This window comes from Anser anser (genome assembly GCF_964211835.1).
Source record: "Anser anser genome assembly, chromosome: 1".
Classification (NCBI taxonomy): domain Eukaryota; kingdom Metazoa; phylum Chordata; class Aves; order Anseriformes; family Anatidae; genus Anser; species Anser anser.
In genome coordinates, this window is record NC_139720.1 from 213,696,549 (window position 1) to 213,974,007 (window position 277,459).

General features: G+C 50.4%; 5 protein-coding genes and 4 long non-coding RNA genes across 22 annotated transcripts; 6 read left to right on the top strand and 3 right to left on the bottom strand.

Moving 5' to 3' along the window:
- Positions 1-567: 567 nt before the first annotated feature.
- On the bottom strand, positions 568-5,953 carry RPS3 (ribosomal protein S3). Its single transcript, XM_083834265.1, has 7 exons — positions 5,816-5,953; positions 5,290-5,420; positions 4,854-4,947; positions 3,555-3,649; positions 2,651-2,838; positions 1,277-1,473; positions 568-636 (listed from the first exon to the last, which is right to left on the bottom strand). The coding sequence occupies exons 1-6, from the start codon at positions 5,843-5,845 to the stop codon at positions 1,280-1,282; spliced, it is 732 nt and encodes a 243-aa protein (XP_083690391.1). The 5' UTR covers positions 5,846-5,953; the 3' UTR covers positions 568-636; positions 1,277-1,279.
- Positions 5,954-7,935: 1,982 nt separating this feature from the next.
- LOC310898805 lies at positions 7,936-22,401 on the top strand. Its single transcript, XR_014583726.1, has 2 exons — positions 7,936-13,018; positions 13,746-22,401. It is a non-coding gene; the product is annotated as an uncharacterized lncRNA (long non-coding RNA).
- On the bottom strand, positions 20,982-170,069 carry FCHSD2 (FCH and double SH3 domains 2). 5 transcript variants are annotated; one of them, XM_083834288.1, is made up of 22 exons: positions 169,983-170,069; positions 169,845-169,934; positions 166,309-166,406; positions 138,379-138,424; positions 94,007-94,083; positions 92,719-92,863; positions 88,655-88,788; positions 87,911-87,965; positions 87,347-87,475; positions 63,785-63,907; positions 59,916-60,011; positions 58,820-58,891; positions 49,204-49,320; positions 47,640-47,744; positions 33,997-34,158; positions 28,764-28,898; positions 27,919-28,002; positions 27,609-27,786; positions 27,015-27,235; positions 25,520-25,649; positions 25,262-25,344; positions 20,982-23,244 (listed from the first exon to the last, which is right to left on the bottom strand). In XM_083834288.1, exons 2-22 carry the CDS (start codon positions 169,863-169,865, stop codon positions 23,161-23,163), a joined length of 2,295 nt encoding a protein of 764 aa, XP_083690414.1. In that variant the 5' UTR covers positions 169,866-169,934; positions 169,983-170,069; the 3' UTR covers positions 20,982-23,160. The 5 variants fall into 5 exon arrangements, with proteins under 5 accessions (XP_083690414.1, XP_083690413.1, XP_083690415.1 ...); XM_083834287.1 differs by lacking the exon at positions 169,983-170,069 and having other exon boundaries at positions 169,845-169,976; XM_083834289.1 differs by lacking the exons at positions 58,820-58,891; positions 169,983-170,069 and having other exon boundaries at positions 169,845-169,976.
- Positions 70,830-87,339, bottom strand: LOC310898810. The gene is made up of 2 exons (XR_014583729.1): positions 82,759-87,339; positions 70,830-82,394 (listed from the first exon to the last, which is right to left on the bottom strand). It is a non-coding gene; the product is annotated as an uncharacterized lncRNA (long non-coding RNA).
- Positions 109,267-114,620, top strand: LOC310898819. Its single transcript, XR_014583737.1, has 2 exons — positions 109,267-111,336; positions 111,571-114,620. It is a non-coding gene; the product is annotated as an uncharacterized lncRNA (long non-coding RNA).
- On the top strand, positions 151,676-162,556 carry LOC310898823. The gene is made up of 2 exons (XR_014583738.1): positions 151,676-161,751; positions 161,854-162,556. It is a non-coding gene; the product is annotated as an uncharacterized lncRNA (long non-coding RNA).
- A 28,291-nt stretch (positions 170,070-198,360) lies between the features above and the next one.
- On the top strand, positions 198,361-206,666 carry P2RY2 (purinergic receptor P2Y2). 2 transcript variants are annotated; one of them, XM_083823314.1, is made up of 3 exons: positions 198,410-198,443; positions 200,428-200,502; positions 203,398-206,666. In XM_083823314.1, the coding sequence occupies exon 3, from the start codon at positions 203,402-203,404 to the stop codon at positions 204,473-204,475; it is 1,074 nt and encodes a 357-aa protein (XP_083679440.1). In that variant the 5' UTR covers positions 198,410-198,443; positions 200,428-200,502; positions 203,398-203,401; the 3' UTR covers positions 204,476-206,666. The 2 variants fall into 2 exon arrangements, with proteins under 2 accessions (XP_083679439.1, XP_083679440.1); XM_083823313.1 differs by lacking the exon at positions 200,428-200,502 and having other exon boundaries at positions 198,361-198,443.
- Positions 206,667-229,976: 23,310 nt separating this feature from the next.
- Positions 229,977-238,011, top strand: P2RY6 (pyrimidinergic receptor P2Y6). Of its 9 annotated transcripts, none has more exons than XM_083816643.1 (4): positions 229,982-230,062; positions 233,337-233,441; positions 234,498-234,612; positions 235,933-238,011. In XM_083816643.1, exon 4 carries the CDS (start codon positions 235,969-235,971, stop codon positions 236,953-236,955), a length of 987 nt encoding a protein of 328 aa, XP_083672769.1. In that variant the 5' UTR covers positions 229,982-230,062; positions 233,337-233,441; positions 234,498-234,612; positions 235,933-235,968; the 3' UTR covers positions 236,956-238,011. The 9 variants fall into 9 exon arrangements, with proteins under 9 accessions (XP_083672773.1, XP_083672769.1, XP_083672774.1 ...); XM_083816645.1 differs by lacking the exon at positions 229,982-230,062 and adding an exon at positions 230,090-230,219; XM_083816648.1 differs by lacking the exon at positions 234,498-234,612.
- Positions 238,012-239,975: 1,964 nt separating this feature from the next.
- Positions 239,976-277,094, top strand: ARHGEF17 (Rho guanine nucleotide exchange factor 17). The gene is made up of 21 exons (XM_083819516.1): positions 239,976-243,040; positions 263,658-263,735; positions 265,765-265,947; positions 266,341-266,457; positions 266,708-266,800; positions 267,038-267,214; positions 267,592-267,642; positions 268,313-268,422; positions 268,614-268,699; positions 268,889-269,007; positions 269,475-269,688; positions 269,781-269,854; positions 269,990-270,183; positions 270,261-270,511; positions 270,895-271,141; positions 271,231-271,317; positions 271,404-271,471; positions 271,789-271,937; positions 272,027-272,201; positions 274,350-274,592; positions 276,363-277,094. Exons 1-21 carry the CDS (start codon positions 240,182-240,184, stop codon positions 276,551-276,553), a joined length of 5,766 nt encoding a protein of 1,921 aa, XP_083675642.1. The 5' UTR covers positions 239,976-240,181; the 3' UTR covers positions 276,554-277,094.
- The last annotated feature ends 365 nt before the right edge of the window (positions 277,095-277,459 follow it).

Genomic DNA, 277,459 nt, shown 5'->3' on the forward strand with positions numbered 1-277,459 from the left:
TGAGATCTACATACACACATACGTGTACTTTTTTTCTCCAAGTAATGTGTGAATGTCTGCCCAGGAGGTCCTCTCACCCCGTATCGCCACCAAGTGACGTTACCTCTCCCTAACAGGAGCTGTAACAGTCTTCTCTGTAGTCCTGAAAGCCCCACAGTGAAGGAAGGTCTTACAGAGACAAGAAAAATGGAAGTACAGAGGTGAAAAAAGCATTTAGTAAAAAATACAGAAATACTTCAGCTGAAGCCTGAAAGATCACAACGGCTCTGGACGTCACTAAAAAAGCTCCCCCTTCTGGAAACCTCGGAGAAAGACTGGTATGTAATTAAAGATTTGCCACGACTCCAGGTTTTGGAGATATTCATGACGCCCTAAATACCAGACTGCTGCTCCGTCTCTATCTAGAAATCAGCATTTTGTCCCCTCTCCGTTTAGATCGGGTTAAGTAAGTTCACTCCAAAAGGCAACACAGGCTAGAAGAAACGCGAAGGAATTCCTTCCACACCAGGGATGGGAGCGAGGCTTTCTCTGAATACACCTTGCAAAAAAAAGCACCTCCACAAACACTGTCTTTTGTGATTTTATTAAGAGATGTTTTCAGGACAGTCAAGCTTCTGGTTGCAGATGCTGCAAACCCTGTAAGGGAAAAAAAAAAAAGATACTGAGTGAGATGATAGCAGACCATTTTCCATTGCCATTCTCCTACCCAAAAATACTCATTTAGAGACAGGAGTTCAAACCTGGATCTTTTACTCGTGAAACCAGCCTACAAATCACGTTCAACATACTGGCTTTTAAGAGCCAGACTTCAAATGGGTACTGCTAGAGGAACAGATACCCTGTGGGGTCGGCTGCGTGCTGGCAGATGGGCTAAGTGGTGTGGAAAAAAGCTCAGGCACGGAGCCCTTCTCAGACAAATGCCTCTAGGTCACTCAAATCCCAGCCCAAGGTCCCAGATCTCGTGCTGCAGAACACAGCACGAAGCAGGGCACTCGGACGTTCCCTTTCAGACTCGTCATCACATCCTCACCGAAGGGCAAGCTCAGGTGCTGCGCAGCACGCCACTAACCCACCGCAGCCAGGACAGCGGTCCCCAAAACACCCACCGCAGCTGACGGCTGCCCCCGGAACAGCGCGAAGCCGTCTGAAGGAGGAGAACAGCTCGCTCCCGCTTTTCTTCTCCGCACCCCAGGCACCTGACAGCCTTCCTGGTGTCACGACACCTCTCCCACGGGTACCCTCACCCAGCCGGGTCCCGCTGCTCGCAGGCTCTTACCTCTCAGGCAGTGGGAACCGGCTGAGGCATGGCTGGCTGTTCCGGTTTGCCACCTTTCTGCTCTGAAATGGGAGTGGTGGGCAAGATCTCTTCTTTGGGTTCCACGATGCTGACATGATCCGGCAGAGGCTTTTTGGGGCCAATCTTTCCACTTGGGTCCCAAGGCAACATAATCTTTACTTTGATTCCCAACACACCTGCAAAAGAAGGATAGAGACGCGCTCATCCAACGCGAGATGCCAAGTGCACCGTCAGCAGTGACAAGCCCCAAGGCTACAAAATAAAATTCTCCCTGAAGAATTAATAAATGCTCCCTGCATCAAAACCGTCTCCTGACGACACCGAATAGGTGGCAACTAATTAAGACAAAAGGGATAGAGCTTAAAAATCTAGTTACTGTAGATCTAAATCAGTCTATTTGTTCATGCACTTCGCAGCTCAGGATGACTACAACGGAACCTCTACCCTTACGTCACGCTCACCCTGATGCGAAACCATTTTTCCTGGGATAACTCAGCTCGGTTCCCTAGCCAGCTGCCTTGTTTTTCTTCTATCCCTTCTCAGACAAATGCCTCTAAATCATCCAGAGCGCAGGACGTCCTGCCCAAGGCGGCCTCGGCACAGCACCACAGAACGTGGCACTGAGCAGGCCACGCTGATGCGAGGACACCACCGTCTGACTCGTCATCGTATCGTCACCGAAGGGAAGACCGAGTGACTTTGTGCTGGCATTCCTACAGCGGATGCTCTGCAATTAAGTAACCCGAAGCCGATTAAGATGCAGAAGTCACTTTTACCAAGGGGAAGGAGCAGGGTGAGCAAGCTTGGCTGGTTTAGCTGGGAAGACCTGAAACAGCACAGCTACAGGGGAAAACTGTCAGCAATGTTTGCTTTTCTGTGGGCCTTGTAAGCACCCAAATTTTGCCTGACTTCTCCCAGGAGCCAGGAGAGCCAGAATCCAACTGTGAACAGCTTTTGAACACAGTCAGGAAGCGCTTCTCCATTTGTAAGGTGTTTTGCTACCAGCCTCAGAAGCCTTAAGACACAAATCAGTGTCTGGAAAATCACACTATCAACTGGCAACATTCAATCCCCACTACTACCAAAGGCAGAAGACTAAAAACGACCACAGGAAGTCCCGTTGTCTGCTAAAGGACGCTTCTCCATCTCCCTTGAGTTACAATTCCCAGGGGCAGCACAACAGAAACACTCTGCAAGGTCAGCGGCGCATCAAAACCGTGCAGCCACCTCACAGCTGAGGAAAACCTCCGACCTGCAGGCACGGAATTACCTGCAGCTGAGATCTTCTGGCTCCAAAGCACTTGGAACAGAAACCACCGGAGCCGAAAAGGGATCCGCACCCCGGCCACTCACCCTGCCGGAGAAGGACGTGACGCACGGCTGTGTCGACGTAGTAATTGACGGGGTCCCCGCTGTGGATCATCAAGCCGTCCACGAACTTCATGGACTTGGCGCGCTGACCTCTGAGCTTGCCCGACACGACCACCTCGCAGCCCTTGGCGCCGCTCTCCATGATGAAGCGGAGGACACCGTAGCAGGCTCTGCAGGCAGAGAGCAGAACGAGCTCTGGGTTAGTCCCGCTGACTGAGGGCATCTCAGCCAAATCCGCGCGGCCCCCCGGCGCCATTTGACACCAGCTTCAGTTACGGGCCTTGGGAAGTTGTGGGCACAGCGACGAGCGCACGTTCTGAGAGCCGAAAGCAGCTCCGTAGCTGAAGGTGGACAATGGATTACGTCAGGGGCCAGCCCCCGTCCCTTCTCAGACAAATGCCTCAAAATCGTTCAATGAGGACAGGATGCTCCTGCTGAAGAGCCACCCGCAGCACCACAGAACGTGACGCCGCAGGGGCACCACTCAGCAGGAGCCACCCGCTTCTGACTCGTCATCTTATCATCACCGAAGGGATCTGAGAAGCAGGGCCACCGTCACCTCGTCACCTCAGCCAGAAGGCTTCAAATTGTGTTTTCAACCATTTAATCGCAAAGAAAGAAATGCAAGCTTTATGCACACCAGTCACCCGACTCTTAATCTCATCTGCTGTGGACTTCAGCATTTACTTTTGAAATCCAGTATGTAGCAATTACTACAAAAAGTAACCGTGCACTACACAAAAAGCTGTACACAGCAGAAATCAGAACTCCAAACTGCCCTCTCCGCGTACAGCATGACCAGGTTGAATTTTCAAACTAGAGGTGATGAGGGGTTCTTTTGAAATGGTGCTTGAAGCCTGCACTGCCTTCGATTTGCTCTACTCACCGACGCACCGCTAAGCCTCCCAGAAGCTTGTACCGCAGGGACTCTGCCTGAGCGATCGCACACAGACCTCTCGTGGCCACCTTCTCGGCATAGAGCTACAAAAAAAAAATAAATGTGATTAGTAAACTCAGCAATGGCTTTATTTCCAGATGCTTTTCATTTAACAGAAGGCAGGAGCTTCATACTGCTCCATGTCCCATCCCTTACACCCCGTTCAGTTAACCCTCCCTTAGCACCCGGCTCCTGGCGGAGCTGAGGACCCCATTAACACTCCACTATTAAAACACGTCTGCTGCAGTTTTCAAGAGCTGCTGCTTCCAAAGAGCCCCAAAACACTCAGTACCAACAGAGAGAGGTATCCAGACAGCCTCAGAAACTAGGCCTGCAGTTTTTACAACGCACAAGGTAAGTCTGCTGAAGCCGCCAGCTCAAACACAGCATCCCAAGGATAAAACAGAGGACTTTAACCAAAACAGAAAAAAAAACCAAACCTAACTAGCGAGCTAGGAGAGCAAGGTGCGTTTACTCTGACATCTCCAAGAGCCAACATCAGGAGACATTCAAAAATCACGTACACAATATTCATAGAGCCAACAACTCATGATGTACTCTGAGGATTGGTGTCATTAAGTTCATACATTTACTGGAGATAATCAGCAACCTTCACCGTATAATGTGATGCAGCAGCACTGGCTGAGCAGGCATAAATGTGAGCAGCACCCCAGACCACAACTTTCCACCCCCCAGCCTCCCCCACAATTTTTTAGAGGAAAGTACTAGTGAGGACACCAGATTTCAACCATTAAAAAGACACCAAGAGATTACTGCCGTGTCACTTTACTATCTAATTCATTACAGTTACCACACACTATCTCAGAGCTCATTCTGTAACAAAGCACTTTTTAAGGGTAACGGTAACGTACAAATAAAAATTACGCTGCTAGACTCGTTGCTCACCTCAGTATTGGTACAGCAACATCCTCTACAAAACAGAATCATTGAATAGTTTGGGTTGGAAGGGACCTTAAAGACCATCTAGTTCCAACCCCCTGCCATGGACATTTATAGCAATCTGCTTCTCAGATATTGGGAAAGCAGCGAAAACCAGCCAAACTGACAGCACTCAAAATACCACCAAGAGCCAACCATCTTCTCCTTTCAGGGCAACAGCATTTTGTGAGAACAGGTAAAACGCGCCCCACGATATCTCCAAACAAACTTTCAGCTGAAACCACACAGAAAGTGCACACAGCTAAGTGAACAGCCCACTTACTACTGGTTTAACTGAGGCAGTTTTACCTCAACGCTTCCCTCAGGAAAGCCAAACCTCTTCTGCACGACAGCTGTCAACTCCCGGATGCGGCGCCCCTTCTCACCCAGGACATTCTGGGTCCTGTAATGGATAAAAAACAAACACACAAAACAGTGAGGTATAGCCGAGAAAGCAAACACACAAAACAGCAAAGTATAACTGAGAAAGTGTCCCCATGTGAGAGCCCGCAACCGTCCCAGAGAGCTTCCAGAGAGCATCTAACCTCATCCAACCTCGACTAGTAGGGGTTGTAATGTCCTCATCCTTGACTAGCAGGGGTTGTAATGGTGCTGTACCACTGAGTGTCATTTCAGAATTTCTTTCCCGAATGTCTTTCCCGAATAACGTTATCGTTTGAAGTTTCAGCAGCACCACTTACAGCCTGGCACAGCCTCCACGACCCAAGAGCAGCGTGTCAGTTACCTGGTGGCAAGTATGATAATCTCAGTCCTGGTTGGAGTGACCCGGACTTCTACTCCAGAGTAGCCATCTTCAGCCAGTTCGCGAGTCAGAAACTCGTTCAGCTCAGCTTTGAAGATGCCATCAGCGACAAACTACAAAACAAAGGGGCCAAGTCAACCTCTGGTCAAGCACTCAACTTAAAAATCAGGGTTTTCCCAGTTTAAGCCTGGGCCAAATTCATGCCTGAACCGGCCTGCAGCCCAGCAGCTCCTCTCCTCACACAGAAATAAGAAGGAATAAAACCCTCTGCCCTGAGGTTCCCAGGCACAGCTCCCCTCCCTCCGCTCAGCACCCCGCCAGCCTCCCGCCGCCATCTTCCCCACCGGGCCTCCGCGCCGCATCCGCCGCCATCCGCCCCCATCCGCCGCCATCCCCCCCTATCCGCCGCCATCCCCCGCCGACGACGAAGCCCGAGACCTCCCTCAGCGCGGCCCCGCCGATATGGAAGCGCCCTGAGGCCGCGGCGACGCGAGAAGCCCCCCCTCACCTTGCGCTTCTTGGAGATCTGCACCGCCATCTTGAGCCGCGCCGCCCGGCGGAAAAGAGGGAGCGGCCCCTCCTGGGAGGGCTATATCTGCCTTCCGCCGCTCCCCATTGGCCTGCCGCGGTCACGTGGGGCTGACGGCGGGGGACGATGGGAAATGTAGTTTTTCCCGGCGCCGCCATGTTGGCGAGGTTTAACCCTCCCTCTGTCAGAGCGTTTTTCCGCCTTCCCAAGCGGCTGCGAGCGCCCTCAGTCGGCGTTAAAATGGCTGGAAACCCGATGTGAAAGGGCCCAGGCGCTGACAGAAGGATAATTCACCCCGAACTGCGGCCTGGGGGCGGTTACAGAGGCCGTCCCCTCATGGATGCCATCCCTGTCGCCATGAGGGGAGCGGCGCTGACGGGAGGGCGCCAGCCCCGCTCTCACCGCGTTTTGTTTCGTTTTTTACCTTTCTTCCTATTTTTAGTCAGTCACAAATGAAGGAAACGCCCCTCAGGAAAAACGTGTGAAAAGCACAGGCGAGCTTTTCTACTATTTGCAGGGAAACCTCAGGAGTCTTGGCAGCTCGAGAGTGCCAAACTGTTATCCCTTACTTTAAGTAAAATTTAACAATAGCTATTAACTATTTACAGTTACCTATAAACAGAGATTATGGTTAACTGTAAATTTTGAGCTATGGTAGGTCTTTTCTGCTGTGTTTGTGCAGCATCTCGAGGGAGGGCTGTGATCCCTCCGCCTCGCTCAAGCCAAATGACAATAAACATGACAAATGTAGTTGCAGGACAGGTCTTCTGAGGTGTTTTTTTTTACCTTTTTTGACATCATCACCTCTTTTTTCCTCTTTTGACATGTCATCACCCCTGCAGTCTGGGCACTGTGTTACGTGAATAACAACAGGACGGGATTTCTTGCATAAAACTTCCATGGTGGCCAAAGATGGGGAAATTGGACATTTTGTTAACATTTTAGGGGATCACAGGCTTTTGGATGTGCTGTGTAAATTAGAAAATAATAATGGGGAGAACTAATAAATGAAAATATCCACAAACTTGTGGGTAAATACGGACTGTTTGGGAAGAGTCAGAAAATGGAAGTCCTGCCTTGCAAACCTCACAGAATGGAACCAGAAGATTTGGGGATAATAGTGAAAAAGGTTGAAAAAAGCTGCTTGGCTTTCCGTAAGGCTTCTTTTGGAAAGCCTCACTAGAGATTTTACAAAAACTGAGCAGCCACGGGTGAGGGCAGGGGCACTGCGCAGCTCTGGTTGTACAGAGAGGGCCTTGTGTGGCTGCTGCAGGGCCTCTGTGCCAAAAAAAAAAAAATACATATATATATATCAAGAAAGGAAGAAGAAATGGGATAGCATCATTTCGTGGTTCTGTAAATAAGTCTGTGGTCCACCTGCATTGTGCCATCTGGATCTCCATCTCAGAGGGGTAGAGGAGAGGGGTGTTGACAGGTCTGGGACCACCTCTGTCTGCAGTAACCTGTGCAGGCTGGAAAGATAAAAATGTGTTCGAGATCCACCAACCCACACAGACGTCAAGATCACGGTCCTCCCACAAAGAACAGATGAAGGCAGTGGGAGGTGGGTGCTTGCTGCAAGCAGATTTGTTGTATTTTCAGGTTTCCCTGGGCTTTTGGCTGCAGACGGAAACGCTGAACTAGGTTTCGTCTGAGCCAGCATGGCTTCTCTCATGGGGAGAGACTCTTTGTGAGGGAGAATAGTGACAGGAAAAGGGGTAGTGGTTTTAAATTTTAAAAAAAAAAAAGGTCTGTCCTGCAGCCACCTCCTGCACTGCCCCTGTTTTCAGCCTGCTCGGAACCACCCAGAACCACCAGTGGGGACCAGAGGGTTGGCAGCAGTGCCCGGAGGAGCCAGCTCTCCTCTGTGCCAGGGAAAAAAAAGGACTGGTTTGCCACTAGATGTCAGTGGAGACGGTTTCCAGGGTGGGAAAAGCTTCGTGTGTGCCTCCTCACCTCCCTCCTCTCTTCTTCCCAAGGGATTCATTTGTCCAGGATCTGAGGGATGGCGGAGACAGCGGCGAGATGGAGCCTGTCCAGAGAAGCCGGGTGATGCCAGGACCCACCGCCCTCTTCGCCAGGACAGATGCTGGTGAGAGACTTGTGTCTGCTGGTGCCAAACGTGTTTTCCTCTCACTCCCTGTGTGCCCGGCCGTCACGTCCTGCTCTCAGCCAGCCCCTGCACCTCTCTCTGGGCTCGTCCAAGCTTGGCTTTCACAGACCCTCCACCCTTTGGCCTCTCCCCAGTCTCTGCATAGGGCTACGACCCCTCTGAATTGAAAGGAAAAACAGCAGGACACGATATCCCTCCCCACCATTCCTCCTTTCCTGCTCCAGCAGTGCCCATTTCCCTCTGCTCCCACTCTTCATCCTCACTCTCAGGCTCCAAAAACACCACGCCGACCCCAGTGCTGCCCCATCCTCCTCTCTCCCTTCGTCTCCATGCTCCTCAAGTGCCAGTTACACTCTCCATGGGTTCCAGCAGCGTTGTTCTCAACAGGGAGTTCCTCTTGCCCAAAATTCAGAGTCAAACTCCGTCCATCTCCTCCTGATCTCCCCACTAGGGACTGAGGCTGGAGCCAGGTCAAACAGGGATAGAACTGGGAGCACTGGGGGCCCGGGGCTTGGACTGGGCCGATGTAAAATGGACAGAAATACCTGCTTAGGCATGGTGTCAGCTCCTGGTGCTGCTTTCCGTCTGCATCCCTGAACGCAGTGAGACAAAGCCAGCTCGTGATTTAGAGGAGGTAAGAAAAGAAGAGAAATTTAGAGGAGGTAAGAGTCACCTTAGGAGACACTTAAGACACGAGGTTGGGACGTGCCTCCAACATCCCTTATCCAGCTGGATGGATCACGGGGCTGACCAACAAGAGTGAGTGAGTGCTCGAGCTTTCCCTAGCCTATTGCTGAGACATGAGTGGGAGAAGTCCCCGCTCTCAGGAAGGCATTCCTTTTTCTCTTCCAGTGCAGAGGCAGTACTGCATTTTCCCTGGCAGCAAAGAGTTTTATATGACCTCTTCTCTTGCCCCCCTCACCCTGCCTTGCCCCTTCCTCCCTCCTCCCAGGCTTGTCCCACTGTTTCTGTAGGCCGGGCTGCGAACAGCTTGCAGAAACGATCCAACACAAACACACACATCTTCTGGGGGGAGGTTATTTAAAGCCCTGCTCGTTTCCCTCCTCCAGCCTTGCTCCATGCGCGGCGTGTGAGCGTGGAGGAGAGGGCAGCAAATTGCGGCAGGGTGCTGGGACCAGGCAGCCCTGCTCCAAAGAACACAAAGGGTTTGGGTCAGGGTTGGAGCAGCATTTGGGGAACCCATGCTCCCAGCACTGGCCATGATAACGCCATGCCAAACTGGGAGGACATCTGTGCTTGAGGTCCTCGCCCCAAGGTAACACCAGACCACCCAGCGCTGGCTTTGTAGGGCGGCCAGGAGCTGAGGACATCCCTGTGCAGGGATCTGAGCCTAAATCCCTAATAACCAGGCTCTCGAATCAGTTTTTAGGACTCTCCTAACCTAAACAAAACCCACTGCTTGCTGCTTTCCACCACCTGACTTCAGAACAGGAAATATCTGTCCGAGATCTTTCTTTTAGGCCGAGTTCACCCAGGAGGAGCCGAGCCAATGTATTTCTGGATCCTACAAAGCGAAGGGGAAGGCACGGCGTTCGCAAAAAAGCCTGGCCCTGACGTGCGTCGCCTTTTCCATGCCCTATTAAGGAGAAACTATGTGTCGTGTCAGCATTTCGGGGTCAGCATCGCCAAGCGGAGCTCGGGGGGTGTCAGGCAGCGAGGGAATGTCCCCTCTCCCCCAGACGTGGCCTCGCTAAGCCAGCGGGGCTCCGAGCCTCGGCCTTCGCAGCCGGGAAGGTTTCAGTCCCTTCCACAAATAGCAGCATGGGATTCCTCCCTCGGCTCCGTCCTGCCCCAGCCACGGCCCGAGCCGGGGAACGCGGCTCCCAGGCGAGCCCCGTAGGTTGCTTTGCTCTGCTGAGGAGCCAGGACTGACCCTAAAACCTGGCCGATGCTTAGGTTTTTGGGGTACAGAGGGAGAGCAGGGAAAGGGATGGCCGCCCTTGAGGGCATTTCCCTGCTGCTGCTGCTGCTCAGAGCCAGCCACGAGAGGGCAGGGGCTGCCTCGCCGCAGGGAAAGGAGCTGAGCTCCCTTTGTCCCCGAGGTCCATCCGGATGGGGAAAGCCACGGGGCTGAGGCAGCCAGAGGGCAAGATCCCCGGAGCGTCCATCGGGGCTCCCCTGACTTAAAGAGGAGGTCGGGAGGGCTCGGGAGATGCCAGCTCTGCGACAAGCACAGCCTGGCCTCGCTCGGCTGCCCGGGATTAGCCCCGTGGGTTGCCCCCAGCGACGCTCAGGACCCTCTGCCTGGCCTCCAGGCACAGGATGGGTGCAGAAGGGGCATCCTCAGCCTCCCCCTGCCCCAGTGACAACCCCTGTGCAGCCCCTCAGCGCCTCCGGCTCCTCGTGTGCTTTGCAAAACGCATCCCCTGCCCCAGCCGGGGGCAGAAACGAACGCAGGGGGATTCACGGGAGGGATATTAAACCCCCCTGGATGTCACGTTGGTGGCACCAGCGTCCCCGACGGGGGCCCCTTACGGGAGCTGGGGGTGAGCAGCAGGTCTCCTCGCCGCGGGGAAGCCATCCCGGAGCAGGTTCGGGACTCGGGAGCTGTCCTGCCTCCCCCCTGCTCCTTTCATCGCCCAGACAGCGACATGGTTTATGGCAGCCCCGGGCCATTGAGGGGGCTCAATTAAACCGCTTGTCCCTTCGTTTTCTCCCCAGGAACCTGGCTCCCGTTCAGAGCATCCACGAGGGGCTGGCAGCGGCGTCGCAGCGAAGGGGCCGGGGCAGACGGCGACTTTCCCAGCTCGCGGGCACGTGGGATTTTGGGAGCCCCCGTGCTTTCCCTGGGCGTCGGCAAAAGGCAGCATTGGGAGCGAACGTCCTGCTTGGAAAAGGCCACGATTCCTGCTGCTGCTGCTTTCCCGTGGCAAAATAATGCCCCCATCACGGGGAGATGATGCAGGACCCCCAGCATGAGCAGGTTTCACCAGCCAGGATGGTGCGGACCCCGTCCCCTCTCTTGGAAATGCCCGAGGGGCTCAGAAACCTCCCCCCACAGGAGTTTGTTCCTTCTGGTTTCTCTCCCTGCAAAAACAAACCCTGACCTAGTCCTTGGGGCCACGCTACGGGGGGGGGCGGGATTTCAACACTCTCAGCCAAAACTTTGACCCCATCCCTGGCAGATCCCCAAAGCACCCCCTCAAGAGCAGGTCCTCAGTAGGGATTCTTCCGAGCTCTGGCCCTGAGGACGCACCTCCTTCCCCCTAAAGCTTTTTGGGGTGATGGAGCGATGGCAATCCTGCCCCTAAAAATCCCCCCTTCCACAGCAGGTGAGTGTTTCTTCTTGCAGGCAGGGGCTGGAGCTGCTGCTGTGGGAAAGGGTGGCTGCTCGGGGGGGGTCTGTCTGGGCATAAATCCGGAGCAAGGTGATGGACGGGCTGGCTGCCCCCGCTTGGGCTGGGTGCTACAACCCCTTGCAGGATAAAAACCCCTGGACCCGTGACGTGGGACCAGAGCCCAGCCACCTACGTGCCCGCAGGAATGGCAAAGAGGAGCTGCGGAGGACCAGGACAGCCTCTGCACGGCCCGAGCTGCCCTCAGCGGAAGGAAATCGGATTGCTGCTGTTGCTGCTGGAACAAGCCATCACCTTCGCGAGAGGAGGAGGAGCAAGCCCAAGGTCAGCGCTCCGCGTTAAACCTACGTCCCACCGCCTTTTTGCGCGGGAACCTGGAGGTCCGGAAGAGAAAACCGCCCAACTGAGCGGCCCCACGGCCAGCAATTTCATCAGGCACACCTGCAGGGTTAATGAATTTTCCCAACAAGCGGCCGTGGAAAATGAAACCCGGGCCGGAGATGGGCAAGACGAGATAGTTCACGTTAAGTGAGTGGAGAGCGGGCCTGGAAAGTAATTCAAGTCGAGATATGACGGATTGCAAGCAGCGGTTGTAAAGCATTTGTAAAGCCCGGCTCAGATGGGAGTTTCACTGCAAGAGCCAGAGTATTATGGTTTATTGCTGCAGCCGGAGCAGCTGCTACCGTTCGAGCTGAATTGCCGTGTCTGGTATAAATCCCCTCGCCGAGGACTCCCGACAGCCCTGGAGAAGTTCCCGAGGAACGTGTCCTGCCCCGGGGAGCTGGCCGGGCTCCGGGGAGCAATGAGCTCAGCTCCAGCAAACCCCTTCCCGCACCGAGCGGCCCGAGGACGGCGTCGGAGCAGGGCGAGATGGAGCAGGACCGCGAGGACCGGGAGGAGAAGGAGCCGGGGACACGTTTAGGAGAGGTTTGTAAACATTTCACACGCGGGAGGATTTGCTTTTTCTTCGCTTGGCGAGAGCACGGGGGACGGAGTCCAGCAAACCTCCTGGCAGCAGCGGCTCGGGGGACAGGGCGCTGAGTTTCCAGGCAGGAAACGCGCGTGTCATCTCCAGGAGGAGACCTCACGCTCGTGAGGCCAGAGCTTTCAAGGCTTGAAGATCGACGCCCCCTAAATTACTGATTTGCAAACTGCAGAAGCTCTGCGCCAGAACTTCTCAGGGGCTTGATCTGGGAAGCCGTCACCGAAGCGCAGAAGTCGGAGCCACCAGCCCGGCCGCTCAGCATCCTGCTCCCCTTAAAATGACTCCATTAACTCCGAGAAATTGTCCACGAGCAGGCCCATCGTTCGGACACTTCCCTGTGGGCATCTGCCCTGGTAAACAAGATTTTGCTTCACGTAAAGGGCTTCAAGCACCGTAGTAAATAATTTATCCTTCCTTTAAAAACAGGAAATGAACGAAGGACACTCGGCGCGCTGTTTAGCGGGGAATCGGTCAGCTCTTTACTATTTAATGAACTGACTGGCTGCTAACAGAGGTCAGTCCAGCAGCTCACACCCCAGCCCTACGGCTTCACCCGTCCCTGTGCGAGGCAGGTAAATTGAAACTTTAACGGGCGGCTGGAGGAGAGCAGCTTGCCCTGGCAGCATCATTTGAAACCCATCCGCTTAAGTAAGTGGTTCTTAATCAGCTTTCAAGCTCCGGAAAATAAGCGGCGGGTAGGAGGAGGCTGCTTTCCCCTGCCTGTTGTGCTCTGCAAAGATTTGTGGCTGCGGGTGTCATCATGTAAGGTAAGGCCGGTCCCAAATTCTGTTCCATGTTTCTCGTGAGCTCGTCGGGACGAAGCCTCTGAACCACGACCTCTGCTTCTCTGCCACCTCACCGCGTGGCTTTTGGCTTTCTTCATGGAGAGGCCGCACTGCATCGGAGGCTGGCTGCAGGGTGACGTCTCCTCCTGCCACCCAGCGTCTCCTGGACAAGCGCAGACGTCGCGGTGGGATCGCTGGGTGCTGCACAAAGCCACCACAGCTCAGTGGGGAGGACACGGGCGCCTCACCCAGTGCTCTGGTGTTTTTCGAGCTGATTTTGTTCCCCACGCCTCCCCGCGTGCCCCCCACCACTGGTTGCTGTCGGCTCAGCCCCTGTTACTCACCTTTTCCTCCCAACCAGGAGCCCTGCTCCTCTTCCTAACCAGCCTAACCCCCATCTCCTCATCGCTTGGTCTTCACCCAAAGTTTGGGAAACGCTGCAGAAGAGCACGGGGGTCTATAAATACCCTTGAAAAACACCTCCCTCCACCCTCGCTTCTGGTCATGGAAAATTTCTCCGGCTCCAGTGGGAGAATCGCTGGCATCCCACGCTGCTGCTGCATCATTTGGGGTATCACGAGCTCGCCCCTACGCTGGGCTCAGCGTGCGGCACCGGCGCGTCCGTGCCGACGTGCACACCGAGCCCTATGTCCCACTGCTCAAACCAGGTGCTGAGTGCTTTAACTGGCTCTTTTTTCCTCATTTTTAGTGCAAAGCAAAGCAGCTGGCACGGCTCTGCAGAGCTGCTTGTGCGAGGAGCACGGGATCTGTAGGATTTCTCCACCGGGCTTCACACAACCTGTCTGCAGCCACGATCGGACAAACGCTGCGGACTCAGCGGTGCTGCTTCGGGGCTCGGACACCGGTTCGGGATCATCTTTTGGACTCTGTGAGCTTTGCTGGATCGTGCCCTCCTGTACCCACAGCCCTCCGCAGGCACCCAAAGGCAGCCAGCATCTTCCCCAGCAGCCACCTGGCCGGGGCTGCGGATTAGCACCACGCTGCACTCGTGTCCGTGAGGTCCTCGCTGGCCACGTTCCTTATTTCCACGCTCTCACAGCTGAGTGACAAAGCCCCGGACAAAACCCCAGCGGAACCAACGGCCTGTGCACAATGAGGCCATCAAACCCCAGACACTGAGGCCGGGTGACGTTTAGTTGGCCGCACGCAAGCGATTTAACTCTAGAAACACGCAGCACCTCCAGTCACTGCTGCCCTCGGCTCTGCACCAGGCGCGCAGATGGGAATCTGAAACCCGTTCTGCTGCGGAACGATAAAGATTTAGGGTTATTTCTGCGAGGCTGGGGGTTTGGAGGCTGTAGGATTCGCCTTGCTTGGGGAATGAGAGAGGAGCGGTGTGCATCCCAGCCCGGCTGCGGTACAGGGTGCCTCCCTGGCTTGGCTACGGGAAGCAAAGCTACTTTGACAGTGAAGAAAGATGAGGAAAGTATCAAAGAAGCAGCATCACTGCTGGGAAAGCAGCGCCGGAGCTCCTCAGGGGACACTTTCTGACCCAGCACCAGCCGGCCTCCATCCCGCGGTTCCTCCTAATGGCCTCTCCGAGAGGACAACCCGTGCGTTAATGGGGCAAAACGCTCCCCGAGGCCCCACCGCCAGCTGAGTCTCGGGGCCCGAGCCTGTCCTTCAGAGCAAATTCATCTGGTTTTCATAGCTCGTGGTCTGCCAGGCTGCCGGCTCGGTGAGAACCCCCTCCGCCCGCAAGAACCAGCGCTAAAACGGCAGTGAGTCTACGCACAAGGTTATTTTCTAGGACATTAACCGGAGCCCTCGGAAGCCAGCTTGCAAGGGACCCATGAAGAGCAAGAAGACACCTGACCGGAATGCAAAAGCGGAGCCAAAGACGTAACACCTTTTTTTTTTTTTTCTCCTGATCTTTCAAAAATAGCTCTCAATAGTGAGCTCAAACCAGCGGCAGCAGTTGCGAGGGGCTATTTGCTTTAGAAAATGAGCAGTTTCAGCAAAAATATCAGATGCCTGCCATCCGGAAAGGTCTCATTTTCGGTATCGCAGCTACTCGCATCGCTAAATAAACCATTCAGGCTGCGATGCAGCACGACTGTTTCGCAGGGTCTAATAAATAAATGAAATGCGTTTACCAAGCCTGCCTTTCTGTAGGAATAATACCCCCTAACATCCTAGAATTATCTCCAGCTACGTCTGGCCAGGACTTCAAATCAATAAATCGTCTCCTCGTCCTCGGATTAGCCCGGCCGGGTAATTTCAGAAGCAGCGGCCGCAGTGCTCCGCTATTACCCGTAACAGCTCTGCCAGCTGAATTACCAGGAGACCCCCCCCCCCCCCCCTTGTTATCCGAGCACAATCACGCTCTGCCGGCGTCCTTGGGTAGCAATTTGCTCTGACCCCAGCAATGATTTGTGGCCGGGAAGCGGTGGCGACGCTTCTTTCCCTTCCTGCAGCGTTAGAGCTGCCTGGCGCCCGGCCTTTGCGCCGCCCGATGGCTCTGCGCTGCGCGGGCCCTGGGTACGGTCGCGTCAGCCAAGGGGAGCAGCTCTGATTTACGATTCGGGGAGACCAGGACCTGCAAAGCCGACAGCAATCCAAACCCGACCAGCACGAGCCATTCCTGAAGCAAGGGCTGGGTTAAAGGAGATCACAGCGGTGGATTTATCGATGCACCTGCAGCCGCCTCTCTCCCCTGCTGCAATCCCTAACGTCACGCAGACGTCTTCAGCTCTCCCTCCTTTCACCTTTCAGCCTTGCAGCTCCCGGGGCTGTGCCCTGTGGAGCTGAGGGCTTCTGCTTCGGGTCTGCACGGGCTCTAAACCAGGGCTCTAAATCACGGGCTCTAAACCAGGGGGATGCTCAAAGCGGGGAACTTCTGCTCAGGAGCCTGACACAGCAAAACCAAACGTTTACAGTTTCATGTTTGGAATGAAATGAGAACATTTGCAGTGGAAGTTATGGGAGAAAATACAAGTTTTGGAAAAACTGGTGGCAGATGCAGTGACTCCCGGATGCCACGGGCGAAAGAGGAGGCAGGGAGGGAGGCAGGGAGGGCGGAGGCCCCGCTGCTGGCGGGGGAACCCAAGTGGGCACTGAGGGCTTCCTGGCTCTGCGTGCAGCCTGTCCCTGGTGACGTCCACGGCTTCCAGCTGGAAGGGGACGGACGGACAGTAGCGGGGCTGCTCCTTGCCCTTGACCTGCCTTTGGCTGAAACCCAGGAGCCCGCAAGGCTCCACAGCGTGCTCAGCTCAGGGCTTCGACAGCCTCAGGTCGGGAGGGGGATGAAACCTCGCAGCGACAACTGCCAGGTGAGCGGGGCACAAAACCCAGCGGGGTTTGGTCCTCGCCAAAGCTTCCACGCAGCTCACCGCTTCCCTCTGTTCTCCTTCCGGAGCTTTCCTCTGCAGAGCCCGTCTCTTCTGGCACCCAAACGCGCCGGCTGGTCGAGCACTGCCCAGTTTGCCGTGTCCCGTGGGCACTAACGCACGCAGCAACCGCGTGTTCTTTGGCCGCAGTCCCCTCCTCGTCACTCCTCTGCCCTTGCTGCTCCTTTTCGAGGACCTGCACTAATTCCCGTCACCTCCTTTCGGAGGAAAATGCCGGTTCTCTGCTCACTCCACAGCAATGGAAGCGAACCAAGGGTGCACAAACGGGAAAACGCACGCCGCGACCGATCGCGCCTCGCTTCTCCGAAATCAGGATATTCTTATTCACACGACATTAATATTTAAAAAAAACCCTCGTAACCATACTTTTAAATTATCAGCCTCTCAGATCTCCTCATGCAAGCGTATTCCGTGCATTAATCCGAGGTTGTTGCTGGTTTCTATCCCCGCCTGACACCCTCGCACCCGAGCGTGGTGGTGCCTGCAGTGCCCTCCCGCTGCCGTTCCCCGATGTCCGGCAGGAAGGAAGCCCCACTCCTGGAGAAATTAATTAGTGCAGTAATTTGCCCGTGACACGGAGGTGAAGCTGGATTTGGCCCACTCTGCAGGATTCAGCCAAGCAAAAGAGCTGTGCTACGGGGTTTGAAAAAGCTGCCGTCAGCACTGCCAGTGCAACTGAACCTGGAAATTCATTTGTCTTTTAACAAACAATGGAAAAAAAGGAGAAGCAATTACAGCAGACAAAAGTAAGAGCAGAAGCACACCTCACAGCAATTGTTCTTGAATTTGCATTAAAAAAGAAATATCTAAACCAAACCCACTCCATAAAAAAAAGGTAAAAAAAATTCAGGACTGGAAGAAAAATGGCTTCCAAACTGAAGGGTACTTCGTGCAGCGCGATAGCGCAGGGCTTTACCTTTGTGAAAGACAAATCTCGTCTGCAAATGGTGCAGAGGCCCAGAGAAAGCTTGGGTTTGTCCGGGTGGCACCGGAGGCACAGATGAGGGCAGGGAGAGGGATCACCGCATCGCGCCAGGCTCCCTGCTCCCCTCAGCACGTCTCACTGGTGCCACGGCCACGACCCCCTCTGTGCTGCTAACGGCGCTCCACCCAACCTCTGTTGGGTATCTGGTTAATTTTGTTTCCACCTCATCATAAACTCGGAAGCGGTGTAAAATCCTAAACCCTCCCGCGGAGAAATCCCGCAGGTCCAGACGTAGCCACGCGTTGTGTGAGCGTTTTCCAGCGCCGTAAGGATGCCCTGGCTCTCCACGTGCCAAATCTGAGCCCCGAGCTCAGCAGCACGCTCTGCTGGGCGACCCAAAAGCCTTCTGTGAAGCTCAGTGAACCCCCGGCCCTCGCTGAGGCTGCCAAGTGGCGGGGGCAGGCGCAGGGCGGTTGTCACGAGAGGGGGACGGGGGCTCCTGGGCCCCTTTCCTTCCCCGTGCGCGCTGCTCTGACAGCACCACACCTGAAAAGCCATTTCCAGCCCATTTCCAGCACACAAAGCAGCCGGACTCCTCGAGGTAAGCTTTTCCCACATTTTCTGGGGGGAGAGAAACAAGACCGTGGCAGAATATTATTTTTTTCGTGGACATTTCTCGTGGCACACCCTGAAGCCTCGATCCTGCCATGAGTGGAGATTGCAGTGGGCAGCCGAACGCCTGCCGAAGACCACGAAGCTTCCCAGGAGACCCCGGGCAGCTGAAGCGGCACTCTGGGAAGCACAGACGACAGAAAGCCTGCAGCGCTTGCTTTCCAAAAGCTTTCCGGCTGATCTGAAAGCTCTTCTTTTCAGGGAGGATGCAGAGGGAGGTACAGCGAGAGATGCTGCAGACCGAATCGCTCAATTCTGTCGGCCTCTTCCAGACGACAATCTCATCGGCTTTCAATTAAAGCAGCGTCACGTACTCGGACAGAAAACCCGGCGACGGCTGCATCCAAGAAATAGTTTTAATAATTTACCAGGGGATGCTCTCTTCACTCTGCCAGTCCTGATTTTATCTCCCAGCGGGCCTGCCGCGTGTGATACAAACTAAACCACGGTCTGCTACAGCCAAAACCAAACCCAAGCCGCATTTTAAGGGCTGAGCTCTCCCCTGGGACGCGGAGCCCATTTCGGCACGGCAAAGCAGAGCCTGGCTCCTGGCTGCCGGCGCTTTTCTTCGGCTCGTGCAGGGCCAGATGGGTGTGAAACCATCGTCCCCCCCGCCCTCCTCGCCCCACCGGCTGTGCCACTTCAGCTCTGCTAACGGAGATTTCTCACCTTCCCCGGCCTGGCCCCAGCACCGCAGTTTCTGGACGCAGTGACCCGTGCTTCTGCGATGCAGAGCGCTTGCTACCGAGATCCTGCCACCAGATCCGCGCTCCTCAACCCCCCCCGGGGCCATGCCTTGAGCAGGGAACTACTTGGTGCATTGAGCACGTCCGCATTTTCCCAGCTGCATTTTTTTTTTATTGCCTCATTTGTTGCAGCCCCGACTTCAGTAAGTTTTCGTTCGTTCTTTCTATCGCTTTCTCTGGCCTCCCCCTGTGCCCCGAATCAGGTCTCAATATTCCCCGGGCACCTCCAGAGGCAGGGGAGAAGCGGGCAGCACCCTTCCTCCCATCCCTCCCGTAATTTTTATTCAGGCAGCAGATCCGCGAACGGAGAAGAGGTGGGGAAAGTTGCCACAGCATCAGCAGCTCCCCCCCGACCCCGAGCTTCCTGGGAGGCCCAACCCGAGGAAAGGCTGATTAAGGCAGGTTTCCTGCTCGGCCTCGGCCGTGCTGAGATCTGCAGGTTATTAATTACAGGCACCTTGCTGGAAGAGCCAGCAGAAAAAAAGCGCAAGTGGCAGAGCAGCTGCTCCTCTGAAAAAGTTACATGCAGAGAAGGAAAAGATCCTCAATTCGGAGACGAGGATGGGGTTTTTGTTCTCCTTTTTATTAAGAGTGCGAGCTGCTCATGCTGCACGGGGAGGAGAATACAGCCCTGTGCCTGCGTTTCTCTTAACATTCCCGTGGAACAGACAAAAGGCAAGCCCGGCACAATCCATTCGTTGCAGGTCAGTAAGATCACCCCCTCACCTGTGGCTGGGCTCAGTCTCGTCCCTTCCTAAAATCCGAGGAGTGGAGCCACCAGAGGAAAGAAACCCCGTCCCGAATGCAGCCACGGTTCTGCTGCCGACTCTCCCAGAGGCCAAAATTTCCGTCTTCGCACTGGCCAAGCTCCCCGTGCTGCTTCTCTAAATACCCCAAGCCAAACGCGTAGCCATATATAACCTCTGCTTTTTACCAGGCACCCTTTTGGCCTCTAAAGGAGCGCTGTTAAAGCCACAGCTGTCTCCCGCTTGCAGGCAAAGCGCAGCAAGAGGAGCTTTGGAAAGCACTTCAGGGTGAAGAGATTTTTCGTGGCAAGAAGAAGCGCTCACGTTAATGGCACGACTGATGCAATCACAGCACACCTGCCGAACAGGCATTATCTGCTCCGCTTGTGTTATGACAGCACGGCCTTTAAGGAAGGGGAAGAGAGAAAAGGTAGAGGCATGAAGGGTGCCTGTTAAAAATGGCAGGGTAAGTGGCATCGTCGGCGGATTTGGGGATTAGCATCGTTTATAAGCTATGCTGACAATGAAAAGAGGTGTGTGAAGCAGCAAGAAAAGGAGAGATGCAACAAGCCAGATGCTGAACAAAAGGACAAAGCAGCCAGGACAATAATATTTGGAGGAGCACCGCGAATGGATATAAAAAGCAAGGGAAGACAGGATTTCTCAAAGGAGGAGGCTGCGGGAGCTGAGGGAAAAAATGATGAAAGGCAGCGTAACAGTTCTGTGTGAGGAGTGGAAATGAAAGATTAAAGATCTGACCGAACACCGCAGCAATGCCCAGAGGCCGACGGCGCTGCAGCCCTGCTGCACCGAGCTTTGTTCAGGCAGCGCCGAGCACAGCCGCGACTCCAAACAGCTGGGAGCCAAAACGGGGAGCGAAGCAGCTCGCAGACCTCACGCAGGACTTAGCCAAAAAGCACTCACCTTTGAGGAAGAAAAAAGAGCAAAAGCAAGGCGCCGGGTGCAGGAGGGCGGCTGCTGAGCTGGGAAGAAAATAATACGGAAAGCCAGAGCACGAAGGGAGCCTTGGTTCGTGGTGCAGTGGAAACACTCCTCGCACAATTAGGCAAATCAAGCCTATTAAAGGACAATCGCACTGAAGAGGTATTATCAATCACCTTCCCCCTCTTTCTCTATGCAATTATCCTAACGGCAAAAAGGCCGTTGAGCAATTATTTCGATAGCTGGAGCTTTGTTACCGGCTCTGCATTTGGGGAATGATTTTGTTCCTCATATAAATACCACCTTAAAGCGATGGTTAAAGATTGTTTTAAGCTTGTGCGTAAGCGTTTTTCTGAGCAGGAGTTTCAAGTTTCTGTGTAAAAGGATAATAAACCATAGAAATGATACCCCAGAACCCCTCCTCTGTATTTTCTCCCCAAAGGCCAGGCTCTCTCTCAGCCACAGATCTTCCCCCTGTGGAAATCTCCTACGGACATTTTGCCACAAACGTCGCAGGATCTGGTATCAAGGCAACGCCAGGGATTTAGTTCCACTTTTTTATTATTCAACTTTTTATACATAATAAATACAAACTTTTTACAGCCAATATAAAGAAAGCATTTGCACCCATGCTTTCAGTGTACTGACGCTGTACATGATGATACGTCGAATACATGCCCTGTATGAAGAAATCATAGTTAAAAAGGAGGCATATTTTTACAACTTTTTCTTTTTTTAAATAAAATTAGCAGCTCTTACAGAAAATATTTTAAAATACAACTAAAGAGACTTTAAATAACACTTTCTGAATTTTGAAAGTCCAGGTATGAAGGACACAGAAAAAACTGGCCAAAGAAATTGAACATGAACATTATGGCAAAACTTGCTTTTCTTCTGCATTGTGAAGCTTTCAAAATTTTTGCAAACAGTTAAATCTTTTTAAAAACTTTTTTTTTTTTTAAACTTAAGAACAAGTTTGATAAACACATAAAAAGACCTCGAACAGATCAACAGGACAAGAGGTGCAAAAGAATGAAAAATATGGAAAAGACTTCATTGGACAGTCACAGATTTCATAACTGATCAATGAATTTTTTCTTCAAACAGCCCCACTCTTGGTTAAAGATCCCACTGGGAAAGGAGATTGGCAAATACGAATGTCTCAGAGACCCAGCTTGGGTTGGGATTTACAAGTATGTGCAAAGTTTATGATAAAATCTTGTTAGATGATTTTTGTAAATGCAGCCTCAAAAAATAGCCCTTGTTAGTAAACTAAAGGTAGACGATTTACTGGCTTAGAAAAAAAAATGAACACATAAGAGCGCGTTTGCTAGAGCCCATATAACAGCTCAAAAACAACAACCTTGTGATGCCTTTCAGCTTTGATCCGATGGGTATTGCTATTCTGAGAGCAATCTAGGAATCACATCTGAAGAAAAACCCGCTTTCACCTGGTTTTCCCCTTTCCTCTTCATGTTACAGCTCCGAACACCCTCTTCCCTTTCCATCCAACCACCAACAAAAAGCTTCCCTCCCAGAGATCTCTGATTTAAACCTAGCTTTGAAATTCTTTTACTCTCTCTGTCGCCTAAGAGTAATTTGCGACCATGGTCTGTTGTGCTCCTCTTGGCCACGAAGGCGGTCTGAAGGCTTGGAATAAACCAGAGGCTTTCCTGGCTCTGGCTTTGGCTAGTTAACGGGCTTCAGGTGGGAGAACACTACAGGACCATCCAATGCAAGAACTAAATAATGCATGTAAATACTCTAAATGTAACTTCTAACTCTAGCCAGATCATTTGATGACAAAGATATATTGCTAATGTTGGATAATAAAGTACACGGCAATAACTGGGATAAGAGTGACCCAAATACTTTAAAAAAAATAAAAAAAGAAAACAAAACCAAAAAAAAAAATCTGCTAAGAAAAAAAAATGAAGCTCAATTTCCAGATCTAGACAAAATCTCACTTACTTTCCTACCGGTTGGTTTATGCTATGGAACAAGATGTTGCTACTAATTCAGCACCTCCATATTAGATACTCTATTACTAAATGTACTGCATAAATATTAATACAAAGAACATTTAGTTCTGTTTAACTGTTGATTATTGAAGAGGTGTGCATTAATGTAATTAACGCCATATGATCTGCATCGGTTTTCCTTATCTATAAGATTATTTTCCTGTTTCTTCCTTCCTCAAGGGGAGTAAAGAGGAGCCAGCCTCTCCTTATACTTATTTTTTCAGTTCCCTTTCTCGTTCCGCAAGATCTGATTAATACCTAATCAGACAAGTAATGCTACTTGAAGAATTGATGATCTTTAACACATTCCTATGGCAACAGTAATATACTGTACTAATGCACGTGATAGAAGTATGCTGTGACTAAGCTGCATGAACGAGGCTCTTTCCTCGGCCTCCGTATAAAAATTGACCATCTTCAGCCAAGAGAGAAACCTGCTCCAAGGCAATCCTCTGCTCGCTGTTTGGCCCGTCTTGGTTTGTGCTAAGAGAGGAAGAATGATGTCTAGAAATCAAAACAAAAAAAAAGGCACAAAATATTCATGACCGTGGGAAGGAATCCACCATGTCACTGTCACAGAAAATCCTCCCTATCTCTTGCTCTATTCAAAGTCTTCATCATGCAAAGGTGCCTAAAAACGAGATTGACCAAATACCGCGTTTGGCCTTGATTGTAGCACTACTACTCAACTAGTCCGCTCGTTACACCAGAGTGATTTCCACGTCCTCTATCTTCTCTGTTGTCCGGCGATGATGCTGCGTAGGGGGCGGTGGAGCTGCTCGCACCTGAAACAGCCAAAACCATCCGGTAAATATCCCCAAACTCAACATTTCCGAAGCTGCACAGAGCACAGCTGCAACTCTGGGCTCGTGCCTCAACGTGATGCAAAGACACAGGCCATACGTTGAGATCAACAACTACGGCGAGTAACCAGCCGGACGCAGGTCCAGCTGTCCCTGACCTCAGGTACACGATACAACCAAACCATTGATGCCCTTTGTGATATTGTCCTGTCACCAGTCTCAGGTGGCTTTTCTCCAGCGCGACTGGCAACCGTGATGGTGCAATCATCTATTTATTCTGCCTGCACCTATGGAAAATCCGGGACACGAATCGAGGGTGGATTTTGGACTCGAAGCAAATGCTGACATCTGGTGACACCTTTGCCTGTAACTTACGTGGACTGGAAAGTACAAAATGCCCCGATGCATTCACGCAGCCTACTCATATTTAATCTATCGCTGACCTCAGTGATATACACCTGAAATCCAATGCCATTTTTATACTCTGCCACATCAATGAAGTTAGTTTTGCTCCTGACAGAACATTTCCTTGGGCTTTAACAGCACTCCATGCAGGGTTTTTGTCATGTTTTCAGAATACACCAGAATGACTTGCTATGAAAAACACGAATTGTGGAGTATGAAACAGCTGTGCAGTCCTGGTTGGTACTGTCAGCACTACCATAACACAATATTTTAAAAAACATGCATATTTAAAATGCAATACTAAGAGAAATCCCTTTAATTAAGACATGACACTGTTGTAGTATCTTGAAAAGACACTCATTTGCAAGAAACAAATTAAGTAAATACAAGTCTACAAAACGAAGGAGTTGAATCAGTCATTTCACCAGAGAATAAGATAACTTGCAACTTCTCTGTTCAGTACTTAAATGTTTAATAATGCAGCTCTGTATCTTTTGTCTGTATTTCACTAAGGCTAACTCACTGACTGCTGGAATATTTGAATGTGTTTTTGAATATTCATTCAAAAATACTTTTCCTGCAAACTCATTAATTAAAAATCTTAGGAAAATACAAAATGTTAATTCTTGATGTGATTTGTTGTAGGACTTTGAAATCCCCCAAGTTTAATTCAAAGTTAACCCTAGCAGATGAACTTTGCAAGATTTAAGTGATGACATTTTTCCTTTCCTTTTCTGGCAGGAGCTCTCTGTCTAAGCAGCAAAAGCATCACAAAATGTGCAGGGTATCACTGTTTAGAACCTTTTAATTAAAAATCCTCGAATCAAGCAGTTTGGAAAAAAAATAACCCTAAATGCGGTGGAGTTCCAGGGACAGCATATCACATCAAACTGCCGGCAAGCAGATTTGTCTGCCAGCACATTGTGTGGCTGGGAACACAACCTCTGGAAAAAAAAAGCACTTGTAGAAATCATACGATTAAACTGTTCTGGCATTTATTCACCACCTCTTTATTGGTTCTGCTCAGTGGGTATTACATGTGGCAACAGCAGAAGTAATCTCCCAGAGCCTCGAAAGGTGGTGTACGTTTATTGACTAACATCTACATTATAGACGTAACAATTTCCTCCCAGCTTAGATTTCACAATTCATGTGCCTCACAAAGAGACACGCAGCTATTACAGCTACCAAGGCAGATGCAGAAGGGCAGGTTGGATACAAAGGGGACAGATAAAATTCAAGGTCATTTTTAAGCCCAGTCAGTGACTTATTGTTTAAACAAGCGCAGCTTTGTTTTGTTCCAGTACCCACTTATCTCAAATAGCTCTCGTGTCCCATAGCTTTCTGACACATCTGGGGTATTACCAAAGGGGAGTGACGAGACCTTTCCTTGCACCATTCTTCCGAGATGCTCTATTATTATACGGAGTAATTGGATTTGCAGAGCACTGAGAGCCAAACCATCAGGTGCTGTATCACAGGCCACGGGAATTCCACCGCTCTGAATGCCCCTGTGCGGGATTTACCTAGGCTAGTGAAACGACCCAGCTTTAAAACCTGGTAACATCAACAGAAAACAGCATTTGAAACTTACAGGCCGCAGTTTGCCGTATGAAGTTTCAGGAGGAAGTCGCGGAGGCTGTGAGAATCCAGGGGACTCTGAGCTGAAGCTGTTTTCTGAAAGAGAAGGCATCAGCGCACCACAAACAGGTCTCTCAGTATTGCTGAGTTAGCTTTACGTTGCAAAAAAAGCTTTATTTTTTTTTTTTCATTTAAATTTAAATTTTAAATTCAACATTTTAAATTGAGCATTGAGCTGAACTGCTTCCCTGGCTACCACAAAACTTCTTACCGTTAGTTGACGGCGATCTGGGGAAGTACTGGGAACCTCTTTTATCTGGACTATGGTAGGGGCTAGTGGGAGGCTGGTCGTACAGCGGCAGCGGCGGGAGGGCGTTACTGGGCTTCGGAGTTGGGGATACCTGCGTCAGAGAGAGGTAAAGCCTTACTCCTCCACTGATTTTATCTACACACCACGGCACGAGAAGTTCTCTGGGGCATTAGCATGCTAGGAACTTTCGTCTGGAGAAAAACTATTCGACGAAAGTGCTGTCAAGGTACACTAGAGGAGGACAGCCAAGATATCCAACAGCGATTACAGATCTATTTTTAAATCATAGGTTGCCACTGAGCAGAGATTTTCATCCTTTCCCAGGTATAATTTAGACAGGCTTTTTGAAGGTTATCTGAAAAAAAAAAAAGCTATTTGGTCAAGCGTGCCTCTCCACACATACACAAAAATGTGATAAAACTGATCTAACCACTCAATTCTGTTTGTGCCATTTAAATGTTGAGGGGAACACAGAAGCAATACACCCCTGCATGTAATTGAAACAAACAATATGAAACAAAATTAGCATTAGGATTGTATGGCACAAACGCGTGCAAAGTTTGTCCAAAAAGCACCGTGAATGTCTCTTTGGTTACCTCTGACAGCCCCGAGGCACTCCTACCCATTTAAATACAGGCGGCACCTCGGCATTTTTATGTCAAGTTAAGTGAAGCTCAGTCAGAACAGAGAAACTCAGAGTGCCCAGGAATGCAGCTGAACACATTTCTATGTTTTCATGGTCTTCCTGAATCAAAGAATAAAATACTGGAGAAATGTCTGCAGGACACACGGAAGTCCAGTTTCCAGCACCACAGTTACAGAAGGCGCCCGATTTTCTAATGGAGTATGGGGATTACAGAACTATACTGAAATGAGGACATTTTGGCAAAAATTACTGTACTACAGTATTCAGCAGTATTCTCCCTTTCAAAAATTGAGAAGACGCAGACCAGTTTTAAGTATGAAAACACTAAATTAGGGCTAAGAGAGCCTGTAATTCTCTTTTTGCCAGGTTCTGTTCGATGTCTCAGTCCATGCCACGAATTAATTACAAGAAGTAGACTGTGAATTTTCTCCTTGGCTCATTTCCTTTCTACCCAAATACTTTCCTTTATTCACAAATCTGCTGCATTTGCCAAAACACATCAGTTGGTAATTATTAGGCTGGGTAAGGAGCTAAAAGGTAAGCATTCACTTTTTTTCTTTTTTTTTTTTTTAAATTTATTCTTTTTTTTTCTGTTAAAGAAGCAGCAGATCTTTGTAGTCCTGCAAAATTTCCCAAATTGCGTCATTTCTAAATCATATTTTCATAATACATAGTACATTAATAGCCAAAGGAGAAGCTCAAGACTGTGAGAGCTGGTCACTGAGAGAAAAGGGTTAGTGTGCAGAAGCTCGGTTTCCTACAGGAAAATGCCCTAACAAACTAACACCACACATACAACTCTCCACGTACCTGAATATCTCCAATCCACTGAGTCTCTCCATTTTCTGAGGCTGTGAGCTCTTCAACTAACACTGATGGGAATACCCCAACACATCCGTTGAATTCTCCTTCCCAAAACCCATCATCGTCTTGATTCTCCTTGTTCAAGATGCGGATGATCGCTCCTTCTGGGAAGGACAGCTCATCATCTGTCTGGCCCTCATAGTCATAAAGTGCTTTTACAAAACAGACTGTGGAGAGAAAAAAGTGTAATCAGCATCAGCCTGAAAAAAACCCAAGTGCTATATAAATAATTGCTGAATCAAATTATTTTGCTTTTCCTTAATTTTAGTTAATGTTAATCACAACTCTACAAGATAGCCAAGTAAATTATGTAGATTTTTGATTATAGGTAGATAGTTATTACGAACAGATGTACTCAGGTGCAGGTCAAAAAGGAGAAATTGAGAAATAAGAGGTTGGACTAGGTGATCTCGGAGGTCTCTTCCAACCTAAATGATTCTGTCATTCTGTGAAATTCTCACGTGCAAACTCCAAACTCAATACGCAGACGGCGTTTGAGAGCAAGCTTAACATACTACTTCCTTCTTTATTGATATTTACCACTGGAGTCTCCATTCAGGCTGCCTGAGACTAAGTCAGCCTCCGTTGAATTGTTTGAGGTGTGTGATCGACTATCCAGTGCTGCAAGGGACTGGAGCATGCTCAGCAGGCTGCTCGATGTTGGGAACTGCAGGTACTTCTCCGGAACATAACCCACCTGGCCCGCTTTGTTCCGTGCCTGTAAATAAATGACAAAACAGACGCTCTGCTTTTGCCTACTACCCTGAAAATAATCCAAATACGTTCTTAGGTCACAAGTTCTACTTCTAAAAGTAATAGCGAAAAGAAAACAACCTCAGAAAAATGATACCTTTACCCAGTCTTCCATATCGCCGTCTTCAATCACCTCCAACACCTCATGCTCCTCTATGGTCAGCTCATCTGGCTGCGAAGCCTGAGGTGTACAACAGGAAAATTAGAAACTAAAAGTGTTTTCGGGTGCAAGGGACAGACAGCGTAAGGAACACTCTTATGCAGAATTCTATTAGAACATAGGTTTAAAAAATATTTTAAAAAATCTTCTGACGTAGCATGTTTTAAAGCAGTTTAATAAGGGGCTCTTCTGCGTGCCCATGGCATCCGCAAGGCCTTTTTCAGTCAAGAGGACAGATGGAAGCCCCCTGAATACCACCCAGCCTGTCGAGCCCTGTTTACTTTTGTAACCCTAATTACTCCATACTCAAAGTCTGCCACTGGCCTCGGCTCCCGAGGCGGTGTGATTTACGGCTGACCCAACAGCGCGAGCAGAGGTAAACAGCATGAATGCAGTTTGTCAGCAAAGCTTTAACTCACCAACAGTGGCTGCACTATTACAGTACAAAGAGCAGCTTTGTTGCGCAGCGCACAGGCGCGCCGGACACCGATAACACTGCTAGTAGAGCCCTGCAGACTCAGCAACAAAAATGAGAACACTTCCTGATGGCGGGCACTCAGCTGGGCTGCCAGGAGCCAGACAGGGACATCTCTATGTGCTCCTCTCTCCTCGTGCTTTTCGCATCTCGCTCTCAGACACAGTTAATGTGCATAATTACCGAGCCAAACGCTGGCATCCTAACTCCAATTCCCCCAGGCTGTGCCGTGTGTGTTACACGTGCTCACGGTGGGATTCATTTTTCTAACCAGACACAAATTTAAAAGAAAAAAAAAATCACAAACCTTATACGAATAAACGACTTTGCAGGTGAGAGGATAATTTCTTAGAGTACCAGAAGGACTAGAGCTGCTGTCATCAAAAACATCCATGCTGTCTTCAAACTCTTCACCTTCTTCTTTTTCTGCATCAGCATTAATCTGTTAAAAATAAATTTATTCAAATGAAGTCAAACTGAATGTGAAGTCAAACTAAATCTAACGTCAAAATAAATGTGGTAAATAAAAAGAAGTGAAGAAGTAACAATGAAATGAATTAACCAATATTCTTCAGGGTTGTTTTTAGTTGGTTGCTTGGTTTTATTTTTTCCTGTTTACAATTATAGAAACATCAGTGACTGCACAAAAACACAATGCAAGTTTTTTCCTTAAAAAATAAAAGAAGGAAATCAGGACCAAATACTATTCAGCCTGTGACTCTCAACATCGGGAAGGCAATCATCAAACCAAGCCAATAGGGGAAGCGGATGAATAAGAGCTGTCACCAAATCCCATCTTTGCCCAACTCAGCTGTAATTCTTTATTCAAGCCCAGGCCCGTGTACTTTAAACACATCACTAAAAGATTTTGGAAGCTGTAACTCAACTGCCGGACTGGTATTTTTTACATAAGCTACGAAATATGACCAATGTGCTTCGGAGATGCCATTTCAGAGCCGTAGCAAATAGTTTCATGGAAAACAAGGTCGGTTACGGAGAATCTGTGCTATTAAAAGGCTAAAGTACCTGTGACCACGAGTTACAAAATGAAACTGCAGGGGAAATACTTAAACTGAAGAAATAAAAACCTCAGCCTTCCATCTGGTGCACTCTGCGCAAGGTATTTGCCGCAGTTTATAAAAAAAAAAAAAATCCTGAGAGAAAGAATTACGATTAAAAAACTAGCCGTAAAAGTTTAAATAAAAGCTGGAGTCAACATGCTGGAAGAAGGCAGGTTTCTGTAAATGCAGTCAGGGCAACGTCGACAAGCACTGTGCTTTGGCCGTGTGCCCAGATTGCATTTTGAATAAACATTTTATCTCGTGCGAAGATAGCAGTGTTGCCTTTGATTTGAAGGACTTGCCTATGTATTTGCCATCTTCCCTTTATTTATGTTTATAAAAATATACTTATTCCCTTATATATAATATAGGATAATATATCTAATATATAAAATTAATTGTATATATGCATTATATATATACACACACATATATATACACATACATACATATATATTTGTATATATATAATATTTAAACATAAATATACTCCGAGGAGGAGAGTAACATTTTGCTCCTCTAGACCTGGAGCAGATCACAAAGCTTGACGATTTTCTGATTTACGCTAATTTTTGTAACACCTCCTTGTAACTCCTATGAATTTCTGCCAGCCATTTTCACTCGAGAACAGTTTCTATCCATTGCTACCCCGGTGTTCATGGATGTACTAAGAAACACTCACCGTCCCAGCTAGCTAATGCCTTGATAAATCAGCAACCTACTGTAAATTACGGCAAATGTAAGGTTTCCCCTCCAGTTTCTAACTGTTTTTTGCTGTGCATGGTCTACGTCCCAGCAGCCGAAGCTGCCATCCAGCTGACAGCCACATGAAACCTCATGGAAATTGGTGTATCATGTCTAGAAGGACGTGTTCGTGGAACATCTGGTCCTGGTTTTCTAACACGAGGAGGAAAAATACGTTTTAATTTTCAGTGTGTGGGCTGCTCAAGCTCCTTGAAGGGAATCATCTGCAAAGTTGGCACGCAGAGGGAAAACAGCATTAATGATACAGAAAACTTAGCAGTTTGTTTCATAAAGCTCCTCTTTCTACGCAGTCTGGTAATGAAAGACACTGTAAGCAGAGACTAAATGCATCACCCGGGGTGGTACCAAAGGGATGAAAGAGAAAAACAAGGATAAATGACAGAAAAACAAGGATAAATGCAGGTAAGAAGGTGACAAGACAGCTTGATTCTACGTATGAAACAAAATGCAAATATATACCTAGTTTTGTTCCACATTTCATAGCAAAAGGAAACCCAAAATCTCTTTTTTTTTCCTCTCCTTATCTATCCTTATCTATCATTGTTGACCCTGTCAACAGCAGAGCACACCTTCATACTTGGAAAAGAAATTCCATTTGATTTAAATATATAACAATAAATAATATATAAATAATATAATAATAAATAATAAATTCATCCTTTTTGAATAGATTCCATCATATATACACATTTGCTGTCCTGGAGGCAAGCACCATAAAGGTTTCCCAGCCACATCAATATGTAACAGTAGCACTGCGTACGTCTTCCAGATGACACTGAAATTCAAAATGATGATTAACATATTTTTTTTTTGGCATCTACAATAGGAAAAAAAAAAAGGTATTCCCTTCCAAGATGATGCATTTCATCGTGCTGTCAGAAAGTCAGCCGACTGGATAGGTGATGGGATATTAACTCCACCTGCTTACTGTAAATAAATACATTGGAATTTGATGATCTTTAAGGTCCCTTCCAATCCAAGACGTTCTATATTAGATCTCTATTATATTATTTAATATATAATAAATGTTATTTATTAAATAAATACACGGCAATCAAGCCATCAGTGCTGTTTTTCTCATTTCAGTCCCTTTAAAGAAAATACCCTGGGAGCCTTGCTGAGCAAACCGCGACGTAAGGAGGGCAGAGAGCCGACTTGTGAGCCAGGCTGAAGTGAAAGTGCTGCTTGTTTCAGGCCGCAGTAATTCTCCAATAATTGCAGCGTAATTCCTGTAACAGTTCTACGAATTCCATCCACAGGCTGTCCTCATCTGGCCTGCCAAGGTCAACAGCGTCTCTTTTTTTTTTAAGCGGGAGCGTACGTAAGTGTAAAAGGGGAAAACAGGAACCAGAGTTTAACCTCCCACGCCGTGGCATCCGCGAGCTCGCCAGGGACCCGCGGGGCTTTGGGTGCAGGGCCAGCTGTCGGCACGTGCGATGGGACGGAGAACAAGGTGCTGGGCAGCGTCCAACGGGATGCTCAACGCCCGACGGGAAGCCGAAAGAGGTGGAGCACAAGAAGAAAGGGAAAAAACACTACCAAGCGCAGCGATGTGGCTTCTCCTCATCGATCATGGCCAGGAAGGGCTTAAAACAAAACTCAGCAGAAGAATTTCTCCAGGCTTTGGGAAGTCTGAAAGGCAGATCTGTGTGCTACGACTTTAATTGTGCGACTAATGACGGAAATAAAGCCTGCAGAGACTGCCTGCAAGGAGCCGTGGCTCTAACAGCCTTCATGGCACATCACCATCAGTGTCCGAGCCCTACGCAGGACATCCTACAGGAGACATCCCAACAGCCTGCAGCAGGCAGGAGTGGATTAGTGGATTCAGGAGGTGTTTGCTATTCCGTGCTCACTCCCTTTTGTGAACTGAAGTGAAGAACATCCTACGGGAGACATCCCAACAGCCTGCAGAAGACTAGAGTGGGTGCAAGAGGTGTTCGCTACTCTGTGCTCACTCCCTCTTGTGAACTGAGTGCATACAGATGAAAATATCTGCGCATCCAAAAAAGACCTTTCCTGGAAGGGTTTGCCACTTAACCATCACCAAGAAACCCGTAAAAAAGCAGAAAACCATGAAAAGACACGAGAAAAAGCAAGACTTTTTGTGCGTAGGTAATGCACACTTGCTGCAAAGGACATTCTCCATCCATCTGCAGTGCTACGAGAAACCACCCCGCCATTCCCTTAAACTTTTGTTTTGCAGAAGGTACGCTCTGGCTGCCCAAAGAATTTGTCAAAAAGATTAAAAAAAAGTGTGAATCGCGTAATTTTAATAGTGTATCAAGACTATGAGCGAAGAAAGTATCCACGCCCAAAGTGAGACTTCACAAAGCCTCTGAACTTCATTGAATTTTCTGCCACGCGCTAGACACGCAGAGAAAAATTTCAGTTTGTTTGAGGCAAGCTGAGTCAGCCTCCAGGAATTTTATTTTTGTTGGTTGCTGGTGAAGAGCAACAGATTGGTTAGCAGTACTGCCAAAGGTGACAGCTCAGCATCGCATGCCTCGTAGGGGGAGGAAAAAAAAATAGATTCTGAGCTCTTTTAGAGCTTCCTGTTTTCTGAACAGGATTTCTTGGTTCAGGCAGCTGTTTGATTCAGCTATCACTGCTTGTTTTGAAACATATCATTCTGCGGGACGGCAGAAGGGAGGAAAAGGAGAGTTTTCTTTTTATTCTTTCTTGAACTACACAAAAATGTGGTTTTTTTTCCCAGTCTAAACGTATAGGAGATGTCTCTGGCGTATTTTGCAAACGAGCCATAGACATTACAAACCCAACTGGTCTGTTGTACAACTGAGTATAAAATCATTATCAATCTTACGTTGATCCAAGCCACATTTTAGTTAAATTTTGTGTATTGTGGATGAAATTTTCAAAAGTGTTAGAGTGACTGAGGATATAGTGAGACATATCCATGCAATTGAATTTAAGAGTTGCAGAAGTTACCAGCTCTTTGGATGAAATGCAGTGGTGGTGATGTTTGCTTCCAGTTTAACTTTGGTTCTGCTCTGAATTCTGGCTACTCGTGCAGAAAGACAAGGTGCAGACGAGTATTTGGTGGTCCCCAAACAATGGGGCAGTAGCTTGCAGGTGGGCAGTGGTAACACCTTAAATTGTGACAAAATTCTTTGGAGAGAAATATTAACACTGCTCACAGCGATTCACAGGAAACCAGCCTGATTTCCAAAGCCTTACGCTGACTTGGAATGCGTCGAATTTTCATCTCGACTACCCAAATCGATTTGGAAAACAGGCTCAGCTTTCCTGACAACTTTCAAAGCGATCCGCACATAGACTACTCGTGAACAGAGGATGTAGAGTCAACATTTTTTCTAAACATTTGGAAAAAAAAAAAAGAGCCTTTCATCCCAATAGCTCAGCTAACATCCTACACTCCTAATGAAACTTCAAAGAAACACGCAGACATTTTTCTTTTCAGGAGATGGAAAATAAACGTTATGGCACCCGTCCAAGGCTAGAAAATCAATCTAAAGTAAACCCAGCAGCAGAACCCAGCAATCCTACCTTCCCAGCTTCTTGCGTTAAATTCAGAAACATGCTTCAGACACGTTAAGCTACCAGAAGATTTTTCTGGTTAGCTGAAGAACCAAACGCTACCAATTTTGGTTTCTACTCGATACGAAGTTATGAGTTGCTACTAGAAAAGAGTGACGTGGAGACAAAGCGAGGTTTACACGCTGGAAACCGTACCAGGTGCGAAGAGCCGTTGTTGGTCACCGAGGGAAGACTCGCCCAGCGCTCGTTTTCCAGTTCTTCCATCACTTGGTTCATTGCACTTTTTAGCCACGTATCCACAGAGACGCCGATCTGCTTCAGCAGGTCGAGGCGGGCTTCTGCTTTCAGCTTAATTATCTGAGGAAAGAAACAGGCAAAAATCAGAACTCTTCCAGGATTACATTTCACTCCTTGCCCCATTTCATTACGTCCCTTCCGGATCCAGAGATTACTCAGGTGGCTCAGAAAGCTGCTCCAAGCAGAAACGAGTCCAGTTCTTCATTTCCTTGCCTGCAGAAACGCGGTGTGAGCCAAGAGGCAGGGAAGGGTTTTCTAGAGGTGTAAAACTCCAGGCATATCCCATTTCACAGGGCGGTGTTTTCACCGTAACATCTCCTAGTTCCCGTTAACTTCCTATTTATACATAGCGTGGTCAGTTAGTTTAGACGATTTTAGGAGTGCAAAAACCCTGACAAGACCCAGGGCTTCAGGATATTTTTAAAATCAGGAATTCTCTCGGGCTGCAGCCCCCAGAGCCCATTCGGCGGTCTGCTGGGCATGGCACAACAGGCAGCTTGCGCAAATCCCCCAAGGGCAGCAAGAAGGCTGCCTTCCAGGGAGCTTACTGGTTATGGGAACAGCCCATTTTAATACCCCCCCCCCCAAATTTAATCAACCTCACACTTCACCAAACGCTTCCACGATTTCGTCTCTGTAACAGAACGAAAAATTTAAGTTTTCTGACAGCTGTGTTCACTTGAGCATCCTGGCACCCTTCCTGGCCGACAGCGCCAAGGCTTTAACGAATTCATGGCAAACAACCACCCCGGTCCAAATTATTCGACAAACCGAAGGAATGGAAACGGTAGCACTGAGAAACACAGCGGATTTTTCAAAGAAAGCACGAGGCAAACCTGGAAATGAAATTGAGGATCTTGATATCTCGTCCAGCACCACCACCATCGCCCTGCTGCCCTTGCTCATCAGAGGAAGAAAACTCGAGGGATTTACCAAAGGTCCCGCAGCGAGTCACCGCGGAGGCAACAATACCAGCCCACCAAACCGCCTCGCGGATTTTCCTGCGTTTCCTTTCACAGCATTGTTCATTTTTAGCAAGTTTCGGGGCAAGCAGCAAAGTTTCGGCCCCTTTTTCACCCCCGGAGCTGGACAGCATCGTCCTGCAGCACCGCCGCGATCGACAGAACGAGTCCCCAGCGGCCCCAGGTGCCCAAGGAAAATCAAGCTCCAGCAAAATAGTTGGGCCTAAGCAAAAATTAGAGGGAAATTACTTTTCCTGTAGTGCAGCAGACGAGGTAGGAACATATTTACAGTGCATTAAAATGGTAATTGGTGCTCCGTGGATGTCTGTGTCCCTTACATGTCCAAATACCTTCACTAGATGCAAAATTTGGTGGTGACCTGAAACGCCACCGCTCTTTTTCCTGGTTTTGCCAAGCTGCTGCTCTTTACCGGTGTATTTCTATTAAGGAGGTAGGTCAGAAAATAAATGACTAAGTCTTTAGGTATGACTTTCATCCAGCTGACCACCTAACCGTGGGGCCCTTTTCCCTTTGAAACTAACCACACAGGTGGCTCTAAAACTGTTTCAAACACTGAAACCACTTCCGCCAGACATTAGTTATAATTCTGCTTAGAAGAAATGTGATTTTTAGAAATTAAGAAAAGTTAAGAGGACAATTTATTATGTGAAATGTATCTTTGTATGCACACACAAGCTCTCCCATGAAATCAGGGAGGGATAGCAAAGGATCGGGTGCGTTTCAGAAACGTTTCCCATGGGAAAGGCCACGGGCACCTGGCCACGAGTTTCCACTTCTCCGTTTGAGCAGTCTACAGGTGAATGATTAACACGCACTGCAAATAGTGTTCATATAACCGAGAAAATGAGAAAAAAAAAAAATCTGCTTCAGCTGAGATTTAGGAAACATCAAGTTAAATAGAAGTGACATCCAAAAACTGACCCATCTCTCAGCACGCACATTGGAAAGAGATTCACAGCATCGAGCTGAAAATCTTGCAGGTTAGTAGGGCCCAAGCTCTGACCCTAACTCTGTAAATATTTACAAAAGCGATACCTATGGGAAGGTCTGAAACCAGAAGTCTTAGATGCTTTTGTAGCTTTGTGTGCCAGGATGAGTGGAACGGGCCTTTTACCCCTCTACTGCTCTCAGACAGGCAACACCTGCTGCTCTTTTTTCTTTGTTTTTCCTTTTTTTTCCTTTTTTCTTTTCCTTTGTTTCCTTTTTTCTTTTTCTTTTTTTTTTTTTCCTTATACTACAGTTTGTAGATTTTAAAGCTGCAAGAACACGGAAACAATTATTTTAATTAATCGTTAACCTTTTTTTTTTTAATGTTTTAGGTATGCTTATCAAAACGAGAAGTGAATTTCTCCCTACATGAAGCCAAACGGAGACTTTTAAACCCAAAACGTTAGCACAGAAGGGTTGCGCCAGAAAAGCTGAACCTGGGGACACCAAGCGTTAAACATTTGGAACAAAAGCACTTTCTAACCACTTTTTCTTTGAGAGAAGGGGGAGGAGAGGAGGGATGCTGCGGCACCGAGTGAAGACGAGCACTGCTCCTGCCTCACTGGGATGCTCCTGGCTGCCTGCAGCCCACACCCAAGAGCCCAGCTGCCAAAATTAGAAATGCTGAGCTGAACCACCAGGCAAAGCCAACAAGTATCGTGGCATCTGAGTATCAGCATGCTCACGGGGCGTTTGTGGTGCAGGAACAACCTGGTAAAAAGGTGATTGTTTCATCCAGGGCTGGTTTGTTACGGCGGTGGGGTTGTTTTGCAGCTCCTGTGGGTGCATCACCCTCTCGTTGGGCTGAAAACCTGTGATAGATGGACTTAATGTAAATTAATGCAGGTCATTTGCTTTTGTTTGTTAAGGAGAAGCCCTAATCTTACCACATTATTGAGCTGACGTGTCTCTCTCTACACATATAGCTTTGGCACAAAGAAGCCAGCCCTAATTTGTCTTTGTGTTCTGCCATCGTATTACGGTACAAAAACTTTTTAATGCCCTCAACAGAAGTTGCGCAGGAACGATCAGCCCCGTTGTTTTGCTGTTTTACCTTGGTATGCAATTTCCAATTCGCTCGGGTTATGCAACGGCAATAAACATTCGTCTAGGCGTGCTGTAAACATTTGTAGTTCGTATCAGTCCGCTGCAAGCCGTGTTGTTTGGACAAACTTGTTAGCTAAAATAAATAGGCTGCTCCCAGATCCTTGACTGGACTTGCTAGGAGTCAGACAAGAGTTTTTAATTCAAGGTACCGGCGAATCCGATGGGGTTCCTTCCCTCTATTTACACACAGTGCTCTTAACATTCAACAAACGCTGCTTCCAAACCACAACTGTTTGGAGTTTCATTCCACTGCAGACAAACCATAAAAGCACTTACAGCGTTGGGTCAGGCCTGCACTTGAAAGATGGATAACGCTATTTACAAGCCTGGATATGGATTTTTTTTCTCCCCCCTAAATAATTACACCGGTAGACCAGGGTTAACAGCTTCCTACCTATCCATGTAGGTGTATATATGCACACAGACATATATATAAATATATATAAAAGCCAGATGGTATTAAAGCTTTATTCTGCTTCTCACACGGGAGCAGCTACGTATTTAAAAACACAAGCACTCCATTCAATTATCATTATGGCCAAATTAGCTGGGGCTGGATGCTTTTGTTATGCCAGAATAAAAACTAAATTACAGGGGATGGTGTGGAGGAAATATTGGAATTGCCCCATACCAGGTTGGGTGAGAGCTCAGCTGTGGGTGCTGCTTTTTCTCTTGTGCCCAGCCCCAAGATGCCTTCGGGAGGTTACGGTCCCACAAGCTGCAGTCCTGAAGCCTTCGACCAGGCAGGGACCCACCCTGCACAAAGTTTGCTCTCAGCTTTGGTGTGGGAACGTAGCCAGAAGCCGCCGCGGCAAAATCTGAAGAGGCACGGTGCTCTTTCCGAGAAATGACCGAAGGAAGCCCCTGTGTACTAGCATACCCTGAAAAGAGGATGCAGCAGCTCTCAAAGCCTCAAAAAGGGCATCCATTTCTTGTTAACGACTTCAGGCATTTATTTTCCCTCTCCGTGATGTGGAGCCCAGCAGACGAGCATGCTGTCCGTCCTTCCGGACCGATCTCCACCGACAGAAGCTTGTAAAATAGTTTTAACGAACGTTAAAAACGAACTGCTTACATCCCCTGCAACGCGAGGCATCTCCGGGAAGGCAGCTGAGTTTCGAAAGCACTGCAACGGCGAAATCCAGCGCTCTGAGAGCTGGACCCTGCCCAAACTTCCTTGTTATTAAAGCCTCACTGCAGGACAAATATTTTCCTACTTCATAGTGAAATTACTATTTACTGGGACCATTTACCAATTACCGTTTAATAGCTGAGGACTAGAATATGTTTACGCTGATTTGAAAACTGTCAGCCACCCACCAAGTTTACAAACAGCGGTCTGGGTGGTTCCCACTCCTCCGAGCTCTTCTTTTGCCTTAGCTGATGGCAGGTTATAAGATGATTAAAGGGGAAAAAAAAAAAAAACATTAAAAAAAATATAATTATCTGTTTCTCACATACCTATCATTGCTCTACATGGAAGAGGGAATAATTTTGTTTATTTACTGTTCCAGTTTTAATTAAGAAAAGTCTTTACACCTACAGCTTGCATAAGATGAGGAGCAACAACTGCTTTGGAACTGATGGAGACCAAAGCCAGCAAGATTACAGCGCTGTACACCAGGTGCTTAAGTCTTAAACAACTTATAAAGGTGTCGGGGTAAAAAGCAAACACAGACATCCACCAAAGTTGATCTGATGAAGCTTCTTAAACACCCTGGTCTATGATGGTTGGATTCTTTTTGAATGGAGCTTCCTAGAAGCAGAGTTGCTTTATTTTCCGTGATTTTTCAAGGGGCAGAACAAGACCGTGATGCTCGTCAGAGAGAGCTCCTCTCCTCGCTGTCACAAGAGGAGATTCATTTTTTAGACATAGGCTATACTTACAAGTACGTACAGATACTTAAATCAGGTGAAATTAGGATTACAGGTAGACCTAAATGTTTTTTTGTGAGAAAGATCTTATTCTACTGCAATATTTTTCTACTGGCAAGACCAAAATCATTACCAAATTAGAGAGCCTCATGTGGCAAACTGTTTTACCTAAGAAGTAAACACCATGGAAAGGTTTTGGCTAAATATTTTAGTAAAATATTATCTTTATTTTTTCCCATTTGGAGAAATTTTTGTTTATATTCCAGGCTTTTTTAATTAAAAAAGGTCTTAAATTGAAAACGTTCTTTTAATGAGAAGCAGCGTAGCATTTAACTTTGGGGCCACCAGAACTATTTGCACCCTGGTAGGTGGAAGCAGCTCTGAGTACATTGAACACAAGCGCTGGAACACCGCGAATTTCTCAAAACCAAGCGTAAGCCCTCCTCTGAAAATGGGTTTTGAATTGGTAAAGTAGGGACGCACAAGGAAATAACCCACGAAACTGAACTTTCACGGCCTTGTGGCCATAAAAGATGTTTGGGGTGGAAATGCCAAATGAACCCCTATCCAAAAAAGTCCCCTACCCAACCAGGCTCACCCACGATTTGAGGCACAGCCTAGAGCTCAGCCTTGAAACGGGATCCGAAGAGGAACCCTGGCCCTATGCCATCCGTCTGCAGCACAAAATCGAGACCATATGATGCCAGAGCCCCATAAAAACCAGGTGAGGGAGAGATTCTTCTGGATCAACTGGGGAACTGGCTGATAACCTTAACGTGATAACGTTTTTCGAGGCGACACGGAGCCTTTTTCCAAGTGGGAGGACGGGCGGGGAGCTTCTGCCGGTATTACAGCCGAGTCACTTAATTTATATGCTAAATACTCTGCCTGGATTCATACGGTTAAATCAAAAGGGACTGCCGGGGTGAAACAAAGAGGAAATGAAACACAGCCGCAGATAAGGTGTCCCGGGAGGGAATGCCAGGGTTAAGAAAACACGGGGGAAGCTGCGAATGAATGGAGAAGAGCCCACCTGCGCGGCCCCAGCCCCACCAGCGGGCTTCTTTTTCCCAAGCTCGAGCATGTAAAACCATGAATGAGTGCTAAGGTGAGAGAGGAGGCGGTGGGAAAGGAGGAAGGGGGAGTAGATGGGAGCAAGAGCAAAGCATGGGGGGTTTTGGAGGGCTAAAGAAATCGTTCCCAGGCTAACGGTAACTGGACCGGATGGAAATCACCCAAATTCTGCAAGTAGACATGTATATAAAAAGTGTGCACGTAAACATTTACTTGCCTGTTTCTCCACACTCCTGTTAATGAATACTGCTTCTTAATATACTGGAAAATGCTGTATATTTCTCACAGTCAAAAGATTCAGAGATTTCCTTTAAGCAGAGACCAGAGACACCCCGTGAACGCACACCCTGTGCATTCAAACCACAGGCTTAAGAAAGTAGGTTGGACTTTCAGTGCAATCCACCTTCGAAAGGTGAAAGGAACTGGAATAAAAAAATGGCAGCAAGGAAATCTACAGAACAAGTAACACCGATGTTCTCGTAGCCCCAGATAATCACCGGTCCCTTTACCTACAAGATTTCTGAAAGTCTGCCCGACTCCGACAGCAATTTTTCTTCATCTCAGCCAAATTTCAAGTCTCTGTGACTATTATCTGTGGGATGTTTTTAAAAGGACTTGCTCATTTGTTTCCATATATAAAAATATCTGTCCTCTAGACTTCATAGGGGACTGTAAGATATATGCAGAGCCAGTATTTCTTCCAGGAATCTTTACCACCATATTTCATCATTAGCTCCAAAGCATCCTCATGTTTGTTCCAGCCACTTTGTCCCATAGAATGCCTGTTAAATGTCCACAAATAAAAAAAACCACCTTTATTGTCACCATGAGTTCATACAACCCAGTCCTCTAAAGACATCCTTTCTTGTTGCTTGTACCAGAACAGGCAGGTTTGTCAAAAAACGCCCCGTGAACGATTTAAGCCGGGTCTGAGCATACTGCAAACCGTCCAAATTGCTCACTCAGAGCAAATCCCTGAAAAATAATTACTCAAAAGCATTACTCCGAGATAAAAATGCTCAAACACAGTAATGTAATTTTGCCGCGTTGCAGCCAGCATAATTGAATGCTGGGATGCAGCTGATAGCTGATACCTTCTACGTCTTCCTAATCCCCCGACACAGCTCCAGGCCCCTGGGGATGTTCTCCTCAGCCACAAAATTCCCACCTCAGCAGTCGTCCTCGCTAAGCTGCTTCTCCCCAGACAAGTTCAACAGTCCTGATCCGTGGATGTCAAAGGCTGGGGAGTTTTTTAGGCTTGCCCAGACGCAGGGACTAACCCCTCGCCGCGTCTCGCAGGGCGAAAGCAATCTGCTCCCTGAGCACGGCCTCCCCAAGCACATGGTTCCCGGGCAAAGCCGTAGGTGGCAGCAAGTGACATTTTACAAGCTGAGCTTTTTATCTGTCAGAAGCCTTATTCCATTCCATTTCTTTTGGTGAAGCATACAGAATGAGATTTTCGCACCTTTTTTATGAGCAGAGAAGAACAGCGCTTGCAGCACCAAGCGCAAAGGTTCAGCTGCAAAAAAAAAAAAACAACAAACAACCCTACAAATACCAACAGGCTGAAATGTAGCTACACCTCCGTGAGATGCAGAGCTGTACGCGGCACACGATTAAGAGATCAGATCCTAAGATAGAAGAGGAGCAGAGCCAGCAAACACGACTGTTATCGCAGCCCGGTAATAAATATTCACAGCCGAAGAGAAGGGGAGGGGGACAACAGCCCTCTACTTACAACTGGAAATGGACCTAAGCTTTTGAACTAATCAAATGAAGTAAACAGCACCATAATGAGTCTTAATCAAATCTTATCTGGTACAAATATTCCCCCGAGAGTTGTAGATATCCTAATTATGAGACAAAATGCGTCCCCGTATAATTAAGTGGAAATAGGATTAATTGCTGTGGAGGCCCCAAGACCTTCCTAGAGCACAGACCTCAGCCCAAGTGGGAAATCTCCCACCATCACCGAGCAAAAATATTTCAGCCCTGAGATCAACTACACTGCTCGATGCAATCGAAGGATCGGGGTCTTGAGTTTGGGAGAGACACAGAGGTGAGCAGCAGAGGAATCCAAGGCCCCCAGCCTCCGGGTGCAGGATGCAGGCTGAAAGGAAGGGGTGTGGAAACCAAGAGAAGAGCTTCGCCTTCTGCTTCCCCTTATTTCTGCACAACGGATCCGTGGAGACGGTATTTTATTTTTTAATCCCTGGTGGTTTAAAGATAAAGGAGCACAGGCAGTGGAGAACTGGAAAGCTATTTTAAGGAAAATCAAATTGCCTGAGCTAACAGCCACAAAATGTCCAGCAAGCAAATGTCCAGAAGTTCTAGTGAGGTGGTTGAGCGAGCGCAAAGGAGGTATGCAAATCGTTTATTTTCCTAAACTACTGACTTTCCAGGGTGTCGGTCTCGTTCCAGATGACACTTGAATGGTGCCACTTTCAATCTCGATACACACATCTGCTCCCTGTGCTTGTCTTTAGCACACTCCTGCCCGTATGCGTTACTGGTTAGAAGCTGTTTTTGACAAGGATGGAGCTCCTCTGAACCTAAACTCTGCGACGCAGCACGGGACATTTTAGCCCTCTGACAGTGCCAGAGGTATTATCAGACAGATTCTAACATTTCCTTCAAAAGAAGTGAGCGAAACAAAACAAAAACCCCTAAGCCCTTTAACAAAACAACCCCAAAATTTTTCACATTGAAGAGCAACGAAGAAAACGTGTTGTGGTTATCAATTACGGTCACTGTATAGCAGCTAGCATTTATCAGTTGTACGCAAGCACTCGGGTTTAAGTCATATTTTTCCCAAACTTGAATCAATCACTGCTCCCTGAAAGATCACAGGGAAAAATATACCGTCTATCACAAGGAGAGGAAGATCAGAAATAACCCACTGAGCTGCGAACGTGCCAATTAAAGTTGAGGCCCTACATCTCGAGGAAGACAAAAACTTAATAGTAGCCAGATTTTTTCAAGCTGCACACTGTCACTGCATTTCTTTGCTTCAAAATGTGCCCGTTTCCACACTTCATGCTCGTCAGACACACTGGGGAGGGACTGCTTATCAGGGAGTGTAGTGATAAGAAGAGGAGTAATGGCTTTAAACTAAGAGAGGGGAGTTTTAGGTTAGATGTTGGGAAGAAATTCTTCCCTCTGAGGGCGCTGAGGCCCTGGCCCAGGCTGCCCAGAGGAGCTGGGGGTGCCCCAGCCCTGGCAGTGCCCAAGGCCAGGCTGGGTGGGACTGAGGTCAACCTGGGCAGGGGGCAGGGAATGGAAATGAGATGACCTTTAAGGTCCCTTCCAACCCAAACCCTTCTGTTTCTGCAGGATTTTATAAATAGCTGTTATATGTACTGCACAGTTCCTCGGTTCCTCTCAACTGTCTGATCTCAAAGGATTCGGGATCTCTGAGGAAGAGGGCAAAGAGATGAATACACCTATGCACAGGGCATATCCTGGAGAAACCGTACTACCAACGTGTATCTTCCCTTTTTCAACTGATACCCACATATGTGATCACCGCGGGAAGCTCCGAACTCGGCCTCGTGCACTTTCTGTACATCTGTTCTTAAATGAACGGCACCCGCAGGACAGCCCTATTACACCAAGGTAATTTTTGGGGGCCTCTCTGATGGCTTTGTGCCTGGTTTAGGAAAAATCTAAGAGAAAAAAGCTCCAGGTGGCTGCTCTGCAGACGTCCACGGGGAAAAAGCTTCCAAGAAGGCTTTGGCAGAGGCTGTGACTCAGCCTGTGTCATGTTCGATGGCACGCAGAGGTCGACGGGTCTTCGGGTGCTTAAGCAGGCTGGCACTGGGGCAACGTGGCAAGAATGCAAAATTCCCCAGGGAGAAACACGCAAGTGGAAGCGTCCAGCGATGACCAGAATAGCTTCACCGGAAGCAAGGCAAAATTTAATCCCAACGCGCTTGCGAAATTATCTTCCCCTTCCGAAGCAATGGAGAAAGAAAGGGGAAGAGCAGTTTTGCTAAGGAAAAAGGACCAAAGAGCAGGGCGAAATCCCCAAATGGGACAGATCGATGGGCACGCGTTTCAGAGAGGAAAGAAAAATAAAATGCAATTTCAAGAGAAAAAGCACATAAAAAAAAGGAAGAAGGGAGAACGCCTCTGGAATGAGGAATTTCAGTACACTCCAACACACCACAAGAGGTTAATACAACCATACTCGTGAGGAAATTTTCTCCAGCTTGTGTAATTCATACCTTGCAATCCCTTTCTTCTTCTAGATAAGCTGTCCTCTGCTTGCTTTACTGAACTAGAACAAATGGGAGCTTTCCCTGCCTGAGACTTCATCGTCACAGCAGCAGCAACTACCACATTAACCAATACTTGTTGCAGTTGCAACCTAAGTGCACCGACACCTTCCCAATAATATATATTTTTAACTCTTTCCTTTTTTTTTTTTTTATACATTCTCCATGTTATCATCAAATACTTTCAGACGTGGTACCAGAACACATTACGCATCCTGATTTGCATGCTATGGGGATGCTCTCTTCTGTTTTATGAATGACATACGTCAAACTGCCGTCCACAAAAACGCCTGGGTAGTTTTCTTTCCTTTTTCCGTTTTCCAAGTCTTCTTTTTCTGAGTAACACGGAGGTGCTGCAAATTCCTCCTTCCTCAACCGGGCCTCTCCAACACATGTTGGCTCCTGCCAGCTCCCCAGACACCCTTCTCTCTCCACGTGCTGTCCAGGATCTCTGAAGGACAGAGCTAAATCAGACGTCTTCTTCACAGAATCACAGAATCATCCGGGTTGGAAGAGACCTCCAAGATCACCGAGTCCAACCTCTGACCTAACACTACCAAGTCCTCCACTAAACCATATCACTAAGCTCTACATCTAGACGTCTTTTAAAGACCTCCAGGGATGGGATAGTGACTCAACCACTTCCCTGAGCAGCACATTCCAATGCGTAAGAGCCCTTTCGGTAAAGAAGTTCTTCCTAATATCCAACCTAAACCTCCCCTGGCGCAACTTTAGCCCATTCTTGCTTTGCTTTACTTACCAGTCAGCAGCTCCTTGATCCGAGCACTGCTGCCCCAAAAGGGAAAAGGTCGTCCCAGCCCTCCCCTGCAGCCTAAATGCACGACTGTAAATTTTGCACAAACACCTATCCCAAACCCACCCATCAGTAATCCCAAATCAACCGGTTGCATTTTAATATGCAAGGAATTCTGCAAACGTTTGGCTTTCAGACACTGAAAAGAATTATAATTGTATTACAAAAGAAAATGATTTTTTTTTCAAGAAAATTTGCCCGGTTTATTTTTCTGCAGATAGCAGGTGTGGCAAAAATCTCATCTAATTAACGGTCCTGAAATTACCTTAGTGGTGCCACTCCTAAGGGCTGAAGCTAGAAGAAGGGGCCAACCCTAAGAAGTCAGAAAGCTCACTGAATACACTTAGTAGCTTTTCACAAAGATAAAATAAATCTACGCTATGAATAACTTACTCAATGTGCAGAGGTCGCAAACACAGTGTGGTAAAACAGACCATGTTGAACAGTGGGAATATAAGGGACATTTTAACTACAACTCGCTGTCTAGCACCAGAAAACCTGAGAACTGCATCATTTTTCTACCTTAACTTTCTACCAAACACTGTGAAACACAGCTCAGAGAAAAATATTCATGATCTCTGCCTCTTCTGAGTGCTGCTTGGTGTTTAGAAGGATGTGCACATATTACTCTGTATTTGCTTTTCGTTAGTTCTGAGAATTGCATGCTATTTTTTTCCTTCTTCGTTGCTTTTATGAATCACCTTCCTGGCTGCGTACTTCCTGCCCAGTGTGCTTCCCAACCCAGCTCTCTCCATCCCTCCGCTCTTGGAGAAGGCCATTGTTTGCTACAGAAAGAGCCTGGCTTTGTTTCTGATCTCACTTCTCATTTTTTTCAATATAAGCCTTCCACTTCTTGGCACTTTCCATCTGTTCTCAGCCCTGCTCTGCGGCTGAGGCCAAGAAAACTTGCAAATTTGTCTCTTTTAGCTAATTCTCTGAGAAAAGCCAACCTTCTGCTGGGCAAAAGTCTTGAAATGCTCTCAAATTTCTTCTTTGCTGCATCCATATGGAGAGCAACTGGCATGTTATCCCTGCCTTCGTGCTCTTTGTATCATTCACACAGGACCATGGCCTAATTTCTGCTGTTGAGATCCTTCTTAGCCACGACTATTGCAACACTTGCTTTGAAAGTCCAAACTTTCAAGACCTCAACAAATCCAAATACTCCTGTCAATTTTTGCTCTCCACCACCTCCCCCAAGGAAATGCTATCTTGCTCAAAAGAAAAAACAAAGTAAAACAAAACAAAACTGGCCCAAGCTAGTTTCCACTGATTTATTGGGTTCTGTTAATTATGCCTTCCTAAAATTTACGAACAGTTAATTTCCGGAACTGATCTCATCTATACTATTTTTGTGCAAGAACCTTCTCTGCAACTTCTTATCCTGGTTTGATTTCTTTCTGCCGCTGGTTTTATCTTCCTTTCTCATGCTCCCTGTCCTTGTGTATTTACTCATTAACTATATATATACATCGAAGTACTTTGGAGTACAGTCTGTTTGAAAGAGGGTACTCAAAACAAAAGGCTATTGCATTTTAAAACACTTTCTATTAAGAGAATATATTCTGGGTTTGTTTTAAAAAAGAGAGGCTAACACCTATCATACCAGTGGGAGGAATATTTTCTCTGTATTTTCTAACCTCTTGAACTGTAAATCCCATTCCTAATTACAGCAGGTACTCCGAACATCTAGTGGGATGAGATGCACTTAACTGAAATAATTACGTTTGCTCTACAGTTTTAATTAAGCAACCCACTCAGCTGAAAACTAACGTATTAGTTCATCTTGCTTGCAGGAGGTTTTTTGAATCACTGGCCACGAAAATAGTTAGCTTTACCAACCTAACTTTGATGGTCAAATATGAAGCTTTCCATGAGTCTCTCCTAAGCCAGAGCAGGTTTCATGAGCCTCCGTAACCTTTTCAAAAGTACCTCAGAGTAAGAGTACAAGGAGATAACAAAAAAAGATTACTTCTAATGTTTTCCCACCAACACTACAAATATGTATACCCAATAACACCAGAACAGAAGTCCCATCAGCACGTGGTAGTTCCTTCTAGATACGATCACTATTTTCTGCTATCATTTCTTTCAGGCAGAAGGAAAACTGAGATTGTTTTTTCTCTCCTTAAGACCAAGCCCCTAAATAGAGAGATTCGTGACCTTTGCACAATAGCAGGAAACATAGCACGTTTAATCTCTCTTTATCAGGAGGTTTTTTTAATGCTATTCTTTTTATCTTGAGTCTTTTATTTAGTTGATTCAGTGATTTGAGACGTAAGAAGTCAAGGAAACACGACCTCTTAAAATTCCCTGGGTTTTGACGCTGGGAGCTTACACTTCCACACACACAAAATTAAATAGCTGTAACATAAATCATTCTGTAGTAGGAAGGTGAACATGCCAAAATGATTTCTTCCTTACCTCAGCCTTGCGAATACTCTCTCTGGCTTCATCTATTTTCTGCTCCAGTTCTGCTCGGGTTTGCTCAGACATCACAGGCCCATGGCATTCTAGCTCTTCAAGCGTCTGTCAGAAATAAGAAAATACAGCCCAGATGTGGGAAATGCTGCACGATAAATATTTATGACAAGTCACAGAAATCGCTGTTTGACCAGGTTGGCTGACGAGAGCTCCTTCCAGGAAAAAAGATGACGACCAAGGCAAAACACCATTTAAAAGCACAGTATTTCAGATGGAAATTCCATTTAGGAGAATGTTTCAACAGTGTAACGAAAACGTGACATTGTAGTATGAATCAACTCATCTACACGTTGAAATTTACATATTTAAAATGGACACGCTGGTCCATGTTTATGTCAGGTTTAAAAGAGCATCCAAAACACGGAGAGAAATGTTGCTAATAGCACTACAACCCTGCTGCAGTGGAAGCCCCGGCAGGTTTGCTGCATTTGCAGGAGCCTTGTGTGCAGAGAATTTGCTGAATCACAGACGACACGTTGGAGTTTCTTGCCTTTATGCACATAGATGTTGACTGTACCGGTCCGAACGAAAAACAGCAAAAGCATGTGGTTGCACAAATTGTCACCGGTTATCTGCAAATCCGTGACTGGTTCCGTGACTCCTCAAGCATTTTGCGTTAAACAGTCCTTGGAAGCAAAGCAGGAGCACCAGGAGCTAGAACCAGAATCCAGGATGCTCCCTCCTTCCTCGGAGGTGAATTCTTCTGTCCTGTTTTGGCTACAGACTGCCTGGGGCTGCAACTTCTGCTTTTTAGCTATGAGTGACCCAGACTGAGCAGAAGGCAGGTGAGATGGTAAACCTGTTTCTGCCTTCTTGCTTGGTGCATTCTCCTGGGAATTTTGAGGAATGGCTCGAATCTCTATAGTGGAACCAGAAGCCAGACCTCCACTCCGTGGGCAAAAGCTCATTGAATACTGTACAATATCACAGATATTACGGTAAAGCCTCGTTGAATTTAATGTAGTCTACGCAAGCTGGTCTTGAGCTTAGCAAGTGAAATGTGTCAGATCTCTTTAGGCAGAGGCCAGCTGCTTCCCCGCTCTTCTCTGAATTGTGACAGTCAGGATGCTTCCATCTCACTCTTCAGTGAGACAGGAGCACGACAGCCTTGTGACAGCCATTTAAGGAACTCTGCGACCCAAACTGCCTTTCTACTGACTTTATTTTTGTTCCCCAGCGTTCCCAGCTTAATTCCAAAATACAGCCATCTGAAATCCCAAACTAGGCGCTCAAGATACCGCCCTGGGTCGTTTGCAGCAAAACAGAAGCTGTGACTTCAGATTTATAGGGGAGTAACAAAACGTATTGACAAACCAGAAAGGTTGAGGAGCTGCAAACCTGGCAGTTTGAGCGCACCACACCACGAAAGGACAGGATGAGAAAGGCAGGTTGCCTCGAGAGACAGCCACCGTAAATAACTCCGCGGTGCTTGCAGCAGCTCCTCCTTCATGCGGTAGGGAGCTGCAACAAATCAAATCTGTAAACGAGTGTTTTCCTAACGTACCCGCTGACTGTGGACGATGTTTTTGTGTTCCCGGGCTACCCGGGTAGCCCATTTCCGAGCCTCCTTGTTGAGGCTGTGCTCTTCGGTTGTTCCAGTTTCCGATTCCAGTTGTCGACTCTGCAACAGAAAACAAGCAAACGAGTCGTGACACAGACCCGGGGCTACCTCTGGAGATACGATGCTATTTAGTTATACGGTAATTTTATCTTACATTTATCAGCCTGGGATCTCGATTCATACAAAACAAGAAAGATTCAAGAAAAACAACTCTCTTCCTCATGAACTTTGCGGTGGTACCACGCTGCGGAAAGCCAACTACAAAAGCCAAGTTCCCAAGAATTCACAATTCACCATCTCGGGAAATCACCGAGCGGCACCGAGTGCCAGACGCGGTCTTACTGCAGTCAAAAAACACTTCTGATGAATAAAACCGAGACACTATTTCACCAATCAATCGCATCAAAGAAATGACTGGGAAGCCACCACGTTATCTAGACTAAACGTGCACCATGGAAAGCAAAGATGAAGGTTAAATGGGATACACGTGGCCATTTGGGCTCGTTCTTGGTGACAGGTCATCAGATCATAATGCCATCAGGTACCTTAGAAGAGCACAGCCATCTTCAACAACAACTCAAACTTCAGGCCACATTTTTTGATACTCTTTCATATTAGGCCTGCTTTTATTGAGTGTCAGTAACGAAAAAGAAATGATTTCTCCCTCTTGAGAATGCCAGCTGAAGAGGAAGTAGATTTCTATGCTCAACAGATTGAACAGAACCCATTTGGAAGTCCAAAGACACCTATTCCAGCATTTAATTACTGAAATCACTCCCAATATTTCTGCAATTTCCATTAATGCCACTGCAACTACCCCGTGTGTTGCGTATCTCAGCCTTTAGGATGTAAATCAGCCTCAAGCCTTCCACCACAAGCATGTTTCCTGATATTCCTTCTGTATTTGTGACCGTTCTGTAGATATTTACTGCACCTCCATTACATCAGGATAACTCAATTGTGATTCTTTCTGGAGCCAGCCTCGCGCTCTTCCCACCAGCGAAATGAGCCGTGGAAGACATCTCCTTCACCTTCCTGGGCTGTGCTGCTGGCACGACAGAGCAGATTCCTGCAACAGGCATTTCAGGGGCTTCTGCAGCTCAAGTTAATCAGTACTCCGAAGGGAATCCTCCCCACCACCTCCTTTCCATGGCTGACTTGTTTACTCATGCTCATTTTGCTACTGAAGTCCAGAGCCACGGCGAATTCCTTTTTATCCCAAGTCCTCTTTGGACTGATAACATCTTGCACAACCTCTGAGAGCAACCGAAAGATCCCCTAATGAAATATTACTCAATAGGAGGGTAGTAAAAGGAGTGAGTGTGCTTTATTCTGCTCCATAGAAATAGAGGTTGTATATGCACATGTGCAGGAATGAATTTCTCTCTTCCCTCCATGGTTCAAAAGATGGGCTTTTTATCCATCAGGTGTGGTTTGAAGCTAGAACAGATCCCGCAGGCAGGCAGAAGTTGTTTAGGAAGGAGATGTCCAAGGTTAGCCAGCTGGAGGAGGGTAAGGGAGCTGAAATACGAGGAATTATTTCCAGGACAGGCGAGAAACCTCCAGCTGCTGCTGAAATAGAGATGGTGCCATCGGGTGTTGTCACAGGGAAAGGGATATGACTTGTCTCAAGGAAGAAAGACAATTTTAATATAAGAATATGGAATCGGAGGAAAATAAAGAGACACAGGGAAGCAAACTGCAGGGATTTTGAAAGCAAGATTTTTGTGCCTGTAGATTGCAGAGAGGCAGTGACACTAACTTATGCTAATAGACTACCAGAGGATTTAATTGAAAATGAGGCAAAAATTGGTTCAGCTTATTATTTTGTTCAGCTAAGCTACTTTTCATCAAAATTGAATCTGGCCTTTATTCTCATTCATCCTCTTATTACAAGAGAGCCAGGGGTAGTGGATTCAAGGGGCTGTGGAGGAGATTTCCAGCAGTGGAGGGGAAGCAAGGGAAAGGAAGACAACCCCTGGACAACCACGCACGGAAACGCATCCCTCTAGATTTGAGGGCTCTGACATAGAGCTGACACTCCCAGGACTCCCGGGCCACTTTCTGCATTTATTTCAGGCCTGCAGCTTAGCCAAGAAGCTTGTAATGCTTCAGCTTACCCCCACAAAATGCCTTAGGGCATACATTACTCAACATGAAAAGGGGAGTGGAGGTGGGGAGCATCCCTCTGCTGCTTATAGTGAAAAAAAAAGCGGGGGGGAGGCTTTTAAAATCAAGTATAAGATGCCAAGATATGTTAGCTCAAAGCCAGAAACAAACATTTCCGTGAAATTCACAAGCTGGAGTGAACAGAGCCCGTGTGAATGGTGTTATCAAAGTAAAAGGAAATATCAGACACGACGTAGAGCAGCCAGCAGAGGAGGAGGGAAGCTCTAAGCTTCAGCAACAACAGGTAAGAAGGCGAAGCTGTGTGCTGAGCAAAGACCAGACAGGTGCAGCTCCCTTCACACCTCTGTTTAAACACGAAGTTGCCTTTTGCCTGCTTTTATCGAGGCGGTTTTATATAATCGGGGTTTTGCATTGCTGTTTGATCTCTAATTTCCTTCCACTAAGTAATTGCAAACCGTAAGAGGACAAACACAAGGATTTATATAGGCACATCCAATCCTTAAGATAACATTTGACCTCAGTTTGTTGTATTTTTTTTTTTCAGGCTTAGTGCAATCAGCATTTTTGTACAAGCTCTTCTTCCACGCCTCCCAGCTGAGTCTGAAAGGCTGCAAGTCTGAGCAGAATTGACATTGCTTCTCCCCTATAAAGGATTTCTTAATGGATCTTCAATGTTCCCGTTGGTCTTGCTCCTGCTCAGCATCTCATTTTCATGAAGGAAGGATACAGACTCCTTTTCAACTGCTCGATAACCTTCTGCACAATCCCAAGTGTGGTTCTGGTTTTTAATCTATTTATCAAAAACACTTGACCAGAAAAATGAACGCAAACTTTGTGGCTACTCCTAAGGGCATGCGAAAAAAGAAATGCGTTTTTATTGGATAAGAGTGGTTGTATTAGCTACTCGTAAAGCAGTGCTGTATCCACCCAGACTTCACCCTTGCTTAAAGGTCTAAATATAAACGATGCAAAAATGGAGTAATAGAAGGAGCTGGGAAGAAAGCTACTGCTGAGGTCTGTGTGGACACCAGAAATACAAGGAAAAGCAGGAGGCAAGATCTAGAGGCAAAATTTAGCCTCCTGGGGAAGAAGCTGAAAGGGACTCCCAACCTGCACAAGACGAGGGAGAGTGGAGGAGGTGCACAGTCTGAATACTTGGCCGGACGATAGTGCAAGAAGAAAGGCTTCAAATTCATCAGGACCTGGAACTCTGCCTGAATAAAAGAAGGTGGTATAGCAGGGATGGACTTCACCTGACCCGCAGAAAGACCCTCAAGCCGCTGGCACCTCAGGAGGCTGTAAAGGAACTTGTGAGCTGAGAAGCAGGAGCAAGCTGAGTGTCATGGAAGAGTACGTGCTTCAGGAGGGCTTCAAGGATGACGTGAGAAGTCTGTATCCTCAGGTAAAGATAGCGCAGGGGTGCACATCAAACAAAGGAAAAACTGACTGCCATTCAAACAGGCATGAAGAAAGGAGCTAAAACAGAGACTTATTTGCTACGGACATAAAAAATAAGGGTAGGGAAGGAGGTGAGGGAACTGAATTAACCTGTCCTTGCTGATTCCCTAAGCACAGATTCACGAGGCATACTAGAAATGTGGTGGAAGACAAACAAATCAATGGCCAATTATTACACCAGGATGCAAAATATGTAAGACCACAGCACAAGAACAATCTGGAGTTTATTTACCCTAAAAAACAAATTACTTGTACAGCATTATAGGATCGGTGTGGATTCACACACCGAGGTCCAAACAGCAAGAACACAACGCTGTGTTTGCGCTGTGTTTGCACCAGTCTCCTGCAGCATCACCAGACTGCTACACAGCCTTAAATTAGTCGCTTGCTCACATGCTTTGAAGACTGGAACTTGGTAGCAGCAAGACTTCCAGTGACTGAATTTAACCTCATCCAAAAGTGAGGGAAAACAAAACCACTTACCATGGCCAAGGAACGAAGGAAGAGCCAAAAAAACTGAGCTAAACATAGATGAGCTTTCTGCTGGTCTCTCAGGGCTTAGATTACAGTGAAAGCAGTGTTTAGTGCTAAAAATTCAATCAGTAAACCAACAGAAAATACTAGATGACTCCGACCAGCTAAAGAGCTTAGAGGCTAGCCATGCTATGCTGTTTCTTAAATTAACAAACGCATTTAGTCAGTAGACACACGTCGGTCTCCAGCTTTGTCTGAAATGTTGTTACAGGTGCAGAAGTTGCCCTACGACAGTGCCAAACACGATGCTCGCATTTACTTCTTATGTAATTATATCTGGATGCAGATGGCACGTGCAGTTTAAGGAACAAAAAAAAGAAGTCAGCTCTTGAGCCTAAAAACTATATTTTTCTAGCTGAAGACTAAGAAAGCTCACTTCAATGAAAGCAGAAAGGGGTAACATTTATTACATGCAAGCCACTAACACAAACACACCTAAAATCACAGCCGTCTCTTTCAAAAAGCTGAAAATAAGAGGTTACCATGCCAATGTGAATTTGCAAGCTCAACCTTACAATCAGCACTTCTGAGGAGAAGGAAGGGATATGCATGACATTTTTCACACAACTGATGGCTAAACATAGGAGTTTAAAGAAAATCGTGAGTCAACTTCAGCGCTCATTTATTCTGTTATAGTGGAACTCAATTCCTTTTAGTTTAACCAAAAGTGAGCTAGGACTGGCTTGGATTTCAATTTTTTAGTGTTACAAACAGGACACCCACCATCCTTAGAAGTAAAGAATATTTACATACAGTTTTTCTTCTACTCAAGTATAAAAAGGGACCTATTCACAGGTTACATACACCTCTTATCATACGTTATGATAAAGCTAAAAACCAACCCAACCTACTATTGCTGCATTTCAACTCATCACAAAAGGTAGCTCCAGGATATTTGAACAGAGAAAGGGGGAACTGGGACTTTCTGACATCATCTATGCTGAAAAACATCCCCAACATGAATGCACGTTTCTTCTTAAATACATTTTATGTAGCAAAATATTTAATTCCCAACAAATAGTGAGGCTGTTCTCTGACCGCAGGTGCAACTCTCCTTACCAGAATTGCCCAGGAAAGGAGCACTAGGAAAGCCCTGTGCGGGGAACAATTTCTCCATTTGCTTTTGGGGTTTTATTTCTTTATAATTCCAATTCAATAGTTATTTGGGGGGGAACACAGCTAACCTACAAACGACCATTGGCCAGAAATCCCCTCTGAAACCTACTATGCACACAGATTGGCACTGCAGCTGATGCCAGACATGCTAGGATAGGTTACTGCAGAGGCTGTAGCTCCATTTCTTCCCATCTCTGCTTTTGTTTTTATTAAGACCAGAATCTAAAAGTAGCAGGTTTTATTAGACAACGGTGATCGATATACATTTGTTGTTTGCAGGGCCTGATGTTTTTGTATTAGGCCCATTTGTTACATAGCAAGGATTGAAACCTACAAATCTTATTTCTGATTTTAAACTTATTTCAAAGGTTTTAATCTTTGCGCTGAAATTAATTTTGTGATTAGGGTGTAACGTATTCTTTTGCTGTGGTGCCCTTCCATTCTCACCCTCACATTACTCTGATTTGCCTCAGCTATCTCAGCAGCTGTACTCACATTTAACTTTTCCAAAACCCTATCATACGTTCGATTATAACAAGAAATACAGAGAACCTGCTATAATTAAGTAACCAAAGGAGGAAAGAAAGACCTTTTGTATTAACCTTGACACAGAGAAATTGATTTCACAGATATTTTCCATAAACAACGGTCTGTTCTTTAAGTGGCCGCTGCTTTCAGGTATCACTTCTCTTGCTTTCACCAATTATTCAGAGCTTTGCTCAGTGTTTATTGACTGTAAAAAGAATGTTCTCTCCGTTAAAATATAATCAATTTCAGTTTATGATACTTAAAGTAAAGAAGCTAGGGTAAAATTGAACGCCGGGTAAGGCAGCCGGTAACCCCAGGCTGTGGGCTTTCCATTTCCTTCAACGTGCCCTTTCAGTACAGACCTCGGACCTGACTGCTGGATCTCTGACCTTCTTTTAAATCAATTTGAGAGGCTCCAAGGGCCAGCTGTAGCCATTCCGATGGCACACATGAGTTGAATTGAGGGGGATTCACAGGCCTGAAGTGCTCCTGCTCCTGGTAGGCCTCCTTTGGGCCTACCCAAGCGCTCCCGTGCCTGGATGGCTGATTTTTACCTCAGCAGCAACTCCCAATATTTTTGGTTGGGATCATTCAATCATTACTCCTTCTGTCTAATTAGCTTCAAAGATGTTAGAGTTAAAAAGAAATCACCGTACTCTGCTCTGGCATTAAAGCCCAGACCACTCTCAGTGCAGAAACAGGAGTGCATCCTCCGGACCCCTTCCTGTGGGCTAACGTCGGCTTATATCCCTGGACTTTTGTGTATATTGAAATATTTATGTCAAACATCAAATATTGACACTAAATAATTATAAAAGCGTCGTTATTTGTAAAGTGAAGGTATTTTAAAATATTTAAATACATTTAATATTAAATAAGTTTTAAATAGGTCTTGAAATATTTAAGTATATTTAATATTAAATGCTGAAAAGTGTAAATACAGAGAAGAGAAACAAAAGGTACTCTTCCTCTATATGCTTGTGCAAAACCCTATTAGAAAGAAAGCCCGGCAAAGCAGAGCCCGCGGCTGAGTCCTCATTCCCACTTTCACAGTGATTTCTAGCCACCCTCGAGCCCCTGAACACTTCCAGAGCTGAGAAAACAGGCCTTGCCACGAACAAGAACGGTCTCCTTTTGTAAGCCAGGCTGCTCAGAAATTCAAGAAATCCATCTGTGTATGACAGAGAAGTGAAATTTTTCCTTATTCCCACCATCTAGCCGTAAACGTCGCAGTCCATCCAAGCGATGAGGGGTGAGACTGTAAAACTTTCTACCCGTCTTACTGAGATAATATAATATATAATTTAATAATATTATAATTTTATATAACATATAATTTAATAATATATGTAATATAATATAGTTTCCCTGCAAATTACACAGAGAAAAGCTATTTTTTATGTTGATAAGCAGCCATACAAGTAATTTTTGGCTACATTTTTTACTTGTGTGCTCAAAGAAAACGACAGCACCAGTAATGTACGGGGGAAACTCCAGTCAGGGGCAGCAGGCAGCTAAAAAACAGGAAAGGGACCTACCTTGAAAGCTCGGTGTCAGCTTTCTGTGGCCATTATCCTGCAGCACTACGGACGCCCTTTTTGCCATTTATCCCATTTTCTCACATGATAACACGCGGTTCAAGGAAAAGAATCTTTTCCAAGCAGGAAATATCGAAAAGCTGGCTAATTTCCTTTACGCTTGGCCCCGTTCTTCTAGCCACGCTTATCTCTGAAGCACGGGGGCGGTGTGTTTTCAACGCAACTCATTTCTGTGGATTTAATAAGCATCACTCTCCTCGGGGGAGGATGTTGGATGATTAAACTGTCACTCGGTTGAATATAGCAGCCCCCATGTCAGGGCAGCATGTGCTGTTATCTCTTCTTGGGAGGCTAAAAGTATTTCAGAAGATCTTCTCGTTTTTTTTGCGTCTTGTAAAGGCCCAATCCATTTTGTGAATTCATTTCAGAGAGGATTAAAGCTGGTTGGGAATTTATCAATTATTTCTTACTGAATACTTCTGAAACAAACCCTTTCCTTAAGGGATCTTTTTTTTAATGAATTTATGTCAGTGAAAATTAACTGAGAAATAATTTAATGATTTAACTATTTTAGTAACATTAAGAAATGTATAAACCTAAGGTCAAAACAGTTTTTAGATGCTGGAAAATAGCTAAATGACATAAAATATTCTGTAACAGGTTTCTCTTTGTGGACACTCAAGAGTCCACCCATCAGCCAGTGTTAGGGAGGCACTGGGGGAACAAAAACCTGAACATGCTGGTAGGATGGAAAACCATTTCATATCTATCCCTTCCCCCGAACAGTCTCTTTTGGAGGCTCTGGCTGCACGTGCTGGGAGTATTTGGGGAATAAATCGAGCTGTGGTGTTTGTACCTGACCCAAGGATTGCATGACAATACACACTGTGTTACTCTGTCAACAGCTCTCCCTCCATAAAACAAAATTTTAAGATAGACCCTGTAAAACTGGAGTTTGCCAAAGCATTCATAGCTTTTCCTGTAGGTGAGTTCCACATCTAAACTGTTCATAACACTCTACTTGCCTACGATATTCACAATTGTTATTTTTTTTCTTTCCAGTAATACTTTCTTTTTATTCCAAATTTTGACCCCAGTCTCAGTGTATCAGGTGCTTAGTCTGAATTTGTAATTTGTTCCTGGACAAGGTAAATATTAAACATATGATTAGATGTACGAATCATTTGATGTACACGATGTACACACATTTCCTTCAGTGCTAGTCTTTAGTATGAAAACTATCATGCACATCCCACAAAACCTAAAAACCAACTGATAATCTATGCAGATCGTCTCCAGGGAGAACACGTGGCAAAAGAATGCTTGTCGATTGATCTTCCATTCCATTTTGTTTAATTCATCACAATGCATGCAATTTCTGACAAATTTGAAAGCCAAATCCTGATCAAAACCTTTCATTCTCGAATAGTTACTAAGTAAGAAGTGGTAAAAATGTAACCTGTAATTTTCTAGGCAGGATCCCGTTAGCTGAGCATAATTATTTGGATCATAAAGAGTGTATATATTTTTTTTCTTTTTGGTGTAAATTGGTTATAGCAGCTAGAAGCTCAAAGAATGCAGTGCGATGAAGAAACACGATAATTTGACAGCCCAGGGGGGGTTAGCCAAGTAAAGAAGTCACTGCACCAGAGGTACAGAGACAGCTTTAGACATGTACGACCCATTCACTGTCTTCTAAAATGATCCTGCAGTTAAGCAGCACAAGCAGTGCATGTGTTCACTGTCAGGCCACACAAGTGCCATGCCAAAGAATCATGTAATTTTTCATGTTGGAGACTTGAACAATAGCGAATTACAGTTCTATTTTACATGGGGATAGCCCTCTGGAAAAGAAGAAAATTAAATTAGTAATGGGACTGCATTTCATCAGTGCAAACTAACAGCCTCCAGTTGTTATACAAGCTTCCCCACTCGCACTGGAGAAGCAGCCAATTATACACATCACTATCGTGAGCTGTGAGATTTTAATTCATGCCCCCAAAAGATCAGAATATCAATTACTAATGCTGTGCAAGTGCAAAAGGTAAGTGTGATGTGATCCCCATAAATAACACCACTTTCTCCTTCTTTAACTTAAGTCTCCTTGCAAAAAAAGCTTTTTTTTTTTTTCCATTTTATAGATGTATTATGCATTCTGTTGCCACCTCTACATGAGTAAAGTCGAGCGTCCCAAGCCACATGCACACCAGTAACGACACGGATGCCAAAGGCTGATGACAGATACTACCAGATACCTCTGCTATAGTCATTCGCATAGCACTGACAGGTGAGGGCTCAATGTCCACCAGCTGAACCGCGTTAAAACTCTAGATGCGGAGATTGCACAGAGATGAAAACACACAGCAGCAAAGGTTAGAAAGGCAGCACAAACAGCTACAAAGATTCTTCCCACTGTATTACAAACAACCTAACGCTTTATGTAAATAAGGGCTCCACACAAAGGAGCTGGAAGAACAGCCAAAACCATTTACATTTTGTTAAAAGGGAAAGAACAAGGGAAACGGTGTTACAGATGTTAATATTTCTGGAAAAGTCATGCTTACAATGCTACGTATCCATTAAGAGAACTCTTCTATTTGGTGACCCAAACTGGAGATCAAGACATTTTCATCCAAGTCAGTTTATTAAGGAATTCGAGTAATATAAAGCTGCACAAGCTTAACTTCTTTTCTTTAGTCTAGACATATTTTAAATTGCTGTTTCTTAAAATAACATTAGTGGTGTCGGTGGGACATCGATTCACTTTTTTTTTTAAAGTGTTGATTGAAAATGTATTTACCTACTGTGATTTACTCACTTTTAATATCATTAATGATTGCTTTGGAAGCAATGCATGTCAAAGCATGGTATTTTCTGAGTCTTTTTGGAATACAACGTTTTAACAGTGTCCTTTCTAGATCAAGAACTTCTTATATGCATCTATAGATACTCCCTGAGTAAATCAGAGGAATATGGACACTGTACTTGGCATAGCATCACACTATTTGTAACCCAGCACTAGTAAACACTTCGAGAACCTCACCCACACGACAAAAAGCTAGCAGAATATAGGAAGTATCATGGTGAAAGCAGAGAAACACAGGACTGCTAGCCACAATCTAGAAACAAAACAGATTCAGCTTTTCTGTGGATGACACTGAGCCTGTCTGATGCTTCGTTACCCACCTACCGCAAGCAGGGCTGGTGGAATCAGCCTTTTTATCCCGAAAATACAGCATGAGGTTAAAACAGACTGCTCCACCAGTGAGCGCTTTCTCTCACCCATTTATAACAACTTTCTTAAAAACAGAGCAAGAAGAAATAAATGAAAGAATTCAGCGGTGTTCTTACAGTGTCGCTGTCACTTGGTTGGAACTGGAAGGGCTGGGGTTTGTGAAACACTGAGTTCTCCTGTAAAAACAGCTGTAGATTGTAGTCCCGCACCACCTAGAAAATAACAAATGCCATTTAGGTTGGTTATTTCACAATCTTAAAAGCATGCGACAAATGCTGCTAGAGTAAACTCAGTACACTTTCAAACAGAGACCAAATCTGCAGCAGAACCTTGAGCACAACAAAAGGCAATACAAAACCTGGCTCTGGGCAGTACTAGCCACAGGTATTCAGAAGCGACTGGTAGGACACACACTGGGAGACAGAGACCTAAAACATTTCTGCCATGAACCAACGAAAAATGTCACAAAGGCGAAACGGGGAAAAAAAGCCAACTACCACGCAGAGCGCATGTCGTATCCCTACCATAAATATTTTTCTCTCCTCTTGTAGGTAATTTCTTGTAGGCAGCTCTTTCTTAAACTGAAATGTCTTATCTTTACACAAATTATTACTTGCAGGAGCTGAAAAGACTATTTGGAATAACGCACACAAAATCAGTTACAAAATTAATCTCTCCATATTAAATTACTTTCACAGAAAACTTTCATAGTTTGCATTTTGCTAAACCAAAGCTACTTCGGCTACCAAATTTGTTTAATGACATATTTCACATAGCATGGCACATATCCCTGAACAAATCAGCTACGTCACAAGTTGCACGTATTTACAAAGAAAACCTCAGTGACTGCAGGATGACAAATAGCATCGCTAATTCAACAACGCTACAGAGTATTCACTGCTTCAGCTGATGACTGTGCATAAACTGCAGCATCAAATTACAGAAACGTATAACCAAACCGAGGCTTTAAATGTACGGAAGTCTCTAATAAAGATGGCATTTATCCATAAGTGTCAGCAGCACTGCATACAGCCAAGAACACAGAGTGAAATTGTTGTAAGCTGGTAAATAGGACTTCTTCTCTAATGTATTAAAATGCTGATGCTTGCGTTACTGCAATACAGAACTGCAAAAAATTAATCCTGAGTTAAAGAAAGAAAAGTAAATAGTCCTCCAGGGCCAATAATGCACTAATTTAAAACAGTAAACTACATAATTGCTGTTCCAATTGGAGTTGTCTAACGTAAATGCATTGAAATGCACAGAGATGGACAGAGAAGGCGTACAGAGAGCCTGCGTTAGGCATCACCAAACCCAGAAATTCCTCAAGCACTGAAGGAGGAACCATCTGCAGCTTCAGAAGAGGCCGAGCACTGACTACGGGACAGCTAGGACGTGGTACAGCGCGCTATCCTCCGACGTCCCTGTTTGCAGGGCACACTTTTCAGCAGCAGGTTGCATCGGATCCTCCAATACAAAACCCTTCTGCTGTGCACGGCAGCAAGCCCTCCGTGACTGAGGTCTTGAGGGACGTGGACAGAGCCAATTCTTCTTTATTTCCTATTAAGAGGCCTCAAAAAAAGCAGAACTGCACCTAGCCAAGTAGTCTGTGATAAATTCACTATATACACCCTTTAGATTTAGCGCAGATTTTTGTGACTGAGGACGACTGTGCCACACTGTCAGACCTGCTGTGTGCGCATCCAGCACATTAAAAACCTGGAGCATTACTCTATAATAATGATTAATCAAAAGCGATAATTATTAACTATAATAATTGGCAAATATAATAAATTTGACAACTGTTAAAAAGACTTCTAAGCAACACAATATTCTCAGGACTAAGTGGCAACTTTTCCAAATGGATTTCCTGTTATTCGGAAATTAATTCAGTGTTCTCATGGAGTTTCTTTATGAAGCCAACGTCTATTGACACTTTAAAAGAGACTTGAAATCAAATGGTAAATATATACCATGTGCAGGAATAGCGCATAGTCAGACATAGGCATAAATGAAATGATCTGCCCTAGGCTTGATAAGTTTCTTAACAGACACATCAGAGAGATTTTGTTACTTAAACCAGCGAGTGAAATTTCAGAAAACAGTCATTAGAAAACCAAATTTTCCCAAAAGAGAAGTGCAAGAAGTGCAAATCTTGAGCAAGATTGTTCAGCTGAAAAGGAACTTGAATTGCTTTTTCATTTGCTTGGTGTCAGACGGCCTGGGTCACCCCAACCTCCCAGTAACAAAACCTCCAAAACTCAGCAAAAGCTTTCCTATCACTGATATTTTCTAACCGCAGCTTGGCAGCGCTCTGCTATTTAAAACTAACAGAAAACAGGTGAAGTATTGAAAAACCCAATAAATATTTAAAATCTTTGCTCGGATGGCAGGCTGGGTTTTACTCCAAATGACTACATCGCCAACAAATTTGTTGGACTTTCACCACTCAGGCAGCCTTTAAGACACGCATAAAAACTCTTTTGCTAAGCTCCTCGTCTGGATTCACCTCTCCTTTTTGAGCTGGTTCCTGCATCACAGACCTACCAGAAACACTGAATGTTCAGAAGAAAGGGTGAGGAAAAGCATGGGTCTGTGGGATAAGCCCCTGACGAATGTGTTTAGTATTTCAGAGCAAGTGCTAACGCAGTACAAACTTTTCCCCTCTGCGTTCTTGAACAGCAAGGAGAGAAGAAAATTGGTGCCGATGAGCAGTTGTAAAAATCCTGTTGAGACCTGACAGCTGTATTTACATTTTCGTTCCTTCTCCGGGCATTGTACTAACCTAGTAAAGCAGAAACAGAAATATTCCGCTCAAGCTTACAACACGGAGTTGTTACTGCGCACAGGAAGGCAGACCTGCAGGCGTGTGGCTGCTCAGAGGCTTGCTAGCACGACTGTCACAAGCTCAGCGTGACAAAGGTTTTCCTGTGCCAACGAGCCACGTGGAAGTGACAGTTCAGCTGGATCGCAGTGCTGGTCGCAAAGCATTTAATACTGCACTGAGAAACGAGCTGTGAGCATGCAGGTATTGTAGACAAGCAGAATTGGTTAAAAGATTCAAAACAGCATTTTTGGGGAAGGTATTTTAAGCTGACCCGGATGATGTACAGCAAGGTCCTTTTCCGACAGAAGATAAAAGCATTTTCCCTGTCCTCGCTGCCAAGCAAATTCAAAGACTCCCTAGAACGAAGCCAGTTTTTAATCCACTCGCATTACACCTAATAAGGTGCACGTTAGCCTGCTTGCAGGTGAGTAAGGAACGTGTTAAATATGTTGGTTTTCCATAAGTCTCTGCATAATGGGCTCTGTCTCTGTGCAGGTGGTTAAGGGCTACGTACAAAGGGATATTATGACTGCACCAAGGCAGCTTGTTGGAGCTCAATGGCATTTATTTTATTTTTTTTCAGCCCAGCACATGAATTATTTAAGTATCAAAATTATCCTGGAAGCGATGGCGTATTTGGGACTCGGGCTGCTTGACAAAGCAAACAAGCCACGTCTATGACAAGACCCTAATCTGCTTTCTCAATTCATTCTCAATCTATTTCTCAATTCAAAGGAGAGAACGCCGTAATATTTTGTTTTCGAGTCGACAATCAATTCTTAAAAAATGATCCAAACAGTTTTGTACAGCTTCACGGTGACGGATGACTGATGCCGTTCCAGATTACACAGCACAGGACCCTCAGCTGCAATTTCTCTTCTAAAACATGCAGAGTGAGTGCAATTAGACATCTCTCGGTTGTTGTTCTCCGAAGATCGTGTGCTGTGTAAGCGCACTCATGAGAACACAGTCTGGGTGGCAACAGGCAAAATTCTCCCCAAGAAAACTGTCTCGTTTCTTCTAACTTAACACCGCTCTGGAGTAACCAAAAATAATAACCCGTCAGTTTTGTCATTATTTTGGAAGCAAATCTTAAGCCTGGGAACCTACGCATGCTCTAAGTATTCAGTTACAAAGAATCATTCAGTTAAAACTTACCCTGCTGGAAGTCTCCAGTAAAAACTGGAATGTGTTTTGTACAGCTTGGCACGTCTCGAGTTCAGTCCTGCTGAATGCCATTAAATAATCCTTAAGGTGATCATACACGTTTCCATCAAGAGCCTGTAGGAAGAGGGGAAGAATTAAAGAAAAGCAGCACGTACTTCAGAACGCAATTTGCTGATACACTTTGCAAGATGCCCATTCAAAAGCTTTTTAAAACTCGTCCCCAGACGCTTACTGGAGGAGACTGGGACAGTGACGGGTGGACACGTTTCATCGGGGAGGAATGGCAGGGCGTTATTCCCATTAGATGGCACCACAGAGCACTGGAACGTCACCTTGCAGTCAATGATTTCCACCCAGTTGTGCAGGACAGCCAGGGGAATGTCACCACGAGCCGTCACCACGTGGAGACGGCCCAGGAGCCCTAAGGACACGTGGTGGCCTCCAGCCAGAGCCCTCCTCGTGTCACCGGAGGTTGCAGGTGACATTACGGAGGCGCTGCGCATCTGCAAGCTTCAGACACAGCTGCTCGCTCGTTAATGAGAGCTAATCAATACCTGCCACTGCACGCGTTCACAGAGGAGTATCAAGTGCACAGTAAAAATTTATCACGAGCTTAGTAATTACCTGAGGGCAACGTCAAAGCCCAAGCTCAAAAGCCCTGTCGTAACAAGAGCCGTAAAATCCCACCGCATGGCCGAGGTGACACGAAAAGCTCAGTGCAGGTTCTCTACAAACACGTGCTGCTTAGCAAGATGCCAACAATTTCACTTGTGTTACAGACGGTCATTTAAAGTCATCACGAAAGTCATCATTAAAGTCATATAAAGTCATGGTATGGGCCCGATTTCAACTGATTCGAGGGTGCATTTCTAAATAAAATCGCGTTTGGTTACTTAAATCATTTGGAAGTCAAGGGGAAAAAACAGGGTGAAATTGAGCAAACCTGCTTCTGTCCCAACAAAATCAAACCCACGTTTGAAGACGAGGCTAAGGCATGTAAAATGGACACAAGCTGCTCCAAATTTACGCTGAACCACCGAGATTTTCCTTCTGCAAGAAGTCGAACCCCAGCATCCTCACCCAGCTCCAGCAAGCACCGCATGAAATTAAAAGTTAACGCGGGGACAACCTCAGTGAAGTCTTGCTCTGAGGAAAATGATAAAACTGGGAGATGGAATCCTCATGCCCAAAACTTGATGCCCCAAATGTGCTTCAGACTGCAGAGTTTTTTCCTTGCTGCCACCTACCGAGTGTGAGGCTCAGCACCTCCTAGCCCAGGCTGAGTTGTAGCTCCCACCTTCGGCATTACACCCGCCTCTCACCCCAAGCAAATCCGCTCGTGCAAAAATAGGGCTGTAGAAAAACAAACTAGCTGGAGGACATGCCAGACCAGCAGGAACCACGAGGATTTCTCTACCAGCACCAGGCAGCAGCCCGACCAGGCTCCAGGCTCTCACAGGTGATGGCAGCACTACCTATATTCCACTAAATACGCTCTGAAGCATGGCTATTTTTTAAAAATTTCTTTTAAAATGAATTATGTAAGGTGAGTTTACGGACAGAACATTCACGAGACAAAAACATCAGGAAATACCCAAGCACAAACCTGTTAAAAGCAGACAACGATATACATATACAGCCTCCGTTCCTGCCTCCGTGCCTACAAGCAGAGCTGTACTGGAAGACTTCTCTTGCAGCACACATCTTGTAAAACCCATCACAGACTACCACCAGGATTTAAACTTTGACACTTTGCATGCTTTTATGACGTTAAACCTTTTTTATGATGTTAAACTTTCCGTGTCTTACTTCTGCAAACACCAAAGTTACTCTCCCATTTCAAGGGCATTTATTTTCCTATCAAGTACGCGTAGTCCCAAGAGCAGCCTTGAGCTTTCGGAGACTACAAATGATGTATAAAGTTGCTGAGGATGGTCATGCTCTCAGGAGATTTTATGCACGATGGTGGCAATCCTAACACCCCCCAAAACGGAATCTGCAGGCTTTTATGATCCAACCTATCTGTTCCCAAAGCTTTTCAGATCAAACAGCGGGCTGGATTGCAACTCGACTAATAAATGTAAATAGTTTCAAGTTGGCAAAGCAGTTCTAAATGCTCAGTTTGCAAAGCAGCTGCGACTTTTATTCCAGTCTGCTATAAACAGTGGTTCACTATCCAAACAAGTAACTATTTCAGAGCTCCCCCCCCCCTCATATCAAGCCCATATGTTCTTTTTATGTCAGACCCAGCAGGAGGGATTCGTGGCATTTAGCTGCAGCCTTCCCCGGTGCAGGCGTCTGTATTCGAGTTTGCTACTCCGGGTCCTTTCTACAGTCACTGGAGAGAAGCTGGTACTTCTGTGGCGTGATTTATCTTATTCTAAGGTAGATGGCTGAAATAGGGTAGAGGAAATACTGCATGCTAAGTGCCTGTCCCCCTGCACTGCCCGCACACAGCACCCAGGTTTGGATACACGCGTCTACACGGCATCGCAAAAAGCCTGGAGAGGTGAATCCCATCTCAGCGGCTGTTTATTCCCTGCGACTGCTACCTACGGCTGGCTCCCCAGGAATTAACTTTATAATCGCCAGCTGTGCTCTGCAGGTCTAGAAATATAAAAGGACACAGAACATTAGCTTCGTTTTTACCCACACCTCTTGCAACGACCCTGAAATTTTGTGCTAAAATGCCAGAATATTCCCCAAAGTGATGTAGAGGGTACATAAGGAAGACAATGGAGAAGCGTGGCAAAACATTAGCAAGCACACAAATCTGTCAGCATGGGAAAACTGCATCACAGCCCTCCTTCCATTAATTAAAAGCCGTTTCAATATGATGAAGTTCTTAAACACAGACGAGAGCTGCCAGATTCGGAGTTGAAGTCGATGCAGTACGACACGGTCACTTTTGTCGGCCAAGCAAGCCCAGAGCTCAGCACAGAGCTCTAACACGTGCTAAAAACACTCAGGATGTGCAAACGTGGTTGTAGGGAAAGAGTGATAATCCCATCAGGTAGTGGATTAGAGAGCTGGCTGGTTACAAATTGCTTGCAGTGATAATTTATCTACCCTCCTATAAAATGGTAATTCTTATATCAAGCTGGATATCGTAATACTAAAACAAAAGGCTTGACTTTGCTGAGCTATACAATGTAAATTAACATCCCCGTGGGATTTCGTACTACCCAGCCTGAACCTCGTTTACGCGCACACGGTCTGACCCAAACCACCACACATCACCGTTTAGGATTGAAATAAATCGTCTTTTCAAACTTTCTGATCACACAACTCAAAGAGGAAACTGAAAAAAAGCCTCAAAACCCCCCCGTGTTATTACACTACAATGGCTTTTGTTCTCCTGCTGAATCTCAGCTGAATACTAAATCACTTACTGTATTCAAATCAGCCTGAAAAAAAATCCGTGGAAGAGTTTTTTCCAACCAAAAAAGGAAATTAGTAATTTCTTTAAAGGCGCTTCACATCAGAACCAAGATAATGCGAAGTTAAGTAACACAGAATTACAATTTCCAACGAAAGACACAAATGTATTTTTGTGCTGTAATTTCTTTTCAGTGGAATTGTTGTACAAAAGGCACAAAATTACTTCTCCACCTGAGTCCAAGCTTTAGCAGATAATGGCTCAAATCAGGACTGAGAAAAACTGGAACTGTAAACACAGGTAATGGATACACAACCAAATTAAACAGTATTTTAAAATAAATCCTGTACTGCTAATTCAGATTGATGGAATGAAATATTAGGGGAGAACGTTTTTAGTGGAGGACTTGTTAGTGTTAGGTCAGAGGTTGGACTGGGTGATCTTGGAGGTCTCTTCCAACCTAGATGATTCTGTGATTCTGATTTCACTATAGTCAAGTGTCAAGTGTAAGACACTTTTAAAACAATTTTGCTAGCACCAAAATTTCTCAGTTTGATGAGTTGTTTTTTTTTATTTTTTTATTTTTTATTTCAAGAGATTACATTAAACCTTTTAGGAACTTCTCAGAAGCTTTGGCTTTAATCATTCTAGATACTACAAAGACTTTGTCAAAAACAAAGATTTGAATAAAGCTATTTCAAGCATAGTTAGTGCATTTGGCTGCCTTTTGCCTGTTGTTTCCAATCACAGATGACATATAATGCATTATGTAGAAATGACAGCGTGTCGAATGTATCTTGTTCATTCATGCAATTTCAACATCTACAAGTCTCTGTTGCCCTTCCTTCAAAAACCACCACTTCAATGTTACAACACGCACCAGAAACATTATCAGAGCCTCCCAGTTTCTGGCAGGAGATGGAGAACAACCTAAAATACCGTGTATTTTTATTTTAAAAGATTCGTTCCTTCCAAAATCCCAAAGCACAAACGCGTTTGACTTGACCCATGCCTGACATAGATCAATGTCGTGCTAAGGCACCAATGCAGGTCTTCCATCCCACCTCTATTTCCAAAATATTCCTGCTAAACATTCATGATTGTCTCGCGCAGAAACTGCTGAGATGTGCTGGAGCTTTGGACGATATTTTTACAGTTGGTACACAGGTGGTCAACTTCAAGCTCTCATTTAGAGACCCGAACCTGCCAGGCACCAAAATCTGGACCTTCAGAAGACCACAAAGCCTCCCTGCTTAAAACGACACCTCTAAGTTACCTGGGCTCTAAGTACCTGGGCTTTCTGAATCACCTCTGGCAGCTGCCTAAAGAGATTTGTGTTTTTAAACAAGGGCACCAAAACCTTTTTCAGACCCCAGCCCAGCTTCCAGAGCAGCTGGGAAGCCGGCAGCTGATGGTGAAGGCAAAGCATTTCCTTGCCTGGGTGGAGGTAAGAGCCCAAAATTAGTCCTGCCCCTGCCCCACCCTGCCTCCAGGCTGAAAATGGGAAGATAAGGAGAAGTTTTCAATGAACTGCCCCCAAATCATTGTGCTCGTGGAGTGATAAGTCTTCCCGTTATCTGCTCACTCAATGCTATTGCATCATGGCAACGTGACCTCATTTCCTTCTTGGTAATCACAGCAAAACCCCGAAGCAGTAAGGGAGATCTGTATCACAGATGCCTTCTTCCATCTATTTTAGGAAGCCTATTAAAAATTAAATTCTTACACCAACGCATTTCTCATTTAAATCAGAAGCCGGGTTTTGTCCGTCCCTGACGTTTTGTTCTGAAAACAACCTGTAACCCATTAAGAACAGGGACTATTTTTAATTCCCATATTTTCCTTAACACTATTATAAATCTCTTATTACTTAACATAAAAAAAAATAATCTAAATTACATAGCGTGCATGCTGAGTCAAGCTTTTTGGGTATTTGTCTTTCCATAATCCATTAAGAAGTGGGATCTCACGGACGGTGCAGTTTGGGCATGTTCAGCCAAATGAGCTGGGTAAACGGGACTCCAGTTGTCTTACTTTTTGTATGGGAACACATCAGAGCTTTGTGATCAACAGTGGAAAGGAAAAGGAAAGGCTGGTTACATGCAGTAATAGGGGAATTGTTAACAGCCTTTATTACTATTAAAACACCAGCTTCAGCATCCTTTTGTCTCCCAGGGGTTAAAAATAAAGACAGTTTGGGTGTATTTTAACCCAGGCATGGCAATGGACCTCAGCTTATCTGACAACGAAGGCCAGGGTATCTTAAAAATCCTTCTAAGCTCACGAGTAGTAAAGCCAACAGCGGGCATCAGCTGGCTTTGGCGGACTCAGCAGCACTCTGAGCAGGGGCACGCAGCAGCCTTTCCCAGGGACCTTGGGACAGAAAGGAAGGAAGGTCAGGCAAACCCGTCCTTTTTGGTTAAGAGTTACATTCCGCAGCGATTTTCCCTTAAAAACACTGACTGCTGTTCCTGCTCGGGGTTTATTCTGGGCACCTATTTCTCCTCGCGCTTGTTTTCTTCGAGCCGTTATCTTTTTAAATTCCTCCTTACAGCATTTGTCACTTCTTTGCCATCGAGGCATCCTAACATTAAAGTAAACCGAGTGCTTGTCGACAAAACACGACTTCTGGATGTAAATTACCAACAAACCCGAGATCAAAGCCGTGTTAAAGTGTCCCCGAACAGCCTGCCTGCAGCAACCACGTAGCTGCTGACGCAAAGCTCGTGTGAGCTCCCTTCTGTGTCCCCCATCAGAGCAATCCCGGAGGAACTTCTGCACCGGGTCTGCTCTGCTCAAGATTGTGAATCCTGAAGTCTAATTTTAAAGTGACCAGGAGCCTGCTGCCCATCCTCTCCTTTACAGGCTCTCCATTTGATAAAATCTTTTAAAATCTCTTTTTCTGAAAACCGTGGGTGTAAGTAGACAAACCAGGGCTTGCTGCAAAGAAAGCAGACGACAAAAACCTCCCCGTGGTCCGGATCAGAAAGTTTGTGCTGGATTTCTCCAGCCTACAAGGACGAAGGACCCTCTAGGCTTAGCTCTCTGAAGTCAGAAGTTCAAGTTACGCAGCAGTTTGCATCCAATAAAAGAAAGTGCTAAGCTAATGCCATAGAAATTCTTGGTTTTCCAGGATATTCTTGGACATCCAAGGCTGCTGTAGTGCTAGGCATGCCTCACGGTCATGTCCAGGTCCAAACCACTCTCGGTGATGCATCGCCAGCCGGTTCGGTCCATGAACTTCCGCAATTCAGTGAGTCCATAAAAAAAAAACAAACACAGAACCGCAGCACTGCCTTTGTTTAAATGTGGAGCAACGTCAGGCACAAGGTGTCGGCCAAAGCACACAAACAAAAAGAGATGGCAGCTTGCGGACATTTCGACTTCGCTAGCCCTTTAGAGCAAACTCTCCTACCTGCCCAGCCGCCACCTGGCTCAGATCTCCTCGAAATGAAGGAGGTTCGGGCCCAGCAAGCTCACGGCAGTGGGAATAACTCAGGAGCTGGTCCCTGCAGAAGGCTCCTCCGCCACCCATCTGGCTTCTGCACTGCTCGTTCCCACAGTTTCACAGAAAATAGTTTTAAGGAGTTTTTATAACTGTCTTGCTGTGCTGTTGCTGTCAAACTAGTTAGCTGCTTGTGTTTCTTTTTTCCTACATTTTTTATCTTTTTTCTTTTTTTAATCTTTTTTTTTCTTTTTTCTTTTTTTCCCCTTTTTATCATTTTTTTCTTTCTAATCTTTTTCTCTTTTCTTTTTTCTCCTCTCTTTTTTCCCTTCTTCAATCAACACCCTGCCTATGACTTTCTGTTCTTCAGGAGCGTGTCCTCACGCAGCCAGCGATGAACACGGAAGCAGAAGATATTCCAGGGAGGAGACAAACCCACGCTGCTCAGGAGCAGTAAAACAACGAAAAAAAGCTGGTAAATAAATCATGCAGACTAAAAATGGAGGAGGAAAACACAACAAAAAAGACAGCAAGAGGTGTAATGTGCCTACATATTGAACAAACAAAGGCAACAGAAACCATACCTGAGTTTCCTCCTCTTTTCTCCCAACCTTGAGAGGGAACTTTCAGCACGGCCAACACGGGAACAACAAACACGAGAGGACACCAAAGGCTGTTGGCTCGCCTTTCAGCTCGGGAGCACACTTTGCACTTTCCCTTACCCCAGAGCTTTCTGTTTTCCAGTGTCAATAGTTTGGGGCTTGCTTGCAAGTTCTTTGTTTGGCCTCATTAGTCACTTGACAATTGGCCCGCACATCGTTTTGTTCCTTTACAATTTGGGCAGGGTCATTGTTCTTAATGACAAAACCTCTGATGCTGGTGCACCAAAGCCTGCTTTGAGCACAAAAACATGAAATAGCCACCGACACATGCCCGCTACCATCCCCCAAACCACAGAAAGTCCCTTTAAGACAAATATAAGCAAAATTAATGATAATGTTGAGTACTGCTAGGCACCAGCCCACATGAAAGTGCCCCGTGGTGGTCACATGCGATGGTGGGGAACACCAAAGGAAATCTCCTCCACAAGTCTCTGCCCCATGAGGCAGACGGCCATGAGAGTTTCCTAATGAAGACAGCATTAAATTAACAGGTAAGGGCCCAAGAATAATTCCTCTTCGAACAGTGGGAACACCCTGATGGAAGGCAGGCATAACATTGGAAAACCAGATCTTCAATTCCGCTGTATAAGGTTTAATAAAACCTGGAGGATGGAAACAGATTCTTTGTAATCTAGAAATGCACCTGCTTTTTCCCAAAAGTGTGTAAGTACCATCTCTGAAGACTTCTTGGACCCATTTGTCTTTCACAGCACACGGGTAAACACCAATCCTTCTGACATATCCAATTTTCAGTAAGTTGTACCGGTTGCTTTTGTACTTCCTTGTTCTTGGAATAAAAAAGGATTCTGGCCTGAATCCAACACTCAGAAAAAGGCTTAGTGGCAGACCGTCACCGTCGCGTTATCCCAGTATCTGAAGACACGCCACACCGCTCCTGCCAGTGACGTTTGGCTTCCTTTAGGCTTGAAAACCGTGTATTTCATTTCAGCATTTCGCCGCTGATTTCTGCTGTTCGATTATTCTTACGCTGCCCACATCATCACCTCGACTGCTGAACAACTGTGGAGTTGTTGTTGTGGTTGTGTAGTATGGGGTATGCCCAACGCTCACCACGTGCAGCTGGTTTTATTTGTCCTTCGGTGGGGAAATACAGCCTGCAGTGAATTATGGCTCGGTGTTACAGACTTCATCCCTCACTCGGTTAGAAGGTAGGTTGAGGAAATGTATTTTGCTCAATGACGGACTAGATCCCCGACGAGTCTTCGGTCCTGCAAGACTTGATCACACAAAGACCAATCTCCAAGGAGGCTCTGGAAATTTTCCCTTATTAGAGTTCCACCGTGTCCCAGGTGTGGATTTACCCGCTCGTCCCCATAAAAGCCCTCACAATATACATTAACCCTCCTTGACTCAGACACACTAGTTCTAGACACGTCTCAAAATCCCTTATGTTCTACAAGAGCACAGACTAAGGAACAGAAACCTTAAATTTACACAAATGTGCAGGTGAAAAGGCATTGCATACCAAATCCTCTGGTTCTTAATAGTTAAAAAATACTCCTTTGGCAGATAAAATGCATAGACAAGTGGGAAAAAAAATACTGATGATATGCCTTCCTTGTGAATTTTTACTTTTTTCCTTGCATCCTTCTATTTTTTAACTATCTATTTTGCCATTACAGTTTTCAGCTTTTGTTCAGTTTTGTACCTTTCTCAATCAGTTTCTTTGTTATCTTTTTACCTGCACTTAATGCACTTAATGTTTTACCCAGCGTGCTTTTCATTTACTTCTTCAAATAAATCTGTTAAACAAAACCTTTTCTGTTTCAACAATGGCTGTTGTTCCCAACTGCTCTTTGGATTTATCACTTCCAGATGCGTTTTTTTCTTGCCTGGAACATGGGTTTAAAGTTACCTGTCACTTACATCAAACTAATCGCTGAACTGGCTTCTCAAAAGATGCTCTCAGAATAATTTCTGTGATGGTAATACGAAAAAATATAAGATATTTCAATAAATTTAATCTATTATTGAACATTTCAGATTCTTATCATGTCAAACAGACATAACTGGCGGTTACAAGGTCCTAAAATTTAACATTGCGCCTTCTATCCCACAACACAAAGGGTGTTTTCAGAATAACGATGGCATTTTCCAACTTATTTTTTAAATTTTATGTTAAAGTATCAATTAATTAACCAGTATGAAAAGCCCATTTCACAAGCATATAGCATATGTATATTCATTTCATACGGCACATTTCATATAGTGACCATTCCCAAAAAGGCACTCTGCTAAAGGATTAGTAAATACTCTTTACCAGCCATATTCAAATTTTGAGGACTAAAACAAGCAGAACTATTTTTAGGGATTTTTGTAATGTACACAAATATGCAGCATGTTCTTAAAAGGACAGCGGCTCTGAGTCACAGCAGTGTGATTGCTGTAATAATTATAGAATCGTAGAACAATGAAGGAAATTATCCTGAACAATAAAGGAAAAAAAAACATCACAGCAGTATGCCAAAGGTGTAACAGCTGCACTGCAGCATAAAAGATTAATCCATGGTTCCCAAACATCGCTTGGGAATTCCACGTGCCAATTAAGCTTTATTACTTTTAGGAGTCCGTTCTCCTCTGCTCACAGGGGAATCGTGCTAACAATTTCTGCGTGCACTCCTTCTAAGCACTGGTGGGTGAGGAGAGAGAATTTTAGTCTCAAGTCTGCAATTAAAAATATTGTGCAGGGTTTGTCCCTTTTCAGTACATTCACCAACACAAAGCAAGCAAGGCAAGCAGCATTCCCAAACAAGTCTCGATTTGGTTGTACCATTTTCTCCAGAAGCTGGTATTATTCTACAAAGCTTCTACTACTTGATACACGATCGTGATGGGTAACAAAAATCAAAAGAAAAGCGAACAAAATAGGATCCGGTGTTGTTAGACTATCTTTTAATTAAATCAGTTCCTAAGCGTGGCCTCGTTGGAACCCCCTAAATGCGTTATACTCCCCTAGCATCATTTCATGAACATAATTTCATTAAAGTAAACTTCTTGTCAGACTTATTTCAACAGTGCTGCACGCTCCGTAGAAGTTGAAGGCTCAGACCTAAGTTAAAAAGCGTTATTATTTCCTAATAATACTGCTTAGATGCCCTAACTACCATACACAGCCAGAATAGCGCAAGCAATGTTTAAATCTCCAAGGAAGAGACGTCTCTGCTTGTATAATTTAAAGTTTAAATAGAAAAGAAAGGATGAAGGGAGGTCAAGTGCCTCGGATGATGGCTTACAGCAGACTGCCTGCACAGCTACGACTACAGCTCGAGTTTTCTCAATTATTAATATGTTCTGCACCAAGAACCTGGCAGCTTTTGGCTTTCTTTGGGACACTGCTGGGCGTTGCTATTAAATAGACTGAAACAGTCACCACCAAAGTTAATTCAATTCTGATATCCGTTTTTTTTTATTTGAAATGGGGCTTCCAGACCTAGCTAGATAGCAGTGCACGTGGTAGATCTTCCTGTGATCATCGATACGCAGAATTTAAATACATATGTAAATTCTTGAATTCCCTATAAAAATACCCTGCAATAATCCTACTCAGCGAATGCCCACTGAGAAGGGTGAGGAATGACAGGAGCAGGTCAACTATTCTAATTTGTTAAATGATTTGAGCAAACACATTTTTACAAATAACTGTGAAGTCGTTTTCCTCTGAATAAAGATGCTTCTCACTCAGGTTTGTCCTCTTCTTTTTATCCACCTTCTTCCTAGGGCTCCATACATTTTAAATTTATTAAATTGAATTCCCCTCTATTAAATTGTATCGTTGTATCTGAAATCTAATACAAAACATTGAACAATTTAATAAGAGCAGTTAAAAAAAATCTTTCTAATATTCATAAGCTTAAACTAGAAAGCTGTTTCCTGCATCTTCCCATATAACTGCTTTTATACTTCAAAAGCAGCTCCTTCGAATAAATTCAGACACCCACGGATCAGGATATCGTCATGATCCTTTCAAGCAAACAAATTTTCTTCCAGTATCTTCAGACCACGTGTGTGTTTTTTATTCTAGGACAGTTTTTGTGCTCCCATAGCTCTGAGATATGGGAGATTAAAAGCCTTGAGCCTAACTGGTGAAACTTCCCTGGAGGTTTTGACGTGCCCTTGGACTTGCACAAGGTCCCAGCTGAGGGTGCTGCTGCTCAGAGCCCGATGCCTCCAGGAAGCATCTCCGGATGCTGCTGCACCGAGGGGGAAGGAAGCATGCACAGAGCAGGCAGGACTCGTGGCGAACGGGTTCTTCACCTTAATGCCGAGCAACGCTGGCTATCCCGCCAGATGGATGGACATTCTGTCTTTTAATTACCACCGAAATCCCATCACCAGTTACCTTAGTGCTTCATTCGATAAACTACTAAATAAGATCCTCATTCAGCAACTTTCGGTCATCCAGCATCCAGCAATTGACTGTCAAGGAATTGACGGCCGGAATTTTGGGGTAGACCTGTGTGGAGCCAGGAGTTGGACTTGACGATCCTTGTAGGTCCCTTCCAACTCGGGATATTCCATGATTCTACGAATATTTTCTTCCCTTTCAGGAGGAGGGGTATATCCTCGTTAGAAAGCCTTTTTAGCAGAGATGACAACTTGAACAGATGGGAATTGGTTTGTGTATGAAAACTCGCAGGTAGCCAGACAAATCATATTGCAGGATTAACGCTCCACCTCCCCTGAGTGATCCCAGCCAGCTTTCCTGTGGCTATTAGGAAACGTTAAACGGGAATTTCTTGCCTCCTAATGCCCGTCCGTGGGCTAGACAGAGCGGTGCGTGGTCAGCTCCGTTCAGCTGCCTTCACACAGCTCACGGCGAAGGACCAGGGCTCGCTGCAGCCCCCGTGCGCTCCTGCTTCTTTGCAAGAGGCAAAACGATAACAGATTAAAAGCTATTTTTCCAATAACCTCTTTTTTCGGGATTTATGCTTCAAATTTGGTGTGACATTTCCCACTGTCAGATTTCTGGCTCATGTGATTTCGGGTCTTGTCTCCTTATAAATTCCTCTGCTCCTTTCATAAATCAAATCCCTCTGAAACTCTTTCTCATGCTGTTGATGTGTAAGCCCCTAAATTAGTGAAATTAGTCCTTACAGCCTCCTTCAAAAGATGGCCACATTAGAACACGTTTTGCCTTCTTCTAAGCTGCTTTCCATGTTCCTTGAAGACAATAAAACCTATAGCAAGATTAAGCTTCAAACACTTTTTAAGACCTTCTACCATCCCTAGAGGCTTTGGCAGAGGATTAAAACCAGCTGATCTTTGCCACCAGCCCCAACGCACCCAGATGACCACTTTTAACTTGCAAATTATGTTGGTTGTGTTGCTGGGACACCTGGACATTCATTTTCGGCCAAGCAGCAATTATCCCCCAAAAACTCTGGATTTCACTTCAAATCATCCAACTGAGCATCCGAACGTTTTCAGGACCAACGTTATTAGCAGAGGGTTTCGGTAACCTTACAGTTTAAGGCAGTAACATCTCATTATTGAAGAAGACAAAAGCTGTACACATGCATTCAATTTTAAAAAATGGTCCAGGAGCTTTTCACATAGGTTCAACTTAAATACGTGTAAATTCCAGGTAACTCACGGAAACATTAGGTAGCTGTAAGTAATAACAGCCAGAAATGTTTTCAGTTCTTTAAGTGAATCCGGAGTTGCTAAGAACAAAACAAAAAATAAACCCACAACCAAACACAACCCCATGAATGATCTGTTCGGGACGTCTGTCTCCATGACTTCTAAAAGACGAAATACTTCTAAAAAACATGTTTCTAGTTAAAAATTTCAGCCGTAGCCCCACCTGCCTCCCAGCCGGAGCACGCCAGGTGTTTCCTGAGCCTGGCCGTTTCTCTGCCCCGGCCACACGCCAGCTCGAGGCACGCAGGCTGGTTTCTGGCACAGCGAGGGGCTTTGGGAGCTGTTCTCATTGCATTGCAGTGTGGCTTTGAAACGAGATGGCAAACTTTCATTTCCTGTTCCAAACGGGTAGTTTTATGGCGTTTGCCACAAAAACCTCATAGCCCAATCCAAAGCCTGAGCTCTGCTTCTCCGTAAAATCTGTAAAAGACAAAATAATAACGGACAAAAGACAAAACACCGCCTCTTCCCAGGCAGCGATCCGCAACGGATCACTTTCCAGTGGTGTTCCAGCGGTCTTCCAATGGCTTTCCAGTGGTCTTCCTTGCTCTACTGCCTTACATCCATCCCTCATCACCGACTGCGTCTCTTTTCTCTCTATTCCTTCCCTTTTCCAAGTCACTCCCATTCAGTGCTCCTGTTATTTTCTTGTATAAACCGTCCGTGACTTCTGCGCAGCCTCCTGGGCAGGAAATACCTTTCACGAGCATCTGTGAAATCACACTACGTGTTTTGCAATCCGCCCTTTTCCTAACGTTATTTCTGTCGCGAGGCCAAAGGAAAACTATCGGACAAGTCATAGCATCGTCAAGAAAGAGTTTTATTATGCCATGAAAGATAATTATTCCTTTAACATACTTACATAAATTGTCTTGGTTTAGATATTAGACTACGGATGGATACTGAGCCCCCTGGAAATAAACAGCCCCTTTTGACCAAATGCTTCAAGGAGGAATTGAGACTCGTGGTTAAAACACGAGGTGAGACAGCTGCCATTGGGCAAATGTGACCATTACTCATTTTTTCATCTGGAAAACAGGAACAGGTCTGATCCACACCCACTATTTGTCTTGAGCCACCTTGGAAATGCTGCGTGTTAAGTAACGTGATTACTTACCCGGGGGCGAGTGGTAGATTTTAAGTTGAAGATAGAAGATGCTACCATAACGTTTAAGAGCAGTACCTCTAACTGTAGGTAAGCTTCACTTGCTTGTGATTTTGCCAAAATCACCTCCAGGAGTGGCCTTCCGTTGGGAAGCCGTCCTTGTCAATGTTTCCTCTTCGTCAGCCAGAATATCAATGCTCAGAACTGAAGTTAGCACATATCCAGGAGACAACAGCTATCAGGAGCTCCTGATCTCCAAGGCAGCAACAGAGTGACTACCAGGAGGTGTGATGTAGGAGCACTTAAGGGAAAGCCTAAATAAGCGCGCACCATTTTGTATTAATTATTCACCAATTTATGTGGCTGCATAATCACATTCCAGCCCCTCATTAAAGGAATTCATTTCCCCGAGGTTTAACGAGCTATGTGCACACACGCACACAGACTGATGCCCTTGGAAGGGAAATCGGCGTGGCAGCAGACGTTGCAAAGCCCCCGTTAGCATCTTTGGGATCGCTCGTATCCCAAAGCGCAGCTGCCCCCCTTACGCATCCCCATTCACAGGAGCGAACACGAGAAAGCAACGCTCACTCGCTGGCTGTCTTCACAGGAAAGTGACTGTGCCCATCTGATACTGGAGATAAGGCAATCTACGGCTGGCTTAATTGTAATTACAAAATATTTGTGGCTTGCAGCTGACAAGAGCAGGAAGTGGAACAATAGTTCTTTCACTTGCATAAATTCCCTCTGACTTTTAAAGGGAGTATTACAAGACCTGAGGAGAACAACTAGTGCTAAATTTATAGAAGAGATTTATAGAAGAAACCCGAAACCTCTGCTGACATCAGAAATATTTTAGAAAAGCAAATAGTTCCCTGGGCGCTTCTAAATCATTCTAAAAAGCACAGAACAATAATGTATACGTAGAATGATTTCTTAGAGCGATAACGTTGGTTCGACTAGCTCTGGAGTCTGCAGAGATACTCATGCACATGTTCTTATTTATTCAGGGCACACACTGGCCAGCCACTGCTAAGGTAACATTCCTGAGACCATTTAAGACCTTCTGCTAACATGTCAACTTAGAGTCAATGTCAACTTAACAAGTAATGTCAATTTAAAGTCAAAGAGAGCCACCAGAGCGAAGCACCGCTTGGCACACATACCCTGTTAATTTCTGGGTTTAAAAACAAATTATTAAATGAAAACCACCAAGTCCTCAATCCTGGGTCATTTCTATTAATATCACTAGCTGCAGCTGATTCTCATTTGCCTAAGCAACATTTGGAGGTTGTATTTACGTTTGTTTTAAATGATGGTTTAAAGTGCTCCATGAAAGTGGTGGATGACTATGCTGCAAACACAGTTGGCAGCTCGGCTCCGCAAAACCTCCCAACACCACTTAATAAAGAAAACGTTCGTCAAAACACGAATATCCTAACCCTGTGTGCTCACATGGATATCCCAGTCAGCGGCAGAGAAAACAGAGGCTGGAAGCTGTATGTTCTTGAGCAGATCTTCCGAGAGAAGATCTTCCTTAAGAGAATCAGGGAATAATTTAGATTGGAAGGGAGATACCGCTCCAACCTCTGCCTGACGCGGGGCCAAACGGATCAGGTTGCTCAAGGGTGCTTCCAGTCAACTTTTAAATGTCTACACGGTGTGACACTCCTCCCCGTCCTGGGTCCCAGTTCCTGCATTTGACCACCTTCATGGGAAACCTTTTTCCTTGTATTTAATCTGAATTTTCCATGTTCCTACTTGTCTATTGCACACCATCCCATCACTGCACAGCTTCAAAAAAAGCCTGGCTTGGTCTTCTCCACGCCCTCCCCAAGTAGGTAGTTGTAAAACATGAACATCGTTAGATGTCCCTGTCTGTTCTTAGGCTGAGCAATCCCGGTTTTCTCAGCGTCTTCGTCATGTGCTGCAGGCACTGTGCTCGCTCTGGGTGCTACCTTGTCCTACTCATGTCAGTCCTTGTGACTGCCAGCTCATACCTCCAAAGCCAGACACATTTCTTCCTCTCTCGGATCCTTTTAAGACAGTACCTAACAACAGGCAGAGATGTGAGAAAGGGAAACGTCACCTGTGTTTATAAAAACTGATCTCCTGGCTTAAAAAAGCAATGCTGTAACATGTCTCGGTACCGTCATCCATGCAAGACCTGTTCATCCCAGGAAATTACATAAAATTAAGTTTCTATTTAAACCTGCCGTATCACCGCTGGAACTCTGATCAAGAACAAGAGCCAAAATGAACGACTTCACTTCCTCATAGCAAGCAAACTGGAAAGTACAGAAAAGCCAGAAAACACGACAGATATTCATAACAATACAGAAAAACCTAACTGAAACCACAGAGGAAAGAAACGGTGAGGCACACTTGCTTTTGACACTATTCCTCTAATTCAGCCTGCAAACACTAACGACCACTGCATGTACTAGAGTATGAAATTTTAAAAAAAGCACAGAAAAATACTAGTTAGAAATACCTGCTATCACTGCTTGCTACTATATTGAGTTTCTTTTTCCCCAAGTTGTTCATAAAAGTGCATCACTATCTGCAGACTCTCCCACAACATCAACATCGCACTTGATTGTCGCTGTTTGGGGGCTATTTTTTTCAATACCCTACAGTAGCATTAAGGATTCTTAAAAATCGTTTAGCTATAAAGGTTTAGCTTCTGGCATTACCCACGAAGCTCTGCTGATGATCAACTCGATCATTATAAACACCTCGAAAAAAAAAAATCAAGGCAGGCTCTTTGTACTTTGAAGTACAAGCATCAAAACGGAAACCTTTGTGAAAGCAACGGAGTTTGAAAAACATACCGCAGAGACAAAATCAATTATTTCATTGAAATATTTTACTTTGTGTCAAAAACCTTGGTCCACGTGGAGCTCCGAGCGTGCAGCCCCGAGCCCCACGACTCCCACACGCTTGCAGGCCACCAGGGAATGAGTGGCTGATGCTCGTGACATCGAAATGAGACATTTGGAACTCGGGTTAAGTTTTACTTCTCTGTCTCTCCGCCAAAATAATCAAAGAATTATTTAAAACGTTAATGATGCTTCCTTTTTTTTTTTTTTTGATTGACGTTTCCACAGTTAGAGTGTGTTATACAGTCATGTTCAGGGGTGCTTCACAAGAGGAACTTAAAGAGGAGTTACGAGTAGAGTAGTAAAAGAGGAAATGCAGTAATAATAAAGTTTAGAGAAAGACAGGTATCAAACAACCCTGAACTTCCTTCAGCCATCATCTTACACTTCCTTCTGACCTCGGTTCAAACTCTTGCAGCAGGCTGAGCACCAGGCAGACACCCTGAGCTTAAAAGGGTTTGCACACTGTGCCTCAGCACCAGGCGTTGGCAGCCCCTCCCAAGCAGCTTGTCAGGAAACTGGCAAAGAAAAAAACATTTCAGTGCTTTAGTCTAGGCCCTTTCTTCTTCTTCTTTTTTTTTAAATCTCTCTCCAGATACCGAAATACAGATCTCAGGTCTGTGGCAGCCCGGTGAGATGGCGCAGCTGGTGCGGAAGAGGCACAAGATGTAAATCCTGGACATAAAGGACAGCTACAGGAAAAAAGCAAAAGGATTAAAATCTTTTCTAAAGGGAGAGCTAGAATAGTTTTGCTGCTCATTTGCCGATGGAATTGGCAAACTGGGATGGCACTTTAGAAGTAATTCTCAGTTCTCTGAGAAGTGCTGGAAGCATTTCGTACATTCGGAGCATCCCTGCTTTGTTTGTGATGGCCTTTCATAACTACAAACATAGCACAGTGAATCATTTTTTTTCTTCTTCACATGAAAACGTTGCTAACTAAAATAACATACTCTAAATACTGAAAATGATCAGGAGCTGTATGTCACCAGGAACTCTGCCAAGCAAAATGTCAATTTGTTGCCTGTTCCAGAGGAGTAATTTGTGATTCATTTGTCACAGGACAGCACAACAGCAGCATTTCGGAGTCAGCTACGACGAACAAAACCAGTGCTGGCTTGCATCAAACACCGAGTAACCCAGGGTGCCTCAAGCCCAACACGAATTACCTTTTCCCAGCAGTGGCTTCTCAAATACCTTGTGCCAACATAAACCGAGACTGAAATACGTCACCACCCCTCCTTTCTCCTGCAGGTGTTGATTTTGCTGCTTAAAGAGCTGTCACCTGGTGACAGTGCTATGAACTTTCACTGGATTTCACTGCTTTAAAGCCACCACCACCACCAGCAGCTATCGTCCGGGCTGTCGGAAAGCCAAGGTGCGCCTCGCTGTTCCCCGTCTGCATTCAGTTCACCTTGCACGGGACGCAACGAGCAGCTTTTGGTGGACAAGGCCCACGACAGGCTAAATAAATTAAAAAAAAAATAATCAAGGATAAAATTGCAAGTTTTCAAGGAAAGCAAGCACCGCCTGCATACGCAGCAGGGTCCCCGTGATGGTTTCGGAGGGCTGTGCTACGACAAACCCGAAGCCAGCAGCAGGCAGCACTTGTAGAAGAGCCCGATCACACTCAGCAAAGTCAACCCCAGCTTCAAACAACTGCACTGTCAAACCCAACAGCAGACACCTCTCAGCAACAAAAGCCATGCAGAACAACTCCCATTGCAAACAATAACCTCATTAAAACCAAAACCTGCAAGGAAATTGTTTAGGATGGACACAAAGAGAAACAGTCTTTGAGGCATTTGGAAAGAAGCGCAAGTTTTACCTTCTTACACAGCAACATAGCCAAGGAGCAGCCGAAATCTCTGCAGGGCTTTTTCCACTTCTAATGTTTTTATCATTTAGAGAAATATGGAAAGCTTCGATTCTGGTCAAATTCATACTGATGCACTCCAACCAGTACACCAAGCAGCTGTCATTTTATACCTAAACTCAATTTAGAACAACTTTTTTAGACAACAGGTATGTAAGATCAGTCTTTGAACCAAAATTACTCTTTTTTTTTTTTTTTTTTTAAATCTTTCCATGTGATTTGTAACATCTATTTTGTAAAACCAATGCTTCAGGTGAGGATTAGGGAGATTTTGAGGCCAGAGAAGGTGGGGCGGTTTGTTTTTCAAGTTTGAATGTTGTTACATTAAACAACTTATATTCTGAATATTATTTAAATAAAGGATTTATCTACAGGTTACTGAGTAACTCTGAAAGCCAGCCTGAAAATAATTTACAATTTATCTCTCTGCCACATACAAAAACATTTGCCCTGAAGAAAAGGTGAGGCAGTGAACCTGATTCCAAATAAAGTAATGAAACTGGTCCTGCAATCACACCTCCAGATCTCACTGGGAAGCCCGTGTGCGCTACAAGAATCTCGGGCTCACCTTGTCTAGAGCGTGGATAAAATCAACCGATCTGCACAGCTCCTCAAAGAGCAGACCCTAAATAACCCCGTAAGCCCTGTGATGTTCGAGGTGCTGCTGATTGCACTCAGCATTCCCACCTTACACAAGTCAGGCTGCTGTCTTCCAGTTTGCTTTCAAATGGGGCAGCTGGCGAGAGCTGAATTTTTCAGGAATGCTGAAAACGGATGCAGATTTTGGCCTTTGGGATGGAGATTTTATGGAGAAAATGGCTGTGATTTGGAACACGGACAGCCCTGCAGAAGGCATATTAACTCAGTCACAGATATATGGAGAAATGCCGACAGGTAGCAAGGTGGCCACCACAGCGTGAATGCCGAAAGACTCACTAAGAAGGTGAAAAAAAGAAGGTTGACATCTTAAAAATGTCAACGTTAAGATATAAACGGCCACGTTTAGCTTAGACTCTAGAACTGCACTGTATGTAGTGTCCACTGGGGTCACACGATTAAAACAGGAACTGGGCTGTCTAGAAAAAGTTTTAATCACCTTTCAATAGGCCGCCTTTCCTAGTGATGCTATGTAGAGATAGGATTAGGATCATATAATAGTCAAGTCCCCATTTCTTTATCCTTCATTCCAGTTTCTCTTTCAGAAATAGTAACGGCAACTCCGAGATCTTTATCCCGTAGGCAGTGATTTCACCTCTAAATACCGCTTTTCACTTTTTAACACAAATTTCAGGTGCTATTTTCTTGCCTGGTAATCTCAAATCACCGAGATCTTATGATGCTTCTTGGTCATAACCTTCACATTTGCTTATATGGAACGATTCTGTACCTGCAGACCACCACCGCTCTCCTTCGGTTCGTTTTCCGTATCGCTTATGTTAAATGCTGATGATAAATAAAACAATCATTTTCTCAGCATTTAAACGGCATGGTTCCCCCAGACTTCAGTTGGAAGGGGGAGGGATATGAGGGAAACCAGGGCCCTGCCAGCAAATCTCCTCCCATTACGAAGGCCAGGCATTTACTTTAATCCCACATCTTGTGTATCTCTTCATCGGTTCTTGATCTGTGAGAAAACCCCCGCCCTACCTGCAAGGACGTACCTCTTTTACGTAAGCAGAGACCGAGTGGGAAGTCTGCTGAGAGCCCTTGGCAAATTTGAGACACTGAACCAGATGAATCACCCTTATCCCCGGGCTTACTGACTCTTAAAGGTGGCTTTTGGAGTTGCCGTCCCTCTTCCGAAATCATGCTGGTCACCCCACTGTATCGTATTTACTTACGTGTGTACTGACTCCATTCACAAGTCTGTCTGGTAGGGAGGGAAGTCAGACTTCTTGATATATAATTCACCCCTGAAGCCCTTTTTAAAGGTTGGGGCACGCTTGCCAGCTTCTGTTGATACTGAGATTGGTTTTAGCCCCAGATTACACCCAGTTGTTCATATTTAAGCAGTTCCACATCCAAACTTACTGGACAAGCACAATTGGATCCTAATGATACTACCCTTGATTTTCCTGAGGTTTTTTTTTTCCCTCCTCTTCTAAATGCATCCAGTAGACATTCGATTTGAAACCTTGCCTTCGCCTTATTCTCTCCCTTGTCCCAAGGTGCCCTGTTGCAACGATGTGTGTGCACCCACTGATTTTTGCTCACAAACAAGAGTGCCAAAAACAAATTTACAGATCTTCATTAAGAACACACTTCTTTACCAGACCAGGAGATTTAACTACCAGAAATATCTGAAAGAGACGCAGAAAAAAAACCCTGAATGTTATCCTTCCCTTCCAAAGTAACTGGGCTCAATTGAAGTACTTGTAATTTAGGTTTCCAGCAAACCACAATTATTTATACGGAAGAATGGGTTGCACAGAGAGATTTCCATATCAAAAACCGTTCACATTGAAAACGACTTCAAAACAAGTTCTACAAAAGAAAGGACTGGACAAGAGGGAGCCCAGTAAAGGAACTACCACGAGCTAACACGGATCAGCAGCAGCTTTAGGACAGGACCCCGGGTAAGCAGAACATCTACGGAAAACAGCACACACACAGAGGAATGGCACCAGCATGACTTCGTTATCCCTTATTGTATTTTTCAGTCCTTCCAAGAATGATTCAACAGTTTGTAGTTTGATTTCTTATTGCAAGCTAAAAAAAAAAAACCAAAACATTCCTGGGGTATCCGCGGCTTTTCTAACATCACAGCACAGAAAGCTTGTACCATCCAAAAGACATAAACGCTTACGGAAATTCAAAGAGATCACGGTCCCGCACAGCTTACTACACAGACACCCGTTGCGCCTAGTTCGTAACACACAAAATGCAGCTGGACATACAGAGAAAATGAGACACTCGGTGTGCACTGCAGCATTTTGCAGGCATTATGGTCCGATGCCCTGAGACTTGAGCAGCCATCACCCACCAGAGCCAGCCATCGTTTCACCTGGGCTTTTTATTAAAAAAAAAAAAAATCAAACGTCCATATTGTTTCCTAGGTTCTGAACATATTAATTTCACTTCTGGCGTTACTTACATGTAAAAGCTGTAACTGATGACAGCCAGCCATGCACGTAGTACAGAATTACCTTGTAAGTATCTATTCACAGTTTTATCTTGAACATTTTAAGGAATATTTCTCTTACAACCATTTCCACGTACTACATATTTAGCCAGCAGAAATATTCATATTTTGCTAACAGAAAAGTAAAACTTATTTTAGTAACATGCAGAAGACCATTTACTGGCTGTTACATATGCACACGCAGTGGAGACAGCCTCAAGGACCATCAGCTCCGCATTGCCTTTGGGATGCCCAGATCTGTTTGGGTCATGCAAGCAGTTATATATGAGGCAGAGCAATGAACTTCCAACACAAACTGTGATTTTCTTTAAGAGGCATGCACATACTGCCATAGGAGCGGTTAACCTAGTCAAGACACGATGGAATTTCACGGCTCAGAGACCGTGTTTTGCTCCCTGAGTTTCTAATTTGGTTACCTGCATTTCAGATCAATATGATTTATAGATAGAGTTCTTATAGATAGATTTCAATTAGATTTCTTCGAGTGTGCAAAAGCATGCTGGTAATATAGTGACTTGTTACAACCTGCCACCCTTGTTCCAGGTGAGAAAGTCTACTCAAAAGTTTTAAGTTCATAAAAGTGATACGTTATCCAATAAAGCAATTTTAAATGCAAATTACAGGCTAATAAATTGCCACGATCGCATCACCTGGAAATAGTTTGTACATAGCAAATTTAAGTATGCCTCAAAAATGTCAAAATATGGAACGCAACTACATAAAGCCTGAATTAGATTTAAATAGATCAAATTACAGATTTTACACTTTATTCATAACTATTTAATTCTAAGTTACAAGAATTGAGTACATTTAAGTAATTCTAGAACGATGTGAAAACCCTGTCAGCAATTATATTTGAACTTTTTAAGTATGTCATTTCCTATGAGTTCAAGCATCTACTCAGCTTGACGTGGCAAGCTGCCATGTGTGAGAACAGCAATGCTGATTTGCTATTCTCTAAAATTCATGGTTTGAAACCAACATCTTTAATAGTTACATTTTCGTCAGCTATACCATAAAGAAATGTTCTGATCAGACAATTACACACAAAAAGTATTTTGGGATAGCCACTGAAGAACTAAAAAGATCTCTAACTTAAGGTCCACCAACTTGATTCCTTTACTTAAGTATGCTTTAAAAAAAAAAAAATAAAATAAAATAAAAAAGTGAAGTTAGAAAAAAAGGCAACTGCTTAGCTTTGGGACTGGACAATTGTTACCTAGTATACTGCACACTACCACAGGATCCACTGCACTGCCCTCGTCTATTGCAATACATTGGAAAAGTCAACAAAGTCAACAGTGCTGCTGCAAACCAACCCAAGATTTTGTATATTATTAATATTGTTTTCCAGATTTTCACGCTTCTCAACTCCAAAACATAAATTAGCTTCCTTACCTTCATAATGTTTACTAAGTCTGTTTGATAATAGCGATCTTGGTGTGCATTAGCAGCTGCTAAAGTGAGAAGATAATCATTCCTTGCATGGATAGCCTTTGAATTACACTCCGATCGTCGTGCTTTTAACTACAAGAAGAAACAGAAGTTAAAAGATAGGTACTAATGAGAAGTTAAACGACTAAAAAAGCATTAATAGCAGATTAATATGCATGCATGCATATATTAATATAGTCAAAACTTTAAAGGATTAACAGATTAATATTTTTCTTAATGGTAAGGGGATTTTTAAAATTCTTTTTTCTCTCATGCAGTTTTTAATTTCACATGTAGTTTTTATAGAACAGCTATAGTTCCCACTAGAAGAAACTTCCGTGTAAATTTGGTCTCATGTAAATCTGCACTCTGACTGCTGAAGAGTCTGTTCTTATCTGATAACTCATTCTAACAATGTACCTTATCAAATGTCAGTCATCTCTAAATTCCAGACAACTTTGGTCATACACCTCAAGAAATTAGCTTCGAAGCACTTTTATAGTAAATGTAAACTTTCCTTATACTCACCTTTACGCTTGCCTTTTGCAAGCTTATTCTTGACTGAAAAAGACTAAGTTTAGACCTGAAACAAAAAAAAAATAACAAGAGATTATTGTCTCGTACCTTTTCTACAAAAACACAGGACAAACAGGCCACTGCACTTCTGTAAAACTTTCATTTTTTATGCCTAAATTTCTATTTGTATAGTTTTAAGAAAAGTTTAATCTGGAGACACTACTGAGGATTTCTTTTTTAAATACAGAAATGAACAACCTTGCAAGAAATAGTGAAGCAAACTCCCATGATACAGGCAAAACTCCAAACTAAAAGCATGTGAGTTACTCGCTTTCCTGAAACAACGGGAATCAACCTCTTCAAGATGTCAAGGAGCATAAAAAATAGTGTCCCCATCCCCCCGCCCCCTCAAATGGACTGATACCAAATCTGAGATCTGGAAAGAGAGAGAGAAGCAAACAGCCTTTAACAGCAAATAGAGTGCTAGGTCACACACTATCTGAAAAGATCAAATTAAAGCAGCTAGTTTAACTCCTTTCCTAAAGCTATCCTAAATAAGTTATACTAAACTATCAGGGTAAAAGCATGCTTGAAATGGTTATAAAAATGCATATTAACAAAAAAAAAAAAAGGCACAAGCTTATTGAAAACAATTATCTTTCTTCTGAACTAATATCAAGTGTAAAAACTAATACAAACAAAAATCTGGTTTATACACAAGCAATTATTTATACATACGCTATTATAAAAACATACTTGGCCTCAATATCAGCTTTCTCCCGCACTGCTTGAGCCATCTGTTCAGTCTCAAAATATTTCTTTTTGCCTTTAGCTAAATCTTTTACTGTCTCTTGTAATTCAGCTTGGATCCTTGTCAGCTGGTCCACATACTGAGGCAAAAAAAGGCAGGAAAGAAAACATTAACATTTTTTGCATGTAAATAATTCTATTATCATCATTTCACTTCTCTTCATTAAATTTTATATGGAACTACATGGTCTCCAAGTCACTCCTGGTCAATTATTCATGCCTTTCTTTTAAAGCTGATCAGAACATAAAATCATATTTCTTTGTTTCAACTGCTGTATAACTGCTCAAATTCAATGATAACTCACAAATCAAACATAAAAGTCCTCAAAGATTTTAATGAGGTAATTAGTTGAAATAATTGGAATACAATGGGGAAAAATCCAAAGGCAATCTATCAGAGGTGATACAAGAAATGATTAGTCTTTCCTTCTCTAAGACTTCAAACGTGAGACAAAACTTACCATGTAAAACCTAACAGTACAATAGCACCAAGAACAATTTGATAACGTTATTTTAAGACCTCTTTTTCTCTAAACTATTTTGTGACTTTTGAATACAGACTAGGTGTGGTCAGTGAAAGCTGCAGGCAATATTTAGGGGCAGATCCTGAAGTTCTTGGCCTTCTCTTCCCCAGGCCCCCCACCCCCAGCTCTCTCAGCCTGGCCCCACAGCAGAGCTGCTCCAGCCCCTGAGCGTCCTCGCGGCCTCCTCCGGGCCCGCTCCAGCAGCTCCGTGTCCTTGTGCTGGGCCCAGAGCTGAACGCAGCGCTCACACTTCTCCCACATAAGGTGGCACATGTCCTCTTACTGAACACCCTTTTAAACACCTCATTTTTTTTCATTTTTCCTTCACAAGTATTGCAAGACTTATGCAAAGTGATACAATGCTACAATGCAGCCTCACGGGAAGGGGTAGAGCATTCAACAATCACTAAAAATAGGTTAATAGTTAAAAAAAAACACAACACTTTTTCTTTCTGTCAGTCACCAGAAATTGCTCGTCTTCTCACCACACAATTCTGCTCTCACTAAAAATACCAAATTTATCACTGGCTATAAAACAGATAAAAATTCATATGAGTTCCCATTAAAACCATTATTTCATGTGTGCAGACTAATAAGGTATAGGGCTTCATAAAGTAAGCTTCATGGGCAAGACTGTGCTTTTTTGCAGATCTTTGCGTGTATGACAGGAAAATGAAAGGTAGAAAAACCCACATATATTGGACAGCTGACAGAGACCTAAAACCATTTTAATAGGACTGGGTTTTTGCGACATCAATCAGCATTTTGATCCCTGAAGCCTCCTGCTGGCATCAAAAAATTAAAATATCAAATAGCCCCAGTTGTTAACATGATCGTTTTGGAAACATAAGATCAATTTGCTTTTACATCTCTGAAGAATAAAAAAATCGTCAGGAGGCTGGATGCCCCTCAGGGGTTTTGGTTCGGGCAGACACTGGTTACGCGCGGAAAGCTGTCTCAGAGAGCTCACAGAGATAATTTCTTGTTGTACTGCTTCCATGTAGAGCAATTCTGTTCTATTTGCCTTTCAGCCCTCTAGTACAGATCCGTACAGACTTGTGCAGTGGTGGCCACACTATCTTAGGTTGGAAATGAGGAGAATTTCTTCTTAGAAAGAGCGGTCAGGCATTGGGACGGGTTGCCCAGGGAGGTGGTGGAGTCCCCGTCCCTGGGGGTGTTCAAGGCAAGGTTGGACGTGGTGCTTGGGGACATGGTTTGGTGGGGGACAGTGGTGGTAGGGGGACAGTTGGACCAGGTGATCCTGGAGGGCTTTTCCAACCCTAATGATTCTGTGATTCTATCTTTTCTGAAGATACATGATGAAAGAACACCACAGATCTCGGCCTTCTCTCCCAAGGCCAGCTATGAAACCACCCATCACTTATGGGATGAGTTTACAAGGCCTCGGGGGAAAGATGATGGCTGAGGGTGGGCTGCTGCCCACAGAAGAGCCTCCTCATCACATCGAAGAGCCTCCAAGTGAGGGCAGGGGATCAGTTTTCTCAAGAGGCGAGACATGGTCTACAGAAGACATTTATTGCCCCTGTTCCAGAGACACCTAGCTATCTAGCAATGTTTTTCAGCAAATCACGATGAGGTTGTCTGAATGTATCAGTTAACATTAAAAAGGGTCATAAAAATGCATTTGATGTGAAGCTTCTATATGCTACCACGTCAAGGAAATAAAGGCTTACAGAAACATCTGGAAAACCAACAAAACAGCTCATCAATAGCCACTCAACACCTCCTGCAATCGTGGAAGGAGACCCTGCTTCTAGCGGAAATTTGACTTTGGTCAGGCATTCCACATTACAAGTATTTCACTGACTCCAAATTTTAAGTTTAGTAAGGTTTTAGCTGGATGGAGGTCAGCATAACACATTATTTACCTTTGTGGAAATCCAAAGGAACGGGTGACAGACTGCACTGTATAAAACAATGAACTTGTTGTGGAGGAAAACTAATACTACCAGGTGGAGGATTGTTCCATGTTGTAGGAAAAGTGTATGGTTGTTAGAATATTATGAACCAGAAGTACTGCCCTGATAATAGTAACTCCATGTTCTGGTAATTCAAAAGTGCAGGAAAAAAGGAACCTGTATCATTTCTACACACTTACAGCAGTGGTCCCCACTTCTACTGTCAACCCATCAACTTTCTGAACTACCAGAAGAAAAATAACTGGTAATTATTAACCAAATAAAGATGCTATACATTGCTACAGTATTTTTTTGGAAAGCTTCACAGAAAAAATAAAATTCCCCGGGACAATAAACAAACGACATTGATAAAGTTATTTTTTCCCCTAGAAAAAACAAATATTGCACATACTTCTAGGAGTTATGCAAAAATTCATTGAGAAACTGAGAGCTCATGTTACACTAACATCTATTTAAAAGTTTGTAGCCAAATATTTTACAGTATACTGCTCTGAAGGGGGTAAGTTGCAAGGAGTGTGGTCAAAAAAATGCAAAGAAAAAAATGAAACTGTGTGCTTTACTTTTTTTCTCTTTTTTGTCTTTTACCATGAATAGATGGTTCAGCCTACCTGAGATTAAACTCAGAGGTGAACCTGAGTAATAATGCACAGAAGGAATATTTACAACTATTAGTAATATTTGAGATGCTTGCAATGCACCAGCATTTCTATTTCCCTCCTTATGTTATGCTTCATGGAAGCCATGTAGTGAGCATATCAAAAGATCAGTTTTGAAAACTTCCAAAAATTTATGGTTGGTGCAGTAATGAATTTTTGTAAACTATGCTCATTCCTTAAAACAGCAGATTTTCTCCTTGCTCCAGCAAAATCCACAGAACACAAACAAAAAAATAACTAAAATATGAAGAGTACTTAGCCTTCACATAAATACATGATTATTTTTAAAAAGTGTCTTACTGCCTTATGGAAACAGATGGAATATTGCATTTTACTTCAAACATATTCTGTGTTAAGCAGTATGAGAGAGACCTTTTAAGGCGTAAATTACTTTAAAATGCAACAGCCAGTCACATTTTCTAATGAAAGTCGAGCTTATTTTTTTCCTTGAACTACAACATTTTCTTTGCATGGATTAATAGATCCATTACAGCAGCTTTTGGAATAGCGATTTGGGATGCTTTTACAGCATGTGGCTGAACAACCTGCACTCGACATCTCAAAGATTGCACAAATCATTCCTTCAGGTTAAAGATAGGCTTTTTCTTAAAATCAGAACCTATTCTAACACTTGCAATTGGCACTACCAAGCCAATTCCATCTAATCGCCACAGCATGATGTTAGACTTGCAGTGGTAGTTTTGATCAACTTTGTACTGCATTCATTTCAAAGCAATTTAAATGTCAGATACCAGCGCAGAACTCTGTTCCCTCTCCAACAAGCTGGCTACTTACTTCTGTAACATGCATATAAAGAGACTACGAAGTACACAGGTGCTTTAGAAGTGCCTTACTAAAACATCTCTAATAACCAAAGAAAGGAAAATTACCTTTTTCAGCTGCTGTTCCTTAAAGCACCTTACAGTCCTGGCTGGTTCGGAAATTAAGTTTTTATAGTTCTCGCAGATATTGAGCCGGGATTGGGCCACTTGCATTGTGCCTTCTAAAAGCGATTTCCAGACTGAGTACATGCTCCTAAAGTACCAAAACACAGAGGGGTGGTGGGAAGAAAGAAAGGGAGGTCAGGCTTTGGCTGAAAATGTGTTGATTTGTATAAATACAAATGATACATTCTTCAAAGGATGGCTTTTAAAACTAAGCTACAGCACAATTTTTTGTGCTGATCTAGCAAATACCTGCAGTTTTACGTAAAAGTTTAATCAAAGTTTCACAAAAACTAAGTTTTTCTCCTCCTTTCCCTGTTTTCTGATTTAATTTTGGTGGCAATTACTCTCGGTTGAACCCATTGCTCCCATGGAACAGACCCTACTGAAAGCAGCAGCTAAAACCCACCAGATCAGATGATAACTTCTGATAAGATCATGCAATTTTAGGCATCTTGCAATCAAAATAGTAGTTACAGCTCATCCATTTTGCTTCAGCTACCTGCAGTTTCTTCGTCCAAAAACCCACACACAACTAATCTGAATGTGCTAATAGTCCAAAACCAAAATCTACTAACAGTTTATTGCTTCTGAACCAAAATGTGTCAGAATATGAAAATGAAGTATTTTACAACTTTTTCAAAATATTTAGGAGGTACTTATTCAAAGGTGGGAGGCATTTAGCAACTGAGGCAGTTCTGTTTTCATGTTACGATGCACTTTGCTTCTTAATGAAACCAAGTTTTGTAAACAACGGTTTCGTGCCTCCTCGCTGTCAGATGGGATCTTCATTATGAATAGCCTCCGAAAAAGAAACTTGTTGCTTTGTTTCATTCTGTGGAGTAATCTGCATGCTTATTACTCTAACCTCAAAGCTATTTAATAAAAGATATATATTTATATACCAACTTCCCAAATCGGTAATACCCAAAGGAGGCACACAATTATGTTTTCTATCCTGTTGTGCCATTTGTTTTCCCAATCCTCCTAAACTATCCAAGTTATAAACAGCTATTTAAGCCTATTTCAAAATTTTAGAGGAAAACAAAGCTTCCTTTTTAACTGACAATCCTCTACAACAATGAAAAGCTTCCTTTTTAACTGTCAATTCTCTACGACAATGAATATAAATCATTTAAAACACAGAAGAGCAGTGTTTCATTGTTGAGAAAAAGAATTACACAAATTGAAAATATAAAGACAGCTATTTCAAGATATCCAACTGTTAAATTACCTATAATCGGCTCGCTCATCAGCTTTTATTCCCAGCCAGTCCTTCTTTAAGTATTGGCTAGCCAGCTTCTGAATGCTCTGTTGAAAGAAGGAGAAAAAAAGTTAAAACGAGGTACCCAGAAACATATTTTTGCTCTTATATCCAACAAATGATAATCTGACATATACGGAAGCAATCCATTTCTAGTATTAGCAAACTACGATAATACAAGACTGCTATTTCTACCCCTTTTTATATTTTTTAAGTTTCTGGTGAAATGTATTAATGAATTTCATGTTGATATCTTAATTCATAGGGACTCCAAGATCTAATCGCACACCTCAGCTCTGAAAATATTCCTGCATGTGAATGACCCCAGCAAAACCAGTAATACAGAAGATATTTCTGGGCAGTGCGTGGCCAAATCAGAGCCAGGAATACCGAAAGTAAAACGTCTTGATGTGTCACAGACAGCACAAACAAAACCCTTGTGGAACTGCAAGGGAAAAGGGGTTCTCGGGAGCAAGGAAACGTCAGGTCATTTGTTTGTGCCCCAGACTGACACGGCTCCATCCTTGGGGAACCGACGGGCCTTTGGTGCTCACAGGATCAGGCTGAGAGGGTGACAACAGACTACAGATTAAAAAAAGCATTTTGTTTTTAATTATTAATGTTAATTACGCTGTTCAGTCTCCGCATTTCACTTTGCACAGTCTCAGAAAACCAGCAACGTCAAGAAAGCAGCAAAATGGAGCTGTAACGGAGGCAGTGGGGGCTGGCACAGCAGCATCGGCGTGGTGGGGACAGGGGGGACACGAAGCACGAGCTGACACCGATATCCACGCATAAGAAACAGGACGGGGGCCAGATGCACCCCCAGCAACAATTAAATGAAGACACCGCAGCAAAATCCTCATTTTTTAATTAGGTCCATCACCGCTGCTAGCGGTGAATTCATGCCCACTGGTTCCACACTTCCCTGATCCAGTTTCCAAAGGTTTGCAAACGCTGCTGGTTGCTTGAATTCCCCAAGCCATCCACTAGCACAACCCGTAAATTCTCGGCAGAGAAAAATATCAATCCCTCAAAGAACACACTCCGCAATACTTTTCACAAGCAAAGTTATGCTATTATTTTTTGCATTCCCATTGCAATTTCTTCTAATTTTAAAAGAGGTGTGGATCGCATTAGGTAGCTGTTAAAAGGAAAAAGAAAAGGGGTGTTTCCTTTAACTCCAACACAGCAGTTCGTGATGAGATTTGGAGCTCTATGAGGGGCCTCTACCTGTAGCTGCTTCCACATTTCTGCCCCTTGTGCATCAGATCCTTCTGTGAGATGTGCCCCGAGGTGCTGAACAAATGTTCAAAACCAGAAAAATGAACCAAGAAACGTGTTCGCTGATGGCTGAGGATAAGCTCTGCCATAGGTAAAGGTGTAAAATATCGCGCTGGGGGTATTTTAAAGCCATTTCTGCCCACCAAAACCTTGTTACTCGTGATGTCAGCAAATCAAGCACAAAACCAGCGTGATTATATGGGCTTGACCCTTTGTGTCCAAAGTGAACAAATGCACCACAGAAGTCAATGAAACCCCGAACAGAGGGCTCCAGCTGCGTTTTGAGATGTCTGATCATTTATTGAACTTTCACGAAAACCGATAAACCAAATGTTTGCGTTCCGCACAAACTCCGGGAGGCGAATGTATGACTTTTAATTAGTTGAGAACAGCAGATTCCCTTTCTTAAGATCGATGCCGAACGTCACTTTGTCAGTACAAGATCCTTCTTGTTCCTTCCTCAGTAAGGCTCCTCGTTGTGCTCCACCGAAACAAAGCGCGGCACTGTTTGGCTTGAGCCGGGAAGCGAGCCGATTGCTTAGCCCCTGGCCTGGCCCGACTCGGCCCGCGGCCTCCAAGGTCCACTGCTGCCCCCGAGGTGCCCGTCGATCGCGTTCGAAGGGCTCGGGATGAAAATATGCACCCGCAATGGGAGAGATGTGAAGAGGCAACAAGAGAAGTCCGTGCAGACTGCCCTGGTAGCAATATTGTTTGAGGATACGTTTCCCTATACTTCACGTTTCCTTCAAAGTAACTCTAGAGCTTCAGTGAGTAAAGGCATTATAAAAAACAAATTAATTACAACATGAATCTCCATCAAAACCCCCCAAACCTCTCCTCCCTCTCATTAAGGCAGGCTACAGAGAGCGAAAAGGCAACCCTGATGTTGCACAGCTTGGACGTGCAAGGCACTTAGTTGGCTTCAAGCACCACCATTTCGAGAAATACGAAAGCAAGGGTTAGCGTAAGCATGGAGGACAACAGTTTGCCAAGCCTGCAGAAAATCTGCTCACTGGCTGCTAAACAAGGAGGTCTTTTAATTTTTGCTTTTCATCCTAACGAATGTATCATTGAAATTGAACAAGAGTTCAGTTAGTTATTTTTGAATGGTAGGAACAATTGAATATGTTGATTTATTTTCAATAAGTTGATCTATTTCAACACGTTGATTTCTTTCAACACGTTGATTTCTTTCAACATGTTTATTTCTTTCAACACGTTGATTTCTTTCAACACGTTGATTTCTTTCAATATGTTGATTTCTTTCAATATTTGTCATCAATGCTTAGGGACACGAGGACTGAGAATGCCTGAAATCCCCTGCAAGCGCCGTGCAAGCTCCGCTCGTGCTGTCAGAAGAACCGTACTCAGTGAATCCTATCTCGTGCGTTACTCCCACACCAAGCAGGATTTAGGAAGAAGAAATGTAAAGTAGTGGAAACAGACAGGCTGTCACACTAAGCCAATTTCAACTCATCGGAAGATGACACACACCCTTCCCGCGCCTCGTTTTTTCCTTCCTCACCCCCCAAGGCACGTTGTATCGCTGTGCTGCGAGCACCAGTGGGGAGGAAAAGAAAGAGAAAAAGAAAGGAACGCTCGGGGAACATTAGCTATCATACTAATAGATAATAGAAAGTAAGTAGTTTGTGACAGGGAAGTGAAAGATGTCCCAAATTAAAAGGTAATTGATAGAGATGTAGGAGGCTTTTAAAAAGACTCACTAATGACGATTTTCAAAGTCTCAAGATCTTTATTAGCAAAAACTGAGAGCTGCTGCTGACAGCCAGGCCCCCTAAAATCTATTATGGATTGCAGAAAGCATCGCAGACACCATCTGATGCTAAATGGAGTTTGGGTACAATATCACTAGGACAAATTTTGGGTTCTTCAGCAGTTGTGCTTAAAGGTTTTCAGTATTTTGTCTCATTTTGTTCTTTTCTCTTTATTAGAGTGGAATCCATCAACCAACCCCTTGTAACTTTTAGTTCTACAAATAAACCCACACCCTGCTGTAACTTTAAGACTTTCTTACATTGGAAAACCTGCAGTTTGTCTAATATCAGATTATTTTTAAAACGGCATTTTCAGTTCTAGGAGAGTGAGACTGGCCTAGGATGAGGACAAAGTGCCATATACAGTGAATCCTCCAAAAAAAAAACAAAAAGAAGAAGGAAAAAACCATACAACCAAGCCAAATGAAATTCCTGAATCTTGAAGAACACTTCTACTAGAAAAATTCAAAGCCCTATGGCCATCAGGTGCTACAGCACCTCCCTTGATGCTCTCAGGTTCTTCTCCTCCATTAATAAGACTCCAAAATAATTAGTAAGACTCCAAATGAATCGCACTAGTCAGTGATTCTGGCTCACCGAAACAGCAAGATGCTTCTTGCCAGCAACCCTCCGACAGCTTTAGCAATCGTCCAGATGTTTTTTCCACAAGCCTGAGGAGCAATGTGAAACACATTTTGCACGGTTGACAACCTCTTGAAACCATCGTGGGGGAGAAGACATGGAAAAGCCATGCAGCCTGCGCGCTGCTCCCCAGCGCAGGCGAATGAGTCAGTCTCAATATTGAATCCCAAGTAAGATGCTGCGTGTTCACAGCAACTGCTTGAAGTGGCATTTTATTTACTAGAGCTAGATTCAATAAAACCTGCAACGATTTAAAAAGAACGAACTCTGTTCGGGACGGACTCGGTTCGGGGCTTCCACGCAGGAGGGGACCTCAGGCAACGAGACCGGGACTAAAGAGCTGCTGCAGAGCAAATAAAAATGAGAATAAACCACAACACGGGCAGCACGTGGACTTGTACAGCACATCCCAGGACTTCCTAAGGGCACAGATACGCTGGGACTGTTTGTCTGCATTGCCTTGGATCCTTTAATTGCCTTTAAAGAATCGATAAAGTAGGTTTCTGCGGGCCTGCAGCAGCAATTGGAAAACCCCTAGAAATATTAAGGGAGGCTGGACAGCTGATGTAAAGCTGCAGCTCTAACAGCACCTCATCCCCCTCCTGTTTGCATGCTGGGGTACTCCTTCCTGCCATCAGACAACTCCTGGACAAGAAAACACCGAGTTTGCCACCAAGACATCTCATCCTTACATTCGTAATCTCTTTCCAAGCTGCTCCATGCCTTGCTTTTTGATGCTTGAGACATGACAAGGTGGCAAGGGAAAAAAAAGGGGAAAGCTGAAAAATTAATTTACAGCAGTGAAATATCCTCTGGCAGTCACAATAAACATCACTCATGGCACTCGCAGTGGGACTTCGCCACATAAAGGTCAAATCTCATGTCCTTCATGGGTTTTGTTTGTTTTTTACATTGAAGTTAAAAGCTAAAACCATTACTTCACTGGAAGCATGCTCTCTAATTCTTCCCAAAACATCTTGCTGCTGGAGGTTAGCATTGCCTTCCACATATAATCCGTAATAGGGATAAAAAACAAAAGCCCAACAGCAGCTCCAACACCAGTAGGAGTATCTGTGGATTCTTAAAAGGCAAGGCGAGAGCCCATCTGCATGACAGCCCCACATTCAAGGAGGAATGACTCCTTAAAATCCTACAGCAATGAAAACCCCTGATGAGAAACATGGGGTCCCATGCCAATGCCTAGTTATTTTTGACTCAAATGTGCCTTTTATCACTTACTGCAATTCCAAGCATATTGTAGAGGTGGTAAAACAAAAAAAAAATATTTATTCCGTTCCTTTTCGCAACACCTTTTTCAGTGTTTCAAGACTTCCTTATGCTCTAGACTAAGCATGTCCCTATTTCTTCAAGTACATTTTTCAGTCTTAATTTGTAACCTGATTACTTTCTTTGCCCTTGATTTTCATTGCTCTCCTCTGGTCTCTCTTGAGTTGGTCCAAATCTTCCTTGAAAGGTAAGGGCCAACACTTGAAAGACCTTACTCTGATTTTTCAGGCTTATTTTGAACTTCCAGCACTGCTGGTAGACCCACCTGCCACCATTCCTGAGTCGATATCAGTAAACGTAATAGCATGCATCCAACTTCCTCCATGAATGATAATGATGAAAAATACTGGATTAGGGACAGGTCCTACGAAGCTTCATTCATTTTAACAAAAAAAAAATCTGTTTGATACCTACATGATTTGCCGAATGGCTTTTATGACCCTTTTGTAGTTTTATCCAGACGACGTTTCCCTAGCATGCATGTTAGACCACCATGAGAATCAGCCACCTCCCCAAAGTCAAGGCGCCCAGCACCTTCTCTATTTACAAATGTTAATCTATAACAGCAAAAAAAAAAAAAAAAAGAGTTTGCCCAACTAGCGTGAAGCTGTTTTTCTTAACACTTCCATTTGTTGCTCCAATGCTTTTCTAGGAACTTCAACCAACCAGAGCGATGCGTAACTTCGAAACTCGTAGAACCATTAGGGTTGGAAAAGACCTTCAAGATCATCTGGTCCAACCATCCCCCTACCACCACTGTCACCCACCAAACCATGTCCCTGAGCACCAACTCCTCAGCCTTTTGGAAGAGCGGGCGCTACCAAGCTCAGCTTTCCAAGCCAACACTCTCAGCTTTAACAGGGGAAGTGACCTGATGCTGAATACTCTGCAGCCAAGCTGACTAGACCCAGAGCCAATTCGTGTTTATTTATCAAAATAGACTCTAATCTATTGTATTCCTGACCTTGCATCAGGCCAAGATCTCTGTGACAGAATATAACAACTTGGGGATTAACAGCAGCCAATCTACCTGCTCTAGTTCGCCTTGCAACAAATAAATGTTGGAAGTTTCTTTACCCGCATATCTCCATTATTAAGAGCATCCTGACAGGCTATTTCAATAAACGTTATGTGACAAAATCATGTCCTAGCAGGCTTCCAACTGTTTGCTTTCTCTCTGTCTTCAGCGCCCAAATTCCAGGAACATATAACTTATGCCGTAACAACGCCGCAAGGCAGTATTTGCAACACTTCTCCAATATTGTTTAGTCCAAATGGAGGGTTTTCTCTGCACAAGACGTGCATGCAGCAACAGAAGATATCAACATTTACACTTCCAGTCACATATAACAGAGGTTGGAAAAAATCTAAGTCAATCTTCCTGACCATGAGCTTATGGTGCCTTCTGAGCGAGTCTCCTTAAAGAAGAGGGTCTGAGAAAACCAGAACAAATGCCACCTTTACGATGAGGCACCATGTCCATAACTAAACAGCTCATAACCCTGAGCAAGTTACAAATTAGAATAAAACTAGCTAAAATGATCAAGCTATGTATTCATCTGTGTAAGTTATTTTTACTTTCTAAATTATACACTACAAATTGCTAAACTAGAAATACGTTGCCATTCAGAAACATTCCTGGTTCTTTTTAAGGCCTTTTTCTAAAAGCGTCTAGGCTGATGCAAAACCTACTGCATGCTCCAGTGAGATTTCAGTGTGTTTTTCCTTCTGCATTCACTGCCATGCACAGGTAGGGCTGATAGACGGGCACCAAGAGCCAGCTTCGAGCAAGGCTGCTGCAGCCACCAGGAGCTACGACATGCCGAGCAAGTTGCCATTCCCCCCTTGCCAAGACCACAAACCCAACAGGCTGAACAAAATTACCCCCTAGTCCTTGAATTCGAAATGGGTGAAACCACTAAAATTTTTTTTTTTTAGTCTTCCAAATACAAGGATTGTCTTAAAGGAGCTTGTGTTTAGACTACACGCGGTTACTCTTCCCTATACTTGTACTAACTTTATCTAGATCGGGAAGTTCTTCATAAACCTAAATGCAGACTCCTTTTTCATAGCTGCCATCCTTACGGTCCCTAAGAAACTGTCAGAAGAGCCTTAGATTATCTCTACGAAGTTGTGAAGGCCCCAGCATAGCACCTGTATGTGTGGCTGGTGGCAGATCAACAGCTCCGCAGAAGAAATCAGTTTGCCTCTTGGTCAAAAGCCTGCACCCCTGGAGCAAATCCCCACTCCTAACAGGTATAGCAAAGTCCTGGGTAGTGCTACTGAACAGCGTGCCATTGCTTTGCAAAGTTTTGTGTAAGGTAGATTTCTTTTCCATAGCGCCACACTGGATAGTAAAGCTTTTAGCAGTGTTCATTTAGTAATTTTAGGGAATCTAAAAATCGAGGTTGCCCAAAGCCCCATCCAACCCAGCCCTGAGCACCTCCAGGGTTGGATGGGGCATCCACAGCTTCTCTGGGCAGCCTGTTGCAGTGTCTCACCACGTCCCGATGCAAAAGACAGACTCCAAAATCCATTTAATAGTCCATGAACATTCAGCATGGAGAAATATAGAATCAATTAGATTGGAAAAGACCTTCAAAATCACCAGATCCAACCACCAACCTGACCCGCCAAGTCCCATCACCAGACCATGTCCCTCAGTGCCATGTCCACGCGTCTCTTAAACGCCTGCAGGGATGGGGACTCCTCCGCTGCCCTGGGCAGCCAAGTCCAGCGCTTGAGTGATGAGGAGTTTTTGACGGATGAACCAAAAGAATTAAGTCACAGCTAATCACCTCTTTTATTCTGCATGTACAGGTCTGATTGGAAGTGTTAACACAAAGCTTCTCAACCTGCCACAGAGCTCTGGAACAGCAGGACGCAGCACCTTCAGCTGTGCAAAATGAAATCAAACACCACATGTAGAAGTGAGTGTAAAAAAGCAGTTGTACTGTTCACTCCTAAGAGCAACTTTCACACTTAGTGGACCCACCAGTCTCCTCTTTGGCACCTCATTTGCACGCACCTCATCTGAGCAAGTACTGCCTGGGAAGGAGGCAACAGGATGGGACAAATCTTTCCTCACCACCATTTTCTGCTGTCTTAAGAGATATAAACCAAAAGCACAAAGAGGTCCTATTATTTAACGTGACTTTGAAGGCGCATGATGCAGGGCTTGAAGCAGTGCTGCTGTCAGGTAGAGATATTTCTCTTCCCTGCACAACCTTTTGTTTTAACACCTGAGAAATACCACCTGAAGCCCTACAGACTCCTGAAATGCCGTCTGCCTCCTTCCTCTGCACCCAAGTCGCAGCTTCATGTTGCTGGAGAGAAAAGCATCACGATCTAGTTGCTGTGGGAAAGAGCAAAGCGCCAATGACGACCAAAAACGCAACAGCTTCTCCTATTCTCACCTTCCCTGTGCTTATCTCCACCAGTTCCGTTCTGCAGAGTGAGACCATAATCTGGCACTTCCTAGTTTTGTAGAGTGTGAGGATTCGGTGTATTTTTAAATTCCTAATTTCCTGTAATTCACCTCTCGGGCAGCTGACGAAGCGTGGCACCCAGCTTCATCCCCCACAATGTTTCTGTCTGGGAGAAGAATGCGGCCACATCTCCGCCACAAAACAGAGGAGGCTGGACGTGATCCCGAAGGCACAGACTGAAGTGGGGCGTAAGGAATGATGCTATAACTACCTCACCTGCCTGATGAAGGAGAGAAAAGCCTTATCGTCCTGTCAGCAAAACACCTCCAAAGGCATCGGTCTGCACCAGCGGGCAGCCGCCTTGCACCAACGCTTCCAGCACCGCCACCAGAATCGCTGTCGGGTTCACGTCATTTGTTAAAGAAAGTAGCAAAAAGGTTAACAGAGCTTTGTACACTCCCAAATACGATAACCCACCCACACAGCTCTCCCACCCACGGTAATTTCAGTCTGTCATGATCCACACTGCTTTTTTTTTTTTTCATCTAAAAAAGGAAATGCTTTCTTCACCAAAAAAAAATATATATTTATAATCTAACCAAACCCTTTTTAGAAGAGACTGGTCAAGCGATGCTGCCAGCTAACCCTGACACATGCCTCGCTGGGGAAGGAACCTGAAAAAATCCAAATTTTTGCTTTCAAACTGTGCCGGCTGCCTGATGGCAGGGAAGTGGTGGAGAAGAGGATAAACCCATTCTCGCAGCACAAGCAGGTTGAAATGTGGTTTTTTGGAAGCAACTCTGTGGCAGCATCGACCCTAGGTATTTCCTGGGAGGTGAAAGGAAGCCTGGTTCATGTGGGTGCACAGAAAAATTAAGCAAAAGGAGAATTGCACAAGAATAAAAACACTGTGACACTGAAGGGGATGCTATGACAAGCCACAGCAGAACCTCATCTTACCTAATATACATATTTTCTTACATTAGTACATTAAAGTGCAGAAAGTTGTTACGAGATTGTAAAGAAAAGGCTGAAAAATTCATGAAAATAGGATGACAAAACTACGTACTAGTCCAGTCATCCACAGACACAAATTAAGCAACAGTGAAAACAGAGTCATTAGCAGAACGTACAGATTGCAACACAGGGAATTTTAAGAAAATTGTTGGAAAATACATATGATATCAAAAGTAGTGTGTTCATTGGGGAGGTTCAGCTAGGGAAAATTCCACAGTCCAATTTTACTTCTGTTTGATCACAAGGCTATAGAACACGTGTGGCTGAATCTCAATGTGACAAAACACAGAGTTTCAGGACAGAATTAAATAAGTGGAAAATTCAAATTAAAACAGGCTTTAAAAGCCAGCAAGAGCAGCACCACAGAAAGATGAAAATATTCTAACAACTGCAGTTGCTGTTTCAGACTATTACTAAAATGCAGAATTATGAACTAAGCACTGTAAGAACCTTACCAAAATTAAACTCATCAATCTTCAGTTAACTTAAACTTAACTGATGCATATAGAAAGAGCATAAAATTAAGAACAGTAGTTTAAAAGACTCAGGCCAGGAGACAGGCAGCAATAATACCTGTTAAACTAAATATTTATATTCATGGAATCATTAGGGTTGGAAAAGCCCTCCAGCCCACCTGGTCCAACCACCCCCCTACCACCAATGTCCCCCACCAACCCATGTCCCCAAGCACCACGTCCAACCTTGCCTTGAACACCCCCAGGGACGGGGACTCCACCACCTCCCTGGGCAACCCGTCCCAATGCCTGACCGCTCTTGCTGAGAAGAAATGTCTCCTCATTTCCAACCCGAACCTCCCCTGGCACAACTTGAGGCCGTTCCCTCTGGTCCTATCACTGTTGAACAGTTCTACAAGAAGTTGCAAAAATATACCATGGGAGTAAAGCCAAAGCAGAGCGATGATTAAGATCTACAAGAAGGGTAAGAAACCTATAGATAACCTCTCTGAAGGTCGTATGGAGCTCTCTGTGCAGTGCAAGAGCATCACCGGGCCCAGGGGAGTCTCTGCCTTGCCACCAGCCATGGCGGCAGTGCAGCAAGAACCGCGCACCTCACGTCTTCGCCTGGACAACTCAGCACATTCCTGTGTTTTTCTACAGTACTGTCCATGATGTCAGACCTCCTTTGGGTTTTGGGAGTATTTCAGGTGCTCTTGTTGGAAAAGAGTATCTCTCTGAGGGCAAATTCTATTTTTTACTATTATGAAATGCAGACATAAAACATGCACGTCTACATAATTTATATGAGAGTCACTAAAGTGAGGAGGCAAAAGGCCAACCCTACCAAGCCGGATGGAAGTATCGATCTGCCGGAGGGTAGGAAGGCCCTGCAGAGGGACGTGGACAGGTTGGGTCAATGGGCAGAGGTCAATGGGATGAGGTTCAACATGGCTCAGTGCTGGGTCCTGCACTTTGGCCACAACAACCCCATGCAGCGCTACAGGCTTGGGGCAGAGTGGCTGGAAAGCTGTGCAGAGGAAAAGGATCTGGGGGTGCTGGCTGATGCTTGCCTGAACACGAGCCGGCAGTGTGCCCAGGTGGCCAAGAAGGCCAACGGCATCCTGGCTTGTGTCAGGAGTAGTGCGGCCAGCGGGGCCAGGGAGGTGCTCGTCCCCCTGGGCTCTGCTCTGGTGAGGCCGCACCTCGAGTGCCAGGTTCAGCTTTGGGCCCCTCACTACCAGAAGGACATCGAGGCCCTGGAGCGTGTCCAGAGAAGGGCTCCGAAGCTGGGGAAGGGCCTGGGACACAAGTCCTGTGAGGAGCGGCTGAGGGACCTGGGGGGGTTTGGGCTGGAGAAGAGGAGGCTCAGGGCAGGCCTTATTGCTCTCTGCAACTGCCTGAAAGGAAGGGGTGGGGAGCTGGGGGTCGGCCTCTGCTCACAGGTAACCAGGGATAGGACCAGAGGGAACGGCCTCAAGTTGTGCCAGGGGAGGTTCGGGTTGGAAATGAGGAGACATTTCTTCTCAGCAAGAGCGGTCAGGCGTTGGGACGGGTTGCCCAGGGAGGTGGTGGAGTCCCCGTCCCTGGGGGTGTTCAAGGCAAGGTTGGACGTGGTGCTTGGGGACACGGTTTGGTGGGTGACACTGGTGGTAAGGGGGTGGTTGGGCCAGGTGATCTTGGAGGGCTTTTCCAACCTTAATGATTCTGGGATTCAGCAGTTGAACAGCACTCGCTTCCAAGTTTTCTTTGGTGACCTGCTCCCTTCCAAGCACCCTCTCCCAACCAACTTTCTTCTGACTAACACCACAGTGGAGGCAAGGTTTGCCACCGCCCGTCAACCCTGGTTGTGCACAGATAAGTAAAGGAATTAACTGGGATGAAGAGGCTGCTTCAGCCAGTAAATGTGACCTGCGGAGTGATATTTCGGTAAGAACGTACTAGAAGTATTGTTACGAACGGTAATCTCATGAGAAAGATCATCCGTAATTTTTTAACAACAAACGAAGAGGATTCGCCTTGGCTGGACGACTCTTCCAGCTGAACAAACAACCACATTGTTCTGTGGTAATCAGAAAGAGAAGTGTGCATGCTTACATATGCAAGGAAGTTTAGGCATCACGATCCAACTGCTCAAAACAAAGGTTATGACTCCCAGAGCAGAACAGCTGCATTTCTTGGCTGGCCAGAGGAGGAGGCAGGTACAAGTCAAGGCGTACCCAGCACAATTTTCGATGTTTGAGGTCAGCAGGCCCTGACGCCACTTTTCTGTCTTCTGCCTGTCCATGAAGTTTGACAATTGACCCCTTTGAGGGGCTGGTGAACTGTTTGGCAGTAATTTCTGTGGAGATGATGTGTTGTGGGGGACAAACGGAAGAACAGATGCGTTCCAGGGAACGGGAATTCCATCCAAGTGGAATTCTGAACAATCTGTGTTCATGTAACAAGGTCATAGAATCACAAAATGCTTTGGGTTGGAAGGGACCTTAAAGTCCATCTAATTCCAACTCCTGCCATGGGCAGGGATGCCTGTCCCCAGCCCAGGCTGCCCCAAACCCCATGCAGCCTGGTCCCAAGACTGGGAGATCCCACTGGAGATAACAACCAGCATGGCTGTGTCTTGCAGGGACATACAGGAGAACCTAAGAAGCTCCAGAAATATAATTTCAGGAGAAACATTGCCAAGGACAAATAAATGTTTCCAGTCCGTGGTCTGCTGCGACAGCTGATCTGCAGGCTGGTATGAGGAGATAAACTGGGTTCACGGGCCTTTAAGAATGAAAAAGGAATAAAATGCAAGTATTGATTCCTTCCCTTAACTCCAAACTTAGTTATGTTATCAGTCAGAGCAACGCTCTGTGGATTACCTAGGTCAGCTGAAATTTTTGCAATTTGTATTTTTTAACACCAGCAGAAGTTTCTTCACGCTTTCCAGCTGAGATAAGACGACAAATGACATCACCAAGAACCTTTAACCCGTGGTCTGCTGCTCCGGTTCATGTCTGAGACGCTACCACTAGGTCGCTACAGCACGTGCCTGGCACTGCAGTTCAAGAAATGCACGATGCCAACGCAGCATTCAACTTCAAGTCATGAGAAACTAACCGCTTGCCTGAAACTCTCAACGCTCATACCCCGAGATGCCAGAGTAGAGCCAAGGTTTCCCAATGCTTCACACAAAACTGAATTTTACGCTCTTGGGCTGAATATAAAAAGCCTTGGAAACCCAGCTTGCTGCTCCTCTCACGTTGATGGTGACAGGAAAGGACGGTGGCCGCCCCTGCCATGGCAGCAGTATGGGCAGCGGGGCTGCGTGCCCCTGCCTGGCCACCTGTAGGCAAGATGTAGGCAATTATTTCCTTTGTCTGCACTACAGGCACTTACATATGTTCATCTGTAAAAGGTCTGAATGCTCAGGTTGTATTGCAGTTTGCAATGTCTTGTTCTATCCCCGCAAATAGATTGGGAGCATTCTTGGTTTTGCTCATGGTCACACATCTGTAGCAAAAAAAAACATAGAATAGCCTGAGCTGGAAGGGACCATCGAGTCCACAATAAAAAAAGCATACAAACAAAAACCAAAAACAACCCAAAAAAGGACAAAAAACCTCCACAGCCCAGGATACAGGTGCTAAAGCACTCATTAAGGGAAATATCCGTCTACTAGAAATTATTTTTTTCTCTGAAGTTATAACGCAAGCCAAATCTTGTAAGAGCTGCCAAGAGAACGCAAGTTCAACTCAGCTTGACTTCATTCACATAAAACCCCCTCCTTCCTGCTCATTTACAAAAGACTTAGACAGGAACAATTGAGAAAAAAACCATCGCACTCATCTCCGCACAGAAAAAATGGCTCAAAGAGAAGGGAAAGTTGGCGCTCAGGTAACTACAGCATGACCCCGTCCCATCTCACGTGGAAATTCCACTTTTACCTGGCATTTTTTTTGGCATTTTTTTCTGCTTTCCGAATGGGTCCTGTGGCTAGTTGTACGTCACCAGGCACCTGCAGCGCCCGACTTTACTGATTTTGAAAAATCTTTGATTTTTTGGCTAATTCCCAAGTCTGCTTCCAAGGCAGGTCAAAAAGAAAGGAAACAGGCAGGACTGAAATCAGTCGGTAAAATCATTCCGAGACTGTCTGCGTCAACCTTACTTGGGCTCAAAGTTGATTCTAAACAATCAAAGTTAATCTTTTTTATCTGTATATTTACTAATGGCCAACAGACAAGAACGAGTTTACTCATGTATGAATAAAACAAACCAGCAAGGTCTGAACTTACCAAAAACGGAACATTTAAAAGTCTGCAATGGTAAGAAAATACACTTTTTAAACCTAAATTATCTGAGAAGAGGACTGAAATGAGGTACTTGGAAACAGATTATTTCACAGACGTTCACACCAGCAGCAGAGAGCACCTTGGGCTCTTTGAGAATCCAGTTTATTGCAAGGTTCCACTTCACTGATACATGGAAGGTCCCAATTATATTTTCAAAGCATCATTTTAAAGGAGATCCATAGATATTGCCTCTGATTTTTCTATGTGGGTTCCTGTGGTGCCCGGGAGCACCAAGACACCCTGAACGGGTCAGAACTCTGCAACGTCAGGGGCAGAAAAAACAAATACAGTGACAAGACAGCAAGCTTAAGACAAAAATTATATCCCAGGATCTATCTAATGTCAACGATAGTGCACAAGAGAGAATGAAACAGCATTGATCTCATCAGTGCACATCAGCACATTACATGACATCTGAGATCACACAGCGGTTACGGGAACTTACAGTAATTCACATTTCAGTACGTTCAGCCCTCACGAACTCAAAGTCAAATCTTGCTGACTACCTAATATCACTTTTTTTTTTTTGCTCTTAGTGGCAACTTTTTCCCTTCCAAAGATTAGCAGCTACTATTTTCAAAAGGATAAAAGGATTTAATAAAAAGCATGCAGCTTCCAGGAGGGGGTACTTTAGGAGCAGCCCCATGCAAGGACGCCTAAAAAACCACAAATTGTTCCTGTCGATAACGCACATGATGCCAAAGAGCTGGAGGGATGGGGAAATGGTGCTTGAGAAGATGCGGCCGCCAGAACCGTACGACTTCAGGTGCTGTGTCTTCACTGATGAAAATGCATTCAGGAGACTTTCAGGGTGTGATCATCACCGTAAGAGAGCCATAAAATTAGGATTACCGTTCAACAGGTACACAGCAACAACTGCCTACGTATGTTGGGGGATCTCAGCAACAACTACAAAAGCAGAGCCATTCTGTGCACAAGTATCACTGCTGATCTAGCTGGTGTTAAAAAAATAATTGCTCGAGGGCAGCAATTTTACCTGTAGGAAAAAAACAACACAAGGAAAATAGAAATATCCCAGTCCTTAAACTAGAAATGGTATTTTCCAGAGAGTACTATTAAACAGTTTGGGGAGGGGGATGAGGAGAAGCTCTGCTAGAACTCAACTGTGAAGGTTGAAGGTGTTATCTGTAGGTTAAAAACTTTTAGGAAAAAAAAAAAAGCAACCAAATTTAACACTGATACTGCAAGATGCACTGTGCAAAAATACCAACTCCCCCAAAGGGGGAAGGGCCTTGGAAAATGAAAGATGAGTTTGATGGCAAAAAGGGAATAGAAAGAATAAAATAAAGGAAGGTGAGTTTACTGCGTAATTCTGGAAACCGGGCGGTGTTCAGAATTGAATTTGAAGCTACATGACTAAAACCACAGCTCTACATCTTGAATTATCCCTGCAACAACCTGAATCAGCCCAAGAAGCGACTATTTGCCATCTAGAAGCAACTATTGGCCATCAAAAGCTTTACTCCCCTTGCGCCGGTACAGTTTTGGTGTTACACCGGGCACAACAGCTGCTCATCGGCTTCAAGTGCAAAAGTCCCACCCAGGAATGTGGACAATATTTCAGAGTATTTCTTCTCTAGACGAATGCTTGAAAAACAATTGCCAGAAATTGCTCATAACTTCTTAATTTTATGAACACTTCCAGCACTGGACCAAGCCCACAGAACACCTCCTTTACCCACGGAAGGGGCGGAGGTGTTGGCAGACAGCACGTTGTACAAGGGGCTCTGGACCATGCCTAGGGTTCATTTTGCCTTCGTGCACCTTCTGGCAGCTCAGCCTTCATCCTCCTGCTCCCAAAACCTGGGTGCCCGGTTCTGGCCCTCGAGCAGCTGAACTGGGGGATCTCAGTGCTTTGGGCTAAAGCAGTCACTAGAAAGGATTTCACAATACGGGGCTCACATAACCTCTACGAACAATCGCTCATATAAACACCAACTATACAGTATTTCATGGCTTTCCTCCCTTCTGCAGTATTTTTCTTTTTTTTTTTTTTCTATTCAGTGTAGTATTTACTTTAAGGTTACCAAACAGGCAGACAAACAACCTCCCAGAGTTACGAGCAAATTCAGCTGGAAGGAACTTGACACATCTATCCGACAAGGTTTGCGAAAACTACTGTTATGTTCATGTTCTGCTTCACGCAGGTTTTTATGTATTCGCCATACACTGTAGCTCGGAGAGATGTGAGCGACCTGGTCTACGCACAGAGCAGCACACAGCGTTAATTAACAGATGACAAAGTCATCTGCTTCTGTATTCCCCACCACTCCTCAAAGGAAAATCATTTCGAACCTAAACGTAGGCTTCGTGGAAAGCACTGAAAGGTTAAACAAAAACCTCTTCAGTCAAAATGCTTACAACTCTTAAGACAGCAAGCTATAAATTATTAAGTAGCTTGTCTAATTGCTTCATGATGGCATCCAAGGCCTCCAGTCCCCCCTACCCCCACGTCCCAAGACGCAATTCCAGCTGGATGCACTTTCAACACAGACCATTATTCACCAGAGTCCGCTCTAATGTTAAGACGAGGTACCAGAGGTCAGGCTCGCGGTAATAAAACAAAGAGCAGGATTCCCATGCCCGCAGCACATCCTAAACCGAGCAGCGACATCAGCAAGCTGGCAACTGGAAAACCTAGGAAACCTCATCGATAAGTGATGGAGAAAAGAGCTGGATTACACAGAACCGTCAGATTTTACTCCAAATTGAGTTGTATTTGGAGAACTGCTCCAATAAACACTGCTCTGAGCCACGTCTGCACATCAGAAGCTGAAACCGAGGATTTGGGGACTTCCAGTCAAAGGACAAGAGTAGCGAAAGAGAAATCGGCTACCAGTCATTATGAAAAACACATGCAAAGCAGGAAGAACACGCTGCAGGTTAAAAAAAAATCACACCCAGTTCATCAGCATGAAGGTTTTGCAGTTCACTGATTTATTAGTTTTTAAACAACACGTGCAGAGAGCACAGACATTTATTGACTGAGTGTGCAAGCTATAGCACGGTTTGCCACGCAAACGAAATACTTTTTATTTAAAAAAAAGGGTAGTGGTAAGTAACAGCCTTCTTAATTTTGAATTATACATTAATAAACCATCCACAGAATATCAAAAGATGTGCGGAGATGTTAACTGCTGAAGTAGGAGTCTTGGCTTGAAACTTCTTGTCTGAGTTTGCAGCCGTTAAATATTCATTGTTTCCTGCCTAGCGTCTTTCACTTTAACGCAATTATTTTTCATTATAGCAAAGTGCAGCTGAATGATTTTAGTGTTCTCTCCTGGACAGGGCAGCGGGTAATCTGGCAGACACACTTGGCTTTCTTCAGGCTAGCACTACTGACCAGCAGCTAACGGGAACAGGTCGGCCAGATCTTACCAAAGGGTGGATAAATAAGGGAAGAACAACAGCAGCGGCAGCTCCGTGCCCACCGAAACGGCGGTGAACGTGCGTCGGGGACAGGAGGGCAGCAGCACGGGGCAGCGAAGTGTGCACGGCTTTCTCAGGACCGTGATGGGAACTGCAGCTGAAGATGGACAGAGCATCCCCTGCTCTCGTCCTCCGACACCGAACAGCAATCCCAACGGCAACCCTACGGGCTCGGGAAGAGTTAAAATCATCACGTCCTACGGGCTGAAAGCATCTCTTGCCTTTAATTGCTAGGGGAAGGCCAGGGAAGAAACAACGTCCCTCTTGATTCCTACCTTACTAATGATCACTGAGCCAAATTGCTTTTGAAATGGACCAAAGAACCCAGCAGAAAAGATGCAGGTATGGAAGTGATGAGCAGTACGGAAGCACAACAATCAGGGCTGGCTCCCATGCCTTTCATGGCAAAAAAATAAATAAAAAAAAAAAATAAATAAAAAACGAGCACGGAAGGGTTTGTTTTGCTTTAGCATAAGGCAGCAATCGAAACTCAATCTGTGTGCGCCGAGACACTCTGAGTGCAAAGGTTGATGTGCGATAAATCGTGGCACCCAAAGAGTTTGTCCTTCCTACGCCCCGGCTGTCGAGAGATCCAGGAATGAGATTTTTACCCGCAGGAGTCAGAAGAGCGCGGAGGGAGAAGCAGCCCAGGGCTCGCGATGCAGCGGTGGCAGGGGAAGTGGCCGCAGCACCCTCTCCTACCCTCCTCTCCTTCCCCTGCTAAGAACTCAATTGTTTAATCAATTGTTTTACACAGGTGAAATGGGCCATTAGGAAACATTCGACAACACTTAATTTATCATTTATACAAGGATGAATGCAAATCATTTTGAGGTTTGGGGTGGTGTGTTTTTTTTTTTATTCCCACACCCCTAATTAATATTCATGAGGATAATTCCACAAAGGCGGTTATAAAACGGTGGCGGAGGCAGCCTGAAAATATAAGTCGTGCTCCGGCAGAAAGAGGAAATTCTCTCCCCCCCCCCCCACCTCCCCGGCCCGAGAGGGGGGATTTAAACCCAAGGCAAACATTGCCCGACCGATGGGTTTTATAATATTTTAATCGAGTTATTCATTACACAAAGATAACGCTGTGGCAAAGCAGATAACGCCACACAAAGGCTAAGTTCATTTGTTCTGGACAGGTGGCCAGTCTGCAACCCAGTGCCGGCATCCAAAGCCCGCCCACAATAGCACTAAAGACGATTATGCAAATGCTCCCCATTCCCTGCTATTTTCCCAGGAATGGGAGAAGGGGCTCCGTGTGGAAGAAGCAATTGTTTCCCACTCATGTGGAAAACAAACGGAGAGAAAGAAGGGAGGGAACGTGGACGGGAGATAGCGCCGCACGCCCTCCCCACCCCGCCCCTCCGCGTGCTCCCCGCTGAACGCCGGGAGGGATCCTGATGGTGCCGCGATTTCCATAGCGGAGCGCGGCCCGCAGGGGTCAGACACAGAGTTCAGAGCCCAGGAAATGTATTCTTCATTCGACATTTTCCCTTGTATTCTGCCGCGGGACAAAGCAGTTTAAAGATGGTACCTCTGCTTCGCTTGTAATACATCACGCCAACGTGAATGGCTCGGGCAAGGCAAAGCTGCCTCGGGGGAGCTCGCAAGGGACGAGCAGCCGGCCTTCGAGCCATCCGGGAGCCCCAGTGCAGTCAGGATTTTATACTCTGCAAGGATTTTTGCCACCCTGTTATCAAGGAGTGGATAAAAAATAAGAAATCGAAGCGTTTACTCAAGGTCTTTGCTTCAGCCCTGCAGTGATCTTCAATTCGAACTTGTTTTTACCGAAACACAGCGCCTTGCACCACGGTACGGACTAGTTTAAGGATATATAAAATTGACTCTTAAAAAGCATGAAAACGTTTCTTACATTTCAAGCACAAGCCTCAAAGCCCGTGGCTTGCACCACCCGTCTGCTCCCCTCCTCTCCCGGCACGCACGGGCTGCAGGCGCCGCTCACAGCCCCAGGCACGGCACGCCGGCCCCTCTGGTCCCAAAGGGCAGCAGATAGACACGGAGCCAGAGCTGCCTTCGTGGCCTGGGACTTGTAACACATCACCTCTCCCACCGGCGTAGCCTTGATCTTCAGGGATGGTTTGTATCTGGAGACTTAAAGAGCCATTCCTCTTCCACTTCACTCAACGCAACACAGTCTTTTTCCAGTTCCAGCACTGTAATTTGTAATAATAAACATAAAAGCTACCTCCTATCTTTGGATCCTTTACTTTTAAAAGCACAACTTTTCAGAACTTAGGTTTTTTTTATGCTTTTTTTTTTTGCTTCACCTTCACAACTGCTAGCCCATCAGCCAGTTTCCCAAAGCACACGTGCCCGGCTTCCCCACTTTCTTTCGTCCTCTGATTCCGAGCTCTTCCCCGTTGAGATTACGACAGCTGAAAGTCTTCATTCATGCCGATCTTCAGTTCACCAGAGCTTCCTGGCAGCTCCTGCCATTGCTTTAAATCGATAAAATCCTCCGTACATAACTGATATTATTGCTACTTTTCCTCATTCAACAGGATTTACAAATAGAAGCGCTGAGTGAAGACTCTTACTCACATGTTCATCATATGTGCGCTGCCTCAGTCGCGTCCCTCCTGCCTGCCTGTAATTACTCCGCGGTGATTTCGACACTCCTCAGGATTTTTTACTCTTCCTTTCTCCCAAGCTATCAAGCACTTTGCACTTCCATCAACTCTACCATTTGTCTCCCTCTTTTTTGTAGGAAGCTCCCCCAGGATCAGCCTACCTATTGGCTTCTGTGCGCTTTGTAGATCTTCCAAGCATCTTTCAACTCCTCCGTTTTGTGTGCATGCTCGTTCTCAATTATTACTGTTCTTTCAGCACCGACATCTTCAGTTCCAGTGCCTCATTCCTCTCACCTTGTCATACAGCTCAGCTCAGGCTCCTCTCACCGTTCTTCCCCTACCCAGGAAGGGTATTTCCATTTTTAACACCAGCAAACTCTGATATTCACTTTTCTTTTTTGCTTCTTCTCTTCCCCCCTCCAACTTCTAACACTTTCCAGCTCAGCAGCTCCTCATTCTTCACCTACCTCTATTGCTTTGTCTTGGCCTGCTAACACAAAACTTGAGCAGCCATTCCTATAATCTCATTTTTTATGCTGTTCCACGGCTCTTCACCGTTCATTTCTTCTTTCACCAGAGACAAAATTCCTCCCCCCAAACCTCTTTGTTTTCTTTCCTGTATCTGGCTCTTCCCATCTGTGCTTATCGTAGATCTTCGTTCTTGACACTTTTTTGGGTTGCTCTTCGCTTCGCTGATGCCAGCACCGACTTTAGCTCAGGAGGTAATTCTGGGAGAGAGGAAGCCTTCGACAGCCTCAGGAACATGCCCTGATTTACCGCGAGCTCTGCCCAGAGTTATCAATTATTGCTCGCCCTCCCGTGCAATTCACTGAGTCTTTAGAGGACAGGAATTATTTGGGGACTGAGCTATACGCTTCCACATGGAAATAATCAGGAACTTCAGAGAGTCTTAAAAAGGTGAGCACAAGTATGGCTATGAAATAAATCACATTTTGTATTTTAATTCAAGCACGCCTTGAGGCTATGGCATTATTGGTATTGTTCTGGGGGTTATTTCTACATATTAGAGAGATTTTTGCATATTAAAGCTGTAAGCACATGACTGTACATAACCAGATTTTACTAGAGTCCTGCTCTACCCTTCATTTAGTAGATTTTATGCATGATTACTGGTCTTTTTTCTAGGAATACAAAAATACGTAGACAGAGGGACAACCAGCATTTAGAATAACCGGACCGTGCTTGGGGCATCCCAGCAGATCAGGCCCTCAATGCCGCCGCTTTCTCCCAAAGACAGTAGAAAAGTGTGCACTTAAAAATAGGAAAGGTAGAGCTAATGAGGATTTTAACAATTTCTCGTTTCAAACAGATCGAAATAGCCACTTTTCTTATTCGCATCGTTATGCACACACCTGAGAGACAGCACCTTTTGCACGTTTTTAGGCAGATAAAAAAACTTACGACTAATTTAGCATATGATTAAGGCATGTTCATCAACTCCTTGTTTCTCTGCAGGCCTCTAGCTCAATATTTTCTGTCCAGCTATATCGATAGTGGCACCATTCATTACTCAAAGGTTTCTGTTGCAGACCAAAGTCCTGGTAAATAACAGCTTCGGAGCCATTGCTAGATGAGTCATGTTTGAGTTTCCACCCATTACAGGTAACTCAGCTCATTCATTCTTAAAATATTTTTGCTCCTTGGGTATTATCTGGAGTCGGGTAGAGAAAATTCTTCGCTACAAGCCGTAGGGAGAAGAGGAAAAAGAAATTCATTGTAAATAATCAGCTGCTCCTGGGAGACAGAGACATTGCAGTGTGCCAAGTCAAATTAATCCCAGACACAAAGATCTGAATAAAGCTTTAAAGCTGAGATAAAGCAGGGAAATTAAATAGATCACTTAGAGAAATAAAACTAACCTCATTCGGTACTGTATTTTACACACTGGCCAATGTGTGCCTAAAATCCAAAGTTTCTGCAAGGGAAAACGCTCTTCACATGAATGCCTGAAGCCGAAAAGAAGAGAGCGCTGTATATCAAGACTGGAGAATGCAGATGGGCTTTCTGAAGTCTTGTTTTAAGCAAATGCATCAAGAACAAATTTCTCATAAGAAAAGCCAACAAAATCTGGTTTTGAAAGATCTGAAATAGAATCAGAACCAAAGCGAAGTGCATTCATATTGAAATCAGCATTGCCAGATAATAGATTTTAGAAGAACCACTTCTATTTAGCCTCCAGCGAGCTTCAAATTTGCAGTCTGGTCTCATCTCTCCACTCAAGCCTCTCTTTATCACATTTTCATTTTGACTCCTTGGTCTTTAAACAAACGCTGTGTTTCTCAACACAATATGTCAAACTCGGCCCTGACGGAACTTAATTAACTTCTACAGGGGTGCGTCATTAGAAAACATTTAGATTTTGTTGCACATTTACATCGTGCTTTACAAACACAGAAGAAAACAGATTTCCTACCTGGAAGCACTTGCACCACAAATAAACCAACAATAACTGGGGTAAGCATAATTAATTGCAAACAGGAAGGTGTAGAAGTTGGGCTGCGTTCTGGGGGCACAGAACGGTGGCAACTGAAGGCTAAAAAAACAGTCAAGAAATCGAGGAAAGCGAAGAAAAAAAAAACAGAGGCAAGTTAACAGGCAAGGGCATGACACTTCAGAGCCTCACAAACAAGGAGCTTAACTGTAATGCGGTAAAGGACAGAAAAACACTCGTGCTCGGAACAAAGAAAGTAGAGGAATCTGTCTATATTCCCGTGGGATGACTTGAACAAAAACTTTCTTTCCTTTCAGTTGCTAAATGAGGAGTAAGATGTTAGTACTTAAGACGACTGAGAAAGACATTCTGGCAACGATAAAGAGGGGGAAAAAAAATGAATCAAAACATATGTGAAATATGAAAAAAATGATCACTGGAAGATGGTATCTCACCGCTTTCCAAATTAAAAGCTGATCTGTTTGAGAAAGAGGCGGAAGAGCAGATTTGGGAATTAGAAGCAAGGGCAGGGATGGTTAAAGGCAGGGCAGACCTACATGAGCTGGGCTGAAATCACGAGGCGTGGAGCCAAGCAGGGCTCGTTGGCAGCAGGCGCTCACGCTTGGAGACACTCCGCTCGTGGCCACGCACACCCGGGGGGGCTGCAAACTGTGTCGGCTGCGGGGAAGCTTTCAGACACATCACACACCACGAAAACCACGAGCAGAGCGCGGCCACCTGAATGCACGCATACAGACATAAAGCTGCCTCAGCAGCAGGACGCGAGCCATTTAATGAGGCCACATGTAAGCCGGAGCGATTAAAACAAAGGTCTGGTATCGTGGTATTTATGCAAACGAGGGCCAATTAATGGGACTAAATCACTTCTCACCTTCAAACTATTTCCTAAAGCCAGACGTGATTTCTTTCCCTTTTTTTTTGGATCCCCTTCTTGTGCTAATGCGCCCTTCTGTGAAATTCGGTCACAACGGGGCGTGAGATGAGGAAGGGGCCATCCACGAGGCCATCTCCCCCTGGTAGCCTCCCTGTGGGATGGGCGCAGGTGCTGCCGCATCCGCAGGTCAAGCATCCGCATCCTCAAGACGCGAGCTCGTACATCTTCCAGACAGCCCGAAAAGAAGCAGCGGCGGTTCCGCGATCGGGTTTTCGTTGCCCGCTCCCCCAGCGGGGAAATTTCTGGGCACCTGGCCAAATGATATTTAATTAAAAGCTACTACTCCGCTTCTGATTCTTTTGTAACTTGGTTACCAGCCCAACTGACCATTTGTGTGGTGAAAGGAATTTAATAAGAAGCCAGTTTTCTATAGTGCTTACGGAGCCGGGGACAGTATAATTTTGATTGCAGAGACAGTTGTCAGCATAGTTTGCTTAAAAATACTCGGAGAGGTAAAATATATAAAAGGTTGAGACAGAAAGTGCCTCAAATCGATGGAATATCATGTACATTAATACTACATGAGTTCAATTTCTTTCAGTTTCCCATTTGGCAAACCAATGAACTGACTTCTGCAGAGATGGGTTTCTCACAAAATACCTCAATAATCCCAAACCCATTGACTCCAGCACTGATGCCTGGTATCAGGAAGAAGAAAAAAGGTATCTTTGATTAAAACTACATCTTCTGCACTCAAAGAAGGCTGGTTAAACAAACCTAGTGCGGAGATGCACACCAATGAAGCGTACAAACATTACCAAGAAATCAAGGGATGCTGCGTAAAGCACTATTTCTTTTTATTTTGAGGGCGGTTTTACGTCGCTCAAATGGTAGGAAAACCTCTCCGAACCTATCAGTAGCCTCTGGTCATGGTTTTAAACACCTGCAATCAAATCTTAGCCACAGCAAACTGATTACTAACCTTCCTGATGACCTCTGCACTGATAACCCAGGCCGCGTAACCGCCCGGAGAAAACTCGCTCCTGACATCCTTCAGTGCAGCAGCTGCAAGTTTTTGAGGACGACTGATGACTTTTCCCTAAACTGGTAAGACGAAGTGAATTTCAACATCAGAAGCCTTTCTGAGTAAACTAAGAGAACTGGTATGGGTGATACCTTTGGAAGAGCTGGCTTCAATCAACCCCAAATAAAGTAGAACAGGCAATACTACGTGACGAACCACCTCAGATGTTCTCCCATTTTCATATCAACACAAAGTGAGAAACCTCTACGTAAGTAACCAGTCCGATCATGAAAAGTAATATTTGCTTCCCAGTGTCAACTGGGTCCACTTAGTCTACATTGTCCCAGCATCTTTACTGGAAGGTACTTTTGTTTTTAAATACTTAGCATTGCAGATAATATTAAAAAGTCTTCAAGATTTCCCTCATTTTTCTGCCTTCACATAAGATTATCAGACTACTATGCCGTTTCTATACATTGCTAATACTTTTTCACACGAAATATAAGTGGTTGGAGTAGGATGTATTCCTGCATCCCCCAGGGCACAGCACCCGTGCGGACACCGCCAACCAGCCCGGCTGCACCCGTGCTCGCACCGAGCCTGAATTCCATCAATGTTTCCTCAGCACGTCCTGATCCTGCCACGAATCATCAAGCATTTCATGGTCCTGAACCCAGATAAACTGTAAGAATAATCAGGGAGAAACTGTGTTGAATGCTACATTAGAAACTGGTTGGAAGAGTAAATCACTCTTCATTCCTGTTTCATATAACCCTGCGAGGCTTGGAGTTTGTATAACTTCCACAGCTTGCTTACTCTAAAAGATTTTAGTACAGAAAGTATGATCACCACTTAGTGCAATTTTTGTAAACTGCAGAGTATATAATTTACTTTTAACTGCAGCCTGTGATTCAAATTTAGCTACCGTTAATACCTTAATCTGGAAGTTAAGCTTCGCTTCAGCTCTGTGGCTCACTGAAAAGACCAAAAATATCAGGAAGTGAAACAATATTTCAGGTTGTTTTCAACATTTCTACCTTATAAGCTCTTTGCTTAGCCTTTTCCTAACATCCAAGACATACAGAAAAAAAAAAGAAATTAAGATAAGCAAGCCATGCAACCTTACAAACCCAGTAACAAGATATAGGTTTGTGGGGTGGTTTTGTTTTGGTTTTAGTTCTCTTGGGGGGGTTGGTTTGTTTTGTTCAATTGTTTGCATCAAGATTCAAGAGCTCGATTTATTACCCTGCAGCCACAAGCCTTCTCTCACGGGTTTCTCACCGGAGATGTTGAAAGAAAGCAAGCAGCCTAGCAGAAGCGAAGGTCGCCGTAAAACAGATAAGCGATGGCACGGTACAAATCACGGGGACAGAAGCTCCGGATGAGGACAGGACTTTGTGCAGGGACCTGGCTGCTACGTGCGTCTATGAACGGTCTGCAGAAGGACAGGAGCAACGAGCCGACATCTGCTGCTGCTGGTTATGCAGGGATTAAAGCTGGGGGCTGCTATCAGGAACTGGAAAGGTGTTTAGTGAGTCTGCATCACCGGATAACAAAGTGGAGATGGAGTTCAATATAAATAAACAGATGCAAAGAAAAAACACTTGCACTCATCTCCTTTGTAAAATGCTTGATGGACTGTTTCCATGCAGGGTCAAGATTTTGGAGTCACAGTAAATAGGATCATAAAAAATATCAATGTCCATTCACAGTCAAAAAAACCAGCCCAAAATAAAACATAGAATTAAAAATAAAAAACAGCCACCACCACGCCAGGAAGGAAGAACAGAGATTATTGCTGTGACACTGCAGAAAGAGATGGAGCTCCACCTCAAACTCTGTGCCAGTGTGGTCTTTCCTTCTCCCTCTTCTCTAAGAAAGAGGGAAGAGTTGGAGAAGGAGAAGTAGCAAGGACAGAGAAAACGCATGGAACAGTGGCCACATGGAGGAAAACCAGGCTGGGCCAGGGCGGGTTCACACTGGACATTACGAAAAATTTCTTTTCTGAGAGGGTCATTAGGCACATCTCATTCCCACAGAGGAGGTTGATGGCCTGTGTCTGCCCGGAGTTAAGAGGCATTTGGATGATGCTCTTAACGATATGGTTTGACTTTGGATCAGTCCCAAAGCAGTCTGACAGTTGGACTTGATGATCTGTGTGGGTCCCTTCCAACTGAAACTGTCCTATTGTACATCCAGTGCATCACCTCGGAGAGCTTGGACTTCCCAGCCTGGAAGCCAGACAGCTGAAGGGATGGGAGAACACGACGTGGTTTGTGGAATCGTGACCAACGTGGTGACAACTGATAGAAAGTTGCTGTACTCATTGTCTCCTCAAAGGCTAGAGGTTCTCTGTATTATCACACAGTTTTCATCAAGACTTAGCCCATCATCTTCCACCTGGCAAAAGGAACTGAGGTGACATCGCTGCTGCTCCAGAACATGAAGGATATCAGACGTTTCGTATTAAGTTGCTTTGGATGATTAGAGAAAAAATAACAGGGAAAATAGGCATGACGAGCAGCTCGTTTAAAGCAGAGGTGGGCAGCAAACGAGCCCTTGCCACACAAACCCACTATGTACCTCACAGGGGGAATGGGGGGAATGCCTCATATACAGAGAACATCAGCTACTGCTGATGGAAAGGGTGAGCTGGGGAGGGCTTACCGTGCTGCTCATCCCATACGGCCCTCAGACATCAGCCCCAATAACCAATGTCCCCCAGCGGATACACGCTCGTTTCCACCTAGCTCGGTTCCTGTGACGACCAACCACAATCCCAAACTTGGCAGCCACGTGCACGTCGAGGTTTTCAGAGTGGTCAATGCAGATCATGTGGGAAGGGTTTCAGAAAATTAAGGTAGCTCATACATCAGCACAGCTGTGGAATAAACTGCACTGTCAAATACGACGTGGAGCAGAGGCTCCACACACGTCGCCATTTGGAGTATGAGGTATCAACAAGATGCAATTTGTGCTTTTACTGAAATTTAGAAAAAATGCTCATAAAATGTATGTTTTACCTATTGTGATAGCTGATGCTATTATTGTCCCTTCCTTCACAGATGTTCAAATGGGCAATCGAAAAGGGTTTCGCTTTGTTGATATTCAAACTACTTCCACTGTATGTCATAGCAAAAAGAGCTCAAGAGAAACAAAAGGCAGGAAAAGCCGGAACCAAAATGCTCCTCTTTACTCTAGGTTTTGCAAAGCAGTCTCCACATACAGCTAGTTAAGCACCATGATTTCTTCTTGCAATCAAGCCTTGTTATTTTTCTCTAGAGTCTACTGCAAAAACAGAATTGCACAATGCTTCTCCACGACCAACCGAAGAGAGTAATGCGGGAACGTAAGGCAATGCAACGAACAGAGACCATGCGAAAAGGAAGGGTGTTAATGCGAGAAATGAATTCTGCAGTACTGATGAAGACCTCAGATTTGCTAGCAGCTGGTAATCTTCCTTTCAAATTGTTCTTTGAAGATCTCCCCCTCCAAATTATGTTTTTTGAAACTGCAAAAATATCCTCGTTGGTATATGAAGTCTTGCACTGCTGGTGCAGAGCAAAAACGCTCATCTAGAGATATCACAGTAGCAGAACAATTCATGTAAGCAGCAAAACAATAACAAAATAATAAAAAAGAGGCCACGCTTAAAACTCTGCAAGCTACATTAAAACACATTTCATTGTTGCGCAGTAGGTTAGGCAGATGGGATCTGTCTGATTCCATTTAATATTTTGCAGGACGAAGGTAACTGTCGTTATTTTCAAGAATTTTAGTAACAATAAAACGACAGCAGAACTCCCCAAATCTTCGCAATCTTTGTTACGTGTATTTAAATCCACTGCCTAACAAGCAACAAAGCTTACAGTCCATGAAAACTATTGTAGATCTTTGTGCAATCTCAATTCGTCAGTTTGCTAACTCTAGAAAGCCAAGTTCAAAGCACAAAAAAGGATTTCCTTATTTCTCAAAGCTATATACACATCAAATTAGCCAGACACATTTGCAAAAAAACTTACCAGTCAGAACCTTCACTCAATCATTAAAGTCTCCTGAGCTGCTTGAAAGAGTGACACTAATATTGCAAAACTCATTTATTTGACTATTAAGTTCCTAATACTTTAGTTTACACCAAACAACTTCTAGTTGTTTTGAAATAAACCCACAGAATGGTTGAGGTTGGAAGGGACCTCTGGAGATCATCTCGTCCAACCCCGGTCCTAACAGGAATCTGTGAAGCCTCAGAAATGTGCTTCTATGTTCCTAGGAATAACTTCCAAAAGTGGCCGCGTAAAAACATCTCTTGAGGATGGTCAGCTTGGAGAGATAAAAGGGGATGGGAGAGGCGAGAGAGCCCAACGTGCATCACTAAAACACCCTCGTGTAAAAATAAACACTTAAACCATGGTTCTTATCTTTTATTCATATGCAATTATCGCCACAAAAGAAAGGAAATGAGCTTTGAAGTCAATAACCCTTACACTTCTTTGTTGTTTAGAGGAAAAGCAGATGTATTTTTACTCCAGATAATCAATATGCTGTATGGTTTTTGTTCCGTTTCCATGATAAAACCCACCTCTTTAGGAGTGAGCTACAAGCATGAGTAAAAAACGTATCTGCAAAGCATGACTGCTTGCTGCAACTCTAAGTGGGCAAGGCAGTTGAGTAATTCCTAAATACGTCTTCCCAAGGACAGTTGGTTGAACCATTGGTGTCTTGATGGAAACCAAAAGGGCTCCTCCAAGAAACACTATTTTGGCATCGTAAATTGAACAAGGGAACAGGGCAGATCTCACGTAACGTCAAATTCCCTGAAGCAGCCCCAGCCAGGGGTTCATCACTGCAAAGAAAAGTACAGCAATGTAGTTTTAGCAATGGCTTAGTTTTTGTTAAAGCCCCTTCTAAGAGCTCACGGAGCAGTCCTCGTCCAAAAGTTTTCTTCATGAGACTTTCCAGAAGTTGTCTGTACCTAGATTCAAACTTCTTGAGTGGTTTTTATTGGGGCTGGGGTTGCTATATGAGTTTGGGTGGTTTTGCTTTCTGTATGGAGACCGATCTAACATGCTATAGTCTATCAGAATGATCAGAAATAAGCATTTGGCTGGATTTCAGCTCTTTCTGTCTCCACACAGCCCCCTGTAAGTGAGAGCAAGGGTTAAGCAGGAGACGAAGAGTTCTTCACGCTAATGCCACGTCAACGTGATGGAATAAAACAGAAAGCTGCGTTTAAAGGAACTTTTGATCTTTGACCCACACGTCCATTTCGGCACCTTCCCTTCCCCAACAGTTGGGAAACCACCTTTGTTTCTGCCTCCGAGGAACCTCTTCCGAGTCCGTCATGGTGGCGAGCCTGGCAGGCACAGGAAACTCAGGCAGAACACTGCAGGAGCAGTTGTAGGGAATCTGATAACAACCATATATTTAAAAGCTATTTTTAAAAAGGTAGATACGGTATTACCCTTCTTGTCCAGAATATGGCACTTTTATGAACACAGAGAAGTAATCTTCTTCGCTCATCTAACCCCCATTTGCTGGAGGGTATTCATACAGGCGCTTTGCTCTAAGTTAACCGAACAAAAATTATCAGGAAAACCAACAAAAAACCCGCCACCAGACAGAAAATGCCTTTCAAGATGCTACTATAAACAGAATAAAAATAATTTGATAGGAAAAATGCAAACTTCTCACTAGCCTATTTGGATAGACAATCAAAAAGCAAACACAGATGTACTTGGCACCCTGACCAGAAATAAATCCAGGAAACCTAGTAGCTCGCAAATTTCACATCTCAAAAAAATGTGACCGGCCCTTTTTTTTATTTTTAAAATTACCTCTTTATGGTTTGGGAAGGTAAAAACAAAAAAGCTTTGAGTCATATTTGTACACAATCAGAGCTAAGAAAACCAGGGCTGAGATTTTTTTTTTTTTTTCCATAAATCTGCAAGCTTGAACTTCCTCCCACTCAATTAGCTTCTGTTTGCAACCAGTATGAAATATGCTTTTATTCTTGTTGAAAATATGTTAAACTACCCCTTAAACTGCCAAAGACAGTGTATTAAGTATACTGCTAGTGGAATGAACGGCACTAAGACTATCTGTCTAGCAGAAAACACAGAATAATGTCTGAAAAACCAAAAAGGGGATAGGAGGAATAAATCAGTGTAATCATCAAAACAACTTTCACGGTTTACACATATCAATTAAAATGCAAATTGATGTTAAAGATTTGTTCCTGCACTATCTTCATACTACATTTCTATTTAGTGCATGATGCCCACGTTTTACAGATGCTGATGTCACTGATTTATTGGTCAAACCATACCTTAGCACGTGTGCTCAATGTAACAGAAGTACGGTTAGTTTAATACACTGAAATTTCCCAATATAAAGCTTACTGCAGACTAATTTTTTCATGAAAATGGGAAATATTGAAAAAAACTTCCAGTTTCCCAAGTACGGCAGGCCATCTGCAACTAACGGGATACAAACCGGTGAATGCTACAAAACACAGATAAGTAGCAACAATTTTAAGAGATCTAAGAAAATAATCAAGACTATTTTCGCTGAAATTGCAAGAAACTAAACCACACTACGCCTTCACTCCTTCATACTTGTAATTAGGAGATCCGCTTGCATGCATGAATTTTATGGAGTTAGGATGGATGCCATAACACAAGTTTCTTTTCCATGTTGACTTCGATTTAGCACCGCACTTCAAGCACATGCTGAAATCTATCCCGATATCGTTATCATTTGTACAGCTACAGCAAGTGACAGGTTCTTTCGCCTGCCCAAAGTCCACAAACCGGGTTAAAACCTTTCACCTAGGCAGCAAACTGCTGCTATAAACGCCAGCGAGCGCTGCCAGCACCGCCTCGGCGTGTTCTGTTTTACCGTCGGGACGGTGCCAGCCCTGCCAACGATGCCGCCTGGAGATCCAAACTACACGGACGGTGGAAGAGAAACCAGAAGCACTCCGGCAGGATGCTTTCCAGCGGTGTTTCCTAAACCGTGACCCACAGAGGAGGCTCAGCACCTATAGGGGCTGTATAGCAGGCCACGTATTTTCGCACCGTGCTGCAGAAACACCCTAGCTGTTTATTCCTATCTTTGCCGGAGCGGTAAGAGGTACAAAGAGCAGCAGGCACTCGCTCGCCCAGATCGTACGGACAAGACTTCTCTGCTGCTAGCACGTCTGTCAGATTAGCAGCACATCTTTTCTGCCTCTGCAGCTGCCATTTGGACTCCTCTCCTGCATTGGCCTGAGCAACCTTACGTTTCCTTTCTCCCTCCTCTTTCTCGGGAGGGTAGGCAGGGCTGGCCGATAAAAGGCCTTTTATCTGGATAAAACTGAACAAGTCAGCCACTGTATATGCAGGGTCTTATACTGAATAATCATTTACGGTAGATTTGACTTCAACATTCTCTCTCTGTGTTGTTTTTTTTAAAGCTGTCAACACATTCTGGTTTGTGCAGGTCTGAAAGCATGACTTCCAGGGCTGCAAAGGGGAAGAAGGGAGCATAGATTTTAAAAATAGTTAAGAACACGCTTACTGTACCCTTTAAAGTAGTCCTCGGTCTAAGACAAACAGCTATAGCAGCCAAAAAATCTGCCCAGTTTACCTTACATCCATCTAACAAACCGCTAGGCGTCAAACAGAAAATCTGGATCACTGGGTCAAGGACAGCTCTCGAACAGAAAGGATGAAAGGTGCCTCCTGCAGAAATATACCCAAATATTGTGCCAACACGCACCCAAGTTAATGTATTTTCGGTGTTGTACAGCGGATTAAAGGAGCTCTTCATTATTTTTGTTGTTCACCAATGGACGCTGTACTGTCAGGAAAGTTATGGTAATGTGAGCTGAGAGATATGAGAAGTTTAAATACTCCAAGATTTCACCACCTAAAACACATGGAGCCATAAAGATTGGTTAGACACAGCCCCAAACCCTCTAGTTACCGTGCAGAAGGTGGAATCAGACATTCAGCCCCACAGAAGAAAGGGATAACTCCTATAAACCACCTTCGTACAAACAACTGTAAACCAGCTGAGCATCAGAAGAATTAACCAACCCGCTGAACGAACCAGCCGAACCTGAGGATAAAACGAAGAGTGAAGCTCCACATACCTTCATTTCCGCATGGATTCTTTTTTACAAACAAACATTTTCATTTTAGTTACGCTCTCCGGAGTACCGTTCTCGTTTAATTTGGCGATTGCTGCTTCCCTTAAATTATGGCCTTTCAATTGTAATGGAGAAGAGGCTCATTAGGTAAAAAAGCAGTGTTATGTTGCAATACAAAAGATGCCTTTTTTTTTTTTTAATTGATGGTTTCAGAACAAACCCAGGGCTGCTGGAGAAAGTGAGTAAATGCAAATACAAGACAAAAGAGAGTTAAAAGACAAATGGCTTTTGCCTCGTTTATGGTGTGCTAGAAGATAAAGGGATGACGAAGAGCGATGCTCATGCTCCAAATATTTACCTCTAAATACGCATTCACAGAAGGGCCGAGGTTGGAAGGGACCTCTGAAGATCACCTAGTCCATTTGGAGGCGCCTTGACAGCTTACAGATCTTCGCACACGAGTCTCGGGTGCATTTCCCAGCCCCGAGGAAATGCAACACCATCCCAAAAGCTGACACCATCCCAAAAGCTGACAACGAGGGCAGGAGGAGAACAAAGCACTGGAAGGACGGCACAGCCCTCGCCAGGGAAATGTGAAAAAGGTGAGGGCGAGAGACTGGGGCTCTCAAGCAGTTGTGAGGATGAGGATGTTCTTCACACCACGGGCTGCTGAGTACTGAACAAGGGCCCGAATGCTTGGGAAGGAAAGGGAAGGGGGCCCAAGCAGCATCACTGAACCTTGACGCTAGCCCTGCTTTGGATCAGATGACCTCCAGCCATCTCTCCCACCCCAAATTATCCCGACTCTAAAAGCAGGAGTAGAAACACGGAGAAGAGCTCAACCTCCTTCGTCCCTCAACCTCCTTCGTCCCTCAACCTCCTTCGTCCCTCAACCTCCTTCGTCCCTCAACCTCCTTCGTCCCTCAACCTCCTTCATCCCTCAACCTCCTTCGTCCCTCAACCTCCTTCGTCCCTCACCCCCTGCCTGCTTTCATCCCCAGCAGCAGCGTTCTCCCTACACACTTGCCCCCCCCCCCCCCCCCATTGTTCCAATGCATTTTTGGCCCATTTTCCCTCGTCTTTTACCCCACTCCAGCCACGTCCTCTTACAGCACCCCAGGAACATCACAGGGACAATCCTGGGAAGCAGGAAGTAGCTTTTGACCACGGAAGCCACGAGACTAGGATGAAACAAAAGGCTGCTAAAATCGGGTTGCAATGACCTCTCCCCACACGCCGGTTTGCCCAAGGAATAAAAAAGGTGAAGAGGGTGCAGGCTGTGTTTGTATGCCTGGCCTTATGCTCCAAAATACTGCAGTTATATATTCCAAAATAACCCACTCCCTTCTCCCAAGTCAGCCCAAGGGATAACAGAAATACAAACAAAGCATTTGTATCACGGAGAGACAAACCCAGACTCAGACAAGCGAGATGAGCAGACGATGCTTGGGGTAAGAAAGCCAGGAAAGAGGGAAAAGATTTTCCCTGCACCAGGCACGGAAAGGGCCCTCAACAACCAGCAAGATGGTACCGGACAGGAGTGAAAGGGCTATGAAAACACACATGGAAAAGGAAAGCAGTATAATAAAGGATTAGGGTTCCTTTCGGATCCTAGAGGAGTTTAGGACGGACCTATGACTCGGTGCGGGTACTGCTACGGCTCCGGAGGCCCAAAGTTTCCACTCGGTTTATTTTTGAAGCTCGGAGCTGTGCCTAGCCTGCCCTCTTAAATCACAGGAAAGAGCGCGGCAGACACTGGGAAGGATGACTGTTTGGGCTGAACGTGTTAAAAAAAGAAATTGTGCTTCTTGGGGAATTTGAAAAAAAAAAAAAAGCCAAAATGCTAATGCAGTTCGGGAAAAAAAAAAAAAAAGACACACACACAACCTACAGTCCAGAGAACAGTGATGCTCACAGAAGCAGCACACAGATAACTCCCCAGGCTGAAAGACACACTGCCTGCTTCACTAAAACGTGGAGACGAAGTCAAAATGAGCAGCTTTTAAGAACGCAGTTCTTCATCTGGACGCAAAGCATTTCCACGTATCAAAATTCCAGGCAGGGGGAGCTTACGAGGGCAGGAATTGGAAAGAAAAATAACTGCTAAAAGCAAGCTCAGAGAAAGCTGCCTGCATCAGTTCAGCAAAAAATGTAGGTTCTTTATGAAGGGCTCGCTTTGTAGAAACAGCGTAATTCTAAGCTTAACGACCCCTTCATGAGGAACTAGACGTTTTCACTGAAAATAAAAGCTGACAGTCCACCTCTGTTCTTAGAGAAATATTGGTTTAACTTGAGGAATTCCACAAAACCCCGTAGAAGATAGCTTGTCTTTTTTAAAAAAGCCTGCCTCTTGGAATTATTTTTTCAATGGACAAATATTTCGGTATCGCGCATTTTAAATTTTCATCCAGCGGCGAGACAAATCCTCGAGCAGCTACCTGACTTTGGCCCCCACCCCACTTGGAGAAGGAAAAGTACATGAATGACTAGCCAAGAAATCTACACAAGGACAGAAGGGCACCGATAATATTGTTGGGAACGTCACACGCAGACCCCTAGCCTTTGTTACACGCCGAGCATATTATATGAAATGTTCAACGGGCATTTAATATAGACAATCCTAAAGAGCCGCTTGTTTGGCAGTAAAAAGGGGAGCGTGCACTAAGAGGCTGGGCTGTGACAACAGCAGAATAGTATCGATAATCCCATTATAACACCTGATTTGTCAAACTTGTCTCTACAAGTTATTCTAACGTTCACAATGGTGCTCGTAACCATTTATGAAACGGAGCAGACCACTTCTTTGTAGCGTGCCCGGCCGCTGATTCTCCATGCTTTGTTGGAAAGAATGGGTTCAATAGCTACCAAGTCTTACACTTCATCTTCTTCAACCTCTTACTGATGCCCTGCTGTTTCCAACAGTGTTTGGCTACAAGAGGAGCTGACACAAAGGTGGCACCGAGCAGGTGCTGTCCTTCTGGACCCAGCAAGTCCTGCTGCCGCGCTACGAAGTGCCGCGGCTCCGCAGACCCGAGCAGGTCACCGGCACGCGTGAGCTCCAGCCCATGCAGTGGCCATGAAGTCACAGCATGGTTTGGGTTGGAAGGGACCTAAAAGATCACCCAGTTCCAACCCCCTGCCGTGGGCAGGGATGCCACCCACGAGATCAGGTTGGCCAAGGCCCCGTCCAACCTGGCCTTGAACACCTCCAGGGATGGGGCATCCACAGCTCCTCTGGGCAACCTGTGCCAGGGCCTCACCACCCTCACAGTGAAGAATTTCTTTCTAAACTCTAATCTAAATCTCCTCTCTTTTAGTTTTAAACCATTCCCACTTGTCCTGCCCTTATCAGAGCGAAGAGTCGCTCTCCATCTTTTTTATAAGTCCCCTTCAAGTACTGAAAAGTCACAATAAGGTCTCCCTGGAGCCTTCTCTTCTCCAGGCTGAACATCCCCAGCGTTTCTTCACAGGAGAGGTGCCCCAGCCCTTTGACCATCTTCATGGCCCTCCTCTGGATCCACTCTAACCGAAAACATCCCCCAGTGACAGGCAGCCTGTCGGGAAAGATGGAAGCTACGACATGGGGGGGGGTTCAGACAGAGCAACAGGACTCAACCAGGGGTACCTGAAATCTCGTGCATGCACATCCACAGGCTCCATACCAAATTCAAGATTTTTAAGGAAAATGGCAAGGAATAAAGAGACTTGTTTAGAATGGTTGCTCATCAATACGTATGTATTTTTCATAACCTAGACTGGAAATAAAAACGGTTTCCCCTTAGTTTTGCATCTGGACTGAGTGAATCCAAAGCACTTTCAGAGGCCTCCATGGATCAGCCAGAAGAAATACCATACACCAAATGATGGCATAGAATAAAGATGACCAAAAAAGGTCAAGGAGATGCTTAAAAAATATTTTTTTTTTTTCCCGGTAGAAAATGTTCCTCCAGAAAAAATTATCTGGGAGCTATTGCTAACTTCAGGACAGCTCTAGCTAGGAAAACGTAAGATCACACAGTTTCTAGAACCTTATTTATTAAACAGAAAAATGAAAGCACACAGCATGACAACTACTCAGGCTTCTACACAGAAGAATGAAGATTATTAAGTTCTTGGACTGGAAGCTAGGGATTCTTTATAGATCACTGACTTTGACCTCGGTAACTTGTGTAAACAGAGAAGGGCTCAAAGATATAAAAAGCTGGAGAGAATTGTTGCATAAGGAAGTAATTATCCCAAAATGAGAAAAATGAGCAAAACTAACAGCATGGAAAAACGTAGACCGACCAGAATGAGTAATTTTTTCAGATAACTACACAAAAGCCACAATTCATGTAGGAGGCTTCAAGAAAAGATACACAAAATGGAAAAGGGAGGAAGGGAAGGCTACTGAGAAACTCAGAGGGGGAAGTGGGAAACTGCTGGCTGATGGAGTGATGGAGAAGGACAGCGCGGGAGAGTGAGCTGTATTTGTGTTCCCTACATCTCCACTATCAGGTGCAGAGATTAAATTTATAAATGGACTTTGGAAACACAAACCGATCGGTATCTATATTCCGTAAAGTCCCTGTTTGCTTACTCTCCTAATGCAAAACAGTGCATTAGTACCATGGAGAACGTGCAACCTTAACAAAGAGAAAACTCAGACACAAAGCTCACACCTTGAAAGAGAAAACTTCACAAACTGATGTTTATTTCTATAAACGCTGTAATACCAGTTAGCCGAAAGACAAGACAGATGTACACGGAGATGTTCTCTCTCATTTAAGAAGAAAGATAAACATTTTGGCCAACTGGTTTCTGTTGTTTGCAAGAATAAGAGCTAATATTTCCATTGAAACCACTCTTGAACATCTCCCACTGTCTCCATCAGTGTATTATAGTCGTAGGTTAGTATGTGAAGACTGCCAATCTATTACGTGTTAATGAGGTAGACGATACATTTTCATAAAGCATTTGTCTTAGTACCTAAGGAAATTTTAAAACAATACTAGATACCAATAACTACGGCTTCACAGTTGTCAAAAAAAAATCATTTGTCTACGAAGAGTTCTTCAGAAAGAAGCACAGCATGTTGCAGGGGGTTGGAACGGGATGATCTTTAAGGTCCCTTCCAACCCAAACCATTCTGTGATTGTGTTTACTCAAACAGGCTGAGATGATTTTCCGCACAGATGGGATCGACCAGTCCAAGACCACAAAGCAAGAAGGTCAGGGAAGTGTCACAGCCCGTGCAAGTACAAGCCCGGGTGAGTACACATAGGGGAATATCGCTCGGTAGAGGAATATCGCCGAGTGTCTCCAGCATTTTTCCATCAGGAGGTTTCTTGGATACAGCTTTTCCCCCTCCCTACACTTCCAACAGGGCTTTGGGGAGCAACATCCAAAATGAAGTCACACGCAGCTCCTGTGGTCTGCCCACATTCCTAGAGAAGTTCCCACAGCTGGGCAGAAAACTCAGATCAGGCCTTGCATTACGAGACTCCAGCGGCTGTTATCTCTGTCCAGGGAAGAAGTGAGCTCTCCTAAGCCACACGCAGTCACTGCAGGAAGCAGATGAAGCTGGAAAGAGGCTTTGCATTTGCAGAGAGCCTCCCCCCAGGCACTGGGATGGGGAGGCTGCAGCTCTGGCTTGGGAGAACATTCAGCAGCGCTGGGGGGCAAAACCGTGGTTTTCCTATTTGGTAAAAAGAACCACTGAAAAGTCATTAAAATGCTGTGCAATGCTACTGAAAAAACACACCCCACAGAACAAAGCCGCCTCAAACCTACAGCCATACTGTTGAGTAAAGCATGAGTAAAGCACACGGAGCAACTCCAGCCTCCAGGATCACTTCTTACTCTCAGCACAAACCTGGTTGCCGCAGCTCCCTAAGGATATGCAGAATGGCATGATACAGATAACAAGATACCTGCTCTTCTCAAAAGCAGGACTGTATGGAGAAAACTCAAAAAAAATTAGAGTTAATTTTTTTTTTTTTAAATATTTCTTTTATCTGTCTTAAAATACACAGGAATGATAAAGCTGACACCTGCAGAAACGCAGTGAGACCACTGAAAGAAGATTTTACTGATTTTTTCCCCCTAATATTTCCTACGGAAAGTTTGGAAATACAAGGAGCATACACCTGAGAAAGATTTCAAAGCAATTCGCTGTCTTCCATGCAGCTGCTATCAAGTACACCCAGGCGCAGAACTGCTCCTCTGCCTGCCCAGTAGGGAAATTTGTGCACAGCCTACTCATTTACTGCAAGCAGAAGTTTCTCTGCAGAGGACTGCAGAACAAGAGCCAAGTTTCTTGAAAAGATAAGCCTGAGAACCACTGGTTTCCATACGCACGCTAATTCTCAGCTAAACTCCTCCTCTCGTGATCTGGAGGACAGAAGTGAGAGCTCTTAGCTCCCTACAAGGGAGAGGATGCCCATACATCTTCCCCCCATGACCCTTCAAAGGCTAACTTCACAGGTGTTTATCTTAAAGCCCTGCTTAATTACAAAAGTCATCAATTTCAGACCTAAAGCATAAATAAGTGTCTTAATTACGGCAGACATCCTTTAGAGAGAGATTTCCCACGGCAGCGGACCTAGTACCATCCTCCTAGGATATTCCCATCCTCGAGGATATCCTCGAGTTCATCGCTTAACAAAGCAAGCTGCTGACCGGTCGATCCAAGGCTGCTCCCCGAGCCAGGGACCCACCCTTAAAGTCCACAATCTCTTCCTGCTCTGAGGCCACAGTAAGCTCCTATATCCTTTGGGAAGAAAAAAAAAACAACAAATGGACTAGTAGCAAGCTGCCTGTAGGGTTTCCAAGGTGGGTACCTCAAGTTTATTTGATCCCAGCCCAGTGGAGTTGGAGGGAAGACTTGCTTTCATCTCTTTCATCCCAAGCTGCCACACGGGACTTCAGGTTCATCCCAGGAAACTTGCGTTCAGCGCTGACCTGGCTGCACTTACCAAGCTCTCCCCAAGCCTCCCAGACGCTGCTGTCCCTGTGCAGAGCCTGCCATCCTCCCCCTCTTACCATTCCTACCTTATTTGCCCAGCTCCGCAACTTTCTTGAAAATCAGTTTGCTCCACTTGGCGTAACGCTGTAACAGTGTGATAGTTGAACAGGAGACAGCTCCCCTTTCAAGAAAGAAAAGCGTAATCTCTACTAAAGCACGGCTTACCTCTTTCTAATACGCCAGCACGGGCACTTTACCCATAAATGCTTGTACAGCTCCTCTGTAAGCCTCAAAGCCTTTTAGGAAGCAAAGGAAGAATAAGGATTGGAATTCTACACCTGAAGCAAACGTTGCATTAATTGTCAAAGGCTTCTGTTTAAAAAAACTATTCAAAGACCAGAGATCTACTTCCTATTCTAAGGGAAATAAATAACACATTCTAAGAGACATAAGATATAAGTTGCCCCAATTCATTCAATTTCTCTAATTCCTTAATAGGGAAATATTGCCACCTTTCCAGAGTTCTCGTTACAATGAGAAAACAGCATTTGCAAATTTTTGGACTTTGTTAAAAAAACAAAGAAAAAAAATCAATCACAACACAAATTAGTAAGAAAGGGACAGGATGGTAAAATCTCATTTTAACTCTTAGAATGTTAATCCATTGAAAAATTGGTAAAAAGGGTCACTGCCTCTTAATTGGAGCAGTGCAGCATCCTTGTCAGAAGATGCTAAGATGAGGGGTCAGCTTCCATCTTCTGAATTTAACCAATGGAAAAGTGATGTAGCAAGAAGAGTCCAGCACCTATTTGGGCATTGCAGCACATATATATTGTTTATCTAAATAATATGTACATAATATATTATTTGCATGCTTTGTAGATGCATTTTAAACGCACATACAGAGAAGTTGTTACTGGAACGCTGCACAGTCTTATCACTTCCTAGAAAATAGGTATTCACTTTTCTGATGCCTTGAAAGAAGTGCTTCTCTAGTCACTTGCAAAGCAAGCCACTTGCAAAGCAACTTCTCTAGGACACTTGCAAAGCAAGGAGAAGCTGCCAAAGGTAATCAGTCATGGTATCTGCTTACATCCACCTTTCCTCTTACCTTCACGGCTCTTCTTCCCCCCTCCACCTCTTGCTGCTAACAGGCTTTTTCCTTTGGTGCTCATTTCACGTTATTTTAAGTCTCCTCTCCTGGTTATTGCCATTGATGCACCCAGCACCAAAGGATGCGCTTACATTTCTCTCATAGCTACCAAGAGGAACACGTGCATATAAACTACACTACCCCTCTTCCCCGTTTTAAAATGTTTTTCATGTATCGAGTTTCTCTTTGCACCAGGCTAAGCAACGAGAAGGAATCAACACCAAGTGACCTGTCTGCTCTCTCCAGATCACAGATAAGACGCCTCCTCTTACCGAGCACAAGTCTCTTCAACGTTAACTTGATCTCCATAAAAACAGAGAGAAAAAAAATAGTATATATTTTTTTTTTTTAAATCTGAGCAGAAACTTCTACTTGCAACTCAGTTCCTTAGCTGCCGGCATGGTCTTTCCTCTTTCTACAGCACAGCTGTCTTCAGTTTAGGTACTACAGTTAGCAGCTGAATTAGCACGTGCTGGAACAAGAAGCATGTTTCTCAGCTCAAGCACTTTCAGGGTATTTGCAAGCTCCAAGAGATCCAAGAGATACACCAGGTCGATTGCCTAGAGTCGCATTGTGCTCTGAAACAAGGATAACTAAACATCAAGCAAAACCAAACCGTGACAAGGAAGGCAGAAAAGAAAAGAAAGTCTTAGAGGGATTGACGTCTAGTAAAAAGTGTTAAATAATAATAAGAAGTAGAGATGTAATTATGGGCTCCCCCAAAAAATCTCCTTTTTACCTATTTAATATGCTAGGTAAAACAGGCAGGTTTCATTTTACCTATTTAATATGCTAGGTAAAACAGGTGGGATTTTTTTGTTTGTTTCTGGGTTTAGTTTTTTTTTTTTTATTAACTAGATAGCAGCAAAAGCACATTGACCAAGTTCTGCTTTTACCTAACGAAAAAGTATTCTTAGCCGCTGATTTTAGCTAGCTTATTAATCACGGAGAATAGCTAATAATAATACACTATTGCAATTTAAATGCTATTACTAGGAATGCTATTAATGGAAAATGAGAGGCTTTACATACTCTCAGTTCGGAATATTACGATAAGCCTTTAAGCACATATTAAATAACCCAGCAGCGAAAACCCAAGCGAAAGAGCTGAGCACGTGTTTGCAACACGTCTAGAAAGGGCCACAGGACTGCAGTGGCAGGGTCAGCCCATCAGATATTCCTCCCATCCGTACCACGCAGAGTCTGGAAAAGTCAGTTGTTAAAAACAGAAAAACAGCTCAAAAAAAGCTGGGAGGGCAACAGGTAACGATATGGTGAAAAAGGCTAAAAACATCCTGGTAGGATAAGGCACGGAGTGATTTACATACAAATCCTGTCATTCATCACATACATTCAAGCCACTTACCATGTAATTAGGGATAAAGTCTAAACACTGAGCCGTGGTGTTTTACTAGCGTTCGTGCAGGTTCTCCCTGTCCACACAAAAGCACACTGTATAGAAACTTGGCACCCCAGCCCAGCGCATCAGAATAAATGTGTTTGCTTAAACCAACAAAGTCTTCAGTTTTGGAAAGTTATGGGAAACTTATTTTTTACTGTCCGCCCTTCCACTTTATTTATTTTTAAAGCTTGCCAAAAATGTCCTCGGTTAAATATCCCGAGTTCCCTGCGAGACGATCTTCAAAAAAAAAAAAAAAAGGTTTCGAAATCTTGCTTCAGGAGCTGGCTACGGAGAATTTCCAGCTCCCTTTAAAAGAGTCTGAAATGGAACCTCCCGCTGTCGGCGACTATGACTCCACATTTATTTTGACTGCAGTTTCTCTCACCAGAAGGCTCCGTGTGGAATTTCGTTGCCATCTCAAAAACAGGAACCCTTTCGCCTGCCCAGGGAACACCCAGTGCTGTTCCTTCACTTATCGGGGGACAAGGAGGCGATCCCCACAGGGCTTCATTCTTGTGAGCAGCCATCCGACGAGCCTCCAGCGCTGCAGCTGTACTGCTGGAGATGCTGGGGGTTGGTTTGCTTGTTTGTTTTTAAGTGCAAGTATTTGAAAGCCTCGGTTGTTTGGACAAAGCCTTCCGAATCTGAGAATCTGATTATTTTCCAGCTTACCAAGACCTCCCTTCAGCAAACACTAAAAAGGCCTCCACGTATAAAAAACATTTCCAGCGTGGAACAGACAAGTGTATTTGTAATTGATCTCAACTCCTCCACAACGTCATTACAGAAGAAATCACTACAGAGAATACACGCTTTTAATCAAAGTTTCATTAAGCAGATATCGATTCTGTCAGAGAAAAATGGCTATATTTAATCAAATTAAGTGCAGCTGCCAATGTGATCGACGCAAATCCGCGTGCAACGAAAGAACTGGAGCACCAACGACCACAGACCCTCGTACCACCACCGCGAGCGTTCAGATGAAACTCGGTACACATCCCGCTCGGTTCGCTGAGTGTTTTCAGCTGGGTTTCGGGCTGAGCCCACAAGCAGAAAAATCTAAGACTAATGAAACGAGTACAGTGCAGTTTCCAAGTGTACAGAAATCCTCTTTCAAAAAGTCACGTCCAGCCCACAGCAAGCATTTCTTCTATACGTACATCTGTTCTTTACGTCCTTGGGGCTGGTGCAGCACTAACAACTAAAGGGACGCTTAATGCAACAACTTCAATTATTTTTTTCCCCTGATACCACGTTAACTTAACCCACAGACCAGGGCTAGAAGCATCCTAGTGCCAGGCTGTGCTCTCACACTCTGCCTCTGACACTGCCCCAGCATCAACAACCCCAGAATCAGGCACTTCTCCAGTTGTATTTATTGTATATAGAGCTCCACAAGTTCCCTCGCTTATATTTTATTCTACTTTTAATCTATTTTAAAATAAGGTAATGTATTTTTAATCTGTTGTACTTGAACTTGAGATCTAAGAGCCCTTACTGTAAAATACGCAGGCAGCTGCCCCTTCTTGGATGCTATCTCATTTTGGAACAAGGGAGAAAAATCCAATCTTCCCTCCTTTCTGAGGAATAAAGCAAAATTCATTCCACTCCCTATCCCAAGCGTTAGGGCAAACCTTGTGGCTCTTATTCCAGCTCAATGGGAAGCTGCCCTTTCTGAAGAATGTAAATGTAAATTTACTTTGGACCAGATACGCCAGAACGCATTTCTTCTCTAGCTGACCTGATTTTACTTCTTACTCAAGTTCTGCACGAACTTCTGAGAAAGCCTGAACGAATCGGTTGACTTTCACAGAACAATTTTTAGATGTTAAAAATTTCTTCTGTGCCCAAGAACTTCCTCAAGCCAAAGTGTCCACGAAAACACAGAACGGGGCCGAACTCCGAAACAAGCAAACCGCCTGCTTCAGAATTTCAACAGGTTCTTCATGGTAAGCAACGTAAGGAAAGGATACACAAAAAAAAATATACTTCCTGAAAAGTCTGCTAGTGAATAAATCGCCTCTAGAGAACAATGCCATAGATATGAAATTTAATCCAGGACCTTACCTGTGCATATTCTTTCTCAATCGCGGCTCTTTTCTGACTGAACGCTCTGAAAAAAAGTTGGGGAAAAAAAAAAAAAGACATTAATACATACAGCAATACGCTATAAATTCAGTAATTTACTCAAAAGGAGCTTCTGCTAGAAAGTCTTCGCAGTTAGATGAGCAACTAAAAAGCAAAATTGTTTGACAACTGTGTACCAGTAGCCTAGCAACTCGTGCATATGTGAAGTCCGCGTGCAGTGTTCACATTTCCAAGTTTTCTTGGACGAATTCAGTTCCCAGGACTACCGTGTAAATACCATTTACTTCATTAAAGGCTCGTCAGCTTTCCCCTGGTATAGCCTAGGGAAGAATTTGGTGGGACGGGATTTGGCTTCGTGCATCTAGGCTTTCTTTAAAAACAAAGCCATATTTCTTCAACAGCACCTGACCGTAGTGTTTTGTGCCTGCAGCTGGGGACGAGAGGCTCGTGAAGCCCTCGTGGTGCCCCAGCTACGTCCTGGTTTGCCCATCGACACCGCTACATCCCGCCAGAGCCGCTTAGCTCAAGTCCTTCTCGTGTCATTGGTGTCTTGGTGTCATTCCACGTTGACATCCGTGCCGGGCTCCCACACAGGAGCTCAAGGTGCACGGTCGCGCTGCGTTTTAAGATCAGGGTTTCAACACTATCAGGCTACCTGAGGAAGAAGTTTGACTATTAAAGAGTGTCAAGGTCTCTCCAAGTGCTGAAGTTATTCTCTTTACCCGCTGAGCGGTCAAAGCAGAGCGATTTTCATCAAGTTGCACCATAAACTACTTCCACTGAGCGTAAGGCTATGCCAGCAGCACAAGAAAACCCAATTCTGTTTAAATTAGTTACACAGTAATTATGGCGGCATGTTAGGAAAACAATCCTCAGGAACATCCCGTAACGAGGTTAACACCAATATACACAAACGAAATGAGTTCTGAGCACGCTTTCTGCTCCTGCCTACTGCCTTTCACCCCCAAAGAGCATCCAGGGCATTACAGGCTCGGCCAGCACAACGCAAAGCAAGACCCCAAATGCAAGGGGAACCCTTGAAACTCTTTCCAAGACCCACGACAGCCCCAAAGAGCTGGCCCTATTCCGGCACTGACAACGTCCCCGTGCAGCACAGGTGGGTACAGAAGGCTGCCCAGCCGTGCCAGCCACAGCAGGTGAAGTTTTGTCCCAGCAGGTGAAGGTTCAGATGCTCGCAGTGAACCCTCTTGGTAAACACTCAAGGTCTTTAACGTGCTACAAACCCGTTCGTTTCAGGTCTTCCTGTTCCCAAGTCCAAGATCCCAGCCAGTTCAGCAAGCACGCCTGAAAACACAATCCCCTTTTGAAAGAGCCTGACTTTTACAAGTACAAATGTTTTCAGAGGTAGCTACAAGGAATACCCAAAATATGTTATCCGCACTGCAGAGGTAACAAAACAAGCAGCTGTCTTTGAAACCTAAATCTGGGCAGACTGCAAGGCAAAGGCCGTTATTTTCTAATTCTCAGCTAATCTTATTTGGAAACGTATAATCAGAGCTAAACGCTAAGGATACTCGGTTTACACAAAGCGTGGATTTGGAGCTGTGTATTTCACCACGCGTTTTTTTTTTCCATACAAAACAAATTCCACTTAAACTAATTGCATAACAATAATTGTGACAAGCTGGAAGCGTAAGATATCCCCTACAAACCTTCTATATTAAGAGGTTTACACTGGAGAAGAAAAACAAAAGCATTCAACCGGCCCCGGTATAGAATTACAAAATACAGATTCACAGATTCACAGATTTCTCTAGGTTGGAAGAGACGTCAAGATCATCGAGTCCAACCTCCGACCTAACACTAAGTACTCCACTAAACCATATCCCTAAGCTCTACATCTAAACGTCTTTTAACCATGCATAACGTCTTTTACCATGCAAATCAAATTTACCCACAAAACCGACAGAAATTTTGGCCTCGGACTTGGCATGCCTGCAAGCTCCGGCATGAAGAAAAAAGTACTGTGCAGTAGCAGCTCCGTAAATGAGAAACATTTTCGAGCACTTTTAGATTTTGCTCTGTAAAACCCTGCTTGAAGTAAAAATAAATAAATAAAAGAGACGGCAAGACATCACGTAGTTCAGTTTATACGACACGTAAGTTTGTGTTTGATCTATGTTTTGGTGAATAACAAAAATGGGAAGCGCTGCAAGACTGGCAGCATCAGCCAGCTGCATTCCTTGAAGCTGTTCTGTGCTGCTTTGTGACTGCATTTCCCTCGATTAGTCAAACACAAAGCTGTTTTTCACCTCGGGACAGTTTATACAGGAATCCTTTTATGACACCATAAATACATTGCAAAACACGAAGAAATATGAGACCGAGGTAGGCAAATTTCCCCAGGAGAAATTATTTCTAGCAGAAAAAAAAAATAATTCGCTAATAAATGCATGATGTTTTCTTAACTTGGGAAACTGGAAAATTTTCCTGTGAGCATCTAGGCTTTATGTGCAGAGCTGGGATATTCTTACCCTCACTGTCAGTCAGGATGGACAAGTTCATTCACATCAGGAAACGTTTGGTTCCCTACGTTAATAAAATGTTCTGTTACTGAAATGGTTTGGCGGGTCTGCAAGAAAGCAGTAACATTATTTAGGGTTTCTTTAAACTAGGATGTATAAATATCTATTAATACCCTCACAAACTAACCATTAATTAAATCTAAGAGACATTAGAACAATTGTGCACGCAGGGAAGTTCAAGTTTTGTTTCTGCACAGTAATTCTTAAGCACTGACTCTATCCTGCAAACATCGTCATGCAGTATGCTTATTTCCTTTACCCCACCAAAAGCAACTCCGAAGCATTTCAAGTCTTTGGCTGTTCAAAAAGACGACAAGAAAGAATAAATTCAATGAAGTTCAACAGTATTTGGTGCATATTCTCAAGCTCTGTCCACCTTCCATTTTCACTACGATACTCGCACGATCCTCGTATTGCAGGAAAATCCCGACTTAGCCTCTTAGTCTCCAAAAATGAAAAAAAGCAACAAAAATTACACTCACCAGCAGGACAAGCTGCTGCCATGTAAAAACCATCATGTTATTCCACATCCAGAGTGCGAGCAGGCGCCTGTCTCTATAAGAGCCTGCAGCTAGGGAACACCGCTGCACGCCCCGGGGAGGGAAGCCTCATCGGGGAAGTTTTCCCAATGGTTTCAACACAGGAGATCGAAAACTGAGAGGCAATGCCAGCCTCCCACATCATTTCCTCGCATGCTGCTGCCCACAGACACTCGCTCGGCTTCCTGCTGTGTCTGAGAAGGACAAACCTAAGCCTGGAGGGATTACAAAGGCTTGCGAAGCAAAACCAGCAGGAGAAGTGGTCAAGTGGCAGCAAGCGGCCAAAAAGTGAGCAGCAGTCTCTCCAAAATGATTTGTGTGACAACGAGAGCCACAGGTGGGGCTGGAAAGGACTTCTCTTCCAGACTAAATACCGGTGGTATGAGTATCCGAAGAGGAGGAGGATGGAAACGGTTCTGCTGCACAGCAGGTTTTGATCCACTGACATCTCTCCAGTACGTTCCTCACTGCACCCCGGATGATATGCCCTGAGGCCAGCGATTCTGCAGTCTAACCCAGCTCACAGAGCATTACACGACGAAAAATATCAGTATGATGCGGTATTTTGGTACTAAAGTAATCTGACCTCATGATCTGACTTCCCCTTGGGCTCTGTGGAGCTGTAAGGGGGCAGAGGGGGGAAGCCAGGCTTACCGGCATCCCCGCCGCCAGTGCTGCTGGAACCACCACCCCAAATCCCCGCACACAAACTCCAGCAGCTCTCAGGTATTTAAACGACTCACCATCAATCAAATTAAAACGAGAAATGCAATGAAACGTCCAGGTGCATTCGAAAGTTTTAAGTGTAAATAAGCTTAACAGCACGGAGCACGGAGTTCGGTCGGAATGACGCGTGAAGACGACGTCCTGCGGGGCTGTCAGGGTCACTGGTGGGTGGCTGTCCCCTGGGGTGGCAGCACCTAAGGCTCCCATTTTTATAGAAATCTGTGCATTAACACTGAAATATACGTTAACGCTTAACCAGTCACACAAATCTAAGGATGAAAGTCACAGACTACGCGTTAAAAAACAAAGTACGGTGACGGTGAATTACCCTATATATTAAAAAGCTAATTTAGCCACGTTTAGAAAGCTATGCAGCTGGACAAAATGTAAAAAGCCACTTTATGTACAGGCCTACATACATAAATAAGAAGGATTAAAAATAAAAGGAGGACTGAATTTGTATATGGTGAATGTATTTCCACTTGAAGGCTGAGAAACTCAACGACGAGCTAAGCAGTGACCTGAACCATACCTGGAACGAGTCCCCATGAGAAGTCAGGGCACACAATGGTCAAACCCCTGACGTATGAGCTGAAGTATCGGTACAACTCGCTTAGCATGAGCAGTGTGTGTTAATGCAGTTTTTGGGCTGCAGACATCTGGGTTAATTGTTCAGGAATTTTACTGAAAAAAAATAAAAAACCCTACAACGTATACATCAAAAGCAAAGCACTTGAAAGCGTGCAAATCAGCAGCACATCTGAAACCTCCAAAAACATTCAACCGTAGAAATGCACCTGTTTTCACTGACCTTGACCTGAGAGACTCCCCAGAGCTACACTCACAAAAGCGAGGAGCAGCAAAGGAGCCGACACACCGAGCTCTGGAGACAAGATCTCCCGCATCAGCAGAACGCGCGGCACAGAATTGACACTTTCGGTACCATTAATCCAAAAGACGAAGAAAGGAGACGGGTCTGGGGGGAATTACACACACACACCATGCACGGTGTAGCTCTTCAAACTCTTCTTTTAATTCTGTATCGCTAACAGAAGCGGAATGACAAAGACGGTATTATTTTCTCTTTGCCAACCTCACTGAGTTGACAGAAAGTAAAAGGCACGTTGAAGATGCGAATCAACGGAGTAGATCTGCAAAGCTCTAATACAGTAAGGAAGATAATGGAAAAAAAGAAAAGATCTGAAAGAATAACAGATTTCGCATTGTTTCAGTTTTTCTTTTTAGGTGTAATTTCAAAATACAGTTTTAAAAGAATCTATTTATCCCAGCAAGTGGTCTTCAACTAAAGAATTGCAGAGCACGTTGCAACTGATTTTATATCAAATCAATCCAAAACGCAAGGCGGTGAATCAGCAAGTAGAGAGATACCCCAGAATTTTCAGCTCCCCCCAAAAACAGATCAAGAATAATTCAAGACATCTGGGATTATGCCAGCAGAAACCTAAGAGTTCCCAATTCCTCCTTATAATATACAGAGTGCAAGTGCACTCAGCGTGCAACGATGCCCCAACTACTACTACATAGATTTATATATATATATATTTTTTTTTAAAATATGAAAGGAAACACTCAAGCATTCCTAGTAACACTAAAACATTCAGCTCCTACTACTTTAAAAAAAAATCAACCCAACCCACACACAGCAGTGGAGGCAACCCCAGAAAAAGTGAAAGCCAAATTTCTGTGCCAGGGTAGAATCGGGCAGGTGTTTGCTTAGAAGCGTTCAGTCTTTTTGTAGCATTTCAGAGAAGAGACGAACAGAAATCACTATGGAACAGCCTCAAAACCACCTACTTAGCAGTGAATAAATGCATGAACGCAGTCTCTCGGCAGAAAAAGTCCCAATGTACCTTTCAAAAAGAAAAAAAACACAAACCTGCCTGTGACAAGTTGAAGCGCAGCATTAGACATCAATTCCCCGCTTCCCTGAACAGACAAAGGGATCCAGAACGCCTTTTACGACGCTAAGATGTGTTTGGTGATGAAATGTGTTTATTCTGAGCAATGGAAATAGATCCCAAGACATCAGCGACAGCAAAGGAACCTCGGTGGTGAACTACACGCACGTGAAATATTTACGTACAAGATGGCACTGGGGGCTGTTTCCAGCTGTCTGCACTTTAATTGCCTTTTTTCTTGGAGGTGGGGCTGTCGTATCCATGCTGCCATGAACGTGGCCTCTCCTGCAGCACACCTGGCAACCAAAGTACTGAATACCAGAGGAGCTGGCCGGCAGCGCGCTCCATCCCACGGGGCACGGCGCTATCGCACCCGGCGCTGGCTGGAGCCAGAGGCCCAGCTGCCAGCAGGACTTTGTCCCGCTCCCCGCCAGGCCAACGGGGCCGTTCAGCCAGCTTCCCACCCACCTTCCCGGCCACTTATCTGTGTCCTCAGCTACAAAGGTACTGGAGGAGACTGCCTCGAAGGCCTTGCTGAACTCCACGTGTACAGCCGCTGCTCTTTCCACGGCCAAGGCCACCTCTGGCAGCAGCTGAGGCGTCTCCATGGGCCCTGCCCCACAGCGTCCCAGCTCTGTGTCCCCAGCAAGCAGAAAGCTGGTCCAACCACCCCCCTACCACCGATGTCACCCACTAAACCATGTCCCCAAGCACCACGTCCAGCCTTGCCTTGAACACCCCCAGGGATGGGGACTCCACCACCTCCCTGGGCAACCCGTCCCAATGCCTGACCGCTCTTTCTGAGAAGAAATGTCTCCAAATTTCCAACCTGACCCTCCCCTGGCACAACTTGAGGCCGTTCCCTCTGGTCCTATCCCTGGTTACCTGTGAGCAGAGGCCGACCCCCAGCTCCCCACCCCTTCCTTTCAGGCAGTTGCAGAGAGCAATAAGGCCTGCCCTGAGCCTCCTCTTCTCCAGCCCAAACCCCCCCAGGTCCCTCAGCCGCTCCTCACAGGACTTGTGTCCCAGGCCCTTCCCCAGCTTCGGAGCCCTTCTCTGGACACGCTCCAGGGCCTCGATGTCCTTCTGGTAGCGAGGGGCCCAAAGCTGAACCCGGCACTCGAGGTGCGGCCTCACCAGAGCAGAGCCCAGGGGGACGAGCACCTCCCTGGCCCTGCTGGCTGCACTACTCCTGTTGAGATCATCACTTACCCAAAGGCCCCATCCCATTTTCCCCAGTAAGGTGGGAAACACACCATAACGAATCACTATCATACAGTTAAACACACGCTTTAGCCGTGTTCTTAATTTAAGGACAGGTGTGTCACTAACAAAGTTGCTCCTCCAGGAGCCCCCATATATGCAGGGACAGGCTGCATTACCATTCCCTTTCCACATCCAGCAGAGACAAAGCCGACCTACCTGCAGCCGTAATTAATCCACCAAAATGCTTCATCATGACGCGACTCTCAGATGCCGCATGTAAAGGCCTCCTCTTCATTTCTTTTGTTTACACTAAGCAGAATTACCACTACTGAGACATTTCAAATGATATGCGTGAAATCCCAGGCATCTGAAGGATGAATTATATTTACAGAGAAGCACCGATTTCAAGTTATCTGTACACACACACACACCTCAGAAGCAGCAGCTGGAGTGCACCAAGCTAGGTTATTCAAATGAGAAACGTGCTTCTAATGAGGGGGCTCCCGTTAGCTCCTTTCCAGCAGGCGAGCGCACGTGTGGCTCTTCAAAGAGACGAAAGAGCAGTGCCCACTTCAAAGGGGCGACTTAAAGCACTGCACACAACGGAGGGAGAACGATCAGAGGCAATTTTCATCACAAAGTCCCCACGGCTTCAAACCCAGAGATTTTTGTAGGGTGGGGAGTTCACATCAGTGCACCAAGGCCTGGCTTTCCCTCTTCCAAGGGAAACTTGTCTCAACAGAGACAACGCTGTCATTGGAAGGCAGTAACAGAACCATTTCAGTGCCTACAGCATCAAACGTCACCGTCAGCATTGTGGTTCAACACAAAAAGCTGACAGACAACTGGAAAGCTCTCTGAGCTTCCTCAGGTTTATGTAAAGTTCAGACACGGCATCAGCAGAAAGCAAAAAATGTATGTACCAGAAGATAGTTACCCTTCTTTCCCTTACCACCCAGCTAAAGGTAAGCTGAAGCAAGTCCATTGCTGCTGCACTTCCAAAATTCGTAGAATAACCCGAGTTGGAAGGGACCCCCAAGGACTTTTCCAGGCTGAACAGGCCAAGTGCCTTCAGCCGCTCCTCATACGTCTTCCCCTGTAGGTCCTTCACCATCTTCGTAGCCCTTCTCTGGAGGCTCTCCAACAGTTTCACGTCCTTTTTTGTACCGTGGTGCCCAGAACTGCACACAGCGCTCGAGGTGAGGCCGCACCAGCGCAGAGCAGAGCGGGACAGGACAATCCCTTCCCTCGACCAACTGGCGATGCCGTGCTCGATGCACCCCAGGGTACGGCTGGGCCCTCCTGGCTGCCAGGGCACACTGCTCTCCAATCTGTCCGGATAAAACAAGGGCTCGTCCGGGATTTGAACCCGGGACCTCTCGCACCCGAAGCGAGAATCATACCCCTAGACCAACGAGCCGCCACATTATGCCTTTGAACACAAGTTATACCTTACAGAACAGAAAACCAAAGCAAGTGGGTTAAGCGGCCTCTCAGAGTGACGTTAGCCTGGACTACGCAGCTGAAATTACACCAGCGTGAGATTTTGGAGAAGGCTTTGTGCTTCCACGGAAACCGGCAGTAACCTCCTCCTGTCCTCAGCAGGCAGCTGCAAAGTCATGGGGGACCTGATTAGCACTAAAAAACAGCCTAAAAACCAAAAAACCTCCAACCCCCCAAACCCTTCTAGGCAGGTCAGCAACCTACTACATGCAACTACATATGCATTGCCTCCAACACGCAGAAAAAGAAGAATGGAGCAACACAGAGCCCAGAGACTGCCATTTGGCAGCAGAACGGACTGAAGACTGGCTTATCCTGATCACGAAAACCACAATAAACTGGTCAAAAGATTAGTTAAAACTGCTGCACATCAGTCTGCGCAGCCACCCGTTTCCTGTTGACTCTTCGTCTGAAAGAAAATAAACCCTGACGCTATCTGCTTTCAAATAAAAGTATAAATTGAAGATCTGTACAGCACTGGATTTGCGTTCAGTGTTAGGGTGTTGTTTTTATTTATGACATACGAAGACCACAGAAGATCAATCCATTGATAAACCAATAAAAGGTAACGTATTTGACACATCTACGTACAGAAGTGTGAGAAAGCAGCCTTAGTGACCACATGCAGCTTATTTTAATCTTTGCTAGCCATAAGATGCTTCCTGCCACAAGTTCTGCTCGCCCACCACGCTCACATTGATCAAACAACGCTGGTGGTATTTCATTTGCACACCAAAAACCGCCCAGGACAAAGCACACAACCTTAATTCTACTGCAATGCTTTTATCACAGATTGTTTCTGGTTTTTCCAACTACCGTTGTGCCAACACTGCCAGCTCCAAGAACAGGGCAAAGGAGCTTACGCATCTGCATCCATCCATCCAACTGGCTCAACCGCCTTGGGAAAGCACAGACAAATTCATTTTAGATATTCTACACAAATCAATGCCATTTTTTTTCTTGTCCAAGCAGGCTACGGGGACATTTCCTCCCCGAACCAACCTGGAAAATAGATGAGGTACAGAAATCCCCGCAAGGAAGTGGTTCGAAGGCTCTGGAGGCAAAGAGGCATAAGGTTGCTTTCTCAGCACGCACAGGGGAGATCAATTTCCACCCAATTCAGCATGTAAAAAAGAATTAACTCCTTTATAAAAACCCCATCCAGTATCAGAACACCTGGAAGTCACTGGCCAAAGACACTTCAGCAGGGGAGGGCTCCGTCCCCAGTAACTTTTTGGCTAGTTGGCTTCCATTTCAACATCCCTGCATCTCGGCCAAACCAAGGCTGCCTCCAAGACTAGACCCCACGCCTCTGCTCCGGCAAAAAGGCAACTGACAAAATCCAGGAAATGCGGGCAAGCAGGACCTCATTTCACCTCATTCAAGACTGGATTCTCCATTGCCACAGAGCTTTCTTTTCAGCCCCTCCACGCAAAAAGAAAACACAAATCACCAGATGCTACATCGCAGCAAGTAACAGCCTTCATACCAGGTTTTAAAAATATGAAACACTTTTGTTCAATTACGGTTATATTACCTGAGTGAAACAGATCCCTTCCTAGAATGGTAACTGTTTTATATACGCACACTTTAACCTTCCAGGTTTATTTGATAAAGTACAAGCAGGTCAGCAGCATTTTTATCAGGGAGCAAAAGTCTGGATCCCTCAGTGCGCACGCTTCCATGCCGGGTTGGAGCGATATCAGCACTGCTACCACCGTCCTTCCCACTGAAGACCTTGTACCGCTCATTAAATAACCTCTAAAATAAACCACTGCCCCCTTTTGAGTACGTGGCATCACTGTTAGAACAGTTTTTCTGCTTCAATTTGGTTTGGCTTCATTTGTCTGACCTTCAGCTAGCCTCGAGGCCTGACAGGTTAGCGTGAGATCAGCCACCAGCCTCTTCTGCTTGGGCCTCTTCCGCTTGGAGATCCACACACCGTTTTTCCCCAGGTCTTGTAGAAAGGTGTTCGTCAGCGCTCCTATCAGATCACATCTTGGCTCCGGGAACTTGTTCTTGTACCACAAGCACCCCAGTACAGTGTGAGTGTGGCCTCCAGGCCAGGACTTCTAGCAAGAGCAGGCGAATGCTTTTCATTGCTCGGTAGGCCAGGCTTTCATCAGCTGTGAAAGCAGGTGAGCCAGAAGAAAGAACTCAAAACCACCCCCACAAGGCCACTAGAACCTAATTTTTTTGCCCACAATGAATCTCTGTGACCCACCACAAGAAGCCAGCATCACCCTGGCTTCACCGGGGCAAGTTGTGCCTGACCGATCTGGTGGCCTTCTACGATGGAGTGACCGCATCAGTCAACAAGGGAAGACATTGATGGCATCTACCTGGACGTCTGTAAGGCCTTTGACTTGGTCCCACATGACATCATGGTCTCCAAATTGGAAAGATACAGATTTGAAGGTTGGGTCATTCAGTGGATAAGGAGTTGGGTTGATGGCCACACCCAGAGAGTGGTGGTCGATTGCTCCATGTCCAGGTGGAGGCTGGTGATGAGCGGTGTCCCTCAGGGGTCTGTCTTGGGACCGGTGCTTCTCAATATCTTCATCAATGACATAGAAGACAGAATCAAGTGCACCCTCAGCAAGTTTGCAGGTGACACCAAGCTGAGTGGTGTGGTTGATACACCAGAAGGAAGGGATGCCATCCAAAGGGACCTGGACAGGCTGGAGAAGTGGGCCCACGTGAACCTCATGAGGTTCAACAAGGCCAAGTGCAAGGTGCTGCACCTGGGTCAGGGCAATCCCGGACATGAGCACAGACTGGGAGAAGAACTCACTGAGAGCAGCCCTAAGGAAAAGGATTTGGGGGTTCTGGGGGACGAAAAGCTCGACACGAGCCAGCAGTGGGTGCCTGCAGCCCAAAAGGGCAACTGCATCCTGGACTGCATCACCAGAGGGGTGGCAGCAGGGGAGGGAGGGGACTGTGCCCCTCTGCTCTGCCCTCCTGAGGCCCCACCTGAAGTATGGGGCCCCCAGCACCAGAAGGATGTGGGGCTCTTAGAGAGGGTCCAGAGGAGGGCCGCAAAGATGCTCAGAGGGCTGGAGCACCTCTCACTGCCACCTTTCAGCACTTAAAGGAGTCTTATAAAAAGATGGAGGACTCTTTACTCAGGTAGGTAATGATAGGACAAGGGGGAACAGTCTTAAACTAAAAGAGGAGAGATTTAAATTAGACTTGAAAAGGAAATTCTTCGCTGTAAGGGTGGTGAGGCACTGGCACAGGTTGCCCAGAGGAGCTGTGGATGCCCCATCCCTGGAGGTGTTCAAGGCCAGGCTGGATGGGGCCTTGGCCAACCTGATCTCGTGGGTGGCATCCCTGCCCATGGCAGGGGGTTGGAGTTAGATGATATTCAAAGGTCCCTTCCAACCCGAGCCATTCTATGATTTCCTGCCTGGGAATCCACTCGAGCTCTGCCTGCTCTCAGGAGATGTGTCGAGGACACCTTGAAACTCCTAAGGAACAGATATCTGTAACAGCAAGAAACTCCCTGCTTGCTGAGTCAAGAAATTCAGCAGCCTCACTGCAGGCCGCACTTCTCACAGCTCACTGACAAGTCACCCCTCACCTCAGCATACTTGTCCAGTGCTCTGACAAGTGCAAAAGCAAAAAAAAGTGGATTTTCTTGAAACTGGATTTTCATATACATACTCTACTCTCATACACTACCTCCTCTTCAGCAGCAAGTCTTAAAATATTCAGCCCTTCTGACTACAGCTCCCTGCAGAACAGCACTGACCAATGACTCAAGCAGCTCTTCTCTCCTTCATGCATCCTTCACCACGACATACGTCTCCCTTTTCAAACAGGGGTTTTCCCCAAGCAAATAGCAGCTGCCGTATCTGCCCAGCCCTTTTATAGCCGAGTACACAAACGTTCCCTGGCGATTCAACCACTGCAGAACGTTTCGCCATCCTGAGGAGTCCTGCTCCGCATTTCTACTCCTCTTCTGCTACGCAGAGGGTTTACAGCAACTCACCAAATGTCTCCAATTCGGCATCTCCGTGTTGTAATTAGAAGTACGCTTTTCCTGCCACTACAACTAATTATTTCGGGCAGCTTTGCTACAGTTTGTCCTTTGGAATGTTTATTCTTGAAGTAGCCACTTATTCTCAGATAAGATAAACTACACTAAAGGAAAACGCTCTTGAATGTAAACAGAGATATTAAAGCAGAAGACATTTCAGCCCATTTAGAGAAAATCTGCTTCTGCCTTATATCAGCATAGAGTAAAATACGTAAAGATCTTCCTCGATCGGGGAATCAAAGCTGCGTGTAGTTATCTTTCAACAAAAGGAGCCTTCTGCTTTTCCCGCTGGCGTTCACCTACAATCGTTTTGCCACATTTTCCCCTCACACCGTTTCCAGCACCTAAATCATCTTGCCTGCGCCTCGCGGAGCTGTCAAAACAGAAACGGCATGAAGATTTCCGTGCGCTGATCCCAGAGGAATTTGACAAACCTGGAAGGGAGGCAGAGCTAGAAACGACACCCTGTTATCACCGAGCCCCAGCCCTGACATAAAGCGTAACTGTTTCTAAACACAGCTACAGGTCTTCATCCTCCTCCTCCTCCTCCTCCTGGATGCACGAGGACCCAGAGGGAATTAAAGCAGAGACAGCTTAACCTACCCTGCAAAAAACGAGTGGCAGCGAATTGCAAGCCTGAATCTCGGCCATTTTATTACGGAGCAGGTCTCCGGTAAACAGAGAGCCAAGCAACTCCCCGTATCTTCTGTAGACAAACTTCTCCGATCGACCTTGGCACACGGGTTTAAGAGTGATCAGCTGCTGTTCTCTGGCAATTTGCTCTTCCACCTGCATTTAATTCCAAGGAGAAAAAAAAAACAGAAGGACTAGTTTGCCTTGCATGACCAGAGCCAGAGAGCAGATGAACTACGGAACTGGCACGGGTCAGCGGGTGCAAGCTTGGGTGTTCTTTACAACGTGCGTTAACGCATGGGTTTGTTATATTTATAAATAAAAGGGGGTTTTAACACAGTACATAAGAGGCACCCAGTCAAAAAGTTATTCAATTTAAACTAAAAATTAATATATATTCTGTATTCTTGGTGCAACAGTGGAATCACAGAAAAAATCCTAGACTCATTATGGTTGGAAAAGCCCTCCAGGATCACCTGGTCCAACCACCCCCCTACCACCACTGTCCCCCACCAAACCATGTCCCCAAGCACCACGTCCAGCCTTGCCTTGAACACCCCCAGGGACGGGGACCCCTCCACCTCCCTGGGCAGCACAAAGCTACCAGCACAGACCCAAGTTCAAACAGGGGATATTGATGATTTTCTCAGCACTTGGCCTTCCACTTGATCAGGAGCTTCTTCTTCCTAAAGACCAGGAGCTTCTCCCTCCTAAAGCTATCAAAAATTACTAAGCAATTTTCTTTCTAGTTTCAGTTTCAACCCTGCTTTTAGACTGACATTTTATTACGCATTAAAACGCTCTAATCCACACAGCCTGCGACAAATGACTCTCTTAAACCATGAAATATCTTTAAGTTGTGCCCGAACAATGATCCTCTGGCAATGCACACAGGGAAAAAAAAAAATCCAGACAACATTAAACAGCGAGAAACGCACCCACCATAAATCACATCGCTGTACAGTTTGGGATTAGGATGAGTTGCCACTAGCAACAGAGCCCAAAAAAAATCAATTCTCTCACTATATATAGAGAGAGTTCTCGTAGCCTCCAACGGAGTCAATGTTTTCAGCAATTTGTCTCGGGAAAGTATTAGCAGGCCAGCATGTGATCGGAGAAACAAGACAGCCAGATGCAAAACAACCCTAAAACAACGTTTTTGCCTTTAAACAGAATCATAAAAAAAAAGAAACAACTGGAAAGATGCTGATGAAAGTGAATATTTCATTCGCTCTCTTCATAATAAAAGCACGCAGTCTTTATAGCGGTAGCGTTTACAATAAATATGACAATTGGTTTTCTAGCTGATGTGTATTTCAAATTATCACCGATTTTTTATTTCTTATTTTTTTTGCTTTAAATGGGGAAAACAAACAATAAACGAAACAATTTGGACACATGCAAAAGGTATTTTTGCTTATGGCCTATCCAAAACTGATTCACCATATTCAACGTATTTGGTATTTCTCTAAATACCGGCACGTTGTAATTCCGAGGCTACTAGGAGCTTTTAGAAAACGGGGGTGTGACAAGTTCCTTTGATCCCCCCCAGCACTCCGAAGGAGCCGAGGCACCTTTCTTCCTTCAGGCAGCTCATCTCAGCCTGGAGCTGCAAAACGTTTTGCGGGAGGCAGCAACAGAGCTCTTACCTTGCTCATCTGTCACATTTCGGGGATCTCGACGGTGCCTCCCAGGTTTATTACAAACATTTCTTTCCTTCCTTTACCTTTCATGCATGCACTTTTTCTGTAAATAATGCACTATACAAGGTTACATTTTCAGCAGCACTGACATAAGCCAAACGCTGTGTTTTAACTCATGCAACAACTAGCAAGAATTAACCATAACGTTATTGTCCTCGTGAAATGCAGATGCTCTGTCTTAGCAGTGTATGTCCCCTATCTTGGGTTAGTTTTATTTATTATTTTTTTTTGAGTGCTTTTCAGTAGTTCCCTGGAAATATGCAGTCCAAACTGTAAAAGTTATCTGTGGGTATATCTCGGGGTATTCATTACGAGGTTTCGGGGCAGGAACACAAGCTGCAACTGAAACCGACTGGGGGAAAGTGAGGAATTTCAGGTGGTGTCACCCCACAAGCCAGGTGAACCAACCTAGCTTACATCCCCGCGTGCAGATGTCAGAAGAAGAAGGCAGATTCACCACGCAGCTTTGATGAAATGCTGCTGTTCACAGGTTTTTTTTGGATATTCAGCTTGGTCATACGCCGGATGCAGGAATGAGATCCCTTGGGCACCGAGAACTGCGATTTGCACGATCCTCCTACCCACCACCCTCTCACCAAAGCCTTTCCCAGCCAAAATAATTCAATGCCACATCATTGTTACAGGCTGTGGTCCACAAGCACCAGGGAAAAATGAGGATCCCTGCCACTGAGGGTGCCTGTTCCAACCGAGCCTCAGTAACGTCCCTCGGTTCGCAGCTATTTGGGGATGTCCATCTTCGCTGGGCCAGGTGGGACTTGGAGGAAGCCACAGAAGAGACACCAAAACTGACCCCAAATTCAGAAAGCAGGGTTCTTTGTGGCAATAAAGAGCAAAGGAACAAAGCACGCTCCTGGAGGCAGAGCACCTGATGGGTAGAAAGGAAAAAAAAAAGCCCTAGGATTTCCTTACCAGGGCTGGCAGGCCACTGCCTGTCCTTGAACCATGTCTTCTCCAGGTTCAGCTCGCCTCCGCTTCTGCAATGGGGGAAGTTCTTCCTTCTACCCATTTAATCTGGGAAGGCGCTGTGAATACGAGCGGTCACTTCCAGGGCTGCTTTGATCGTTCCCTACCCAGGGAAAGACAGGCCAGGCAGAGTCCAGCCCCATCTTTTTTCCAAAAAAAGCAGAAACTTGAAGTCTACTGCCACCCAGCCTCTTGGAAAAGACTTATAAAAGAGTACAAGAAGCCTTTTCTTCTTGCCACTGGCTCTTCTTCACCTTGCTTTCTACCTGCAGCAGCACCAGCTGCTACAAACACCTGGGCGGGGGAAGGATAATCCTCCCCAAGGGCAAATGCAGCTCGGGTGCTTAACTGGGAATTAAGAAATCAGTTTTTCTTATAACTCTAGTGGAAATTCCGTTACGGAAACGGTACTTTCTGGAGTACCACCAAACGGTGGGACGGTTTTTCCTGACTGAAAAGCCCCCAGTAAAACCGGAGCAGAGCTGCTGGTTGCCTCCGTGCTGGCGGCGCACCAGCACGGCCAGGTGAAGATAAGGCAGAGCGTTTCAAACATCTAGCTATGTCAACAAAACAGGGGCCAGCCCTTCTCTGGCGTAACGTTGAGGTAGCCAGCTAATTTTAGAAAGAGAAAAAATTGAAAGGGTCAGCAGACCAACTTCTGGAGCAGGCAGATCTGTTTCATGCACTCGCAGAATGGTTTGGGTTGGAAGGGACCTGCAAAAGCCATCCGGTTCTGGGCACGGACAACTTCTGCTCCGTCAGCTTGCTCATGGGAGAGTAGGAAAGTGTTTGGATGCGTCTGGATTCACAATAACATCTCCTAGGCTGTAAAGATCTTGTCTTGGTTCTTGCGAGTGCCGTTAACCGGACAGGAGCACTGCAGCACCTCCAGGTGAAGGACTTGGCATTAATCAGCTCCAGCAACCAGAGAACATCAAAGCAGCCCTGCTACGGAAGATGAAAGCAACGCGCCCCGTAATCTAGCCCGGGGTGTCTAAAAGACTGCCCAAAACTCAGAACAAAGACCATTCTCAGCAGCCGCAGTCCCTTGAGCTCTCCAGCAACGGTATGCCATGGCTGCAGGACACAGAAAGCGCCTGGACGAAGTCCAGGTCTCCCCAGGTCATCAGGAACAGCATCACCACCACCACCCTCGACTTCAGGTTCCCCCCGAGATGGGCAAACACTGAACATCGGCTTCAGCCATCGCTGGATTCAGGCATCAAAACCCTGAAGACTTACGAGTGACAGATGCTTGCCACCTCGGTGAAATGCGTGAGCTTCAGACGCGTACAAAAACTGGATTATACATCCTCCCTTCTTTTCTATGCAAGGTTCAGAGCTACTAGCCAAAATCTGTTGTCGCGTAGATTGATACAAACATAGCATTAATATTTTAGAAGGTTTTTCTAACCCACATGAGCATCACGGACATCATTTAAGCTCCGTAACTTTGACAGACACGAAGTTTTCGGGCAGAGGCTGCTCTGAACGCCTGCACGTCGCTCGCCCCATCACATCAAGCACTTCTGGGCCTTTCCCACAGCAAGCACGGGGAAAAAATCCAGATGCCCAAAGCGAACTACGGCATTTCACGTCTATTGCTATCCATAAAGCTCTGATCTGAAGACTCAGCACCTCCCAGATCATTATTCCCCTTCTGAGCTCTTTGCTAGCTTTGTGGATTTCGGGTGTAAGCGAAAAAGCAAATACAAACGAGCCTTATTGCAACTGCTTGCAGAAACTACTTCTTTCATCTCTTTTCTAACTGTTCAGGAAAATGAGGAATACGAGGAATTGCTACAATTTCCACCGGCAGACCCGAAGATATCAGTTACAGAAAGCACCGCAGCACCCACAAGATATTAATGCGCTGCTATATGGAGAGCTGAGGTCCTTTAAGAGCGAAGAAAAGATGAGATTGCCCGAAGATTTCGAAAGGAAATCAAATCATGAACCTTAAATCTTTTTGATGACAAACTCACCCATCTTTCTGCTGGTATACCTGAAAATAATGATAAAAACCACTCCCTTTCCCCTCACCCTCCGGATTCTCAAGGTGTCACAAAGGTCACCTCTAGTAGATTAATTACCTGCTTTTGTACGGAGAAAGGAAAATCACCTCACATAAAAAGATTTGCAAACAACCCAAGGATAGCTTCAGTAAACAGAATGACACGTTGTTAATTATGAGGTCCTGAAAAGCACAGCGCTCAGCTCTTACAACACACGCTCATCCACGTCGCCTGGCTCGCAGGTTCGCTATACGGACGTGCCACTTCAACACCACCCCGATAAAAAAGCGCAGCCCCATTTAATGCCCTCGTCATCTCCAGGAGCATTGAAAGGAAGAGGGTAAAATAAATAAATAAATAAACAAATAAATAAATAAATAAATAGCGTTATGGTCCTCTAAGTGTAAGTGTGTGGATGCCGCTGGCTTTGTTACCGCTCAGCCTCATCTAAAAAGTCCTACCTCTCCGGCTCCCTGCTCTCCAGTACGGTCCCACTGCTTCTGGCCTTCTAAATTTATCAATTTAGAGGGCAAAGCCAGCAAGATCTGCTCCCCAGTCTTCTGCCTGGACGTAATTCCGGGTACAGACTCCCATTAAATAAACATAAATCATCTCAGCGTTCACGGGGGAACGCAGCAGGTTTGTGTCAGCCACCCGATTACCTCCTCCAGAAAAATTATTTCCTCCCATGCAATATTGGGGAGGATAAACCACGGCTGTTCCTCCGGGTGAGAGGATGGGGAACGGCGCTGCCAGGGGAGCAGCTGCAGCACAGGACGGAGGTGGAGCAGGGAGAGGAATTCCCGCTGTGGGGATACCTGGAGGCACGTCTGTTTTTAAAGAGCATCCATGTGCTTTGGGATTGCCAGGACAATAAATTAACATAAGCTCGTCACCGTGTGCTGGTGCCGTAGGAGCTGGCAAAATAAAACTCAAAGATGCAGGCTTCGTTGTGATTTACGATAAAAACCACTCGATGGGTCTCTCCGTTCGTTCCTCCTTTCTTCTAATTTGGATGGAACTGAGTGTTGGAGGTAAATTCAGTAAAAGAGCTGTTTCTGGCTCTATAAACTGTGTGTTTATGGAGCTGGGGGATGCCAATGCCGCAGCAGATCTCGTACAGAAAATGTGAACGCTCTGCCTGTGCGCTGTGCCTCTCACACAGCTACGTGGACTAAAAACATTGGGAAGAACGGCAAAAAAGAGCAAGAAGATAAAGAATCAGAAGCAGGACTTGTTTTTAAGTCAGGTGTTCCCAGGCAGCTATATTTACCTGCCATCTTATTTAGCCCACCTAGATCACACGGGGCTAGTGAGAAACAACCACCCGAAATCCTAATTGAAAGACAGGACAGGCACCCAGGGCACAAAAAAGCAGAGGGTCAGATACCACCGTGCTGCCCTGCTGGTATCCCTCTGCCTGCATTTATAGGAAAAATGGGCAAATATTGATTTTTAGATCAAACACTGCCATATGCCAGGCTGCTGAATTTTCTGTAAGCGTTTCAAGATGGAAAGTCAGAATTGCTTCAAGGGAAGACAACTCTTTTACTACGCTGGCGAAAGGCTGAAAAATGCTTTGGTCAATTTTGTTTCCATTAAAAAAAAAAATTTAAGGCCTTCATTTCTGTCTTTCTAAATTTCAGAATTAAAACCAAAAGCATTTCTTCCTTAGAAAATAGTTTTGTGTAATTTCTCAAATTTCCAGCCATCACTAATATCGCCAAGCACATCTCACAAGGAATAAAAGTTCATTCGCCTTCTATTTAAACACCTTTAAAAGTACTTTTGATCTGGGATCATCTCAGAGTGTCACACCCTCAGGAAAAATCGTGGCTTGTTTGGGTTTTCTGAATGCCTGACAGCACCCACCCAGACGCGGAGAAAGGAATATTTCGCCCAACTCACAGCACTCTGACAAGGAACGGCTCCAAACTTTGAGAATTTGGACAAAGCTAAGAATAGCATCCACGTTTACTGTAGAACACAGGAAAAAAAAAAGTAGATTTTAATAGAGTTTTAGTTATTTTTTCCTCAAGCATTAATTGGCAAGATTGCGTTTATTTCTAAAGTAATACAACTGAATTCTTCCCAGCATTAATTCAATCAAAAGACTAACTTAATGCACTCTATGATTCATTGTGGCAAGCTGTTGCTAAAATTTTAAAACCTAATAAAGCGCACGCACAAAACCCCATTACTGTGAGCTATTATAAAACAGTTATTTACTGCGAGTAGCCAGACTGGAATTATTTTGGTTCATGCTGAAGCTGATAGGGTTTTACTGCCCGTTTTTACAAATACGGGCGCAGGACATCTTTTTTGTGTGTGCTTTTATACAGAATGACTGGCCTGGAAGATTAAACAAGCTCATTGACTTTAATATATAATTTTTTTTTTTTTTTTTGGTCTTAGTAATCAGAAAACTGAACTGACAGCCATAATACGAGCCAACACTCGGTGAAAAGTCCCCTCGGAGCAGCAGCTGACCTCAGCGCCCCGGGACGGCGTGCCCAGCGATGCTGCAGTCAGATAACCACGCTACCGTAGCCTCTGCCCGCAAAATTCTCTACTTTCACCTCCACCACGAGCACAGGAGGTGCGATCTGATAACGCCGCCTCCCTCATTTGTCAGGACGAGCTTCCCCACTCGCTCGCGCTCGACAGGCGCAAAGGTTTTCAAGTCCCGACGGGAGGCGAGGCCGGCCGTTCCCTTTCGATCCCGAGGGCGAGTTCCTGGAGCCGTGTCAAGTCCGAATATTAAAAGGAAATTCACGCAATTTGAGACAGCTTTTACGAGACGAGATGCAGACTGATCCCACGGTTAGACCTTTTGGTTAAAATATAACCACCACAGATGGAGCAACGGCTATCCCATTCTTCTCACCATGCAAGCCTCTTACGACAGAGGCATCTTTCTCTGTTATTATTATATCTATATTATTATTATTATTATATCCTTCTCTGGAGATATTCAAGGCCCATCTGGACGCCTACCTGGGCAACCTGCTCTAGGGAACCTGCTTTGGCAGGGGGGTTGGACCCGATGACCTCTTGAGGTCCCTTCCAACCCCTCCAATTCTGCGATTATTTAGAAATATCGGCCTGCAACGCGTTCTGCATGAGGACAGAGCCTTACTCCGTCCTTAACTCCAGCTCCGTGGCACAAATGTCGGCACTGCCAAGCTCAGGAGGTCCCAGCAGGTATTTTTGACAAAGGCTGACCTTGCAGGCACTGTTCACAAAGCCCCCGTGCAGGTTTAGCTGGGAGGCTGAAAGCCCCGTCTGCAAAAAAAAAACGCTCGAAGCGCTACTCGCGGAGGACGCGAAACCTGCCAAATAAACCTTTTTCCCACCAAACGAGATGAAGCAAACACAACAGAAGCGCGTAGGAAACGAAGCCAGGCTACACCGATTGCGTCTGGAATGAGAAGAATGCTCTTCCTCTTTCCAGTACCCTGACGTTCGTGGGATGTCCTGGACACCTCCCATTCCCCTTCCCCGCGGGGTTTCGGAGGTAGGGGCTGGGATTAAAACCGCTCAGACCCTCGAAGAGAAAAGCCCCGCTTACAGGGTTTGCTCCAACGGGTCGCAGGAAGGGTTTGGCGTTCCTTTAAATTGCCTGTACCGTATTCTGAGATACCCAGGTAGCTTGGTTGAGCGTCAGCTCCTCCTCGCACGGTCACACCGCCAGCTTGCCACCGCTGCTTCTCCAGGGCTCTGCCAAGGAAAACCCTGCCGGGAACGATACCGGGTAAAATCCAGAAGGAAAAACACCACCACCACCCCTGAAAAGGTGAAGAACTCCCTCTGAAAAAGGAGGCGTTTAGTCAAAGCTGACAGCGCAGCGCCCAGCAAACAAACCGTGCGTTGTACCACCAGCAGAATCCTCTTTTTATTATCTTCCAAGGCAAACACGTCCTAAAGGTGCAGCGCTCACCAGCTAACGCAGCAAGCCGGAGCTCTCCTGAAAGCCTGGAAAGAAACGAGCCCTGAAATTCAGCCTTCCAGAGCGAGCGTTGGCATCGCCTCCCTAAACCAGAGCTCGTTCATACGCAAGCCTTAAAGCCAAGAAGTGGGGAAAAAATATGAATTTCTCTTCCCGACGCGCGTAAGGAGCGGGTCGGTGCTTTCTGAAATCGCTGCTTCTGCTACAAAAAAACCAAAGGACACTAAAAACAAACCTCCAGCAGGTCACCAAAAAACTGCGAAGCTACTTAGAAATATCGAAACATGAGATCCATTGCGTTTTATATGCCAGGGATTAAAAAAAAAACGGGAGCGTGGTCCATTTCTCAATTTCACTGTGCCAAAATAGGCTTGAATCCTTACACTGTGGCTATGTTTATACTGAAATTTATTTTTTTTACAGAAAACTTGGACCTTCCACACCCAGTAGGCAACATTTCTTCTTTTTAAAGCGCATTCCAAGCTTCCCTCAAACAGCTCCAGTCAAAACATCACCAGATTTTTTTATTTTTTTATTTTTTTTAATTCCGCCAAGAATGCGAGGATCTCATTAACTGACTGCCTAATTACAGGTAACGTGCCCAGACCGCAGATCCTGTGGCATCTTGAACTGGAATATTATTCAGAAGCAACACCACCAGCTTTGGAGGGGGAAAAAAAAAAAAAAAATCTGAGATTTCTGCCGCACAAGTATTCCAGCGAAGAATTATGCCACCGGTCTTCATCTGATTAAGAGAGCTTGGAGAGAGGAGAAAAACCTCACAGTACTCCAGTAGTCACTAGTGGTGAGGAAGATCACCCCGAGAGGAAAGAAATGCATTCAACTCCGAAGAAAATTGCAAGATTTAAAGAAATAAATAAAAAATAAGCCTCCAGATCTAATGGTTGTGCAAGGAAAACCTTCCCGAGCGAGCCAAACCATTCTAATATAATATTGTCCATGGTGTTTTCTTGAGTTTTCCTCGTACCTCTGCTGTTTTCTGCTTTGTGAAGGCTTTATCAGATTCCCCCTAGCCAGAGGCAAACCAGGACAGGGTTGAAAACTTTGCGAGCAAATTTCATTCCCTGCAGCTGGGGACAGGGAAGAACAGGACGAGGTAAGCCCCTCACCGCCACCTCGCCTCGGGGCAGGAAAAGGAAAGCTCTCTCCTAACTTTTCAGGATCTCTGATGGGATCCTAGTATGTGTAAGTGTCCATATATACAAACGCACATTCTTTTCTTTCCAGTTCTTTTTCCATCCTCCTGCAGCACCTCCCGTACTGCGACGCGACTTCTCCCCCCCAGTTAAGCAATCAGGGTTGTGGCTGCAATATTTGATTTGTTGCACTGAAAACCTGGAAGCACGGTTGGTTTCTCCTCCGGTAAGCTGACTCCCAGCCAGCGTTGCCAGAAACCTTATCAGGAACCTACCGACGGAGTCGGCGCGATTCCAGGAGCACAGGCAAATTCCACCGGCGAGTGCAAAGTATATTCCCAGCAAAAGGTTACGCGCAGCTGGGTTAGGGAGAGCCCAACTCAGCCCAGAAAAGGACACGTTACGACTAGCACCAGCTAGCTAGCTGCAGGTACACATTCATTCATGTTCTGCTTTGGTTTTTAATTTGTTTTGCCTTTTTTTCTTTGGATTTTTCTTTTTTTTCTTCTTTAAATCCATCCTGTTCACCCAGGCTTGTTAGGACAGAGGCGAGACAAGGTGTGGAAGTGATGCTGGAGGTGTGGAAGTGATGCCCTTGATCCAGGAGCACAAACAAAATCCCTGGCCAGCTCCTCCTTCCCTGCCCCCTGCAGACCGCTGCGTCCCCGCGGAGCAGGCTACACCAACATTAAATACCACAGCACCTCGGAAGCGGATGTGACGGCCAAGAAGTAATTAAATATCACAATCAGAACTGGATAAAGAAGGTAACGGGGGTGAAAACCAAAAAAATAACTTGTCTGGTTGGAAGGAGGGATCAGTCTTCATGAGGCAGACCTTCGGAGGAGAGGATGAAGGCAGCACACGCTGCACGAAGGCGAGACGGAAGGAGAAAGGCAAAGGACTGGGAAATGTAGAGGAGAACGTGGCTTTACCCAAAAAAGATGAATGAATGTAGAGGGTAGATGCTGGACTGGATGATGACAAGAGAAATTAAGGAGGGAGGAACCACAAGGACAGAAGAGCGAAAGGAACAGGCAGTACCTGAACATATTTGCAAGCATCTCTGGGACACGCAAAGATCATGAGCCTGTGATTTGGGCAAGTCCTTCTGCACTAGGAATTGAGTTGAAACTGATGAAGAATTAAGTTTGGTTCCCCGGCCACTCGCTCCTCTCCCGCTAGCAGAAATGCTCACGGGGCCACACAGCCAGCAGCACCAGAGGACGGATTTACCTACAAACAGTCCATTTTGGGGACGAAAACTGGAAAACGTGTGTTTTCAAGGGGGTGAATTCCCTGATCTACACTGCTCACCCAGCCACGAGAATCCCTATGATCCTACGGAGCGACAGCAAAAACAAAAGTTGGCGAGCGGAGCCTGCCCTTCAGCAGCAGCCCAGACGTCAGAGCGGATTAAAACTGCCACGTAACCACAGCCTCGTTCTCTCTGGCAAAGCATGAAAGCAAGGAAAGAAGACAAAAAGACATTTTGAGGATGTAATATCAAAAACTGCAGAGGCTCGGGAAGTTCTTCTGGAAGGCAGGCCTTGGGATGACGTCCAAGGCGAAGCAACCACCACCTACCAAGTTCATGGAGTCGGTCGCACGTACGTACCTTACAGAAACACCAAACGAACCCAAGCGTGGATCACGCGGAGAGCTTTACGCTCACCAATTAAATAACGCAAGGTCTGAAGCCAATATAAAATATACGGAAAGTGCCATCAGCTCGGATAAATTCAGCCATTCACAACCCAGTTGGCCTTTGGAAAGGAGATGAACTTGCTCCCTAGAAGAAGCCAGGAGTGGACAGAGCGAAGAAGTGCTTCTAGCCACGGGGAAGCTTCAAAGGATGCCCAGTTCACAGCAAGAAAGCTTAGGTTGACCTTTTTTGGGGGGGAAAAAAGCACCTTTCTCCATCAGGGTTGCAGAAGGACGATCTTTTTATAGTAACACCAGCATGGATCCACCACATGAAAGGCTGTGGTGGCTGCAGGGAGCTACAGAAGATAAACATACGCCATGCCTAAAGCCGAGCCAAGGATCCTGAAAGCATCCTGAACCGCTCGTTCCACACATTCCCCGGCACCGAGTACGAAGCAACACAACGCAGAGAGCCAAGCTGAGATGACAAACACAGAAAGGTATTTTTAAACCCATTCGCTAATACGTTTCACAACGCATCGCGCGTTAAGAGTCTTGTCAAAACGCAGTTTGCAAGACTGCCGTGGATGATACAAGTTTTATGACTATGGGAATTTTACGCCCTGCCCAAGGTTGTCCAACTCCCAGGAGAGCTTCGAACCCAACTACCTGCACATAGCTCTGTCAAGCCGTAGGTGTGCTTTCCACAACCAAAATACTTTGCCTCTTCTCCCCAGCCTCCGTGACCTGAAGCTACATCCTCGGCGTGCAAAACACTGCGTTGTCACTGAAAAAGACGACGTATTTTTGATTTAATTAAACACAGCGGTTTGGGGAACGTGCGGCCCTCCAGGAGATTAAGTATCTGCGGAGGGGGGGCATGGAGAAAAATCGAGTTACACCTGTATGCCTCAGCCCTGACCAAGAAGAATCCCGTGTGGAATAACCAGCAGCTCAGCCTTCATCCCCTCCAAACGGCACGGTTTAAGCCTTCAAACCATAAACATTTAAAACGGCGCTCGGTTTTGCATAAAAAAAAATAAAATAAAATATCAAAGCTGCTGGAATGAAAAGTATGTTTATGATCTGGGGTACTGCCAGAAGTCATCCGCTCCTGCTCCACCAGACAATGGACGTCTTTTACTGGAACTCATAAGGGAACTTTCTGATCTTTTCCTTGCATCTCTTCTTCATTACAGAAGATTTGAAGTTTTGTATAAAACCGGCCCGAAATGATATTAAAAACGTAATTAAGAGCATTAAAGCCCAGACAAACACTTGGGTTTATAAATACCGCATGTGATTTCAATGCCTCCGTTTATGGGCTAATATATACAATAATTATTTGTAGCAATTTCGCATTTGGAAATATGAATCCTTAATCACCAACTTGCAAAGCACGCACGCAAGGCTTCTCGCTGCCGCTCCAGCAGCTGAGCAGAGCTCAGAGCAGCACAGAACAGCGCGAGGCTGTGCCCTGCCCGCGCTTGAAAGCTCAAAGGGGGGGCGACAAAAGGACCCCAAGTCCCTCAAGTTTTGGTAAACAAGCGGCATCCAGCTCAAATTTACGACTTTGGGGTAGCAGTAGGGTGCTTTCTATGCAAACAACTCTTCATTCAAGAGACGAGAGGATCCTGTGTGCGGCTCTAGCGAACACAGCGGTTACAGGCGCACGAGGAATGGGATGAGCAAGCTGAAACCAAGCTTCTCCCACCAGTGACACACGTGGACCGACGTTGCATCGTCTTCAAAGCCCCGCTCCTCCTCCTCGGCTAGATGCAAACGGAAAAGGCCCCGGCACCACAACCTAAGATCCCTTTTTTTTCCAGCAGTTGTTTTTAAGGCAGAATTCCCCCCTTCTCTCGCGCTCCGCCACCTGATACTCGAACGGATCATGGGCACGGCGGAGCTGTCGTACCCTACCACATCGCGCCACGTTTAAAGAGGGGTTAACCCGCAAAGCCACGCGGCGCTCCTGCAAACACGGGCTGCTTGGAGCAGGAACGCCGAGCGGAGACCGCGGACGTTTCGTGAGCACGTCAGTGAACGAAACACTCTAACCCCACTGCTTAATCCACAAATTAACATGAGAAATTAAGTCGCATTAAAGACAAATATTTTAAGCCAACGCTTTCACGTTCTCCTCTTTTTGTATCCGCAGGCTCATGCCGCCTTTCAGCAGGCTGCAGCGATTGTGTGCACCTGAAGAATAGGAAACGCTAACAAAACCTGGACTAGAGCAACGGGACCTGGCCCTAACGATCTAAAAATAATCTCCTATCCGGGGGGGGAAATTCCTTAGATCGGTCTGTTAGTTATTACTCAGCGCTTGCTAGTAAAACACCGCACAGATGATAATTTTGATCCAAGGAGATGAAGGCTGGGATCTTGCCCCTACAAAAAAAAAAAAGGGCTTCGATATCCACTGCAGGCAAACAGGGGAGGGAAGGCTCGAGTCTCGTCGTTCTGATTTATTAAGAGGGCATTGGGACAGCGAGACGAACCGTATGTCATCCGTCAGAGCGGCCGCATTTGCATTTTACATAGCAATATAAAGCACGAAATCTGATTTAATTAACAGGTGGGACATACGCTGCCAAAGAGAGAAGGGCGGCAGCAGCCCCACTGCCAAATACTTCACAGAAAACCCACCCTAGGATGGGTTTTCTAAAATTGATCCTCCCCAAACGCAATGATTAATCCTCCATGTAATGCCAGATAGCCGCTACCATCAGGTTTTGTTAAAGGCAAAGTTTTAAGTCAAAGAGGCGCAATCACCTTAGTTAACATGGATAATAAAAAACAATAACACCACACCGTTGATGTAACGTAGATTTTCCCCTACTGCTCTCAACCTGTACAGAGTTTTAAATCATACATGCAAATATCTTGCAAGTTGCTGGTATTAAAAAAAAAAAAAGGCAATCTATTTAAAACCGCTGTTCAAAGCTCTTTCTAGCAAGATGTAAATCATCGGTGGTTTTAATATATCTGTAATAATTGTAACAGCCTCTTACAGGCGGTAAATCAAAGTCTCAGCCTATTATAATAGAGAAGCACTGCTGAAAGGACCAGGGCTTTTTCTATGTTTTTTGTGACTTCTTTTTAAAAAAAAACTAAAAAAACATTTCCCCCATTGAAGAGAAGAAAAAAAAAAAGTGTTTGCATTGTGTTAGCTACAGTTATAATTTCCAGCTGTGTCAAAAAAACTTTAACAGCCTAAAAGCAGGAAATCCAAAGAGGAAATTCCATCGTCAGTTCCTGAAGTTTTGTAACTCCAACGTTCTTCCAAAAAAGCTGGATCTTAAAGGAATTTCGGTAGCGTTTTCTGTAGCCTTACCTGATATCTTCGAGGAGCTCACATTCTGCCTGATGCTTGGCCTGAAGCTTTGTCATCTGCTCAACCTGAACGTTTTTTAGCTCTTGTGTGACTTTCACCTAAAAAACAACAACAAAAAAAGGACCGTATGCATCTTCTGTAGAGTCTAAATGATTTTTCTTCCCCCAGTGAGATTTGATTTCCTTCATTTATTTTGAAATTGCGCATTTCGGCGGAAAACTAAGGCACAGAGTGAAAAAGGCAGGGCTAATCAAGGCTAAATTCGACGCACGCTGTCACCTTAGCAGGCTCACGCACCGCAAGAACCTCACACTTACGCCCAAAGATTAAGGAAAATGCCATTTTATTCTGAAAGACAGGAGGAGGATGAGCGTCCAACAGATTTTTAGAACAGAAAAAAACCTTGGGGAAAAAAAATACCTGGGCCGCGGGGGGGTAAATTGACGGCGCGTATACGTTTAGCGCTTAGGAGCACGTTAAACAGTTTTAAAATTCATTAAGATTTCCTACAATTGCTGTCACTTGAAGACAGCTTAAACATCACGTTGTTTCTCAACGGTGCACTAAAGCAACCCTCGGAGAGAGGCTTCGGGAGGCTGGAGGCTGTAGTCCTGCTGCAATTCTCTGAATTTCGCCCTCATTAAACTCATTTCCCATCAGCTGGGCACCTCCTGGCAGGGAGGTGCACAGGTACCAGGAGAAATTCGGCTTCAGGAGGGCCCAACGGGGCTGTTTGCTCTCTGTATTTTTTTTTTTTTTATATATAAAACAGGAGGGCTGGGCATTAAAAACCCTCCGCTGATCACAGGGGATCCTCCTGTCGGCCTGGAGAGCCGCCGCCGGCATCGCCGCAGCCACTGCGCATCGGGGAGGTCGGGAACGCCTCGCGGTTACGGTGAGGAGGGGAGGAGGACCCCAACCTCCCTCCTCTCCTTCCCCAGCCGGGCACGAGAAAAAGAAACCGAGATCCCACCAGCTAGCAAAACCCTCCTCGGCTTTAACACCGAGGACGACTCCCCGGCAGCAAGCCCCCTGCAACCACACCGCCACCGCCTCGGAGGCACTGACGTGCCAAACGACAAAAAAATAGGGGGGGGACACACCAAAAAACGGGGGAAATCACACCAAAAAACGGGGGAGATCACGTGCGAGCCCCGGCTTGAAGCAGAAAAGGGCTCTATTTTTAAACGAGGACTTGCAGCGTTCTCATTTTTATCCGTATATTAAAAATAAAATAAAACCTACTCAAAAATCAATAAACCCGCGCAGTGGAAATAATCTCGAGTGACACGATGCGGGCAGGGATCGACGCGGCTGTAATGTAAATAAGGCGCCAAACGGGACCCAAAAAAAGCGACGAGAAGCGTTCGGCGGGCGCTGCTTTTGTCAGGCCGGAGGGGCGAGAGGCAGGAAGGAGCCGGGGCGAGGGCTTCGCGGGGCCCCGGGGGCTGGCAGGTTTCTGCTCCCGGTGCCGCTGCAGGATCCCGTGGTCCCGTATCTTTGCTGGGAACCGGACCCGAAACGTCTCCGGCACCCCGCCGCAGCCCCAAATCGGGCAGCGTCACGACGAGGACCAGGCGCGCAGATCCCAAAACCGCTATCCCCCATCTCCGCCGCCCCTATAAGCCGGCAGCTCCCCAACCCCGCACCCTGCTCGCCGTCTCTGGCTCCCCCTCTCTCCCCAGCAGCTCGGTCCCGAAGCGACCCATCCCCACGTACCAGCACCTGCACGCAGCTCGGGTCCCCCCCCCCGACACCCCAAATCGGCATCTCCCCTCCCACTGCTCCCCACGCCGATCCCCCCAAGAACCCAAGCACCCCCAAAAACCCAAGCACCCCCAACCCGCGTGCTGCGGCAGACGGAAAACCCTCCCTGCTGCCCCCCCCTTTGGGGTTTGCTCCCATGGCACGGACCCTACACGTTTCTGGCCGCCCCGCTCACCCGCATCCTCGCGACCCGGACCCGAATAAGGCCGGGGGTAGTGGGGGGGGGGTCCCCGCTGCCGCAGAGCCGACCCCGCTGGGCGCAGACCCCCTCTCGTCCCCCCCTTTGCAGGCCCTGCTCCGCCACCGCCCCCTCCTCGCACACCCCGCTGCGGCCCTAATTCATTGCAAGCCCCCCCCCCCCGTCCCCCAAATCTCCCAGCCTGTGAGACCCCAGACCCAGCGACCCCGTCCGCGTGCCCTATATCGCAGCCGGACCCTATATACACCGCGCCAGCCCTCATCCAAACGCAGCCCCAAATCGCAGTCAGCACCGCTGGTTCCCAATCCTGTTTAGGATCTACCCCCCCCCATACCCAAACAGAGCCCTAAATTGCAGCCAGACCCTGTCCCCCAACCCCCAAACACAGCCCCAAATCCCAGTTAGCCCAGTAACCCCCATACACCTGCCCAGGACCCCCCCCCCCCATTGAAACACAGCCCTAAATCCCAGTCAGCCCTATTACCTCCCCAACAGCCTGGGTCCACCCCCCCAAACACAGCTAGCCCCACGCAGCCCGACCCCAAACACGGCCCCACGCCCCAGCCAGCCCCATTACCCCCCCACACCCCACCCAAAACCTCCCAAACTGAACCCAGCCCCAAACCCCCGATGCCCCCACTGCCCCCCAAACCTACCCAGGACCTCCCCAAACCCCTGTCATGCCCTAAACCTGCCCAGGACCCCCCCACAAAACAAACACAGCCCCCAAAACCTACCCAGGACCCCCCCCCAAACCAAACCCAGCCCCAAAACCTACCCAGGACCCCCCCCCAAACCAAACCCAGCCCCAAAACCTACCCAGGACCCCCCCCCCCCCAAACCAAACCCAGCCCCAAAACCTACCCAGGACCCCCCCAAACCCACCCAGGATCCCCTCAGCAAAACCCAACCCCAAACCCCATCACCCCCTAAGCCCCCCTCAGGACCCCCCCCAAACCAAACACAGCCCCAAATCCCCTCACCCCCCCCCCCCCCCAAAAAAAAAAAAAACACAACCCCAGCCCCAAAACCCACCCAGGACCCCCTTAAGGAAACCCAGCCCCAAAGCCCCGTCACCCCCAAACCCCCTTGGAACCCCCAGCCCCAAACACCCCCAAGTCCCCCCCTCAGCCCCAAACCCCCCCAGCCCCAAATCCCCCTAAATCCCCCCCAGCCCCAACCCCCCCCCCCAGCCTCAAACCCCCCCCCAGCCCCAAATCCCCCTAAATCCCCCCTCAGCCTCAAACCCCCCCCAGCCCCAAATACCCCCCCCAGCCCCAAATACCCTCCCCAGCCCCAAATACCCCCCCCAGCCCCAAATACCCCCCCCAGCCCCAAATACCCCCCCCAGCCCCAAATACCCCCCCCAGCCTCAAACCCCCCCCAGCCCCAAACCCCCCTCCTCAGCCCCAAGCCCCCCCAACCCCAGACCCCCAAATCCCCCCGCTCAGCCCCAAGCCCCCCCAATCCTCAACCCCCCCCTCAGCCCTAAACCCCCCAAACCCCCCCTCAGCCCCAAACACCCCCAAACCCCCCCCTCAGCCCCAAACCCCCCCCCCTCAGCCCTCACCTTCCTCGGCGGGGGCTGCATGGTGCTGCGCGGGGTCTGCGCATCAAGTCCGCCCCCCGGCAGCAGGATGCGGCCCCGCTGCGGGTGGACGAGGAGGAGGAGGAGGAGGAGGAGGAGGAGGAGGAGGAGGAGGAGGAGGAGGAGGAGGAGGAGGAGGAGGAGGAAGGCTCCGAGGGGGGGGGGGGTTCGGCTCGGGAGCGCCCCGCTGAGGGGGGCGGCGGCCTCCGGCCTAGAGCGGCCACCATAGAAGGGGGGGGGGAGGAGGGGGGAGGAGGGAGGCGGGGCCACGCCCACGGTGGGAGGGGGGGGGAGCGGGAGGGGGGGGAGCGGCCGCCAGGGGGCGCTGTGGGAGGGAGGAGGGGAGGGGGTGGGGGGAGGGGGCGGGGTTGGGAGGGAGGGGGCGGGGCTAGGGGGAGGGGCGGGGCTAGGGGGGAGGGTGGGCGGGGCGAAGGGGAGGGGGCGTGGCTTGTAAGGGGGAGGCGGGGAGGGCGCGGGGTGCACGTGGGGGGCACGTGGGGGTGCGGGGGGGGGCACGCGGGGTGTGGATGGGGTGGGGGGGTGTAAATATGGGGGGTACGTGGGGTGCACGGGGGGGTGCGGGGGTGTAAATGGGGGGCACGTGGGGTGCGGGGGTGTAAATGGGGGGCACGGGGGGGTGTAAATGGGGTGCACATGTGCGGGGGGTGTAAATGGGGGGCACGCGGGGTGGGGGGGTAGAAATGGGGTGCACGTGGGGTGCACATGGGGGTGCAGGGGGTGCACATGGGTGCACATGGGGCGTGGGGGTGTAAATAGGGTGCAGGCGGGGTGTAAATGGGGTGCACATGGGGCGTGGGGGGGTGTAAATGGGGTGCACGCGGGGTGTAGATGGGGTGGGGGGGGTAAATATGGGTAAATGGGGTAAATGGGGTGCATATGGGGTGTAAATGGGGTGGGGGGGTAGAAATGGGGTGCACGTGGGGTGCGCAGGGGGGTGTAAATGGGGTGCACATGGAGCGTGGGGGGGTGTAAATGGGGTGCACGCGGTGTGTAGATGGGGTGGGGGGGTGTAAATATGGGGTACATGGGGTGCACGTGGGGGTGCGGGGGTGTAAATGGGGTGCACGTGGGGTGCACATGGGGGTGCGGGGGTGTAAATGGGGGGGCACGTGGGGTGGGGGTAGAAATGGGGTGCGCGTGGGGTTCACATGGGGTGCACATGGGGCATGGGAGGGGTGTAAACGGGGTGCACGCGGGGTGTAGATGGGGTGGGGGGGTGTAAGTATGGGGGGTACGTGGGGTGCACGTGGGGGTGCACGTGGGGTGTAAATGGGGTGGGGGGGTGCACACGGGGTGCACGTGAGGATGTAGGGGGTAGAAATGTGGACATGGGGGTGCGGGGGGTGTAAATGGGGTGCACATGGGGCGTGGGGGTGTAAATGGGGTGCAGGCGGGGTGTAAATGGGGTGCACATGGGGGTGCAGGGGGTGTAAATGGGGTGCACGCAAGGTGTAGATGGGGTGGGGGGGTGTAAATATGGGGGGTACATGGGGTGCACGTGGGGGTGCAGGGGGTGTAAATGGGGTGCACGTGGGGTGTAAATGGGGGGGCATGTGGGGGTGCACGTGGGGGTGCGGGGGGTGTAAATGGGGTGCATATGGGGTGTAAATGGGGTGGGGGGGTAGAAATGGGGTGCACGTGGGGTGCACATGGGGGTGCAGGGGGTGTAAATGGGGTGCACATGGGGCATGGGAGGGGTGTAAATGGGGTGCACGCAGGGTGTAGATGGGGTGGGGGGGTGTAAATACGGGGGGTACATGGGGTGCACGTGGGGGTGCACGCGGGGTGTAAATGGGGTGGGGGGGTGCACACGGGGTGCACGTGAGGATGTAGGGGGTAGAAATGTGGACATGGGGGTGCGGGGGGTGTAAATGGGGTGTACGTGGGGTGTAAATGGGGGGCACGTGGGGGTGCACATGGGGGTGCGGGGGGTAAATGGGGTGCACGTGGGGTGTAAATGGGGTGGGGGGTGCACATGGGGTGCATGTGAGGATGTAGGGGGTAGAAATGTGGACATAGGGGTGCGGGGGGTGTAAATGGGGTGCACATGGGGTGCACATGGGGGTGCAGGGGGTGTAAATGGGGTGCACATGGGGTGTGGGGGGGTGTAAATGGGGTGTACATGGGGTGCATGTGGGGGTGCGGGGGGTAGAAATGGGGTGCGCATGGGGCATAAATGGGGTGTGGGGGGGTAGAAATGGGGTGCACACGGGGGTGCATATGGGGGTGCATATGGGGTAGTGGGGGCAGAAATGGGGGGTCGGTGGGTTGAAATCGGGTGCAGGGGGTAAAAATGGGGTCCAGGGCTGCCCATGGGGATGTAGGAGGTGCAAATGGGGATGCAGGGGGTGTAAACAGGGTGCACGTGGGGTGTAAATGGGGTGCACATGGGGATGCAGGGGGTAGAAATGGGGTACACATGCGGTGCACATGGGGTGGGAGGGTAGAAATGGGGTGCACATGGGGTGCACATGGGGTGTGGGGGGTGTAAATGGGGTGCACATGGGGATGCAGGGGGTAGAAATGGGGTACACATGCGGTGCACATGGAGTGGGAGGGTAGAAATGGGGTGCACATGGGGTGGGGGGGGTGTAAATGGGGTGCACATGGGGTGCACGTGGGGATGCAGGGGTGTAAATGGGGTGCATACGGGGTGTAAATAGGGAGGGGTGTTGCAAATGGGGTGCATCTGGGGACGCAGGGGTTAGAAATGGGGTGCACGTGGTGTGTAAATGGGGTGCACATGGGGGTGTAAGTGGAGTGCACGTGGGGGTGCGGGGGGTGTAAATGGGGTGGGGGGCAGAAATGGGGATGCAGGGGGCAGAAATGGGGTGCAGGGTGTGGACACAGGGTGCACATGGGGTGCACACGGGGTTGCAGAGGGTGTAAATGGGGATGCAGGGGGTGTAAATGGGGTGCACACGGGGGTGCGGGGGGTGTACATGGGGGGGGGGCAGAAATGGGGTGCAGGGGGTAGAAATGGGGTCCGGGAGGTGCACATGGGGATGCGGGAGGTGCAAATGGGGATGCAGGGGGTAGAAATGGGGTGCACATGGGGTGCACACAGGTGTGTGGGGTGCACATGGGATGGAGGGGACAGAAATGGGGTGCAGGGGGTGCACATGAGGTGTATATGGGGTGCGGGGGCGGTGCAAATGGGGTGCAGGGGGGCGCACGGGGGTGCCCATGGGGATGCAGGGGTTAGAAATGGGGTGCACGTGGGGGTGCATATGGGGGGGGCAGAAATGGGGTGCAGGGGGTGCACATGGGGTGCAGGGGGTGTAAATGGGGAGCGGGGGGGGGCGCACAGGGGTGCCCATGGGGACGCAAGAGGTGCACATGGGGATGCAGGGGGTAGAAATGGGGTGCACATGGGGATGTGGGGGGTGCATATGGGGTGGGGGGTAGAAATGGGGTACAGGGGGTGCACATGGGGTGCGGGGGGTGTAAATGGGGTGCACATGGGGATGCAGGGGGTGCACATGGGGTTGGGGGGGCCAGAAATGGGGTGCAGGGGGAGCACACGGGGATATGGGAGGTGCAAAGGAGGATGCAGGGGTGCACATGGAGCGGGGGGGGGGTAGAAATGGGGTGCAGGGGGTAGAAATGGGGTGTGGGGGGTGCACATGGGGTGCAGGGGGTGTACACGAGGGTGCACATGGAGATGCAGGGGGTAGAAATGGGGTGCAGGGGGTGCACACAGGGATGCCCATGGGGTGCAGGGGGCAGAAATGGGGTGCAGGGGGTGTAAATGGGGTGCAGGGGGTGCACACGAGGGTGCACACGGGAATGCAGAGGATAGAAATGGGGTGTAGGGGGTGCACACAGGGCTGTAGGGGGTGCAGATGGGGTGCGGAGGGGCGCATGGGGGTCCGCATGGGGATGCAGGGGGTGCACAGGGGTGCACACGGGGATACAGGGGCTAGAAAGGAGGTGTGGGGGATGCAGGAGGTGCAAACAGGGTGCAGGGGGGCACACGGGGGTGCAAATGGTGTGCGGGGGGGACACACAGGGGTGCAAGGGTTCGTGAGGGGGTGCATGGGGGCGCACGAAGGGGTGCACAGCAGCACACGCGGTGCACACAGGGGTGCTGCAGGTATGTGGGGGTGCGCATGGGGCTGCACAGGGTGTGCAAGGGGTGCACAGGGGGTGCAGGGGGTACACAGGTCGCACCTGGGGGTGCGGGGGGTGTACGTGGGGGTTGCATGAAGTGCACGTGGGGATGCAGGGGCTGCAAGGGGGCGTGCATGGGGCTGCACAGGGGGTGCAGGGGGGATTGCAAGGGGTGCACAGGGGGAGGGGGCTGCGGGGGTGCACAGAAGGGGTTTATCGGGGTGCACACGGGGTTTGCAAGGCATGCACGTGGGGGTGCATAGAAGGGGTGCAAAGGGTGCACAGAAGAGGTGCGGGGGGTTTGCAGGGCATGCGCAGGGGGGTGCACAAGGGGGTGCGTGGGGGTGTGCAAGGGGGTGCACACGAGGAGGGTTCGGGGAATGCACAAGGGGGTGCATGGGGGGATGCAGGAGGCACGCAGGGGGGTGCATGGGTGTGCACAGGGGTTACAGGGATGTGCACGTGGGGGTGGGTTGCACGAGGAGGGCAGTCCTGGGAGGCCATCGCTGACACAGCAGAGCCCAGGGGGCAGAAGTGACGTTCCCTGCGGTGTTTCGGTGGGTGCGAACGAAACGGTGCCGATCAGACGCGCGGGGGGGGGGGGGGGGGGGTTTGGCTTTTCCCCCGGCGCTCAGGTTGCTTGGCCCGGCTCTCGCTTAGCTTACTAGATGTGCTGCAACGAAATCTTTGAAATATTCCAGTGCGTTTGGGATGTTTCCTCGACGAAAATCGCCAGGGCGGTTCGCAGAGCGTGGGGCAATTCCCATAACTGCATTTCCCCGAGTGCTCCGGCGGTGCTGCTGCTCCGTCGCTGGCTCCTTTGTCATTGCTGAGCTCCTTTACTCCAGTTCCCAGAAACTGACCCCTGCCTTCTCAGAGCTTCGACGGCCTTTAACGCTTTTGCAAGCTAATAACGCAACTTGCGTTCTCCTTCCCCTCCTGCGGCTATTAGTTTATTTAGGGCTGCTAATTAGTCTTGATTCGCTTTCCCCGGGAAACCTGCCCCAAATGATCGGCGGTGCGGCGCATCGGTGTCTGCAGCTGACATACGTCTCAGCCCCGTGTTTCAGCAGCAGCACGTGTCCTGCAGACCTCTGAAGGCGTTTGGATATACGCACATCGGGAGAGCAAGTCCCCCTTTACACCCTACATACGGCTACCAAAGCGCTTTGGGACGGCACGGGTGTGGAGCACAATCGCCATATCATGTGATGGGTGCTGTCGTGGCGGTGGGTGCTGTCTTCCTGGAAGGCCTTTGGCACGTTACCCCATAAAATCCTCATAGAAAAGGTGTTGGAGTGGGGGCTGGATGAGTAGGCAGTGAGGCGGATCGAGAACGGGCCGAATGGTTGGCCCCAGAGGGTGGTGGTCATGGTGCGAGTGGTGGTCATGGTGCCAAGTCTAGTTGGAGGCCTGTAACGAGCAGAGTACCCCGGGGGTCAATACTGGCTCCGATCTCATTTTACGTCTTCATTAACGGCCTGGTTGATGGGGTAGGTGCACCCTGAGTATAATTCACAGAAGGTGTGAAGCTGGGGGGAGTGTAGGATTCACCAGAGGGCCGTGAAGCCTCCAGGGGGCCCTGGGTAGGTGGGTGAGGTGGGCTGGGGGGAACCTCGTGGGGTTCAGCAAGGAGAGGTGAAGAGCCCTGGCCGTGGGGTGAGCAGCCCCAGCCCCATCCCGGGGAGAGCCCAGCGCAGGGCCCCGAGGTGCCGAAGGGCCTGGAGCACCTCTGCTGTGAGGAGAGGCTGCGAGAGCTGGGGCTGCTCGGCCCGGAGAGGAGGAGGCTCCGGGGGAGCTCCCCCGCGGCTGCCGGGGCCTGCGGGGAGCTGCGCAGAGGCCGGAGCCGGGCTCTCGCCAGGGGTGCCCAGGGCCAGGAGCAGAGGCCCCGGGCCCAGCCTGGAGGCCGGGAGGTGCCCTCTGGGCCCCAGGCAGCGCTGCTGTGCCGGGCGGGTGCCGGAGCCCTGGCACAGGCTGCCCGGAGAGGGGCTGGGGGCTCCTCCGCGGGGTCTCCGGCAGCCGCCGGGACGTGGGGCTGGGCCCCCTGCTCGGGGTCACCCTGCTGGAGCAGGGTGGGAGCAGCTCACCCGTGGTGCCCCCAGCATCAGCCAGGCCGTGGGGCCGCGGTTCTGTTTTTGAAACGGTTCGGAGAATGAAACTTCAGCGGAGGAATGAGTTCCCCGTGAGTCGGAGAGCAGCAGGCAGATGCAGCACTGCTCTCCCAGCTGCAAACCCCAATTTTGTGCATCCCCGCCTATCACCATGCAAGCCTCTGCACACGCAGGCGTAACCCACCCGTCTCTGCATGCAGGATCGGGAGGCACTTTCGGTTCAATGCCTGCAAGCGCATACAGCAGCCACCTTCCCGTGCCTGGCTGTAGTTTTCCACCGTTTGCTTGTGTTCTTCCATGAATCATTTCGTTTTATATGTTGACCACGGATGCCCTCAAGCCTGGACCCCAGGGCGTTGCAGGTTCAGTGCCTGTCCCAACAGAGTTGTCATCTGCAGTGCTGCTGAATCATGATGGAGCTGCCTTTTGGAGCTCCTAATAGCTCTTACACATCTCTATAATATGGGTAATAGTCACAATGGGGGAAAAAAAGAAGTGAAATAAATGATTTGTGAGCAGAGGGTGAAAAAATGAGTATGACGTGATGTCAAAGCGCAGCACGCTTTATCAAAAATATTTGCTTCCATGGCCTAACTTCAGTTCAAACTGCATAGTTTAACCCTTGATTTTTCATTTATAGTCATGCAGGTTCAAGATATCAGGCCTGCCACAAACGTAAGCAGGACGGGGAGGCAGCTGGGTACCCTGCAGGCAACGCAATTCACGACAAGCCGGGCGCTCGGATTCGTTTCCACAGCTGAGCCTGAACATCACAACTGAAGCTAATGTTGTTCTTCCTTAAATTGCGTAGGACAAGGAAGTTCCCATACTCCTGACCAGATGCTGGAAGTAGATTAGTCCTTCCCCAGGCTGGTTTAGTGTCCTGCAGCCCAACCAAGCACCATCTGCTGCACCCACCCGCTGGTGCAGCTGCTCCAGATGTTGCTCTCGCGTTCTCCAGCCTTTCTCGCCGCCGCAACACAGCCTGTGGGTTGCAGCAGCTCTGCCAGCAATGGGTGTGCTTTAACCCATGAAGTCGAAACAGATTTTTTTGACTCCCAATGGAGCATTGCCAAAAGGCTTGCACAGGTCCTGGTGGTGTGGATGAGAGCTCGGTGCTTTTCTGCCCTCCAAAAACGTGAACCCACTGATGGTTTCCAGAGTCTTTGTAGGGCTCATGGTAATGTGGGGCATATTCAATGTCTACTGCATAACTAAGATCTGGGCTAAATTTTCTTTTTGGTGTCATTTAGCTGCTTTGGACAGGCATGTGTTGTTTGGAGGCAGTCAAGACTGCATAGCTGGAGCTGGTGCAGCCCCTAATATTCACCAAGGTAAGTCTGTATATAAGGGTTTAAACTCCAGCAGCTATTGAGCAAGGTGTTCGGGGCTACAAGAATAGGGACAAGGAAGGAAATCACATGCAATGCCCTTGTGCAGGGAGCTGGAGCCAAGACCCAATGCTCTCCTCCAACCTCAGCTGGTAAAAAAGCTGAAGCAACACCCCAAAATACCCCAAAAAGCACCCACAACCTCTTAGCATCAATCCGCCTGAGCCTTTAACAGAATAATTAGTGCAGGAGGTTTTGTAAGGGCTTCATCCTCCAGGGTGTCCAGGCTGCGTCTGGGGGTAACAAGCAGCACTATTCACAGAAAAAAACAGCAAAAAAAAATAAATGCACCCACTGATACAGAAATAGAGTTATTAATGGTGGGGTTGGGTTAGCTGTAGCGTCGTTTAAAAGGGACGTTCAGCCAAAGGACTTTTATAGTTTTTTAAATAGTCATCTGTCTGACTTTTTTATTAAAAAATAAATAAAGAAATAAAGAAAAGAAGAAGCACACAAAGGTTTCTAATGAAACCTGACATTTCCATGAAGCTGGGACAAGCCTCGAGCAGAGCGGGCAGGAGGCCAGGTGCCTGGGGGCATCGATGGCTCCGTCGGATGCTGGAATTCAGCAGCAGGCTGGAAGCTGGCAAATGTGGCCGTTGCAAGAGGGTTTTGCTTCTCCCTCTGTTGGGGGTGGCTTGAGATGTTCATCATGTGAAGGGTGGGTGAGAAGCTGGCCCCAAGCGGGCGCCGTGCGCTGGCGGCCCCGAAAGCCAAGCGTGCCCTGGGCTGCAGCAGCAGCAGCGTGGCAGCAGGGCGAGGGAGGGGATTGTCCCCCTGGGCCCCGCTCTCGGGAGGCCCCCCCTGCAGCGCCGCGTTCAGCTCTGGGCCCAGCACAAGGACACGGAGCTGCTGGAGCGGGCCCGGAGGAGGCCGCGAGGATGCTCAGGGGCTGGAGCAGCTCTGCTGTGGGGCCAGGCTGAGAGAGCTGGGGGTGCTGGGCCTGGGGAAGAGAAGGCCCAACACCCCCAGGTGGGGAAGGAAGAGGGACATTTAGCAGGGACCCAGCTAACAACCCCCAGCAATGGGCACCAACAAGGGCTCCCCAACGTGCCTCCGAGGCACCTCGAACTCCTGGCTCCATCACAAGGCCGTGTCCTCACTGCAAAACCTGCTGGAGCTGACGGGAAACACGCTCCCGTCGAGCTCAGTTCTTCTTGGCTCCAGACCACGGCCCGCTGTTGTCGTTGCTCACTAAGTTAAATATTTCGCTGACTCTTTCAGAAATGAAACCAGGGAATGCTTGACCCCTCGGCTGAAAGCAGACAAAAGGAAAATGCTGGGGAGGGAGGGAAGCAGGGGAGGTGTTGCTTTGAAAAGGTGTTTGGGATGGAAATTTAGCCCTTGGTTTGGTCTTGGTTATACCTCTATTAGGAAATAGAGATGGGGACCACGCTGTGGGCTTAGGGACAAATGGCCACCTCCCAGCTGTGGGAGGAAGGCCAGAAATGGGCCAGGAAAGCTCATGGCGATGGGCTGAGCTGGGCTGGGCACTCAGGTACCATTTTCTCGAGCCTGGGGTCAGGGCAGCACAGGCAGCTCTGAGCATCCCAGCCAGCTCTTGCTTTAATGAAGAAAATGGTGGGCTCCCAAAATTGATCGACAGGATCTGAGATACGATCCCATGTGACAAGCAAAAAGGCAGCGTGTATATCAGTGGCAGGGAGCTGGGACAAGATATTTCCAAAGGAAGGAAGGAAGGAAGGAGTGTTTTGAGGTAGCTGCCCTACAGTTTGGGGTCCCCTCTTCGGCACAAGCAAGGGGAATGCTCTTTGCACTTCCCCATCTCCCTGTCTCCTGGCCTTGTGGTTTGGCTTGGTGGCTTGTTGTTACTGTTTGGTCCTTCATCTCAAATCAACAACACAATCCGTCTCCTCACATTTGCTCTGGGTAGTGGGGTACCAGGTCTGTAGGGACCCCAGGTCCGTGCAAAGCTGGTATGGCTCTGGCGATATCAGGGGACACATCACAGCTATGGGAAACTCCAAAGAGACCAAAATGTGGGTGTTCTTAGGATTTTCGCCCCATATCTGGGCTTGCTCTGCATCACTTCACTGAGGAGCCAATATGGAAATTGGCCTGGGCACTGTGGAGGTTTTCCTGTTCCCTCACAGAGAGGGAAATAATAACACTCAACCACTGCGATGCCCCGAGCGGTTAAGAAAATAATTCATCAGCCTGTTGATTTTAATCTTCTGGAATGCTTTTTGTAAATCTGGCTGTTTGCAAAGGGTAATCTCCTCCCCACAACCCCTCAGCAGGGCTCTCTGGGCATTCACGCTCTGCTTCCCCCTGGATATGCCGGTGGGAATGGGGAATTGCTTCCCAGGGGGCTGCACCGGAGCAAGGAGGGGGATCAGGTGTGTGTGAGCAGCTCTGAGTTAGCTGAGAAAAGCAAGAGATTGACGTGGCATCAACATAATAAGCGTATAAATGTAAAAATAAATGGTGTTTTCATTTCAAATGAAAGGGGTGCAGATTAGTCCAGAGTACACAGAGCCCAGAGAGCCCCAGCAGAGATGAGACATGAAGGCTGGAAACCCAGAGGGGCAAGCACTGGCTGATGGTGATGATTTGCAGCTGAAATAGAGGCCTGTTCCCTAATCTGAAACAGAAGAATCTGGCCATAAAAGCAAAATTTGGAGAGGAGCCCCAAAAAATCCAGGTCAATCGATTTCCATCCTTCGTGTGAAAGGCACTGCTTTCGGGTTGGGCTTGTGCATCTTCTACCCCTTTACTCTTCCTTTCAAAACTTAGTCCCTGAAGGAGTTTAAACCTCCTTAAGTACAAAAAGCTCCCAGCGAGCCGGGAAAAATGGTTTTCATTCCCTCTTTGCTGCGCATCTGCATGTCTGATGTGCTGGTTCGGAGCAAAAGCGAGTCACGCTGGCGTGTTTTAGCCCACGCCATGGGCAGGTCATTAATGCGCGAGGCAGCTCAGGCTGCAAAAGTCCCCTCAGACAGGCGCTTCCACCAGCAAATAAAGGCACTTGCTGACAGAGCAGAGTTTGGCTGCTGAACTGGCAGATGCTCTCCTGGCAGGAGGATTTGCTCGCCAGCCCAGGCTGCAGGAGGGTCAGCCCTACACGAGCTCTCCCCGGGCCCACAGAGATGACTGAGGATCCCTTCCTCCTTTTTTCCAGTTCCTAACTGGAACCAGGACAGTGTTAAATAGGAATATGTAGGAATTAAAAAGCTGATAGATAGATAGATAGATAGATAGATAGATAGATAGATAGATAGATAGAAAGAAAGAAAGAAAGAAAGAAAGAAAGAAAGAAAGAAAGAAAGAAAGAAAGAAAGAAAGAAAGAAAAAGAAAGAAAGAAGGGTAGATACAGGGGTGGATAGATGGACGGAAAGATGATAGATGGTTAGATAGATACCAGTATATATGGATGGATAGAGAAAAATAAATGAACGAATGAAATGAAAATAAGAAAGGGAATGAAAAGGTGAGCAAAAGAATGAAATTATCCTTAATAACTACCTATGATACCCTGGGGAATGTCCCAGCCATTCCTTTCCCCGCCTGTGTCGTGGCCAGCGCAGGAGCCAACCTTGCTGCAGAGCAGGTAAATCCCGAAACTGAGCGTGGGTCTATCCAGCTGCAGCAAAGCAGATGTGCTGCCAGATGTTTCTGGCTCCTCCTTTTCCCCTCCAGTCCCGTGCTCTGATGAGATGGAGGCAGGTTTCGGGGGGCTTTACCTTGCCCGGAGCCACCCAGCTCCATCAGCCCCATACAATTCTCAGGCTGGGGTTCCCTCCCGCTCCCCAAAATCTGTCTCAACCCATAGCCACGGTCAGGGCAGGAAAGCAGGAGGGGTGACGGGTCCTGGCCATGCTTTGGCTGCTCAAAAAAAAAACACGACAGTGCTCGGATAGGGACGCTGCGTGCCCTGGCAGAGCTTTCTCAGAGCCGCCACCATTTCACGCAGAATTTCCCCCAATTTCTCCATTTCAGCCTCATCATTTCTTCCCCCGGGAAGCCTTGCAGACCCCAGCAGAAGGCGAACACGGAGCGTGGGGCCGGTGGCGGAGCCTCTGGACTTTCCCCACGCGGGGGTGCCATGGGGATGCGGATGGGACTGGTGCGCTCCGAGCCTGCCTCCTTCCTTCGTCCTTGCAGGGCTTTCGCTTTGCGTCCTGATCGAGGGCTGATCCCTGATTCGCGATGAAACACGGAATTTGGAGTATCCTGTGCAAGCCAGCGTTAGTCTGAGAGGGGAATTCTCTTTGGCTGGAAGACGATTTTTAATTCCCTGCGAGGTGTCAGCCATCACGAAGAGCATCGGATCCGCCGCTGGGCTGAGCGCGCAGCTCGCTTACGAGCTGTGTTTCCCCACCTTATATAGCTGCGTTATATCTGACCGGTGTCACGCTGCAGAGCAGGCAAAAGATAACACCTCAGCAACAGAGGCTGCTCCAGCTTTGCCATAAAAAGGAGATTATACGGATGAGGTAAAATGAGATCCGCATAGCATGCTTTTTGCATGCTCTGGCAGACCCCAGCCAGGGAAAATCACTCCTTGGAGCTTGCCATAACCTGGTGCCAGTTGAGGAAACCTTGAAGTAGCTCTTCAGGAGCCCGGGGCATGACTCAGCCTCCTCCAGGTTAAGCTGGGGTGGAACGAAGCGTCCTAGAGCCCAAACTGCCAGCGGGGACGGAGGTCCGGCCGAGCAGCGAGCGCGGGCTGGGAGAGCGCCTGCGCGGCCCTGCCACGTCCTGCTTAGGCTTGTTCCGCCGCATTTCGGCGAAGGCAGCGTCGCTACACCCAGGCAGCTTTGTTCTCCATACCCTCAGCCTCTCCCCGTTCCTCCTTCGTAAATATTTACCATACCTGGGGGACGGGTCCGGGATTCGTTTTCACGAAAACGCGTCCAAAGAGTAAATATTTCGGAGCAGAGAGGCTTGGCAGGTCGCTGGGGTTTGTTTTCCACCACGAGTTGGCCACTTTCCCACACCAGACACGAGCATCAGCTTCCGTGGAGCAGGACGTGATGTTAGCCTGGTGTTGGAGGATAACTGTTTCCACGTCCATCCAGGAGGGACTTCATGGTGCCTTCAAGTGGAGGTGACCTCTGTGCTGGTGTAAACCAGGTAAGTCCTAGCACAGCTTCCACTGCTGCTGCCTCCCATCCTGCGAGCTGGGAGCGGAGGGAGGAGGCAAAGTGAGGACCCATGGGAGAGGAGGAGTATGTCCAGTGATGCTCAATGCGTTTTAACCTCAGCTGGGAGTGAATCTGCCATCTGTGGGGCTTCCACGGTCCGGTGGAGGAGTGAACTCCATGACGTGCAATCCCATCAGGTTGTATCAAATACACTTTGGTTGTTTTTCTGCTGTGTTACACCAGCAGCACATCAGGAGGAGGAGGCAGGAGGTCACAGGAGTAGCTGAAGCACAAGAAGAGTCTCCAAGAACCATCTCTTGAAGTTTGGGAGTCTTGAAGTCTTGTCCCACGTGTCCCAGCAGGCACGGCTTCATGGTCTCACGTAGTGGGATCACATTGCCCCTGGGACGTGGGACATCCAGAGATGGGTGCAGGGCCTCCTGCCAAGGGCCAGCCCCTTGGAACTTAGATATACATATTATATATATATCTATATGTATATATAACTCCTGGAGCCCATGTCTGTATTTGACCAGGAGTTGTCACCATCACTCCTACAGAGCTGGGAGGGGATCTGAGGTCCTGCTGTCTCCTGCCTTCCTCCTGAGGGCCATCTACAAGGTCTGGGGATATCAGCAAAACCCCACCAGCCTCTTTCCTCCAAACTCCTCCATGGGACAGAGACAGGGACATGGGCATGTTCAGGGTCCTCAGTGTTGGGACACTGCTCCTGGGAGGCAGTTGTTGAAGCTGTCCTCGTGAAGGTGACCTTCGCCTTCCTGAACCTTACTTCGTGCTGATAGCCTGACCTCACCCACCCCGTTGGCACGCACGAGGCTTTCCGGCTGCCAGGCTGCGTGATTTCCTTGTGGCTTTGGGCATGGCACCGCGCCGGGCTGGCCGAGACCTTCAGGGGTTGGTGTGGATCGGGGAATTGTAGCAGTCAGGAAAGATAGGGGACGGGAAGAAAAAAGGGACAAAAGGAAGGACAAAAGCCCTGAGGGGACGAGAAACCAAAGGAGACAGCAAGAGGAGGCTTGAACCAGAGAAGAGGAAGGACATCAAAGCAGGAGACAGGTTGTAGAAATAAGGGAGGAGCACTACAATTGCGAAATGTTGAGGCGAGTGACAGAAAATATGAAGATAACAATGAGACTTGGCCCTTTATGAAGCACCAGAAGGACCTTGTGCATTGTTTTACGAGCTGTTGTCACTTTGCAAGAACCTCCCATGCTTGCTTGGCAAGCACAGGGTGAGAGGACACGCTCTAACTCAGACCTTCATGTCCCCATGAGGCATCTCTGCACGGTCACCGGCGACCAGGCTCAGCTGTGGTCTCCAAAAAGGGAGGTGCTGTTCATGGGGTGCAGATCTCCAACTGGTTTCTATGCCTTTAGCCACCAGTGCCTTCGTCGTGGTGCAAGGCCAGAGCTGTAGGAGCATCTTCTCTGCTGTATGAGAACTTCTCCACACTTTAGGGTCTCTCACGCCTTCCTTGGAAGATATCTTCTGTTGTCAGGCTGATGGATTCCTGCTCCATGGACTCGGACGTGATGGACACAGGCAACACCAACCCCCCTCACCAGCACAGGCTTGCCACAACACAGACCCAGGAAGGAAAAAAAAAAAAACTTTATTAGCTGAATCAGATGACTTCAGAGCCTTGATCCCCTGTGCTCAAGCTGCCACCCATGCAGGAGCACGCCAGGGCTGTCCCCGCGCCGTCCCCTCCACGCAGGGCGAGCACCGTGCGCGTTCCTGCTGCGCATTCCTCTGCCCGGCCATGCGTCACCGCTGCTCTCCCCCGTTAATGCGTAACTTGAAACTCACTCGGGCACATTTCTGGGATCGCAGCATTATCTGTTCCCTCCTGGGTGCATCCCTGCCTGCTTGGACCGCGGGTATTTTTATCTGCGGGTGGCCGGTGTCATGTGAAGGGCATGGGCTGGGGAGGGCTGAGCGGGCTGGGGACGGTTTTCCTGGATCCTTGTATCCTTCCAGGGCTACCACGGAAAAGTCCTTCAGAGGGTGAACAACCCCCTGGAGAGGGGTTCTTCAAAAACGTGTCTGGGTATTTTGGAGACCAGGAGCTCCACAAGGCTTAAGGCTCTGGTGAGGGTGGGAAGCCCTTCCTCTCCATATTTTCTGGCTGCAGAAGGAAAGGAACCGCTGGATTGCTCCCCGTGCCTGCGGTGGATGTCCTTGGACATGCCACCTCCAGCACTGCATGGTTTTTAGAGCAGGCACATCATTTTCCAGAGTGGTTCAGGCACAGCTGGCTGTCCCACAGGGCAGGGAGAGGGGGCGATGCTGGCACCTCGCCGCCCCGTCCCGCTATCAGAGCACGGCTCCGTGCCGAGGGCTTGGCCATGCAGGGCTGTATCAGCCCGTGGCCGCCTGGGCTGGGCGGCAGTGGCCCGTTTCCAGCGTTCCCCACTCGGTCGTGTCCTGCTGCAACCCCGGTTATCAGCACCAGCCATTCCCAGCAGCCTGGCACGGACGTTTCCCCTGGGGCTTTCAGGCACACACGTCTCCATTCACCCGGCCCCGTGTTCTCCATTCACTGCTCTGTCTCCTTCCCTACAACCATGGAGGAAGGGAGAAAGAACCAGCTTTCTTATAAGCCCCTTCCATCCCTTAACAGCCCGCCTTTGAAGTCCAGGAGAACGGCCAAGGCGAACTGCATGACTTAGGGTCTTGATGTTGCCTCAGATCCTCCAAGGACCTTTTCCCAGGCCATTGGAGAGCAGCACCTTCTCCAAACCAAAGGCAACTTTGGCAAGTTTCCTGCCAGGATCATGGCCACAAGCCCAGTCCTCCCTTCTCACTCACTTCGTGCTTTTCACGCTGCTGTCATCTCGACCACTGAAGTGGCTGTTGGACCAGGGGAATTTCTTCCTTATAATTTTTTCTTCTGCTTTCAGCCACAGCACTTCTGTGGTACAACTCAACATTGACATCCCTTCCTCATTCATTCCTTGGAGATGTCACTACCCGATTCCTCCTTCTCTGTTTCAGTCTTCCCCATGAAGTTGCTGAGATCCCAACGCAAAATATTACAAATGAAGACACACTGAGGTTTTGCTTGCTTGGATAAGAGGCTGTAGGAGCCAAGAGCATTCTTACAGAGAAGGATCCCATCGCTGTTGGTTCCTCCAAGAAAAAACCCATCCCTGGCTGCCAGCACGTGCAAGAAACTAGAGATGAACCTCCTAAGAAAACCCCAAGGAGAACTGTGGTCATATTCATGATCCTGCTCCAGAAGGGACTGCCTGGAAAGGGGCAGGAGAAGGGGACATCAGGACATGGACGGGTGTCCTTGGGGGTGCCCCTCCGTGTATGGTGGAGACTTTGCGGGTGTCCCCCTTTACAAAGTCTTGGAAGGAAGCGAAACTGGGAGCTGGCAGCATGGCATGAGCCAAACTCAGCATTTTTTCCCCATTCTGCTCAGAAGGAGGGTACCCAGCACCCTCCTTCGAGAGGATGGGTGTGGGCGAGGCATGGGCTCAGCGCCTGGGCACGTGAGAGGGGAACTGAAACTTCCTTGGCAAAGCACGAGGCCCCCTGGAAGTGGTGGGAGCAACGTCCTGATGCTATTTTGGGGGCCAGGCTTCGGGACACGCTGAGCACTGAAAACCCCATCCCGTGCGAAGTTAAAGAAACCCGATGGCCCCGGAGATTTTTGTTCTCCTGGAGCGCAGCATGTGCTGAGAAAAGAGGATGCGACTGTAGCGACACAATCTAATCAAAGCTGCAGCATTTCTGGCAGTAGGTAATCCCCTAATCTGACTTCCAAATGCGAAGATACAGAAGTGTAGAGCAAAGGGAAGTGAGCCTTCCGTGGGAGCACGCTCCTGTTGCCGCCTTCAGCTTGGACATCAGAAAGCAACAAAAAGAGCACTGCAAATACTCATTTCGGTGGTGGTTTCTCAGCCGTACAAAGGCAGAACAGCTCCATGTTGCCCTCGCAAGGCCAAATTCATTCAGGTATGGTAGATTATCAACCTCCCGACAGCACTAAGCAGACCCGGGGTCAGGCGTGCTGCTGAGGGGCTGCTGTTTTTGTACACCTCTTGCCTAAAACCAGCCCCTCCGCACCGGAGAAGCCTACCATTATCCAGAGCAAATTGCTTTCACTGCTTCCAGCTCCTTCGTCATGCTCTTTGAGAAGATTTTATTCTGCAGGAACGGTTGATAGGTTACAGGGCAAACAGTAAAATCCACTTACCAAGCCCACTCTTACACAATAGCCTCTCCGGAGAGCCAGCTTTCATCTCTGAGTCATAAGGGAAATGAAACAGGAATTTATTTTGTTTTTAACTCCATGAAAGATGTAATCCACTTACTTTGCCCATTCACAAAAGCAGATGGCACGTCCGGAAAGTCCCAACATTTAGAGGCATAAACAGGAGCTGAGCTCAGCCTCATCACGGCCCTTCGGGGTATAGACGGAGGATGCACATCTGGCAGAGCACTGCTTAAGAAAGCTCAGAAGAAGGGGTAAATCTTCCACAACTGTGCCACAAGGCACTGAAGAAGGAGATCTTGAAGGTGTGCTCATGGCATGGATAGCTGAGATGAACTTTGTAGGCACAAAGCATCCCCGTGGCCTGGGTGAGATGCTTTTGCCAGCTGAGGTCAGAGAGGAGATGCTACCCGGGGGTGAGCATCACCCTTACCAGGACAGGGGATTTTCCTCTCCTGAGCACCCCTTTTCCTGCCGCAAATGACATTGAGCCTGGAAAGGCCTTTTGGCCAACCTGCTTCTGAGCTTGCTGAGCCCTAAACGTGGCCCTTTGCCTCCCCCATGTTTTTGTCAGCCCTCCCTGGCCTCCCCTTGTCCCCCTCGTTCCCACGGGTGCACATCCATCACCGTCCCTCTGGGGACACCCAGCCCATGCCTGGGAGCCTTGAACGAGGGTGTCGTTTGGTGGCACCGATGTTGTCCTCTGTGAGCAGGACTAAATCCACCCATGCAGATGCCACAATATCTTGACGTGATGCCCAAGGAGCTGGATTTGAGCTGGAAGAGCCCTTGGTGTATTTACAGGGAGGTCAAGCCTGGAGAAAATGGGACAGGACAAACCCAGACGTGCTGTGGGACAGTGGCCATCGCCCACCCAAGTAGTGCATCTATGTGGGGTCTCCATAAAGACCTGGGAAAGCAGAGGATGGGGAGCATTGCCTAACCCCAACCCTAACCCTAACCCTAGCCCCAACCCTAACCCTGACCCTAACCCTGTGGAGGGTCTGCAAGGCCTTTGGGGTGAATCCGTGCTCCCCAACCCCTTGCAAGTGTCAGAGAAGAGCCACTTCCATCCACAGAGCACCCATCAGCATGTTCATGGGTGCCAAAGCTGCAGACCAAGTTGTCACCCCAACTTGAAGGGCCATTTGGGGGTACCTGGAACGGGCAGGAACCCCTGACCAGAAGAAGGGTGCTTCCATGCTGGTGGGACAGAGCTCGGAGCCACCATCCCATTAAGAGCCTTACATCAGGAGCTGGCAGCAGCGAGCCAGCCCCAGGTGCTGGGCAGCACCGAGCTGTCCCCATAAAACCTCAGCACGTGTGGATGCAGGAGAGCAAAACTCAAACCCAAGCATAAATCTCTGCATGGTGATGAAACACCATGGGTTTTTGGGGAAGGAAAACAGACAACGGGGAAGGGAAGGGAAGAGTTAACTCATTTCTAGCTGCAGACGCAATGTCCCACCACAACAGCACTTGTGGGACCTTCTGCACGCTCCACAGAGGGCTGGAGGATCTAGACACGCTTAATTGCTCTTTTAACAACCTCCATCAACCAACAGCCCGCATGGTGGGAAGGATCATGCTCCACAAGTTTGGGAACCACCAGGCTGGAGACAACGGGCTATGTGCTGGAGAAACGAGCCCATGGAGGGACCTCGGGGGCTCGGTAAAGAGGGCAGGAGCTGCTGGCTACGGGTTGTCCCCAGGCCAGCAGGGTGCTACAGCACCCCCAGAAGGGAACAGGGTGGTGTCTGTGGGGCCAGGGTGGTCCCCAAGGCCAGGCAGAGGGTGCCAGAGGGGAACGAGCCCAGCAGGGCCACCCAGGGGGATTTTATTGCTGCCTGCTGGGGTGGCATGGAGGAGGTGGAGATGGGCTCTCCTTGCAGGTGCCCAAGAAAGAAAACGAATCCTAAATCAAAAAAAAGGGAAATTCTCATTAGGTATCCCTAAAAAAATTCCCCTTAAGGGTGGACAAACCTTGCAAGAGAGCCCGGAGAGAGGGGGAAGTCTTCCTTTTTGGATATGCCTGGCCAGGCAGTACCTGGACCAGAGCAGAGCATCAGTCCTGCTGCTGTCACCCCATCTCTCATGCTGGTCCTCGAAAGTGAGGAGGAGCCCCAGGAGCTGAAATGGAGCCAGCAAAACGTAGTGTTGTGGAAAGTGACTCCCTGGTTTTTGTAAACAATGGGGAAACTGCGTGGAAATGTAATTAGCTAATGCAATTAAATCATTCCTCTTCAACTGGCATGCTCTCGGCTTAGGCTCTGGAGGAGGTGTGGAGGTCTGATGTTTCCTCCAGACTCAGCTTTCAGGGATGGGAAAACTGGGGCGTGGGCTTTCCCCCGTGGTGAGCAAGAAGCGTGGCCAGGGAACACACAGAGATGGGGTGACAGGACCGAGGACATCACCAGCTGCATCCCAGAGCAAAGAAACCCTGCTCCTGAGCAACATCTCCATCCATCACAGAGCCTGTGGGCACCTCAGAGGTCAGAGCTCGGGGCAGAGCTCGTGTCCTGGGCAGCTTGGTCCCACTCTCCTGTCCCTTCATCCCCATCACGCTGCCCAGATGGGTTTTAGGGTCATTTTGGAGGCTGAACTTCTGAGCAGAAGACACCCACTAACCTGAAGGTAGATTCCCCAGGAGCACGAAAGCCACGTCACCATGAGATGGCCATGTCCCATCCCCATCACGGCAGAAGACCACAGATCCCTCACGATGGTCTTTGTAGGAACACGGGGAGGTGGCCCCAGGCTTCAGAGCTCTGCTGGGCTGCTTGGCATGAGCACCGAGCCTTGCCCAGAGGTGCCACCAGCTTTTCCCTCTGGTCTGGGCCGTCTCCATCACCCCATGGCCACGGTGGGATGGGGAACACGGAGCCAGAGCAGTACGTAGGATCACCGGGGTTCCCCAGCCATGCTTGGGACATGGGAAAAAGGGTGATATTTTATCCCAAAATAGTTTTTTTTGTTACAAAGGAAAGGTCCATAAGGCTCCCCACGAGTGGGAGGGTTTCCTCCTGCCGCAGGAAGATGACTGACTCACTCCTATGGAAACTGGAGGGACAGGGAAGGGGCGATCCCTCTCCCCAGTGGCAATCCCTCTGCAGATAAACCCCCGTCCACTTCCCTTGCAAATACCTGCTCCTGAAAACATCTATTCCTGGGCTTTTCTTATCAGATGGCCTCTTTATTTCTGAAGGTCACAGAGTGTCCTTGCTGAGGCTCCAGGCACACCCCGATGCCTTGCGATCACCCCGCGGCTGATGGATAACCAGGGATCCCCGCGCCTGGGAACACCAGGAAGCACCTGCAAGCACTTGGCCAAGGGCAGGGCTTTCCTCGCCGTGTTTCCTAACCCGGAGGAGGCAGATCCTGGTGCCAAGGGGACGGGCTGCTGTTCCCAGGTCCCAGTTTTAACGTGAGCCACCAGCCTGAGAGGAGCGGTGGTTTTGTGTCCCACCACCCAGCACGTCCCTCAGCCTGCTGGTCTCCACCACCAGGGATGGGACAAATCCTGAAAGGGAGCAAAGCTGTTGTCTGTTTTTCATGGGGAACCTCGTGCATGGTCCATTTCGCACCGTAAACCTTGACTTGACACCAGCTGGATGGGTCCTGCTGGGGACACCCCATCAATTTGCTGGTGACCGCCCTCCACCCCATTAAATTGCAGCCCAGAAAAGGTCAGCGCAGCTTCTCCTTTCCAAAAAGACCTGCCCCAGCTGCCAAAAAAAAGAGATAAAGACCTGGTTTATGGGGCATGAGGCCCTGTTTTTCTTGTCAAAGGACCCTTTGGTCCCTAGATGGCTAAGCCAGACACGTGCTCAAATGCCAGGACCAAACGAGCAGGAGATAGTGGGGTTTCCCCGCGGATGCGTCTAATGCAAGAGACGTTGCCTTTCTAACAGAGATCGACCTGAGGGCTATCTGCTGGCTTACAGGAGAGTCTGCAGGGTGAAATTCAGGAGAGTTTGCAGGGTGAAATTCAGCTGGAAGCCAAAAAAACAGGACCTGGTTATCCACAGGTCTCACGGAGCTCCCTGGTGCTCAGGGGGTTGGAGGCACTGCCTTAGGGCCGCGCAGCAGGGCCACGATGGACCAGGCTGGGATGGACCGTGGGCCATGACCATCACTGGCATGCCTTTGTACCTTCAGCCTGCCCCGAATCTGTTGGGATCGACTGATCAGAGGGTGACAGGACTGACCCGAGGGGTGGGAAGGGACTGCAGGTCCCCAGCCCAACGTCCCGCTCGCGGCAGGGAGAGCTCAGGCCAGTCGCGCAGGGCTTTATCCAGCTGGGTCTTGAAAACCTCCAAGGATGGGCATTGCACCGCCTTCTGAGGGCAGAAAAAAAAAATCTCCCTTAAATCCCATCTGAATTATCAGTGGCAGCGATGACGGTGGTGCTGTCATGCAAATCATGGGTCACCCAGCCTGGCCGCCTTGGCCCTCGCCGTGGGAAGAGGACGGAGGCAGCAGTCCCGAGGGGCACCGTCCCCTCTCCTGGCACTGTCCCCTCTCCTGGACCACCGCCGGCACCAGGAGCAACCCTGGGGACACAGGGAAGGAGCCCGGGGTCTGTGCACCTCCCAGGCTGCTGCTTGTGGTGCTGGAGGCCACGGGTTTGTCCCATCCCGCAGACCTGAGGAAGTGATGCTGTTATGAAGGCTTGTGTCTCTTTGCAGGTCCCACCATCCTTCCTCCCTCCTCTGCTCGCGCTTCACGAGCTGTAACCCATCTGTTTCGCTTTCCTTGGGGCCAGCAGCTTCTTCGTTTCTCTTTCCCTTCCCTCCCTCCTTGTTCACATGCCCCCTTCTCCTTAGGCACGGTCGGTGTTTTCGTTTCGTGACGGCCTGACCGAAACGCACTTCATTAAGCACTCAATTACTCCCCGCTTGTATTTAGCTTGGAAACCCTCTCCTTTGATTTCAAGACTTGTTCGGGGGAAAAAAAAAAAAAAAACAAGCACAGGACCAACTGTACCAGTTGGTCAAATAAACACTAATGCCTCCAAAGCTCGTTTTGCAAACCTGGACTTCCCAGTAGGGCTCTGACAAACTCTAGAAGCAGATCTACGAGGAAATACCCATTTGACCTGGAGGAACCGAGTTCTGCTTAGCTAAATCTCGCGGATTAGAAGCTTCCCGGTGCACTGAGGACATCGAACCTGGTGCTGGTGCTGAGCCTGCTGCCACCCAGGGTGTCTCCAGCGCGGAGAGCACTCACCCAGCACCCCAGTGCTCCCAGTCTGTGGCGGTCCCAAGCCAAGGAGCCAGCTTGGGAGACTCCAGATTAATCCCTGGAACGTGACCTTTCGAAGCTGGGAGTGGTGGGAGAGTTATTTTAGCTGCTGCCATGGCAAGGATCCAAGTGAGAAGGGCCAGCCAGGCCCTAGATAACAATATTGGCCTCCTGACAAGGACACGAGCCTCCGGGCCGGCCTCCCTCCTGGGGGGTTATCGCGGGGTGGGCACGGGAAGGCGGCTGCCTCCCCTCTCACCCTCCTGGGGGTCAAGAAGACCCCAAGAAGAGCCCACTCATCACCTTGCATTTCCCCAAATCCTGGAGAAATCCTCGCAGGCTGGCTTTGCCAGCTCCCAAAATGCTCCTCGTATGGCCGGGGAGGTCACAGAGCTCTGCCTCAGGACCACTTTGGGTTTAGTTGGTGCTTTAAATGGGAAAATGTGGGGGGAAATGCAGGGAAATGAAGCGTGGTGGTAGAAGGAGTTTTAAAACGGAGCAGCTGAACTGCATCCATCCTCGGCAGGGCTTTCTGGAGCAGAAGTGGCCCTGATGTTGCTCTGCTTCATGCAGGATTTGTCCCCAGGGGGAAGCTGCTGTGGGGGGGACATGGGTGCAGAAAGGTGCCACCAAGCCCCCTCCTTTTCCTCCGAAGGGCAGGGAGCAGGATGGGTCCCTGGGGAGGGTCCCAGGGGGATCCCTCATCACATCAGGGCACTGCCAGGTTGTAAAGAGGAACCTGGAGAGGTTCTTTGGCTCCTTTGAAACACGCATTTCGATGAGCATCTCCACGGGGATGTCTCAGAAAATCTCATTTTCTTGGCCAAGCTGCACAAGCGGCATCCTCCACCACACCGCTGCAGGGAGCAGGGGGTCTCACGGCCTCTCCGGGGTCTGTGTGTCCATCTGTCCATCCAGTCCCATGCCCTGGGTCATCCCGGCACAAATCTCCCCAAGGACGAGCAGGTTATTTTGGAGCAGGAGGGGAAGGAAGTGAATTCAAGAGGCCCGTATTGAGAACAACATTTCTTTTTTGGAAACAAAGGGATTCCAGGGTGGGACCTGCGCTGGTCCCTGCAGCTTCTCCGAAAACAAGAGAAGCGACCCAGAAAACTGCTGCAAAATGGCGTTTCACCCTCCACCAATGGGAACTTGCTGCTGAGCATCTCTGCAGCCCTTAGCCTCGGGCAAAAATAGATTAAAAAGAGGATTTCAGGTGTGGGAGGTTATGGGGTTCCCGTCACCCATCCCATAAACCAAACTCCATCCTGGCACAAGCCAAATCATCCGTGGTGGATGGAGCAAACCCAGGCTGTGCAACCCCCTCATGCTGAGCTGAAGGTCAAAAAAACCACACCAAGATCAGTGCCCCCTCCAAAAAAAATTTGGGCACCCCATGTCCCTCTGTGCTGCTACAAGCGCTCCGTGCTCTCCACCGGGTCCTACAAGTGGAGGAAGGAGCCCTTTTGGAGGCAGCCTCTCCCCAGGTGTTATTTTGGGCTCGGAGAGCTCTGCGGATGGGTCGCTGCTGCTGTTTTTAGGAGGGCTCGGTTTCACCACGCGCTCTCACCACCTCCCCCAGCCCCCCCCCTCGTGCAGCAGCCAGGATCCGCGCCCGACCCCTGCCAGCGGCACCGCCGCGCCCAGGGCAGCGTTGCTCCTCCTGCACCCCAATTCCAGCATCCCCGGCTGCCGCACCTCGCTCAGAGCCCCCGAAAGCCAGCTCCCGGATAAGACCTCTGCGTTGACTTTGTGTGTTTGGGTTTGGGTTTTCCGACGCTCGGTCTCACGCCCCGTTTCCCAGGCAGCCCGCAGCACACGTAGACCGTGCCGACGGGTTAATTTTAGCACGGCTGCCTCGCCTGGCTGTTTGTTTGAGGTCTGCACGGAGCAAAGCTGTTGGCCACAACGGTGTCCTTGTGCTTCGGCTCCACCTGGGAGGCCACGGCGGCCCCAAATCCTTCTCTGCGAGCTTCTTGCTGCGGGAGGGGGACGCTCCTGCTGTTTGCTAACGCCCTGCGCAACGCTGGGTGATGTGGGGGCTTAGGGGGAAAGGAAGCAGCTCAAAGCCTGGCTGGGCTGGCTGTACGGGAACAGGATGGAGCCCTTGGTTTCCAGAGGGGTCCCACGGCGTCCCCAGGAGACCCCATGCACCCCCTCAGCTCTGTTCTCGTCCCTGTCCCCTCCCCGTGCCCCCTCCTGCTCCAAGCCCCGCAGCCGGCAGGAGGAGGCTGAGGCATCACCCGCGTGCGCTCACCGGGGAGGAAATGAAAACTGGGCTCAGACACAAACCCCAACCGCTGCTCAGAACAAAACCAGACGCCCAGGTGGCCAAAGCTGCAGGGAAAAGCCCCTTTGTGTGCTGCAGCGGCGTGAGAAGGACCAAACCCCGCTGCCCCCAGAGCTCGTGGGACGCCCGCCGTGGCGTGGAGCTGCAGCGCGTTCACGCGCACCAGCTCCTTGCACACTCAGCACCAAACCACTGGATACGGCCCCGGCCAGCAGAGCTGTGCTATAATCGACAGGAGGGGTGGGAGGAGGAAGCACGGCCCCCGCAGATGTTGATGTCTGGGAGGGAAGCAGATGCCAGCCCCAAAACGCCCTGAGCATCCCACCAACGTGCCGGGTACTGGGTTCGCCTTCCTCCTGCACAGGGTCAGACAGAGGGACGGGCTCATGGAGCTTTTCCAGCCCCCACTCCCACTTCCAACCCTTCTTTCTCCCATCAATGCCACCTTGCAGCTGCCAGGAAGGTGTCCCCTTGTCCCCAAAGTGCCCCATGGTGCCAATCCCACCCCCTGCACGCCCTGCTGGAGGTCACCACCGTGGCTCCGTCCTCCCGCTGGATTTTTTTTGCTGCTTTTGCACCTCAAAAGTTGCTCGAGATCCTGAGTTAGAGCATCCTGGAGAGAGAATGTGGCCACCCCGACCTGCTCCCGGGGGATGTGCCCACCGTGCAGGACACCTTTCTGCCTCCCGGTGCAACGGTGACACCTCTTACAAGCCCGGACACCATGAGAAGCGATGGACTGCGCGTGGTCAGGTTGCACCGGGGCATCACCAGCACGGAAATTTAGGGTGAGACAGATTCACACGAGCGTAACCGTCCCCACCCTGCTGTGGGTTCAGCCACAACGTGGAGGTGACGAGCCTGTCCCCTGCACCCATGGGTGAAGCTCCGGGCTGGGGCGCATCGCCGCTCTCAGCCGGGAGCACGATGCCCTCCGGTCCTTGCCTTCCTCCAGTTCCTGCAACCCCACGCACGGCCGCATTCCTCCCCTCTCGACACCACGGAAATGTTTTGAGAGCGTCTTAGAAACCTGCGCCGCTGCCAGAGAGGAGAAAAATTGGAGACACTGAGGGAAGCGCGGGGCTGCCGGCCAGCTCCCCTCTGATGGGTATCGCCGCTCGACTCGGAACATGCGATTGCAGCTGTGCAGATCCTTCCCTGCTCTGCGGCTGGATTTAAAACATCTGCCTCTGCTTGGCTCGTCTGGGCTGCTTTGGGGGCTGGAAATGGAAAAGATGGGGGGTTCTGGGGGGTGTAGGGTCCCCTCTCTCCGACATGCGCAAGGGGTGACCGTCACCTGCCGAGGGTCCTGCGCGAAGAAGGGAGGAGATGAGTGGGGTGGGTCAGAGGGACGTGAAGCCTGGGGACATCAGGAGGTGACAACCCTCCTCCCGTCTCCTTCACACGCATGTGAGTGGAGAAAGGTGGAAAGAATCTAGGTGGAAAGAGCGGAAAGGTGAAAGAATTCACAAAAGGCACCGGTCTGCTGGGATGAGGAGTGCAGCGGGCGCTTCCCCGCTGCAGCGATCCCTCGGGGGCCGAGGACAACAAATCTCCGGGCATCACCCGCAAAATCCCTTTGGAAAGAGCCACAGCGAAGGCTTGGGAGGCTGACCCTGGGGTGGCGCAGCCTGGACCCCCCAGGGATGGGGACACGGAGTGGGATCATCCACGCTGCACACCGCACACCGCCGGGGTACCCAACCCAAGGGCTCTCCCCGCACCCACCCCCTGGTGCTCTTGCAGTGCCAAGATTAATTAAACCCCAGAGAGACAGGATTAATGCAGCTGCCCTCCCGGATCACGCTGTCATCCCGCGGGGCACCAGCCTGATCCTCGCACGCGGGCTCTGCCCAGGCACCCCCTCCCTCCACCGCGCAGGCACCCGGCCTGTCCTTCCTCCCTTATCAGCCCCAAATAGCTGCGCCGTGATGCATTGTTTTCCCTCCTCAAACAAATTACATCAGAAGAAGGAAACAGGCTTACTTTTTTTTTTTTTTTTTTTGGCACGGAGGGCCCCTCGGCAGGCGCTCGGTGCCAAGGGCTCATATCCTCGTAATGCCTCCGGAGCCGGCCGCCGCTTTCAGATTGTGAATAATGGATGGCGGCGGTGCCCTTCCTCTTCTCCCGGCTTTACGGTCAGCCCGGCCGCATCCAGGAAGGGTGCTGGGAGGCCCGGGGAGCCCGCCTGGGGTCGGATCCAGCTGCCGGAGGAGGATCTGGCTTCCTCCCATGGGCGCAGATCGGGGAATACACGGGGGAGCGCCGGGGCTCGTCCGGCGTTCGCGGCGGTGGAAAACAAGCGGGCCACCTGCGTGCGCCTCGGTGGGACTCGTTTCCCAGCCTCACCCTGCCCAGAAACCCTCCAGCACCCCAAATTTGAGGGATTTTTCACCCCAAGGCGAATGAGTTCCACTAGGGAGGTGGGGTCGGACTTGGCCTTGGGCATCCTCCGCAGGGAGAGGCAGGGCTCCGGTCCTCCAGGGCTCCCTGCAGCTTTTTGGGGGAGGCTGTGTCCTGCCAGGGCTCCCTGGGGACAGACCCCAAAACGTCTCCCTGAAGGAGGATACGGGGGTGGTGACCCCCAAACTCACCCCCACGGCACCCAAAATCAACGGTAGGACCCTTGAAGGACTTGAAGGAGAAGGGGAAGCCCTCAGCTGAAAAGGAGACGGGGCGTGCAAGGAGAGCCACGCTGCTGCAAAGCCGTGCTCCCGACGGGACGAATCGGGCCCCCCCCAAATTTCTCCTCTGAAAAACAGATTCCCCTGCCCCAGGGAGCTCGGAGCATCGTCCTTTCGTCGGGACAGCTCGTGGTTGAGCGGTGGGAACTGCTCCTGAGAGCCCCGGCACTGCTAAAATTAGACCCCGAGTGGCCTCAAGGTCCCGTTGTCACCTCGGGTCCCCTCCCGTCCCCCAGATGGCCTCATCCAGCCTTTTTTAGGCATTTTTTCCCCTCCCGGGGTGCTCCCGGGACCCCTTTTCCCCCACGTGGCTGCTCCTGGTCCTGCCTGGCTCCAGTCCTGGGGCACCCCATGGGGTAAGGGGGATCTGTGGGGCCATCCTTGGTCCCATCACTGGGTGGGGGGGGGGGTCCCAGACCAAGTCCCAGACCAAGTCCCGTCCATGGTCCTATTAATTAGGGGGGTCTGGTCCCAGTCCCATCCGTGGTCCCATTACCGGGTGTGGGGATCCTGCCCTGGTCCCAGTCCCGTTCCCATCCATGGCCCCATCACTGCAGGGGGGGCTCCAGCCCTGATCCCATCCATGGTGCCATTGGGGGGGGGGGGTCCATCCACGGTCCTAGCCCCAGTCCCACATCCATGGGCCTGTCACCATGGGGGGGTAATCGGGCCCCAGTCCCATCACTGGTCCCATCACTGGGGGGGGTCCCAGATGTGGCCCCAGCCCCGATCCCATCCATGATCCCATCACCAGAGGGGGGGGGGTCCAGCCCCAATCCCATTTATGCTCTTATTATTAGAGGGGGGGGCCAACCCTGATCCTATTCTCTCTGCCATCATTGGGGGGGGGGGGTCCAGTCCCACTCCCATCACCAGAGGGGGGTCCAGCCCCACTCCCAGCCCCTCTCCCATCACCAGAGGGGGGGGTCCAGCCCCGATCCCATCCACGGTCCCATCACCAGAGGGGTGTCCATCCTCTCTCCCATCACGGGGGGGGTCCAGCCCCACTCCCAGCCTCTCTCGCATCCCTAAAGGGGGGGGGTCCATCCCCTCTCCCATCACCAGAGGGGGGGTCCATCCTCTCTCCCATCACGGGGGGGGGGTCCAGCCCCACTCCCATCACCAGAGGGGGGGGGGTCCAGCTCCCATCCCATCGCCGGGGGGGGTCCAGCCCCGTCTCCCAGCCCCGGTCCCGGTCCCCCCGCAGCTCCCGGGGGCGGTGCAGCCCCGGGTCCCTCCCTCCCCTCTCCGCCCCCCCCCTCCCCTCTCCGCCCCCCCCCCCCCGCCCAGCGCCGCGCCCGGCGGCAGCGGGAGGCGGCGCGGCCCCGGCGGCCCCGGGAGCACGGAGCGGGCATGAGCGGAGCGGGGACAGGTGAGATGGGGGCACGGGGACACGGGGGGCACGGGGGGGTCGGGGGGGACGCGGGGGGGTCGGGGGGAACGGGGATAGGGGGGTCCCCATGCAGCCGGGTCGGGGAGCGGGGCGCAGCCGGGGCCGGGAGGCTGAGGGGGAAAGGGAAAGGGAGAGAAAGTGACCCAAATTGGGGGGGTGGGGGGGGGGGAAGGAAAGGAAAGGAAAGGAGAGGAGAGGAGAGGAGAGGAAAGAGAAAAAAGGAAAGAAAAAGAAAAAAAAGAGAAAAAAGGAAAGGAAAAAGAAAAAATGAGAAGAGAAAAAAATGAGAAGAGAAAAGAAAGGAAAAGAAAAGAAAAGAAAAGAAAAGAAAAGAAAAGAAAAGAAAAGAAAAGAAAAGAGAAAAAAGGAAGAAAGAAAAGAGAGAAAAGAAAGGGGAAAAGGGAAAAGAAAAGAAAAAAGAAAGAAAAAAGGAAAAGAGAAAAAAGAAAAGAGAAAAGAAAAAAGGAAAAAAAGGAAAAAGAAAAGAGAAAAAAGGAAGAAAGAAAAGAGAGAAAAGAAAGGGGAAAAGGGAAAAGAAAAGAAAAAAGAAAGAAAAAAGGAAAAGAGAAAAAAGAAAAGAGAAAAGAAAAAAGGAAAAAAAGGAAAAAGAAAAGAGAAAAGAAAAAAGGAAAAAGAAAAGAAAAAAGAAAAGGGAAAAAAAGAAAAGAAAAGGGAAAAAAGAAAAGAGGAAAGAAGGGAAAAAAGAGAAAAGAAAAAGGGAAAAAAGAAAAAAGAAAAGGGAAAAAAGAAAATAGAAAAGAAAGGAAAAAAGAAAAGGGAAAAAAGAGAAGGAAAGAGAAAAAATAGAAAGAGGAAAAAAAAAGGAATAAAGAAAAGAAAAAAGAAAAAAAAATTGACCCAAAGCCAGGGCGGTTCAGCTCAGTTTGGCTCAGTTCAGCTCAGTTCAGTTCGGTTTGGCTCAGCTCGGTTTGGCTCGGTTCGGCTCAGTTCCGTTCAAGGGGCTCGGGGCGAGCTGGGGGCGCTCCCCCTGAGCCCAGCTGTTGGGGCAGCTCGTGTCTGTGCTCTGCGACCCCTCTGCTGTAGGATTTCTGCGCTCCCCCCCCGCGCTGCTTTTTCGGGGTGCTCGAGCTCGCACCGGGATCACCCAGACCCCCACCTTACACCCTGCGATGCCCCTCGGGAGCCCCTAACCCCATAAACAGCATCGTGCCCCGGTGCTGGGCGGCAGCTTTTGGGGTCGAACATCTTTCTGTTTCTGCTCCGGTTTCCTTATCGTGCACCGCACGTTGGGCAGGCTGCTGCCTTCCTGTGCCTGCGGGTGGCCCCCGCTGCCCCAGCAGCAGTGGGACCGTGACCCCAGTGCAGGGCTCGTGGCTTCCGAAACCGGGCTGCTTCATCGCAGCCGGGCACGTTCCTGAGTTCCCCTTCCTCATTCGTGTCCCTGCGAAGGGAACTCTGTCCTTCGGCCCGAGCGAGGGGGACACCCGAAATTTGTCCCCCTTTAACGCTGAGCATCCCCCATTAGGGAGCAAACGAGCCGTGGTGCAAACCCCCTTTTACAGCCACAAGGCAGCACGTATGTAGGATTTCCCCCTGTCCTCACGTAGGGTTTTGCTCGGGTTTGGTGCTGCTTTGGCCCCTCAGCAACCGCCGGTGCTGTGGGCGAGCCCGATAATCGCCTTCCCCCCGGGATCGGCCGCTGGTTATCTCCCGGCGGGCAGCACCGCCGGTTTTGCCAGGGGTTATTGCATATATGGGTGATTCCCTCCGATGGGGCAGAAGGAAATTTCCCCCCCCGACCCAGACGAAATGTCTGAACTGGCGGCCGAGGGATTAAATACCAGCCAGGTGCTTCTCGCTGCCGGCAGCACGGGTCCCTGGGGAGCCGCCGTGCTGGGAATTCGCCTGGGTTCAACCCAGCCAAGGCGGCTTTAATTACACATGAGTGTCTGTGCCGCTGGGTTAATGCCTTGCTGCTAATTTCCTAAATAATAACCCCCAGCTTCGGCGGAGCGGGGCTGTCCTCCCCGCAGGAGGAGTCGATACCTCCTGGAGAGCAGGAAGGACATCGAGTCAGGTTCGTGTCGCTGCGCCGCGAGGGGTTCAGGGAGTTTCATGGGGGAGAAGAGAGAGAAATTCCCAGGAAAAGTCATTTGGCTCGAAGTGAGGTGTTTCGTTCGACCTACAAGATAAGACACAAATTTCTTTTAAAGTCATTTAATCTCTTATCCAAACTCTCCCCTTTTCATCTTGGGTCCAGTTATTACTTAAAAAAAAAATAAACCTATTAAACCAAAACTCCCCAGAGCCCTTTTGAGGGAAGAACCAAATTCATCTCTGCAACCCCTCAGCAGATTTCTGATTTCAGGAGCCAGGAGGGGAAACTGAGGCACGGGGCCACGGGGAGGGCTTTGCACCTCGGGGCGCAGCAGCGAGGGGCAGCGATGCTCTGCTTCAGCCAGCCGGAGCTGCCCAAAGCCTCCGGTCCCATTGGGGGGCAAAAGAAATGAAACACAGATTTCCTGCAGGCTTTTTGTAGGGGATTTAAAAGGGGCACGTCCAGGAGCTGGCAGCACCGTGTACATGGGAGGAAGAGGAGGAGGCTCAGCCGTGAGCTGCCTCCACGGAGCCATCCCGGAGGGGAAAGGAGCTGAAAGGAGCCACATGGATAAGGCAGATGAAACCCACACCATTCAACAGGGCTCTGATTTCAGCCCGGTCCCATCTCACCCCTCCTGACCCCACAGGCTCAGTAGTGTCCGTGCAATCTGTCTGGTTTTGGCTGTGGAGGATTTTGACCTCGGTCCCAGAGGAGAGCGAACGACGCCAGGTTGTTCCCTTCCCAGCGTCTCAAGCAGGTCCCAGTACGCAGCAGGGATTTTGACGAGTCCCTTAAACGCAGGGAAAACACCCACGCTCTCCTCGGGGCCATCAGGAGCAATAGGGAGGCTGCGAAATGGGGCTGAAAGCTGGATTCGGCGATTCTGCGCCCAGCCCAGTGCCGCTGGGGTGACCTTGGTGCGTGCGCTCCCGCTGCCCCGTAGGGACGCCTCCGTGTCCCCTGCCCGGCCGTGGCGGATCCCGTTACAGGGGATTTTGGGGATGTGGGCATCAGAAGGATTTTTCCAGCTCGGTTCCTTCGAGGTGTCACGACGAGGGCTGCCCCTGGTGCCACCCTGCCCCTGGGCAGCCGCCGGCTTTGGCACCATCCCTCACCTCGGCTGGGGATGCGACGGGGGCGAGGGGCCGGACAGCAGACACTGCAGGGTTTGTCCCAGGGATTCCGGGCAAAATCAAGGAGAGAAAAAAGAAAGAAAAGAAAAAAAAATCGCATTTGCAAAAGGATGAGGAGGGGGGAGCGTGCCTGCGAGGACAAGGCTGCCTTGTGAGCAGGGCTTTGTGTCTGGGCGCCCTGCTGGAGCCAGCCACAGAGCCCCGCTTGCTCGTTTTCCCAAAAACGAGGATGTGCGTCTTGGCACATCGGGGAGAGCCCACCCCTGGCTTACGGCAGTGGTGGCTGCAGGTCTGCGAGGCTCAGGACACTGAACCATGTCCCTAAGCACCACGTCCAGCCTTTCAGGAGCGGGACAGCTCTGGGTTGGGGCAGCGTTTGTGCACAAGGACGTGTCCATGCCATCCCACGCGAGGTGGTGCTGGGTAGAGTCACTAATTGGTCTTTTCTGTCTGTTCTCACTTAAAGTCGTGATGGGATTTGGTCGGGACACATCCCTGGTGCTCGGTTCGAGGACAGCTTCACCCAAACTCATTTTATGCAGCAGCTCCACGCTGGGCTCATCCCGTGGCCCCGCTCCCCCGCCGCAGGGTGCAGCGGCGCGGGGCTCAGCCCTTTGTTTCACCAGAGGTCGGGGCGGCTCGTTTGACGGGAAATGAGGCAAATCCATTTTAATTGGATTCCTGGCTGGCGAGCCGGCCGAGCGATCGTGTGTCGGCGGGGCCGTGGGCTGTCCCGGCGTACAAAGGGGCCCTTGTGCCTCCTGGCACAGCCAGGGCCGGACTCCGTATGTCTGCAGAGGCTCTTTCTGGTCCTTGTTTCTCCCCTCAGCTGCTCGGTCCCGTGCAAAAACCAGCGTCGTGTGAGCATGGGCAGAGCTGGTGATGGTGGTGGCGCTGGAGGAGCAGCTCTCAGGGCCAGAAGGCAGGACCAGCGAGATGCCCACCATCAGCATCACAAGCAAAACCCATGGCATTAAAAACCCACGGCATTAAAAACCCATCGTCGTCAACAATGAACCAACTTTTTCCTCCAAAGCCCGGGCAGGGGCAGTCCAGAAGGTGCTGAGGACCTCTGCAGCCAGGCCCCTGCTAGTCACAGGGGCTGCTCGCTGTGGAGCACGGTTCCCTTTATTTTTGCCCTTTGCACCCACAGTTTGGTGGGATCCGCTTCTTATGATCTCAGCAGAGTCACTTGTGTGGACATTTGAGCACAGCCAGGGGTGTTGTTGCTGCTCTGTGTCACAGGAGACCAAATTTCTGCGTGACTCTGGTGGGAAGGGAGGCTCGGGGCATGACCTGGGCTGCCTGGGGTTTGCTGCTGACAAGGAGCAGTTTTGGTTTCCCTCTCCAGGTGCAAGATGAGGATAACCAGAACCCCCCTTTATCAGCTCAGCCCTCAGTCCTCCCTGCTCGGGGCTCTCTCTTGCATCCACGCCCAATGCGGTGAGGGGGATGCGATGGCACCAGGCATGTGCTGCCACCTCCCACGTCCTTTTCACGTGCGCTGAGATGGCAGTGCCAGGCACAATGAGCCACGCTCATGGGTTGCTTTTGGATGGACAAAGCCAAACCTTGCTGGCAACGTCGCTGGGAGGAGAGGGGAAAGGTGCAAATGTGGCAATGATGGCATGTGCATGTCACAGCTCTGTAGCACTGGGGTCTCCTTGCCTGCCTCACCTTCCCCTGGGACTTCTCGCCCCGCCGTGTCCTCATAAGCTCTTTCCTTCCCCCCCCGCAGGGTGATGGCGAACCTTACAACTCCAGCCTGGACCCGAGTCCTCAACAGCTCCTTGGGGCCAGGCAGCGTGGAGGACAACACCTACAAGTGCATCTTTGACGAGGACTTCAAGTATGTCCTGCTGCCCGTCTCCTACGGCATTGTGTGCGTGGTGGGGCTCTTCCTCAACCTGCTGGCCCTCTACGGCTTCATCTTTAGGATCAAGACCTGGAACGCCTCCACCACGTACATGTTCAACCTGGCCGTGTCCGACACGCTCTACGTGGTCTCCCTGCCCCTCCTGGTGTACTACTATGCCATGGGGGACAACTGGCCCTTCGGCGTGGGCTTGTGTAAGACAGTCCGCTTCTTGTTTTACACCAACCTCTACTGCAGCATCCTCTTCCTCCTCTGCATCAGCATCCATCGATTCCTGGGCATCTGCTTCCCACTCAAGTCACTGCGGTGGGGCCACGTCCGCTACGCCCGGCGTGTTTCAGTCGTCGTCTGGGCGGTGACAGTGGTGTGCCAGTCCCCCGTGCTCTTCTTCGTCACCACCAGCATCAGGAGGGACACCATCACCTGCCACGACACATCCAGCAAGGACCTCTTTGGCCAGTTTGTCATTTACAGCTCGGTGATGCTGGTGCTTCTCTTCTGCATCCCTTTCCTCATCATCATCGTCTGCTACTGCCTGATGGCCCGGCGGCTCCTGCAGCCCACGTGGGGCATCTCCCAGCTGTCCCGATCCAAAAAGAAGTCGGTCAAGATGATAATCATCGTCTTGGTGGTCTTCATCGTTTGCTTTCTCCCTTTCCATGTCACTCGCACCCTGTACTACTCCTTCCGGAGCTGGGACTTGAGCTGCCAGACCCTGAACGCAATAAATTTAGCCTATAAGGTGACGCGGCCCCTAGCCAGCACCAACAGCTGCTTGGATCCCATTTTGTATTTCTTAGCAGGACAAAGGTTTATGAAGTTCGCAGGCAACAAAATGCCGGGGAAGCTTCAAAACGAGATGGCGCTGGGAATCGTGCCCAACAGTCCCCTGGGAACCAGCAATGACACGGACACGATAGCCAAGGGCGTGAAGTCCTAGCTCTGCTCCGGCACGGCGCGATGGCCACCAGGTTTGTCCCGTGTGTGACGGGAGATGAGGATGCTCCAGGGCCCGTGGCTTTTGGGGTTTGTGGCGCTTTGGCTTTGCACCCACGTCGGCGTGGTCTGCGATAAATGCGCTCCTATGCACGTCGTCATTTTGGGCGTGTTTTTTTCAGGAAGGTGGTGCTGAGGTTGTATGGACAGACCCCGTACTTGTACCTCTTTGTCAGTGAGTGGCACCTCTCCAACTGTGAGGCTGGGTGACCTTCTATCATGGTCACAAAATCTGCTAAAAGGTCACGCCGTGGATATCTTGGATCGTTTTCCCAAGCAGAAACATGTGCAAAAGGTCCCCTAAAGAAACGCGTCTGCCTCCCTCCAGATTCCCTGGCCCGTAATTAGCACGCGTTTATCAGGCTTGCTGTGCCTTGGCAAGGGAAGAAAGGCTTTGGGGCGCCGAGGAGCGTCAGCTGTGGTTTTGATAAACAGGTCGATAAAAATGTCAAGTGCAATTACCGCCCGCAGCGGGGACGGGACTCCCCCGGCTTTGCATCCCTGGAGAAATGCTTCCCATTAATGGGGCTGCTGCTGCTCCATCTCACTGGGGTTTACTGGTGCCAGCAAGCGGGTCCCCTGGAGGGTCTACAGTGGGGTCAACTTCCTACCAGAGACCTGCTGGTGCTTCCCAACAGCAACGTCCACCTTTGAAAGGCTTATAGGGACCCATCGATTTCGGCTGCTGCCTTTAATAATCACCTCCAGATCCTTAAAAGTTAGGGGGAGCTCTTCACGGCTTGCTTTTAGCCCTCTTATAGGGACTCGTGTTTCCAGCAAAGCAGTGAACACTGTTGCCCAGCCCCTTGGCTAAATGCTGCCATGTCCCCATTGCTGCTCCTCACGATCCCAGTAATCCCAGTTCTCCTCTGGAGCCACTCGGCACATCCCTTACTGACAGCGTGGTCTTTCCCTGGGAAATTCGGGAATAAGCCCTGGAAATTTGGGAATAGTTCGGGTGCTAAGGCCTGCATTCAGGAGCTATGCCAATAAACGTGGTGCTGAGCTTAACCCCAGTCCTGTCTGGACCTCAAAGTCAGGCCAGTTCGAAGAAAGCAGGCACAAAACACATCACCAGGAGGTCCACGTGGTTTCTCTCCCTAATTGCTGGGTTAGGGAGTCGAGAGCCCAGGCCCGTGGTTTCCTTGCCCAGCTTTGCCACGTGGATGCTGATTCCTCACCCCAAAAAATGAAAAGAACTGGCCGAGTCCCGTCTTGCAAAAGCAGCCCTGGCTCTATTTTAGGGTTAAGCAAACACTTTGGGTCCCAGTGTAGAGCAATTCCTCAGACCTCTTCGTAGTTTCTCCTGTCCCTCCTTCCCATGCAGTGGCCTGGGGGAGAAAAAGACGTGCCACGACACAACTGGCCAGGTTCAGCCGGGGTGACTGGGACCGTTCAGGGCTAACTGGGACGTTCCTGTGGTCCCGGCTCGGTGGAGTCGTGGTCCTGTAGAGGGCTCTTGTCCTGACCAGCAATGCCACGGCCCCAGGAGGCGAGGGAGGTGACTGTCTCGGTCCTGAGCACCATCAGCAAAGAAAAACAGGGCATTTGTAGGGTGATTCATCTCATCCCTGAGCGAGCTTTTAAGGTGGGGCTGGGCTGAGACAGGCGTTGCACCGTGGCGGCACCTTTTTTTCCCCGAGGAGAGCCGGGAGCCTGGCTTCACGGGGAGGGTTGCAGGCGGTCACCGAGGCGAGACAAATCATGGGGAGAAGTGAACTCGACCGAAGCGCTGAGCAGGTACAAACGTTTCTCCAGGCCAGGTCTTGCCTGGCCTCCTGCCGTTGCCAAAAAGCAGCGTGAACACCAAGTTACGTGCTCTGAATAACTCAAGAAAATGGGCTCAAGGTTCACCCCTGCGGTCCTCGGTGAGCCCACCTTGGCTTCAGACCACCGTTTTGGGGTCCCTCCGTGGTCCTTGTCCTGCTCTGTTTTGCTGGAGAGCAGTCGGAGAGATCCCAACTGGAAAGTTATAAATATATATATATATAATTTTTATTTGTTTGTCGAGGCACTAACTTATACTAAAAAAAACAAAAAAAAATGGGTTTTGTGACAATAACTGTACATTTTTATTTTTGTAACATGCAGACATCTCAGATTTCTTAGAGTAAATAAATTTATTTCTACAATGAGCACTCTTCTGCTGTCCAAGGTGTACCGTTGAGGGGGTACCAGGGTTAGAAGTTGGGTTGCTGTCCACACGTGGGCTCCGCAGGAGATTCCTCCAGCATTTATCTGGTGGAGCCCATGGAGGAGCTGGTCACCCCAAGAGGAAGGTCTTCTCCCCCATGGGCCTCATCCTTGGTCGTTAGACAGAGGAGCAGATGAGAATTTGCTTTGGTGAGAGGTTGGGGCACCCCAGCACGGCTCCCTACGGGTGACCCAAGTGGCCCTTTGGACCCCAAAAGCCACCAAGGAGGCTTCAGCCCTGCCCCTAACCCAGCCCAGGGGAGTCCTGCAGTGATCTGTAGCGTGCCCATGGGCACAGCACTGCAGGACCATACAGAGCTGCCCCGTAACTGCAATAGGCTGACCCCAAACCTCGGATTTACCCCCAAAAGGTCTTGCAGGGGGTTGGGTGGAGTAGGAAATGCCCTGTAAGAGCCCACTGCTCCTTCAGTCTATGCGCCAAGCAAAAAAAGCCAAAGACTTCTCTTTGAACCTCGACCCTAACTGATGTCCTTTGAGGTCAACACTGTCCTGGGCCCAATACAACCAGTTCTGTCAAAAAAAGCAGGGGCAGAGAGAGATATAGGGGCACTGCAGGGCTTTATAGGGGCAAAAAAAAGCCTCAGTTTTTGTAGCATGATGAACTGGGCAGCTGGTCTTTTTGGTTGTGTCACATATCTCTCCAGGCTTGGCGGGTAGCTTTTCTTAGGCTGCTCCTGTTGAAGACCAGACGTTGCTGGATTAAGCCCATAATGAGTGTCTAGGTAATCAGCTTGCCATCCCATAAAGTTCTTTCTGCTTCACCCAGCAACTCGCGGGGCCACCAACAGCTCGTGCCGGAACGAAACGTCCCGTTCTCAGAGGCTTCTCGTTTTCCTCTCCAGAAACCAAGAGAGAGGGGTTTCCAGTGCCTGACCACAGTCCCCATGAAAAAAAAAACCCACACCACACATATTTTGTTTATTTATCTGCTGCTTGCTTCCCAGCCTGGCCCTGGCTGTGCCTCTCCCTGCCAACACAACGAGGCTCCTAGGACAGTCACCACATTTGATGCATTTATTACAAACAAACAAATTTATTACCAAACCACCCCATGCAATAATCTGAGCGGCTTGAATCCCTTCGCTCTCATCCCGAGGCCGATTTCTCCAGCCTTGAGATTAATTTTGTGCCTTTTTGCTGCATGCGGTCCCCCCGCAGTGTCTCTGAGATGCAACCACAGGGAAAAAAAAAAAAAAAAATCCCTCCTAGTTTTCAGCCCGGGTTTTGGAGTCCCACCCCAGGGCGAATGCCATGAGGATGAAGGGCTTGCACGTGAACAGCTTTCACTCGTGGGCTTTCCAGCATCACACCCAGGCTTTTCCTGCTGTAATTTCTCCGCAGCTCCTGCCAGCACTGACTCATGCGAGTCACTAAACCCAGGAATGAGAATTAAGCAAGAATCATATCCCCGGATGGGGAGCACGGAGGCTGCGGAGCGACTTCAGAGAAACAAAAAGAAACCCAAAACCCCCACTTTTTCTAAATTCCTCTTGGCATGAGGAGCAGGAAGAGAAAGTTAAGAGCCCTGCTGGGGCGCATGCCAAGCGCCCTGCCGCGTGGCATGGGTGGGCGCGGGGCTTTTGGGGGGCTCCACTGGCCCTTCCCAACATATTCGGGGAAGGAGAGCGAGGCTTTGCCTTGCTGTGAGCTGCTCGGCAGGTCCTTTAGTTTCAGGCAGGGAGCCCTGGTTCGTGTGCCTTCTGGCTTTCCTTTCCGAGGCTGGTTTTTTCTAAGGGACAAGTCTGGTCGTTTCCCCTCCGAGTCGTTTCTGAACCCGTCAGCTGATTCAACAGAGGAACAAATCCCCCGTGGTTTTCTGCTCCTACAAGTTTCACAAAAAAAAAAAAAAAAAAAAAAAACCAAAAAAAAAACAGCTTGCCAGGGGAAGGAGAAAGAGCCGAAGGAGCCCTCACCCAGCTCAACCTTTATATTAGACATCAAAGAATCCACACCCACGGCCCTGATGCCTGCGGTGGCTTGGGATGGCGCTCATCGTGCCATCGGGGAAGGGTGGTGGATGGGGTCCCAAAGGCGACCAGGGGACCAGCAGTGGGTTCAGACCGGTGGGGGAGATTCTCAAAGTCATTGTTAGTGCAGAAACTCCCAAAAACCCAAGGCACCATTTTATTTGGGAAAAAACAAACAAACAAACAAACAAAAAACCAGCAAACAAGCCGGCGGTGTCTGAAATAACAGCCGGCTTTGTCAGGAGTTTATTTTAAGGCTCTCACAGGTTTAACACCGGTATTTGCAGACACCTTGGCAAATAAATGGGAAGCCTGAAAGGTTCACTTGAAATACATTTTTTTTTTTTTTTATAAATACCTACGATTCTCCAAATCCTCTGGCAGTGCGATGAGCCACAAGGTCTCAGCTCTCTGCCGGAGGATACAGGCTCAGGCCGAACCAGCTCCTGCTTCTCAGCCAAGGACTTGCTGGGCCAGCCCCTAAAGCCCCCAAATTTACATCAATGTGCAGCTTTCCTTTTTCAATAGCATTTTTTTTTCCACCTTTTTTGTCCTTTTTTCTTTCCCCCAAGAGAAAAGAGCAACCGCCACCTCCTGAAACCTGAAAATTTTGCCCTGCTCCGTTTGCCATTTTGGGATAAAACTGTCTTTTTTCTTCTTTTTTTTTTTTTTTTTTTTTTTTGAGGAGAAACATTTTGCTTTTGCTGAGCATTTGCTTTTCCTCCAAAATGAAGGGAGATCTCAGGACATTTTCACACTAACACACCTGACACCTTTTAGAGCTCAAGGAGATGATGTTGAAATAATGAATGTAAAAATAAACATTTAAAAAAAATAGAGAAAAGAGGGAAGTTTGGGGCTCACACACGTGAATTCTCCGCAGCTCAAATCCTTCTATAGTGTGGCATCCTGAAGGAAAGGAAAATAATTAGGCTCCAGGTTCCCATATAAAAAATGGAAAAAAAGTGGAAATTAAATGGAAAAAAACTCCTCTCCTCTCAATCTGTTTCCCCCTGTATCTATTGCTCTATGCCAGCCATTCAGGGCCTGGTAAAATATGGATTAAACCAGAAAAGAGGGGAAAAAATGGAGGATTCTTTTATTGAAAGGGAGAGGCTGGGATGTGCATGTGGGCGAGCGAAGCCTCCAACACCCGTATTTCCTTCCCTCCCCACCCTGCCGCATCCCACAGCCTGCTTAAAACCCCAAAACCCCTTTTATTTCCCCCATGCCACTGACGATGATGCGCTCGAGGGTCCCTCAAGCAGCCCCTGCCCTTTCCTGCGTTCCCAAATCTGCCCTGGGAGGGCGGGCTGGCTGCAGCCCTACAGCGGGGCAATAAAACCCTTTTATTGGGTTTTTCGGGTTTGGCTGATGACACTCGGACGAGACGTGCCGGGTGGGAGCACGTTCAGCCCCGGCAGCTGTAAAGCACGTGCTGCTCCTTGCTTCCCATCCCGCTCGGGGTTTTAAACAGCGGCATCTCCACCCCGGCGGCAAAATCCCCTTGAAAATTCAACAAAAAGGGTCAGGAATGAGTTTGGCGGAGAATAAATATCCCGGTGGAGATGCAGCTGGATGAGCAAAGCGATGCTGCAGCGACTCGTGTCCCCGTGCCTGGGAGCATCCTGGGTGCTGCCTTTCCCCAAAATTCATTTACCGCAGGTGGTGGCTGCAGAGGAGAGGCATCTGCTGGGGGTTCCTCCTCGCCGCCCTCTGGTTTTTTAATACTCGAGGCATTTTGCTCGCCGGGCAAAATCCTGCTGCAGCAGAGTCCTCTGCTGGCACTGCGGGGATGTGGCAGTAGGGTGCTGGGGGTCCACGCACCCACCCAGGACACAACGGGGTCCCCAAGGGCTGCAAGAGGGGTGATGGAGCCCACGGGGCTGAGCGCGACACTATTTGCAGCAAATTCAGTGCTAATGATGGAGCCCAAATAAAAGCCCAGCTGCGAGGATGGAGGTGAAGACCTTTTGGGATCTGCCGTGGGAACAAGCGCGGTGTGTCCCCATCGTGGATGGGGATTTGCCTCCACCTCTGCGAGGAGCAGGTGGCAGATCAAAAGCAACCCAGCTTTTCTTTTTTCTTTTCCTCTCCATCAACGATCAAGAAAGCCTGGCCGGCCCAGCTGGGAGTTGTTAAATGACACAAACTGGCCCCAAAAAGCCTCCGCAGCTCAGCATGATGCCCACACTCCCACGTCTCCCACTCCAGCCTCCTCCCAGGATTAGCTCACAGGGCTGAGACTTAAAATTAATGGGGACAGCAGGGAGAGAGGCCCTGCTGTCACCGCACTGTCACCAACATCAGCTGCAAATTCCCCAAACCCACCCGGTGCCAGTTGCAAACTCGGTCCAGCGCGCCGCAGCCGCCAAAAATCCCTTGGGGGATTGCCAAGGAAAATCCTGAAGCCCCACAGCAGCACCCCCCCCCGCTGCCTCCCCATCTGCTCTTCGTTAGCAAACGAGCTGTGGGCTCCCAGCTGGGTGGTCTGGACTTGGGGACCCCCCTGCAGCTGGGGCGATGAGCTGGGGTGGGGAGCAAGGACGATGCTTCCAGCACCGGGGGCTCAGCCCCAATTGGAGCCATAGGGGCGATGCCATGGCCCCAGCTCCAGCTTGCGGTTGCTGCCCCGCTCGCCTGAACCTCATCCAGACTTTCTGGGATCATTTCCTAGAAATTCATCAACCCGAGCAGGCAATGCTTCCCAGATGTTGCAAGCCATAGCTGCATTTCGAGGCTGCTGGTGAAGCAGCGCAGAGAGCAGCAATTTGCTGCAACCCCTTCCGGCATCGAACCCCCCCCGTCCCTGGGTGTTAGGGACAGGTTCTGCACCCAGAGGTGCTCGGGCACTGGGACAGGACCGCCCCCCCGGAGACATGGTCACAGCAGCGCTTGGACAACACTCTCAGACATAGGGTTTGGTTTTGGGTGGCCCTTTGTGGAGCCAGGAGTTGGACTCGATGGTCCTTGAGGGTCCCTTCCAACTTGGGATGTCCTGTGATCCCATAAAAGTGCTGTAAAAAGGAATTTGCAGTGGCTGCTCTTCTTCCTGGTGGCCCGTAGGTGGAGGAAGAGAGCTTCACCCCTTTGGGTTTCCCTGCCCAGCAGGGCAGCTCACAGGGGTATGGGGTTCTGGGGATCCCCTCCTGCCCACTTCTGCTAATGGGGTGCCTGGTTTGGGAGATTTAATCCCTGTCCACGCAAAGACGTTGGCCATGACCCACGCAAAGCCCCAGCACCCACAAGGCAAAGGCCAGGATCCCAAGCATCCCAGTGGTCCTGGGATAAGAAAACGCTGTGCAGGTCCGTGACAGCCCAGGACCCATTTTCTGCCCGAGGGTGATGTATCCCATAGGGTTACTCCCTCACCACCTTGACCCAGGTGGCCACATCCACCCCATAGGTCGGCATCCCAAAACGGAGTTGTTTCAGGAACCCCGACCCCAAGCGATGCCGGTGATGGTGCCAATGACGAACCCAGAAATTTGGGGCCCCAGAGCTGGAGCCGGCTCGTCCCCGAGGAATGGGCCCGGCCAGTGGTGTGCAAGGAGGCTGGGTCGGAGTGGGTGAACACCCAAAGAGTAATGGGGCTGGATGGAGAGAAAGGGATCCCCAAACGGTGGCTGTGCTGCTAGGGGACCAACATTAGTGGGGCTGGAGATTGCCTGGGGGGAACAATTCAACTGCAGAGCAATGGGAAACATGGTAATTTTTGGAGCTATTTAATTCTTTTCTTCCAAGCTTTTCCAATTTTTTTCTTCCAAAGTTGTTTGTTTGGAAGTACAGAAGTGTTCCTGTTCCCTCATCTGATACAAAGCACTTGACTTTTCAATTCAAAAAAGACACTTAAAATGAAAAAAAAAATATATCTCTTTTCTCTTTTCTCTTTTCTCATTTCTCATTTCTCATTTCTCATTTCTCATTTCTCATTTCTCATTTCTTTTCTTTTCTTTTCTTTTCTTTTCTTTTCTTTTCTTTTCTTTTCTTTTCTTTTCTTTTCTTTTCTTTTCTTTTCTTTTCTTTTCTTTTCTTTTCTTTTCTTTTCTTTTCTTTTCTTTTCTTCTCTTTTCTTCTCTTTTCTTCTCTTCTCTTTTCTTCTCTTTTCTTTTCTTCTCTTCTCTTTTCTTCTCTTTTCTTTTCTTCTCTTCTCTTTTCTTCTCTTCTCTTCTCTTCTCTTCTCTTCTCTTCTCTTCTCTTCTCTTCTCTTCTCTTCTCTTCTCTTCTCTTCTCTTCTCTTCTCTTCTCTTCTCTTTTCTTCTCTTTTCTCTTTTCTTCTCTTCTTTTCTTCTCTTCTCTTCTTCTCTTCTCTTCTCTTCTCTTCTCTTCTCTTCTCTTCTCTTCTCTTCTCTTCTCTTCTCTTCTCTTCTCTTCTCTTCTCTTCTCTTCTCTTCTCTTTTCTCTTCTCCTCTTCTCTTCTCTTCTCTTCTCTTCTCTTCTCTTCTCTTCTCTTCTCTTCTCTTCTCTTCTCTTCTCTTCTCTTCTCTTCTCTCTTCTCTTCTCTTCTCTTCTCTTCTCTTCTCTTCTCTTCTCTTCTCTTCTCTTCTCTTCTCTTCTCTTCTCTTCTCTTCTCTTCTCTCTTCCTCACAAACCAAAATAAGAAGGAGTTAAAGAACCAGACAGAAACTATTTGCTCTGACCTCTCTGTGACCGGGATCATTTTTTCTTCGCAAATTTTGGTTCAGCCACCCAGTCGAGAAATGCCTCCTGCCCCAGCCTGGCCATCGGGCCAGCTCTGTGGGTTTCCTCTGGTCGCAAGTTAATGCCAGGATTGTGCAACCGGCGGGCGCGCGCTCGATGCCGACCCTGCGTGGGAAGAGGAATCAATTAGAGGACTGTAACAAACCCGATTTAGTAGGGAAAAAAAAAAACAAGAGAAAGACTTTGTTGCTTCATTACCCCGCCGATAAAGCATTCACAAAAGCAAGGCTTGAGGCCAGTAGCGAAAAATAAAGCAATCCTTTCTCAGGAAGAGCAAATGTTTATGCTGCACAGTGCAGGCTGACCCCAGGTAATCTCGTGTCTAGCGACATGCTTTAATACTGCTGAAAAGGGCTGCTGCTGCATTTCTTTGTGTGACAGAGCTGCAGCGGCTGTCACACCCATGCTCCCTCCCTTGGCAATGACAATCTGGGGCTTGGAGGATTTTAAGGAGCCAAATAGTTACGGGGGGATCTCCACCCCGCTTTGGGGATCATCGGCTCTTTGCAGTGGGTTTTGGTTCGTAGTTCCTCAAAATCTATCCTACATAACTGCATTTTTTTTTTTGCATTCATCTTCCTGAATACAACCTCTCCCATGTCTGCCCTGTTGGACGCATAGCGTTTTCACCTTTTGCAGCAATTTTCACCTGCTTTTTGCTCTGGCTGCCCTGGGAACCTTTCTGAATCAGTTCTTTGCATTGCATGCTGAGTTCACTTTCACTCTGTCTGCAAACCTTTAATCCTTGAGCTCAGGCATTTAATTTCAAGAGGCATCCTCATTTCTCTGTAATTTCCCCTTTTGCAGCCAAACACTGCAGTAGGAACATTTTTTTTTTCCCTGAAAATACTTTGCAATCACTAAATGTCCTCTGCTATATCTGCACTGCTTGCTAACCACGGCCAGGCTTAGCCCGGGGCAGCTCAAACCCATCAGGAAACGCCCGAGCACGGTCTGTCCGGTCAGTTGGCCATATGGCTGTCCCCTCCAAGAATGGAGCACACACCTGGGGCTATTTCAAGGAGGATTTCAGGACCTGAGAGCTTTTAAAGGCATTCTCAGTTGTTGAGGACATCCTCAAGGGCAAGCCCACAGCATCTTGCAGCAGACCCACCCCATGGACCCACTCTACCTCTGGCTGTCGAGGAGAGTGAGGAAGTCATCAAAAAGCAAAAGCTGTTGCAGAAAAGGGTTTTTTTTCTTCCAGGTATATCATGGTCCTGGCCATTCCCAGCCAAGGGGTTCTCACCACCATCAGCATCTCCCCAGGGCAATGCTGGAGGAGGCAGCAAAACCTGGCTGAGCTGGGGCTCCTGCAAAAACCTTGCCTCTAATCCTAACAGAGAGAAACCCGGGAACGGTGGGAAACAAAGGGTGTTTCAAAGCATTTCCATGGGCATTCTTAGCGTGGGGCTTGTGTTTTTCCTGGGGGAGGTGACGTGGTGGCCCTGCGTGGCAATGACGGTGCCCTGCGGCCGTGCTCCTCCAGGAACAACGTCCCCGACTGCCGCTCCAGCCAGCAGCCTCCGGGCAGGCGGCGACTGTCCCGACACGTAGCCCCGGCCTAATTAGTCGGAGAGGAATATTTGTTCTGGCTTTGCCCGGAGCGGCTGGCCGCGGGCCAGGCCGTTAACTTCCAAGCCTGAACCCCAGAGGCTCGGGGCAGACTTCTGCAGCACAACAAATGCCTTGCCCTGACCCCGTCCATCACCGCTTGGCTGCTCCGAGCCCGGTGGCAGCACTGGGAGCTTGTGCCTGGTTGTTTCAAAAGAAAAGAGATGCTAAGGAGAAACATCCTCAAATTCTGGCGGTCCAGGACCTACAAACCTTGGCTAGATCCAGGACTTACAAAGTTTGGCTTAGCTTTGCACCGCTAAGCCACGTTAAAGTCCTTTTTCCCAGGAAATGTTGAAATCTGCTTGAGCTGGGCATCCTGGATAGCCCTGCGTGTCATGCAGAGCGTAGAGGAACAGCTGCTTGTGCCACCAGTGTGTCCTTGTGCTAATTCTTGGCCTAACCAGGCTTCCTGACCCCCCTCCTGACTGCCGTGGGCTGCCTACGCTTGCAGCAAGCCAGGAGAGCAATGTGATGGATGCAAATAAAATGCAGCACCAGTGCTGGCAGGAAAAAAAAAGCAAACATCAGATGCAAAGGCACTGGCTCATGCAGCACCTCCTCTTGGTGCAAAAAATGTTAGGGGAAGCTGCAGGCATCTCCAGTTCAGAGCCAGCCCTGTTCTTCCAGGGTGAATGGTGGGCTATGGACGGGGACATCTCCATCCTCCCCTAAATATCGCTCCCTGCCACCAGCCCGTCTCCATGCCATTGTTCTCTTTGGCCTGAGGTTTTGAATGTAAGCCAGAGAGAAAGCAAAAATGGAAATCCCCCAGAGCACGGGGGGAAGGAGGACAGAAGGGGGAGGTTTTCGGATCTGGCGGCAACGCCGGGCTGGCTGTGGACCAGGCAGCTTGGGCAGCCACAAGGACACCAAGGCCAGGGCAGGGCGACCTTGTAGGCCACGTCTCACCAGGCTGTGCTCCTCAGATGGGGCCATTGGAGGTGGAGAGGTGGAAAAGGGCTGCAGTGATGGCCCTGAGGTCGTAGGATTGCTCGTGGAGCTGGAGAAGCTGCGGGCTTTATCACGGGGGGGTGGTTCTCTGGTGGGAGCTTCTCAGAGCTGCTCCCATTCCTCCAGGTCTGACCAAAAGGACCCACGCGCTCAGAGTGATTCATCCCAGAGAAACACACTTCTATGTGCACACAAGCATCACAGTTCCTTAGAAAAGCCACCATCAGGACTCTGCGAAATCAAGTATGAATGCCTTTGGGAATGCAAGAGCTTCTCATAAATACTCCGTCATTAGGTTCTTCCTATTTATCTTCCAGTCCCAGGGTTATCCCACATTTTCTAGACATTCCTACAGGGGCCAGAAAGCCAAAACCTTGGGAACCAGCGCTTCCCCATCTGCAAAGTGGGACCAGAGCCCCACAGAGCCTCCCAGGGCACATCCTCCCCATCCCCTTCCCCCTATTTTTGTGCCATGACAGCTCCGCTTTCTGCTGGAGGATCCCTCCTTGGGGCAGCATGAAAGGACAAATATTTGGCTTTTCATGCTTTTGTGTGTGTGTGTGCGTGCAGTATTTCCAAGGCACAATTGCTGATCTTGGCAGATCGCTGTAATTCAGAGGTAGGCAGCAGAGCTCTGCATGATCTGCCTTGTTCTCAAATATTTAGAAATTGCTGGTTGATACACTTCGTGGCATTAAGAGCTCCTTTTGAAGCAAGCCTCAGCTTTGGGAGAATGGATAAGCTACACAAAATCCTTCCTGAGCTTGACGTTGCATCCAACCATGGTGCTGTGGGGAGCAGGAGAGGGGCCAAAATAATTTGAAGGGATGTGATTTTGGACACTGTTGGTCCCAGAAGGGCAGGGCACGTCCGTGCCCCCAAGGCTGGCAGCGTCCCGAGCTCTCCTATCTCTGGCACAGCCCAGGGTCGCTCAGCCCCCGTCGCAGCTGAAACATTTCCTTGCTTTGCATCCTGACGGCCGTCCTCCAGCGCCTTATCTCGGCGTGGTTCCCGTGTCCATGCCAGCCCTTATCTCCATTCAAACACGCTCCTTGTGCTCATACACTGGGAGCACATCTCATCCCTGCCTGCTGGCTTTGCAGGCTGGATGAGCACAGTGGCACAAAAGGAGGATTTGGGGCAGTAAATGGGTTTTACCCATTTTTTTACCCATTTTTTTTCCCAGGGAGGTGCTGTGGGTGCAGAGGGACCTTCACCCCCATGCACAAGACAAGGCAGGGCTGCAGTGTCATACCATGGCCTCAGCTGCTTTGCTTATCTGCAGTGGGTGAGAGGTGCCCGATGCCCCCCAGGGTGCTGAGCAAAGCGGACAGAGAGGCAAAGCACAGCCTGGAGCCAGGCAGTGGTGGGAACGGGGCTGTTTGGGCTGAAGAAGAGGCTGATTAGAGCTGCTCAAGGCCCTGAGAAAGCCGACCTCGATGCTGCAGCACAGGGGGTGCGGACCTGGGGCTGGCTCCAACATCCCACAGCAGGATGGGGCCCCTCTGCCACGACTGCTGAGCAGCCCAGCCTCCAGCTCTCCTGCCCGGAGCAGCCTTCCCTGCAGAAAGTGGGGCAGAAATTATCTGCCCTTCATCCAGCAAATCCCTCTGCACCCTGCACTTAACCGAGCAGTGCCTCACCAGCCCTTTATTTCACTTTTTTTAATTTTTCCCCTAAACCAGCAGCAATGTTGGTTCTTTGCGCTCAACTAAGCCACCAGTCCCCAGATTCAAGGGTTACCCAGGTCCAAGCAAGGACAATTGCCATCAATAACGGCAGTCATGGAGGTGCCGTAGTCTGGGGAGGAAATGCCTAAAGCAAAGCAAGAGCAAGGCATTTCCATGTGTATGGTCCATGGATCATGCCCATCACTCCACTTCCAGCTTCATCCTCATTGTCATCGTCATCCTCATCATCATCCTCATCGTCATCATCATCGTCACTGTCATCCTCATTCTTGTTGTCATTCTTATCCTCATCCTCATCGTCATCGTCATCGTCATCATTATTGTCATCGTTGTCATCCTCATCCTCATCATTCAGGACTTGTTAGTGTTAGGTCAGAGGTTGGACTAGGTGATCTTGGAGGTCTCTTCCAACCTAGATGATTCTGTGATTCCGTGTGATCATCCTCATCCTCATCCTCATCCTCATCCTCAACCTCACATCTTCTATGAGTACAAAATGTTCTGAGTGAGTGTTCTCGAGAACCGTGGTTATGGGACCAGGGACCCAATTCTCTTGACGTCTTCGAAGCCGATGTTTTCCACATCCTGGAGAACATATTTAAGGTGACTGGGATGGCAGAGCACCTGGAAAAGCGTGGATCCTCTCCTGGAAGGAAGGGGCTCATCTGTGCTGGTTTCAGCAGGTGAACGTCAGTGATGGGATTGAGCTGAGCCTCCAGGGTCAGAGAAGACGCTCCCAGAAGACCGCCGCTGCCTGACCTGAAGCTGCAGATCAGGTCCCACGAAGCAGAGCAAGGTGCTGGCATTTATTCAGTTTCTTAGAGAGAGAAAGCGAAACCAAGTCCGTGGGAAGGATACAATCATCCCTGGGGCCAGGAGAGCCCAGGCTGGGATTTTCCTGTCTGTAAAGCCAAGGCAGTGGGGGACTGCGTCGTTCCTGGCTGCTAATTAGAAGGGCACACACAGACTATTTACATGGTTTAGAAACCACCACAGAAAGAAGGAATTAAGGATAAAAGGAAAAATTGTTTTCTTGTTTGTCAAGGTGCCTGGTTGCAGCCCCTCCACTTTGCACAGGAGCAGACAGAGCCAGGACACGTCCCAGTTACCACAAAAATGTGACTTCAAGGACTTCCCTGGTCATCTTCTGGGCAAGGAGAGGTGCTCACCTTCCCACACAAGCAGACAGGTTTTATTTCCTAAAGGTGTCCTCTCCTCCCTTGCCTTCCACAATGGCTGGGGTGGGCAGGGGCCTCTGGAGACCACCTGGTCCCACCACATGCTCAGGCAGGGTGACCTGGATCAGGGAGCCCAGGACCACATTGAGTTGGGTTTGGGGCATCTCCAAGGATGGAGGCTCCACAACCTCAGTGAGCGATCGTGACCACCCTCACAGTAACAAAATCCTTTTCTGAGGTTTAAACAGAATTTCGTGTGTTTTAGCTGGTGTCCATCATCTCCCATCCTGTCCATGGGCACCACTTGGAAGAGTTTGGCTCTGTTTCCTTTATTCCCACCCCATCAAGTACTTGTAGACATCGATGACCACTTCCATATCACCTCCCCTTCCTTTTGTCAGGGCTTCCTAAAGGGCAGGGAGCCACAGGGCACCCTTGGGCTGGCCGAAAATGGGGATTTCCAGCCAGGACCAAGCCCACCAAAGGTAGGGTAGGGTAGACCTGAAAAGGGCACAGCCAGGGGAAGCTCCCAGCCCTGAACATCAGGCAAGACCGTGGTGATGGGGCAGGTCTAAGGCCAAGCCATGGGCAACCATGGCCAAACAGGACTTCAACAGCATCACCAGGGCAGGGACTTACGGCTCTAGGATGAGCTGAAATGGGGGTCCTGGGCCTATGGGCAGGGTGGGACAAGGCCCCAGGGGATGCCAGGTAGGGCAAATAAAGCAAATTAGTGTCCTCAGGCCCCTGGTGCTCATCTCTTCCCTCCCAGGTGAGCGGGGCTGATGACAAGGAGGGAGCAGATAGGACAGATGAGGACATGGACATGGCCCAAGGCTCCTGAAGGCTCAGTTGGTGAGCGTTGGTGGTGTGCTGAAGATCATGATGGCTATGAGCATGGGATTGGGTCTAAGAAGGGATTTCCCCTCCTGGTTTGTCCATGCACAGAGGCTTTGGTTGGTTCCTCCCCTCCGGCAGCACCAGCTCCAGCCAAGATGAGTGTGGCACCACCCAAAATGAGCCCAGGATACCAGAGATCTCCTTTCTGTTACTGATTCTCCATTTCCTTCAGATCTTTCTCTGGCAAATTTGGGAGACATTTCTCCTGCTTGGCAGCAGCAGAGAGAGGGACCCACCTCGGCTGGAGCCTTGGGGTGCCCCCAACCCCTCTGAGCCCCATCCCAACACGCGGGAGGGCTCTGGGCAGCCTCTGGGGGATGAAAGCGGTTGGGTTCCCTGCTCTCCTTGTATGGGAATCTCAATGGAAACAGACGTGTGAGGAGCTCGCCAGAAGGAAATATTCAGCCAGAGATGTCAAAACAGATTTTAATAACTGTATACAAACCGTCCGGCATCCTAGAGCAGGAGTAAAGAGGGAAATAATGATTAGGAGGGACAGTTTTACTATTTAAAACTTCCTGAATCATTCCTACCAAAAAAAGAACAATTGACTCTTACTCATTTCACTTAAAAATAGACTTGGGAGCCTGCAGGATGGGGCTGTATCCTCCTGTGCAGAAGCAGACAAGATGCATGGCATGTAGAGGAGGGACACCGTGTCCCTGTGGCACCCCATACCTCCTAGGTTTTCCTTCTCAGCAGCATCCCACCACAGCTGGGACGTCCTGCTGGCTCCACACTGCTTGGGGTGGAGGTCATGGGCACCTGGGCTGGAAAAAGGGAGAAGTTCTTCACTTGTTCCAGTGAAATTCAGAGGGGAGACCCGTCTGGTCTCTTTTCCAGGACCACGTGGATTTTAATGCTGAAAAATTCCCAAAGCTCGTCTGAGGCCTCTGCTTTTGTGCTTGCCTTGGAGCGAGGCCATAGCATGAGTCACAAGATGCTTACTGTTTGTTTGATATACCAGTTCTTGCTCTATTGAATCTCTGAGAGGGAAGTTAATTCGTAATCCCAATCAGTGAACTGCCAGAGGAGGAGGAGAAGGCAGAAGAGGAGAAACCAGTCAGTTTGGTGCTAACACCGCCGCACCAACAAGACGTTTCACATTGCCTGCTGGTGTGAGCACGTCTTCCTCTGGCCAAGCAACAGTCCTAGGACATATGTGACAGTCCTAGGACTTATGTCACAGTCCTAGGACCTACTAGGACCTACGTGACAGTCCTAGGACCTACATGACAGTCCAAGGACCTAAGTGGACATGGCTGAGTTCCTCAAGCCCTGCATGGTGCCTACATGGACTTGCCATGGATGCAAGGGAGGAACTCAGCCCACTGGAGACATCTGCTTGGAAGATGCCCAAAGAAATCAGCCAGTCTGCACACACCAGGACAGTTGTCCATGCAGAGCAAGCTGGTGACATCTCTGATAAAAGAGGAGCTGTTCTCATGTGTAATAACTCCTGGGAAAAGATGGGCATGCAGAGGAGGGAGGAGCGGGGCTTGTCTGCTGGAAGGCAGAGCAAGGAAGAGCGAGAAGAGCGAACAGAGGAGCTCATCTGGCAGCTGGCAGGGTGGGACCAAGCCCTGGGGTTGTCCTGGTTGTTTGCAGACAAAAGGCCATTGTGCACGCACAAACACTATGGAGGCAGGTGCTGTCTCTGGAGGCTGTGATCTACCTGCCTGGGAATGACCAAAAGGGGTGATTGTTGCGTTGACTCATGGACCATATGGTACCCCCAAAATACCAGGGATTGGGGCATTTGGAGACACAGGCAGCCACAGATCAGCCTCACGGGATGCAGCTCGCCCAGGGGCTGAGCAGAAAGACACGTTCAGGAGCTCCAAAGTGAGAGGAGACCGCACGGTACATCATGCCCAAAGGTCTTGGTTAGCCGAGAGGCATTTGCACCTGCTCTTAACCCAGTGGAGAAAACCAGCATTTTGTATTAAGTCTGCAATAAAACACATAAGTCAAGGTGCTGGGCAGAAAGAGATTTAATGAATGTCATGCTTAATTGTAGCCCCCTGGTAGCAGCCTGTGTCCTTGGCCTCTGGAAGAGAAGGTTGACCACTTAGAGCCATGCATCTCAGGGATGGAGTCCAGCGCAAAACATTTTGGAGAAGACCCCACTGCTCGTGTGATATTTCAGCCACCCTACTGAGATGGACCAGCTTGGATCGAACACATCCAAGCCCACCAGCTGCTCTGTTCTCAACCAGTCTTGGAGCCAGCATCACACTTACCTCTCCTCTGACAGTGACGCAAAAAAGGTCTGGAGCACGGCGCAATCACGTCCCCGTGCCGGAGATTCACCTCCAACCCTACTGGAAATACTGTCACCTTCTCGTACACCGTCCCCATTAATTTTCTGTTTTTATTTTAAGCCTGTTTGTTATTGTTCAGCTTCCCTTCGAATGCATGTTTCTGAACATCCAAGAATAGAGACTGGTGTCAGATAATAACAGGAAGGAAGCGGGAAAGCCCAGGGTTACTGGATATGTTGAATTAAACCTATTTCACAAGGTTTTTTTCTGTTTATGCTGAAGGTGCTTCCCCTAGCCCCACTGTTTATTTTCTGGAAGGGGGTGTGGGAGGAAGAAGAGTGATGTAAAATGAGAGATTTGGAGTCATTTCTAGCTTGGGCACAGTGCGACCTGGGGCAAGGGGCATCCACAGCTGATCACCAGCACCGGAGCCCACTGGGGCTTCCCAGCAATTCCAAACTGGATCAATAATGACCACGTAGAGCACGGTGCATTTCAGCTGTCACACTGCCAGTAAGAAGCAACCTTGCCAATCTTCCTGCCACATCCTGGCTGCTGCAGACCCAGTTGGGAGACGGTGACCTACGGGAGACCCACGATAGCACCGCGAACAGGGCGAGAGGAGCCATCTGTATCCAAATTCACTGCCTCAGAGCTCCTGGTCACAGATAACCACTGCCGGTGTCACTCAGCTGCTCGATCCCTGCTTGAAAGCAGCATGGCTTCCTGCTATTGTATGTCCAGCCCACGGAGCCGTACCCTGGAGCGGAGTCATCGCTGTGATTTACCAGCACCAGCTGCCCTGCTTTCTTCCATTCCCCCTTGGAAAGAAAACGACCTTCTGTTGATCTTATTTCTGGCTGTTTTATCCCTAAAGTTTATGTTAGAGCAGCTTCCACCCTGCTGAGATCAGTTAGACATGCACGGAAAGGCAGGAGCCCAGCCACCAGCTGCTTGCAGCCTGCAGAAGGAGTTTCAAGTGCTTCACGGCTGTCTGTCCACGGGCCTGGCCGTGGGTCTAAGCTGTCTGGCAGTGCCCACATGGCAAATAAATGCAGTGCAATGAGGTGCCATGCAAGGAAATTAAACGCAAGGAAAGTAAATGCAAGGAAATGCAATGCAAGGAAATGCAATGCAATGAAATGCAATGCAAGGAAATAAAAATTCAATGCAATGCGATGAAATTAATAAAATAAATAAAACTATTTTGGGGAAGAAGGATGAAAAATTACAGACATCAGGGAGACCGGTGCCCTGCAGAAAGTGCAGCGCGCGGCGTCGTGAGCCAGGCCACCCACTGCTGCCCGCGCTGCCTGCCGACACACGCAGGGAACAAGCTGATCTCGTTTGCCGGCAAATTCCCCTCCTCCTCCCCCCCCCTCCCTGCCAATGCAGAGAATTTCGCTGCCTTCTTGTTTGTGCAACACATCCCGAACGGGACGGACCTGCTTCGGCATTTTTGGCTTGGGCAGGACGGGGCTGGCTGGGGGCGGCTGGGTCCAGGAGCTGCAGCTGGGGCTGCGACCTCCTTTAGAGGGCCCTGGTGCATTTTCTAGGTGTTTGCTGGAAACTGGGCATTCACCCCTGTGTGCAGCTGGGGAAACTGAGGCACGGACTGCTCCTGTCCCGTGTGGACACTGGGATCCACCAGGCAAGGCTATGTTGGCCCTTCCGCCTGCAGCTTGACATTGCATCCAGCCATAACCCTGATGGGGAGTAGCACAGTGATACTTCTGGCTCTGAGTGGGTGATAGAATATTTTTGCAAGTGTTTTGAGCCTGACCCAATGTCCAGAACCCATCTCAGAGCCATAGAGCCCAGGCCAAGTGAGCAGTGAGCAGCTGGATTCACCTCCTCCTAGCCCACTGCAGTCTGCAGCCCACCTCCATCCGGTCGTGGCTGTCTGCCGTGGGACAACAAGGGCTAACCCAGGGGTCTTTCTTCACTTCTGCTCCTTTGATTTTAGAGTTTGCTCCCTAAATCTGGGCTGTCAGCATGGGCACGGGCTCATCAGGCCAGGCTGGATGGGGCTCAGGACATCCCTGATCCATCCTTCCCCCTGCCAGCAGTGATGGGCGCATCAGGGCTTTAGCCAGGATGCTCTTAAATCCTCCAGGGAACTCCACATCAGCCGAGCACATCTCCCCAAGCCTGGCCAACCCCCCCTCATGCCCCCAAACACCACCTTCCTCCCCACAGCACCCAAGCCCAGGTGGGACCCAAGCCCAGCCTCGCAAACCCCCACGATGAGAGGGAAGGAGCAGCAACGGTGCCTGGGCTGCCCAACCCTGACAGCTGATGGCTGGGACCCCCCAGGACTGTGTTTCCCTTGTTATAGTTTCACCTCCGTGTTTGTACAAAATGTCTGGGCACCGGCACTGCTCCGAGGTTTGTTTGGAAGATGCTGCCAAGGCCGATGCTGCTCTGAGCGCTGCTGAGCAGGAAACGTGTGCCTCCAAAAATTGAGTCCATCCTGGAAAGTGGTTTGGTCCCTGCCCATCAGCCAGCACAGAATAACCTGGTATCCATGAATCAGTGTGTTGGCATCAGGATTATCCCCAAAATTTTCCTATAAAATGATAAAATTGCGTTCAGTTTAATTGCCTGATTGTGTGCACCGAGTCTGCCCACCTGCAGCTGACAGAAGGGGAAAGCTTGTTCCTAAAACCTGTCTCATTTCTGTCATTCTGCCCCTTTTCCAGAAAATCACAATTGCTTTCCTAGAAGAAAGAGTCAGCTTCTGGAATTAAAAAGCCCCCCCTTGGGACTGGGCTTCCCGTTTCGCCCCGCGTGACGGGGCATGCTGTGCTTTTCCATAAAGCAGAACTGAAAGGGAGAAGCGCGCACGCGTGGGCTGCCCTGCGCAGGGCGCCCCTTTGGTGATGCTGGACACGAAACAGATGTTTTCCTCGTTTCCATTCCTAAAACAAAAGAAACGTCCAGTTTGGTCCCCTTTGCAATGGGCTCTTCCCCTGCCTGCCCCTCGCTGCTCTGCCAGGGTGTCCCTTAGGGAGATGAAGCCCCCAGAGGGGCTCCGCAGCAGCACCCGAATCACCCCCATGGAAAGCTTTGGGTTGAGATACCCCGTGCCTGGCTGGTATTTGGGTGCCCCGAGGGTCCCCAGCTGGCGCTGCCCCAAGGAGGCACCGGGAGCTGCCAAGGCAGCAGGAGCATCGTGCTGAGCATTTCTTGGGCTTAGGAAGCCGGGTGGTCCCGTCTGCAGGACGGAGGAGCGCTGGTGGAGGGCCGCCCTTGCCAAGCGCCCTGGCAAAGAAAAATCTCCCTGTTCAAATGCAGAGCATTCAATCTGCAGTGTGGGAATTAAAAGTGCTTTGCCTGTTGTGTTTTAAAGCTTGTTCTTTTGCATATTGTTGTGGAATTTGAGCATCATCATTGCAATGAAGTGCTTGGGGCTCTCGGCAGAGCTGTAGGGCTCCTGGAGACCTGGGGGAGCATCCTGCCCTGTTCTCACCCTCGCATGCTTCATCAGAGCCAGGAGGAAACTCAAACGATGCCTTTTGATTAACACTAATCAGACTAATTGCTGGGAAAGCAGCTCAGCTCATCTGGCTGTCCCCACAACCTGGCCAACCCCTTCCCTAAGACCCAAGCACTGGGTGACCCCAGGAGGGTGGCAACCTGGGCAGCACATCGGGGCACGCTGGGAGGCTTTGGTTACAGTCTTGGGCCATAATCACAGAGCCCATCATGGCGGTCCATACCTGAAATGCCTGTTTTCAACCTAAACCCAGCTAGTTTTGCCCAACAGATGTGCTTGGAGGTGTTTGGGTTGCCCAAGCCCTGGTGGCACGGTGGCACCCAAGGGCTGGCGTCTCCAAAACCCGCTGCCCGGAGAGAGGTCAGCAGCTGGATGTCTGCCTCTGGCCCGCCAGCCAAAGCAAACAAGTGATCGAGGAAACAGCAACAAGTAGAGGGGAAGTTATTTTAAGTCTTTCCCAGATGGGAAACGGTGGAGGTATCCGCGGGTCTCGTGTGCTTTGCCTTCCTGATCTTTCCCCGCGGACGCGGTCCGGAAAGCAGAGAAGCCCGGAGGCGGCGAGCCAAAAGCGCCACACGACCCCAGCTCTGTCCTTAGAGGGACAAAGAGCGATTATCTGTGACAATAAGGTGGCAAAAGCCACCTTCCAAGTGAGGTGTCCTGCACCCAGGCTGCCCCCCAGGCACCCAGCACCTTCCATCTCCTGAACTCCTGGGTGAAACGGGAGACACGAAGCCCGCCGCGCCCCGCTCAGCTCCTTTAGGGCTGCGGAGCGAGGAAAAGCGAAATGGAAGTGACCCTGAGTCTCCAAGACACGTCCGGGTGTGCTCGGGAAAGGAAAGGAAGCCTGTGAAGATGAAGTCTTCATCATCATCGTTGCACTGGGCGAGGAGAGGCTCAGCTCCCCCTTCCTGCCCTGCTGACGTCCACGGGGCTTTAGGAAGGCAGGCTGGGGAGGAAAGCGGGCTGAGAAATTCTTGAGAAATGCTGAGGCATAGGAACGGCAGGTCCTTGTACGTCAGGAGCCAAATCGACGCTTTTTTGTCCAAATTCCCAGGAAAGGCGAGGTTGCCAGGCTCCCACGGAGGAGTGGGAGGACTACCTGGAGGAGCGGGTGCGTCGGGCTCGAGGCTGCTGCAGGGATCTCAGCACCCCCCGGCGGGGAGCTGGGGCTGGATCCCCCAAAATATGGCCCTGGGACCCCTCAGGGGATGGGATCTTCTCCACCAAAAGCCTTCCCTGCCCAAAAAAATGGCATCTGGGGCCTCGCGCTGCCCAAATGCAGGCAGCTCCCACTGGGATTTGGGGTGTCCGTATGGCTGCAAATCTCTGCTCTGCGCTGCCCGGGGAAGAATTTGCTGGAAGATGGTTAAAAAAAAAAGAGAAAAAAAGAGATCAAACATCGCCTCGTCATTAGCAAGCTCGGCCAGGCCGGCCACCTGGCAGGCTGGCACTGTCAGGAAAAGGGCACCGAGGAACCGGCCTCATTTCCGTTGCAAATAGCTCGGCGTAATGAGATTTTTCGCGCCAGCCACCTCCGGTTGGGCGAGCTGGAGGAGCCGGAGGCAGGATGGGGGCACCTGGTCCTCGTCCCCAGCACGGCTGGGATGGGGACACCCTGGTACCCCCCGTGGGGATGTCCCATGCCCGTGGTGGCTGTGCCAGGGCGGGTGCAAGCCCCCGGTGCCTGGTCCATCCCTGGGCGAGGAAAGCATAAATGGCACCACTAATGGGATTACTGGGAGCATCCAGCCGGAGGAGCAGACACCAGGCGGCCCCAAAAGTCTCGTGAGGCCGAATCCAGCCACCGTGCCAGGCCGTTCTGCCAGGGGTTAATTCGATTGGTGACGGGCAGAGAGGAACCCGCTCACTTTCCCCGGTTAATTCCCCCAGACAGCTTCCTCTCCCTTGTGTCTGCGTTATAAAAAGCTGTTAAAATGACGGCACTTGGATGCCTGGCTCGAAAATGCTCGTTTCCCTTAATCCAGCCCGGCCCCAAAACACCGGTGCTCGTGGAGGCAGAGGGAAGGGGAGCCCGGGGACGAGGCTCGGAGGCCGTGAGCCTTCGCTTCACCCCGGGCCCGGCGGCGTTTGCAAGAATCCAGGTCCCATCCAGAGGCGTCCGCGTGTCTGTAATCAGCAATGACATCTCCAAGAGGAAATTTCTTTTGATTACCCAAAGCGCGGCCAAAAACCCCACGTAACTTGTCGACCGACATCCGAATCAGCCAGGAACCCTCTGGTTTTGCAAGCAAAAAATAATAATAATCGTGTCTGCGGGCGTGCAGCCTCACGGTTCACCCAACCGAGCAGCTGAAATTAGGGTGAAAAAAAACCTATTTCCCTCTTTCATCCCTTCTCAGCCCCCAAACTGTTGGGGTTTGGGGCTCCTGTTTATCCCAGGTGCTGCAGGGATGGGGTGGATGTGGCCGGAGGTGGCTGGGGCTGGCGGGCGGCCAGGAGCGGCTGCTTCTCGGTGTTTTTCAGACTCCTCGCCCTATTTACGGCGTGTCCCCACGGCCGGGCTCACCTTGGGGACCTGCAAGGACGACCGTGGAGCGAGGACATCAGCTTTTCTTCCCCAGCCCCGCAGACGGAGGCAGGATGGGTGCTGCCGCCCATCGCAGGAGTGAGCTGTGTCCGTTCTCAGCCCCGTCTCCCCCACCAGAGGGAAAAACCTGGGGCTTCCTCAGCATGCTGCCGGGCGTGTTTGCGCAAGGCGTGTTTTCTGCTCCGCTCCGCAGACAGACACTTTTTCGCCCAGTTTCCGGCTCCCCGCGGCGGATGGGAATTTCGGCAGGGCACCGAGCCATCCCCGCCAGCGCGGGCAGCCCCGGGACCGGGAAGATGGCTCCAGCCTGGCTGTGGCTGCAAATATTCACGGCTTCTCCTGCCAGAGCCCATCTCCCTGCAGCGCTGCAGCGCCAGGATCGATGAAAGCCCGCGTTGTCCGTGCTCGTGCAGGCGCCAGCAGGACCCAGGCACTTTGCTCTGTCTCCCCATCCCCTATCCTACAACCAGACCCCATGCCCCAAACCCTACAGCTCATAACAGGGCTGCTTTGGGGGCGCACAGCTCAATGAGGCAGTGCTGGGGAGCTCCCTGCATCGTGCTGCATGACCCAGGCGATGCTGGCTGGCACCTTCCTCCCACCCACCCCCTTGAAACCCCATAAAAAGAAGGGAAGGGGGTAATTTTGGGGGTAAAACTGGGCTGAGCGCAGGATCCCACAGAGCCCACCGTCCCGCGGGGTACCAGCATCCTTGGGCTCTTTATGCATCGGTTCTTTCCTACCCGCCGCGTGCCCCAGGCTCCTTTCCTTATTGCCCTTTAATAGTCCTGCTCAGGAAGCGCGGTGCCTTTACGGCCTGGTTAATGAGTAGCGAAGGTGCTGCCGCCTCCTCTGCTCCTCTCCCTGCCGCAACCCCAGCCCCTCTCACCGGCACCGTGGGGAGAACCCGTCCCCGATGCCTGGCTGCTCGCCACGGGCTCTCCACGCCGCCGGGCTCTGTGCAGATGGGGAGATCCAGATGTTGGATGGGGTCATCCAGCTGTTGGCCGGGGCAGGAAACCCCCACCCTGCAAACTCCGTTTGGGGTGGGATTTAGGAGCACCCCAACACCCCATTTGACCCAGATACTTGCATGGGGGCAATGGGGAACCTTCTCCAGCTGTGCTTCCCATCCAGCTGTGCTACCCATCCAGATGTTTTTCCCATCCAGCTGTGCCTCCCCATCAAGCTGTGCCCCCGTCCAGCTGTGTCCTCATCCTGCTGTTCTTCCCCATCCAACTGTCCCCCCACCCAACTGTCCCCCCCATCCGACTGTCCCCCCACCCAGCTGTCCCCCCATCCAGCTGTGCACACCCATCCAGCTGTTCCCCCACCCGTCTATGGCCTCACCCAGCCGTTCCCCCATCCAGCTGTGCACCCCCCATCCAGCTGTCCTCCCATCCAGCTGTGCCCCCATCCCACTGTCCTTCCCCATCCAGCTGTCCCCCGCTACGTCCTCATCCAGCTGTTTCCCCATCCAGCTGTGCACCCCATCCAGCTGTGCACCCATCCAGCTGTGCACCCCATCCAGCTGTGCACCCCATCCAGCTGTGTCCCCATCCAGCTGTGTCCCCATCCAGCTGTGTCCTCCTCCAGCTGTGTCCTCCTCCAGCTGTTCTTCCATCCAGCTGTGGTCCCCATCCAGCTGTGGCCCCCATCCAGCTGTGTCCCCATCCAGCTGTGCACCCCATCCAGCTGTTTCCCCACCCAACTGTTTCCCCACCCAGCTGTTTCCCCACCCAGCTGTTTCCCCATCCAGCTGTGCACCCCATCCAGCTGTGCCCCCACCCAGCTGTCCCACCACCCAGCTGTCCCCCCCCCCTTCCCAGCCGTCCCCCTTTCGCCCTGCCCCGTCCCCCCGCAGGTGCCGGATGGTGCGGAGCGGGGCGGAGCGGGGCGGAGCGGGGCGGAGCGGGGCCCGGCGGGCAGCAGCGGGGCCGCCCCGGGGCTCCCAGCACCGCCACCGCCGCCGCCACCCCCGGAGCATCCCGGCTGCCGGTAAGTGCTCAGCAGAACCGAACCGGGCCGAGCCGAGCCGAGCCGGGCAGGATGAGGCCCGGCGGGGGCACGCAGGAGCGGGCAGGCTCGGGTTGAACCGGGACAAACCCAGCCCAAACCGGGCGGGAGCAAACCCGACCCGGGCAGAGGGATCCGGGTAGGATCGGGGTGAACTGGTCAGGGTGGGAGCGGGACCGGGGGAAGGATTTGGCCCTGGGTCTCCCCTGCTGCTTTTTGGGGTGACAGCGGGCACGCAGCCAGCCGCACTGGGGCTGTGCCGGGGGGGGGGGAAGCAGGGTGCTGGGCACCCCAAGGGTGTCTGAGGTCCCTCAGGAGGGGGCTCAGGGCTCTTTTTGGGACCTGGGAGGGGGGGATCACAGCTGGTTTTTGCCCCCCAGCCCCATGCCCACCATATGGCCAGCCCCAGCATCTGTCATCCACCGGGAGTGGGCTGGGGTCTTGGGGTCTCCCCGGCTCCCACCAACAGCCCAGGTCGGGGTCTTGGAGTCTCCCTGGCTCCCCCCTACAGCCCAGGTCGGGGTCTTGGGGTCTCCCCAGCTCCCCCCAGCAGCCCAGGTCGGGGTCTTGGGGTCTCCCCAGCTCCCCCCAACAGCCCAGGTCGAGGTCTTGGGGTCTCCCCAGCACCCCCCAACAGCCCAGGTCGGGGTCTTGGGGGTCTCTGCAGCTCCCCCCAACAGCCCAGGTTGGGGTCTTGGGATCTCCCCGGCTCCCCCCTACAGCCCCGATCAGGGAGCTGGGGGTGTTTTCCCTAAAACGGGCACCCCTCTCTTTCCATCCCGTCTCAGGGATCCGGCTGAGCAGGGACGTGTCTGCCTCGCCGGCGGCTGCCAAGTCCCCAGGTGGATATGGCAGGGGGTTTCAGGCATTTCGGGGAGGTCGAGCAGCTGGTGCTGCAGAGCAGGGCTGAAAAACTCTCCACCGTCCCAAAACCAGGGGTGAAGCTCAGTGGGACGGGTTCGCCCCGATACTCCCCAAACCCTCTGCTCCCACGGCACGGGCAATCGGGGACGTGCTTGGGGTCCCCGGGGATGCATGCGGAGCATCCTAAAATCTGCCCTAAAACCAGCTGGGGGGTGCTGGGAGCCCGGCTGCTGCCTTTATGTGTGCGTGTACGTAGAGCTGCGCATCTGTATGGAGAGACACGGGTACGTACAGCTCTACATCTGTATGGACAGAGGTATAAACGGGTTCGGAAGCTTAAATCGAGCTGTAAATACAAGGGGGGCTGGGGTGAGTCCCATATTTACGGACTTATAGACCCACCTATATGTTTGTATGGATAAGTATAGAGGTATGCACATGCACAGAGGTATATAAGCTTGTATATGTCCGTTTACACGTGTGTGGGGATGTGGGGGAGCATCAGGGTGTAAATATCCCTTTGTGGGTAAATACCTGCGGGTTTGTACAAACCCTACACCCAGCCAGGGGCTGTGAGCTGCCCCGTCCCTGTCCCAACACGTCCCGTTCGTGCTCCTTGTCCCCTAATCCTGCTCCGTGGGGGCTGCAGGAGGGAGGACCCGAAAAAAAAAAAAAGCCCACTGGAGGCGTGGGGTTGTTTTCCTGAGCAGGAAGGCTGGCTGGCCGCGCAGCCCCGAGCTACGTGTTTTCCCCTTCCCATATCACCTCGCAAACCTGCTTTGCTTAATCCCTTCCCCGGAGCCCTCTCTGGCAGCGCAGATTTGTTGTGTTTCATGCAAATGGGTTTGCAAATGCGCCTTGTGCACGGGGAGAGCTGGCTTGCCCAGAGAGTCTCTCCAAGGGGGGCTTCTCCCTCCCCACTCAGGGAAAAGGGGTGCGGGGAGCAAGGGGTGATCGTGGCCACGCCGAACCTGTGTGATCCCCTCGTGTCCCTAATCCTGTCCTGCCACCCGTGGGATGCTCTCCGGAGCTTTCCCAAATGGGGTTTGTAACGACACTGGGATGTCTCGAGGAAACGCTGCCAGCAAGGGGTGCCAGAGGCAATTCTGCCCCCGATTCCCCTGATTTCCTCTTATATTGCAAAAGGTGTGGTGTGAGTGGAAGTTACCCCAGCAGGTTTTGAGCCCGGAGCTGTCTCTGGGTTTATTTCGCAGCTGGGGCACCGAGGCACGGGCAGGAGGGAGAAGGGAGGTGCCTGAGGACACCGGGGTGCACATGGGGTGAGCACCCAGCCGTGCCCCCAAAACCCAAACTGGCCTCGTCGGTATCCTAACACCTCCGGGAATCAATAATGGGAGATTTCCCCATCACCCAGGTCTGGCCATCCAGGGCTGCGAATCTGCTGAGCCGCCGCTTTCGCTTCCACAGCAGCACAAAGCCAGAAGCCTCCCCAGTTGCCTCCCCCCCCCTTTTTTCCCTGTCTGCCCGCAGAGCACCCCACTTCTCCTTCCCTTCCCTGCCCTCCCCGCGTGCTGCTCCCCTCTGTTCCCCCCCCTCCCCCCCCCGGTGACAGATTCCACCCTGCAGAGCCCCCACCCGGCACGGGGCGGCCCCTTCCCCACTACCGGCACGGGGTTTTGCCCCGTGCCCGTCACCGTGGTGTCAGCCCGTTTTCGGGTTGGTTTTTGGCTGCCCATGGTGCTTTCGGTGCTGCTCGTTTCAGGATGGGAGCGCTCTGCCACTGACCGTGCATGTAGCCTTGGTCACGTCCCTCAGCATCCTCTCGCACACGCTCCTGGGAGAGGTGGTTTGGGGGCAAAATCTGCTCAAGAGGGCAAAACGCTGAGCAAAGCCCCCCTCCTGGAGCAGGGTGCCGGTTCTACCTCGAGTGGTTTTTGGGGCAGAAGGGACTCTTTTCAATGATCGTGCCTCCCATTTCATGAAAAACCCAACGAAACGTTCGTGTCCTACCTGCTTTGTTCTTGGGAACGCTTCCCGGAGAGATCAGGGAGAGGAGGGACGGATCCGGGAACGGCCACGTCCCGCCCGGGGCCACCCGTCGTGCTGGGAAGGACAAACCCCGACCCTTGTCACATCGTCCCTCGCCACGAGCCCAGAGCATGGGCCAGCACCGTGCCACAGGGGTTTCGCCTGCATCCGTGGCCTTTCTTGAGAAAGCAGCGAGCTGCTTGGAAAAGAGCAAGGGGGAACATCCAATTCCTCTGTAAGAGTGGGGACAAATTTAGGTCTGAAAAGAAGGAACAAGCTCAGTGTGCACGTGCCGGGCACAGCGACTTCTTCCTGCTTTGAAAGGGAGAAGAACAGACGTAGGCACTGCATTATTTTGGGGAAGGACGCGCGTATTTAGTAGCGTAAATATTATTTATTTCAGCGGCGAAGCCTGCGAGGATCCCACGCTGCATCCAGCGGGGCATTTGGGAAGCAGCCGCAGCACTCGAGGAGGCAAACGGATTTGCTCCGCTCACGGTTGAGCCAGGTTTAGAAATATAAAAGGTGGATTTTGGGGAGGGAGGAGGAGAGGGCGAGGGCAGTGGGGGTGCGGGAACGGAGCTGAAAATTGGCCGGCGAACGCCTGGTGTTATCAGCCACCGATGGAAGAGGGTGGAGGAGGTGGAAGAGAGCAAGCGTCTGCTGCGGTTTTGTTCAAAAGCTGGAAGCTGGGAGGTGGCAGGGTGCGAATGGGGGGTTCTGGGCAGCTGGGGGGGGCTTCTCTGGTGCCTAATCGAAAGGTTGTGCTCACAGTGCTCACAGCTGCGATTTGCACCACCTGGGAGGGATATTTTGGGGGAAAAATCTGGTAAAGAGGGCAAGGTGCTCTGCCAATCGCACCTCCCTGGGCAGGCAGGGTGCTGGCACTGAGCACGTCCCGCTAAGCACCCAGGGGAATGTGTTGGTGACCGTCCCAGCTCGGTGGCCACAGGTGGCACAGGTGGCAGCTGGAGCTGCCCCATCCCAGCCTCTGCCCTTTCCCGTTATTCTTCTTTCGCTCCCAGCCCTATATCCCAGCCTCAAAACCCACCCAGGTGGCCTGGGGCACCCATGGGTGCTCATGGTGCCATGGCACCATTGTCACGTCCCCAGCCAGGCTGTGTCTGGGGCGCATCTCCCTGCCCCGGTGGCATTTCTCAAATGTCACTGGGTGGCCAGGCGCTGAGTTTTTAGGGTATGGGGGGTATGGGGTGTGTGTGTACGGGGTGTCCCTACATGTGTAGGGGGTGTGTGCATGTGTGTAAGGGGTGCACATGTGTCCACATGTGTACATAGAGGTCTGTCAGGCGGGCGTACAAGTGTGCATAGGCAGCGTGCATACATGTAGGTGTGGGTGGGTGAGCACATGTCCCCCCCCGTGTGTGCTGGGGGTGTACACACGTGTTTTGGGGTCCGTGTGTCTGCGTGGGCACGTGTGCGTGCTGTGGGTGCCATGCGGTGCCGTGCGTGCCCACCCTGCCGTGCCGTGCCATGCCATGCTGCGCCCACCCTGCTGTTCAGCGCCGTGCCCACCCTGCCACCCCGGTTTCTGTTCCCCATCCAGCACCGGGGTGCTGCGTCGGGGCAGGAAGGGGAAGCGTTGCACAACACCCGGGGCTGCAGACGCACCCAGGACCCGGACCGGGCGGCAGCTCCCAGCACACCGGGCACCCCAGCGGGTAAGCCACGCTGGGGTCCCCCACCCCCACCCCCAGCACCTCACAGGCCACCTTGTCCCCCTTTTCCCAGCAGTGATCCCATGAGCTGTGGGATGGCCGAGGCTCCAGCGGTGGGTGCTGCTCCACCTGGGCTCCCGGGGGAGGGCAGGGGGGTGCCGTGACCCCGCGCTGCAGCAGGGAGGCTCGGGGTGCAGGGGACAGGAGACAGAGCAGGTCACAGCCCCGGGGGGGTGTTGGGGGTGGCAGTGCTGGGACCAGACAGTGTGTACCAGGGGGGCACAGTGGGGTATGGGGGGGACACAGGGGGTCCATGGCAGCAGGGGAGCTGATGCTCCAGCCTGGTGCCCCCCCAAAACAAGGGAGCCCAACCCCCGCCTCCCTGCCTCAGTTTCCCTCCGGTTCCCGCACAGCCAGAGGGCGGCACCCCCAGCCCGGAAGGGTCATGAAGAGGGGAAGTGGGTGCCGAGGTCGCAGACAGGTCTGCAGGACGAGGGTGACGGGGAGGAACTGAGAGAGGCAGGAGAAGCAGCTCTGCACGCCGCGGCCACAGGCGCTTCAACCACCTCGAGCGTGCTCAGCACCCATGGGTGCCAGGCGAGGGCCCTGGAGAAGAGACATGGGCGGGGTGGCGGTGGCAGGGTGGGGGACAGGGCCGCTGCGGTTTTGCAGTGATTGCTGCCTTTTGTTGGGTTTTATTTCCTCGTCCTTTCACTGCCCGCTTGCAACCCGCTCTCCCGGTAGAGCGGGCTCCAGTTGCACCCTCTGGCTCAGGGACACAGCTTCCCAGCCCCATAACGGAGTGGGTGACCTCTTCCCCAGCAGCCCAGAGGCCACGTGGATGGGCTGATGTCACCCCCAAGACCCAAAATCTCCAGAACCAGGGAGCTGCTGCTCTCCATTCCCCTATGAAAGCACCCATGAAACATCTGAGCTTCCCTCGGCACTGGTGGCGGTTCCCAAAACGGGTGGCTCGCTGTAGGGTTTTGGCACCCCCTGCAGAGGACCAGGGACAAGGGCTGAGCTCTCTGCATCGCTAAAGGCTCTGCTGCAATTTCATCTTTAGCAGCTCTGCCCATCCGGCATAAGAGCAGCTTGGCCTTGTGCAAAGTGCCAGCACCAGGGGGTGGTGGTGGTGGTGGTGGCCACCGCGCTGTCCCCAAGGGGCCACCACCCCGCACAGTGCTGCTCTTTCCACCCAACAGACCCCCAAATCCATGATGAGGAAGGCTGGGGCTATGGGGTTGCATGCACTGATCTGGGTTCATCCTGGGTGTGTCACCCCATGGCCAAGCCACCAAGTGTCCCCTTTGTCATTCGCAGGTGCTGCCAAGGGGCCACGCTGGTGAAGAGGGGACCATGACCATGGCCAACGTCACAGCCGGGAGGAACTCGTGCACCTTCCACGAGGAGTTCAAGCAGGTGCTGCTGCCCCTGGTCTACTCGGTGGTGTTCCTGCTGGGGCTGCCCCTCAACGCCGTCGTCATCGGGCAGATCTGGCTGGCCCGCAAGGCACTGACCCGCACCATGATCTACATGCTCAACCTGGCCACGGCCGACCTGCTCTACGTCTGCTCCCTCCCTCTCCTCATCTACAACTACACCCAGAAGGACTACTGGCCCTTCGGGGACTTCACCTGCAAATTCATCCGCTTCCAGTTCTACACCAACCTGCACGGCAGCATCCTCTTCCTCACCTGCATCAGCGTCCAGCGCTACCTGGGCATCTGCCACCCCTTGGCCTCGTGGCACAAGAAGAAGGGCAAGAAGCTGACGTGGCTGGTGTGCGCCGCCGTGTGGTCCGTCGTGGTCGCCCAGTGCCTGCCCACCTTCGTCTTCGCCTCCACTGGCACGCAGAGGAACCGCACCGTCTGCTACGACCTGAGCCCCCCGGACCTCTCTGCCGCCTACTTCCCCTACGGCATCACGCTCACCGTCACCGGCTTCCTGCTGCCCTTCGTGGCCATCCTGGCGTGCTACTGCAGCATGGCCCGCATCCTGTGCCAGAGGGACGAGCTGATCGGTCTGGCGGTACACAAGAAGAAGGACAAGGCCGTGCGCATGATCGTCATCGTCGTCATCGTCTTCTCCATCAGCTTCTTCCCCTTCCACCTCACCAAGACCATCTACCTGATCGTCCGCTCCTCGCCCAGCCTGCCCTGCCCAGCCCTGGAGGCATTCGCCATCGCCTACAAGTGCACGCGCCCCTTCGCCAGCATGAACAGCGTCCTCGACCCCATCCTCTTCTACTTCACCCAACGCAAGTTTCGTGAGAGCACCCGCTACCTCCTCGACAAGATGAGCTCCAAGTGGCGGCACGACCACTGCGTCACCTATGGCTCCTAGGTAGATGAGGCCACCTCAGTGTCACCGGAGCCAGGGACAGAGCACTTTTGGCTCGAAGCTGCGTAGCGTGGAGACGGGGACGCGCTTGGGGACATCTCCTGAGCTTCCAGCGCTTGCTTCCAGCCCATCTCCAGCCCACAGCGGTTGCAACGAGGTGTCCCCGCTCTCCGAGGGTTGCCCTCCACCGGTTGCTCGATGCCATCCTGTTTTTTAGCTGCTTTGTGCCACCTTTTGGTGGAGGCTGAAGCACCGAAGCAATAAAAACCACTAGGGGGACCACGGAGGAGGCAGTGGGAGCATGGGGAGAAGGGATGGGGCCATCCAGGTGGGCTGCTTGGGGGGGATTTCTGCCCCCAAAAGATGTTTAAAGCTTCCCCTCATCTGGGGAGGATTTTTTGGCTTGTACTTACCTTGGGAACATGGCTCTGTGCTCCGCCACCGAGACCGTGGGGCAGTTTTGGGGTCCTGACCACCAATATCCCCCACAAACCATCCCCGGCACTTCTGTGGACCCAGGAGAGGAACAGATGGGTGTCATGGACATTTTGGGGTAATACTGGCCTATCCCAGAATGGAACCAGACCAGTAAAAGACATGGGTCCACTGGTGCCACTGGTGCTGCAAAAGGGTGAGAGGGCAACCCTGGCCAGACAGGGAGCTGGCGAGGGGCAGTGAGAGGAACCAGGACACCGATGTCATATTTCCCACCCAGACACTATGCCAGGAACGGGGAGACCCCTGCCACTGCCACCGAGCACCTGGGTGACACCGGACTTCAACGCTGAGCCTGCTGAATGAACCAAATCATCACGTTTTGTAGGATTGCACCTTACCCACATGAGGATCCCAGCCGACCCAGGGCCACCAAAGAGGCTGGGCACTGTGGCTCTAACTGCTTTGCCAGTCCCCTACCTTATAGGATGTATAGACTGAACCTGCCCCTATGTATATGTCCACAAGGATCTGCACATGCTATGTACCATATGTACACGCATCCGAGTGGGGGAACATTGTGCACGGAGCCACCCCACCCCAAATACACTTTGCAAACCCATACTCACAGGTGTGTCTGTGCGATAATCGCGTCTAAGTTGATTTAAGCAATTTGCTTCAAATTTTGGGGATTAGCAGCCCTCCAGCCCGGCTGCTTGCACAAAGCCACACGGCTGAGCACCCCGTTAATCCCAGCTCGCTCACCGCAAACCCGTGGCCGCATCCGGACACACCTGAATTCAGGGAGGGCTGAAGGGTAGAACCAGCCCCAAATAAACCCACCAGCACCTAGGGTGGACGGTCCCTTGCTTTATCTTGGGGAGAACCCTATGTAGGGTTGAGGTTGGGGTGCAGGAAGCAGGGGTGGCCTTGGGGTTCCCCTTGGCCATAGCTCTAGGCACTCGGATCTCTTCCGACGCGTTTTTGGGGTCTCTTATCCCCGCAATTTTGCGTGCTGCGGAAAAAAAAACGGTGGTTGGAGGGAGAAACCCGGGGGGACGGTGGCGTCCCCAAGTTTTCCCGGACAAAGGAAAGGCGCCGGGGGGGTGACGCCGGGCTCGGGCTACGCCACGCCGCCCGGACCCAGGAGAGGGCGCAAAATCTTCAGGTTTGGAGAAAGCGCAAAAACTTCGCGTTTTGAGAAATGTCTGCGGGGAGGCGGCGGGGCTGGGGGGGACGGGGAGCGCTGCCCAGCGCTGCCCGGCCCTGCCGCGGGGACACCCTGCCCCAAAAAGCTCTGCAAAAGGCCCCAAGGATGTTCAATAAAGGCAGAAAAGAACGTATTTTGTATTTTCCCATGAGCGCGGATGGCCCCAGGCTGCCTTCATGGAGTGTGCAAGCAGCCTGGGTGCCTCGGAGGGGTTTGGGAACACCGTAGGGACACCCCAAACTGGGGTAGGGGCATCCAGGACATCCCAAAGAGGTCCAGGAGGTAGAATCGCCAATTCTGGGGTGCTTTCAAGGCACTTGGAGCTCAGTTTTTCCACTTTTGTTCTGCCTGGCCTTGGGGGTCTTCTCCCTCCTGCCAAGCCCCATCAGTGGGTCCCTTGGTGCCAGCAGGCCCCGAAGCCACGGTGATGGGCACACCTCGGGGATGGGGCAAGGAGGGCTCTTCCCTAAATCCTGTCCCAAATGCCCGTGACAGCGCAGGGACGTCATCAGCAGGCCCAGGAGACACCCAGCCCTGGGGGCAGCGGGGCAGGAAGGTGGTGGGAGGGAAGGGAGAGCTGGGGAAGGAATCCACAGCTTTGCCAGAGGCACTTTTTATTCTTGAAAAAAATGCATTTATGGGGGTTTTGTGCCCCTGGGACAGAGATAGCAGCGTCCTTTACATGGTGCAGCCCTGCTAAGCAGGGTCATCCCATTCATTTTCGGTTCCCCAGTGATCAATCTGCTGTGTTTTTTGGGGGAAACGGGCTTATTGCCTGCACTGATGACCCAAAAAGTAAGGAGAAAAACTTTCAGCGGGGCACTGAGCTGCTGGGGTGCCTGGGGAGGTGGGGACGGGGTGCCCGGCCTTGGATGAGCCACAAAGTGTGGCTGGAGAGACCCAGGTGGAGAAAAGGGAAAGGGGCTCTCCCCTCCAGCTCAGAGTGACCCAGAGTCACATCCTTATCCTGTTTCCCAACCAAAAGAAAATCAAATAAACACCAAAAGCTGGGGGGGGATGGAGATGGGGGATGTGGGGAGCCTGGTGCTCAGCCTGAGCAGCTCTGTGCCACTTTCCCTTCCCTTCCCTTCCCTTCCCTTCCCTTCCCTTCCCTTCCCTTCCCTTCCCTTCCCTTCCCTTCCCTTCCCTTCCCTTCCCTTCCCTTCCCTTCCCTTCCCTTCCCTTCCCTTCCCTTCCCTTCCCTTCCCCTTTTTCTCCCTCCTCTCCTCCTTCTGCTGCTGCTCTTGCAAAAAAAAAAAAAAAAAAAAAAAAAAAAAAAAAAGCCCAAAAGGGCCACTGCCACCATCCCCCTCTCCGGGAGGAGGAAACCCCGCCTCTCGGGGAAAGTTTATTTGAATGCAACAAATAAAAAAGAAGGGGGCGAGGGAAAAAAAAAAAGAGGGAGGGAGGAAAGAAAGTAAAAAAAAAAAAAAAAAGGAGAGAAAACAAAGCGGGCGTGATGAAGCCCGCTGGCAGCCCGGAGGAGGAGCGGGGCCGGGCGGTGCCTGCGGCGGGGGGCAGCGGGGCCGGGGCTGCCGGCGGGGCCAGGGGGCGGGCGGAGGCGGCGGCGGGGGGGGGCACACAATGGCGGAGGGGGGCAGCGGCCGGGCCTCCTCCTCCTCCTCCTCCTCGCAGCCTTCGTCGTCGTCCTGCCGCTGCTCCTCTTCCTCGTCGCTTTTTTCCCCGGGCAGCCAAGTTTTTCCGGCGCGCGGCTTGGCCCCGTCGGTTCGGCAGCTCTCGCTGCGTTTCGGCCGCTTGGAGCCCCCGGGCCCGGCCCATGCGGGGCCGCCGCCTCCTCCTCCTCCTCCTCCTCCTCCTCCTCCTCCTCCTCTTCCTCCTCCTCCTCCGCCGCCGCCTCGGGGGCCGGCGCTGAGCGCGGAGCCGCGCTGGCCCAGCGTCCCGGCGATGCGCAAACTCTTCGGCGAGAGCGGGCGGCAGCCCCCGGGGGCCGGCAACGGGATCGGGACCGGCAACGGAGCCGGGAACGGGATCGGGACCGGCAACGGGGCCGCCAACGGCAACGGGACCGGGAGCGGCCGGGGAACGCCGCCGCCGCCGCCGCCCCGCAGCCGCGTCCCGCACCCGGCGCTGCGGGCGCCCCGCGGGGCTGCGCCGGGGCCCGGCCCGCATTCCTGGCATAGCTCGGCCCGCCCGGCCTCCTCCTCCTCCTCCTCTTCGCCCTCCTCTTCCTCGCCCCGCAGCCGGGGCTCGCCGGGCAGCGAGGGCGAGGGGCTGCTGCGAGCCCCCGGCCGCCAAGGGGACGGCGAGGGCCCGACCAAGTCGGGGACCCGGCAACCGCTGGCCCCCGCGGCCCCCGTGGTGGCCCGGGTGGCCAAGGTGAGCATCCTGCCCTTTGGCAGCCCCGCCGGGAGCCGCTACTCCAGCACGGAGACGCTGAAGGAAGAGGAGCAGCCGGGCAGCTGTTGGGTCCTCCACGGCGGCCGCCGCTCGCCCGGCTTCGGGCCGAGCGATGGCGTGGCTTGGGGACAGCCCCAGGCTCGTGTCCGGGCCAAGGTGCCACCGGGCATGGCCAAGGCGAGGCCGGATTTGGGGAGCGACGGCCCGCAGCTGGCTGGGGAGCGGGCCGAGCACCGCAAGTCCTTGTCCAACCCCGACATCGCCACCGAGACGCTGACGCTCCTCAGCTTCCTCAAGTCGGACCTGTCGGAGCTGAAAGTGAAGAAGAAAGGGGTGAGGATCGGCCTCGCCGAGGGGGGCTGCGATGTCCCCCCACCGGCTGGCACGCGGGACCACGGCGCCGCTCAGCCCCCCAGCCGCTGGGCGCCGGGCGAGCGGCCCACACTGAAGGACCTGACGGCCACGCTGCGCCGCGCCAAGTCCTTCACCTGCTCCGAGAAGTCGGGGACGCGCCGGCTCTTCCTGCAGAGCACCATGAAGCAGAGCTCCTCCGAGCTCCTCCTGGCCACCGCTGGCAGCCACGAGGCGGCAGCTCCAGCTGGCGGGCGGCGGGGGGATGAGGACGCGCTGCCCATGGTCATCCAGGACCAGTACATCCAGGAGGCCAGGCAGGTCTTTGAGAAGATCAGCAGGATGGGTTCCCAGCAGGACTATGGCTTGGCGGCCGAGCAGAAGGACAGTGGAGGTGTGGAGGGCGTCGGGGAGGTGGCACCCATGGGGACAGACATGGCCCTTCGGGGACAGGTGGAGAGCATGCGGCGGTTGAAGGAAGTGGAGTTGGAGAACTCTCGAAGGAAATCAGTGGAGGAGTTGCTGGGTCACGAGTCGAGCGTGACGGACGAGGGCATCGTCACCGAGCCGGAGCCGGGGCCCACTGGGGTGGCCTTGGGGGACTTGCATGAGGCCGTGGCCGCCTGGCAGTTGCCTGATGCTGCTGAGACTGCAACCGAGCCGCCGCTGCCCCCGGCTCAGGCCATGGCACTGGAAGACGTCCCTGTGGCAGGCAAAGCCCAAGCGCCGCTGGAGGCCCCGAGCACCCCCAGCAGCTTGCGGCGCCGGCGGAAATTCCCCTCGGTGGGCACCAACGGGGCCGACAGCGGCATCGGGGAGGGTGGCGGTGAGCCCTACCGCTCCCTGAGCGACCCCATGCCCCACCGGCGATGCCCAGTGGCGGAGGAGGCAAAGAATTTCTCCGTCGACAGCAACCTGCTGGGTTCGCTGAGCGCCAAGGGGGGCATCCCCCAGCCCGCGGCCATCGCGCTGGCCGGCCACGCGGGCAGCGCAGGCAGCGACCTGTCCCTGGGCAGCGACGGGCTGCGGGACTACAGCAGCCTCATCCAGACCATCGTCAGCCAGCCCGGCGCAATGGACAAAGTCATCGACGAGAAGGGCAACGGCAAGACCATCAAGAAGAAGTCGCTGAGCGACCCCAGCCGGCGCGGCGAGCTGCCGGCCGGCGCCTTCGAGGGTCCCGGCGAGGTCATCAGCGAGCTGGAGGGCAGCATCCCGCCGTCCAGCAGCGAGCCCATCCTCTCGGAGCAGAGATCTGCGCCGGCGCGTCCCCAAGGACACGAAGGCTACGGCTTCGACCCCAAGCTTGCCGAGGTGCTGTCCCCCCGCGGCGCCCGGCGCAGCTCCAAGAAGCGCTCCAGCCGCGCGTCCCACCAGGAGAACCAGCCTCCACCAGTGCCCCCCAGCCTCTCCAGGGTGGCCCGCCCGGCCACCAAGCACGTGCGCCACACCAGCGAGCCCGCCACCTTCATCCCCATCTTGGTCCCCGAGCCGCACGCCGGCCACCATGCCCACCTCCCCATGCCGGATGCCACCCGCTTGCCCGTCAAGTCCTTCCCTGCCCCGCAGCCGCCGTCGCTGGAGGATGTCACCAAGCGGTACATGCTAGCCCTCAACTCCAGTGACACGTCCCCCAGCCCCGGGGATGGACCCCGCTCTTCGCCCGTGACGCCCACCGCCCCGGAGCCCGCCCGGTGCCCGCGGCAGCCCGAACCCAGGAGCAAGCCCCAAGTGGTAAGTGCCCTTCTTGCCCCAAAACCCCGCTGTTTGGCTTTGTGGGGACTGTCCCCTCTGCGTGGCGGGGGTGTTTCGGTGTCTCCTCCCCACTGCATGGCCCTTTTGGGGACCAAAGTTCACGCGGAGAAGCGCTGCTGGATGGCCCAGAGCAGGGGCCGGCCCTTTCTGGTGCTGAGGGTGGTCCTTGAGGGATCCACCCCCAGAAGTAGGTGCTTTTGGGGTGGAAACCAAGCAATTTCTGGGTCAAACAGCACCAAACGTCCAGGGAAGGCAGTTCTCCTGCCTTCCTGGTGCGTTTCCCAGCAATGCTCTATGGGGTTCCCAGAAACAGGTGTGCTCTTGACCGGCGACGGGTGATTTTTTGCCTAAAATGCTGAACCAGAAGTTGCTTTTTCTATGGCAGGGGGCTTAAATTATAATATATTCCCCATGTTCTGCCCGGGTGGAGCATACCAGCACTTTCTGACCCCAAAATGCCATGTCTTGCAGTTGTTCCCTGTGGACATGTGCTGAACGGGAGCAAGTGTGTCTTTTCCCCTAAAACTTTTCAGCTCGAGGCTTGTGGTGACCGTGCTGAGGTTTATGGCTTATCAGAAAAGTGCACTTTAAAAACTAAGGGAAAAGGGGGGGAAAAAGTGTTTGTAAAGGTTTTATTACCACATTTAATTAATGCTGCTCCCGGTGGGCTCAGGGGGACAGGTTTTGGGGAAAAAGGCGTTTTGCTTTCTCCGGGGGTCAGCTTTGGGGTCACTGGCTTTGGGGTCTTCCCTGCTCGCCAGTGCAAGCGGGGACACAGGAGCACGGATGGGGGGAACGAAGCTGCTGGAAAAGCGATGCCATGCTCACAAGCGCCGCCGCCTCCCGCGCCCACTGGGCTTTTAATAACTCAGCACAAGTCCCCGTGGGCTGATGTCCCCGCGCGGCGCCGGGGCGAAGCCCAGAAATACCCGTGGGGGCCGAATCCCATTTTGGTGGCGATTTATGGTGGCCAGGAGGCCGGGATTGTGAGAGTCCCCTGCAAAGCCTCCGGAAGCCAAATGAGAAGTGCCTGGGCAGCATAACCCTTCCTGGCCGGGCTGAGATGTGGAGCGGGGATATTTATCCGTGGTGCATGTGCATGCACAAAATTCGGGTGTTTTGCCCATCCTCATCCCCGAGCAGCTCCAAATTGAATGTTTTGGGGTCTCACTGGGTTTTGTTGGGGCTGAATCCCCTCTCCAAGCGCCCGTGTTGGCCCAATCCTGTGGATCTTGGTGGCACTGCAATAAGGGCTGTGATAAGGGATTGGGGACTCGCCCCCGTTGCTGTGATGGAGCATCTCGGCCACGGCATCTCCCCAGTGTCTTCTCAGCAAATCCCAAGGGGATGGTTTGGCCTCGGGATGGCAAAGCGCTGGACAGGATGCTCCATCCCCGTGGTGCCGGGGTTGGAGGGCTCCCCGCATCCTCCCAAGCAGGGGGGGACACCAGGGGATGTAGGATTTGCCGATCCCGCTGCTGTCCCACAGACCCGTCCGTGCCACGGCCCCGCGCTGGGATGGAGCTGCAGCGCCGGCTTTGATCCGTGCCCTAGGGCGAGGGTGGGTGATAACTCCCCGGCCCTTTATCAGCACCCATTTTCTGCACGATCCACCCTTTTCCGTGCAATGGGATGGGGGGGCTCTGCCCTCACCATCCCCCTGCCTCCTTCTCCAGCAGTTGGAAACGAGAGGAGAAAATCCAGTCCCGGTGTCTGGGTGGGTGCTGGGTGCCGCGTCACCTCCCAGCCCCGCAGATGGGTGCGGGTGGTTGCAGGCTGGGTTATTTTCCCAGCCCCAGGCTGCCGAAATAGCAGCTCGGCCGGCTCGCAGCTGCAAGGCGCCCTCTTTTTTGCACGCTCGTTTGCACAAAAACATTTTGGTGCGGAGTTGGTCGACGCCTCCGGCGCCGTTTGGAGGGAAGAGGAGCTGGAAGGGGGGCAAAATCCTGGGATAAAATCCACGCCGGGGGCAAAAAGGGGATCCCAGCACCCCGACTGCTTCGTCTTCCTCCTGCACATCCCCCTTGTCCGTCACCGCTGCAGCCGTCCAAGAGCAAGGAGCTTCGGGGAGATGCAGGAAGAGCATCCCCAGAAAGGGGTTTGGGGTAAAATTTTGCCCCGTTTTTGGCCAACGCTGATACGGAGCAAGTGCCTGGCGGGGCGAGGGTCTGCCTCCCAGGGGAGCGATTAATGGTTTGCGAGGGACTTGGAGATCTTGGGGCGAAAAGTGCCCCAAAAGGCGTCAAAAAAAAAAAAAGCATCAAGCGTGGCAGTTCCCGGCGCAGCTGGTCAGGAGCATCCGAACCGATTTTGGGCTCATTTTAGGTGGATTTTCCCCCAGCCTACCAAATCCAGCACCAGCCCCGAGCAGCTGGGAGCCCAGTTTGGCTCAGCATCACCTCGAGGACGTGGGACACGGAGGGGCCGGACCCCCCTGTGGATGCTCCTCACCTTGCCTGAACCCGCCGGACTCGGCACCGAGGGGGCGAATTTCTCCTTTTAAGGGCAAGGCTGCAGCTGTATCTTTGAATCTCTCTCCTGCCTTCGGCTTTCTTTGTGCCGCAGCCATAAGAGAACTTAAACCCGTATTTTATTTCCCCTTTGATTTATTGGAGAGCGGAGCTGGGATGTTTTACTTCAGATGGCACCAGCTGTGGCCGGGGGGAGGCGAGGGGGACCGAGTTGCTCTCGTTACAGGGCAGAGCACCAAAGGCCGGATATAACCTGGGACCGAGCGGAGATTTACACGTTCCTGGACCTTCAGAGAAGAAATTATCTTTATTTTTTATTTATTTCCCCCCGCCTGGGCTCTGGCTTGCAGCAGCGCCATGAGGCTGATCCTCTGCTCGATGACATTGTCGGCTCCACGGGGACTTTGGGGCATCCGAAGCGCTCGGCAGTGCGTCGTGCCATCTGTCCGTCCCGGCATCCATCTCCAGGGAGTAACAGTGGGATCCGGCAGTCCTGCAGCGTTATTCCCCTGAGATATCCTCCCGGTTTGCAGCCCTGCCTGCTCCTGGTTCATTAGGACTTGCAGTTAACGAACCTAACGCTCTCCTCCCGTTGAGGTCTGGATGCGCGAGTTCTCCCCGCGGTGCCCGGTGGAGGTGAGGATGCTGGCACCGTGCGGAGACAGCGAGGTCCCCAGGTGGCCAGAGGCACAGGATAAATCCACCCCTGCGCTCCCAGCCTCGCCATGGGCTCAGCACCCACTTTAATCCACGCTGGGTTTGATGCTCACCATCCAGGATCCCCCTCGAGCGCCTTCGGCAGGGCTGCAGGCTCGGCGCACCGCGTGCCCAACCATTCCCAACACTACCAGAGCTGTTTTTTTTAATTTTCCCCCAACTTATTTGTCATACACGGGGCAAGGAGAGGGCACAGACATCCAAAAAATCCCAAGCAAAACACGGACCAAATCCCTCCGGCTGCTCGCAGCGCGGCAAAACCCAACCTTTACCCAAAGAGCCCCCCCGGCTCCTTGCTGCACCGGTGATTCGGAGCGGGGCAGCGCCGCTGTGCCGGCTTTTTCCCGGGCTGCGTGTGCCGGCGGGTGGCTGTAACGTGCTGTTCTCCCTCGGCAGCAGGACTGTTTGTCCTGGGAGCCTTCCAGCGTTTCTCCGTGGGGCCGGAGCCGGCCAAGGCGTCCCTGGTGCCGAAGAGCTCCTCCGGCCGCGCTCGAAACCTGGGCACGAGGCTTTTATCCTCCCTGTGCCGTGCGTCCCGCAGCAAAACCCTTTCGCAGCGTGGAGGCTGCGGGAAGAAATGCTACTTTCAAGGGAGAAAGAAAAAAAAGAAATGCGTCAAAAGGAAAAGAAAAAGGAGTTTTTCTGGCTCCACCGAGCCCGGCGGCGTCTCGTGAGCCGCCGGGACGGGTGGCACACGTGTGCGCACACCCATGCACACGCGTGTGCAGCGCCCTGGGGGGGTGGAAAATTAGGTATGTTTGCTGCTACGCTCTGTTTGTTGACTTAGCAGCCGTCGGATTAAAGAGGAAAATATTGACATAAATATAGCACCTCGCAGGATCGGACAAGTCATGGGAACGTGGCCCCGGAGCGGCCTGGCCGCTGCCTTCCCCACCTGCTGCTCCCCACCGGGGACGGGATGGAGGGAGCCAAAAATGCTGATTTCTTCCCCCAAAAGTGGACAGGGAGCAGATTTGGGGCTGGCGGAGGGGGAAGCATGGTGTAAAGGTGGTTGCATTGGGGTTTCGGCAGGCTGGGGGGATTGGAGCATCCTTTGGCCTTGTTACACCCTCGGGAACATCCTCGTCCCATGCAGCAGCCACGAGTTTATCCCCCTCTGGGGACGGCTCTGTCCCATCGGGGGCTTTTTGCTTTTTTTCTGAGTGCAGGGGCGAGGCGTGAAGGTGGTCCTGGGGAAAAACAAGCAGGGATTTGCAGCAAAAGGCACAAAAAGTCCTCTTGACGTTGTCCCACCGGTAACGTTTCCTCCCTGGAGTTCGGCACCGGGCACCCGTTCGTCCCCCTTCTCCCTTTCCCCCGCCTCCCTCCTCGCCGATCTCCATAGAAACCAGGTTTTGGGCCACGGCTGGGAGTTTTCTCGGGTTTTGGCGTTTCTGGAAATCTATAATTAAACGGCCGGGGTTGGGAGGGGAGGGGCGGGTGAATCTCTGTTTTCCTCTCCCCAGCGCCAAGGGCTCGCCTGAATCTTATCCTGGCTCTTTTCCAGGGGAAACTGAGGCACGGGAAGGGCTGACGTGGGGCCGTGCAGCCCCCTGGCATCCCACCTCATGGCTTATAGGATGGAGCCCCATATTCCCCGCCGGCGAGCCCTAACGAAGCATCCCTAACGAGGAGGCAGAGAGCTTCAGACTATTTTTACCCCCGTAGCCGATATTCCCGTGGCCATGTGGTTTTGGGATGGCGAAGGGAGCTGTATTTTGGGATTGCTGCGGTTGGTTTGTGCCTGCGCCAGCAGGCACAGCCTGTAGGGACACCAGCTCGGGAAGGGTGGCTTGTCACCCTTTGGGGACATCAGCATAGAGGGACCTGTGGGGTCTGGGGGCTTTGGGGACGTGCATTTTGGGGTTTGGGATGTGCTGACCCAGAGACCAGAGAGCACGTCTGGTGTCACCCCCTCCTCATTGTCCCTTGTCCCCCATGCACAGCGCAGACCCATCACTCCCACCCTATTTGCACCCCGCCGTCTGCAGCTCACCAGTGCCTGTGCTCCCTGTAATTAAAGCCTGTAATTAATTAGGAAAAGAGCTCTGAAGGGTGATGGGTGGCTCTCGGGCTGGGTCGCAGCCACCCCTTGTGCCTGATGGATGCAGGGGCCAGGATCCGGCCCTGGAGCGAGAGGGTTAGCACCAGGCTGGGCCCCGTGCCGGGGGCTGGCCTTGGCCCGCGGCCGCGCACCCAAAGGTCAGGCTCCTGGCACGAAGCCCCGATTCTGCAGCGAGGGTGGGAGGCTGGGCCGGGAGGGGGCTCCGCTTCCAGCCCCACCGAGCAGCCCCCGGCCCCGTGCCAGTGCTGGGGGACACGTGTAGGGAGGCACGGGGACGTCCCCCGGTGCTGGGGGGCACGGGGATGGGGGCATCCTTGGTGCTGGGGTGCACAGGGAGGGGTGCACAGGGAGGTTTGCTGTGCTGGTTTGCACATGCAAGGGTGCACGGGGAGATTCGCTTTGCTGGTTTGCACGTGCTGGGGTGCATGGGGAGATGCAGGGGTGCTAAAGGACATCCCCAGACGTGCTGTCCATGAGCATCAGGGACAGGGACATCCCTGGTGCTGGTACGTGCATCCCTGCACAGGGAGATCCGTAGTGCTGGGGTGCACATGCAAGGGTGCACGGGGAGATCAGGTGTGCTGATTTGCCTGTGCAACAGTTTATGGTGAGGTTTGTGGTGCTGGTTTGCACGTGCAAGGGTGCACGGGGAGGTCTCTGGTCCTGGTTTGCACGTGCAGGTGTGCACAGGGACACCCCCGGTGCTGGGGTGCACGTGCGCAGGCAGATCTGTAGTGCTGGTGTCCATGTGCAAGGGTGCACGGGGACTTCCCTGGTGCTGGGGTGCACCTGCAGGGGTGCACAGAGATGTTCCCCGTCCTGCTGCCCATGTGAATCCCCATACGGAGAAATTCCTGGTGCTGGTGTGCTCGTGTGTCTGTGCAAAGGAAGACTCCTGGTGCTAAGGTGTGTGTGCAAGGGTGCACAAGGACAGCTGCACTGGTTTGCACGTGCCGGGGTGCACAGGGAGGTTTCACGGTGCGGGTTTGCACACGCAGAGGTGCACGGGGGGACACAGGGCTGTACCGTGGCCGTGCACGCTCTGCATTTCTGGGCACCCTGCCTGCGTGTGTATACAAAGAGCCGTGCCTGGGCTTTTCCATGCAAAACCGCATGCAGCCGAAGCGTTCTGTGAGCTCCCGTGGCTCTTGGGTGGTTTCCCGTGACTGAGGGAGCAGAGTGGTGATGTGCCTGGGCCTCTGCTCGTTTTCAAGACCCAACATCTGCCCCAAGCCCCATCCTCCTTGAGCTCCTCATCCTCCCCCGGCTCCTCGTCCTCCTCGAGCCCCACAACCTGCCCAGCACAGCCCCACCACCATAGGCAGCACCTGGCCAGTCCCAACGGCACCGGTGCAGCGCCAACCTTGGAGTCCAGTCAGGGACTTCTCCTAAATTCAGGTGCAAGAGGGGGTTTCTGGTTTGTTCCCCAGCTCGGTCTGTGGGTGGAGAAAGTGGTGTCATTGCACAAGGTGCGATGGAAGGTTCCTTCCTTCCTTCGTTCCTTCCTTCGTTCCTTCCTTCGTTCCTTCCGTCCTTCCTTCAGTCCTTCCGTGCTTCCGCCCTTCCGTCGTTCCGTCCTTCCTTCCGTCCTTCCTTCCATCCTTTCATCCTTCCTTCCTTCCTTTCTTCCACCCCCCCCACCTAGCCATCTCCATCAGTCTCCATCCACCTGTCTCCATTCATGTCATTCATCCATCTGTTCATCTCCATCCATCCATTCATCTCCATCCACTTATCTCCATCTGTACATACGTCTCTGTGCATCCATCTCCATTCATCCATCCGTCCATCCATCCATCCACCCATCCATATATCTCCATCTCCATTCTTATCCATCCATCCATCCACCTCCACCCATCCCCATCCATCCATCCATCCATCCATCCCCATCCCCATCCCCCCATCCATCCATCTCCAGCCATCTCCATCCTTATTCATCCATCTCTCCATCCATTCCCATCCATCCATCCATCTCCATCCATCTCCACCCATCTCCATCCATCCATTTCCATCCACCAATCCATCCATCTCCATCCATCTCCATCCTTATCCATGCATCCATCAATCCATCCATTCATCTCCATCTACATTAGCCATCCATCTCCATCCATCCATCCATCTTCACCCATCTTCATCCTTATCCATCTCCATCCATCCATCCATCCATCCATCCATCCATCCATCCATCCCTACATCCATCCATCCACCCATCCTTCCATCCATTTCTTATCCATCCATCCATCCCTCTCCACCCATCTCCATCCTTATCCATCTCCATCCACCCATCCATCTCCATTTCCTTCTCCACTCATCCATCCATCAATTCATCTCCATCCATCCATCCTTACCCATCCACCCATCTCCATCCATCTCCATCCATCCCATCCATCTCCATCCATCCATCCATCCATCCATCCATCCATCCATCCATCCATCTCCACTCACCTCCATCCTTATCCATCTCCATCCGTCCATCCATCCATCCACCTCCCTCCATCTCCCCCACCTCCACCCTCCCACCCCCCCACCTCCCTCCCTTACCCCTTCCCACCACCCCCAGCCCCTCCATGCCCCACGGGCACGCTTTGCAGGGCATCCACGCTCCACCTTCCCCGACAGCAGAAGCTGAAGGCACCAAGCCTGGCGTGCAGAGCCAGACCCACAGGAGCTGTGATTTCCACCATGCTCTTTCCAGGCCAGGACGTGTCCGGAGAAGAACACGGGTCGCTTCCACCCCCGCTCCCCCCAGCCCGGCTCTTTTTAAAGCTCCGATGTTTGGTCCCGGTGGGGCTGTTTCTCCGGGCTCTCTTGGTTTCCATGGCGAGGATGGGTGAAGAATTTCAAAGGGAAAGGCTCCAGTAAATGAACTCTCTCTATAAATAGCGTGTTTGCTTTTGGGTCTTTGGGAACCGCGGCCTGGCCAATCGGAGGGAGAGCGAAAATCAGCATCTGGGTAAAAATATTCCAGCGGCTCGCGCCTCGGTGCTGGAGGAGAGGGTGCAGAGCTGCTCACCTTCGGGGTCCTGCCCAGCCTCCCAGTCCCTGCCTGCACCAGCTACTGGGACCAGTCGCCCCGTGGCTGTGGTCAGGACCAGTGCTAACCCCAAGCTGCGTCCCCCCAGAAGTCTTACACCGATACCCATATTCATTTTAAGTTGAATCCCTACAATTTTAGGGCTGGGGGTGCCGATGAGGGCATCAGGCTGGGGAGACCGCTCATCCTGCCACGTCCCTCAGCCCCTGCACCCCGGTGCTCGTCACTTTTTGGGAACAGGGGTGCCTCGATGCCACCGGTCACCCCACCGCTGACATCCGAGCCACCAGGGAACCCCACAAGGACTTGGCATCGGGGCAGGGATGTGCTGGGGAAGGGACATCCACGGCGCTGCGTGGTGGCATCACCCATCGGGTCCCTTCTGGAGGAGCCGTGGGACCAGCAGGAGACTGGCAGCTGGACCAGTGAGGGGACAGCGGTGGGACGGACGGGGGGACAGCCCAGCAGCGTGGCTCGAGCAGGACTGGTTAATATTTCCCTGGCAGGGCCGCAGGGTTGCTATTTGTGACCGCACGTTCCCCGGCCCGCTGGTACTCTCCAAAGAAAACAAGCAGGGAGTTGTTTGCATGGGAAGATTGGCATCTCCCGGCCCGGGATATGGTTTCCTGCTTTTTTTAGCCGGGATAGCAGGAGACTCGACGGCCTGCCCTGATTTGGCATCCTTCTTCTTGCTTTTTTTTTTCCTTTTTTTTTTTTTTTTAACGGGTTTCATCCTGACCCCCCGGCTGCGATCCTGTCGCTATCGGTCGGGGACCGCACGCAGCAGGAGCCGGTGCCGCGCACGGGGGGGAACGCGGCGGTGCTTTTCGCTCTCGCTTTTCGGTTGCCCCAAAGCCCCGCTGCGATGGGATGTAGATGGCTCAGAGCCTCGGGGACCAGAGACGGGGGCCGCCCCCCGGCCGCCCGCGCCCGCCGCAGGTCAGTAGATGCCTCAGCACCCTTATCTCACCCCCCCCCAACCCCCCATGATGTGACAATGACACGCCGGGGAAGGCGTCACCTCTCGCCCCGCCGTGACGCGGCGCGTGCTGTGGGCGGTCCCGTGCTCCCCCCCAAATTCCTCCTCCACCAACCCCCCAGCACCATCTCCCCGCCGTGGCCATGCTGTGCCAGGGGACCTGTTGTGGTCTGGGGGGCTGAGGGGCTCGGGGTGGCCGCGGGGCGCCGGTGGTGCTGGGGGTGGTGGCAGGAGGGGTTCAGCTGAGGGCTTCTCCTGGTGGCTGTGGGGTGGCCATGGTCAGGGCAGGAGGACATGTGTGAGGCTAGGGTAGGGGCAGGGCAAGGTCTGCTTGGGGCTTCGGGGTGTCCGTCAGGTCCTGGTGGCTTCTGGGTGCCCATCAGCTCCTTAGTGCCCATCAGGTCCTGGTGGCTCCTGGGTGCCCATCAGCTTCTGGGTGCCCATCAGCTTCTGGGTGTCCATCAGCTCCTGGTGGCCCTTGGGTGCCCATCAGCTCCTGGGTGCCCCTGGACACCTGGTGGCTCTTGGGCGCCCATCAGCTCCAGGGTGCCCATCAGGTCCTGGTGGCTCCTGGGTACCCATCAGCTTCTGGGTGCCCATCAGCTTCTGGGTGCCCATTAGCTCCTGGTGGCCCTTGGGTGCCCATCAGCTCCTGGGTGCCCCTGGACTCCTGGTGTCTCTTGGTTCCTGGGTGTCCATCAGCTCCTGGTGACTCTTGGGTGTCCATCAGCTCTTGGGTGTCCATGGACACCTGGTGGCTCCTGGGTGTCCATCAGCTCCTGAGTCCCATCAGCTCCTGGTGGCCCTTGGGTGCCCGTCAGCTTCTGGGTGCCCATGGATTCCGGGGTGCCTGTTAGCTCCTGAGTGCCCAGCAGCTCTTAGTTACCCACCAGCTCCTGGGTGTCTATCAGCTCCCTGGTCGCTGCTGGCTCCTGGTGCCCCTGGTCTGCTAGGTCCCCATGGACTCCTGGATGTCTTTTGGATTTTGGGTGCCCATCAGCAGCCCCTGGGTGCCCATGGACTCCTGGTGCCCCTTTCCTCCTGCGTGCCTCTTGGTTCTTGGGTGTCCATCAGCTCCTGGCTGCTCCTGGGTAACTCCTGGTGCCCATCAGCTCCTGGGTACCAGGCTGGGACCCTCCTGGGACCCCCAGGTTTCCTCGCACCCTCCTCCCCAGGCACACTGCCCCATGCCACCACGCACCCAGGCCGTGTTTTACCCACGTGTGCCAGCAGGAAGGGACAGGACCAGCACCCAGCGCTGCTCCGGGGGGGGTGGCACCGGGGTGAGACGCATCCCATTGCACGGGGCAGAGGAGGATGCTCACAGGGTACCGGGGATGCAGGGTGCTGTGCCGGGTCCCTGCACCAACCCAGGAGCCGAGGCAGGGCTCAGCGATGAATTTTAGGGGGGGGTCAACACCGGAGCTGCCCCTTGTCTGGCGGGTCGGGGCCGAGGGAGCCCGGTCGGGCGCCGTTCGGGGCCGGAGGCGGCAGGGGGGGAGCGGGGCCGTGTTGTTGCAGTCTGACCTAAGCATCTGGAAAGCAGCGCTCTTGGGCTCTGGCCTGCGTGACTAAAACTTGAGGCAAAAACCTTCCATATTTGGTGAAAGGCGCTCTAGGGCCCGGCAGCCCTCGCCCCCTGCGGCACGCTTAACCCTCTGGGCGCCCCTCCGGCCCCGGCCGCGCCGAGGGGGCTGGCGTGCAGGGAGTTTTGCGGGGGCTCGGCGTGGTGGGGAGAAATGCCGGGGATATAAAAAGGGACGAGCATCGCGGAGTGGCTGGGAGGATGGTATGGGATGGAGCCTGGATTTGGGATGGAGCCTGGATTTGGGGATGGAGCAGCGGTCCTGGCATGGGTACGGCACAGGAGGATGCCCCGGGATGCGCCGAGTTTTGGAGAGGGGCAGGAGAACCCCTCGCGTCCCTTCCCAGCAAGGCAGGCCCTGATTTCAATTAAAACCACGTGGGAAAAGCCCTGCTGCCCCGCCGCGTGTTTGCCTGATGAGTTTTTGTTCCTTCGGGAAATGAGCCTCCCTCCTTCTCCCCGGCCCCATCCCAGCTCACCGGGGTGGCGCGGGGTGCTCAGCGCCCTTCCTCACATCCCGGCAAAATTGCTCCATCTCCTTTTTTTTTTTATTATTATTTTATTTTTTAAATTCTGGCTTTTTCTCACACTTAAAAAGAAAAATGACGGCCGGGCCATGTCCTCCTGGGATGAATCACCGTAGTCCAGCAGTCAAAGAAGGGAAAGAGCAGCTAAGCCAGCCCCTCCGGCCTCCCTCATTAATGCGAGCTCCTTCCCCGCGATTTATGGCCGGGGATCACATGGGCCTTGCCGGGAAAGCGGCGCTTTTTCCGCCTACCGCCGACAACTGCAATCCCTTCTTTCTGGTAAAGGGGACGCCGAGCCCAGGCACGAGCCTCCTGGAGGGCCGCGGGGCTTGGGAGGCGAAGGGAAGAGCCGCGTGGTTGGAGCTGAGCTGGGAAAAGAAGAAGCGGTGGAGATTTTTAACCAGGGCTCTGCCTGGGAAAAGGGGACAGGATGCGGGCTCGGGCTGCTCAGTGGGATTTCGGCAGCTGACCTCGCAGCACATCCATTTGCTGGTGAAGGGGCCGAAGCCACGCTGCTCCTCCTCCTCCTCCTCTTCCTCCTCCTCCTCCTCCTCCCGGCCCCGCTGCCGGCCGCGGAGCATCTCCGCACAAAAAAGCACCGCTCCCGGGAGCCTGGGAAAAACCACGGCCGAGAGGCAAAAGCAAACATCTCCAGCCCGAGGGCTTGCGAATAAACACGGGGGTATTATTAGTAACCCAGGCTGAGCCGAATCGGGGCTCCTGATTTATGCTCCCGGTTTCCTTTCAAGAAGTTTCGCTCCGCAAAAGCGCCTGGGATGTTTCTTACCCGTGGGAGAAAGGCGAGCGGCCGCCTCGGGGAGCGAAGGCAGCCCCCAGATGGAGAGTAGGGCCGTGTATGATGCTGGCCACCACCTTCCTGCCCCAATTCTGCGGCTTTTCACAGCAAAACACGCGGCCCCTCGTGCTCCCCATGAAGCCCCACGCCGCTGCCCCGTTGCTGCCTCCGGGAAACCCCATCCCGAGGAGAAGGGCCAGCGGAGGGCTGGGCTGGTTGCAGGGCTCACCTCGAAGGCTCCACAAAGCCCAATGAAACTTTCTGGTTCCGGGCATCCCAAGAGGAGGTAACGGGATTTTTCCGAGCGCTTTTCCTGCCAGAAACGGGGCGATGGAGGAAATACGGGATCGGACCTCATGGCAGCATCGTGAGCTATTTAGGTTTTCACGTCAGCCACATCACTGCAAACCGCCAGCCCCATAAACGGCTCATTTAATTAACTTTAAACTTTCCTCCAGAAAAATAAAACCAAAAAAAAACCTCCTCTGGCCTTCGGGTTAGCCTGAGAAACTGCCGGCGGAGAGGAGCGCTTGGCGGAGAACGCAGCGAGGGGTCGGCATCCGGACGGGGACAGAAACATTATTCAAAAATTAGGGCTGGGTGGTTGAAATCCCCTGGTGGAAACAAATTTGGCGCCTGGAGGTGCAGATTTGGGGTTGTTTTGCTGGCACGGGGGCTGCCAGCGTGCATCGAGTGCCTTTGGGCACCTCGGAGCTGCGCGAGCAAGCTGAGCGCGCCGGGGAGATGCCCTTTGGCGCAGGGCTCTGAGTTGGCTGGAAGCACGTTTCTGAACCTCTTTTATTTTATTTTTTTCAATATTTTTGGGAGAAATAAAGAGTTAATAAAGCTCTGCAGGTGGAGGTTTGGGGGTGCTCCCCGGGGCAGGGGACTGTCCCCAAAGCCGGTTGCTCTCGCTGTGTCCCAGCTCCCTCTAGTGGGACCCGCCCCGGGCAGAGCAGAGGTGCAGGGTTCCCAGTTCCCACCAGTTCCTTGCAAACTGGGACTCTCGAGGCGGGGAGGCACCGAGAATTCACGCGGCTTGCTTTTGGGTCGCTTTGCTCCGGTTTTGCTTTTCTTTCGAGAGTTCCCGGTTTATTTGTGGAGCTGAGGACAGGCTGTAAGCGGGGAGGGGCACCTCGCGCCTCTTCCATTTCTTTTTAATTTTGGCACATCTCGCGGGGGTGGCAAGAATATCGCCTCTCTTGACGCAGGGCTCCCTCCTCTTCAGCACGGCTTTGGAAGCCCTGAGCAACAAACCCCGCTCCCGAAACGGTCTGAAACCCTCCGTTTTTACCCAAAGCAGGGCATTTTGCCCCAAGATGAGGCTTGCAGGACCTGCAGGGTCCCCACGCAAAGGCAGCGATTTTCGCCTCCCAGCTGGCTGGTGACACCCGCCCGGGAGCTTAATTCTTGGTGATTAACCCCCCAGCCTCCGCCCTCCCCTCCGTAATTAATATTTGATTGCATTTGAAATAAAACAGGCCGTGGTTACACGCAGGCTGGTGAACCTGCGAGCGCCGGCTGCGATGCGCCGAGGCCGCAGGGTTTGTTGCTGCTGGTGGTGCCTGGCCCCGTGGTTTTACCAATTTCTGGAAAATTGGATGGTTTGGGGTTGATTTAGAGCTCGGAGGTCGGCTGCTGATGGGGACGTTGTCGCTGCTGGCCAGGATTGTGCTGTTCCACAAGGATTTCTCCCGTGCCAAAAAGCACCTTGGCTGCTGGGCTTGGCAGAGCGATGCGGGGTGGTGTTAGCAGGGATGTGCCCAGCTGGAACAGGCAGCCCCATAGGTCTGAGACCCCACGGACCCCCCTATGGCCCCACTGTGCCCCGCCAAAGCTGCTATCAGAGCATTAAAAAATGAAGCAGAGCAGCCTCGGGGAGCTCCTGAGCTTCAGCAGGAGGCAAAGCAGGGGGGAGCCCGCTCCCTGCAGGCAGAGGGAAGAGCTGGGGGGATGCCAGCGGCCTTGCCCAGGAGGATTTGGGGCTTTTGGGGCTGGGCAGGAGGCACCTGGGGGAAGGAGGGCTCGAGCGGATCGAACGCGCCGGGCTCCGAAAAAAAAAAAAAAGCTCACCCGAGAGGAAGTCTCAAGGTGTTTACAAAGAAGCCGCTCTAAAAATAGCCGGCTCAGATTTTAGACGTCCCTAAAAATAGGCTGCGCTGCTCGAGTGGCCAAACACTCCCAGGAATTTCCTGTGGGCTGCGGGCCGCGCGCAGGGGGGTCCGGGCTGGGCAGCCGGCGGGGACGGCCGGGCCGAGCTTCGGCTTTCCCTTCCCAGCTGACAGTGAGCAGGATGCGACCCCACACCTCCCCTGGTCCCTCGCTGGGCACGGGGCTGAGCCCTTCTCCTGCTATCCTCCCTCCTCCATAACGTCCCGGGAGGTTTTCAACCAGCCGTGGCAGCTCAACCCCAATAGTAGACAGTGGAGAATCCACTCCCGTGGGAGGACGCAGCCTGCGATGAAGGGGTTGAACAACCTGGGGGGGGTTTTGGGGCGGTGGGGAGGTGGGGACGCGATGCCGGCCGGGGCCGCTGGGAGGGCTCGAGGGCTTTGCTGCAGGAGGAGCATGCAGCCCCCGCGGGACGGGAGCGCAGCGCATGTGGGCATGGGGCTGTGGCCGCGAGGGGTCGGCGATCGCTGCCGAAATGGGTCTGGGTTTGCAACCTGATGGGTTTGGGGTTGGAACGCCAGTGGGGCCGGGATTGCAAGCCCAATGGGGCCGGGATTGCAATTCGAATGGGTCCTGGATTGCAAATGGAATGGGTCCAGGACTGCAACCTAAACAGATCTGGGATTGCAACCCAGCCCAGTCCAAGACTGCAACCCCAATGGGTCCTGGATTGCAACCCCAGTGGATCTGGGATTACAACCTGAGTTGTTCTGAGATTGCAACCCCAGTGAGTCCAGGATTGCAGCCTCAGTGTGTCTGGGATTACTACCCAGATGAGTCCAAGACTTCAAGCCCAGTGGGTCTAGGATTGCAACCCTAATGGATCCTGGATTGCAACCTCAGTGGGTCTGGGATTGCAAATGAAATGGGTCCAGGACTGCAACCTAAATGGATCTGGGATTGCAACCCAGATGAGTCCAAGACTGAAACCCCAGTGGGTCCAGGCTTGCGACCCCAGTGGATCTGGTATTGCAACCTGAGTTGTTCTGAGATTGCAACCCCATTGAGTCCAGGATTGCAGCCTCAGTGGGTCTGGGATTGCAACCCAGATGAGTCCAAAACTGCAACCCCAGTGGGTCCAGGCTTGCAACTCCAATGGGTCCGGGATTGCAAACCCATTGGGGTCTGGGATTGCAACCCCAGTGGGTCTGAGATTGCAGACGAAATGGGTCTGAGGTTGCAACTGAAATGGGTCCAGGACTGTAACCCAAATGGATCTGGGATTGCAACCCAGATGAGTCCAAGACTGCAACCCCAATGGATCCAGGATTGCAAACCCATTGGTCTGGGATTGCACCCTCAATGCATCTGGGATTGCAACCCCACTGGGCCTGAGATTGCAAACGAAATAGGTCCAGGATTGTAACCTAAATGGATTGGGGTTTGCAACCCAGATAAGCCCAAGACTGCAACCCCAATGGGTCTGGGTTTGCAACCCCAATGGGTCTGGGATTGCAACCTCAATGGATCTGGGATTGCAATCCAGATGAGTCCAAGACTGCAGCCCCAATGGGTCCACGTTTGCAATCCCAATGGGTCCAGGATTGCAAGCCCAGTGGGTCCTGGATTGCAACCCCATTGGGTCCAGGATTACAACCTCAATAGATCTGGGATTGCAACCCCAGTGGGTCTGGGATTGCATCCCCAATGAATTCTGGATTGCGACCCCAATTGGTCTGGAATTGAAAATGAAACGGGTCTGAGATAGACCCAACTGAAATGGGTCCAGGACTGTAACCTAAATGGATCAGGGTTTGAAATCCAGGTGAGTCCAAGACTGCAACCCCAGTGAGTCTGGGATTGCAACCCCAATGGGCCCGAGATTGCAACCGAAATGGGTCTGGGATTGCAACTGAAATGGGTCTGGGGTTGTAACCTCAATGGATCCAGGTTGGATGGGGCTTTGAGCAACCTGATCTAGTGGGAGTTGTCCCTGCCCATGGCAGGGGGGGTGGAACGGAATGATTTTTAAGGTCCCTTCCACCCCAAACCATTCTGTGATTCTATGATTCAGTGATCTGGGATTGCAACCCAGGTGGGTCTGAGATTACAACCAAAATGGGCCCAATACTGCAACTCAAACTGGTCCATTGCTGCAACCCAGGTGAATCCAAGGTTGCAACCCCAGTGGGTCCGGGATTGCAATCCATTTGGGTCCAGGATTATAATCCAGATGGGTCTGGGATTGCATCTAAAATGGGTCTGCGATCGCAGTCCATTTGGGTTCAGGATTGCAGTAGAAATGGGTCCAAGACTGCAGCTGAAATGGGTCCAAGATTGCAATCCCAATAGGTCCAGGATTGCAACCCCAGTGGGTCTGGGATTGCAAATGAAATGGGTCCAGGATTACAACCCAAATGGATCCAGGGTTTCAACCAAAATAGATCTGGGTTTGCAACCCAAATGGATCCAGGGTTTTAACTGGAATAGGTCTGGGATTGCAACCCAGAGGGGTCCAGGACTGTAATCCCAATGTGTCTGGGGTTACAACAGGAATGGGTCCTGCTTTGCAACCCAGATGGCCCCAGGCTGGCCCTGATTGCACCCGAAATGAGCCAACGGCGAGAGCTGGGTGCTGCAGAAGCGGCCACAGGAGCTGCCTTGCGCATAGCCTCATTACCCCGAACGCGATTAATTAGCCCCGGCCACCCGAGGGCTGGCACGCATCCTGCCACGCACCCATCCTGGTCCCCACCCCGGTCCCCTCCGTGCTATGGGATGCTCGTCTTGCTCGGCGCCAAGAGGAAATTTACTGTCTGCAGCAGTAGGGCGCAGCCCTGCTGCACGCCGTTGCCGTGGGAACGGGCAAGCGGCTAATTAGATTTAATTAACGAAGCAGGAGGGGAGCGCGCTGCAAGCGGATGCAGGGATGCTGCATCGCCTGGCGAGCGGGGCTGCGGGTGCTACAGGGTGTTGTGTTGGTTTTTTTTTGGGGGGGCGGGAAGAAAATGGGTCCTGCAATTGGGGCTGCGCTTGGGGAGTGGGACCCAGCACCCCAAATCCTGCTTGGAAATAAAGGATGGACACCCCATAATGCAGCAAAGGAGGGGTTCCAAACCCCAAAACCAACCCCACCACCCCCACAAACACCACGAAAACCCCAATCCCCTTCCGACGAAGCCCAGCATCCCCCCCTTTTTCCCACCCCCCCCCCCCCCCCCGGAGCAGGATGCGGCCCCGGCGTGCGCCAGTGGGCACGGCCGCGCCGCCAGGCTCAGCCCCCGTCTCCCAGCCCCGCTCCCCGCTGCTGCCGGTGCCTCGGCACCACCCGGGGCCGGGGACCACGCGTGCCACCGCCACGCGCCCCCGGACGCACGCACGCACGCGCCGCCCGCCGCCTGCAGCCTCTCCGCGGGAGGGATTCATTTTTATTATTATTATTATTATTATTATTATTATTATTTTATTTATTTTTTTAATACCTGTCCGGAATTGCCTCGCTATAAATAGACCCCTCTATTTTATTTTATTCCCCTCCGCGCTGCAGCGCTCGGGCTTTTCGTCGGCGTCATTATTATTATTTTTGAAGGGGGGGGGGAAGGCGTTCTGGGGGGGCTAGAGCCAGATTTTTTTTTTTTTTTTTTTTTTTTTTTTGCCTTCCCCTTGGGCCGCGAGGGACGGACCGACCCCGGGACCCGCATGCTGCAGATGGTGAGGACTCTGGCGCAGTTCACCATCGCGCTGGAGGACATGCGAGACATCGGGGACGGCATCGACGCGGCCTTCGCCGCCGCCTCCGGGCTCGGTGGGGCCGCCGAGGAGCTGCCGGAGAAGGGCCGCGGGGGCCCCGAGGTGACGCCAACAAAAGGGGGGACCCCCCCCGGCATGGGGCTGGGTTTGGGGATGGGGTTGGGGGTCCCTGGGGGATGCTGGAGGGGTTTTGGGGGTCGGGGGGGGCCCGGCTGCGTCATGGCGGGACATGTGCGTGGGGAGAAAGCCGCCGGGGCTGGACCACCATCGCCGTGGCAACCGTGCCTCCATCCTCATCCCGCCGCCCCCGTTTTTGGGGGGGCTCCCACCCGAAAAGCTGGAGGGGGCGATAGGGGATGGATCCGTGCATCCCCCCCCTGCACACACCCACGCTGATGTATGTGCGGATTGGGGGGGGGGGTTGCGGTGCTGGGGAGGTGCCCCCAAATCCCTTGGCAGCGGTGCTGAGGTCCCCGGGGTGCTGAGCAGCTCACATCGCTCCGGGGGATGCAGGATGAGGTCGGGGTTTTGGGATCGGAGCAGGAGCAGGTGGAGGGCAAAGCCCCGCGGGGCGCATCCTGCCTGGTCCTGCGGGATGGGGCCTTTACACCCAGCTCCTGCTCATCCCAGCGGGAATTTCCCCCGGGATAACAACCATAACAGATGGAAAAATCCCCTTTGGGATGGTTGGGGCTCATCCCCCAGCCAAAAAATCCCCCAAACCGAAGCCCGTGGTGCTTTGCTGAGCCTGTTCAGCTCACCGGTCCTGCAGGAAAAACGTCCCAGAGCATCGCCGCGAGCTGCCACGGGGGAAACTGAGGCAGGGAAGGGGGGGCGAGCACCCTGCTCTGCCCGTCCCAGGGGAGGATTGGGCCCATCGCCGAACTCTTTGGCCCTAAATAACGTTTTCCTTCCTTGCTTGGTGGAGAAGGTGACCCCAGCCTGGAGCGCGGGTGGGGAAACTGAGGCACGGCTCCGTCCTCGGGTGATGGGTGGCTGGGGGGGGAGGATCAGTGCCTGGGGAGGATGTCCTGGAAATTTGGGGTGCACATGTCCCTGTAGAGAACAGGGAACAAGCATCAGCTGTGGGGCTGGGGTGCAGTTTGGGGCTGTGGGGTGCAGTTTGGGGTTGAGAGAGGGGGAAATAAACCCCCACTTAAATCCCTCTAGTTTTGGGGGTGCACAGCCGAACTCCAGGGACAGTGCTGCAGCTGGCTGGGACATCTCCGCTGGCAGGGTTTTTGGGGGTCCCTGCCCCCACGGGCTTTGGGGTGTCTCCATTAACACCCCAAAGGTTTTATTAATGTTTAGGACATTTTGAGCGTCTCTGAGCCCAGATCCGTTGGAGCACCTCCGCACCTAGGGTCTTTGGAGCATCTCAGCACCCAAAACTTTTGGGGTGCAGGGAATTTGGAGCATGTTTGGACCCAAATCTTTTGGGGCATCGCACACCAAAGTGCTTGGGATGTGTTTGCTTCGAAAACTTTTGGGGTTTCTCTGCACCAAGGGTCCTTGGAACGTCTCAGCACCATAACCTTTGGGGTGTCTCTGCACGAAGGGTCCTTGGAGCACCCCAGCACCTGAAAATTTTGGGTTTTCTCACAGGCAGGATCCTTGAAACATCTCTACACCCCAAAATTTTGGTGTGTAGGGCCTTTGGACCATCTCTGCACCCAAATCTTTTTCGGACATGTCCACACCCAGGGTCTCTGGAGCATCTCAGCCCCCAAAACTTTTGGGGTGCAAGGACTTTGGAGTGCGTTTGCACCACAAGCTTTTGGGGCATCTCACACCAGAGCCCTTGGGGTATCTTTGCATTGAAAACTTTTGGGGTTTCTCTGCACCAAGGGTCCTTGGAGCATCTCAGCACCCAAAACCTTTGGGGTGTCTGCACCAAGAGTCCTTGGAGCACCCCAGCACCTAAAAAACTTGGGGTTTCTCACAGGCAGGGTCCTTGGACCATCTCTAAACCCCAAAATTTTGGTGGGTAGGGCCTTTGGACCATCTCTGCACCCAAAACTTTTGGGGCATCACCCACTGGGGGCCCTTGGACCATCTTGCGCCGAGGCTGAGCTGCAGCCTGGGCTGCGCTCGGGGACACCCCCCATGGGTTCTGCGTGCTGGGGGGGGTCTCTGAGCCCCGCAGCTGCCTGGACCCCCACCCCCTGCCCTCCCTGAGCCCCCTCCTTGGGGCACAGGGCGTCGGGGCTGACCGGGAGCAGCGCGGGTGCCCGGGGGCCGTAAGGAATTCGCGGCGCGGGGCCGCGCCGAGCGCAGGGAGAAGGAGGCCGCCGGCACCGACCCATGTAGGGCTGTGAGAGCTCCTGACGCGGGCGCGGAGGAAACCAGGCGTCTGTGAGCTCGGTGTCATGTACTTCCTAATCCTCCTGGATTCCTCCATCGGGGTGGAGAGGGAGCTGGACGAGCGCCGGGCTCCCGCGGCGCACAGCCCCCCTGCGCCGCCACCGGAGGAGACGCCTCGGTGCCCCGAGGCAGCAGCCGGGTCCCCCCGGCCCCTCGGATCGCCCTGATTTCATTTGGCTTCTCTCTGCCCGCGCAGGACATGAGGAAGCACGTCATCATGACGCTGCTGGACACGGAGCAGTCCTACGTGGAGTCCTTGCGCACCTTGATGCAGGTGAGGGGGCGCGGCGAGGGCGGGGGCGGGTGACACGCGGTGGCCCGGCACCGCCTCAATGGGGCACACGGCGGGGCCACCACCCCGCTGGGGACGTCCAGAGGTGTCACAGCAGGGTTGTCCCTTCCTTGTGACCGTCCCCGGGACCTGAATTTGGAGTCCTGGTGTTGCATCAGCACAGGGACGGGGAGGGGACCGGTGGCAGCGTTGGGGACAGTGGGATCGGTGGTGGGAGCTGTATGGAAAGCAGCACTGCTGAGGATGGGGTGTGGGGTCACCTCTGCCCCCAAATCAACCCTATAACTGTTCCGGATCAGCTGTCACCTAGGGGGTGTCATGTCCCTGAGCTTGTTCATGTGCTCGATCCCCAAAACCTCTTCCTTGCACTTCCTGGGCCACCACCGTTGCCCATCCTGCGCCGGGGGTCTCCAAGCCCCCATCCCTGTTACCCCCCTCATTTTCTGCTCTGCTCCAGCTCCCACAGCCATGGGCCAAGGACTTTTTTAGGTCCCTTTTTTTTTTTTTTTACTGAGCTAATTCCAACCCCTGAGCATCATCCCAACACCTGGCTTGGGTTTTCCAAGAAGTCCCCATCCAGATGTGCCCTGCCGGATGGTGCGCAGGAGGAGAGGACCCTTCAAGGCTGCTCCTCGTGCAGAAATATATCTCGGAGGGGTGAGAGGAGCCTGGTCTGGGTCTTATTTTGGGGGAACTACGCACAGTTCATGGCCAGAAGGTGTCTGTGCTGGTCTCAGCATGGCCAGAGGCTGTCCCCTGTGCTCCTGTCCCCCTCCGAGGTGGCAGAGCAGCCTGGTGGGGGAGGACATGCAGGAGGCACCCAATGAACGTGGGTGGGAGCCGTGGGGTGCTGGTGGCTGAGCTCTCACCCATGGGACACATCTAGGGGACCTGGGTTTCTGGTGAGATCACAGGCATCCAGATGTCCCCAGCTCTCCAGTCCCAACCAGGACGAGGTGTTTGGATCCCGGCGTGCGCTGGTGGCGTGTAGTATCATGGCCACCAGGCACCGGGACCCCCTGGAGCAGCATCTCCCAGCCAACCCCTTTGGTGGGAACTGTCTCCGTGCTCTTCTCCCCATCTGGTCCCCACTCACCCAGTTTAGTGCCGGGTGGGATGCGGGGACCAAACCTGGCCGAGCCCAGCTCCCTCTGGAGGTGTTGGCCCCGTTGGGTTTGGAGCTCTGGGAAGGATCCGACCCTTCTAACTGGGGTCTCTGTGAGATGTCCACCATCAGCCTGGGGAACCTCATCCTTGGTGGGGATTCCTCCCTCGTTGGCTCGGATGGGGACACCTGAAGCAGCATGGAGTGGGTCCTGGCCTCGCTGCTCAGCTCCGTGATCCTCCCCGTGTCCTGGAGGGCACCAGCACCCCTCACCGTGTGTCTGCAGGGCTTGAAAAAGTGGAACCACTTGGAAAGTGGTTTCACAGAGCCCTGCTGCCCCCAAGCATTGCTCGTTGGCCATTGCCAAGAGAGGTTTGTGGGCGAGGTGGTGGTCCAGAGCTTGACCCAGCACATCCACCCTGCTGGTTCAGCCCCTCCTGGTCCCAAACACCCTAAATCCCACCAAGAACCAGCAGATTTGGTAGTTCTGCCCCGATTTCCCATCTGGATCACATAGAGGGGACCAAAATTCATGACAGCAAAGGTTTAGAGGCCATTGAGGCCATGGCTGGGGGACAGAGGACACAGTGCTTTGGAGGTTCCTCATCCAAACCCGCTCTTCTCCCCACACTGAAATGGGGATGTGATGGGTGGGATGGGGCCCAGGAGAAGTGGGGTACCCAAACTGCTGGTCTGGTCCCTCTGACGGGTCCCCAGGTGCCCAAAGTCATGCAGGACCCAGGGTTGATGCCTCCTCCAGCATCCCAAGCCTTGGCTGGGCTCCCCAGGGACCCCCCTGCTGCAGGATCCTGCAGTTCCTGGTACTTAAATGGGTTGAAAAATTAATCCTGGGGAGGTGGAAACAAAAAAATCTGTCGGGTGCCCCAGCGCGACGCTTCCCCGCAGGGTTACATGAAGCCGCTGAAGCAGCCGGAGAACTCGCTGCTGTGTGACCCGTCCCTGGTGGACGAGATCTTCGACCAGATCCCCGAGCTGCTGGAGCACCACGAGCAGTTCCTGGAGCAGATCCACGACTGCGTGCAGAACTGGCACGAGAAGCAGAAAGTGGGCGACCTCCTGGTGCAGTCGGTAGGGCCCGACCCCATCCCATCGCGGGGTGGGGACGAGAAGGGTCCATCCTGAAGCTCCCCCGCGCCCAGGCTTTGCTTTCGGCAGGGAAAAGCTGGGAGCAGGGAGCAGGGGGATGACGAAAGGACGGGCAAACCACGTCGGGGATGGGGAGAGACGATCTCCAGGCCCTCGGTCTGCTTTAGCTTAACAGGGGCTCTGCAGCTCGGCGTTTCTGCGTCGAGCAGAAATGTCAGGGCTGAGGCATCGAGGCGGGGAGCTGAGCCTGGGCAGATCCCAGACGGGTGCCGTTAACCCTTGGGACAACTCCTCCAGCCCCAAACATGCCCAGAGGTGGGGGGGGATCTCGTGTCAAGCCTCTTTTTTTGCCTCCCCCCCCCCCCCCTCCCCCAGTTCTCCAAGGACGTGCTGGTGAACATCTACTCTGCCTACATCGATAACTTCCTCAATGCCAAGGACGCCGTCAGGATCGCCAAGGAGGCACGGCCAGCGTTCATCAAATTCCTGGAGGTGGGTGTGGAGCCACTGGTGGAGCAGAGTCAGGGTTAATGGGAGTAAACTGATTGTCTATGGCCAAATTGGGATTTTTCCACTCTTTTTTGTTACGTGGAGCATGGTCTGGGATGAGCCAACATCACTCCGGATGGTGACAAAAGGAGCCCCCAGGACCCCAAAGTGTTGTTGCTCCAGGTCCAAGGCTGGTGTCACGGCGTGTGTCCCACCTAACGGGCCCGTCCTTGTCCCCACCGATGTTTTTCAGCAAAGCATGCGGGAGAACAAGGAGAAGCAGGCTCTGTCTGACCTGATGATCAAGCCCGTGCAGAGGATCCCGCGGTACGAGCTGCTGGTGAAGGTAGGAGGAGCGGCGCCGGGACGGGGTCCGTGCCGTCCTGGGAGCGGGTGAGACCATGGCTCATCCCCCCCTCCTCGTAAGGGCAGCTTTTAGGGCCGTCCCGTCCCTCCCAGCCCTTTCTTCCTCCCTTGACGTGAAGTCCACAGCTCGGTGTGCCCCCACGGCCACCATGGCTGGATGGGGGCTCAGCGAGGGGGGTGGCATCGTGGTGACATCCAGGCGGTGTCCCCACATCAGGACCTGCTGAAGCACACCCCAGAGGACCACCCCGACCACCCCTTCCTCATCGACGCCCAGCGCAACATCAAGCAGGTGGCCGAGAGGATCAACAAGGGGATGAAGAGCGCCGAGGAGGTGGAGAGGAATGCCCGCATCGTGCAGGAGATCGAGTCCCACATCGAAGGGATGGAGGACGTACGGTTGGGGGGCTCAGTGTGGGGTCCCGGGTGGCCATGGGCAAGGGTGATGGGGGTGCCAGCTGCAGGGAGGTGGGGACACCCAGCTTGGCCAAGCCTTTCTGCAGCCCTGCTGCACCCAAGGGTGCAGCACCCACACCAGAGCTGCACCCAGCACCAAACGCCAATGGGGTGGGTCTTTCCTTTTGCCCAAAACTGAGCCATTTTTGCTCTTTCTGGGTTGAGCTAGGTTGGGCCACTTGTTTTCTCGTCCAGGTCCTGCTTTCCTCATCCTCCCTTGCCGGGAGGTTTGGGAAGGGGACAGGGTGACAGCTCGGTGCCAGGGGGGTGCAGGGGCAGGGAGGAAGCCACTCATGAGCCTCCTCGTCCCCACAGCTCCAGGCCCCGCTCCGCAGGTTCCTGCGCCAGGAGATGGTGGTGGAAGTGGTAAGAGCGAGGTGACCCCGTGTCCCTTGTCCCCACGGCGTGGCCGCCCGGGCAGCACCGTGGTGCTAAGCACGAAATGGAGCAGTGGGTGGCTGGGATCGTGGGTCACAGTGGGGCTGAAAGCCCATGGGGAGCCACGGAGGGATGGACGGGTGGATGGGTGGGTGGGTGGAAGGGTGGATGGATGGGTGATGGATGGATGGATGGATGGATGGATGGATGGATGGATGGATGGATGGAGATGGATGGATGGAGATGGATGGATGGATGGGGAGATAGATGGGTGGAGGGATGGATGAATGGAGGGAGGAAGGGAGGGAGGGAGGGATGGATAGATGGATGGATGGGCGGACGGACGAATGCATGGATGGATGGAGGAAAGGATGGACGATGGATGACAGATGATAGACACACACATGGATGGAGGGAGGTATGGAAGGAGGTGACATAAAATTCCCCAAGTGCGTGGGGAAAGATGAGAGGGGCTTGGGAGCCAGGAGGAGACAAGGAGACCCCTCAGCAGCCCGGGGTCAGGGATGGACAGAGGGGCTGAAGACAGGAACCCCAGAGGTCCTGGCATCCCATGGGCTCCCTTGAGCACCACTTGGGGAAACTGAGGCAGAGGTGGGTGCCATCATCGTTCACCCTCATGTCTTCTACACCCCTGCAGAAGGCGGTGGGTGGGAAGAAGGACCGCTCACTCTTCCTCTTCACGGACCTGCTGGTGTGCACCACGCTGAAGCGCAAGTCAGGCTCCCTTCGCCGCAGCTCCATGAGCCTGTGAGTGCCGCCCTGCGCGGGGGACACCCCAGCGCCCCGTGGCCAGGGGCACCCAGCCGGGTCCCTCTCCCATTGCAGCTCTCAGGGGTTATCCCACCTCCTCGGGGTGTCCCTGGCGGGCTGGGATGGTTTTAGGGCGCTGGGGACAGTGCCTGGGCGCAGGCGAGGCTCAGCCAGCCCCTGCCCCACAGGTACACGGCAGCCAGCGTCATTGACACTGCCAGCAAGTACAAGCTGCTCTGGAAGCTGCCGCTGGAGGACGTGGACATCGTCAAAGGTCTGTCGCTGCCTGCTGTTGTCCCCACACCCCAAAACCCATTGCTCACCCCCAGCTGAGGGTGACAGGCTCAAAGGATCCCACAGATGGAGGTGGCACCACTCCAGCTAAAAGCATTTGGGTACAGGGCTCCTCTGTGGGGTGCTGGGGAGGAAGGGGTTAATGCCATGTGGCCATGTCCCCACGCAGGTGCCTCGCAAGCCACCAACAGGGAGAGCATCCAGAAGAGCATCAGCCGGCTGGACGAGGACCTCAGCACACTGGGCCAAGTCAGCAAACTCTCGGAGACCCTCAGCTTCCCCCACCAGGTACGGGGACAGCGCCCCAGTGGTGGTGTCCCCCGTGGGACCCTCTGGGTTGTCCTCTGGGAGGGCTGGTGGCCGTGGTCAAAGGACCTTGGGAGGGCTGGTGGCCATGGTCAAAGGACCTTGGGAGGGCTGGTGGCCATGGTCAAAGGACTTTGGAAGGGCTGGTGGCCATGGTCAAAGGACCTTGGGAGGGCTGGTGGCCATGGTCAAAGGACTTTGGAAGGGCTGGTGGCCATGGTCAAAGGACCTTGGGAGGGCTGGTGGCCATGGTCAAAGGACTGTGGGAGGGCTGGTGGCCATGGTCAAAGGACCTTGGGAGGGCTGGTGGCCATGGTCAATGGACTCTGGGAGGGCTGTTGGCTGTGGTCAAAGGTGCCAGCAGCCCTGCAGAGGATGCTCGGGATGCAACATGGGCGCATGGCTGGGGTGGCCCCGCTGGACCTCGACACCGTTGTCCCCCTGCCCAGAGCCTGGACGACGTGATCAAGGACCTGATGGCCGCCATCCACCGGGAGCTGGCGGAGAAGCAGTCCCTGTCCTTCAGCATGGCCTTCCCCCCCAATAAAGTGGAGCTCAGCGCTGCCAAGGCCGACGGCACTGAGTCCTTCATCTTCGAGTTCCCCAACCCCGACGCACGGCTCGGCTTTGAGCAAGCCTTCGAAGATGCCAAGAAGAAGCTGGGTAACGCCGGGACGCGGGGCGGAACGCCCAGATGGGCTCAGCACCACACCTGGTGCTGGCAGAACCACCTCCTTCTCACCCTATTTTCCCAGCTTCCAGCAAAAACTGTCTGGACCCAGAGTTCCTCAAGGCCATCCCCATCATGAAGACACGGAGTGGGATGCAGGTTGGTCCACCTGCCGCTCCCAGACCCCCAGGAGGGTTTATTTAAGCATCCCTCTTGACCATCGGGATGCCAGCGTGCCGCCGCCTTGCTGCTGCCTTCCCAAGTGACCTCTCCTTGTCTTTTGCCCCCTTCCAGTTTTCTTGTGCTTCTCCCAGCCACAGCAGCCCAGAGAACGCCCACGAGGTGTGGGTGTGCAACAGCGACGGCTACGTGGGGCAGGTCTGCCTGCTCAGCATCCGCAAGGAGCCCACCGTCGAGGCGTGCATCGCTGTCTGCTCGGCCAGGATCCTCTGCATCGCCTCCGTGCCCGGCCTCAAGCGGGCGTACAGGTACGGCACTGGCACCGCGCGGCCGGCACCGGCATCGCCGCATCCCGGTGCTGGAGCTGCGGCTGTCCCCGCGGCAGGGAGCGCGCCGAGCCGCTGGCCAGCCCGTCCTCAGAGCCGGCGCCAGCGCAGCTGGAGGACGCGGGGCCGCAGCAGTGCCTGCACATCTCCATCTCGGGCTCGTCGCTGGAGCTCTCCGAGCCCGTCGACAGTGCCCACAGGGAGCTGGTGCCCTTCGACAGCGACGACACGGACGACGAGTCCTCACCCAGCCCCTCGGGCACGCTGCAGAGCCAGGCCAGCCACTCCACCATCTCCTCCAGCTTTGGCAGTGAGTTGCCCCCGCGGGCCCCTAATTAGGGAAAAGCCGTTGTTTTGCCCCAAAACGATGGGCAGCGTTGATTGTCCCAGCAGTCGGTCCCCACTCTGCCTTGCGTTCATTGGGCATCAAAAAAAAGGGGGTTCCCGTTGCCTTTTAAGCTGAAAAAGCCCTGGGAAAAGCGATAGGGATGTCCTAATTCGGACCCCGTGATGCCAGGGTTGGGGCGGCAGCTTGTCCCCCGTTTTGGGTAAAGTCTGGTGTGTTTTGGGGTCAGCATCCATCCGTCCTTCCCGAGTCCCCACACCGCCACAGCAGCCGTCCCATGATCTCCTCCCCATCCCATGGCCATCGCTGGGTGTTCACCACCCAACCACCCTCCTCACCCCCCCCAGACGAGGAAATCCCAAGCTGCAAGGAGGCGGCAGCGGAGACGACGAGCTCGGAGGAGGAGCAGGAGCCCGGCTTCCTCCCCCTCGCCACCACCTTCGGGCAGAGCCGGCACGGCGAGAGCCCCACAGACGGCCGAGCCCTGCGGCGCTCCAGCCGCGGCTCCTTCACCCGCGGCAGCCTCGAGGACCTGCTGAGCCTCGACCCCGAAGCCTACCAGAGCTCCATGTGGCTGGGCACCGAGGACGGTTGGTGCGTGCCCAGCGAGGAGGGACCCCATTTGAGGCTCCCCCAGCTTCGGGAGGGGCTCAACGCCGTCCTTCTGCCTCCCATCTCCGCAGCATCCATGTGTACCAGTCCTCGGACAACATCCGCAACAGGAAGAACAGCATGAAGATGCAGCACGCCGCCTCCGTCATGTGCATCTTGTAAGCGGGCAGGAGGCTTTTGGGCCCCATGGGGATGAGTTTGGGGTGGCCCGGCAGCATCTCTCAAAGCTCGTTTCTTCCCGCAGATACCTCGATAACCAAGTTTTTGTGTCCTTGGCCAACGGGGAGCTCATCGCGTACCAGCGGGAGGCAGGTGAGGCTGGGTCGGGGCCGTCGGGTGGAGCCCCAGCAGAGGATGCTCTGGGTGCCTGCAGCTCCTCTGCATCCCCAGGGAGGGCAGCAGGTCCCCAGAGAGGGCCATCCCTCGAGGGATGCTGAATGGGCAACCCCAAATTCAGAGCACATGGGCCCTGTTGATTGTGTCACCCCAAGGACATCACCTGCCCTATAAAGGGGGATGCATCAGCATCCCACAAGGACGTTTCCAGCCACCACTTCTCCCCTAACCAGCTCAAGCCTGGGGGGTTTGGGGCTTTAAAGACCCCCCCCCATCTCCCACTGTCCTTACAGGTCGTTTCTGGGACCCCCAAAACTCCAAATCCCTGTCCCTGGGCTCCCCGGGGAGCCCCATCACGAAGATGGTGGCGGTGGCGGGGAAGCTGTGGTGCGGCTGCCAGAACCGGGTCATCGTCCTCAACACGGCCACGCTGGTGCAGGAGGTACAGCGAGCATGACACCTCGAGCCGGGGGGACCGGGGACGGTCCCCAGAGGCTCTGGGTGGCATCGGTGTGGCTCTGTCGCCCGCAGCACACGCTCCACGTGGGGCAGGACAGCGGCCGCAGCGTGACCTGCATGGTGAGTGCGGGGCCCGGCGTCTGGGTCGCGCTGCAGGGCAGCGCCCAGGTGCGCCTCTACCATGCCACCAGCTACGAGCAGCTGGCCGAGGCGGACGTCACCCCCCCTGTGCACAAGATGCTCGCTGGTAAGCCCCCAAAATCCCTGTTTCCGGCTGTTTTTCCCATTTTCTGTTCCATGCGCATCGCCTCCCTTAAAAACGTGCTCCCCCCTGGAGCATCCACTGCTGCAAAGTGCATCGATATCCCCAGCTTCCCGACCAGTTTCAGGGACCAAAGCTTCTCCCTGCACTCGTGGAGTTCAGCCTCTACATTTTGCAGCCCCTGGGCAGCTGCAAAATCCCACGCAGGAATAAGGCAGCGGATGTGAAAGCATCCTAAGCACAGATAGGGCAACCCCAAGGCAGCTGCAAAAAACCCTGCAGAAATGAGGATGCAGCTCCAAAATCCCATGGAGAAATAGCGCAGTGGTTGCAAAACTCCAAGTGGGAATAAGGCAATTCATGGGTAGCTGCAAAACCCCATGCAGAAATAAAATGGTTGCTGCAAGGTTCCTCAGAAAAAATAGGGTAGCAGATAAAAAATCCCACATGGCAATAGCACAATGCCTGGGTGGTGGCATGATCCCATGCAGAAATAAGATACCAGTGCCAAAACCTCATGCAGAAATCAGGATGCAACTGCAAAATCCCATGGAGTAATAGTGAAGTAGTTGAAAAACCCCGTGCAGGAATAGGGCAGTCCCTGGATGGCTGCAAAGTGCCATGCAGAGATCAGGATGCAGCTGCAAAATCCCATGCAGAAATTGCAGTTGCTGTGAAATGTCATGCAGAAATCAGAAATCAGCTGCAAAATCCCATGTAAAACCAGGTCAGCAGCTATAAAATCCCATGCAGCAATAGCACAACACCTGGGTGGCTGCAAAATGCCATGCAGAAATAGAGTGGGTGCTGCGACATGCCATTCAGAAATCAGAAAGCAGCTGCAAAATGCCATGCAAAACCAGGCAAGCAGCTACAAAATCTCATGCAGCAATAGCACAACACCTGGGTGGCTACAAAATGCCTTGCAGAAATAGAGTGGGTGCTGCAAAATGCCATGCAGAAATAGCAGTTGCTGTAAAACACGAAGCAGAAATAGAGTGGGTGCTGCGAAATGCCATGCAGAAATCAGAAAGCAGCTGCAAAATGCCATGCAGAAATAGCAGTTGCTGTAAAATGCCATGCAGAAATAAAATGGGTGCTGCTAAATGCCATGCAGAAATCAGGCAGCTGCTCTAAAATGCCGTTCAAAACCAGGCGGGCAGCTACATCATCCCATGCAGCAATAGCACCACACCTGGGTGTGTGCAAACCCCGTGCAGAAAGAGTGGGTGCTGCAAAATGTCATGCAGAAATCAGGCAGCAGGTGCAAAATGCCATGCAGAAATAGAGCGGGTGCTGCGACATGTCACACAGAGATAGAGGGGATGCTGCAAAACGCTATGCAGAAATCAGAAAGCAGCTGCAAAATGCCACACAGAAATAAAGTGGGTGCTACAAAATGCCATGCAGAAATAGAGTGGATATTGCGAAATGCCATGCAGAAATAGAGTGGATATTGCAAAATGCCGTGCAGAAATAGAGGGGATGCTGTAAAATGCCATGCAGAAATCAGAAAGCAGCTGTAAAATGCCGTGCAAAACCAGACAGGCAGCTACAAAATCTCATGCAGCAATAGCACAACACCTGGGTGTCTGCAAACCCTGTGCAGCAATAGAGTGGGTGCTGCAAAACGCCATGCAGAAATCAGGCAGCCAGTGCAAAATGCCATGCAGAAATAAAATGGGTGCTGCAAAATGCCATGCAGAAATCAGGCAGCAGCTGCAAAATGCCATGCAGAAATAGAGCGGGTGCTGCAAAACACCATGCAGAAATCAGGCAGCCAGTGCAAAATGCCATGCAGAAATAGAGGAGCAGCTGTAAAACGCCATGCAGAAATAGAGTGGGTGCTGCAAAATGCCATGCAGAAATCAGGCAGCAGCTGCAAAATGCCATGCAGAAATCAGGCAGCAGCTGCAAAATGCCATGCAGAAATCAGGCAGCAGCTGCAAAATGCCATGCAGAAATAACAGTTGCTGCAAAACGCCATGCAGAAATAAAATGGGTGCTGCAAAATGCCACGCAAAACCAGGCGGGCAGCTGCCAAACGGGGGGTGCGCGGGGCGGGCTCATCACCCGTCTTGGGGGGGGTGGGGGGGGGGGGGGGAAACCGCTGACGGCGCGGCCCGCCCGCAGGCTCGGATGCCATCATCCGGCAGCACAAGGCGGCGTGCCTGCGCATCACGGCGCTGCTGGCGTGCAAGGAGCTGCTGTGGATCGGGACGAGCGCCGGCGTGGTGCTGACGCTGGCGCTGCCGGCCAAGGCGGCCCCGGCGCTGGTGGGGCTGGCGCAGGGGCACACGGGGCACGTCCGCTTCCTGGCCGCCATCCCCCTGCCCGACGGCTTCGACCTCCTCTTCCCGCTGCCGGGGCACGCGGGTAGGCGGGGCTTAACGGGGTGGGCGGGGCTTAACGGGATGGGCGGGGCTTAACGGGGTGGGCGGGGCTAAAGGGGTGGGAGGGGCTTAACGGGGTGGGCGGGGCTTAACGGGGTGGGCGGGGCTAAAGGGGGTGGGAGGGGCTAAAGGGGGTGGGAGGGGCTTAACGGGATGGGCGGGGCTTAACGGGGTGGGCGGGGCTAAAGGGGGTGGGAGGGGCTAAAGGGGGTGGGAGGGGCTAGGGATAAGGGATGGGGCTGGTGGGGATGGGATAAAGGGGGTGGAAGGGGATAAATGGTGGGTGGGGCTAAAGGGAGTGGGCGGGGATAAAGGGGTGGGTGGGGCTAAACTGGGTGGGAGGGGCTAAATGGGGTGGGAGGGGCTAGGGGTAAGGGATGGGGATGGTGGGGGCGGGGGATAAAGGGGAAGGGAAGGGGGGTGGGCAGGGCTAAAATGAGTGGGAGGGGCTAAATGGGGTGGGAGGGGCTTAACGGGGTGGGCTGGGCCAACATGGGGGGGGCTAATTGGATGTGAGGGGCTAATTGGGTGAGGTGGAAAGAGGGGTGGGCAGGGCTAAAGGGGATTGGGGTGGCTAGCGGCGGGAGGGGCTAATTGGGTGGGCGGGGCTAGGGGCAAGAGGAGGGGCTGGTGGGGGCAGGGGATGAAGGGGCTAAATGGGAGTGGGCGGGGCTCAAATGAGTGGGCGGGGCTAAAGGGGCGGGGCTACGGGGGTAGGCGGGGCTTTGGGTAGGGGGCGTGGCCAACGGGGTGGCGGGGTGAAAGGGATGGGCGGGAATAATGGGAGGGGGTGGGGCTAAGGGGGTGGGTGGGGCTAAATGAGTGGGAGGGGCTAATTGGGTGGGCGGGGCTAGAGGGGTGGGAGGGGCTAAATGGGGTGGGAGGGGCTTGGGTAAGGGGAGGGCTTAATGAGATGGGGCGGGAAGGAGCTGTTGGAAAGGGGAGGGGCTAATTGGAAATGGGAGGGGCTAGTCGGGGTGGGAGGGGCTGTTTGGGTGGGAGGGGCTACATTAAGGGGGTGGGGCTAATTGGGAAAGGAGGGGCTAATTGTGGGTGTGAGCTAAACGGGGTGGGAGGAGCTACATAGGAGTGGCTAAAAGGGAATGGGGTGGGGTGGGGTGGGGGAGGGGCTAAATGAAGGGCGGGGCTAAACAGAAGTGGGAGGGGCTAAATGGGAGGGGCTGGTTGAGTGGGAGGGGCTATGTGGGGTGGGAGGAGCTAATTGGGGTGGGAGTGGGCTAATTGGACTGGGAGGGGCTAATTGGGCGGGAGGGGCTACATGGAAATGGGAGGTGCTGTTTGGGGTGGGAGGTGCTAATTGTGGGAGGGGCTAATTGGGGTAGGAGTGGCTATGTGGCAATGGGAGGGGCTATTTGGGGTGGGAGGGGCTACATGGAAGTGGGAGGGGCTAATTGGAGTGGGAGTGGCTACATGGGAGTGGGAGGTGCTAATTGGGGTGGGAGGGGCTAATTGGGGTGGGAGGGGCTGTGTGGCAATGGGAGGGGCTAATTGGGGTGGGAGTGGCTACATGGGAGTGGAAGGTGCTAATTGGAGTGGGATGGGCTACATTGAAGTGGGAGGGGCTAATTGGGGTGGGAGGGGCTAATCGAAGTGGGCATGGCTAATTGCAGTGGGAGGGGGCTAAATGAGGTGGGAGGGGCTATTTGGGGGGGCAGGAGGGGCTAATTACGGCAGGAGGGCCACACCTCCCAGCTCTCCGTGCCCCACGCCCCCCCCCCCCCCCCCCCCCAAGGCCCCGAGCAGCCGAGCGACGCGGAGCCCCGGGACCCCGCTCGCCCCCGCGCCCCCAGCCTGGCCCTGCCCAAAGCCAAGATGCTGGTGATCAGCGGCGGCGACGGCTACGAGGATTTCCGCCTGACCAGCAGCAGCGAGACCGTGGGCCGCGACGACAGCACCAACCACCTCCTCCTCTGGCGGGTGTGAGCGGCCGGGGACCCCCCCCAAACACCCCAGGACCCCCCACCACCACCACCACCAAGGACCACCCCCCCCCTCCCTGCCCCAGCACGTCTCATCTCCAGCCCGGCTGCTCTCTGTGTGCTCTGGTGGGGGGGGACGGGGGGACGGGGGACCCCCCCCCAGCTGCCCCCCTCCACCCCGCCGCCTGGGCGCCACTTTTTGGGGTGTGGAGAAAGGGGAAAGGGAGGGGGGGGCACGTTTTTGCTTGGGAAGGAGCTAACGAAGCCTTTAACGAGCATCCCCGGGGACGGACGGCGGGAGGACGTCGTCGCCCTGCCTTGTTCTCCCCGGTTTTGTGTGTGCCTGCTTCGGGGGGGGGGGGGGTGAAACGGGGGGCTGCTGCACGGCGGTGACCCCCCCCCTCTACTCCGGGATTGCCCCAGGGACTATGCGGCCCCCCCCCCCCCCCGGGCCTCCCGCTAACCCGCTCGCTCCATCGCCAGCACCCAGATAGCTCTGTTCGTTTGTTCGTTTGTTTTAAATATATATATATTATATATATAAATATCCCTATTTATTTGGGGGGGGGGGGGGGAGCCTTGGGAAGAGGAGCTGGAGAGCGCAACGGGGGCAGAAATGGCAATTTTGGGGTTCGGAGCAGATTTTTTCCCCCAGACTGGGGGGGGTTTGGGTGCTGGGAACGTGCTGGGACACAGGCAAAAAGGTCCCCAAATCGCTGCCGGACCCCACAAAGGTTCTGGGGGCACTCTGGGGACACGCTGGGGCTGCAGGGGGGGGGGAGCATGGAGGGGAAGGGGATTTATTTATTTATTTTTCTCCCCCCTCTCCACATTTCCTATGGGGTGTCGTAGCCTGTTGGTCCCCGTTGCCCGCCGAGGACCCCAAAACTCCCTGCTGTGCCCTATGGGG

Excerpts from the sequence above, each read along its gene's own strand:
- P2RY6 (XM_083816642.1), top strand. The coding sequence starts at position 230,929 with ATGGCAGGGGGTTTCAGGCATTTCGGGGAGGTCGAGCAGCTGGTGCTG. Across the intron at positions 231,229-233,336 it reads ATCTGTATGGAGAGACACGG|CGGCGAAGCCTGCGAGGATC; the intron begins GTACGTACAGCT and ends TATTTATTTCAG. Across the intron at positions 233,442-235,932 it reads TCCGCTCACGGTTGAGCCAG|GTGCTGCCAAGGGGCCACGC; the intron begins GTTTAGAAATAT and ends TGTCATTCGCAG.
- P2RY2 (XM_083823313.1), top strand. The coding sequence starts at position 203,402 with ATGGCGAACCTTACAACTCCAGCCTGGACCCGAGTCCTCAACAGCTCC.
- RPS3 (XM_083834265.1), bottom strand. The coding sequence starts at position 5,845 with ATGGCGGTGCAGATCTCCAAGAAGCGCAAG. Across the intron at positions 5,421-5,815 it reads AGATCTCCAAGAAGCGCAAG|TTTGTCGCTGATGGCATCTT; the intron begins GTGAGGGGGGGC and ends TTTGTTTTGTAG. Across the intron at positions 1,474-2,650 it reads TCACGTCCTTCTCCGGCAGG|GTGTGTTGGGAATCAAAGTA; the intron begins GTGAGTGGCCGG and ends CTTCTTTTGCAG.
- FCHSD2 (XM_083834288.1), bottom strand. The coding sequence starts at position 169,865 with ATGCAGCCCCCGCCGAGGAAG. Across the intron at positions 92,864-94,006 it reads GATGAGCGAGCCGATTATAG|GAGCATGTACTCAGTCTGGA; the intron begins GTAATTTAACAG and ends TTGGTACTTTAG. Across the intron at positions 27,787-27,918 it reads ATATGGAAGACTGGGTAAAG|GCACGGAACAAAGCGGGCCA; the intron begins GTATCATTTTTC and ends ATTTATTTACAG.
- ARHGEF17 (XM_083819516.1), top strand. The coding sequence starts at position 240,182 with ATGGCGGAGGGGGGCAGCGGCCGGGCCTCCTCCTCCTCCTCCTCCTCG. Across the intron at positions 270,512-270,894 it reads CATCTCCTCCAGCTTTGGCA|ACGAGGAAATCCCAAGCTGC; the intron begins GTGAGTTGCCCC and ends CACCCCCCCCAG. Across the intron at positions 271,938-272,026 it reads CGGCCACGCTGGTGCAGGAG|CACACGCTCCACGTGGGGCA; the intron begins GTACAGCGAGCA and ends TGTCGCCCGCAG.